The sequence below is a fragment of the Sminthopsis crassicaudata genome, chromosome 1 (genome assembly GCF_048593235.1).
Source record: "Sminthopsis crassicaudata isolate SCR6 chromosome 1, ASM4859323v1, whole genome shotgun sequence".
In the NCBI taxonomy this organism is placed as follows: Eukaryota; Metazoa; Chordata; class Mammalia; order Dasyuromorphia; family Dasyuridae; genus Sminthopsis; species Sminthopsis crassicaudata.
In genome coordinates, this window is record NC_133617.1 from 163,982,767 (window position 1) to 164,271,124 (window position 288,358).

General features: G+C 35.6%; 1 long non-coding RNA gene across 1 annotated transcript; it reads left to right on the plus strand.

The window, feature by feature from the left end:
* Positions 1–41,783: 41,783 nt before the first annotated feature.
* LOC141544523 (uncharacterized) lies at positions 41,784–206,995 on the plus strand. Its single transcript, XR_012482637.1, has 6 exons — positions 41,784–42,094; positions 53,067–53,255; positions 61,492–61,573; positions 63,061–63,265; positions 205,633–205,701; positions 206,868–206,995. It is a non-coding gene; the product is annotated as an uncharacterized LOC141544523 (long non-coding RNA).
* Positions 206,996–288,358: the final 81,363 nt, after the last annotated feature.

Below are 288,358 nucleotides of genomic sequence, written 5' to 3' on the forward strand. Positions count from 1 at the left end.
TCATACAGTATTGTTGTTGAAGTATACAATGATCTCCTGGTCTTTCTCATTTCACTCAGCATCAGTTGATGTAAGTCTCTCCAAGCCTCTCTGTATTCATTGTGCTGGTCATTTCTTACAGAACAATAATATTCTATAACATTCATATACCACAATTTATTCAGCCATTCTCCAATTGATGGGCATCCACTTAGTTTCCAGTTTCTGGCCACTACAAAGAGGGCTGCCACAAACATTCTTGCACATATAGGTCCCTTTCCCTTCTTTAAAATCTCTTTGGGATATAAGCCCAGTAGTGACACTGCTGGATCAAAGGGTATGCACTTTTTGAACATAGTTCCAAATTGCTCTCCAGAATGGCTGGATGTATTCACAATTCCACTAACAATGTATCAGTGTTCCAGTTTTCCCACATCTCAGAAGGATACAGTCTTATAAAAGAAATTACCTATTATGGCATATAGAAGAGGTCCATGAAATCCATCTAGATTCCTTCTTTAGCTCCTCTCTTGCTTTCCATGATTCCCTCTTTTCCTTTTCCTTTGTAGTGCTGCAGTTGAGAATTGGAGGGAGAAAGGATTCATATTTTTCCACTATCTCTCAGAGCATCTAATGACAGAAACACATGACAAAACTGCTTACATGTGGCTTGAGAGGTTAGTTTATGGATGGTGCTGCTAAATCCCAGTCTGTCCTATGGAGTGAGGCAAGGTCATCCCAGAAACTAGTCCTCTACTTAGAGAAAAGAGGTATTCTAGGCAACAACACCAGTTTTTGGAATTGATTCAGGTGCAGTTCCGAGTTTCAAAGTATCCAAGTTTGAGAATTGAGACCTTTTAAAGGGAGAAGAGTTCCTGACTCGGTGTACTCCTTAGAGAGAGAGAAAAAAAGATAGTTTAAATAGTTGCTGTGTATAATCCTACTTGAAGAGCAAAATCAATGAATTATTCAAACAGTATGGGTCCAATGGGAAGGGGATTGCTTGTTCAGCTGCCCCAAAACATATGTACCTTCTTGAGGGAAATCCATACTAAAGCAAGGGTAAGGATGGTCAGAATATACAATAAATCTGGGAGATACTATATACAATCTTATGGGAAAGAAGGATTTCATTAAAATGTCAAGGTGCTACTCTTGAGTCAGTTCCCTCCTATGGAGAGTTAACTATTTGAGTACTTTCACTCTGTATCACTTATGGTGTTTCATGAGTCTTTTGACTTTTCTCTGGGATCAAGTAAAAGCCTCCCCGAAGCTCAATATGCATTTAGTCCTTGAAGACCTATATGGGAACTAAGTCTCTCTCCCCAACATATGGGGGAACCAAGACACAGCAAATATGAATATTTTAGTTGATATTCCTGGAGCAACTCCAGGTAGGAATAAAGAGCAAAGGAGAAAAAAAAAATATTCTTTTGAAGGCCATCTCTTAAAACTGAACATGGTCCAGGGATCTACAAAATTTTTGGGTTGGGCCTGGAGCGAAGCCCAACTGATAACAAGACTTTATACTATGGAGCTCATTGTGCTAGTGTGAGAAGACTTCTTCATTAATCAGTCAATGAACATTTGTTAACCATCTCCTTAAACACTATAGGGAAGGAGGAAGAGAATAAGCATTTTTAAAGCATCTTAGCCAGATACTATGCTAAAGAACTTTGCAAATATTATCTCACAATTTTTTATCCTTGTTTTAGAGTTGAGGGAACTGAGACAATTTGGAGTTAAATGATTAGTTCAGAACCACGTTGCTAGGGTCAGAGACCAGAGATGACCTCCAGTCTTCCTAATTCAAGACCCAGTACTCTCTCCACTGTGCCATTTAACTGCCTCTATAGAAATAAAAGTTGTTTTCATTATCATTTATGTGTCTGGGAATATCTACAGAATCACCACTGTATTGTACATATCTCTTCAACTAGAGCTCTGTTCATTGTCCTCTTCACTGCCTGGACCCACTTCTACTTTAATAGGCCTAATCTGATTGTGACACTAATTATTGAATTTGTCAGTGGGAACCTGAAAACACATGCTTTTTTATTAAGAATGACTATTAGATTTCCTTTTGGCTTTGACTTACAAATAATAAATGAAATACTACTGAGCTTAATTTTCAAGTTGATGAAACTTCCTTTCCTGTTGCTAATTTAAGTCACTTTAAATGAATTTTGATTAATCTGTGGCTATAACTAGAGTTTGCCTTTTTAAAATTGAAAGCATTTTAAAAAACAAATACATTGCTCTCCTAAATTATCCAGGAAATGGCTATGCTGAATCTAATGAAGTCTATTCTTTCCTCACCTCTTCTCTCCTTTCCTTTCCTTCCTCTTCTTTCCTTTTCTTTCCCTTTCCTTTTTCTTTCTCTTCCTTCCTATTTTGAAAGGCTAATAACAAGTCTTTTGATACATTCTTTCATTGTATCCTTTTAAGCAAGATAGATAAGTTTGATGATGATAACAGTAGTAATAATAACTGATTTTTACGTTTTCAAAGCAGACTTGTAACCAATTGAATGATCATATCCAAAGAATATTTAACTTACCAAAGCCAACCTAGAAGTGTGATGATCAACAATGAAAGACTTGGTTCTTCTAGGGATTCAATGATCCAAAGCAATCCCAATAGACTTTGGACAGGAAATGCCATCTAAATCCATAAAAAGAACTATGGAGATTGAATGTAAATCAACACTGCTATGTTCACTTCTTTTTCTGTTTTTTTTTTTTTTTTCTCTCTCATGATTTTTCCCTTTTGATCTAATTTTTCTCTCCCAACATGATTCATATAGCAATGTGAATTAAAAATAAATAAATTAGATTGGATCATTAAATATAAAAATGAGAAGCTAGAAGGGACCATTAATATAGTGGGTGACAGAATTAATATCAAACCCAATTTTAACAAACTTGAATATTAGACTGACTATAGCTTGAAGCAATTTTTTAAGGGATAAATATAAAGTTTCATGCATAGACTTAAAAAGTCAGTAGAATGGGAAAAGTCATACTCAAATAACAATTTCTTTGAAAAAATACATGAAGGATATATATTTTTAGTGTTGGGGCAATTATTTTTAATAACTGTTCTTGCTATGCCATTTGAGTAAATATCACTGGTAAAGATCTAAATGAGCCTTCTGGTTGATTGTTAGGGAGAAGCATAGCAGTGGCATTTGTGGGGTATGTATCACCAGGATAAGCTCATCAGTTCAAATCTAACCACCATTACTAACTCAAGACTTGATTGACGCCATCTCTCTCAGCTTTTCTTTCTCTCTAATTGATTGGAAAACTTGAGGTGGAGCACTGAAATCCTTTCAAACTCCTGTGGAGGCCTTCCTTTATGAAGTGCAGAAACTGGATTCTCAGCTCCACTTTGCATCTGCTGCTCTCCCTGGTTTCAACTCTATAAAACAAGGCACCTCCACACCCAGTGCCCCCTGATGTCCTCCCCCTTTCCTGCCTTCTTTTGTCTGAGATCTTTCTTCTGATCATTTGTATCCCTAGCACTTAGTACAGTGTCTGGTACATAATAGATGCTTAATAAATGGGTTGCTTATTTATTAGTGCTCTTTGATAATTTCCTAAGATTTTTGAGTTATGTAACAATTGTTGACTTGCTTCCCTATGCAAATGAAATCCCAACCCCATAAACAAACAAATAAGTGAACAGATGAAAAAACATCCAAAACTCTATATGTCAATAATTCGGGAAGCTATTGGATTGTTTTTGGATATACTACATATGAAGCTTAATTGTGCTTATCACATTTTAGGAGTTGCAACGGAGGTTATTTTCTTGACAAAGATACTTTTTTTTTTGCTATTTCCTTCTCCAAGTCATTTTACAAGCAAAGAGAGTTAAGTGATTTGCTCAGGGTCACGTAGCTAATAATTATCTGAAACTAGATTTGAACTCATGAAGATGATTCTTTGTGATTTCAAGCCTAGTGCTCTATCCACTATTCCACTTAGCTGACCCACATTCTAAGAGGTACAAAGCCAAAAGATGGGGACTATAGAAAACTGATTAAGATGGTGAGAAGACTCAACATACTGATCTTATAGAGAATAACAATTATAACAATAACCCCCAAAACTGACCTTTAAATAGAAGTTTGCAAAAATGCTAAGGACTGCAGGAATGGATTTGGTGATGGTGGGGTTGTATTTGCTATTGGCTAGAAGAAAAACAAAAAAATAATAGGCGTTGAATTGTACTGACGTGGATAATATTAGCAGAAGACAAAAAAGAGCTATTTATTATTGTACTGGTTTTTTATATTAAGAATAATTATCTTTTTTTTATAATTATAAAATTTTTTGACAGTATATATACATGAGTAATTTTTTTATAACATTATCCCTTGTATTCATTTTCCCAAATTATCCCCTCCTTCCCTCTACTCCCTCCCCTAGATGACAGGCAATCCCATACATTTTACATGTGTTACAGTATAACCTAGATACAATATATGTGTGTAAATCCCATTTTCTTGTTGCACATTAAGTATTAGATTCCGAAGGTATAAGTAGATAGACAGTAGTGCTCACAGTTTACATTCACTTCCCAGTGTTCCTTCTCTGGGTGTAGTTATCTCTGTCCATCATTGATCAACTGGAAGTGAGTTGGATCTTCTTTATGTTGAAGATTTCCACTTCCATCAGAATACATCTTCATACAGCATTGAAGTGTACAGCGATCTTCTGGTTCTAAAGAATAATTATTTTGATCTGAAAAGGCTAATATGAAGGTTTTAAGATTTTCAAAGTGCTTTATAAATATTTTACCATTTGATCTATAACAATCCTAGTAGGTAGGTACTGTTATTATCCCAATTTATAGATGAGGAATCTGAGGCAGACTGAAGTTAAATGACTTCCCTGAGATCACACAGATTTGATATCAGTTCCTCCTGATTCCATGTTTATAAATTTCTAGTTAAGAGAGGAAGTAGAATTGTTTAATCTAGAGAACAGATTTAAGGGGTCATGAGCTCTGTGCTTCAGACAGACTAATAAGGTTGACACAATTCAAAAGTGGAAATAATATTTCTGCAGAGCAACTAAGCAATTGTTTTGTGAATGTTAAAATGAGCTTTGGCATATGACCATCATCTCTGTTCTTTGCAGGGCTGAGTATTTATGGCAGGATACTTGATATTTCTACATGAGAATGGAAAATTAAGCTTTCTTCTTCTTTCTCCCTATCCTAATCAAATGACCTGCTTTACCTGCTTCTTTACCTAAATGACAAGCAACCTGGCTCACTATTTCTTAGCTATCTCCAAAACCCCATTGTCTCAAGGTCAGTCACATACTTTACTTCTGACCTTTCTAGTGTGAGTTTAAAATCTTCAGCTAATACAGTAGGGACCCTAGTAATTTCTATTGGTATCATATTCAACAAACATTTGTAGTGCATCTACTATATGAAACAATAAGATTTGTTTTAGACAGCTATACTTTGTGGATAATTGTCTGTAAAGGTGTTTTATTGGTGTACTATAAAGTGTTATATTAAATATAACAACTATTATTTTGACTATAAAAATGGAGACAGAAAAAACCTGAGAGATTCTAGGACTATAGATTTAGAGCTGGATCATCTAATCCAACTATATGATTGTTCAGATAAAGAAATTGAGTCACAGAAATGTTCTATAACTATTAAAAATATAGAAGTGCTCTTAAAGATAAGAATAATGAGGTTTTCAGTTCAATTAAATATTTTTCAATTCAATTCAACAAGCACTTTGCTCATACTATGCACTTATCACTGTGACATAGGGGAGATAAAAAGTATAAAGATTTTCTTTCCTTTAATGGAACTTAGTGTCATGATAACCTAAACTTTTTTAGGAATTTCATTTAATTCTTACAATACTGTGAATTAGTTATTATTATTTTACCAATGAGGAAACTGCGATTCAGATGAATTAAGTGATTTGCTAAGGGTTGCACAGATAAGCTTTTGATGATGGATTCAAACTGAAGCCTATTTGATGCTGTCCAGCATTCCATCTTTTAGACCGTGTTACTTCTCAGTCTCAAAGGCTGCTCTGACTTATAACATACAAGACCACTACAGAAAAATACACCATACAAAAAGACTTCCGAAAAATTTATACTGGAATATTGTTGTTGTTTAATTTTTTCCTTTGAGGGAGGGGCAGTGGAGGGAGAAACATTCCTTTTTGTATGCAACTAAAAGCAATTTCACTCTTCAAAAATAAAATTGGTACTCTAGTTGAGTAGTCCAACAAGGAAGAGAGCATGCAGACTTCTTAGATCTTCAACTGAGACATAGGAAAAACCTTAATTTAGGAAAGCCACAAACAACATCTAGGGCTGGCCATATAAGGTTCTCTCTAACCTTTGTCTTGCCACTGGACTTTGATGACTCTTGAGAAAAGAATGAAGCTGATGACTTTGTGCAGCTCTGTCCCACTCATATCCAATTCATGTACAAGTCAAGATATCACCCTTGGGATGGCATTAGTCCTTTTCAAGAATGAAGGGGGAAAAAAAATCATCAACATTGTGGTCCAGCAAAAAATTTTTGATCTTTGTATTCCTATTAGCAATAAATTTTTGAGCAATGCCTTTAATATATATATATATATATATATATATATATATATATATATATATATATATATATATATATATATATATATATATGAGTTACATAATAATAATTAGTATTTATATAGCACTTTTAAGTTTTGCAAAATTCTTTACTAATATCAGCCCTAAGAGGAGAGTGCTATTATTAGCCCCAATTTGGAGAGATGAAACTAAGGTAAGAGCACATTAATATATTTATAAATTCAATATATACATATATGTTATAAAATATGTTCAAAATACATTTAAGATGACAAGATAAAGTTGGAATAAACAGTATTTTAAAAAATATTTTATTTTCTATAATAAACCTTTGTATTCTTACTAAAATGTTACAATATTTTTAATGACAACAATGTATTTAAGTGACTTATTATTTTTTTTAATCTTGGTTTAACATTGTAATATAGTGATTTGAATGTCTGGTTGAATGACAATCTGGTTCACCCTTTCTTATCTTTCTCCAAAATCCTGTCCTCTTGACATCACTCATATACCCATTACCTCTGAGTTCTCTAGTGTGAAAATCAAATTTTCAACCAATATAGCAGGGACTTGAATCATGTCTGTTGATACCATATCCAACAGTTATGGCACACCTTGTGAAACTTGGTTTTAATGGCTTTCATTGCTAAAAAAGATAAGACAAATGAAGATGCAAATGGCACAAGAGTCTTGCTGGTATTTATTATTAATTAATTTATTAATTAAATTTATTATTAATATTATAAATAAATGAAAATTAAGTTAAATTTATTATTAAATTGCAACATTCTTTTTTTTTCCTCCCCATCCTCCAAATATGAGAAGATTTTGTTGACATTCAGCCCCCACTTTTTCTTCTTCTCTGATGAGGGTGATGAGAGTGATTTCTGGAAGTCAGGTCCAAGTTCCAGGGGTGGACAGTTTCAAAATGGGGGAAAAGGAGATTGGCAGAGGGAATACACGATAAGATGTCCAAGTAGGGCAATTTTTCTAGAGGAAGATGTCTTATTTGCTTCTAAGCTGTCTAATGGGTCTCAGTGGGTCTGGGGAGCAGGAAGGCAGATCTGAGCGAGTTCTGTGTCTCCCCCAAGGAGAAAGCAACAACAGCTGTGGAGCGTCTTCCCCAGCTGCTGCATAAGCTCTCTGCCCTGCTTCCTTTCCCACCGCTGCTTTCTCTGTTCCTGTTGGGCTCCCCTTCCTGTAACTCCTCCCATGAGCCTTCCCTTCTCTGGGAGCAGGAGGAGAAATGTGGCAGCCTGCCAGGAGCCCAGCCGTCTGAAAGCACGACTCTTTCTGGACCAACCTTGCTGCTGGGACCCACCGAGACGCCCTTCTGAGGGTTCCGTCCTGTGTGTCCATGGGCTGTCTTGGGTTAGGGAACACATGTCCCATCTGTGTTTCTATGAAAGGGCGGCCCTGACAGGGTCCCCACTTCCCAGAAAGGAGGTTTAAAGCCTCAGCTCCCTAAAGTCTTAGCCGTATGTCCCTTAGAGATGGAAAGAGACATGAGAGACACACATCCCATCCCATTTCCCCTGATGCTACGGCTCTGTTCCTGGGGAAGCAGCGTCCCTGGAGAGAGAAGGGCATTTGAGTGGTGGTAAGCCTGGGCCAGGGAACACAGGAGGAAGGCTTGTTGTGATACATGTAGGGGTGAAACGACAGCTATGTGGAATCCGGAAGGATTATACCATCCTGCCTTCATGGGGAGGGGCACCCATAAATTACCTCCCAGGACAGCCTACACTGGGTTTGGAGGTAAAAACTACCACTGGCTGCCAAGTGGGCTGAATAACTCTGCTCTCCTCAGTTTGAATGTTTTCTTTGTATATTCCAGTGAATGAAATTCTCTCTCCCTGGGGTCCATAAATCATAGAATATTGCACTTGGGTTCAGGAGACTTGGGCTTGAATTCTGGTCTCCAGTATTTACTCCTACCTTACCAGTGACAGTTCACTAACTTCAATGAAATGAGAATAATTTGCATTATTTTTTCACAGCACTGGACTTTATAGGCCTTATAGCATTATATAAATTATGTATATATTATTATTGTTATTATTATTATTCAAGTCCCTTCTGGCTCCAATATGCTACAGTCCTAGGAACTTTGGGACTGTGTGATCAAGACTGACCGGAGTCTTAAACTTGTCTGTTCACTCAGCCCTGGCAAGAAGGGCCATGGCACAGAAGTCAAAGCAGTTTTTGGCTCCCTGTATTCTATTCCAATTATACTTCCTGCCACTTTGCCCAGGAGGGAACCAGGGGAAGATAAAAAACCCAGAGTGATAAGGGCTCGGCCTGGATGGATGTTAGACTCTTGGTACTCAGTACTTTGGAATTTGTCATAAACAAAGGAGGAGCAGGGTGGAGCCACAGGACAGAAGAGAAACGAAAAAGCGACTGTTAGGAAACATTCCACATTTGTCTGATTAATTGTCAGCCACAATATTAAATAATAAAACTTTGAAAAAAAGAAAAATATATAGATACATATGGGGGGTAGGAGAGAACACTACTGCATATCACATCCTGGCTTTTTAGAAGCTAGTTTTGGAAGGGAGGGGGGGGGCAAGGGATAGGGTCTATATTTGGTTCAATGAGGTAATTGATGACATTGCTGATCTGGCTCTCCTTTGGGGCTGTGTCCCCAGCCTCACCCTGTGCTGCAACACTGGGCCTGAGAAGGCATCTGGTAAATCGCTGATTCAACTAACACCTGACCTGAAAGAAGGAAACGGAATAGCAGGAAACATGAACTGCAAGGAGTGAGCACTCTGATTACATTAGCGCAGAATACTATCAGCTACTGGCCACAGAGAGCTTGGTGATCCTATCTTGTTTAGGCAGCTCATTCACACTGTGCTGAGTCACTCGGGGTACTGGAAGCCATGAGACTGCGGGGAGCTGTCCTCCCCAGGGCAGAGGGCCACAGAGGGATCCTGTGGAGAGCACGGAATGGCAGATAAAACAGAGAAAAAGAAGGGAGGGAGTTCAGAAAAAAGGGAGGCACTCTTTAATTATCTGGAGGTTCCTTATTTTGAGGATGAGGGTTGTGAGGTCAGCAAAGCTGAATTTGCCCATTTCTTCAAAATCCTAATTTCGTACAGATGAGCCAAAATCTCAACTTTATATTTCAGAAACTGCAGCAAAGTGATTTTTTCCTAAAGTGTTAGTCTGACTATGCCAGGCCCTTAGTCTATAATCTCCAGTCCATCTTTATTACATTTATAGCTAAGGATTACTTGCTAGGTTCACTTTCTAATGCCTTTCTTATATTATAATTTTGGGTCCCTAGAACGTGATTGACTATATTTCCTTAGTGTTCTTGAGTAGGGCTTCTTAACTTTTCCACGGCACAACCCCTTTTTTAGTGAAAAAAAAATTTTTTTAAGTGACCTTGAGTATATAGAGATATAAAATACATATACAAATCAAACATTTATTGATAATTATAATTTTGCTCCCTCCACATTCAGTTAGGAGACCCCTTAGGGGGTTGCAAACAAAAGGAGCTGAATTCTAAAGGAAATCTCAAAGATCTAGTGGGATTTCTCTAGATCTGTTATTCATAAGCTCTCATTCAATTTGTTTTCAATATCAAACACCAGTAATTATAACCTTGATATGATTTTGATCAGATGATCCCTCTTCAAGATCAACAATCAAATAGTTTTTACAGGTTATTTACTGAGGAAGTGTAACAATAACCAGAGCACAAATGTGCATCCCTAATCTAGGGCATATCTAGTTTCCTCTAGTTACCTCTCAAGCTCTGGGAGAATAGACTTACAGTGGCTGCCAGAAAGCATTCCCCACCCGCTTCAATAAATTGGCTTCTGGGTGAAGCGCAGGGCAGTTAGGTAGCTGGTTAGAGCACTAGGTAAAATGGGTAACGAAAGAAATGGCCAAACCATTCTAGTTTTCCAAGAAAACCCCAAAGGGGTCACAAAGAGTTAGACATGACCATAGAACAGTGAGGTACAAGAATGGATGTCGCTTCCTTACTTGTAGGACAGTTTCCAGATTGCAATGTTGATCTATTTCTGGGCTGGCTCAAATAGGTCACTCCCAGACTGGACTCCTCCACTGGGCTTGACTGGTGGGGCCATCAGTGGATCGTATTACAGATTCTAATCGCTGGTGATTCTTCTGGTCTTTGGAAGCTCACAAAATAAGTAGCACGGTTCATTCTATCTCTGAGAATTATTCACATCAGATCAGAAAAGAATAAATACAACACAAAGAAAAGAATAGCAATAGCAAGTATTCATGGCCATATGGCAGCCAGATGAGAGAGAAGGCTTGAAGTCCTTCCCCCATCTAAAGGCTCCCCAAAGCTCCTGCCTCAACCAATACCAAGGAACAAGGAGCTTCTTTTGTTTGTTCTAGTTTTTTATATGCACACTCAGTTCTGCCTCAGCAGCTAGTTAAAGGCCTTTTTTTCATCCCCAAACAGTAAGCTGACAGGAAACAATTAAAAAAAGATGTGCATGTATGTGGAGGGTATATGGAGGGGGCAGGGATTCTCTACAGAGATGGTTGGTTGTTCTTGGTTCTCAAAGAAGACCATGACTTTAGGGAGATGCTGCCATGACATGCAAGTGAATTGGGTTTAAATGAAGGAGTATGGGCAAGATCACCTGCCTGACTTTCCCTCCAGAGCCATCTGGGTCCAGTGGCCAGATAAAGAGCAGGATGACTGGAGATGGCTTTTTAAGCTAAGGTCTTTAAAAGGTCTCTAGATATAGATATCCAGAGACAGTCTCACAAAGCCTTCATTGGGCATATTGTACAAGATAAAGCACACTGCAAATACAAAAGGACTGGACCCTGATTGGCCAGCCCTCCCTACCCTCAGTATTACATACTCACATCATTCTTTTCAGTACAATGTGTTAATAAACTGCATCTTAAGACCAAGAGCAAAAATGGGAAATTGATAATGCAAGACTTGTCCCTTTCATCCCTTTCTCCTCCTAGAAGCACCTAGATGGTGCAGGGGATAGTGCTTTTGTAATACTATCTAAGTTGATTCTTACAACTGTGCTATTATTATCCCCATTTTATAGTTGGAGAACCTGGGATTTAAAGAAATTAAGAGATTTTGTTGAAGATTATATAACCATTAAGGGGGTATTTCAACTAAGGTTTTCCTAATTCTCTCTGGTTGTTCTGAGTCCCTCCATTCCCATACATACTCCCATATATACATCCTATACCTTGAAGACCTGAATTTAAATCCAGCCTTAGATATTCATTAACTGTGTGACCCTAGATGAAATACTTCTGTTTACCTCAGTTTCCTCAGCTATAAAATGATGATAATAACAACTACCTCTCAGGTTTGGTTTGGGGATTAAATGAGATAATGAATGTAAAGGTTTTAGCATAGTGCCTAGCACATAGTAGGACCTTAATAAAAGTTGTTTGTTTGTTTGTTTGTTTTTTTCCTTACACAGAGATAGCACCAAGAAGGTGACAGTTTTGGTTTGTGTGGGATGAGGAAGCTAAGAGTCTTTAATACCGGGCATTTAAAAATAACTGTAGGACTGCCAGGAATCTAATCACTAGTACATAGCCTTCCATTATGATTAAAACAAAGAAATCTTTATGCTAAACCATGGCTTCCTATATGTCTTTTGGTTAACAACTAGTTCCTGATCTTCTCCATAGCCTACTAGCTTCTCCCTAGAAATTCCATCTCTGTTGCAGAGCCTGCTTCTTGCTTGTAATGGTATAGGCCATTTCATGACCAATGTACCGTTTTTTGGAAGGGACCCTACTGCTCACATTTTTTTGGAAAAATCCTAGACATGAGCCACACCTAAGTTTTTAAGACAGACTTCCCTGGGGCTCTCTTCCTGATAGGGACAAAATGGATGAAAAAAAGTAAGAAAAAAAATTGACCACATTCCTTCCCCCTGAGAAATCCTCAGAATAAGTAAAAGTCCCAATGAATGCAGACCAAGGTTTTATGGGTCAAGGGGAATAAAGAATGATTGCTGATATGTATGTAGTATTTGAAGATTTTGATTTGATATAAGGAAATACTTTTAACAGAACTCTTTGGTAGAATGCATGGCTTTAAGAGGTGGTGATCGCTTCCTTAGAAGTCTTTGAAAACAGAAGCTAGATGACCACATATCATAACATGTTATAATGGTGATGCCTTTGGGGTAGTGGTTCGATTCCATGACTACTGAGGCCCTTCCCAATTCTCAACTTCTGTAATTTTGGTCTGCCAAATGCTTCATATACATTATCTAAATTGTTTCTTATAACAGTTATTATCATTCCCATTTTAGATTTAGAGAGCATTTAAAGAAGTTTTAGATTTGGTATTTAGAGAAGCTAAGAGCTCATGTTAAGGATCACACAAACAGCAGTGTTGTGGTAGAATTTGGACCCAAATCTTCTTGAATCTCTCTGATGTTCTGAGATTTCCCTTCCACATACATCCCTTTGGCAACTCCCATTTCTTCATAAACCGTGACAGTTCATCAATCAACACCTTCAAATTTTGTCTCTTCCAAAGCAAACTTCTCAGTGATTAGTTGGTTCAGTCAGACTGTCTTTTCCATCTTTGTCTCCTTCAATGCTATTTCCAATTCTTCAAGAAGAAAATCTAGGACTGTGGTTTTTAGAGTGGTTGGGTTGGCTGTTGTTCATTCTCAAAGAAGACCAAAATGCCATTAATTTGTTACAGTGCATCCAACTATGGCTGATCAGACCAATACAAGCTCAGAATGCTCTGCCACAGGTCAGACAGACATAGGCCCTATGAACATTTGGGGTAACTTCTCTAAATTTGTACATCTCACATTTCCTCTGAGCTAATTCAATTTTGCTTTGCACAAAGAGTGCAGCACCTTCTCTGAGGGGGGTATACCCTGCAGGGTGGTTCTATGCCAGTGTCTCTAATGTCATACAATCAATCAATTCTAAAGCTTTTAAGAGAGACCTTAAGAGTGTCCTTATCTCCCTTTTTCTGACCACCTTGTGAGTGTCTGTCCTGTGTGAGTTCTTCATAAAATAGTCTTTTTGGCAAGTGTACATTTGTCATTCGAACAATGTGGCCAGCCCAACAGAGTCGTACTCTCTGCAGTAGAGTTGAGATGCTTGGCAGTTTAGTTCAAGAAAGGACTTCAGGCTCCATGGTTCTTGATGGTACAAATACATATCTCTGCATAGGTTCCATCTTTAACTTAACAGGTGTTATTGTTTCTCCTTAAATTCCTTCAGCATGTGCTAGCTTAATTGGGTCTCTCAATAACTTCCCTTTAACTAGCTTTTTCCTCCACAGCTTCTCATTGTTTTATGAGGAAGTACTGGTAGATATTGAAGGCAGTTAGATGGCTAAGTGGCTAAAGGACTAGACTTTGAGTCAGGAAAACTCACCTTCCTTAGTTCAAATTCTACTTCAGACCACTTACTAGCTGTGTGACCTGAGCAAGTCACTTAATCCTGTTTGCCTCAATTTTCTCACCTTTAAAATGAGCTGGAGAAAGAAATGGCAACCGCCTCCAGTATCTTTGCCAAGAAAACCCCAAAATAGGCTGAACCACAACATTACTCATAATTCTCTCCATCTTCCTGTATAAGATTTCACAAATAAGTTGATATTCTAAACAAGTATTGTCTCAGGCTGTCCTAGCTCTTCACTTGGAAAATAAGTTAATTGTTTGCTGTCTGAAGAAATGATTATCGCTTTTTTTGTCTTTGTTATGACAATTAATTTACTTGTGTTAAATAGCTATGTGAAGTCATTGTAATCTGTGTCATTGTTCTTTCTTCTGTACAAGCCATTTTTCAGCATCAATAACTTTAAAAGTAGGTCAAGCTGGATTTTTTTTTAGTTGCATATCATATTTTTCTTCTGGCTTGGTAAAATTTAGCTTTGTTCTAACAAGTTAGTGGAGTAGATTTGACTACAGGATAGTTAATTCAAGAATGAATGAGTGAATGAATGAATAAATCAGTATTTATTGAATGCTATTATGTGTAAGGTATTATAATAAGTACTGAGAATATAAATAAGCAAGACAGTCCTTGCTTTCAAGGAGCAAATAGAGGGTAACCATAAATACATGAACAGCTACAAATCCAATGGAAAAGCCCAGTGGTCCGTAGGATATAGCAGCAAAGCTGGAGAAAGTATGGTAAAGTGGCAAGGTTGGAGTTAGGAGGACTTGGGTTCAAATGTGCCTTTAACACATTACCTCTGTGACCCTGGGCAAGTCACTTAGCCTAAGTTTCAGTTTCCCCATATATTAAACAAGAACATTAATAGTGCTTCCTTCACAGGATTATTGTGAGAATCCAATAAAATAATGCATGTAAAGTGCTTCAAAACTCTTAAATATTAACTATTATTATAGCTTACCCCATCCACCCATTTTGTCATCCTTTTCAAAAAGGAAATAAAGTTCGTTAGAAATTTGTCCATCTTTGTGGCCACCACTCCCTTTCCTTTCCACCCAGTTAATGATAGAATTTTTCTAAGAATGAAAGTCAAATTCTTTGTTCAATAGTTTAAAGATGCTCCTTTCTTCCCTTTTCTGGAAATTTAGACAATATTTGTCATTCTCCCATCCCTGTGGCTCTTTTCCCATTCCCCAAAATCTTTTAGTTATTATTGGTAACTCAGAAATCACATCCACCAGGTTTTTTGTTTTTGATAAGAAAAAATTCTTGGTAATTTCTTTACTCCCATAGTATGAACCTCAATGAAGATGACTCTTGAGTCTATCCCTAGTTCTGACTTTTTTCCCCCAGAGCTTCAAACCTTTATCTCCACATAGTAACAGGACATCTCTGCATGAAAATTACTTCAAAGTCAACATGTCCAAAATTAAGACTTTTCCCTTCCTGCCAAATCTCTTATACCTGCAACCCTTTATACTTTCGTCCCCCTAAAAAAAATCCTCCCAGATTTACCTATAGGGTTTGGTACATATCAAGTACTTAATAAATATTCATTCAGGCTGAATAAATTATGGCATATGAATGTAATGGAATATTATTGTTCTACAAGAAATGATGAGTAGGCTGACTTCAAAAAAAATTTACATGAACTGATGCTGAGTGAAGTGAGCATAACATAAGAATGTTGTACATAGTAACAATGAGATTATGTGATGAACAACTCTGATGGATTTGGCTCTTCTCAACAATGCAGTGTCAAGAAAATTCCAACATATTTGGTATGGAAAATGACATTTGGACTATGGAGACTGAATGAGGATTGAAGCATAGTATATTCACCATTTGTTTTTTTCTATTTTGTGGGTCTTGTGGTCTGATTTTTCTTGCACAATATGAAAAATATGGAAATATGTTTAAAAGGATTACATATGTATAACCCCTATCATATTGCTTGCTGTCTTGAGGAGGGGGGAAGCAAGGGAGAGAGGGAGAAAAAAATTTGGAACTCAAAGTCTTACAAAAATGAATGTTGAAAACTATCTTTACATGTATTTGGAAAAATAAAATACTATTGAGAAAAAGAAAAGGGCAAAAAACCTAGCCAGAGTTTAACACATAATTCTAAGAAGAAATGAATAAACATTTACTTGATTTTAAATAAATAAATGTTCATTCATTTTCTTCCTTCTGCCTTCCGTATTTGCCAGCAGTTTTGCTATTTGCTTATTCTCCCATCCCTTTCTTCTCCTTCTGTTCTCAAATCCAGTTAGCAGGTCCTGTTAAACACATCTTCTCAATGGCCCTTTTATCAGTCCACTCTGCCATCATCCATGTGTAGGATCTTGTGACTGACCTCTGTAATATCGCAATAATCTCATAAGAAATGCCCCCTTTTCTTACTCTCTCTATCCAATCTGTCTTTCAAGTTACTTTCAGGTTTATTGGTACTTCTACATAGATCTAGCTACATTGCTGTCTCCTCAGAAGTTTTTAGTGGCCTCTTGTCTACCAGCTAAAGTTCTAAATCTTTTATCTGGCATTCAAGGCCCTCTGTAATCTGCTACTATCCTATCTTTCCATGTCTATCTCTTATTAATTCTTTGCACATAATCTTTGCTAACATCAAACCAGACAATTTGCTTCTCTGGTGTATCCTCTGTACTCTCCCATCCCCTACACTTGAAATGGCTTCTCTCTCAATCTTTTAACCATTGAATTCTAACTTCTCATTTAAAGACTAACTCAGATACTGTCTGAGTTGAGAAGCCATAAAGGTTTCTCTGATCTTACTTGTCAGCAATAATCATTCTCTCTTCAAAATTCACATAGTACTTTATCTAAACTTTTTTTGCCCTATCGTGTATTTCTAGAGCTTGACATTGATGAATGAATGAATATTTGGAGATTTCAGATAAGGAATTTCAGATAAGGAAGCAAAGACTAGATCTTCAACATGCAAGGTTGGATTGATGAAAGGGGAAATTGGGGGAAAATAATACCTCAGCTGATTTTTCTCCTATCAGTTTTTAAAGCTAATGGATTCAGAGGGAGTCTTCTATTGTCTGTAGAGTGGAATGTTGCATACAAAGTCATGGACTTTGGAGTCAGAAGGCTAGTCATACATACACTCACAAAATTACAGAATTAGAAGGGATTTTAGAAGCAATCTATCCTACATATTTAAAAGGAAGCAATTTCTGTTTGAAGATCTCCATCCTTTCCAGTTTAACTATGTCCTTCTTAAACCATGGTGCCTAAAGTTGACCACAATACTACAGATGAAGTATGACCAGGGAAAAGTTTAGTGGGATGATCACTTCTCCATTCTTAAGAACTATTCCTCTCTTAATGCACCTCATAATTGCATTAGTTTTCTTTTTTTTTTAATGGCTTCTAATAACATTTCTGACTCAAATGGAGTTTGCAGTCCACTGAAATTCCTAGTTGTTTTTGCAGAACAAATGATGGGACCTCTTCCATTTTAGACTTGTGCAAGTCATTTTGAGATTTTTATTTTGGTACCCAAGTGCATGGTTTTGTTTAGCCTATTTGCTGCTTGTGTGAGCTCTGCCAAATCACTTAATATCTCTGAGCTTCAATTTTCTAACTTACATAGAACTTAACAGATTTCTTCAATTCGTTACTGGTTAAAAAATAGAGAGATCGGGCGGAGCCAAGATGGCGGAGAAGAAACACACTACTCAGTGAACGTCCTCACTCCCTCACAACCAATTAGATAAATTAAGTCTCAAAAATAGCTCAGGACTGATAGATACCACAAGGACTGGAAGCACGACTTACCAGCTGAAGAGAATCTGGAGTTTCAACAGGAAAGGTCAGTTCTCAGGGGAGGAATAAGAAAGACCAGCACAGACGGTGGGGTAGGGGCACACTGCGCCCATTGCGCTGGGAGGGGCTCTGGGATCAGAGAAGCCACTGAGGTAAAGGAATCTGGCACAGGCTGTTAGCTCTTCTCTGCTAATTATTTAGCAGTTCAGAAGAGAAAGCCAAAATATTTTAAAACTCAGATTAGATTTCCCCCCCCCCCACCTCCACCCTGGGGGTGACTCGGCAGACTCGGCACCAGGGGGTGTGGCCTCAGCTACCTCCTGAGAATAGTTAAGAGACTGACAAGTGGGTGGATACGGCCCAAGGCAACACACAGGGCCTAGCTTAGCTGGAGGGAGTGGAACTCAGCTCCAGGAAGTCCCAGAGAAGCGGAACCTTTGAACTAGGGACCGCGGTTTCTGGCAGACACTTCCAGTTTGAGCGCAGGGGCTTCTCACGTCACCTGCTGCAGACATCCACTCCCCACCCGGACACATAGGCTGGGCTTCGTGCTGTCTTTACTATTCTACGCCCTCAAAGCACAGCAGTGCTAATCACCTCTGAGGCACTTCCAGGGAGGGGGTGGGGAACTATCTCCCAGAGCTCTCTCTTAGCGCAGGCGCAGGGGCCGCTGCATCCATCCGCTCTGGGAGGAAGCTGGTAAAGAAGTAAATAATTTCCTACCCCAGGGACAGACCCCAAAACATTTTTTAAGTATGAGCAAAAAAGCTAGAAAAACTATAGATTCCTTCTATACAGAGAAAGAGCGGGTACCCAACCCCGAGGAAGTTAACAGCAAAGATTCAGAAGATAACAACCTAAAGGGGAACGATTCCTGCCCCCCATCACATAACTCTCTCCTAGAAGAAGCTCTTAAGAAATTGAGGGAGATCAAAGAAAAATGGGGCAAGGAAAGGGAAGTTATGATAGAGAATAACAACGTCCTGAAATTGGAGTTGGAAAAAATAAAGAATTCACAGGAGATGCAGGGAAACAAAATTAGTGAATTAGAAAAGGTTAAAAAAACACAGGAAAGTAGGATTTCTGAATTGGAAAAGATAAAAAAGTCTCAAGAAAATAGAATTTCTGAATTGGAAAAAGAAAATAATTCTCAAAAAAAAAAAATTAGGGAAATGGAAAAAAATTCAATAGAGCAAAATAATTCATTTAAAAACGAAATTGGGCATTTACAAAAAGAACTAAAAACTGTGAAAGAAGAAAATAACTCCTTAAAAGTCAGGATGGAACAAATAGAAATGAATGATTCACAGAGAACCCAAGAATCAGTCAAACAAAACAAAAAAAATGAGAAGCTGGAGAACAACGTCAAATACTTACTGGGAAAATCTATAGACCTGGAAAATAGATCTAGGAGAGATAATCTGCGGATTATTGGACTTCCAGAAAACTATGACCAAAAAAAGAGCCTAGATTCTATTTTACAGGAAATTATCAAAGAGAACTGTCCAGAGATAATAGAAACAGAAGGGAAAGTAGATGTGGAAAGAATTCATCGAACTCCTTCTGAAATAGACCCTAAAAAAAGAACACCACGGAATATTGTGGCTAAGCTGCAGAATTACCACACAAAGGAGAAAATCCTGCAAGCAGCTAGAAAAAAACAATTTAAATACCAAGGTGCCACAATAAGGGTCACCCAAGATCTGGCTGCCTCCACATTAAAAGATAGAAGGGCCTGGAACCTGATATTCCGTAAGGCAAAAGATCAAGGACTGCAACCAAGAATGAACTACCCAGCTAAGTTTAGCATCTTTTTCCACGGAAGAAGATGGTCATTCAATGAAACAGAGGAATTCTATATGTTTCTAAGAAAAAAACCAGACTTAGACAAAAAATTTGATCTACATCCACAAGACTGAAGAGAAACAGAAAAAGGTACACAGAACCCTTGAGAACTGTAACTCTGTTGTGGGTATATAAAAAATACTCAAGGATAATTTGATTTTACTGATATAAAAGAAAAAAAGGGGGGTGTAGTAAAGGGAAGGAGGTCGGTTCAGAAAAAGGGGAAGGAGTGATAAAAAGAGGGAAACTACATCCCAGGAAGAGACATAGAAAAAACACCATATCTGAGGGAACTTAGTGAGGGGGAGAATCATTGTGTGAATCTTACTCTCATCAGAAGAGGCTCAAAGAGTAAATAATTAACATATTTGTTTTTCAGAGAATTTTCTCTCACCTCATTAAAAGGGGGGAGAGGAAAAGGGAAAAGGAAAAGGGAAATAAGTGAAGGGACTTGGAGGGAGGGGGGAGGGATCCTAAAAAAAAAAAAAAAAAAAAAAAAAAAAAAAAAAGAGGGAGGGTTGCGCGTCACAAGGGGGGTCTGTAAATTAAATATCGGGGAGGGGGATCAGGGGGGTCAAGGGAAAAAAGCATAATCTGGGGATAATACGATGGCAGGAAATACAGAATTAGTAATTTTAACTGTAAATGTAAATGGGATGAACGATCCCATCAAACGGAGACGGATAGTAGATTGGATCAAAAAGCAGAACCCTACAATATGTTGCCTACAGGAAACACACTTAAAGCAGGGAGATACATACAGAGTAAAGGTAAAAGGTTGGAACAGAGCCTATTATGCTTCAGGTAAAGCCAAAAAAGCAGGGGTAGCTATCCTTATCTCAGATCAAGCAAAAGCAGAAGTAGATCTCGTTAAAAAAGATAAGGAAGGAAACTATATCCTGCTGAAAGGTAGCATAAATAATGAAGCCATATCAATACTAAACATATATGCACCAAGTGGTATAGCATCTAACTTTCTAAAGGAAAAGTTAAGAGAACTGCAAGAAGAAATAGACAGTAAAACTATAATAGTGGGAGATCTCAACCTTGCACTCTCAGATTTAGACAAATCAAACCACAAAACAAACAAGAAAGAAATTAAAAAAGTAAATAGAACATTAGAAAAACTAGGTATGATAGACCTTTGGAGAAAACTGAATGGCAATAGGAAGGAATATACTTTCTTCTCAGCAGTTCATGGATCCTATACAAAAATTGACCATATACTAGGACATAAAGATCTCAAAATTAAATGTAGGAAGGCAGAAATAATAAATGCCTTCTTCTCAGATCACAATGCAATAAAAGCTACATTCAGTAAAAAGTTAGGGGTAAATAGACCAAAAAGTAATTGGAAACTGAATAATCTCATCTTAAAGAATGACTGGGTGAAAGAGCAAATTATAGAAACAATTAACAATTTCACCCAAGATAATGATAATGATGAGACATCATATCAAAATCTTTGGGATGCAGCTAAAGCGGTAATAAGGGGAAATTTTATATCTTTAGAGGCTTATTTGAAGAAAATTGAGAAAGAGAAGATTAACGAATTGGGCTTACAACTTAAAAGGCTAGAAAAAGACCAAATTATAAACCCCCAACCAAAAATTAAACTCGAAATACAAAAATTAAAAGGAGAAATCAATAAAATTGAAAGTAAAAAAACTATTGAATTAATAAATAAAACCAAGAGTTGGTTTTATGAAAAAGCCAATAAAATAGATAAACCTTTGGTAAATTTGATCAAAAAAAAGAAAGAGGAAAATCAAATTGATAGTCTTACAAATGAAAAGGGGGATCTTTCCATCAATGAAGAGGAAATTAGAGAAATAATAAGGAGTTACTTTGCCCAACTTTATGCCAATAAATTTGATAACTTAAGTGAAATGGATGACTTCCTCCAAAAATATAGGCTCCCTAGATTAACAGAGGAGGAGATAAATTGCTTAAATAGTCCCATTTCAGAAAAAGAAATAGAACAAGCTATTAATCAACTCCCCAGGAAAAAATCCCCAGGGCCAGATGGATTCACATGTGAATTCTACCAAACATTTAAAGAACAATTAGCCCCAATGTTATATAAATTATTTGAAAAAATAGGGGATGAAGGAGTCCTACCAAATTCCTTTTATGACACAGACATGGTACTGATACCTAAACCTGGTAGATCGAAAACTGAGAAAGAAAATTATAGACCAATCTCCTTAATGAATATTGATGCTAAAATCTTAAATAAGATATTAGCAAAAAGACTTCAGAAAATCATCTCCAAGATAATACACTATGATCAAGTAGGATTTATTCCAGGAATGCAGGGCTGGTTTAATATTAGGAAAACTATTAATATAATTGACCATATTAATAATCAAATTAATAAGAACCATATGATCATCTCAATAGATGCAGAAAAAGCATTTGACAAAATCCAACATCCATTCCTACTAAAAACTCTTGAGAGTATAGGAATAAATGGATTATTCCTTAGAATAATCAGGAGTATATATTTAAGACCGTCAGTAAGCATAATATGCAATAGAAATAAACTGCAACCTTTCCCAGTAAGATCAGGAGTGAAACAAGGTTGCCCACTATCACCATTACTATTCAATATAGTACTAGAAACGCTAGCCTCGGCAATAAGAGCCGAGAAAGAGATTCAAGGAATTAGAGTAGGAAATGAGGAAATTAAACTATCACTTTTTGCAGATGACATGATGGTATACTTAGAGAACCCCAAAGACTCTGCTAAAAAGCTACTAGAAATAATTCAAAATTTCAGCAAAGTGGCAGGATACAAAATAAATCCACATAAATCCTCGGCATTTTTATATATCACTAACAAAATGCAACAGCAAGAGATACAAAGAGAAATTCCATTCCAAACAAATGTTGATAGTATAAAATATTTGGGAATCCATCTACCAAAGAAAAGTCAGGAATTATATGAGAAAAATTACAAAACACTTGCCACAAAAATAAAATCAGATTTAAATAATTGGAAAGACATTCAGTGCTCTTGGATAGGCCGAGCGAATATAATAAAGATGACAATACTCCCCAAACTAATCTATTTATTTAGTGCTATACCAATCAGACTCCCAAGAAACTATTTTAATGACCTAGAAAAAATAACAACAAAATTCATATGGAAGAATAAAAGGTCAAGAATTGCAAGGGAACTAATGAAAAAAAACTCAGAGGAAGGTGGTCTAAGTGTACCTGATCTAAAGCTATATTATATAGCAGCAGTCACCAAAACCATTTGGTATTGGCTAAGAAATAGACCGGTAGATCAGTGGAACAGATTAGATACAAAGGACAAAAAAGGGTACATCTATAGCAATCTAATCTTTGACAAACCCAAAGATTCCAACATTAGGGATAAAAATTCATTATTCGGAAAAAACTGTTGGGAAAACTGGAAATTAGTATGGCAGAAATTAGATATGGATCCACACTTAACACCATATACCAAGATAAGATCAAAATGGGTCCATGATTTAGGCATAAAGAGGGAGATAATAAATAGATTAGAAGAACAGAGGATAATCTACCTCTCAGACTTGTGGAGGAGGAAGGAATTTATGACCAGAGGAGAACTAGAGATCATTATTGATCACAAAATAGAAGATTTTGATTACATCAAACTAAAAAGTTTCTGTACAAATAATACTAATGCAAACAAGATTAGAAGGGAAGTAACAAATTGGGAAAATATTTTTAAAAACAAAGGTTCTGACAAAGGTCTCATTTCCAAAATATATAGAGAACTGACCATAATTTATAAGAAACCAAACCATTCTCCAATTGATAAATGGTCAAAGGATATGAACAGACAATTCTCAGAGGAAGAAATTGAAACTATATCCACTCACATGAAAGAGTGTTCCAAATCACTACTGATCAGAGAAATGCAAATTAAGACCACTCTGAGATACCACTACACACCTGTCAGATTGGCTAAGATGACAGGAACAAATAATGACAAATGTTGGAGGGGATGTGGGGAAATTGGGACACTAATACATTGCTGGTGGAGTTGTGAAAGAATCCAGCCATTCTGGAGAGCAATCTGGAATTATGCCCAAAAAGTTATCAAACTGTGCATACCCTTTGACCCAGCAGCGCTACTACTGGGATTATATCCCAAAGAAATACTAAAGAGCGGAAAGAGACATATATGTGCCAAAATGTTTGTGGCAGCTCTTTTTGTTGTAGCTAGAAACTGGAAGATGAATGGATGTCCATCAGTTGGAGAATGGTTGGGTAAATTATGGTATATGAAGGTTATGGAATATTATTGCTCTGTAAGAAATGACCAGCAGGAGGAATACAGAGAGGCCTGGAGAGACTTAAATCAACTGATACTGAGTGAAATGAGCAGAACCAGAAGATCACTATATACTTCAACAACGATACTGTATGAGGATGTATTCTGATGGAAGTGGAAATCTTCAACATAAAGAAGATCCAACTCACTTCCAGTTGATCAATGATGGACAGAGGTAGATACACCCAGAGAAGAAACACTGGGAGGGGAATGTAAATTGTTAGCACTAATATCTGTCTGCCCAGGTTGCATGTACCTTCGGATTCTAATGTTTATTGTGCAACAAGAAAATGATATTCACACACATGTATTATACTTAGACTATATTGTAACACATGTAAAATGTATGGTATTGCCTGTCGTCGGGGGGAGGGAATAAGGGAGGGGGGGTAATTTGGAAAAATGAATACAAGGGATAATATTATAAAATATATATATATATATATATATAATAAAAAAAATTAAAAAAAAAAATAGAGAGATTGCTCACTGGAACAGATTAACTACATAAACAATACACTGAAGCAAATGTATCTAGTGAACTACTGTTCAGAAACACAAAGACCTCAGCTCCCACAGGAGAATAAACATTTATTAAGTCTACTTAATACTACTGTTTTTCAAATACTGCATCTTTAAAAATATTATATCCTTTGATCTTAGAATAAAGATCCACTGTTTAAGAAAAATTCTGGGAAAATTGGACAGCATTTTAGAAAAAAAATGGAGTTAACACCAACACCTTTTTACCAAAGTAAGTTATAAATTATGTATAATCTAGATAAAAAAATCAACATCATAAATTAGAGAAACTTGGATACCTTTTTCTGTCAGATCTATAAGTAGAATAAAAGTTCATAATCAAACAAGGAATAGAGAAAACTCACTAAAGATAAACTGGATCATTTTTGATTACATAAATTTTAAGCCCCCCCCCCAAATCCAATAAAGTTAAGATTAAAAGAGAAACATGCAGGGGGATGTGAATCTTTGAAGGATATCTCTCTGATAAAACTCTCATTCTCAAGATTTGATTAAAATTTATGAAAATAAGAGTTATTTCCTAACTTACAAATGATTAAAGGATAAATTCTCAAAGGAAGAAGCCCAGGCTACCTATACCCATGTTAAAACCAAACAAAATTCAAATCATCACTAATTAGAGAAATTTAAATTAAAGCAATTATAAGATTCTATGTCATATTCATAAGATTGGCAAAGATGAGAAAAAAAGAAAAATTACAAATGTTGGAGATGCTATGGGAAAACAGGTATATTAATTAATGCACCGTTAGTGGATCTGTGGATGGATAAAACTATTCTAGAAAGCAACTTGAAATTATACACAAAAAGTTATTAAATAGTGGGTGGCCCTTTGATCCAGGTATGACACTACTAGCCTATACTCAAAAGAGATAAAAGAAATAGGGAAAGGTCCTATACATAAAAAATATTTATAGCAATCCTTTTTGGGGGCGCACACACACACACACACACACACACACACACACACGCAAAACACACACAAACTGGAAACTAAAGGCATGCCCATCAATTGAAGAATGGCTGAATTAAGTTGTGGTATTTGGATATGATAAGAAATGAGGAAATAATTTCAAAGAGACAATGAAATACTCATATGATTAAGATACAGAGTAAAGTAAGATCCCAAAAGAATAATTTATAATATGACATCAATATTTTAATATAAATTAACAATTTTGAAGACTTGTAAATTGATGAATAATCAGTGAGCAAATCTGGAGTGTTTTATATACATTAAAATGATATCATTGCATTGTTAGGCTTGCTTATTTTTTTTCACTTTGTTATGAAACCTTTCAAGAAGGTTGGGAGTGGTAGTGGTGGAAAAAACTATAATTTGGAAGTATTTATAATATAAATCTTTTACAACATTAATATATTTTAAAGGATATATATGTATTTATATAAGACATATATAAATATATATATATAATATATATATATATATAAGAATAAGAAATGAAATAACTATTGTAAATCACTATATAACCAAAACTAACTTATGGCTAATTTGGCTGATTCCTAAGGGTAATTAGTTATATAAACTCCTGTAGAGCATGTCCCGAGGGTCTTTCACAAAGTTGGTCCTTTAAGGACCTCAGGAAATTACCAAAAGGAAATGCTACTGAAAAAGGAATCAAATTTCCTGAGTCACCTTATCAAAAGTAGGCCTGTAGTCATGGTCAGAAGGGCCCTTTTCCCATGAGGAACGTTGGAGTATCAATTAATAAATTCTTCTCCCCCTCCAGCATGAATCAGCTTCAGTTCCCAAAATCTTAACGCACAGAATGTCTAGATTCTGCACTCCCCTAGTCCTTGTTTCTGCTTTATTCCAATAAGATCCCTACAAAACCTCATCACACTTTACTGGTTTCCCTGCCCAATTCTACTTGGGATCGCAACAGACTCTCACTTGTGCTTATCTTCCCTGACTTCTCAGGGATGATGATGATGATGATGATGATGATGATGATGATGATAGAAATATATAGTGCTTATATGTTTCCAGCATTGGGCTAAGTATCTTACCAATGTCATCTCAAATGTATTATAAATTTATTTCCCCTCAATAAAGATATGCTTTATTTTCTCTCTGTTAAATTCTATCTACTTGTGTTCCTTGTACTGCATTTTTGCACTCATCTACCTCACTTGAATATGCATTAAGATAGCCCTTGATAATCATTTGAATGCATGAATTAATAATGAATGTATAAACGAAGGAACGGAAAACCAGAGATAGTAGTTTAGCTCAAAACGTATATATGAAGTGTTCATTTCTGTGACTGCCTGGGCAGAGAGGATTAGATAGCATACTTCAATATTTTAAGAGAGATGGGATTTCATCACAATGGGCAGCCCTTCACCAACACACATCATAGTCCTTCCTTGCTTTAATAGAGAATTTTTTGAGTTGCTATGGCAGAAAAAAAAAAAAAAGAAAAAAAAAAGGTCCTAACTGTTAGCCATGCTGTTGCTGCTACTACTGTGGCTCTCCTCTCTTTTCAAGAGCTGATACTTAGATCATAGTTTATAGGGGGACCTTCACTTGACAGACCTGCCAGAGCAGACACTTCATTAGTATGTCTTTGATAACTTAGAGGCACCTCCATGACATGATCATGCATTGAGACGACTTTATTGTAGAGAGATAACACCTTCGATATAGATAGAGCTACCTGCCCCTTCCACTGTGTCTCTGGAATACCTACTCCACAGGTAACAAATGATCTTTCATCCTAATCCTTTCCATTCCTTACTCCCTCCATTTCCATGTACTCACTGAGACCTGGCTTCTTCCTGAAGACACAGCTTCCCTGGTCACCCTTTCCAGCACCAGTTGTATTTTCACTTATTCTACTGACTCACGGATCATGGTGGTAGGGACTGGAATCCTCCCTTCTCCCCCCTTTCCACTTCCAGGCTCTCTCTCCCATAATCTCTCAATAACCTCTCCTTCTTTGAGGTTCAAACAATCCATATTTCCCATTCATTCAAGATTCTGGCTGCAATTGTTTAGCACCTTCTTGAATATTCCTTTTTTTTTAAATTTTTTTTTGAATTTTGAATTTGGCTTTTTTTTAATTTTTAAAGAAATTCAAAGCCTGCTCAAAATCTTTCTCTCCTTCCCAATTCCTGGCCTCATACTAGAAAACTATTACATATTGATACTCCCACAACCAGCCTAATCTCTTACTTCTTCAACTTATTCATTGCCCCTGCTCTACTTTCTTCCCCCCACCTCAGCTAAATATACACATGCCAAATGGTCACTTGATCCCACTGTCACCTCTAAGTATTCCCTTTTCATGGTCATGAACTCTGAATTTCCTTTATCTAATTATGAACTGATGTCATATCAACTTCATTCTTGCCTTATAACCCTTAACCCTGTTTATCTCATGGAAATCTCCGATTCCTTGACCCTTCAGTTCTTCCTCAGGTCATTAGCCCTTTAATCAATGCTCCTTCTCCATCTTGGTGAAGGTTGGTGAACCAGTGGTGAATTGTTGGTAAACTAATTAAAATTCATATTGCCCTCTTCTCTCCCTCTTGCTCCCTTTTATAGTATTACTGATTTTACCCTGACAAGCCTTAGCTTTAAAATACTCTCACTGTCTGCTGCATTTGCTTCTAATCACAACCTCCTGAGTAAGGCTGAAAAAAATCATTAATATATACTTAGTAGATTTACTATAAAATTATGTTACATAATCTCAACTAGACCTTCACCATTGGAAGGCAATCCTCTTGTGCTTCCCTAATTGATTCTCTCTTCCACTCTTCAAATCAACTTTTCCAAATTTTTTCTTCCTCTTTAAATTTTCTCTGGTTCACCTTCTCCTTATCTTCTCAGCTCAGAATCATGCTTTTTATTACACTGAAAAAAATTGAGGTCATTTTCTGAGAATTCTTTTTCTCCCTGTCTTCTAATCTCATATCCTTCTGATGCCTAGGAAATTAAATAACATAGTGGATAATTACAGTGCTGGGTCTGGATTCAGGAAGATATGAATTCCAATTCAGCCTCAGATACTAGCTGGATAATCCTGGGAAAGTCACTTAATTTCTGTCTGCTTCAATTTCCAAATCTATAAAATAAGAATAATAATGGAAGCTGTCTTTCAGGATTATTGCAAAGATTAAATGAGATACTTGTAAAGTGCTGAACACAAGGTCTGACACATAGGAGGAGCTATCTAAATGCTTATTTCCTTCTCTTTTGGCCATTATATCCTATTTTCTCCTTATTCCACATGAAGACATGGTCATTCTCCTTGCTATAGCACATCTCTCTACATAACAAGCGATCTCATTGCATCCCATATTTTCTAGCTCTCTCACTAGTCTTCAACATCTTCCTGTCTACTGACTGCTTCCCTACTGCCTAAAAACACATCTATGTCTTGTCCATCCTCAAAAAGCCCTTAGTTGATTCATCTATCCCTACAAACTATTATACTATATCTCTCCTGTTTTTTATGGTCAAACTCTTTAAAAAGGTACTTCCATTTATTTTCTTCTAAACTCATTCAACAGCAACTGTTCTCTCCAATTATCAGTAATCTCTTACATTCAAATCTAATGGCTTTTATCTTTATCCTTCTTGACTTTTTGACACTTTTGATACTACTAATTCCCCTTTTCTTAATATATTACTCTGAAGTCCTCTGATTGATCTGACCCTCTTTGCGGGCCTCCTTTGCATGATCTCTGTGCAAGTCATACTCATTAGCCATATGTGTCCCTCAAGGTTCTGTTCTGAGCCCTTTCCTTTTTTTTTTTTTACCTTTTTATTCAGCTTGGTGATGTTTTTCACCAGTATCTTATCAACACTGATTCAATAGTTATGTCTGGGAAGATGATTCTAAGCTTTGTTCATCCCTAACTCCTGCCCCAACTATTGTGTTTCACATCTCCAACTGCTTTTTGGACATCTCCAGCAGTCCATCTCATAGACATCTTGAACTCAATATGCCCAAAATTGAATTCATTATCTTTTCCCCAAATCCTTCCCTTTCTCCTATTACTGTCAGTGGTAACACCATTTTCCAATCACCCATGATCAAGAACCTAGATATTCCCTCTCACTCTGTTTATCTAGTTAGTTTCTTCTTCTATCTTCATAATATCTCTTTAATATTTCCCTTTCTCTCCTCTGACACTTTCATGTTGTCCCGTAGGTTCTCATCACCTCACACTTGGACTATTTCAGCAGCTATTGGTTGGTCTACCTGCTTGCAATGTCTGCCTCTCCAGTCCATTTTCCATTAATCTTCTTAAAGTACAAGTCTGACTACATCACCTCCCTATTCAATCAACTTCATTGGCTCCTGATTATCTCCAGGATAAAATATAAAATCCTCTGTTTGACCTTTAAAGCCCTTCATATTCTGACTCCCCTTCTCTGTCTTCTCAGAATTATACTTTACATCCTACTACACACTCTGCGATTCATTGACACTGACTGGAACTCCTTGCTGGTCCTTGCACAACATATTCCACCTTCCAAGTTTATGTATTTATTTTCATGAGCAGTCCCCTGTGTCTGAAATGGTTTCTTTCTTTTCTCTATTTTTCTGGCTTTCTTCAAGTATCAGTAAAAGTCTCACCTTCAGCAAAAAGCCTTTCCCATTATACTTTCATCTTTGTGCCTATCTCTCTGAGATCTCCAATTCATCCTACTTAGTTGTTTATATGTCATCTCCCCAATAGACTGTGGGATTTTTTGCCTTTCTTTTTATCCCTAGTGCTTAGGTGCCTGGTGTTTAACTTGACTATTCATTCTTGATTATCAAAGTTCTGATTTTCTGGCCTTGGATTTACCTAGAGCCTTGGCTTCCTCTTTTTTGAATCAATTCCAGGGTTAAATGTGGGCAATTTTTAAAACCAGTGCTGCAGAGCCTGGGGAAGGGAAAGGATGAATGAATGAATGTAAAACATTTATTATTTACTATGTGTCAAGCACTATGAAACAAGTTCAAAACAGAATGGAAGAAATTAAATCAAACTATTTGGCTAGGTGACAACTGATGATTAAAAATGTATTTTATTTTCCCAGATCATTGCCCCCATTAACATACATAATCAAGAACTATCCATATATCTTAGACAACTAGCAAAGTCTCTATAAGAGGAATCCAACAACTATGCTAAAAAGTCTAAATTTTAATTTAGAAAATTAAAGATGTTCAAGTTTTGTGGCAAATCTTTAGAAACCAATTCCTTAGTTGGTGAAGGAAGGTGACTTCTGGGTCACTTAACCATAGGGAGCTCTTCAAGCAAGCATATCTATATAAATCTGGCAATTGTAGGGACATTGAACAATGTGGCCATGAGTTTATTTTAAACCACATGTTTAAAATAACCCTGGCATGTGAGAGCTGATGCAATTCTCAAAGGGAAAAAAACCATCAGGAGCTTGGTTTCCCCTGGGTACAGAAGGAAGAGACAGGCAGGTCTTATTTGTTTCAGCCAGTTTTCCAGCAGGTAGGACATTATGTAAAATGGGTCAAAGTCATCTATCCTGGGGAGGGAAAGTGCTTTGCTGGAATCTTTTTGGCAGTCACAGACTCTTCCTTCTGCTTGACATTTATTTTCCTTTGTTGAGATCATTGTTACAGCCAGGCTGCTTTAAAAAAAAAAAAAAAAAAGACTGGAAATGTTTGGGAACCTTGTTCTCTTAACTCTAGGATATCTGTAGTATAGCCTCATCCCTCCTGGAATTCCTAAGAGAAATTATGTTGGTTTTAGTACAGAGGCACATTTGCAAAGCCTGACTTGTTAGACATCAGAGAAATCGGAATCAGTGACACTTCAGTTTATTCTTGAAATGGTCTCAACGAAAGGCTGTCTCAACGTAAAAAGAGCACTAGCTATAGTCAGAGGTTCTGAATTTGAGACTATTATTTACTACTTATGAATTTGGGGGAGTCAAGCGTTTTGTCATCTATAAAATATGGGGGCTAATCAGGACCAAGAATTGATAATCTACAGCCAAAGGATAAAATCCCACCCTCAACCTGTTTTTGTTTGGCTTTGTGAAATAAGAATGATTTTTATATTTTAAAATACAATAAAACTATTTTAAAATGTAAAAGTGTTTCTTATGTCAAGGGCTTGAAGGGCAGTAGTTTGCCAACCTTTGTTTTAGAATGATCTCTATTCCTAGCTGTGTGATCCTGGGCAAATCACTTAACCCCAGCCTCAAAAAAAAAAAAAAAAAAAAAAAAAGAATGATCTCTAAGATCTACTTTACCTCTAAATCTATGATTATGTATACTATGATAAGAACAATTAAAAGTGAAGTTTTCTTTTTTTTTCCCAGTTGTCTTCTTGACCCCATTTGGGGTTTTCTTGGCAAAGATACTGAAGTGTTTGCCATTTCCTTTTCCAGCTCATTTTATAGGTGAGGAAACTGAGGCAAACAAGGTTAAGTTATCTACCCATGATCACACAGCTGTCAAGTGTCTGAGGCCATAACTGAACTCAAGAAGAATAGTTTTTCTCACTCCAGATCCAGCCCTCTATTCATTGTACCACGTTAGGAACTTTTAACCAGCATTGCTGGTTGGAAGTATTGCTAAATTTGTTTATTCTCACAAGGATTTATTATTGTTTCTCTGTCTCTGTTTCAAACATTTTGTGGGTGAAGTTGTAGACATTGCCTTCCCCCCCACCACTACCCCTTTTTAATGCTAATAATCAAATCTCTTAAGTAGAATTTTTCTGGAGTCTGTGTTGAGCTGAATGCCATGTATGTGAATCATGATAATTTGTCTTACTGTTTGCATAGCAATGAAGATTATCAAGATGAATGAAAGAAAGCCAAGGACTTTTTTTTTTTTTTTATTCATCATACAGCCATTCAGTTCTGTTATTCTTCATGCTGAGAGATTTATTGGTAATTATTTCTGTAGAGAAGTAGAGGGAGCAAAAACTTTCTGTGACTGAGGTTTTTCTGTACCAAAGAGAACCAAGGATATGTCATTAACTCTGATACCAAATTATATAGAGGAAATGTAAAAAGACTCAGAAGCATTTAGAAAAACAGCAATCTAAATGTGTTGATTAGCTTAAACAGGATTACATATTTTCCATCTAACAGAGATTGTCAGGGTAATTTAATGCTTCTCAAAAGTACACACATCTCTTAAACAAAGACTTTTTGGTCTTTTGTGGGGCCAAGATGTTGAAAATACAGCAAAGTAGAAATCTATGCAATAGAAACTCTTTATTTTTGCTGCTTTCCTGGTTTATATTGTTCTTCTCTCAGTTACTTAGAGGACTTGGACATTTCAATATTAAAACTCTGAATCTTACATATTGTACTGTGTATGTCTGGTAAGGGTCCTGATTTCTCATTTCTAGAAGGTCGTTTGTAAGGTTTGCTATGAGATAAACATGTAATAATGGGGATGGATTTGTTGATGAAGATGGAAAGTCTTGCTTAATAGTCATTCATCAGACACCTGGCACAGCATCAAGGGACAAACTGCCCTGTCCTGGAGAAGCCGGCTCCTTGACAGAACTGCAAAGACACATATGGTACTCACTCTTGGCCCAGCATGTAAAGGTTCAATTAATAGAAGTCTATTAATGGTCTATTATTTGACACTAATGGCTAAACTGGGAGTTCTGGGGATAATTTCTGCCAGGACACAATGAATGATTTGTGACAGGAGGTTGCTCAGTTGGAGGGGGAAAGGGCAGAATAATATGTGCTAGATTATAATTGGCAGAATAATTGATTTGACTTCCAGGATGAGGAGAAAAGATCATTTCTTAAGGTTTATTTTTTTCTTTAACCTAAAAGATGGTAGAGGTTAATAACCAGTAAGATCTAAAGCTAGATGATCCATTGAAAGGCATTGCCTAGAGCAGTTTAAGAATTGCCAAATTGGTGGAAATCCTCTGTGGTATAAATGCATATGATATTGAAAAAGGGAGAACAGGGACTAATTTAATGTTTGCTTATTCCAAAGTTGAATAAATTACCTCCTCGAGTGAAATTATTGGGCAACTAGATGGTATAGTTGATAAGAGAGCCAGGATGACTAATTTTTTGTGAGTTCAAATTTGACTTTAGATACTTACAAGCTGTGTAATGCTAGGCAAGTCAACAAACCCTGTTTGTCTCAATTTTCTCATCTCATGAATTAGAGAAAAAATGTCAACCCATTCCAGTATCTGCCAAGAAAACTCCAAATGGGGTTATGAAATCAGACACAATTAAATTTACATCTTTTTGGGGGTAGCAGAAAGGAAAATCCAAACTCTCTTAAGTGGGGGGTGGTAAATAAATTATTTACTCTGCCAACATTTGGAAGGGAGGGTGAAGTTGGGAGAGGATGCTGACTGTGTGGGCAAAATAAAGTATATAGTTGCTAAGTGGTGCTGGAGGATCCATCTCCAATTCTCTGATGCACTGGATTAATATTTCTTCAGGCAAGAACTACATTAATGTGAGTTGTCTATTCTCTAGGGGATAGGTGGAATAGGTAGTCAACTCTAAGTCAATGAGGAACAGAGTAGTTGAATGGGGTTTTGTTCCCATATTGTTGAGACCTTGGAGAACAGTGAAAAGAACAGTGGGAAGAATGGCTGAGGAGTCCCATAACCCTATGAGTGATGAAAAGCAATTAATACACCCAATACCTGCTGACAGCCCCCTACCCCAGTCATTTCTGTGAGTGACTGAGCTAATGTCCCCTTCCTACTGTGTCAACAGATTGGCAGAGTTATAAGAAGGCAATTTCCTCTTCTGCGGCACAGAGGAAGCATTAGTGAGTAGAAAGAGATTCAATTCCACCATAGGGAGGGGGAGCAGAGACACCAGACTTGATAGAAATGAGTTGAGATAAAAGTGATTGGATCTTCTACTTGTTGCTTGAGTCTTCTCAATATTACCATGCTCTTACTAACTTACTTATTTTGTCTTATTTAACTACAACCAGATCTAAAAGAAGAGAATTTCTGATGGATCAAAATAGAGAATAATCAAACAATAAATATTTATTAAGTGCCTATTTTGTACCAGGAGTAATGTCAAATGGTACAAAAAGATAGTCCCTTCCCTCAAGAAGCTTGCAATACAATGGAATATGCAAACAAATACATAGAAATCAAGCTATGTTTGGGGAAAAAAGGAAATAATTAAAAGTGGGAAGGATCCCTAAAGAAGGTAGAATTTTTCCAGGATGTAAAAGAAGCATTTATGTAGCATCTATTTTTTGCCAGACATTGTACAGTAGTTAGCCAATTTGATCTTCACAACAACCCTAGGAGTTAGCTGCTGTTTTGGTCATATACCTAGGAAGCATGTGAAGCCAGTTTTGAATTCTGGTCTTCTTGACTTCAGACCCAGTACTCTATCTATTGTACCACATATCTGTTTAATCCAAACCACCAGTATTTTGTATATATTTCTAATTTTATATTATATGTATACATATTTGTATTTGCTATATCTGTATTTGTACGGTTTATGTATTTATTTAGTATGTATTTATATATGTATATTTATTTAATATGTATTTTGTATGTATATTTAGTATATATTTGTATTTGTACTTTATATTTATACATACATACATATATATCTTCTCCATTAGAATGTAAGCTCCTCGGAATAGGGATTGTTTCTTCTTTATACTTGGATCTTTAGGACACATATAAGGGTGTTTTAGGAGTTATACCTCTACCCTACATTCAAAGTAAACTAGTTTTTCCTTAAAAGTTACCAACATCTTCCTGAAGACTTTGTTAGCTCAAGGGTCTAAAATTCAGGCTATTGACATCGCCTGCTGGTCACCTAAGTAAAAAGTAGTCACAAGCATCCATATGCTCTCTGATGTTAGTCTGGTGGATAATAATGGGTAAATCAGGCAAGTGAGCTTCACTCAGCTTTAATCAACTCCAGTGCCTTCCGTGTTTATTATTGGTGTTAAATAGCCAGCTCCTATTTTGGTTAAATAAATTTCTCTTTGGAGTTGGGGATGGGAGAGGAGAGAGCAATTTTGAATGACCTATTTATTAAGTGCTTCATTTTATTCCAATATCAAACATATTACCAGGGAACTATCTTGAGCAGGTCCAGACCAGGACAAAGGCATTTAATAAATGTTTATTGATGATTATTCTAGTATTATTTATATTCAGTGTTTTGCAGATTGTTGTGCAGATAAATAACTATTTTGTTATTAAATAAAAAGTATCAAGATGGCACAGTGGATTGAGTGCCAGGCCTGAAGTCAGCCTTAGATACTTACTAGCATTGAGATCCTGGGCAAGGCACTTAACCCTGTTTGCCTCAGTTTCCTCATCTGGAAAATGAGCTGGAGAAGGAAGTAGCAAATCCCTCCAGTATCCTTACCAAGAAAAGCCCAAATGGAAGCCATGAAGAACCAGACACAATTGAAAAATGACTAAACAATAACAAAATTAGAAGGACTACTCATCCTCTGTGGTCTCACTTTCAGCATCTTTTATACAATTCCTACAGTCAACAACAGGACCACTGGCACCATTTCCTGATCCTACATGATTTTGATGTCCTTAGTCAAGGCTCTGCATTTTATAGGTTTTTGTCCCATGAAGCTTGTTGTTTTCTTGCCCATCTTTTACATCTATAATTGAGGAGAGTAAGCTTCCTAGAGAAAACCACCTGAAACCATCAGTACCAGCAACTAATGGCCACTTGCCACCAACACAGCAGACAAACTAGCAGAGCTGAAGTAGCAAGACTTCCCGAGGAAAGGCAGCATGTACCAGGTGAGTCAAACCACTACCATCATGACCTTGAAAATTACCTTCCCTCAGGTCCTAGAGGAAATAGTCAGAAACATTTATTTTATTTTATTTTAAGTTGGTCAATAAGCATTTATTGAATGCCTACTATATGCCCAGGCATTGTGCTAAATGGATACAAAAAAATGATGAAAGATAATCGCTACTTTCAAAGACCTCATGGCCTAATGGAGTACAGTGACTAAGCAACTAATATTTTTTTTTGTAATTTGTAAAATATATAAAAAAGAGATAAGATTATAAGGTAAAAATGCAATATCTTAAAATAATTTTCATCTAATTTATTAATAGTACACAAAAGGTGTTTTTTCACCCCCCCTGAGGCTGGGGTTAAGTGACTTGCCCAGGGTCGCACAGCTAGGAAGTGTTAAGTGTCTGAAACCAGATTTGAACTCGGGTCCTCCTGAATTCAAGGCACAAAAGTTTTTTTTGCCCCCAATTTTTTTTATTCATGTTCTTATATGGGAACAATATGTTTAAATATATTTTGTTATTTTTGAAAAAAATATTCTGGAGGATAGGGATAATTGCTAAGTAATTGTTTCTTAGTGAAGTATTCACTTAATTATATTAATGTATCTAGCCATCAGATTAATCTCTCTTTTTAAAATTACTTTGAAGTTGACAGACACAAAATAGAATACAAGATAAAACTATAGGACATGGATCTATGTCTGAAGGATGTCTCCCATAAACTTGTGTCCTAATACTTCTGTGCCAGATACAGTGCTGAGTATTGGGGAAACAAAGAAGCAAGATAATGCATCCTCCCAAGGAGCTCATAGTCTAATAGGAGAAATAATGTGTAAATAACTAATGTTCAAAGAGTCCAGTATCCAGATTCCAAGAGTCCTGGGAACTCGGTGTTCTCCCAGCCATTGCTTCTCCCAACCACCAATGCCCCCAGTCGTCATCCAACAGAATATCCCTTGTAAATATGTAATCTGTTAAATTCCTCTGTAGCATCCTGAGCAGCATGAGCTCCTGAAGACCCAGGAAAAAAAAAAAAAAAGTTATTGCCACCAGAGTCCTTGGAGCCATTAAGTGACACCAAAAATAGGTAAAAACTTTGCAGTGGGAGTGATATTAATAAAAATATATTCCCTTCATATTATAAGGGCCATGGGGCCTTTTCATCTGATTTGAAGCTAAAACTTTCCATCTATGATATCTCCCCGATAGAATGTGAGCTCCTTGAGGGCAGGCTCAGTCTTCCTTTTTTTCCTACTTGGATCACTAGTAGTTAGCATAAGGCTTTGCATTTCATATATACTTAAATGCTTTTTCCCTTTCATTTCTGCTCGTTTTTAATCATATTTAGGCAGAAATGGTCCTAAAGCAAAGCTAACCTCCCATTATTTCTGTATATTCAGTGTTCTAAAAACTATTCCGTAGATGAGTAAAACAACTGGTTTTTTATTTGTTTGTTTTGTAGTTAAATAAAAAAAGCAGGATATAAGTCTACCCTGTCTTTCAGCAGTTCTTTACTAACTTTACAATCTGACGAAGCTAATGGATTTCTTCTCCGATTAATATATTTAAATGTGTAAAATAGAATACATAGGATTACAAAGGAAATGATCATGTTAGAATTGTTTTTTGGGTTTTTTGTTTTGTTTTTGCGGAGGCAATTGGGGTTTAGTGACTTGCCCAGGTCACACAGCTAGGAAGTGTTAGATGTCTGAGACACCACCTACTGGTCCTGGAAATTTTTTCTTAAGGAGTTTATTGATGGCTTGTTCAATTTCTTTTTCTAAAATGGGGTTATTCAATTTATTTCTTCTGCTATTAATCTGGGCAATTTATATTTTTGTAAATATTCATTCATTTCAATTAGATTGTCAGATTCCCTGGCATACAGTTGGGCAAAATAACTCCTAATTATTGCTTTAATTCTCTTTCATTGGTGGTAAGTTCATCCTTTTCATTTTTGAGGCAGGTAATTTGTTTTCATTTTTGTTTTTTTTTCCTTTTTCTAATGAAATTTGCCAAAGATTTATCTATTTTAATCACATTAATCACATTTTTTCATAAAACCAACTCTTAGTTTTATTAATTTGTACAATAGTTTTCTTGGTTTCAATTTTATTAATCTTTCCTTTGAGTTTCAGAATTTCTAATTTGATATTTAAATGGGGGTTTTTAATTTGTTTTTTTCTAGCCTTTTTAGTTGCATGCCTAATTGCATGTTCTTCTTTCTCTATTTTATCCATATAATTATTTAGAGATATAAAATTTCCCCTAAGAACTTCTTGGGCTGCATCCTGTAGGTTTTGATATATTGACTTATTATTGTCATTCTCTTGGATGAAATTATTGGTTGTTTCTAGATTTGTTGTTTGGTCCACTAATTCTTTAGAATTAGGTTATTTGATTTCCAATTGGTTTTTAGTCTATCTTTCCCTGGCCCTCACTGAATATAATTTTTACTGCATAGTGTTCTGAAAATGAATCATTTACTATTTCTGCCTTTCTGCATTTGATTATGAGCTTTTTATGCCCTAATACATAGTTAACTTTTGTATAGGTGCCATGTACTGCTGAGAAAAAGGTGCATTTCTTTCTATCCCTATTCAGTTTTCTTCAGAGATATATCATATCTAAGTTTTCTAAAATTATATTAAGCTCCCTAGTTTGTTTCTTGTTTATTTTGCAGTTAGGTTTATCTAATTCTGTGAGGGGAAAGGAGAAGTCCCCCACTAGTATAGTTTTGCTATTTCTTCCTGTAATTGGCTTAATTTCTCAAGAATTTGGATGCTGTGACACTTGGTACTATACATTTAGTATTAATACTACTTCATTGTTTATGATACCTTTTCAAAAGAAGTGGTTTAATTTCCTTATTTTTTAAAATGAGATCTATTTTTACTTTTGCTTTATCTGAACTCAGAATTGCTACCCCTCCTTTTTTTTCTTCAGCTGAAGCAAAATAAATTCTGCTCCAACCTTTTACTCTTACTCTATATCTTTCTCTGTTTCAAATATGTTTCTTATAAACAACATATTATATGATTCTGTTTTTTAATCCATTCAGCTATCTGCTTTTGTTTTATGAAAGTTCATCCCATTCATCTTCATAGTTACCATTACCAGCAGCATATTTCCCTCCATCCTATTTTTTCTCTTTTATATACTTTTGTTCTTTCTTTCCTCTCTGTCCCTCTTTAATAGTGTTTTGTTTATGACCTACACTGCCCTCAACCTGCCCTCCAATATATCATCCCTCCTCCTTTATCTTACCCCTTTCTCCTAGGTTTTCTGCCCTTCCTTCTATTCTGCCCCTCCCTTTTCTTTTTCCTTTCTTCTCCTTCCTTATAGGTAAGATAAATTTCTATATCCAATTGACTAAGTTATTCCCTCTTTGAGTCAAAATCAATGAGATAAAGCTTCAGACAAAGCTCATCTCCCTCCATTCTTTCCCTCTATTATAATAGATCTTGGTACCTCTTCCTGTGAGCTAATTTATCCCATTTTACCTCCTTCTTTTCTCTTCTCCCAGTACAATCCTTTTCCTACCACTCAATGTCTTTTTATTTAATATCATCACATCAGAGTCAATTTTTACCCACACTTTTTGTCTTTGTATGCCCCTTCTAATTGCCCTAATAAAAGATATAATTCTCAAGAGTTACAAATATCATTTTTATATCTAGAGATTTTAAACTATCTTTAAATCATATATTTTTTCTTTCCTATTTGCCTTTCTATGCTTCTCTTGAGTCCTGTGATGGAAGATCAGATTCTCTGTTTAGTTCTGTTTGTTTGTTTTTTTCCCAAAGAAATGATTGAAAGTCCTAGGGCTTCAACTATTTTATTGTAGAAGCTGTCAGATCCTGGGTACTGACTGTGGCTCCGATACTTGAATTACTTTTTTTCCTCCTGATAGCTTGTTGTATTTTTTTCTTTGAGATTATAACAATGGAGTTTTGCAATAATGTTTTTGGGGATTTTCTTTATGGGATCTCTTTCTGGAGTTGGTCAATGGATTCTTTTTTTTCTGAGGCAATTAGTGTTAAGTGATTTGCCCAGGATCACACAGCTAGGAAGTGTTAGGTGTCTGAGATCAAATTTGAACTCAGGTCCTTTTGACTTCAGGCCATTACCCCACCTAGCTGCCCCATGGATTCTTTCAAAGACTAATTCCTCCTCTAGTTCTAAAACAGGGCAGTTTTCCTTGATGATCTCTTGAAGAATGCTATCCAGGCTCTTTTTTTGGTCATGACCTTCAGGTAGACTGATAACTTTTAAATTGTCTCTCCCAGATTTACTTTTCAAGTCAGCCATTTTTCCAATGGAGGTATTTTACATTTTCTTCCATTTATTCATTCTTTTTAATTAATTCGACTAATTCTTAATGTCTCATAGAGTCATTAACTTCCATTTGCCTGGTTCTAATTTTTAATGTCTGATTTTTCTTCAATTAGCTTTTGTATTTTATTTATTTAATTAATTCTATTTTCAAGGTGTTTTCCTCAATGGATTTTTTTTTTTTAAATTTGGCAAATTGAGTTTTTCAGAATTTTTTTTTTTTTTTTGGCATTTGGCCAATAATATTTTTTAAAGAATTGTTTTCTTCAGTCAATTTTTGTTATTTCTTTTTGAAGCATTGACTCTCTCTTGCATACTTGTTTTTTTTTTTTTTTTTCCCCAATTTTTCTTGTCTTTCTCTTATTTTTCTTTTAAAATCCTTTATGAGTACTTCCTAGAAGGCTCTTTGGGCTGAAGACTAAATCATATCTCTCTTTGAGATTTCCCCTGTGGACATTTTATCCTCATCTGTGTTGGTGTTTTGGTCTTTCCTGTCACCATAGTAACTTTCTATAGTAAGGTTCTTTTCTGTTTCTTGCTCATTTTCTTTCTTTCATTTTTCCTATTTGTAACCTTTCAGATTGAACTGTGTTCTAAGGTACAAGGGGGTGCTGTCCCAAGCTTTTTGTGACACTCTGAGCCTTGACTTTGAGCACAAGGGCCCCTTGTCAGAGCAAGGGGGTAACCCTACCTGCTCTCTCCAGGCAACAGCCTAGTCTTCCTGGGATGACAATTTGCCTTCTGAGCTGGGGTTGGAAACTGCCCCACTGATCTGCTCTGCAACTGAGCCAGGACTGAGGGTTTCAGTTGCTGATCTGCTGTGATAAAGATCTCACTGTTTTTCCCAGACACTGAGCTGGACTAAATACCCAGTGTTTTACCCCAGTAAGACTGACCTTTCTTGAATCCTTCTAATCTATCTTGAGCTGGAGAGTAATTTCATTTCATAGGACTCTGTTCAAAGGCTTGATTTCATATGGTTTTCAAGGGAAACAGGGAAATCTCAAGTAGCTTTCCAGCTTCACTCTGCCATCTTGGCTCCGCCCCTGGAACTTCCATATTATTGTTTTATTGTTATCTCAGTAAAGTTCTTACAAAGATTCATCACTATTCAATGCAGTTACATGCTTATAATGAAAACAATGAGATCCAATAATGTCTAGAAGCAGTCCAGAGCCAGCTTATCATGAGCATCAGTGCATATTTTTTTGAGAGTCTATATTTTGCCACTGATCAAAACCACATATTTGATCAATTATATATAAGCATTTGGTTTGTTGAACTTCTGGAATCATCTCTCCAGCTAATGATCCTATAAATTTTGAAACCTAGGGTTCTCCTTGTAAATTGATCAAAGACCCAAGGGTGAATCATCTTAACCTCAAGGGATAGTTACCATTTTATACATAATGATGTGGAGGAAAAGGTAAAAGAATAAGCATATCTCTGGATAGTCAGTTAAGTATTCTAGATTCTATTCCCTGTTCTATCTTTAATATTGCTGGCTGCCACCATCTCATTCCTTCCTGAGATATAATGAATAACCAGGCAGGAAGAAAGTAAAGATAGCTAGGTCACTATAATGTAAATTGTGAATCCTCTCAAATTGTCTCATATGTTCAAATTTTTGTTATTCAGTATTATAAGGGTAATTGTTTCCAATTCAATGGTAATATGCAGTGTGAATTCAAATATTGTAACCATTTCAGAGGATTCATTATTTGCACTAATTGGGTCCTAACTATGCGTACAATTCTAAACACTGAATGCCAAATCCCTGCAGATTATATCTATTTAAGATCCTGATCTCTCATTATAGCAACTCCCTCTCCTCCCATGAGAGTGTTCTTTAATAGAAGCCCTTTTCACCACTGAATCAAGAATCCTTTTTTTATTTTTTCCTATTTCAATCCCTTTCTTTGGCACCTCATTCATTCTTCCCTAAGTTTTTATTTGCCTTTCATTGATTTGATTGGGGTACATCACATTCCTCTCTAAATTCTTCCTGAACTTTCCCTTGTCATTCTGCATTTTTGTCCCATAAAAATCATTGACTCACCTGTAGTCTTGATAATTTGATGTTGAGCCTAGGATGTTTCAGGATTGTTCTCCATCATCACCTTTATTAAAATTTTGCTTTAATTTGTATCTCCTTCTATACTTTTAGAAAGGAATCTTCTAATGGTTCCTTGCTGTAATTTTGCTGTTTTTCCTGTTTTGTTTTTTAATCCCATGAGTGTCTTTTTCTTTTTATTCCACCTCCTTTTCTCTGGAGTAATTTATTTCATTACTTGTTGTTTTCTTGGTAACTGTGTTTATTTATCCTTTCTGTATTTTCATTATCTGGGATATTTACAGAGCAGATAATCTGCTCATGCCTTCTTTTTTTCTTTTTTTCTTTTCTTTTTTTTCTTTTTTTTTCTTTTTTTAAATTTTTTATTATATATTTTTTATAATATTATCCCTTGTATTCATTTTTCCAAATTATGCCCCCCTCCCTCTACTCCCTCCCCCCGATGACAGGCAATCCCATACATTTTACATGTGTTACAATATAACCTAGATACAATATATGTGTGTAAATACCATTCTCTTGTTGCACAATAAGCATTAGATTCCGAAGGTACATGTAACCTGGGCAGACAGATATTAGTGCTAACAATTTACATTCACTTCCCATTGTTTCTTCTCTGGGTGTAGCTACATCTGTCCATCATTGATCAACTGGAAGTGAGTTATGCCTTCTTTTTTTCAAAAGAATACTTCAAATGCCTCTCTTTTATTAAATGTCCATCTCTTTTTGACTGATGATTTGGTTGTGTCATCTTGGGTTGTATCACGAACCTCCTTTGTTCTTTGTAACATAATTTCATTCCCTTCTGAGGTTTCTAATGGGGCAAGAATAATCTTGGGTTATTTAAATTTATTTAAATTTGTCTTTTAAAATTTATATAATAGTTTATAGACTTTGTTGTTTGTCATTAGAATTATTCATTTTAACTTCTATACATCTTGTAGTTTGCAGCATGGGTTTCTTTATTCTTTGTGTTTTGGTTTGTTTTGTTTTCCTTCTAGAGGCAAATTTGCAGATTCTTTTGATCGACACTGTTTTCTGTATCCAGAAGTTCTAAGAAGTTTTCTTGTATTATTTCTTGCATTATAGTGTTCAAATGTTTTTTAAACTTTTCATATTCTTTGGAAAATTCATGATCCCAAAATTGTCTTTTCAAACCCATCTCTTTGAAATGAATATGTTTTGCTTATCTAGAGATCATGTGTTCTCTTAGGATTATTGCTTTTTCTTCTTGTCTTCACATCTATATATTTGTATTTCAATCTATTGTTTCCTCTTCTGTTTCCATGGAAAGACTTACTACAACTATTGATGTTGTTCTATTCAGCAAATTATTTCTGTTGTACAAGTCTTAAATTCTACTTTCTTGATGTTTATTTTTCTTGAACCATTTGATAATATCCTAATGCAGTCTCTTAAGGATCTACAAGATTTACAAGGTTCTTGCCTCATCAGTTAATTGGTATAATTTCCTTTAACGATATTTATACAGTTACTTAGCTATCCTAATGACCTTTTATTTATTTTTCTGTTTTAATATCTTCTCTGTTGAGATATAGATAAATATCTACTTGTGATCAAAGTTTTTATACGAATTATCTTTGGTAATTTCAATGTTTCTTCCTTCTCTTTGTTGGCAAATATCCTAAGGTTAGACCTCAGATATTGTCTTTTTCTCATCCTGAGAAATTTGCATTCTATCTGCCTCAATCCCTTTCCCAAGTGACCTCTGGGGGATAGAACTGGCCATAGCTGGGGGCCAGTTTCCTTCTTTCAGACCTGGTACAACTTATATACATGCTGGCCCTCTGCCATGGCTCCTTCTGTTCACTGAGGACTGTCATAAAAGTGTTTTAAAGTCTCAGGCAGGACCCTTTTCTGTTTCTCCATACCTCCATCTTCTCTACATGAAACTGAGAGTGGGCAAAGTTGACACTGGTGCTCATTCTCACAGAATGTCGAGGTGAGGGCAGGGGCAAGTTATTCTGGCAGAGACTTCAGCAGCGGCAAGGAAATTGCTGAGTGGATGTCAGCTGTAATTACTTTATTTCTTATAAGTAATTCTTATTTGGGGGATTTTTGAGAATTCAGAAGAATTTAAAAAAAAAAAAGTATAATGCTTACATTTGAACCTAGGTCTAAGCCTGGAAAATCTACGAATGGGAATATTGCCCAAAATATCCCAACCCTTTCTAAAGTCACCCTGAATAAGATCACTGCCTATCTGCCCTGATTCCTTCCACCAGCATCTCCAATCCCATCCAGTTAAAATTTTTTAAGTGCCTACTATCATTTCAGGTTCTGTGCTAAGCAAGGGCGAGTACAATTAATAATAAACTCAAATAATTACAATTAAAGGGGGAGAAACATACAAAAAGGGGCACGAAAGTGTGGGAGGGTTTGGGGGAGGAGAAGACCCCAAGGGCTACCTGCATGGGGCAACTTGTTTTGTGCAATTGAAACCAGGGAGGATTACAGAAGTAAAGTAGGAGTGAGCTGAGTCCAGTCAATGGAAAACTTAAAGGAACATTGGGAGGAACATCTGACCTCCCACCATCTAAATAGAGTCTGAGGGAAGGTGGTGTTAATCAAGACTGATTTAATAATCAAGGTGTGGTGATGATGAGTTTAGAAGTGATTGGTTTATGCTGGGAGCAACATCTTGTTCCACGGATTTGAAAGCAGGCAGGGCAGCAGATTCAGGTAGAAGCATATCTGAACTTAACCTAGCTATTTCTATTATCACCCTTTAAAGACTGAGCTTCACTTTTTATCTGAAACACACTATTACTACTATCGCTTTTGCTCTTTCTCTCACTGTCCCTTTCCTAATTAATTCCTAGCCATAAAGAAAAAACCCATTTCTCGGCTCCCTTTTCCTGTCTTTTCATTCCTATTCTCATCAACCTACCTTACTCATGACTCAGTGCAACTCTGTCCACTCCTTCCAATAAACACTCTGGAATTTCCATTCAATAGTGAACAAATCATCTTCAGTTTGAACCTCTTTCTCTCACATTCCTTCCATCTATTTTCCTTTACTGAGATCTAGCTTTCTTCTGATGACACTGCATTTCCAGTTATTTTCTCTGGCATTAACTGTGCCTTTTTTAATATCTTCTGACATATGAGTCCTTAAAGGAAAAATCAGATTTTTTTTTTTTTTTTGTTCTCTTTGTCATTTGCAGACTCTCCTTTTCCCCCTTCCCTCAGCAACCTTTCTGTTTTTGAAATATGCTCAGTCAATGTTTACCCTGTGAGGTATGTACTCTTCAAGTAAATATATATGTTTACATGGGATATCTGTGTCTAGACAGGAGGTTAAAGGAGAGGTGCAGATAGATGTTTCTGAAATTTTATCCATCCCTTTCCAATTCTACTTTGAAAGTAGCAGGAGAAAGAGCCATGAATCTGATTGATCTGATCTCTTAAAAAGAGGAAGGTACTAGACTAGAAGTATATCTATTTACCTCCCTAAATATTATTGATCTAAAAGTATTAATTTTAGCTTCTAAAGTCACTGAACTGCCCTGGTCACTATCTCTTAAAGGAGAAAGGTGCCCCAAATTTATTTTTTACCATTTGTGCCCTAGTTACATGAAAGCCCATCCTTGAAATTAACAAGTATTGTACAGATTAGAATATATTAAAAAATACACACAAAGTAAAATGGAATTTCTCTCTCTAGTTTGTCTTGCTGGATTTTATTGGCAATATATAAAAATACTAATGATTTATGTGGTCTTATTTGTATCCTGCAACTTTGCTGAAATTATTACTTCAAGTAGATTTTAGTTGATTTTTCTATAATTCTCAAAGTATACCATCATATCATCTGCAAAGAGTGATAATTTTAAGAGAGGTGATAATGGGCATCTTTGTTTTACTTCTTATTGGGAGCCTTCTAGTTATTCCCATTACAGATAATGCTTGTTGATGGTTTTAGACAAATATTACTTATCATTTTAAGGAAAGCTCCTTTATTGCTATACAATCTGGTGTTTTTAATAGGAATTGGTGTTATATTTTGTCAAATGTTTTTTCTGTATTTATTGAAATAATCATATGATTTCTTTTGTTTTTCTTATTGATATTGTCAATTATGCTGGTAGTTTTCCTAATGTTTAACCAACTCTATATTCCTGGTATAAAAACTACTTGGTCATAGCATATGATTCTTGTGATATATTGTTACAATATCTTTGCTAGTGTTTTATTTAAAATTTTTGGATCAGTATTCTTCAGGGAAAGTGATCTATAATTTTCTTTCTCTGTTTTGGCTCTTCCTGATTTAGTAATCAACACCATATTTGTATCATAAAAGGAATTTTGTAGGACTCTTTCTTTGCCCATTTTTGAAACTGTTTATAAAGTATTGAGATTAATTGTTTTTTAAATGTTTGGTAAAATATGTTTGTGAGCTCTAGCAAAAATATCCAGCCCTAAAGATTTTTTCTTGGGAAGGTCAGGGATGGCTTGTTCAATTTCTTTTTCTAAGATAAGGTTACTTACATATTCTATATTTTCTTTTTTTTAATCTGGATAATTCATTTTTGTTAGGAATTTATTTCATTTAGATTGTCAAATTTATTGGCATATAATTAGCCAAATTTATTAGCATATAATTGGGCAAAATAGCTCCTAGAATGGTTTTCATTTCTTCTTCACTTTAATTTTTGATATTGGTAATTAGTAAATTCTGGTAAATTCTTCTTTCTTTTTTTTAAATAAAAAATGAATGAGTTATCTATTTTTTCCCATAAAAACAGCTTCTGGTTTTATTAGTCTAATTGTTTTCTTCCAATTTAATTAATCTCTCCTCTGATTTTCAGTATTTTCAATTTGATGTTTAATTGTGAATCTTTAATTTGTTCTTTTTCTAGTTTTTTTCTTTAGTTACATTAAGACGTTCAATTCCTTCATCCTTCAGTACTTTCTTAAATCTTTACTTTTGCTCTGACTTCATTCTTCCCCTTCTGGAATCTCAATCCAATAGTAAGTCACTTCAACTTCGCCCTTTCCTCTGCCCTTGAATTCAGTGGATCCTTGTTCTTTTGCTACGTCTCTTCCTAAAGCTCAGCTCTGGATTACTTCAATCATTTACCTCATCTGATCCTTCTTATAAGCTGCTGAATGCAGTTGGAAGATCGTGTTAATAAATACATTAGAAATACATGCTATCCAACCTCTCAACTAGACACAACAGTAAGCCAGGTTTTTTTTTTTTTTTTTCGTTTCTTTTCAATTGATTTTCTATCTCACTTCTCCAAAGAAGCTATTTCAAACCTTCTCTTCCCTCCTCAAGCCTCCCTTCCCCTTTTCATGCAGCTGAGGACCTTGCCACTTTACTGAGAAAAATTAGGGATATAAATTTTGTCTTCTTCTTATCTTCATCTCAAAACATCTTGATGTCATCTCCTACTCTATTTATCTGGGAAAAAATAGTTCTCACTTTATCTCATTCTCTCTTTTTTGGGAAACAATTTGGAGTTAAATGATTTGCCCAGGGTCATACAGCTAGTAAGTATTAAGTGTCTGAGGCTGAATTTGAATTCAGGTCAGATCTCCTGACTTCAGGACCAGTGCTCTATCCACTGCACTGGTAGCTGCTCCAATCTCTCATTCTCTCTTGAAGAAGACACATCTTTTTTAACAGATTGCATTCCCTAACCATAATCCACCCTTAAATTTTCCATTTCTCTCCTGTCAACTGGCTCCTTTTCTACTGCCTTTGACCATTCCCAAATCTCCTCCATCCTAAAAATAAATATTTTATTAGATATTACTGTCCCCTCAAGTTAATGTCCTATATCTTTCTTGTCTATCTTAGCCAAACTCTCTAAGAAAACTCTACATTGATTGCCATCACTTCTCTCTGTCACTCCTTAGTCCTTTGCTATTTCATTTTCATCCTCATCATTCAACTGAAATCTTGTCTTCAAAATTACTGAGTTATCTTTTAATCACCAAATCTGAAGATCTTCAATTCTCATGCTTTTGACTACCTTCTTTTCCTGGATACTAACTTCCCTCTGGGTTTTTATAATATTACTTTCTTCTTCTAATTTGTCTTAATTTTCAACTTCTCATCTTCTTTGCTGCCTCAGCATTTCTGTCTCCATAACATCATTCTTCCAGATCTCAGGATCATAAACTTGGCATTATCTTGGACTCTTTATTCTCCCCACCTCACATATTCTATCAGTTGCTAAATCTTGCCATTTCTGCCTTTAAAACACCTTTTCATACAATTCACTCATTCTCTCCACTCGTAGTTATCACCTTTGTTCGGGTTTTTATCATCTCTTACCTAGATGATTTCAATAGCTTCCTAACTGGTTTCTCTGACTCAATATCTATTTTAATCTGGCTTAAAGACTTCTACAAGAGTAATTTTTCTTAAGAGAAGACTGATCAAATTATTTCCCCTATTTAGTCAATTCCAGTATCTTCCTATTCTGTTTTAGATAACTTATAAACTCTTCTGTTTGGTTTCTGAGCATCCTCATTGAACATTACTACCTCTACTGCATTTCATGACCCAGAACATCTGACCTTCCCTCTGCTGCTCACAAATAACCCTTCATTTCTCTTCTTAGTGTGCCTTTGCATTAGCCATCCAACAGAGCTGGAATGTCTTCATCCTTACTTCTACCTCAGAGCTCTTCTCCTCCTTTAAGACTCAGCATAAAGAAAACGATATAAATAAGTCTACAAATATTGGAGTTAACATATATTTTTAACCTATGTAACATGTATTGACTACCTGCCATCTAGGGGAGGGGGTGTGGGGAAAGGAGGGGAAAATTTGGAACATAAGGTTTTGCAAGGGTCAGTGTTGAAAAATTACCTTTGCATATGTTTTGTAAATAAAAAAAACTTTAATAAAAATAATAATTGCTAAAACATAAAAAGACAGCATAAATGTCATCTTCTTCATGAAACCTTTCCTCATGCCCCCAAGTAGTCAACATGCCCCTTCCCAAACTACTCTGTATTTAATAACTTAGTATAGGTATGTATGTAGTATAGGTATATAAATATACACAAATATATCCATATGTATGTTCATTTATTTACTTGATATTGGTACTGAATATATTTATATACTCACTTTTTGTCCTCTCCATTTAAGATCCATGAAAGTAGGAATCATTTGATTCTTTGTACTTAAATTTCCATTGCTTAATATGATGATTGGTTCATAATTGGTACTTAATAAATGCTTGTCAATTGAGTAGCTAATTTAATATACTTTCCTGCCTACCTTTTCTCCCCTTTTCTACACTATCCTTATCCACACATGCTTCATAAAAACATAAATGTGTTTCATCTAGACCAAGCTTCTCAAACCTTTTCCACTCACAACCCGTTTTTTGCCATTTTTACACAACCCCCAGTATATAGGCATATAAAGCAGGTATACAAATCAAACATTTGTTGATAATGAATTATAATTTCATAAGCTCTCATTGTGAGTTATGAGATCCACAGTTTAAGAAGTTTTGATATACAGAGAAAGGCAAAGTAAGACAACTCTGATATACCACTACATACCTATCAGACGGCCTAAGATGATAGGAAAAGACAAGGACGAATGTTGGGGGGCAAATGGGAAAATTGGGATACTGACACATTTTTGGTGGAACTGTGAAAGGATCCAACCAATCTGGAGAACAATTTGGGACTATACTCAAAAAGTTATCAAACTGTGCATACCCTTTGACCTAGCAGTGTTTTTACTGGGCTTATATCCCAAAGAGATCTTAAAAGAGGAAAAGGTACCCACATATGCAAAATGTTTGTGGCAGCCCTTTTTATAGTGGCAAGAAAGTGGAAACTGAGTGAATTCTCAATTGGAGAATGGCTGAATACATTATCATATATGAATGTTATGGAATATTATTGTTCTGTAAGAAATGATCAGGAGGATGATTTTAGAGAGGTTTGGAGAGACTTATATGAACTGATGCTGAGTGAAATGAGCAGAACCAAGAAATCATTGTCCACAGCAACATCAATATTATACGACAATCTATTCTGATGAATGTGATTCTTTCCAACAATAAGATGATTGATGCCAGTTCCAATGATCTTGTGATGAAGAGAGCCATCTACACCAGAGAGAGGACTGTGGGAACTGAGTGTGGATCAAAATATAACATTCTCACTCTTTGTTGCTGTTCATTTGCATTTTGTTTTCTTATTCATATACTTTTTTTTAATCGGATTTTTTTATGCAGCAAGAGAATTGTATAAGTATATTTATACATATTGGATTTAACATATATTTTAATATATTTTTAACATATATTGGATTGCTTGATATTTAGGGGAGGAGGTGGGGGGAAGGAGGAGAAAATCTGAAACACAAGGCTTTGCAAGGGTCAAAGTTGTTAAATTATCCATGCATATGCTTTGAAAGTAAAAAGCTTTATTTAAAAAAAGAAGTTTTGATCTAGACTAGTGTGGTGGAAAGAGGACTGGATCTAAGTTAGAAGTTATTTCAAATTGGAGATCCTTTCTTTACTTCCCTTTTTATACTTTGGGCAAGACACGTTACCCTTAGCCCTGTTTTCTCATTTATAAAAGGAAGTGAATTCTAGGAATCCCTGCTCTCTGTTTTCTACAGTGACAGATAATTAAATTAAATAATCTGGGCCAATCATTTCTGCTATGAAAGCTTCTCCACTTTCCACTTTCAGATAAGATACATTTCAACAATAGTTTTCTGGACATTTCTCTTTCCTTCTAACCTCCCTTTCCCCAGCCTCTCTCTCTGCCTCTTTCTCTATCTCTCTTTTTCACCCTTTCCTCCTTCTTCCTTTCCTCTCTCCTCCTCAGCCCCCAAACCTAAAGGAGATCCCATAATTGTAGGAATTTCAAGCTAGATGGGATGGAAAAGTTATCTATCATTCCTCTCTGTCTCTCTGTCTCTCTGTCTCTCTGTCTCTCTCTGTCTCTGTCTCTCTCTCTCTGTCTCTGTCTCTGTCTCTCTCTCTCTCTGTCTCTGTCTCTGTCTCTCTGTCTCTCTGTCTGTCTCTCTGTCTCTGTCTCTCTCTGAGTCTCTCTTTCTCTGTCTCTCTCTCTGTCTCTCTATCTCTCTGTGTGTGTGTGTCTCTGTCTCTGTCTCTCTCTGAGTCTCTCTCTCTTTCTCTCTCTCTGTTTCTGTCTCTGTCTCTCTCTCTGTGTCTCTCTATCTCTGTGTGTGTGTCTCTGTCTCTCTGTCTGTCTCTCTCTGTGTCTCTGTGTCTCTGTCTCTGTCTCTGTCTCTCTCTCTCTCTGTGTGTGTGTGTGTGTCTCTGTTTCTCTGTCTCTGTCTCTCTCTCTCTCTTTCTCTGTATGTCTCTGTCTCTCTCTGTCTCTCTCTCTCTGTCTCTCTCTCTCCTCTCTCTCTCTCTCTCTCTCTCTCTCTCTCTCTCTCTCTCTCTCTCTCTCTCTCTCTCTCTCTCTCTCTCTCCTCTCTCTCTCTCTCTCTCTCCTCTCTCTCTCTCTCTGTCTCTCTCTCTCTCTCTCTCTCTCTCTCTCTCTCTCTCTCTCTCTCTGTCTCTCTCTCTCTGTCTCTCTCTCTCTGTCTCTCTCTCTCTCTCTCTCTGTCTCTCTCTCTCTCTCTCTGTCTCTCTCTCTCTGTCTCTCTCTCTCTCTCTCTCTCTCTCTCTCTCTCTCTCTCTCTCTCTCTCTCTCTCTCTCTCTCTCTCTGTCTCTCTCTGTCTATCTCCCTGGAACCCTCAAGTCTTGACTCTTAATTACACCATTTTCTTTATTTAACCATAGTCCTGACTTGTCCTTGATTTTAGAAAGAGGATCTTGGCTGCTTAAAGTTCTTCCTCACTCAGGAGGCATTTCTTGACATCTCCTTAAAAAACAGGTTCTGGTGTCTGACAGTTGTACAGCAACCTTGAGGTTTGATTGAAGAATACAATTAGAATCCTTTGGGGTTCAAGTCACTGGCAAGTAAGCATCAAGCTACAGACGACATTATTATCAACTGCACATCATCCTTCAACTATACACATTTTAGTTTAGGATTCTGCGGGGATTTTTTTTTTTTTTCCTTTTCCATTTGACATTGTAGATTAGCATATGCTGATCAATCATAAAAATGGCTCTCTGGAGGGAGAAAAGAATGAATCATTTTAAAGAAAGCTTTAGGTCAACCAGAAATAACTGGTTTTCTTTTCTCTCTCTACTTCTCTCTATCTCTGTCTCTCTGTCTCTGTCTCTAACTTTGTCTCTGTCTCTCTCTTTCCTTACTACCTCTCTTCTGCTTTCTTCTCTTCTTACAATTTTTTTTCTCTCTCCTCTCCTCCCCAATATCCTTCAGGTAATCCAAACACACTACAAACTAATCCTGGAGCTCAGCAGCTGGGTTGTTCTGGAGAGGAAAAATCGCAATGTCAGACAAATCTTAGCTCACACCTGAGTGTGGGTTCACTAGGCATGGATCACTGCTCCACCTAAACTGAATGACCTATTTGGATTCAAGTAGCACAGACGAGCAGACCTGATTCAGGTGAGAAGGGGGAGACGGAAAAGCAATCTGGAGCAATCAAAAGAACTACTGAAATAGGAGTCAGGAAGATTTAGCATTGTCACTAATTAGATATATCTCTCTTGAAAAAAAAAAAAAAGTCATTTAAAATCCCTAAGTCTCTGTTTCCTCATTTGTAATATGATGGAAACTAGACCATATAATCTATTAAATTCTTTTCAAAGAATATTCTGTCAAAAAGAAGATAGCCAACAAACTGTAGGCTGTAATTCAATCTCATTAGTTGAATGTCCTGAGTTCATGGCTATAAAGATGAAATTGCTTTAAAGCAGCTAGATGGCTGGATGGATAGGATCCTGAGTGTGGAGTCAGAAGGATTTGATTTTAATCCTGCCTTAGAGATCTACTAACTGGGCAAACGAGGTCATTTGGCCTCTCTCTACCTCAGTTTCCTTATGTATAGAAAAACAACTATATGACCTTTAAGGTCTCTTCTGGCTGTAAATCTAGAATCTACAAAAATGTGGATAAGATTAGTGGAAAAACAGAAAATATGCTAGATTTGGAGTCAGAGAACATTTGGAATAGAGAACAGTTGCTTGTCTGTTTGGCCTTAAACATGCTACTTAACTTTTCTGTACCTGTTGCCTTATCTGTAAAATAGGGATATTAAGCCTTAAATTACTCACCTCATCCTATACAAAACTCCTATTGATACCAATGTATCTGGTGTTCATTTTTTTCTCCTGAACGCTAATCCTTCAATGTCGACAATCTGCTGGACATCAATAAGGTAGCAGATCAGAACCTCAAGCTCAGAATTACAATCAGAATTCATTATCTTCCCCCCTCCAAATGTCCCTATTTTTATTAAGGACACTATCATCCTACATCACCTATAATTGTAACTCTTGACTCTACTCATTCTCTCATCTCTTATAAAGCAGCTAAGATAGAGTCCCAGGCCTGAAGTGAGGGAGACTCCCCTTTCTGAATTCCGACCTCAGCTTACCAGCTATGTGACCCTACTTAAATCATTTAACCCTGATTGTCTTACTTTCCGTCTCTATCAAAGGAAATGATAAACTTCTCCAGTATTATTACCAAGAAAACTCTAAATGGGTCGTAAAGGGTTGGTCATGACTGAACAACCTCCTCTATATTCAATCAGTTAAGTTTTGTTCATCCTCTCTCTCAAATGCATGCCCTAGTTTCCATTTATGCAATCACTATAGTAATCAGTCAATCAATAAACACTTATTTTAAAATCAGTCAAGCCCTCTAGATATGTTACTATGCTAAATGATGGGAATACAACTACAAAAAAACAAAAAACAGTCAAGAAGCTTACAATCTAATAAGGGAACACAATACCCATAAGAAAGCTAAAAAGGGGAAAGGTAAATACCTAGAAGAAGGGTATGATGGACAAGTCCAATAGAGTACCGATTTTAAGGTGGAAATGAAAATATAATTGGCCTGGATCCCCTTCCTAAATAGAGGCTTTGAGAGGCCCTCTTCCCTGAGCACTCCAATCTTAGGGGCAGAAGATCCTGAGGATACTGATGAGTGTGAGCAATCTTGAAGGAAGATGGAAATCTTGATGATGAGGTTCCTGGTCCCATCACCCAAGTTGATAAGTGGAAGGATTCTAGTCCTCTGTTTCCAAGTATAGCGCACTCATTATCTGGGCAATAATGTAGCAAAAGATGGTTTAGAAAACATACAGACTGACTTCAAGAAGACCAATTTTAAGACTATTATATTAGCGTAGGTTAGAAGAGGTATGACACTGAATAAGGTTTACCAAATCAGAAGTTCCCTTGAATTTTCATCCTGCACTCAATTATTTTACAGAAATTAAGTGAATCCTTAACATCATTATAGGATAAAATGAATTGTCTTTGTGCAATGGCAGCCTCAATGGGTTGCCATTTGACTGCTCTTGGATTAATAGCACTAAGTGTGAAAACCAGAGCAGGTTAGGCTGGTGAGGGAAACAACAAGCTCTTCATATTTAGCTGTGGGTTCCAAATGACAACCTTTATAATTTGTCACACAAGGACCTAATCACTATCTTAGGCTCTTTAAAGCTTTTAGAGGGACACACTTTGCATTCATTCTATAAATTAGTTTGCAAAGTGGTATAAATGGCAGTAAATGGATGAGAAAAAAAAAGTGACATCCACTTGACTATATTCTTTGTAAATAGCAAGACTGTTACATAAGCAAATAATAGGAAGATAAATTAAGCCAATGCTCTTGCTTCATAGAAATAAGATTTCCCTTCAGACCTAAACTTATTTTCCATAATACTTTGACAAGGTATTTTATATTACCATAAATATTTTGAATAAGGTATAACAGTTCATAGCCAATCATTGGTAATTTTTATTTAGGAAATTTTTTTTCAATTACCAGACTCACAATTCTGTGGGAATGGGACATTTTGGGTGAAAATGATACTATTTCTTTTTTTTTTTTAATTTTTCTCTTCTTTTCCTCCCTCCTTCCTCCTTTTTCCTTTTTCCTTTCTCCTTCCTTCCTTCCTTCTTCCATCCATCCTTCATTGCTTCTTTCCTTGCTTCCTTCCTTGCCTTTCTTCTTTCCCTCCTTCTTTTCCTCCCTTCCTTCTTTCCCCCTCCCTCACTTTTCTTTTTTAAAGTTTTATTTATTTTGATTTTAACTTGTGGGATAAAAATAAGCATTTTCATATCATTGTAATAAAAAACCTGCAAATATATTATATACAACTTGCTATTCATTTTTAACAAATAATAAAGTTATAATGTAAATTTCTTTTCTCCCCTTCTCCCCTACCTTCCCTCAAGATAGCTACCATTAAACATATGTATATATCATTCTATACATATTTCTATTTATCAATTCTTTATGCATTTAGCATCTTTTTTCATAGGTCCTTTGTAGTTAATTTGGATATTGGTAACAGTCAAGATGACTTATTTGCTCAAAGTTGATTTTGAAACAATTTTTTTTCTTAACTATACACAGATTTTTCTTGGTTTTGCTAATTTTACTCTTCATTATTTTCTGCAAATCTATCCATGTTTTGCTAGGATCATCAAGCTCACCATTTTTTTATAACATAGCAGTGTTCCATTACAATCATATACCACAACTTATCTAGCCATTCCCCAATTAACAGGCATTCCTGAAGTTTTCCAATCTTTCCCACTATAGAGAGAACTACTATAAATATTTTAGAACATGTAGGTTCTTTTTGTTTTTCCCTAATCATCTTTGGAAATAGACCTACTAATGCTATTTCTGGTTCAAAGGGTATAGGCAGTTCAGTAAGTCTTTGGACATAATTCCAGATTGCTTTCCAAAATGCTTGGATTAGTTCACAATTCTACAACAAAGAATTAGTGTCCCAATTTTTCTACATATCCTTTAACATTTTTGTTTTCCCCTTCAACCATGTTAGCCAATCTGACAGGTGCAAAATTATATTTGCAAAATTATTAATTTGTATTACTTAAAACATTTTTTCCAAATAACTATAAATTACTTTGATTTCTTCATCAGTAAGTAGCAGATATACTATTTAGTCTCAGGTCAGAAGGTTATAAGTTCAGATACAGTAGGAGTGGACTTTTGATGCTATGTAGTCATAGGATTCAACCTCTTCGTTTTACAGATGAAGAAACTGAGTCCCTCAGAGTTCTTTATGCTGGGATATAACCTAGGCCAATTCTCCTGAGATTGGCTTCAAACTAGCCATAGAATTGGGAAGTTAAGACCATCTTACCTACTATTTTTGGTCAGCTGAAGGCATGTGCCAAAATTGATTCATCCTGAGCAAATTCAGAGCATTAGGGAATGAGAGGATGAACCCCAGAAATCACATTAGGATTTCTGGAAAAGTCTTAAACTAGGAAACTGCTCAGCATTTCAATTGCCAGGAAATGAGTGGGTGTCGGATTGTGTCTTCCACAATAGTATATTAGTCATGAAGAACACTCAGTCATATGTGTCATAGGACTAAGGCACTCAAATACTCCCCTAAAAGTTGGAATGATTTTTCTAGAGAAAGGCATGCTGGGGGAGGAGATATCTTTGTGCTTGTTCCACAGTCTGTTTTGAACAATTGAATTCTCTGTACCACAAATCATGTTTCCTATTTAATATCCTAGTTTCCTCCTAAACTTAGCTAGTAATTCATCTGTTTGGAATCTCTGCTGATCTTTCTGTTGAGAAATTGTCTCTCCTTACGATAGTATAGGAGCCCCAAGGTGCTTTGCTAGCTTGCTCTCCTGTGATGCTCTTCTTGGAAGCAGAGGATCCTAGTCAGTGTTTCCTTTCCTGAGATGTGTCTCTCACACAGGGTCCCCTTGTACTTTTGACCATACCATATAGAGGATATCTTCCAGTTGTCTAAATTGTCACCATTTTACAGATGAGGAAGAGGTCATCTCCAGTTATCCTGCATGACCTATTTCTTGCCACTGGACTTAGATTTTAATTCTTTTGTCTCATATATTTTCATTTATGATTTCTTGAAAAAGACCTCTGGAAAATCAGACTTTGATAAAATTCATTGGGATTCAAAAGGAGAGATACCTGACCTTGTCATAAACTCAAATCACTCTGGCTCACACTGATTGGCTAATAATAGGTCCCAACCCAAGCCCCATTTAGTCATTGTTTGGGATTTGATGGCTCACAGAGAGTGTAAACACAATTGTTTCTGTTTTGGCTAGAAACCTTGAAGGTCTTTTCCTTCCAAACTTTTTTTTTTTTTTTTTTTTTTTTTTTTTTGTAGGCAGACTATGCCATCTTTTGCCTCAGTTCTTGTCTCGTCTTAATCATTTAATGGGCATTGCCTCAAAACTGAGACCTGGGAAAGATTTTAGCTTAAAAAGACCAGACATCCTCACTTATGTATTACCACTGGACTCAGATAACCCTGAAAGAGAGAATGAGGTGGATGACTTTGTACGATTCTGCCCCATTTAAATTCAATTCACCTGCAAGTCAAGATGATGTCCCTTTTTTGATGTCATTCAAAAATGAAGGACATGAAGACCATCTTCAATAATGAAGCAACAGAGTTCAAATCTGGTCTCAGATACTTAATGCTTTCTAGCTGTGTGACCCTGGACAAGTCACTTAACCCCAATTGCCTCAGCAAATAATAATAATAATAATAATAATAATAATAAAGCAACAGATAAGGAAACTGAGGCAAAAAGAGTTAGGTGATCATACAGCCAAATAGGTGTCTGAGGCCAGATTTGAACTCAGAAATATAAGTCTAACTCCAAGTCCAGCACTCCATCTATTGTACTACCTTGCTTGCCTATATGTGTATACTATCTTTAATTTGTTAAATATTTATTAAATATCTATTATATATGGAGCACAAATAAAAAAGAAATAATCTCTGCCCTTGAAGACATTACATTGTTTCTGAAAGATGCAACATGGACAATCTTAAGTAGATATAGATCATATTCAAAGAAACACAAGTTTGATGGAGATGGATACTGATCAAAGAGAACTCAGCCCTTACAGCATACATGGTATGTTTTGCCTAGTATCAATCTATGTGGAGCCTGCTTCAAGATTTTCATGATGGAGGAATAATACTTTATCCCTGCTTCAGAACAGAGAAATAGTCTCGGACCACTTCTTGTCAGCTTACTTCATGGTGATTAAGAGTATTTTAATTAGTAACTGACTTAGAATTAACTACGTATGCAAAAAATCACAAATGAAATATCTCTCGCTGGATTCTTTTGAATGAGAAAGAAGTGCTGTGGACTCCTAGGTAGGGAAAGAGATAGATAAATACAACAGCAGCATGCACTAGTTTGGCTAATTTCTCTCAATACTGAAACCTCAGTCACAAAAACTTTGGATGGAAAATGTCATCTACATCCAAAGAGAGAACCATGTAGACTGAATGAGGATTGAAGCATACTTTTTTTACCTTTTGGGAGGGTTCGGTTTTTTTTTCTTTCTCATCCTTTTTTTTTCTTTTTTCTTTTTTTTGTTCTGATTTTTCTTTCCCAATATGAATCATATGCTCATATGGAAATATTAAAAATGAATATATATATATATATGTATATATATATATATATATATTCTTTCCTCATCTTGGATGAATGAAAATCAAAGACAGAAAACACCAGACTAAACCTTGTGATATGTGAAGACCCACCAAAGGACCAACAATTTGAGTCCACCATGGACTTCTACAGCAGTGGCCATCAAGCCTATTAAGGAGCCAACTCTGAAGAGTCACCTGCTAAACACATCCAGCAATGGAAAGACCCATCCATTGAGGCAACATATCCTACAAGTGAGGGCACAACTCATCCATTTGTTACACTATACCCAGAGTTAAACATGGAGGGCAATGCTTTGTAACTACTATGTTAAGTGTAATCCACTCTCTTAGTGACTAAGAATATAGAAAAAACAATGCATCTGCTTTGGGGAGATTTTGGGGGCACTTCTATCCTTGCTTTAATTCTTGGTTATTAGCCCTCCATACCATCTAATTCATATTAATTGATTTATATGAAGTAGATATCAACTGCCTAAATTGACATTAAGGAAATATTAATTGGCTATTGATGTTGAGAACAGGTTAGCTGGGTATCTGAGATATGGGTAACATGCCGGATAGGGACTCATGAGTGTTAGTGCTAGGAAATCACCTGGCACCATGTAATTATCACAAGAATGCTGAAGGGAAAAGTAGTAGCCATGTTCTGGAGTGTGGGTTGGGAGAGTTTAAAGTCTATATATACTAAATAAAGTAATTTCAAATGAGAGAAAGTAAACAACTGTGAAGGTCAAGAAAGGTCTTATGTAGGAGTTTTTATAATATACATGCCCTCTGTATAGAATTGGGTTTCTTAAGCTAGCGAGATTGATTAGCACAGCTATATACACATATGTATGTATATTAATTAAAATAGAAATGTATTTTTAAAATAAATATATCAAAATTCATACACATACACATCTGGGATTGCATCTGTATAGGAAACTCTCAGTTAGGAACTTTTGCTATTATTGCTGATCAGTTCCTTTCCGTAACATATCTTCTTAGAGAGTTACACGAATCTCCAAGAGGTTAATTGACTTGTTTTAAGTTCACACAGACAGTATGTGGTGTTTTGATTCCAAGGCTACCTTTCTCCACTACACCATGCTGAACTGTTTTAATGCAGAAACTATGCCTTATATTTCTTTGTCTCTCCTACATTACCTAAAGCAATGACAATCACATCATAGGGATTCAGGAAACGTTTATCTGATTTTGTTCTTTTGCACAAAGATGGTAAATAAATACATTTATGGTGGGGGGGGGTTCTTTTAAATTTCTAGTATTAATCTCACTTTTATGTAGGTGTTCCTATCCAACTTATAAAGCAGATGACTTTTGGCAAAAGCATAGAATAAATTATTAGACATGGAATTTATTAGTAGTTTAAAAAAAAAGAGGGTGCTCATTAAGAGATACCAAAAAAAAAAGTTTTGGAAAACTAATCTTATTTCTTTTTTTATGGTGTTATAGGATTTAAATAATGTTTTCATTTTATTTGGGCTTAGAATATTTATGTAACCTTAGATCTAGACCAATGATGGGTAACCTTTTTTTGCCAAGGGCCATTTGAATATTTACATTATTATTTACAAGCCAATACAAAATTATCAGTTTACAGAACTCAAAGCTGGAGGCTGTTGTACCTCAACTCATCATCTCCTGAGTTGTCTTAGCAAAAGCTTTCACAGGCCTTATATTACTAGGCCCAGACATTCCCCACCCCTGATGTAGGCAAATGATTATTTTACTTCTTTGTTTATTCATTTATTTATTCATTTATCTCTGGCTAATTCTAAGATGTAGTAGAACTCTTGTCATAATTCTTCTTCCATAAAGTAGCTGCTGATGGCACTTTCAGAGTAAATTAGGGGGGAAATTAGGTCTGGCTGGAAGGCAGAAGAGACCCTAAACAAGATGATTGCTATCATCTTGTCAGTTGTTAGAGTTTAGGGAAGGATAGAATAGGGTAAGGTTTGCCTGTGCTTGGGAGTTGACAGCTTTTTGGGTGAGGGAGCCAGAATTTGAGAACTAGAAGAAAACTTCCAATTGGATGATGGAGCATTAATTTGATTAAAGGAGAAGGGAACAAGCATTTATTTAATGCCTACTACATGCCAGGCACTATGCTAAGTGCTTTACAGATATTATCTCATTTAATTGATGTTACAGAAATAGAGAATGCAAAGATGGAAAGAATCTCAGGGCCATCCAAATCTGAACCATCCTTGAAGTCTCCTCTGCAGTTTAGTTGGTAAGTAGTCATTCATCCTTTGTTTAGAAATATTTACTAAGAACCTCCCTCAGTGTCTTTAAGACAGTCTGCTCTACTTCTGTGTAATTCTAATTGCCATTAAGTTTTTCCTTAAATCAAGCCTTACTGTTCCTGGTTTTTCCCACTGAGCTGAGGCATAACAATATTTTATATCAGTTATTATGCCATTCTAAGACTCCTCCAGGTCAAAACATACCCAGTTTCTTCAATAGAACTTTTCTTGGTATGCCCTCCAAGCTCTTCATCTTCCTGGCATTCATCCTATATGCTCTCCAGCTTAGGAATGCTTTTCTTTCCTCTCTTCCTCCCTCCCTTCCTCCTTCACTCACTCTCTCCCTCCCCTTTTTCTTTTCCTTTTTTCCTTCCTTTCTTCCTTCCTTTTTTCCTTCCTTTCTTCCTTCCTTTTTTTCTTCCCTTTTTTCCTTCCCTCCTTCCTTCCCGTTTTCCCTTCCCTCCCGTTTTCCCTTCCTTCCTTCCTTCCTTCCTTCCTCCCTCCCTCCCTCCCTCCCTCCCTTCCTTCCTTCCTTCCTTCTTTCCTTCCTCCCTCCCTTCCTTCCTTCCTTCTTTCCTTCCTCCCTCCCTCCCTCCCTTCCTTCCTTCCTTCCTTCCTTCCTTCCTTCCTTCCTTCCTTCCTTCCTTCCTTCCTTCCTTCCTTCCTTCCTTCCTCCCTTCCTCCCTTCCTCCCTTCCTCCCTTCCTCCCTTCCTCCCTTCCTCCCTTTCTCCTTTCCCTCCTTTCCCTCCTTTCCCTCCTTTCCCTCTATTCATTTGGGGGTAAATGCCTTGCCCAGAGTCACACAGCTAGTATATTTCTGAAGCTGGATTTAAACTCACTGAAGCAGGTGTCACCTAGCTGCCCCATGAATGTTTTTCTTTAATGACGTCAACCACAATGTTCCAGATATGATATGATCTAGCCAGAACACTGTAACACTATCATTTCCCTAATCCTCGATTCCTGGAAACTATGCTTCTCTCAAAGCAATATAAGATCACTTTAGCCTTTTTTTTTTTTTTTTTTAAACCAGCCATGTTACAATGTTGACTCATATTGAGCTTGTAGTCCACAAAAACCTTCAGATATTTTTCAGATGAATATCTTTCCCAATGTTAATACGTATAAGATTTAACATTTATCAAGAGCCTACTATGTGCTAAACACTTTAAAAATCTTGCCTTACACCATGAGTAATAGGTGCTATTATTACCCCCAATTTAAAGATAAGGAAACTGAGGCAAAGAGCACTTGACTGACTTGCCCAGAGTTTCACAGCTAAGTGTCTGAGGCTATTTGAATTCAGGTCTTCCTGATTACAAGCCTGGCACTAGTAGCCCCAAATGCAAGTGATTATACCCATTTTATAGATGAGAAAACTGAGCATTGTGGAAATTAAGTCATTTGTCCCGGGTCGTATACCTAGTTTGATACCTGAGAAAAGATGTAAACTCATATTTTCTTGCCTCCAAGGCCATTACTCTCCACCACAACATGCTGTCTCCACATCTTACATCCCAAGCTACTGAAAGAACTGGCGCATGTAATTGCTATACCATGGTCTATGATCTTTAAGAAATCCTGGTGAACAGGAGAAGTTCTGTGAGATTGGAGGCAAGCAAACATTGTGCTGATTTTCAAAAACAGGAAGAATGTGACTACTTCAAATTATAGGCTGGTGAGTTTGACCTTGGTCCCTGATAAAATTCTCTAAAATCATATTTTAAAATGATGGCGTGAAGAAGGTATGCTTGTGAACACTTAGAGAGGAAAAAGATTATCACTACAAACCAAAATAAGCTTATAAAAAGCAAGTCACTTCAGAAAAAAAACATCTTTTCTTTCTTGACCAAGTCCCCAGACTAATACAGCAAAAGGCATTCCGTGAATGCTGTGATCTGAATTTCAACAAGATAATTTTTAAAAACCATATCCTTGTAAGAAAGACAGATGAGAACTGGATGATAGTATAAGAAGACTCTGAACTTATTCTCCTTCTATCCCTCCACATACTAGTAGTTTTGGCCCCTAAAAGATGGCTAGGTATTTTTCTCTCTGTGTCTCTCTCTTGCCCTCACCTCCACACTCCTAGCCTCCTAAGGCCACCAAACAAACAATCATTGAACAAATATTTATGAAATACCCACACCATATTATGTATCAAGTACTAAGCTAAAAGGCTGGTAATTTAAAAAAAAAATCTTTTCAAAGAACTTATGTTTTATAGGGAAAAACCATTTTATATAAATAAGTATATACAAAATGTATCATTGTTGTTCAGTCATATCGGACTCTTTGTCACCCTATTTGCGGTTTTCTTAACAAAGATCATGGAATGGTTTGCAATGTCCTTCTCCAGCTCTTTTTACAAATAAGGAAATTGAGGCAAACAGAGTTGAGTGACTTATCCACAAAGTGTCTGAGGTCATATTCAAACTTGTCAACCCATACACAAAATACAAAATAGATCATCACAGGGTAGCACTAACAGCTACAGGCAGCATCGGATTAAGAACAGCACGTGAGAAGATTTTTGACAGAAGTAAAATGGTGCTGCCACATGAAAATTTCAAATGAGCCAAACTTTCAACATCTTCCTGATGTGCTCTCCCTCACTCATTTCTGATTTCCTTGACTTTAGATCTTTGCTCCTAATACCTTTTCCTACCTCCTGCTGAGCTCCTTGGATTTAATTGCTCTGGCATCCTGTTTACTTTCTCCAATCATGAATTTTACTCTGCCTTCTTTTCCCGAGAGGGTTCCCTGCCTTGAGCCCTGTTAATTGGCCCCCAGTTATGAGCATCCTTCAGCTCTATCCCTTCCATAGAGAGCACAGATTTGACAGTGTGCACATTTGTCAACTGCATTGATGACATAAAATTAAAAGGGGTAACTAATATATTAGATGACAGAATCAAGATTGAAGTGTTGTAATAATAAATAGAAGCTAACTAAATTTTTATAACAATAGACCTTAAATCTTACATTTGGATTGAAAAAAAAAAGGGTAATTACAGTATGGTTAAAATGCAATTAAGCTACAGTTCTGTGAAAAATACTTTGAGCTTTGGGGCTATCTGTGTCATATAGATTCAATATGGATTAGCAGTGTAATATGTCAACCAAAGAAACTTCAGTATTTAGCACAGTTCCTAGCACATAGTAGTAGGTGCTTAATTAACTTTTGCTGGTTTTGAAACTTGAACTGCATTATTAGTAGTATAATGTTCAAAGGTAGAAAGATAATGGCCTTGCTGTACTCTGTTCTGGTCAGTCCACATCTGGAATACAGTGTCTCTATCTCGGCACCACATGTTAGAAAGTGCTCTAATAACATGGAGCAATTGTAGAAGAGTACAAGAGGATGTGAATTAATCTGTCTTCATAAGTACCCAGAATGTTCTAAACGCCCAGTACTAGGTTTTCAGGGTATAGAAATAAAAATGAAACAAAATTTACACATAGCATACAAAATAAACCCAAAGAAAAAGAAGACACTTTTAGGGAGGAGAGGTCCTAGAAGTTAGAGGGATTCCAATAAAGTTATAGTATAATGTATATAATACAGAAAAAAGATTCAAGTGTATAAAAATTAAATTACATAGCTTTATTGTACCAAACCAATTATAAAAATACATAGTAAAGTGACAAGGTAGACAGAGCACCCAGCCTGCAGTCAGAAAAACCTGAGTTCAAATCCACTTTGGACACATATTAGCTATGTGACCCCAGACAAGATGTTTAACCTGATTTATCTCAATTTTCATATTAGTAAAAAGAGATGGAGAAAAAAATGGCAAGCCACTCTAGTATCTCTGTCAAGAAAACCCATATGGATTCACAAATAATTGGACATAACTGAAATGAGTGAACAGTAAAAATTACTAGGGTTATAGGCTCTTGAATTAATGCTAAAAAATAATAAATCTCCCTTGGAATGTCCAATGACTAAAGCGATGTCCTATGACTAAAGCAGAGAGTATGAGCTCAGATTTGGAGAACTCAGGTACAAATCCTACCTTTGACTCTTCTTGTAAAAATTATAAACTCAGTGTCCTCCTCTTAAAATAAAATCCAGTGAGATGGTTTCTGAGGTTCATTCCAGTTTTAGAGCTATGGTCCTATATTATCTATGAAATTGCTGAAAGAATGCCTCCTATGATTGTTTCCATGTTTGTTTTAGCTTGTCTGCCAAAGCTTGCTTGCTTTTTTATGTTTTTCTTCATATCTTTCCTTTCATTTATCATTTTCTTGTGATGGATGGGATCGATCAATCAGTAGACTCCATTTTGCTTTTTTTTTTTTTTTTTTTTTATCAAATAGCAGAATATTTGGCCAGAATTCAATGGCCAACAATCATGGCTCTATTCCAGTATGTCTTGTAATTGCTATTTTCTAAAACAATTTTGGGTACACATTTAATAGTACAACATTTAATAATGTACTTGGTGTGGTAATGTTGGTGTGTAGTCTTCACATTATTATTCTTGTTCCTTTAATCCATAGCATTGGTAAGAATGCTTCTAGCCATTATGGATTCTGTTATTTTACTGATTGCCATCTGTATCTATTCTCAAGCCGCTTTTTCTTTATTACCATCTAGTCATGATTTTTAGTGGCAATCATTGGACCTTGAATTGCCACAACAAACCTTTCACACTGACTAAACAGCAGGCCTTACGTTAGACATCAATCACATAGTTTTATTTATATAATCTCCACCAAACTTCTGAGGGTTTAATGATAGACCTCTTTGTGTTTCTGCATCTGAATTTTCTTGCCTAAGTTCTGAATATCAGGACTATTATTTTCTCTTGTTGAGATTGACTTTTATTTTGTTTTGTTTTTGTTTGGAGCTATAATTTCATCAGACTGGGGAACACCTGGTATAAAAATTTCCTCCATTAATGTGCATCCCTCAATTTTTCTTTAACTTAGTCTTAGAAAGCTGCCTGTGGCCCTAAAAATGACCTAAAAATGATCCTAGGGCCACATAGTAAGGGTTAAGAGTAGAATTTGAATCCCAAGTCTTCCTAATTTGGAAACTAGCTTTCTAACCACTGTACCATGCTGCCTCTCATAATGATAATTACCATTTTATACCTTGTAATCTGACTTGCTCGAAATAATGCAAAATTTCAAAGTTAACTACTCCTTTTCAATCTTCTGATGTTGTCATGACCTTTGGAATTACAGTCAATATAATTCATAAAATTTACTCTCAGGAATATTCAGATGTTATGAACTGTATGGGATCTCTAAAGCTATTCTTGATCATTTCAGTGTACTGAAAGGAAAGACTGAATTTTATTATAGGATGCTGTATGTTCCACAGTGTGGAACTTTGTATGATCTCTTCCACCTGAAAATTTTTCAAATTAAAATAGTTCAATTATTATAATCATTTATTTAATTAATTTTATTCTATCATCTATAATTATTTTTATCAATCAAGTATTAATGATAATTCAAATATTCAAATAGTATCTGGCATCTGACCCAGGCATCTGACATATTTGACTCTTTAGGAATTGAAGATAACATAGCTCAAGCATGTAGATCCACAGACAAAAAGTATTTTGTCCCAACACATAAGCAATATAGATACTCTGAGTCTTGCCAAAATCCTGCACTTCCTGCTTTCAAACCATTTCTGACACCAAATTTTGTGCTTTCATCTTGATCTATATCTCAGTTTTCCCTTTTTGACAGATTCAAAGCTCAACCCACTTCATTTCAATTCTTCCTACTTTTTGATCCTATCCCAACCCAGGTAATTAGTTCATCCACTCATTGCACAATGAGTGGAATTTTTTAGGCATCAGTAATCTACCATTTTTATGTGTGATACTTGCATAGATGACTCCAATTTATTGGATATGCTAAGCAAAGACTAAAGTACCATGAAAGCAGAATCCCCTTCTATAAATGAAGCTGAGGCAAATGGTAGGAAAAATGTCTACTGCAGGAATAGATCACATCCTTAAAGAAGAAAAACCACTAGCTCCAAGAACAATCCATCCTCCCTGTTCCCTACAGTGTCACCTCCTCTCCTCCTTCTCTATCCAGTCTGACTGTACCAGCATCTTCATTGAAATTATTTTAGTCTTTCTGTCTTAGAACCATACTGGCACATTGAAGAGTTTAATGGTCAGGTGCCCAGATAAGCTAGGGCTACCTAGAAGTTGTGGGCAGAAATCTAGTGCATGCTACTTACCAGTAGGAGGCCAAGTGAAATAAGTATAGAATTCTGAGGGAGCAGGTAGGAACAGATACCAGACATAAATTGGGCTAAAAAAAAAAAAAAAAAAAAAAAAAAAAAAAGGCAACATACTGAGAAAAATAGACAAAGCTAGACAAGTCAATTGAGGACGCTGGGACAGAGGAGCCATGATTCAAAAACTGTTAAGAAGACTGAAATAGATGATACAGTCCCTGAGAAGATGAATTGTTGCCTGATGAGTTATAACTGATGATCTTTTTTTGGAGTGATAAGGTGTATTTGCATCAAGCCCCAGAAAATTGCCGAATCTCCTTAAATGCCATCCATGATTACTGAAAAGAGTTTGATCTAACTATGCTCATGAAATACCAAGTAGATGAAGAATGTCAAGAGTCTAAACTGTGATATGTTATTAAAAGAAGAAGATGACAAAGGATTCACTGAAAGGACAGCCAGGTGTAAGAAGTTCAAGTCTGAGGCTGACCTTTTGGACTAAAGAGCAGACAAACTTGTGCCTTCTCAGAAAGTAGATAACTGGGTATTACTGTAGGTATACCAAATTGTCTGCTAGTAAATTAATCCTAACTGATCTAATTGAAGATCTAATGGATACAAGATATTTAGTCTGAAAAATGACTAGTGGGATGATCAGTAAATTCAGGTTTTTGCAGAAGAGCATTTGTCTACAAGTTTTGGTGTCTGGCAGCATAAATGATAATGGAGCTGAGCCAACTAATAACAATGCCCACTAGACTTAGCATTATTTGAATTATCAGGTAGTTTAGTATATTATGGACAATTTAGTATGAACAATGATGGGGGAATCTTACAGTCTTAAGATGGCAATTCTTTACCTCAAGAATGGTTTTAGGAGCAATGATATTAACATAGTGGAGAAAATCCAGAAAATTTCCTGAACTTTTCCCAGTTTTCTTCAAAACAACTTTAAACCAAGCCTCTAAATGAATTCTGGAGAACCCATAGAAAGTAAGAAATGATTTTCTAACCCAAGATAACTTAGAAAAACTGTAGGAAAGATCTGCCTCACTTGGGTAATAGAAGAGCATAGTCCAGCACAAGTGGTCATGAAATATACTAGAAAATGAGCAAAAAAATGTACAAAAAATCCCTAACTATAGCAAGCTACTATAGCAACAGGGAATATCAAAACACAAGCTCAGAAGAGGACAATATCAAAATGCCTACATGTGAAGCCTCAAATAGAAATACAAATTGGTCTCAAGACCAAAAATTCCTCTTGGAAGAACTCAAAAAGGACTTAAGAAATTGAATAAAAGGTAGAAGAAAAGTTAGGGGGAAAAAGAGAGTGATACTAGAGAATCATGAAAAAAGAATCAACAGCTTGGTAAAGGAAACAAAAAAAAGGGAACAAAAATGTACAAAAATCGTCTGAAGAAAACAACTTCTTAGAAAGTAAAATTGGCTAAATTGAAAAGGAAGTACAAAAGCTTGCTTAAGTAAATAATTCCTTAAAAATTAAAAATGAGCAAGAGAAAGCTATATAGTCTATGAGACCTCAAGAATCAATCAAAAAAAATCATAAGAATGAAAAAAATAGAAGAAAATATAGAATACCTCACTGGAAAAACAACTAAATTGAAAAACAGATCCATGAAAGATAATTAATGAATTATTGGACTATCTGAAAGCCATGACCAAAAAAAGAACATGAACAGCATCTTTGCCCTGATATTTTAGAACCAGAGGTTAAAATAATAATTGAAAGAATCCACTAATCACCTCCTGATAGATATCCCCAAAATTAAAATTCCAAAGAATATTATAATCAAATTTAGAACTTTTATGTCAAGGAGAAAATATTGCAAATAGTAAATTATATCATGTTCTTGAAAGACCTATAGCAATAGATGGAAAGAAGAGAGGAGTATGAGCATTACTTTATCCTTACTCTCATTGCATTTGGTTCAAAGAGGAAATAACATACAAACTTAGTTGGGCATAGAAATTTATCTTGCCGTATAAGGAAGTAGAAAGGGAAGAGGAGATAGAGTAAGGGTGGAGGCCAGTAAAAGGGAGGACTGATTGAGGGAGGTGTCAAAGCAAAACACTGATAAGGAGAAACAGAGTGAAAGGTTAGAGAGAGAAAAGTAAAAATGGGAGAATAGGATGAAGGGAAATGCACAATAATCATAACTATGAATGTGAATGGAACGAACTCTCCCATAAAACAAATGGATAGCAGAATGGATTAAAAACCATAAACCTACAATATATTGTTTACAAGTAACAATTTGAAGCAGATTTACTCACAGAGTAAAGGTAAAAGGCTAGAGCAGAATCTATTATGTTTCTGCTGAAGTAAAAAATAAAATAAAATAAAATAAAATAAAATAAAATAAAGGAGACAAAGCAAAAGAAAAAATAGAGCTAATTAAAAGAGGCCAGGAAGGAAGTGTGACTTTGGCTGATAGCAGGTCCTTTTCCTAGACTGTATAGCAATATTTTTTTGCACTGCTCAGCTCATGAGAGAAATCTTTGGGAGTTTAATGTGAAAGAAGTCATCCTTCTAAGAGAATGGTTTTTTTTTTTTTTTTTTGTGATATGGGATATGTGGATTTCCATGATGATTTATTTCTGCAAATCCAAAAATTATGAGGATGTGTTGAAGTGAATAGGGGTCTTTAGCCATCAGAGAGAAAAGTCAGGGAACTTGATAGATAATTTTAAATTATTTCTTGAAGATCTGTCATGTGGAAGACAAGGGGGTAAATGGGTGGCTGGGTGATATAGTGGATAAAGTGCTGGGTTTGGAATCAGGAAAATGAGTTCAAATATCATCTCAAACACTTGCTAACTGCATGACTGTGGGCTAGTCACACAATCCTCTTTACTTGAGTTTCTTCATCTGTAAAAGGAAATGGAGAAGGAAATGTAAATCACTATAGCCTTTTGGCCAAAACCCCCCCCACAAATGAGGTTTGAAAGACCTGGCCTTGACTGAAATGACTGAACAATTTATGGAAGAAGAATTAAACTTATTTTGCTTCAGAAGGCATAAGTAAGTGTGATGAAGCAATTTTAGACTTGATGTCAAAAAAAAGCTCCCCCACAATCAGAACTGTCTAGAAGTGGAATGAGTTAGTTGATTGGGGACATAATAGTTTCCCCCTCCATTGAGAGAAAGGAAAGGTGAAGGCAAACATTTATTAAGCTCCAGATATTGTGCTAAGGCTTTATAAATATTATTTTATTTCATCCTCACAACAACTCTGTGAGATAGGTGCTATTATTATCCCCTTTCTACAAAGAGAAGTTATGACTTGCGTGGGGTCACATAGCCAATAAATACCTGTTATTTGGAATTCAGGAATTGCTTCTTTCAGTCCCAATCCTCTATCCACTCTTTAAGGACATTCTGGATGACCATATTGAATATGCTAGTCAGAAATCCTTTTAAGTAAACATTAAAATTAGAATTACCTTAGAACTAAAATTCTGTGACTATAATCTGGGATTATCAAAATAGGAAGTGAGGTGAAACAATTCTTTTGATAATTTTACAAGCCTTCTTCCTCTTCTGTCCAATGGAAAGCCTTGATATCCTTCAGAAGATTAGGGAAAGCATCATTAGAACAAAAAACCCAGGAAGAAAGTGAGAGTATTCCCCTCAGCCAAGAGATTGCTTTACTGCTTTTAAGGAGGTAGAGACTGTTTCTCCATCTTCCCCTACTCCAGCCTCTCTTCCTCTCTTGTGGCTTCATAGGAACTCTCCTTGACTTATTATGTACTCCAGGAATTCCATTAGCTCCTTCTAAATTTGGCATTTCTCCAGTTTGGCAAATAGCTAGTGCTAGTAGATATCTTAGATGTCTCAGATCAATTTGAAACATTAGGTGGATTTCTGGAAATAAGGGAAATCATTAAGATTCAGCACTGTGAATGCTTGGCTGGTTTTTCTTGTGGTAACATTTCTGACACCTTCTGCTTAAAACTTGAAGGATCAGATGGATTGTGAGAGTGAAAATGGAGGTCAGGAAAGTTTCAGCCATTCTGCTCCATGGATGGGCTCTGTCTTTCTTGAGATGCCCTCATTCTTAGGGAGTCATTATTCCCCTTCTTCAGTGACAGCAGAAGAGTAATGAAAAAGGAATCAGAAGTTGTTAAAAAAACACACACACAGTTTTTTAAACTATCAAACTTTGATTTGACTATTGGTACTATAAATGTGAAATACTTGTCCAATGATCAATGAAGGGTTGTAGTGCTAGGAGTGATAATGAGGGATTGAGTCATCTCAATATTGATATTCTTAATATACATAAAACTAGAAGAATGAAGTTGCTACTACATGGAAGGATAGTTCTTAGGTACTTGAAAATAATAATCAATAAGCAAGACAAATATTTAAGTGTTTCTTGTGTGTCAGGCAGTGTACCAAACACTAAAGATACATATAAACAGAAAACTCCTGTCCTGAAGGATTGTTGTTCGGTCTTTTTAAATTGTACCCTATTTTTTGAGACCACATTTGGGGGTTTCTTGACAAAGATACTGGAGAAAATACTGGAGAAATGATTGTGCCATTTTTTTCCTTCTGGCTCATGTTATGATGACGAAACTGAGGCAAACAAAAGCCAGGATTTGAACCCAGGTCTCTGATCCTAAATTATGAAATTATGCTGCAGTTTAACTAGACAGAATGTGGTAAGAGAAAAGGAGTTTGAGAAATAAACAAGAAGCCTGGCATAGAGGTACCTTATAACAAGGATGAAACATTTACTTATTTAGAAAAATGTCTGAGTGTTCCTTCTCTAGAAATTAAGAAAAAAAATCAAAACTAAAACCTATCTTTGCCAGAAGTATCTAATAGATTCTTAGCTTGAAGACTTAATCATAATTTCATCCTTCAAAAGAGGAAAATCCTATTTTGTGTCTGATTCTTAGCAAGCAGGAATGTTTGGTTGTTTGGATGTAAATTATTGAAATCCAGGGAGGAAACAACCTCTCCATCTTAGATTTTATGATAGAAAAGGAGAGTCAGCTATTATCTGACATGAGGAGCAGATTTCAAAGTTTTCAGAGAAGGTTCCCATGTACTGAAATTTTATGGGTAAGTTTGCCTAGAAGGAGTGAAAATCTCTTAAGAATAGAATTCTGAAGACACAAAGATAGCAATTATCATGAGAAGGAAAAGAGGATGTTGTTTAAATAGACTATTGTGGATGCACAGGGAACTCACCAAATAACTTTTTTTTTTTAACATGGCAAAGAAAAGAAACTTGATTATGACTTAATAGGTAGAAAATGATGTTGTTGTGAGAGGCATAGTGTTGAAATGAAAAAAATGGATTTGAGTCAGAGAATATGTATCTGCAAACTGTATTTATTCCTTAATATCTTTCTGTGAGACTTTGGGCAAACCACTCTGGGTCTCATTTTCCTCATCTATAAACTGAAGAGTTTAGACTGGATGACCTCTGACATCCATTTCAGCTCTAAATTTATGATTCTCTCATATGGGAATCATACCTGCATAAGCTATGTTTCTACAGTCAAACTACTAGCTCAATAAAACAATGTTCAAAATTAGTACAAAGCTCGAATAAATTTTTTAAAAATGAGAAAAATACATTGCATAATTTTAAAATTATTGCCTGAGTTAGAGAAGCTGCTGACAAAATCCACAACAAAATGGGACATGGACGGGGGAAAAAAGACATAGATACTGATCAAAATAATTTTAAATGGAAATTTAACTGTTATAAATCAATTGCCATAACAAGGGGGAAAAAAAACCCCAGAAGTACCATAATCAGAAAATACAGTCAGTCGACTGACCAAGCAGAGAAATATGGTACATGAAGGCATACGGTTTAGAATATCAACTTATTTGTAACATCTTACAGAGAATGATGGCAGAAGTGCATAAGTAGCACTGACTCAGAAGTCTGAAGTAGGGGAGAGGAAAATTGTGTTGAAGAAAAAGCAACAAGAGAAAGAAAACTAAGCAACATCATCTAGTACTAAGATTAAAAGCAGGAAGTAAGACCACAAACAGGATTACTATATATATGTATATATATGTACATATATATATGTATGTATATTAAGAATATCAAGATTGAGATGACTCAGTCCCTCATCATCACTCCTAGCATTATGTCCCCTCATTGATCATTGGACATATTTATGTATATTACATAATATGTATATGTATATACATTACATAATATATATGTATATATTGATACAATACTTTTGAAAACACACAAATATGCATACATACTCATATACCTATCCATATGAATATGCACATACACAGCTATATACAATATATATGTGAAATCCACCTATGAATATATACAGCATACAAATACACCTATATGCACATGCATAATGCTTGCATATATACACATATAGCATGCACATATATGTGCATACAATACACCTATAATATATACTACAAAGCACATTGTGCTGAACATACACACAATATACATGTGCAACACATTCACTGCACATACATACATAATATATGTGCAAACACATATTCCACACCTGATATATTTATAATGCAATACCTTGTATACATATATGTCACATACACATGTGCAATATGATATGCAGACTGCATTATGATGCACAATGTGTATTGCACAATACATGTATACATAAATTGCATGCATATACAGATGCACACATACTTAAGTATACATATAGACACAAAACATACACATAAATATAGGGGCATAAAAATGTATCCATGTATATGATGTGTACTTATATTATAGATATACATGTATGTAATCTTGTTTGTTTTTTTCCTAAATGTTCTAGATGACATTGTTTAGTTGTTTTGCCTTGTTGATTTTTCACATGTGCACATACACACACACACACACACACACCCTTTTCACACAGATAATGTCTAAGGCCATATTTGTTGGCATGAGTCCAGGCCCAGCATTCTATTCATAGAGCCATCTAGCTACCCCAAACTTTATAGTGATGTATACGTAACAGCTTTTACTATAGGTAACTAGATAGTATAATGGATAGCCCATCAGACCCAGATTCAAGTAGAATTAAATTCAAATGTGGTCTCAGGTATTTACTAGTTTCACTTTATTTCTCCCTGCTTTAGTTTTCCTCATCTGCAAAATGTGGAAAATAATAGCACCTACTTCTGAGGGCTGCAGTGAGAATCAAAGGATATAATATTTATAGAGTGCACTGCCAACTTGAAAATACTATAGAAATTCTATTATTATTATTCCAAACTAGCACGTACAAAGATAACAAGTCAAGATGATGACCTGGGTTCATAGCCCATCTCTGATATATCCTGTACAAGCCATTAGTTTCCTGGCAGCTCTTTTTTTTTTTTTTAATTTATTTATTTTTAATTTATGGAATAAAACAATCATTTCCATAATATAGTATAATGAGAAAAAGATAATTACACATGAAACTGCAAATCTATTATGTACAATTTGCTATTCCTTTTAAATATATAATAAAATCCATCATGTAAATTTCTTTTTTCTTCTTTCTTCCTCCTTCTCCTACCCTAGAGATGGCTAATATTAGACACAAATATATATGTAAAATAATTATACATATTTTTGTTTATTGGTTCTTTCTCTTAAAGGCTATTGCTTATTGACATTGGTAGAGAAAATTCCCTAACCAGAAGTTCCTTAAACATAAACATACATACTGTGCCAAAAAGTTGCTTGACTCTGCATGGATGTTCATAATATGTACACAACTATGTCCCCTCACCAATGAAATAATAGTATTCTTCCCAAATAAAATTTTTTTCATCAGAGACCTCTTCTATACCATCACATAATTAACTGGGAGACATATAGACCACAAGCTCCCACTGTGCTTTGTGTTTGTTGACTACAGAAAATGTTTTTGATCTGGTAGAGCAAAACAGTAGCTGAAAGACTTTCTTTTTACAGTGTCTCCCATGAATATATCAAAATCATATAAGATTCTTTGAAAGCTATAATGGCAGAGTTAACCTTACCAATCCTTTGATCATTAATACCAGGGGAGACATAAACCAAAAAGATGTATTCTTGCCAAAGGGCTTGCCATTGTAGAGTCCAGAGAGTCCCTGAAGGAGGTAAAATTCTTCAGATGTTCTGGTTACAGATAACATTGTCTTAATTGCACAAAAGCCCCAGAGCAGTGCAGAATCTCCACAACAGAGTCTACTGCTGTTTGACCTATCAGCCACCCAGTATTAAAACAAGTACATGAAGAATGCTGTTCAGATGGTTACATGCAGATAAGATAGATGGACACATAGACCATTCAGTTTTGCATCTATATATTATATAGAACACCAAGAAAGAAATGTAGAACAAATGCAAAAGTTAGCAAGGTCCTTTAGAAACAGTGTTAGGAGTGCTAGACATAAGAATGAACTAACACTAGAGAGAAAAAAGGGAGGGTCTTTGTTTTTTATTTTTTAAGCTACATGGAGGAATGAAAACCAAAAAAGTCAATACTTTTGCTTAGAGTGGATTGGATAATGATATCTGACAAGAGAGAGAAAGCTTTGAGGCTCATCTCTTAGTTCATTTTGGTTTTCTCTGCCAAGGAAGATAAATGACCTACCTTGGCAACCCATTCTAGTATCTTTGCCAAGAAAAAAAAAAAACAAAAAACAAATGGAATCATGAAGAATTGGACGTAGTTGAAATGACTGAACGATAACAAATCTCATTTGATTCTCACAACAATCTTGGGAAGTAGATACTATTATTAACTCTATTTTACAGTGGGAGATCATACTGGGAAGGTCTGAGGTTGGATTTGAACTCAGATCTTGTTTCCTCTGAGGAAGGCAAATCGATTTTTGATTACTTGCACAGGATCACATGGCTAGCAAATATCTAAACCTGGATTTGAATTCAATTCTTCCTGACTCCTGGTTCAGCACTCTACCCACTTGTGCTACCAACTGTTTCTGTCAAGAAAGTAAATAGATTCCCTTGATGATATAAGGTTGCAATCAATTGAATTAATTTAAATTAATTTTCCACTTAAAATGATGGAATGTCCGAACTTGGAAAGAATTTTTGCAGTCAGTTTTTCTAATAAAGGCATAATTTCTTAGGTATAAAAGAAACCTTGAAATTTATAAGAATAAAAGCCATTTCTCAACTGATATTCAAAAAAATAGATGCTTTTGAAGGAAAGAAATCCCAGCTATCAATAGTAATATAAAATCTTTTTTTAAAAAATCACTATTAACTAGAGAAATGCAAATAAAAACAACTTTGAGGTTTAACTTCATGCCCATCTGATTGACAAAAGTAAGCCAAAAGGAAAATTATAATTATTACATTATAATACATTAGTGCACTATTGTTGGACCTATTAATTGGTTGAGCCATCTTGAGTTAGATCCCCAAAGTTATTAAATTATACCTATCTTTTGATCCATCAACAGCTCTATGAGTGCATACATACACACACAATTTTCACCTTAAGTTTATTATCTTTCTGGAGAAGCTCAAATATTCCCTTAAGCTTATTTCTGGCAAAATTTAGAATGTTTTATTAAAATGATTTTTAGGGAACATTTCGAAATCTAGAGAGCCAACATGGCTTCCTTAAGAACAAGACATGTCAGATTAAGCTCATTATCTTTTTTCAAGTCAACAAACATTAATTAAGCCCTTATTTTGTGCCAGACACTATTTTAAGAACTGGGCAGAGTTGAGAGTTTGTTGAGAGTTACTAGACCAGCAGACCAGGAAGTATTGTAAATATAGGTTGCCTACATTTTTTCTAAGTATATAGTAGGCCGCATTCTACCAAGAAAAAAAGTGTGCTTTATCATACTTTCTCCAGAGCTGACTGTTCAATTACAATTAAGCTGAGTTTAAAGTATTTTTAGTATTGTACTCATTCAAACTATTGTCATCATAGTGTACATTGTCCTCCTGGTTCTGCTTATGGTGATTTGTATCCATTTCCCCATGCTTTTCTGAATTTCTCATACTTATAATATTATTATATTATTTCATTAATTCACATACCACAATTTGTCCTGCTGAAATTTGACCTCAGACAAATACTAGTTGTGTGACCCTGGGCAAATAACTTACTGCTGTCTGTAATTGTGCATGTGTATTAATTCAGAGACATATGTAGACATAAATATTTATTTATTTGCATAATTTGGTGCATATACCAGGTCTGATACTCTATCCACTGTATCATTTAGGCATCCTGTGTCACCTAGCCTCCCTGAATGGGAAAACTTTCAACTGAGTTTTGTCATTATAGGTAATATTCACTCTTAGTTTTAGAAACAAACATTTGATCACATTAAAGGAGACTTCCGTACCCATGCTTTTTATGGATCTTAGCATTCATTCGTATTGCATTTTGTGGAGACTTTTTCTCAGTTGATATAAATTTGTTTTTGATGTTTTTATGATTAATTGTGTTAATCATTTACTAATGTTGAATGAGTCTTGCATCTCTGGTATAAATTCATCCTGATCATATTGCATAATGTTATGTTACTTTAGATTATTTGCTATGGGATTTTTTTTTTTTTTTTTTTGCTTCAATATTTATGTTAGTAACATTGTTTTCTAACAGTTCTCTTTGTCAGCTTCATAAGTTTCTGGTTTGGGATCAGGATTTTATTTGTCTCAAAAATAGCTCATTACTATGTCTATTTTCACAATTGTTGAGGACAATTTTTGTGACATATATTTCATTTTTTGTCTTTAGATTCCCAGTGCCTGGTATATTACAGAAGCTTAATAAATGCATATTGTAGGGATCAGGAATAATGATGGGAACTACAGACTTTCTTTTTGTGTCCTATAAGACAAAATTTAATATGGTGAAAAGTAAAATCTTACTTTTAAGATTAAAAAAATGAATTTTTCAAGTTCAAGATGGGATAAGCTTGACTAAAGAGCAGGCTATTGAAAAAGACCTGCAAGTTTTAGTAGGTTAAAAGTGCAATTTGAGGTGGCAGTGGGGAAAAGTACCTGAGTGAGCTCTGTTAAAAAAGGCAGAATATCCAAGAATAAGGATGCAGTAGATCTATTGTACTCAGCCTGGATCAAACAATATAGCTGAGATTACTTAGCCAGACACTAAACTAAGGCACTAGGGATACAAAGAAAACCAAAAAATAGATATATTAAAAAGACCCAGTCCCTGAGCTTAAGGAGCTCATGTCTAGCATAATGCCTTGACATAGTAGCAATTTAATGTTGATAGATTGATTGATTTGTTGGTTAAGGGGAAGAAAAGATAAGAACAACTAGGTACAAAAAAAGATACATAGAGGATACATTTGGGATTCATAAAATTACATACATTTATAGGTTAAATAATCACAGAGGAAAGCTACTAAGTTTAAAGAGAATGGGGAAAGGTTTCTTATAGGAAGAGGTATTTTAGCTAAGACTTGAAGGAAGACTGGAGGTGGATTTGAAGAGGAAAAGCATTAATGGCATGAGGAATGACAAATAAAAATGCACAGTCAGAAAATGTAGTGTCCTATGAGAAGAATAGCTCGATGGCCAATATTACTGATCATATGATATGGAGTAGCAATAAAGTATAAAAAGACTGGAAAGTCAGAAAGATTGAGAAAGAATTTAAAAGACTAAAAAAAATTTAATATTTTTATCCTAAAAAATTAGGGAGCCATTCAAGTATATATGCACATATATAAACACATATAAATATATTTCTACATATAATATATAAATTATATGTAATAATATATTTAATAATATCAAATTAATAAAATTTTACATATAAATATTTGTACATATAATTTATGTACATTATATGTACAAATATATTTATATGTAAATTTATTTATTATTAGATATTTATTAATATTAATAATATTTATTTTATTTATTTAACATTATATATATTTTGGGGGATGGAGAGGTGGGGAAAGATATGTCAACATGGTCAACCTGTGCCTTAGGAATATCATTTTGATAGGTGACTGAAAGATGGAATGAAATAGAAGAGACTTGAGTCAAAAAAACCAATTAGGAGGCTACTAGAATAGTTCAGCTGTGAGATAATGAAGTCCAAACAGTTGGAGATGTAAGATGGAATTTCAGAAGAGAGAGATCAGGGCTAGATAAATAAAACTGACAATGTTTAACCTGGAGAAGGAAAGAATTAGTGAGAATATGATAGTTATTTTCAAAAATCTGAATTGATAATCATATGGGGAAGGAATTTGGTTTCTTCTGCTTACCCCCAAAAGGCAAAATGAGGAACAATTGGAAGAAGTGGCAAGGAGGCAAATTTAGGCTTGATATAAGGAAAAAATTTCTATTACATATATTCAAAAGTTTCTTACAAGATAATGGGGTTCCTTTTACTTGAGGTTACTAAACAAAGACTGAATGGTAATTTTCAGTTACATTGTATAGAAAATCCTTATTCAGACATGAATTGGAGATCACAGGGACCCTGATATCAGTTCTAACTGAAATCCTGTGATTCTGGTTCCAAATGCCAGTTATACAAAGAACATATGTAGTAATTAGCAAACAAATGTATTTATCCAAACCAATGGTAAATAGAAATCAGAGCAGATATTCAAGTATGAATATGTCAGACAACATAGAGAGTTAATGAGCTCTCCCATTGGGAGCAAGATAACCTTACTCAGAAAAAGTCCCATATCTCTCATATAAGTGTAAATTGTCTGAATTTTGTAGGATAGCAAGCTGTGGACAGCACCGAGGAGCTGGCTCCTCCATAACTTGACTTCTTCCCAGTCTTTCTCTTCCTTCAAGAACCTGAAAATCATCTGAAGCCCCTTGTCTTCTTTCTCAATGCTAAAAACTAGAAGACCAGGATCTCTTTTCTTCTAAGATCTTGCCAGTTTCAGTACCTTTTGCACGCATGAGTATTGGGTAATAAATTTCCATCATTGAAGATTGTTGTTGTTTGTTCTTGGTTCTCAAAGAGCACCATGACTTCAGGTAGGTGATGCCATGATATGCAAATGAATTGGATTTAAGTTTGGGGGCGCTGTGCAAAGTCACCAACCTCACTTTCAGGGCCATCCAAGTCCAGTGGCTAGATATAGATCAGAACAACCAGAGATGGCCTTGGATGCATTTTTAACAAGTCTTTAACAGGTTTTAGTTTGACTGATGCAATCATCATTCAGTGATTAAGGTTAGGTAAGAAATTAGGCAAAGAATGTCCACTTTTACCTACTCAAAAAAAAAAAAATTTAATCAGGGAGGGGAAGACCCTCAGGGTTTCTGGCCAAAATGGAAATAATTGTTCTTTACATTCACTGAGGACGTCAGAGCCCAAATAACAACCAAGTGAGGTTTTTGTTTTTTTTTTTTGTTTTTGATCAGTGAAGAAAGTCCTGGGTAAATAGGCTTTGAGTCATGGGTCATATATATAATATTTAAAGACAAAACCAGGTACTTTTCTCATTAATTGTAAACTATTATACTTTTTGCGAAGTATATTTTTCAATATTAATCTTACCTGTAGATTTTAGACTATTGTTTTACAACTCACTCTACTTCTCTTTGCACAAAGTTCAAATCCAAACTTGGACATATACACATGACTAATCCTTAAGGCTGCATAAAGTGGTATCTACTATTTTCTGGAAATCATTTCTTAGATAACAATGTTGCTGGCACTAGACAGAACATACTCACTTGTGCTAATTTAGAAGAAGGTAGAAAGCAAGGGCAATTAGATGGCACAATGGATAGTGCATTGGATTTGGAAACAAGAAGATTCATCAGACATTTTCTAACTGTGACCAGGGCTAGCTTCTTAACCCTGTTTGCCTTAGTTTCTCATCTGTAAAATCATCTGGAGAAGGAAATGACTAATCATTTCAGTATCTTTGCAAAGAAAACTGCAAATGTGGTCATGAAGAGTTGAACATGACGGAAAGAAAAAGTAACAAATAGCTTTATGAAACCAAATTTAAAAGGAAGTATATACTCTTAAAAGGAAGCAATTTGTGTCCATTGTAATCTTGACATCACACCTGTCAGTCTGACCTTTTTCCCTACTTGGAGATCACCTCTCTATTCTCTCTGATTCTTTTCCAAACTACTGCTTCTATCTTCTAAGCCAGACATACCATCTGTCTCTTGGTGCCTCAGGCTAGCATTTTCTGTGTCCCAAACCTCACTAGCCCCTATTGGTACCCTACTTTGTATGTCTTTATGTGACACTTCTAACTTCTATTTGGGTAGGAACCTTCAAGTAACATTTTTGCTAGTTTTTTCTTTGTGTTTGCAGCTCAACAGTCTTTAGCTGGTATTATGTGAGACTGAGTCCTAGATCCCTAGACAGGACTGAAGGAAATATTAGTATCAAAGTTTCTACTGATTTTTTCCTCTTGTAGTCAGTAGATATTTAACTTCCTTAGTTAGATTTCTGAATGCCATGATATTTTTTACTCAGCTATGAGCCAGTGAACTCACTACTCAAATGTGGGTTTCAACAATTCTGTCTCAGTCTGCATGAGAAAGATATTACAAATGGAAACAAGAAAAGGCTTCTCTCTAGTTTTCTCCTCCTATTTTTCTTATTTTTCCTTAATAAAAGCAGAAAATATGATACTTCTGTTTGTGTTTTTCTGTCAATAAGGCTGAATATTATTTCTAGTTTCAAAAATTTTCTGTGCCTAAACACCTCTTCATCTTTATATTTAAATAAAATGTTTCTGGGGAAAAGTTCGATCCACACTTTTCTTTTCTTCCAATCATTAGTTTAGTTAAACCTTCTATGAATTAGAATTGAGATTCAATTGTTTCAGAAGTAACTATCACATTTAGAGTCTGCTTTAAGAAAGGCTACTTTCTTAAAAGAAATTATTCACACAAAAAAACTTGGCTTATGTCAAAAATAATTTTATAAATGATACAAAAGAGAGCCTAATGAGAATTTTAAATAAATATAAAATAGTTTTGTCATATTAATTCATAAATATTTTAATTCTATGTAACCCACATGTCTGGCTAAGCCTGAAGCATTGTGAACGAGTTTCTCCTGAGAGAGAGAATGCTTATCTGACAGTGTATGTTTGCATGAAGGTAAAGTTGGTATGATAGCTTTAGGGGAGAAGAGATTTTTTTTAGACACTTGTGGTTTCAAATTCTATTCAAGATCAATAAATCCAGGGAGATAACCAGCATGACTATCTTGCAGACAAGTAGGGAAAACAGTCTCTTCAATGTGTCCCTAATGTCTAGCTTCCTTCCCTATAGATTTTGTTGACTTTTCCCTTGGTTGAGATCAGAATCTCTCTCTTGCTTGAACTGAGATACCTTGATTCCATAAGGAGAGCTTAATCTCCCTAATAGGAATCCCCTGATATATTAGCAAGTTGTAAGTTCTGAAAGTTTTTCCACATGCATTACATTCATGAAGTTTCTCTATTGTATGAATTCTCTGATGTTTAATAAGGTATGACTTCTGGCAGAGGGCCATCCTATAATCATTACATGCATAGAGCTTTTCTCAGTGTGAAACCTCAAATGTTCAAAGTAATTGAGCACAGCCTGAAGGTCCTTTCACTTAATGATTGGTGATTGTGGTCCTTCACTTGTTCAGGAATCACTATCATTATTGTATTCCTTTCATATTTCAGTAAATCTGTTAGTAACTAATGGAGGTCCTTCCAATGATGGAACTCTTTCCATTGTAACAGACTGCAATCCATCCAAACCTCCTTCACCTTTAGTAACTTTTATCCATGTCTTCCCATAATTCTTCCAAAGAAAGTTTGACAAATATTCTGGAGGCCTTGCTCTAGATCTTTTAATATTTTTATTAAAGCTTTTTATTTTCAAAACATATATATGGATAATTTTTCAATATTAACCCGTGCAAATCCTTGTGTTCCAATCTCCCCCCCTTCTCCCTTAGATAGCAAATAATCCAATATATCTTAAGCATGGTAAAATATATGTTAAATCCAATATATGCATATATATTTATACAATTATCTTGCTGTACAAGAAAAATCAAATAAAAAAGAAAAAAAAATGAGAAAGAAAATAAAATGCAAACAAACAACAACAAAAAGAGTGAAAATGCTGTGTTGTGGTCCACACTTAGTTCCCACAGTCCTTTAGGTGCAGATGTCTCTCTTCATCACAAAATAATTGGAACTGGCCTGAATCATTTCATTGTCAAAAAGAGTCACATTCATCAGAATTGATCATCGTATAATCTTCTTGGCGTGTATAATCATCTCTTGGTTCTACTCACTTCCTTCAGCATCCATTCATGCAAATCTCTCAAGGCTTCTCTGAAATCATCCTGCTGATCCTATTTCTTACAACACAATTACAACAATAATATTCCATGACACTCAGCCATTCTCCAATTGATGGGCATCTACTCAGTTTCCAGTTTCTAGCCACTACAAAGAGGGCTGTCACAAACATTCTTGCACATGTGCATCCCTTTCCCTTCTTGAAGATCTCTTTGGGATATAAGCCAGTAGAAACACTGCTGGATCAAAGGATCTTTTAATATTTTATTAGTACCAGTGAAACCTGTGAGCTATTCATTTTCCCCTTGCTCTCACTATATAACCAACTTACCACCTCTTTTTTTGCTCCTATATCTACTGAGTAATATTTTCTATGTAAAACATAATTGGCAAAACATAGTAGTTTACTTATGTCATGCATCTTTCCATTAAAAGAATATAGGCATGGACAATAAAACAAACTATTTATGCACCAAACACTCTATTAAGCAATGAAAGTACAAATAGAGAAAATAAAATAGTTCCTACTCTCAAGAAACTCATACTTTAATTGGGGGAGGCATTATACATAAAAAAAGTAAGTTCAACTGAGAGAGGACAGAAAAGTCCAGAAACCCTAAGCATTCAGTAGAGAAACAGATAGAAAAACTCATAAATTCATAACCTACATTAGTGGGTCAGAGTAGCAGAGTTCTACATAGTGCAGAAGAAGTTGCAATTTTGATTCCTTAGAGATTCTAATGTTAGATGACTCAATCTAACTACAAAGCATTACTGTAAAGATATTTTTTAATTGGACCTATGCTTTTGCTTGTGTAAGGAGATACTGTTGAGAAAATTCCCTTTACCAGCTGAGATTGGTATCTGCTTTGTAACCATAGTTTTAGGAAATTGTATAACCTGATCTCAAAAAGTTGTTCGGGAACCCTACAATATGTTGTTTACAGGAAACACATTTAAAGCAGGGAGATACATACAGAATAAAGGTAAAAGGCTAGAGCAGAATTTATTATGCTTCAGGTGAAGTTAAAAAAGCAGGGGTTGCCATCCTTATCTCAGATCAAGCAAAAGCAGAAATTGATCTAATTAAAAGAGATAAGGAAGGAAACTTTATCCTGCTAAAAGGTAGCATAGATAATGAAGCCATATCAATACTAAACATATATGCACCAAGTGGTATAGTATCTAACTTCTTAAAGGAAAAGTTAAGAGAGTTGCAAGAAGAAATAGACAGCAAAACTATAATAGTGGGAGATCTCAACCTTGCACTCTCAGAATTAGATAAATCAAACCACAAAACAAATAAGAAAGAAATTAAAGAGGTAAATAGAACATTAGAAAAATTAGGTATGATAGATCTTTGGAGAAAACTGAATGGTGATAGAAAGGAGTATACTTTCTTCTCAGCAGTTCATGGAATCTATACAAAAATTGACCATCTATTAGGACATAAAGATCTCAAAATTAAATGCAGGAAGGCAGAAATAGTAAATGCTTTCTTCTCAGATCATAATGTAATAAAAACTACATTCAACAAGAAGTTAGGGGTAAATAGACCAAAAAGTAATTGGAAACCAAATAATCTCATCTTAAAGAATGATTGGGTGAAACAGCAAATTATAGAAACAATTGATAATTTCACCCAAGATAATGATGATGAGACATCATACCAAAATTTGTGGGATGCAGCTAAAGCGGTAATAAGGGAAAATTTTGTATCTTTAGAGGCTTACTTGAATAAAATAGAGAAAGAGAAGATCAGTGAATTAGTCCTGCAACTCAAAAAGCTAGAAAAAGACCAAATTAAACACCCCCAACCAAAAACTAGATTTGAAATTCTAAAATTAAAAGGAGAAATCAGTAATATTGAAAGTAAAAAAGGTATTGAATTAATAAGTAAAACTAAGAGTTGGCTTTATGAAAAAGCCAATAAAATAGATAAACCTTTGGTAAATCAGATCAGAAAAAGGAAAGAGGAAAATCAAATTGTTAGTCTTAAAAATGAAAAGGGGATCTTTCCACCAATGAAGAGGAAATTAGAGCAATAATAAGGAATCACTTTGCCCAACTTTATGCCAATAAATTTAATAACTTAAGTGAAATGGATGACTACCTCCAAAAATATAGGCTTCCTATATTAACAGAGGAGGAAGTAAACTACTTAAATAGTCCCATTTCAGAAAAAGAAATAGAACAAGCTATTAATCAATTCCCCAAGAAAAAATACCCAGGACCATATGGATTTACATGTGAATTATACCAAACATTTAAAGGACAATTAGTCCCAATGTTATATAAGCTATTTGAAAAAATAGGGGATGAAGGAGTCCTACCAAACTCCTTTTATGACACAGATATGGTACTGATACCTAAACCAGGTAGATTGAAAACTGAGAAAGAAAACTATAGACCAATCTCCTTAATGAGCATTGATGCTAAAATCTTAAATAAGATATTAGCAAAAAGACTTCAGAAAATCATCCCCAGGATAATACACTATGATCAAGTAGGATTTATACCAGGAATTCAGGGCTGGTTTAATATTAGGAAAAATATTAGTATAATTGACCATATTAATAATCAAATTAATAAAAACCATGTAATCATCTCAATAGATGCAGAAAAAGCATTTGATAAAATACTACATCCATTCCTACTAAAAACACTTGAGAGTATAGGAATAAATGGACTATTCCTTAAAATAGTCAGGAGAATATATTTAAGACTGTCAGTAAGCATAATGTGTAATGAAGATAAACTGGAACCTTTCCCAGTAAGATCAAGAGTGAAACAAGGTTGACCACTATCACCATTACTATTCAATATTGTATTAGAAATGCTAGCCTTGACAATAAGAGTCGAGAAAGAGATTAAAGGAATAAGAGTAGGAAATGAGGAAATCAAACTATCACTCTTTGCAGATGAAATGATGGTATACTTAGAGAACCCAGAGATTCTAATAAAAAGTTATTAGAAATAATTCACAATTTTAGCAAAGTTGCTGGATACAAAATAAATCCACATAAATCCTCAGCATTTTTATACATTGCCAACAAAATGCAACAGCAAGAGATACAAAGAGAAATTACATTCAAAACAACTGTTGAGAGTATAAAATATTTGGGAATCCATCTACCAAAGAAAAGTCAGGAATCATATGAGCAAAATTACACTTGCCACAAAAATAAAGTCAGATTTAAATAATTGGAAAGACATTAAGTGCTCTTGGTTAGGCTGAGCCAATATTATAAAGATGATAATGCTTCCCAAACTAATCTATTTATTTAGTGCTATACCAATCAAACTCCCAAGAAACTATTTTAATGACTTAGAAAAAATAACAAAATTCATATGGAAGAACAAAAGGTTGAGAATTTCAAGGGAATTAATGCAAAAAAAGTCAGATGAAGGTGGTCTAGCTGTACCTGATTTAAAGCTATATTATAAAGCAGCAGTTATCAAAACCATTTGGTATTATCTAAGAAATAGATTAGTTGATCAGTGGAACAGATTAGGTTCACAGGACAAAATAGGGTACAACTATAGCAATCTAGTGTTTGACAAACCCAAAGATCCCAACTTTTGGGATAAGAATTCATTATTTTACAAAAATTGCCGGGAAAACTGGAAATTAGTATGGCAGAAATTAGATATGGACCCACACTTAACACCATATGCCAAGATAAGATCAAAATGGGTCCATGATTTAGGCATAAAGAATGAGATCATAAATAGATTAGAGGAACAGAGGATAGTCTACCTCTCAGACTTGTGGAGAAGGAAGGAATTTATGTCCAAAGGAGAACTAGAGATTATTATTAATCACAAAATAGAAGATTTTGATTACATCAAATTAAAAAGCTTTTGTACAAACAAAACTAATGCAAACAAGATTAGAAGTAACAAATCAGGAAAATATTTTTACAGTTAAAGGTTCTGTTAAAGGTCTCATCTCCAAAATATACAGAGAATTGACTCTAATTTATAAGAAATCAAACCATTCTCCAATTCATAAATGGTCAAAGGATATGGACAGACAATTTTCAGATGATGAAATTGAAACTACATCCACTCATATGAAAGAGTGTTCCAAATCACTACTGATCAGAGAGATGCAAATTAAGACAACTCTGAGATACCACTACACACCTGTCAGATTGGCTAAGATGACAGGAACAAATAATGATGAATGTTGGAGGGGATGTGGGAAAACTGGGACACTAATGCATTGTTGGTGGAGTTGTGAAAGAATCCAGCCATTCTGGAGAACGATTTGGAACTATGCCCAAAAAGTTATCGAACTGTGCATACCCTTTGATCCAGCATTGCTGCTATTGGGCTTATATCCCAAAGAAATACTAAAGAAGAGAAAGGGACTTATATGTGCCAAAATGTTTGTGGCAGCTCTTTTCATAGTGGCTAGAAACTGGAAAATGAATGGATGCCCATCAATTGGAGAATGGTTGGGTAAATTATGGTATATGAATGTTATGGAGTATTATTGCTCTGTAAGAAATGACCAGCAGAATGAATACACAGAGGTTTGGAGAGACTTACATGAACTGATGCTGAGTGAAATGAGCAGAACCAGGAGATCACTATACACTTCAACGATGCTGTATGAAGATATATTCTGATTGAAATGGATATCTTCAACATAGAGAAGATCCAATTCGGTTCCAGTTGATCAACGATGGACAGAAACAGCAACACCCAGAGAAGGAACACTGGGAAAGGAGTGTAAAATGTTTGCACTATTTTCTTTCTACCCAGGTTTCTTATACCTTCGGAATCCAATTCTTACCGTGCAACAAAAAATTTGGTTTTACACACATATATTGTATCTAGGATATACTGTAACACATTTAACATGTATGGGATTGCCTGTCATCTAGGAGAGGGAATGGGGAGGGAATTTGGAGAAGTGAATACAAGAGATAATGTAAAAAAAATTACCCATGCATATGTACTGTCAAAAGAAAAATTATAATTATAAAATTAATAAATTTAAAAAAAAAAGTTGTTTGGGTCACTAAGAGATTCTGTGATTTGCCTAGATCACCTTGTCAGTATGTATTAGAGGTAGAATCTGAACATAAATTCATCCAACTGTATATTATGGTTGGGACAGGAGGCTTTTTTCATCCATTTTGTTTTTCCCATGTGAATAGATACTCTGAATACTTTGAAGTTATTGTAGGTCTTACTTACAAGATACAGTATTCTGGAACTTCATACAAATACCAAAGTGTCACTTTTAAATATGAACAGCTATAGGGTTTCCCTCTTGCATTTGAACTGTGCATTGGGCATCCTCCATGGCAGTGGCAAATACTTTTGGTGGGCATATTTCTTCCTTGTTTATGCCTCATTTGGTATTTATCAGCGTATCATTGTTAATTAGTTCTAAGCAGAGGCCCTGGCACATAGTAAGTTTCTATGTAAGTGTTAACTATTATTATTATTATTTTAATGTGAACAGGAGGCATCTTGTTGAAAAATAAGAATTGAGATTGCATTTTGTTCTATAAATCAAATGTTCTTTTATAATAAGGAAACAATAAGCATAGGGAGATATAGTATTCTTTGCATTTTCAAGTGATTTTGTATATATTTGTGGTCTAATGTTGAATTTCAATTCTGAAAGCATTCTTGTTGCCTTTTCATCTTTTCATCCAATATTTACATAGATCATTCTCCTAAAGACCTTATGCTGATCAATAGTTATTAATGCTCTTTTCATAACTTTTTCCCTGTAGTATTATCAAATGTGATTTTGCCAGTTGTTTATTATCATTCCCTTTTTTAGATAACATGAGACTCAATCCCCCAATGCTTCAAAAAAATTTTGTCACCTTCAGCATAGATTTCTTCCATATATATTTCATTTGGTTCATCTGTTCTTTCTGTCTTTGTCTTGCTTCATATCATTTCTGTTTTCTCCTTTAGCACATTAAGAATTAAAGTGTTAAGGTTCAAGAATGGTGGTTCCCCTGACACTCAACTTTTCAATAAACATGTTGGCAAATCTAACCAAATTTGTATCTCTTTATCATGCCTTCTATCTATAGATGAGACTCTTGAGATGATTTTTCCTTTCACTGCTTCTTGTGGGTAAAGTGACACTGATAATAACAGACTCCTATCATCTTCTATAAGAATATCACCATAATGATATAAGAATTGATAGCCTAAAGATCTACACATTCAGAATTAAAAAAAAAAAACCAAATGAATCGACACAAAGGATTTAATAGGTAAATATATGGAGTATGAATTTGTGTACTGATTCCTGATTATAAATATGTAATATTTTCATCTATTTCTCATTTGTGCTAAGGTATATTTTCATTAAAATAGAATGCCTGAGCATTAATATGTTGTTGCAATGTTTTTTTTTTTCTATCCACTGAAACTCTGAAGTACTTTCTTGTCAGTTAATGAGACTGCATCACCCATATCACTGCTGGAGCTCCATCTGTAAATTCCACTTGAGTCTCATCATCATCCATCATGGTGTAGTTTAAAAAGCTACCAATCAGAGAGATTTCAGATTCCAATATGCAAGACAGTGGAGGCCAAGACTTGCTAACCTGTGAGCAAAATATTCAGAGCTATTAGCAGTTCATTTTCCTGAGCACTAAATTCATTCAGATGATAGATATCCAATGAAGCCAAATTTGTCCAAGGAAAATGCACATTTGACATATATATATGACAAAATGAATAGAGACCCAGTCAGTCGTTTTATAATGGAAAGAGGGTTTGAGAGCCAATTCACACACACTGCAGAAGGAATTTTTCTGTGGAAAGACTGAATCTTCTAACCTTTGAGTCTGTGATCACTAATAAAATCCACACTTCTAGTCACACAGTGAAAAGAGATTTGGGAGGAAAGGGCACTGAAATTGTGATAAAGCTCTCAAAAACTGAGTCACAGGGATTATTTCTTAATGTTTTCAAATCAGTTTTTCTGAAATAAAAGCTAGTATTTTCTCCTTTCCTGATGGTCACAACTTGCCAGATCACAGAAATTTGAGTCTCTTGGTCAAGCTCCTGGTGACCCAACAGCGGATCCTCCCTGCTGTTGAGGGGGAGGGCAGCTTCCCATTGCTCTGCATTTTCTGTGAGTGTATGTAGAATCACACTCCTGGCAGACTCACCCTGCACTGCCCCCCGACATACAGTAGAGACAGCCTCGCTCCAGGGCCCTGGACCAAAAGATCAGAATCACTATAGCAACAGCCACCCTGGCTGCTATTTCCATGTCCCATGGCTCCTACCCAGGCCACATAGTGAGGGACACGTGTGGGGGAAGCAGACTGCACATTCGGGAGAGAAACAGCCCTGGCCCCTCTCCCTGACAGAAATCCATGGGGAACAGACCTTCACAGGTCATTCAAAGCAGTTATCTCCTCCTTCCTTTCTTTCTTTCCCTGGGAGTGGAAAGATTTAGGAATGATAGGGAGTTAAGAAAATATACCTTAGGTATTTATTTTTCTTTCCACTAATTGTTTATAAAATGCTATTCCTCTAACACTTGGAAAGGCCTCTAAATTAGCAATATATAATCCAAGAAGAATCTGTGATTTGTTCAGTGCAAAGAATTCAGTATGGGAACTTCTTCCTCTGAAGATCAAAATTTAGTATATGGCCTTACAAGTTAAGTGCTAGGGAATTTGTTACATTACAGAGAATATGAAAGGCTTTTCAGGACCCATAACTAGTAAGTGTAAGAAAGGGAATTTGAATTGCAGTGTCAGAAGATCAAAAAGTGACCTTTCTGAGGAGAACTAGAAGCATTTTCTATCCACTAACACTGAGCATTTTTTATCTACTATAATAACGTTACCTTAATTAATAAAAGGGGCAGCTAGATGGACATTGGATAGAGTCATATTGTCATATTCCTGAGTTGAAATCTAGGCTTCAGATATTTACTAGTTGTGTGACCCTGGGCAAATATTTAAACCTTATTTTCCTCAATTTCCTCATTTGTAAAATGACTTACAGAAAAAAAAAAGTCAATTCAATCCAGTACCTTTGCCAAGAAAACACCAAATTAGGTCATTAAGAATTGAGCACTACTGAAAATGACTGAACAACAAGAAGTAGCAATAATAATAGCAACAGCAACAACTAACAATTATATCGTAGTGTATTATTTGCAAAGTAGTTTGCATTTATGTGATGTCATTTGATCCTCACAACCACTGTGAAGAGAAAATGCTAAATACTTACTTAGTTGACACACTGAAAGTTTCACAGCATTTTTCTCAAACCAATTATATAGTTGAAATATTATCACTCATATTTTATAGGACTGACTCAGGTTCAGAGTGAGCCATACACTTAAGCAAGTGTCAGAACTTACATTGAAATTTGGATCTTTTGATTCTAAACTTAGTTATATTTTCATCACAATAGTATTTTCAATTTAGTTCTCTTTTTATCACAAGGGTAGCTTTTTCAGTTGAGGAAATAACATTAAAGATTTTTCATTTATATAAATAAGAACAATTAAAAAAACAAATTTAAAAAACAAAAAAAACCCCATAAGACTTAGAGCTAGAAGGGAACTTTGGGTTCATTGAATCCAAACCTCTCATTTTGCAGATGGGTATAGACTAAGGCACAGAAAGAGTGTTTTGCTCAGGGTTAGATTACTAATGTCTGAGATAAGATTGGAACAAAGGTCTTCCTCAGTATAAATCTAGTGCTGTACATACCATGACAGGTTGCCCCTTATTTTGAAAAAAAAAAAAAAAAAAAAAAAAAAGTTCTATTTCTTCATGAAGGGAAGAACAGCATGGTATAATGCAAAGAACACTTTACTGGAAATCAAGAGATTTGAGTTCAAATCCCATACCTGCTTGTGAGCTCTGCCATCTTGGATGAGCCACTTCAACTTTCTAAGCCTCCATTTCTGTATCTATTAAATTAAGGGATTGGCCTAGATCAGTTGTTCTCAAAGTATGGCCTGCAGATCCCTGAGGCACCCAAAATCCTTTCAGTGGATCCACAAGGTCAAAACTATTTTTATAATAATGACAGTATGGTCTATGGCAAAGGGCCTGGAGTCAACAAGACCTGAGTTTAGACATTTACTAACTTACTAACTATAGGGCTCTGGGCAAGTCAACCTCTGTTTATCTTAATTTCTTCATCTGTAAAATGGAGATAATAAAAGCACCCACTACACAAGTTTGTTGTAAGGATTAAATGAGGTAACATTTGTAAAATGTTTTCTGCAATGGGTAAATGGGTGTCCAGGGAAGACTAGGACCTTGTGTGAAGGTTGCCAAGCCCTCTTTCAAGCTAATTTCTACCTTTGAGGTCCACTTGCCCACCAACTCTCATCTGTAGTTCCAAGCCATAGTCTAGGAAGCTCTTTTAGCAGATGAGCTAAACTAGGTTGAGAGTTACTGAGGGCTCTCAAAGCCACTGGGGCATATGTATCCCAAATATGTGAAGTGGAATGGGCAGGCAAAAATAATTTGTTCCATTGGGTCATTAAGGCAGGGGAAATAGGACTTGTCAAGTACTTAGAGACACGGATTATCCACTGCATCTCAACTGTTTCCAATAGTTTTGACTTTTGTTTTGCCATTGGTCTTTGGTAATTCTGGAAGAGAGAATGACCCCACTCTGCCCTACTTGTGCATGAGTCAAAAGATATCACCCAAACCATTTTACAATTTTTACCTACCTAAGAGTCCTGTGATGATAGGCAAAGGACAAAGCAACAGGTATAGATAACACTGGGAGCTATAGTCACAACCCTGTACATAGATGGCCCGGGGAATAGGTCCTTTTCTCACTAACCTCAAACAGTAGTGGGATTCAGCAAACCCCCTCGATGTCTGAGCAGCTTTCTTTAAGGATTGCATTACTCATCTCCTGGTGTGAGGAAAGACCTAGAAGAGATACCCTAAAATTGTCCGATTCACCAAATATACTTCTGGTCTGATTACCAAAACATAAAGGGATCCTACTCTGCAGTCAAAACACACACACACACACACACACACACACACACACACACACACACACACAGACACAATATACAAAAACTTTTGCAAAGATAATTTTTCCCACCATGGATACATGGCATGTGAAACATGGTAAGGACAACAAGAAATCTAGTAGACCTGAAAAGATAAATAGCTCTTGTTGCAAGAGAACTCAGCAGGTATTGCATCCAAATAGCAGCCTTGTGTGAAACAAGGCTAGCTTACTGAAATCAGAGCTAAATAAATTTTTCTGGAATAGTCTCTATGCTGAGGAGAGTCATGAAGCTGATAAAAGTTTTACAATCAAAACTTGTATGTTATCCAAAAGGAGTGAATGATAGGCTCATAATAATGCGATTACCAAATGCAGCAAAATTCCATAACATCATTATCAGTGTCTGTACTCCAACAAATTCTGATAAGGTCAAAGGAAAATTTTATGGAAACCTGGATACCCTAATCATCAATGTGCTAAAAGAGGACAAGTTTATAATTCTGGTTTGACTTTAATGCTAGAGTGGATTCAAACTATCAGACATGGCAGGAAGTTCTTGGGAGGAATGGAGTTGGGAACAGCAACAAAAATGGTCAAACTTCTGAAGAACATGAGCATTTCACGACTTTCTCATCTTTAGATGGTCTTCCATTTACCTAAACTCAATAAAACTTTATGGGTATATCTTTGCAGCAAAAATTAGTTATTTAAGAGGCTATATATGTCATTGTAAGGAGAAGAGACAGAAAGGATGTGAAAGTGGTATAGAATGCTGGACCAATCACAGACTTATCCTGTCCAAAGTAAATATTCACATTCAACAAAATCAGTATCCCCAAAGCAAGACAACTAACGGAAGACTTAATGCCAACAGATTATAGTACTTCTTCATGATTTAACATTTTGTTACTGACTTGGAGGGAAAGCTAGGCCAACATATAGTTGGCAACTGAGGAGCATAAAAAATAATGAGATTTTGATATACAGATTTGGGGTATATATTTGCTTTATAGCACCACATTTATACTACAGAACATTCATAAACATCAAGACTGATATGATGAAAATGATGGGGAGATTCAGAAGCTGTTAAACAAAAAATAAAAACTCAACAGGGTTTGCCAACAGCATATTCTATCCATATTTAAGAAGATACTATTTAACTCCATCAAAAGTAAAATTCATGTGAATGGATCCAACCATTTTGAAGAGCAATTTGGTACTATGCTCAAAGAGTTATCAAACTATGCATACCCTTTGACCCAGCAGTGTTTCTCCTTCGTTTATGTCCCAAAGAGATCTTAAAGGAAAGAGAGGGACCCACGTGTGCAAAAATATTTGTGGCAGCCCTCTCTGTAGTGGCCAGAAACTGGAAACTGAATGGATGCTGATCAATTGAGAATGGATGAATAAGTTGTAGTATATAAATGTTATGGAATATTATTGTTCTCTAAGAAACAGCCAGTAGGATGATTTCAGATAGGCCTGGAGAGACTTACATGAATTGATGCTAAGTGAAATGAGCAGAACCAGGAGACCATTACACATGGCAACAAGATTATATGATGATCAATTCTGATGGGTGTGGCTGTCTTCCACGATGAGATGATTCAGACCAGTTCCAATTGTTTAGTGATGAAGAGAGCCATCTTCACCCAGAGAGAGGACTGTGGGGAACTGAGTTTGGTTCAAAACACAGCATTTTCTCTCTTTATGTTGTTGTTTGCTTGCATTTTATTTTGCTTCTCATTTTGTTTCTGGTTTGAGTTGATTTTTCTTGTGCAGCAAGGTAATTGTATAAATATGTATGCATATACTGAATTTAACATATATTCTACCATGTTTAACCTATGACTATTTGCCATCTAGGGAGGAGGTGAAGGAAGGGGGGCGAATTGGAACACAAGTTTTGCAAAGGCTAATGTTGAATAAATGTCCATACATGTTTTGAAAAGTAAAAAGCTTTCATAAAGGGGGGAAAAAAGTAAAGTGCACATACAACTTAGAGAGATACAAGATATTTCACTCAATACGAAGATAGATGAAATTCATTTTTATGTTGATAGTAACAATCCAAAGCACTTTTATGATGCCCTAAAGGCTATGGAACATTTCATATACTAAGTACTGATGGAGCCACATTGATTAGAGATAAAAATATGATCCTGGAGAGATGGGCTGAACAGTTTCATATGGTTCTCAACAAACCATCATCAACCAATGCTGAAGCTTTTGAGTGACTATATATCTCAGTCAATCTCTCTCTAGCTGAACTTCTAATTAAAGAGGTTTTGAATACCATTAGGCATGTGTGGCAAAGTGCCTTGTGCTGATTCGATTCCAGCTGAGATTTACAAAGTATAGGGTTTCCTGCTCATATAAAAGCTGACTGAAATTTTCTAGGTTATATGGCAAGGAGGTTTTCCCCTCATGAATTCAAACATGTCTTCATTGTCTATCTTTATAAAGGAAAAGTAATTAGGTTGTCCTATGACTATCACAGGAAGGTCTTTCAGTTTTACCAGCAAGATTCTTGCCAGAATTCTCCTTAATAGGCTAATCAGCAATAGTTGGACACACTGTAACTTGCCTCTGACATAGTAATGTCATTTTAGTCCTCTTCAAGCACAGATAATCAGAAACCAGGGATATAATAGCACTGAATAAATAGTTACTCCCTTCCCTTGCTCTTGCCTATTAAGTACTTTTTCCTTTAATGAATACATAACTATATGATGTCAGAGTCTCTAAAATATATGTAAACTAACATATTACAAAACATTGAGTACAGAAGCAGATATGAAAATGTAATTGTCTTCCATTAAGCCAAGTATGAGATTTGTAAAAAATATTGAACTTCTCAATAATTTTTTTTTTATTTTGGAAAAATACTTATTTTCATCAAAATGTTACTTGTATTGATATAATAGGTTTATTATTATTTTTATTTTTAAATTAAATAAAAAATTATCAGTTTCCAATCATAATATGGTAAATAGCAAATACATTTATAGATATACTTGTAAATAAAAGCTCTTTGAGGTCCTCAATCATTTTTACAGCATACAGGTCCTGAAATTCAAGAAGTTTGAAAACTTCTAAGCTAGACTATTTCTACCTCTGATAACTTACAATTCTATAACCTAGAGCATTTCTATTTCTGTGATAAAATTTTGTCGTCCTTAGTAGTATGCATATAGTTAGACTTTGTTTACCAACCTATGTTCAAGAAAAGGAAATAAAAACAAAATCTTACCCAAATGAAACATAGCCAAGTTCATGTGGGAAGCAAAGAGGGGTGCCAACAACAATAGGTGCACACCTCTCAATGTCAGATTGGAACACACTAGAATTGGCACAGGGAGATTGCCATAAGAGCAGTTAAAAATGAGAGAAGGCCACAACAATTTGTTGGTTCTGATAATCTTGAATGTATCAATTATGGCCAAACCTATTAGTGATAAGGCTAGAGCAGGAGAAGAATTGGCTGATCATGTTATCTATCCAAAGAGAGGTAAAAACAGTATGTTTAGAACTAATCAATCTGTGACATAGTCTGATTTTTCTAGGTCATCCCACTCTCCAGCCAAAGACAGTGAGGAAATTACCAAAGTGAAGACAAAATAAGAGCCAAGAATCAAAAAGTGATAATGTTGAAGAAGCACTATATAGAGGAAAACAAGGGATGGATTCCATTCATACTCATCTCCCCAAACCATCTTCTGAACTGCACTTAGAACAAATGACTACTTCCTATAATCTTGCTATCCTCCCCAGAATATACACATGCATACTCTTCTATAGCTACATCTAACCAAGCCTCAGGTATATCAGGTGAATGACTAAGGAGTCGGGAGCAAAAGTAAATGACCACAATAACAGGAGAGACTTTTTTTTAGGTATAAGTTCTGAGAAGTGGTAAGCTATGTTTTTTACTGTCTGATTGGAAGAGTAGAAATAGATTCACTATCTATTAGTGATTACTAGCATGTCAGAGAAAAGGTATAGGCAGAGTAGAGCATGCTGGAGCCATCTGTAACCAGCTTGGAGAACTGATTGTTCAATTTTCAGTGTGAGCATTTATACCTCAGAAATGAGCAAATGCTACAAATCAGGGCTTGGTTTATTTTAGAAAGTGTCAATAACACAGATTAAACTTAACAGGATGTGTGCTTAAATTGTTTTCCCCAGAGTTAAACATTTACCAATATTATCTCTGTATTAATCTATAAATATTGCTTGAGCTCAGCAAGAGTTCAGTAAAAGATCCAGGGAATAAAGTCATCTACATCAAATGACTTCAGAATAAGGATAATAATAATGATGATGATGATAATTTGGATTTATATAGCTTTTAAGATTTGCAAAGTACTTTATTTCCATTGCCTTATTTGAGATTGCTTAATAAACATAGAAACCCAGTAATGTGAGATTGTTCAGAAGGGTCACTATCATCTCATGAAGCCCTCATATCAAGACCTGTGGGAGTGAGCTTCCCAGTTTGCCCAGTTCCACTGGAAAGAAACCTTCACTATTCAAATCAGCTTCTGAAAGAGAAGATAATGTCAAAACCTGATGGTGGATCATAGATCTGAAATGTAGAGTTAGGGTTCTTTTTTTTTTTAACTTTTTGGAGGAGATCTGGGGGCAGGGGAAGTCAGGTGGGAAAATGAGGATATTATGGGGAGAGCAAAATTAATGGTAATGAAGAGACCTTGGGTTTAGGGACAAGTTATTGGTCCAAGTATACTTTTTCCCTATACCTCTTGGGCCAACAGGTTGGTAGCACAGCAGATAGAGAATCAGCCTTAGAATCATGTCCATCTCTAACACATTTTTGAGTGATCGTGGAATCTATTCCTTAATCTTTGGGCTCTAGGTAAATCTAAGATTCCAGATAAGAGAGCTGTGTTGATTTACATTGATAAAGAAAGTATCATCATAGGGAGTTCCCCACACTGAAGTCACAAGTCCAGTGCAAAACCAAACGCATCCTGCAGACAATGGGATAGATTTGTAGAATTATTTTTACACATAAAAGGCAGCATGGCATTATGGATAGAGATTGATCTCAGCCATAAAGACATGGATTTAAAAGAGACATTGCCTGAGTGATCTTGGGCAATTCACTAAACCACTCTTTGCACCCAGGCAATTCTTTTAAAAGTATAAATGTCAAAATAATAGCTGCTCTACATTGGTAGACAGGATTTCCAAAATGGGAGTTCCTTATCTCCTGAAATAATAAACATGTTTATTTAACAGTGATTGGTTCCCAATAACAAGGGGGTCTCTCATCTCTGCTATTGGCAGTGTATTCCCCAATCCAAATGATCAAGTTCCATTTAACCTTTTAATATTTCAATTACCTTTTACAAAAGACTATTTATCCCAAAAGTATAACAAGAATAAACATAAAAAATTCCTTCCCTAATACTTGTGAATGGGCATAAATCTTCCATGTTATCTCAGCCTCTGAAGAGAAGAAGGGGAATTGGATTCACAGCTTAATTTAGTTCCCATACAGGATTAGTCCCGCCAAGTTCTAAGTCCAACCTTCTCCCCCACTGTCACCAGCAGCTTGTATCCCAGGATCTTGGTTTCTTAGGACAATGCCTGCTGGAATAGCAGCATCACCTAGAATCCTGACTCCAAGGTCCCTGCGGCTCAAGCTCCTGCATATAGGAACTCTACCCCCTGTATCTATAATTGAAAAGGACACTCAAAACAGACTAAACATCCTAGCCTTCTTCTTAGTGCACGATGCCTGAATTTTGGGAAAACAAGATCTTTACCCCTGGATGCCAGTGAAAAGAACATGATTATTCCTCCCAAATTAAAATATGTTGATAGTTTTAGCTATGTAACCAATAGAAAGAAGCTTCTTTTACTCATATAGTAGGAAACATAGAATGTCTTTTCTCTAAAATAGGTCCATGGTGTCTCCCATGTCCATGTGTGCCTCCATCTTAGGTGATCTGGGCATTATATGTATATATACACATATACATGTGATATATACATGTGCATAGAAATATGTCATATATATACACATATATACATTGTAGCCCCATTACAAATGCACATACATATACAAGCATTTGTAACATATATATATATATATATATATATATATATATATATGGCATACATTATGCACACAAGCACAACTTATAATCATAAAGTCTTGCCTGGACACCAAGAAGTCAAAAGATTTACTGCCCAGCCTCATTCAATAGTATATGAACCCCAATCTCCCTTCATTATAATGTAATTATGATTTTTGAGACTGGTACAAACTGATCTATGATCTCAATTCACTCGTGTCCCTCTTATCATCCTCAGCATTTCTGTTTCATCTCCCAGCATGGGTAGCACAGGAGAACATATGGGAAGGATATGAGATGAATAGAAAGTGGATAAAGGAGGAAACCCCCAAGGTTCTTCTCTGAGTATGGCACAAGCTCTTTCTGCATGGCATAGATGCCTGGATTGCCATAGCTGAAAGAGATCATAAAATCAACCTTCTTTCCAAGATCAGGTAATATAAAAAGATGCAAAGGTCCAAACCCCACAGGTTTAGTGGCAGAGTCAGGATTCAAGTAAAGATCTCCTGGTACAATTTGTCCTTTGCTACATTTTTTGGCAATGTCTCTAGAAATAGCACTTCCCTCCCTTCTCCATAATTCTTCTTTTCTGTGTTTCCCCAGGCTATATGCTCAGTTATTGCTGTCTTTGCTCACCTCAAAGTAATTATGCTACCAATTAAGTAAATCTGATTTAAGTTAAAAGAGAGAAAGAAGTATGAAAAAATTCCAGTTGAAACACTTAAATCTCCTGTCTCTCACTCAAGTATCAGTGAAATATTTTAGAGGTCAGCACAGCAAGTCATCCAGAGTGACTGCTGAAGGGTAGACATGCACAAAACACAATACACAAAATACATTACTCTCTTTTATTCTAAGACCCCCCTGTCCACAGAGAAAAATGGCTTCTCTCAACTAAAAAGGAAACAGTTCAGTATAACTAACCATCACTTCCCTCCATCCCCAAACTCTACTATGGAGCCAAAGACCATTTGAACAAAGTATATGGTGAATAAACTCTACCAGTCTGACTTTAATCACTCTGTCTTGTTCCACCTATCTCTATTGAGTGGGGAACCCCACTGCTCTTCATCCTGTCATTGGGAGAGGGAAAGGAACTAGACTCCTCCTCCAGGTGTGGGATGAGGAGGTGAGAGGTTATAAATTATACCAAAGGAGAGGAGTTAGATACAGGGAGTCAGAGGATGAAAGAGACCTGGGGGGGAAACACTGAACTGGGAGTTCACCACCTACTATTTGTATAAAGGCTGGCAAGGCACTTAATTAACATTTCTAAGTTTTAGTTTCCTCCCCTTGGTAATGATATTGGCTCTCCCTACATTACAGGATTGCTAAGAGGAAGGACTTAGAAAATATTAAAGTAACATACTCTATCACCTCTTGGGAAAATTGACTCTAAAACGATCAGTTTACAGGTAGAATGCAAGCATTTACTGAGCATTTCTTGTGTGGCAAGCACTACACTAAGTTCTGTGGTTAGAAAAGAATTTTAAAAATATCTGCCTTCAAGAAACATACATTCTAATAAAAGATACATAAATAATTAGAAACATATGGGATACATTACAGAGGATATAGAAGGTAGTAGGGGTGGAAATGGGGAAAGGTAACAGAGAAAGTCATTCTATAGAAAGTGGAATTTAAGCTGCCTTTGGAAAAAAATCTTACTATTATATTTTTTCTCACTTACATATAAAGGCAGTTTAAACATTTTTTTTTTAATTTTGAGTTCCAAATTCTCTTCTTCCTTTCCTTTCCTCTCCCCTCACTGAGAAGGCAAGCAACTTGATATAGGTTATACATGTGAAGTTATACAAAACCTATTTCCAGATTAGTCATGTTGCAAAAGAAAATACAGAACCCCCCCCCAAAAAAAGAGAAAGAAACAAGAAAAATAAAGTTTTTAAAATAAGTATATTTTGATCTTCATTCAGATTCCATCAGTTTTTTTTTTTTTTCTGAAAATGGATAGCATTTTTTTTTTTAATCACGAGTGCTTTGGAACTGTTTTGATCATTGTGTCACTAAGAATAGCTAAGTCATTTAAAGTTTATCTTACAATATTGCTTTTACCATGTACTGTCTTCTCTTGATTCTTCTCCTTTCACTTTGAATCAGTTCACATAAGACTTTCTAAGTTTTTCTGAGAGTAATACTCATCATTTCTTATACTCCAATAGTATTCTATTATAATTATATACCATAACTTGTTAAGCTATTTCCCAATTGATAGTTGTCCCCTCAATTTCCAATTTTTTGCCACCATAAAAAGAGTTGCTATGAATACTTTTATATATATAAGTAATTTTTTCTTTAAAAAAAATCTCTTTGGAATCTAGATTATGTGCCTGTGTAATTATATGATCAAAGTTGTTCAATCAATTATATTTGCCCCTGATAACTAATAAGCCATGGCCCAAGTGAATTCCCTATTATAAATGAACCTCATACACACTAGGAAATACCATGTAAGGGTCTTTAATTCTCTTTATCTTTTTGACTGAATCTCCAGTAAGAGACATTGCTTCTAGTAAAAACTTTCAATGTTAGATCCTTTTTATATCTTCTCTAGAAATATTTCCCACTTAGTTGCTTCCTAATTACTATATTTCCAGTAAATACAACTCTAAAAATGTTGATATTTATGTGCACGCCTTATAAATAACATGCAAGGAAGGCTAGCAGATTTTTACTGTGCTGTGGCCAAAAGAAAAGGAGAAAAGAATAGGTCTACTTCGAGACCTGGTTGTATAATAGTGGTTGGCTATTTTACCAGACTGAAGCAGTGACTTTCAGATGTTAGCCATTTGAAACTGTTTCAAACTGACCTGTCCCTTAAAAGAGAACAGTATCCCTCCAATTCTGTTAAGTAGAAATGAGAATACAGCAGAAATGATTTTGCCCATAATCCTTAGCAGAATCTCTCTCTCCTAGTAGCTAAGTTAGAACCTCCTCTCTCTTCTTTGATGATCATGTTAAAGAAAGCTGTTATCCTCAGCTGCATGACCACATGTCAAAGTTTGTTCAACTGGGTCTGTGAGAATTCTGATATCTTCTCATCCTACTTCTAGAAACGCTTATAAGTCTGTTGCTTTAGTGTTGTTGAGAATTAGCATCTCAATTTGTAGAAATTGTTTCTTAAGTTTTTGCATGTTTGTGTTAAGCCAGACATTTCCCCAGAAAGTACATATGTTTCCAGATCCTTACTATATACCTCTTTTCCTCTTTCAAGCAAAGTTATCCTTGTTCATTGTGAAAAGTTCAGCCATCCCAGAAAGCAATTCACCTCTGAAATCCCTTCCTGGAGTATTGGTATTAACAACAAACCAATTTCAACCACCACTTAAAACCTTTACAAAGTTGAAATTATTAAGTAGCATTAGTAGAATTCATTCATTCTACAAACATTTATTTAATCCACCTAGTCAAAGGTTTAGTAATGAAAGTCTATCACTTACTGTTCTTAGGAATTGTATATAGATATCACTGTATATATAATGTACTTTTGTAAAGCTGTAAGGAGCTTTGAGTAAACACAGTTCTGGTGAGAAGAGATGAAGAGGTAAATAAACATGAGTCTGAATCTGGGGAAAAGGAGGTAGCCAGCAGTGAGGCTAGGAGAGACAAGGGATGTTTCACTAACCCCAAATGGTGACACAAAATGTAAATGTGAATTGGATTAGATAGGACTGGGGAGATTGGGCTCATGCTGGTATTTTCCCAGAGGTAGCACAGATGCTAGTCATGTGGCTAGGCCAAACCCAGAGCTAGTTATGGGAAAACTATGATAGTTAGTTCCAAATAAATTAAGTAATACCTAAGGATAAAATGTTTCTGATCTATAACTGGATGATACTTTATATACTCTATAAGTTAGATTTCATCTTCTTTCCCTTAGTTGCAAGATAGGTCTTTTTATTAAAAAATCCAACTTCTCTCAGATATACTAATAATATACTAATAAATATCCATATTTCAAGGGTTAGGGACATGGTATTCCAGTGGTCTGGAAATTTCTCATAAAAGTTTTGGTTCTCCTTTCACATTAAAGAAGTCTAAATTTTTTTTCTTTGGTGGGGTATTTATAGTATTAAAAGATTAAATGTGTTTATATTACATATCATTCATATATTTTATGCATTTCCAAATTTCTAAACTTTTTTTTTTATCTGCTGGTATTTACCTATCATCTGCAGCTTCCACAAAACTCCAAAAAAAAATCCTATTTAATTTCTTTTGCCAACCTATGCTATATCAAAACCATGATAAGGAAAGTTGTGATGTAAAGGGGGTAATTGTAATAATATATTTCTGAAGCATTTTAAAGTTTCCAAAGCATCATCCTTAGATCTGTGAGTAACAATCTCAGAGAAGTGGTCACACTAAGAGTGTACATAGCAAAGACAATCAAAGTCTTCTGACTTCAATTCCAGAATTATTTACACTGCAATTCACACTAAAACTAGGTCTTAGTAAGTGATAGTTAGTGGTAGGTAGTCTTCGCATTCTGATATCTTGCCTTCATTAGCACTATATTTATTAATTCCTTAAACTAAACAGTTGGGTCTCCTATTACAATAGCCTTTGGTCTCTCTCCTCTCCAATTCAATCTCCACACAGCATGTCAAAAATCATCTTTCTGAAACACGGATATGACCCTCTCACTCTATGCTCAGAAACCTCAGTGGCTTTCTGTTTCCTCTAAGTCTTAAACCCGAATTTCCTCAGTTTAGCCATTTAAAGCCCTTTCCAATCTGATGCCAATCTACTTTTCTAAATTCATTTAATATCATACTGCTTCGTACACTCTATGTTCTAATCAATATAGACTACTTAGTATTCCACAAGTTTTAGTATTCATTCTCCCATTTCCATTCCTTGGACTTGGGATTCCTTGTTTTCCCCAATTTCTGAGATACTCTCCTTATTTCTTCTTCTACTATAGTCTTTGCTTCATTCAAGGAATAACAAACAAGCATTTATTAAGCTCTTACTATGTGTGAGTCATGGTCTTAAGTTCATAAGCCCACTTGTAAAGAAACCTCCTTTACCTCTGACACTTAAGGTTCTCCCATTCCTCAAATCATGTTGTACTACTGAATATATTACCTTGTATATCTAGTCTTTGTCTTTGCATTCCTACTGCCTAGCACTGTTCCTTGAACACAGAAGATACTTAATAAATATTTGTTAAAACCGAGATGATATTCCCATAATCCCTTTCCAACCTGATCCTTCCTTGACATACAACTAAGGCAACTGAACCTGGGTGAAAGTCCTCATTTATGTCTTAGTTTGAATCACTTTCCTATTTTTCCCATTTAATATAATGATTCATAGAATCATAAATTTGTTAGTTGTCCTTTGTGTTTGAGGAGGACCAATGACATCACAGATGATGTCTTAACACTCCCATGAATTAGACTTAAATGAGGGAAAGACACACAAAGTCATCAGTCTCACTGTCTTCCAGAATCATCAAAGTCCAGTATCAGGACAAAAGTCAGGAAGACTTAAGTGATGGCTCAGGACACAGTGGATGATCTCGGCATCTTCACTGTCTGACCCAGCTTTAAGCATTTCACAGCTGCCTTCAAGGACCTTGGAACAAATCACTCTCATTTGGTCATTCTGTCAGAAGAGTCTTCACATGCTTGAAATATTCATTTCCTTAACTCAACTGCCAAACTGGTTTTACTATGGTATGGCCCCTGTCCATGCTGTAGCTTCTTGGATACACTGAAAGGGATAACAGAGGCTTTTTAGTCCAACTCCTTCATTTTATGGGTTGGGAAGCTAGGGACCAGGAAGTGGTTAAGTGGTTTGTCCAATGTCAATCAGGCAGTAAGCAGCAGAAGTGGGATTTGGAATTTGGCCATCTGATTAAAGAGCCAAAAGTGCTCCTCCCATCCTCAATCAACAGGCATGGTCTTTTGAGATGAAGTTTTCTTATATATTAGAGAGGAAGCAATGCACCCCAACAGAGCTCAGAAACACACCATGATTCAGATGCTTAAAATTCTCATTCTAACTCCTGCTAATGTGTTGCAATGCTTTCGAAAAGATTTCACCTTATAATAATGGGGATGTCAATACCAAATACCATCAAGGGGTTCAATAATGTAAATTTCCATATAAAGTGATTTGTTTATGTAAGTGCTAACTACAAAAGTCAATCGGAATGCAGTGTTCTGTAGACTATATCTCAGTATGATTCTCCTTTTCCCTGAAGCTACATAGGAATCAGGGGGAGGTAAATGGAATCACAACTTCCTAATAAGTCTGTTGGTTAGGATCCCAATAAAATATAAGCTCTCTGTGAGCAGGGGCTATGTTTTTATTTTATCTTATACTACCTTATGATAATATTACTATTATTTTGCCATTGGTGCCTAGAATATTGCCTGATGCATGGTATTTTGATACTGACATACCCATTATTCTGAAGAAGAACCAGAACATTAAAAAACCCATTAGCATTTAAGTCAGAATTAGAACTCCAGACATATGAATAATGATCTGCTTCTGAGCCATGCTACTTTGCATTATTGTTATTTGATATATAAGACCTTTCTCCATCTCTGAAGAAAGCATCTTTCAAGGTTTACCAAGTAGAGCTGCACCCCTGGCTCATGACAAAGCCAACAGAGGTGCCACCTGAGATAAAGCATTGCTCCAAACAAGAAATGACTTCTTTAAGAAATAGTAAGTCAGTGGGGAAATTCTGTCACAGAGGTAGTGCTTTGCCTTAAAAGACCTACAGTAAGGTTGGAATTACCAAAATTATTAAGAATATAAAGTGGCTGTTTTAATGACATTTTCCTTTTTAATTTTCCACTGACATGTGATCCTATAACAGTGGGAGTTGCATTGAATTTTCACTCCAAATCTACCATGAATTTCAATTCTGTAAAGAAGTAAGACAGAAATTTAAGTATTACCCTACTACCAACATACACAAATATATACACACACACATATATATATATATACCTCATGTTTCTGTGGTTTTTGCAACTATTTAATTTAATATATAATTTAATTTAATTTATTTAATTTAAATTATTTAATTTAATAATTTAATTTATATTTATTTATTAATGTTTTTATTTAGTTATTTATTTTAAAACTATAATAGTTTAAAGATTTAAAAACAGGATGTTGGACTGGCTGAGTTCTAAAGTTCATTCCAACATTTAGATTCCATGTTACTTTTAAGCAGATAGCAATTCTTTTTTTAATTTTTAATTTTTAATTTTATAATTATAAAATTTTTTGACAGTATATATGCATGAGTAATTTTTTTTTATAACATTATCCCTTGTATTCATTTTTCCAAATTTTCCCCTCCCTCCCGCTACTCCCTCCCCTAGATGACAGGCAATCCCATACATTTTACATGTGTTACAGTATAACCTAGATACAATATATGTGTGTAAATCCAATTTTCTTGTTGCATGTTAAGTATTAGATTCCGAAGGTATAAGTAACCTGGGTAGAAAGACAGTAGTGCTAACAGTTTACATTCACTTCCCAGTGTTCCTTCTCTGGGTGTAGTTATTTCTGTCCATCATTGATCAACTGGAAGTGAGTTGGATCTTCTTAATGTTGAAGATATCCACTTCCATCAGAATACATCCTCATACAGCATTGAAGTGTACAGCGAGCAGATGGCAATTCTTATCAGGATTATTAGTTGTGTGACCTTAGACAAGTCACTTCTTTGGTTTCTTCATCTGCAAAATTGGAAATGGGAAGAGGGGTTAAACTAATTAATGTGTAAAGCTACCTTTCAGCTTTAATACTCTATGGCTGATGAATTCTATTTTCCCCCCTAAATGTATGCAGATAATCCTTACAACTACAGAAAGAGAGATGCCCAAAAATGAATGAGGTGACCTAATAGATGAATTCTAGTGAAGTGTAGGGAAAAAAACCAAGATTTAGATGGAATTTAGCCAATTGTGGTTTCCCCTCCCCCAAGAAAATATATCTCCTTAAAAAAAAGTAGTGCCATAAATAATTAAACACTCATTTCTAATCCTGTATCCATAGTTCATGAAGGTTCAGCTCATATGCTGTCTCCTATAAGAAATCTTTCTTGATTTTCTTAGTTGCGGGTATGCTCTCCTTTACCAAAACATGTCACATCTAAGTGTATCTGCATGTTGGCTCCCCTTCCCCCAGGGAGAATGCAGATAATTTTTTTAAAAGACATTTTTTTCATTTTATCTTTATAAAAGCAATATCCTGCACAGTTTTGTATACAACATAAATGGTAAATGCTATTTTAAACATTTTAAGAAAGAACTAGGGATTAAAATCACAGGATGCTAGAGTTGGAATGCTAGTTCAGCTTAGAGAGCATTAGTTCAACCCTTTCATTTTATAGATTCATCACTGCTTTATTTAACACTGGATTTCATTACTGCTAAGCAAAAAAGAGTCGTCAGTCACCTTGAAGTTTTCCTTATGGCCAAAAGCCTCCTGAAGAGGCTGTGCGTTCTTAGTGACGCTGAAATTGTCTGCATTCCCTGAGTGGCCCAGCTCAGGGTCAATGTCTCACTACCTGGAGTGGTTCTGGTCCAGAAGCCCCATTCCTGCCACAGAGGGGTGGGAGGCATTGTCAAAAAGCCTTTTCCTATCTGTTTACTTAGGGAAAAGAATTCCTCTCCAGATAGCAACTCTAATTACCTAGCTAGCACTCCCAAGGGGAGTGTGACCTCCCCAGCACATGGCTGTCTCTGCACCAAAGCTGAGCACCCCTCCCCCAATGCTTCACCAAACAAAAACATAAAGAAAGCTAGGAAATTATAAACCACTAATAAGTAAGCTAGGAAAGAAAATACTGTTAAACCTTTACAAGAAAAAGCCACTAAAACCATTCCAAAGAAAAAAAGAATATTTCATTTTAGGTGAGATGCATAATTAAGTTCTTATTTAAAAAAAAAAAATTAGGACAAGTATGGATGGTACTGTCAGTTTTGAAGGGACAACCACTTGTTTTGTGACAACATATATTAATAGAAAGAATACTGGCTCTGGAATCAGAGAACCTGGGTTCAAATCCTGTTTCTGATACTACTCCACATTGTGACATTAGGGAAGACGCTTAATTTTCCAGGCCTCAGTTTCCTGGTTAGTCATCCTGATGGCTCTGGAGGGGAAAATGAGATAGGTGACCGTGCACAGCCCTCCCTCACATAAATCCAATTCACTGGCACTTAGAAAATGATATATAAATGCTTTATTTCTCCTAGTATCCAGCATGTTTTAAGTCTGAGATTAGTAATGGAGATACAAGGTTGAAAAACAATAAAAGGATTTGACCTCAGATAGTTTTCATTTTATGGAAAGGTTAGTGGTGTCATGTCCAGAGATAAATATTATTTAAGACAGGGAGATAAAGGTACAGAGAAGAGATGCAGATGAAGTGCTGTAAACAATTTTGAGAAGGGAGAGAATATTTTCAGTTGGAATGGAAGAGGTTGCATTTGATCTGAGTCTTTTAAAAAGTGAAAGATTTTAAAAGACAGAGATGAAGTATATTTTAAGTAGGGGAAAGCAATAAATATAAGGTTTATAACAATTTAAATGAGAACTCTAAAATAAATGAATGTTGTGTAATTATTCAAATCAATATAAACATTTATTAAGCACCTACCATTTGTCAGTCACTGTGCTAAGTTCTTGGGAAATAATGCCAAACAGAGCTACAAGAGGAATGAGTAAATGCAATCCCCTTCCTTCTGTGGAGAGATGGAAGACTATGAGTGTAGAATGTTTTATTCACCGTCAGACATAATGGATATATCCATTTTGCTTAATTAGTGGTAGTTTTGTTACAAGAGTAGGCTCAATTAGGAAGAAGAGAAATAAACACATATGTATATGCATATATATACATACCCATACATACTTATATATATGTGATTATAAATATGTGTATCTGTATCTAAATCTGTAAATTTACAAACACACACACACACACACACACACACACACATTTTTGTAATCTCCAGTGGTGTGCTAGTAAATGTTTAACAATTGAGTTTAAAAAATAAAAATGTATGCATCACACACTTTTATGTTTAATATGTATTATTTACACCTTCACCACCATTTCCTTAAGCCAAGGCAATCAACAAAATGATAAATTCCAAAGGGTAAATGGTTACACTGAAATTTTATCTGTTTTCTCTGCTGGTAAGAGTAGGCTCCAGTATGTCCCTGTGAATATCTAGAAATCATTGTGTTGTGACAGCAAAAAACACTGATAAAACTTTTTAAAAGCAACTTAATGGAACCAAGTTGTTAAACAAAGATTTATACAAACTCTCTCTCACTTTTCTTTTCTCTCTCTTTCCTGATATTCATACCCAGAAGAGGACAGGGAAGAGCATCTTCCTTTGAGTTGTTTTTTTGGTTTTTTTTTTTCAGAAGCAATCCCACAGATTGTTACAATCAAAATTACTAAACCATTAATTATGCTTCCTTACCGTTGGCTCAGTGATTGTCTTTCATGCATGCATTACAATAGGTTTTAACAAAACCACTTTCTAATGACTAGCATGTCTGAGTAAATTGTGATGTTTATGATATGGCAATAAATAAAAGGACAAATATTATATATATGAAGAGATCTATCTTTATGTATGTATATATATTCACTATGTAAAATGATGCAAGGCTATATCAATATATTAAAAAGAATAGTGCAAACATTTACAATAACTGAATCAGGGAAGTCAAAGCAATAAAACAAGCAGATTTGGAGATAAAAAAGCAAGTACATTGTTTTTGTTCTTATTTTCCTGAATATATTATAATATATTTTTTAAATCAAAATGGATTTTTAGATTCTTATTTAGAAATTTACTTAATAATTGGTTTAATGATCATTTATTAATATTTGTCTAGAATGTTATATTTAAAATATTTTTATATTTAAGCTAATAACAAATGTACCAGAACCAATTTTAGCCATTCCAATGCAGGAGAAGGGGGGGAGATTTTAATAGGTTCATATATTTAGAGTTTAAGGGAATTCAGAAACCAACCAATGCAGTTTCTTCATTTCACAGACAAGAAAGCAAAGAGCCTATAACATGGTGTCTTGTCTGTATCGGAAACAGCATTTGAACATAGGTTGATCTGACTCCAGAGCCAATGCTATTTACAACATAACACGTGATAGAGGAATTTAGCTACATAGATCAAAGTTTCTTTTGAAAGAAGACTGAAGGAGAATAGCACTACTTTTTATGAAAAGTATGATTTCAGAATGTTCAGAGGGAAGGGAGAAAGGATACTATCAGGAATGATAGTTTATAAGTAAACTCTGCAAAAGGTGGGAACTAGAAAAGGTAACATTGCCCAAGGGTTAGATTGGGAAAGACTAACTAAAATAAACTGCCATATGTTACAATGACTTTCCCTATCGGGAAAACACCATTCTGAAGAAAAATAAAATTCATCTGACTATTTTTGTTTTAGATTTTCAGGGTTAGTTCTTGGGGCTAACTTTCCTTGACCATTGACTAAAAGAAGCCTTTTCTCAACCAGATACAATTTTAGTTTGTCTTCTAAGATGTTGAGAACTGAGGCAACTGGTGATATGTCCCAGGTTTAGAATTCATTCACAGAGTCTTTAAATGTATCTTTGGGAATAGAAGCAAAAGAGATTAGGGGATTTTTTTATTTTTTTTTTTTTTTGGTTTGGAGTTTCAATTCAATTCAATTTCATAAGCACCTATTGAATGCCCAGTTTTATTTGAATCTTCACTCTATTGCGTGTCCCAGTCCTGTTCCTGACAGCATCCCCACCAAAACACAAGCACCTTCATTCTAACGTTCTTTGAGTGATACAACACTCAGCACTAATTGATATAGATAGTTTTCTCAATGCCTTGCTTGCTTTGATAATAGAAATATGGCTTTCACTAGCCCAAATTCTACCTGTTAATACCTGCTTATCATCCTATGGCTACATATTAAGTACCAGTACCATGTTAAGTGTAATAGCTCAGTAGTGTCTGGCACCTTATTCACTGAGTATTCTTTCAACTGACATGAAGACTTTACTTTGGCTTCATACTCTACCTTACCTTTGGCTCAGTGATTGTCTTTCATGCATGCATTACAATAGGTTTTAACAAAACCACTTTCTAGAGTTGTGACCCACCTATTCTTTCATATCTTCTTGATTCTGTTCAATTTCCCTGGGGAGAATTTGTACTTCTTTTATGTCCCTAGCCATCAAATAAACTAGGATTTGCTTAGTTATTTCTATACCTGCCCATTCTCCCTTTAATGATACCGTTTTTTCCTCCTTGATCAGGGAGCTCTTTTGCCCAGATTCCTCTGTCTCTCTCCTATCTGTCTACACTAAACTAAAACAAGTTCCTTGGTCTAAGGAGCTTTTTTGAAATCATAGGATATCATGGTTGGATGGTATTTTAAAAGTCATTCATTTTAATCTTCCATCCAATACATCTCCACAGGAGTCTTGCTTGACAGGTCTATTCAGCCTCTGATTGAATACCTTTTCAAAAGACAAGATTCTATCTACTTATAAAGAAGCTATTTTCTTTGTTGGGTAGCTATTCATGTTTTTTTTTTTTTTTTTTTTTACTGCTTTTCATATTGGTCCCAATTTGTAATTAATTGGTCCCAAAGTGTAATACCTTTTAATTTTACTGCTTGATTCTAGTTCTACCCTCCAGAACAATAGAGAAAAGATCTATTTCCCTTTCTACATAATAATCTTTCAAAAATCTGAAAATAGTCTCTCTTTCCATATCTTTTTCTGGTCTTATTCCTACTGAAGCTTTCAATGTCTCTTCTAACATGTGGCACCCACAACTGGAAACCATATTCTACATGTTATTTGGCTAGCTAGACCATACTGCAGTAGACTATTGCTTCTCTAACTATCTCCACCCCCAACTTTCTGAAAGAAAAATGGTTTTTGTGGTTTTTTTAGGCCAATGTGAAGCATTGATGTGGTAGCTGTTTTGCCTATTCCCCTCCTCCCAGGACTTTGCACCCAGGTGGAACTGTATGTACTGTGTCACAATATAATTGCAACCGTACATCAGACATTCTCTTTGATTGTCAACACAACCAAAATAATGAGGCCCCTTGGCTGAAAGTAAAAGCAATTCTTTCTTGGAGATAAGAACCATTTCCATGAGAAATAACTAGAATAATTAGTATTTGTTTTAATAAATGTATTCAGAAAACATTTTCATTTGTTCCACTGTAGAAAATTTCAATAGTAGCTTATAAGAAAATTCATGGAAGCATTTCCATGCCAGAGTAGTAAAAATGTGGAAAATTATTGCTATAATGAACATCTAAATGTGACTTCACAAAAATCCCAGGAGGGAAAACCCATTCTAAAGGCTACTCAACCTAATTAAATATCTTTCTGACAATCTGTCTGATCCACTGGCAAGTTTTACAGATGAAAAGGATCCATATGATTTTATGATTCTAAAATGCCATCTATTGAGAAATCAAGAATACCTGTGTCAAAATACTGAGTTAACTAAGAAATTAAATAGAAACCTCTAGCTGTAGTGAAATGAGGGGGTATTGCTAGAGGAATTTTACTAGGAAAAAAGGAAAGAGAGGATTAAAGGAAGTATGAGAACATTTTTTTTTTTCTTCTAGGGATGATGATCCTAGAAAGCAATGAATGACCCTCCAAACAACTGAGATGAAGAAATTTGGAAGATCCCACCTACTTTCTTCACTCAGAAATTCAGTAACTACACCTTTTGTTTCCCCCTGAGTCTTTCTTTCAGAAGCTAATTGGTTGCCAGGCTGACAGGATAACCACCTCTTCGTTTTGTAGACTGACTGATCTTCACTGTCTCACTGATCACTGAAACTCCAGAAAGTACATTCATTTAACTTTGGCTGTTAAAAGAGTCTCCTGAGATGAATTGTGTCATCTTGAGTTCCACAATTCCTGAGGGAAGAAGGCTTGAGTTGTGGCTAGGTGATTGAGGATTGATCCAGCCAGGATACTCCATGAGTTTCTACCCACTGGATTTTCAGAATAGACAATGGAGGTTTTGGCTATGGGTAGAAGGAGAGGAAGTAACGATAGCTAAATAATTGTAATATTCTGTTGAGAGATAAGGAAGGAAGAACCATCTCAATCAGACAATATTAGAACTAGAAGAGACTTTAAAGAACATAAATTCATTGGATTTAGAAATAAAAGAAAACATGCCTGAATTTAGAGTTAAGGGCTCAGATTGGGTTTCCATGCTAGCTCAGCTACTCGGTACCTGTATGACTTTGGGCAAATAACTTAATTTTTCTATACCTCCATTCCTCAATTATAAAACAAAGTCCTAGCAAAAGCTGACCTATGAAATCTCTTCTAGCTTTAAATCTATGATGCTATGTTTTAATCCAAATCCCTCCCACCAAGTGAAGATCCTCTCAGTGTAGGTAGGAAGGAGATTATCACTACAAAGGACCCTTGGAGTGATCTAGCAAATTTCAGTTGAATAAACTGAGAAAGTGATTTTTCCAACGTCACAAAGGTGACAAGGAGCACAACTGGACTTTGAATACATCTCTTTTTGAAGACAAATCCAGCACTCTTTCCATTTTAGCATACTTAAGCTCTTTGAGAGTGCAGAATATTTTATTTTTGTCTTTACTTTAATGGAATCAAAACATTTGTCCATGAACAAATAACTACCTACTGATAGACTAAAATCCAGATTTACTGTTAAAGTAGGAAGTCAGCAACTACTACGTGCTAAGTACTGGGGATACAATAAAAGGCAAAAATTAGTCCCTCCCCTCAAGGAATTTACTCCTATTGTTGATCTTGTTTGATTAGGACTGTGAGCTCTTTAGGAGCTCTTTAAGACTTTCTCTCTAGTTAGTTTTCCAGTTCCACAGTGTTCAGAATAATGCTTTATGTAACTAAAAGTGCTCAAAGGAAAATTAGATTAGTTGATAATGATGGAGGAATAAGAAGTTCCTAGAGGATAGATTTTATTTCATTTTTGTCTTTGCATTGCCAGTGCCTAAATAAAGTTTTATTAAGTTTCTGCTATATGCCCAGCACTATACTGAGTTCTGGAAATACAAAAAGAGTCAAAAGACAGCCCCTGCCCTCAAGGAACTTACAATTTAATGGGTAGACTACATGCAAATAAATATATTCAAAGCAAGCTATCTACAGGATAAATAGAAAATAATGAAAACTGGGAAAGCACTGAGATTAAGAGTGGTTAGGGAGTTTCCTGTAGAAGCTGGGATCTTAGTTGGAACTTAATAGAAGCCAGAGTGATCAATTGTTGTAGTAGATATTTGTTAATTTGCTAACAATTTGGTCCTGTGATATATAACTCCAAATGGAATCATGCATATTACATTCTTCTAGTCACTATTGCTCATTGACAGACTAACCATAGGTCTATGCAGTTAGAAACAAGGCAGCCCCATGGAGCTATTGTCAGCTATATAGGCTTAATTCCTAGAAGGACAAAAGAAGCCATTATCACAGTCACAGAATCTCCTAATCAAAAATCAAGACAATTTAGAAGTCTTCTAATCCAATCCATACCTGAATGAGAACAAGAGATCATGCAACAAAACATTAACCAACCTCTACTTTGAAACTACTATAATGAAGGGAACTCTCTAGTCAGTCCATTATTTCTTTGGATATCTTCAATTGTTAGGAACTTTTATTGTTGGATTATTCATAGTGCTTACACATAGTAGGTACTTGATAAATGTTTATTTATTGATTGATGTCATGAAGGTTTTTTTTTATTGTTCAAGGGAGGAGTGGGAATGGGAGGTAATAAATGTTTATAAAAATAATACTAAGCAAAAAGAAATAATATGCATACTGGTAAATATAAATGTATCTATAAAGTAAATTCAGAGTAATATGAGAGCCCACTTTTTAAAATTTACTTAATAGATATATAAAGGCAAGAAGATCTTTGGAAAATAGGAAAGGGTTCTAGTAGCAGGTATTATTTGAGCTGAATTTTGAATGGGTGTAAATATTCCAAGTAAATTTAGAATTATATGAGGGCCCACTTTCTTTTATTTACTTAATAGATATATGAGTAGTAAGATCCTTAGGAAATAGGAAAGAGTTCCAGTGATAAGTGTCATTTGAGCTGATTCTGAATAGTTTTAAGCATTCTATAAGAGGAAGGGAAAGAGGAAGAGAAATGCATTCATGAAGAATAGTCTATCCAAAGACATGGAGGTAAGAGAGAGAATAATAGCACATTCAGAGGGTAAGGAGGCCCATTTGGCTGTACAGAAAATGTCTAAAGATGAGTAAAATTAAATTAGTGTGGGAAGATCTATTGGAGACAAATTGGGTAGGTCTTTTAATGTGTAATGGAAGTTATATTTTGTCTCTTTTTTCAAAGTTATCTTTCCTCTGATTCTGTATATATTTTACTTCCATACCTATCTATTTACATGTTGTCTCCTTTAGTAGAAAGGAAGTTCCTAGTGGTAGGATCTGTGTTTTCACTTTTGCCTTTATGTCATTAGTAATTAAAGGCCTGTTACAGTGTGCAGGGATAGAGACTGTGCCTACAATTTTATTGGTGTAAGCAATCTATATGATGCAGATCAGCATCTTCTCTGCAATTCAGAGGCTTAGAGAGTTTCTTGGAGTAATGAGAAAGCACATTATATGTTACACAGCCAGAATGTGTATAGGCCTTCCTGGTTTCAAGGACACATCTCTATCTACTTTAGCTTTCTCTCTGACAAAGTAAGCTTTTATTAAATTATTGTGACTTTATTTATTTATTTTTTTCTTTATTGATTGAGGCAAAGGGGAACCATTCAAGTCTTTTGTGAATAGAAGTGATGAAAGGAAGAGAAAATTAATGCTTGTTAACTGAAAAAAAAAAGTCAAAAGTAAATTAAAATTTATTTTTAAAAAGACTAACATGATCAGACTTTTTACATTTAGAAAATACATTTGGCACTTGTGTGTGAAGAATGAATTGGAAGAGAGGCATGGATTTTAGGTAAGGAGACCACTTAGGGATATTGCAATGATATAGGCAGTGAAGAACTGAATTAAGATGGTGGCTATGTCAATGAAGTGGAAAAGATGCATGTTAAAGCTGATGTAGAAGTAAAGTTAATAGATTTTAGTGATTGATTAACTAAAAGGGGAAAAAAGAGTAATGGAAAGTAATTTTAAGCATAGGAAGCATAGTTTGTGGCCTCTGGAATAGTTTCTTAATACTTTTCAACTCCTCTTCATAGAAAGTTTGACAGAGTCCAGCAGAGAAATGAATGTATATACCAGATTCAGAGAGGAAAAAAACAAATGTTTGGGAAAATCTCAAGAATCTCTGGAGTAGGCAGAAATTTGGCAGATGGTCTTTAACTAGAGAAAGTACAGTCATTTAGGTATCATCTATCCAAGAAAGAAACTTGGGGACCATTGTAGACTCTTACCTGATGACATCAGTCCAATGTGTCCAAGTTGGATCCAAATGTAGCCAGAACTGAAAACACTATTATCTTGTCTTTAGAAGATGCCTTATATATGTGAAAAATAGGATACAGTTGTAGAATCTCATAAATAAATAATTCCTCAGGATAATACATTCCTGAATGGAAATATCTTCCACAATAACGCAGTGAAAGATTATCACCTTAAGTGATGAGGGCTTCACTGCCACGGAAGCTACTCAATATATTTTAGGACAATCCTAACTTCTAGAAAATCTTACCTTATATTTAGCAGAAATATGTCTTGTGGCAACTTTCATCAGTTTCTACTCAGCAGAACACATTTAAGTGCTTGCCCACATGGCAACTCTTCAAAACACTTATGTGATACACAAGTCACCCAATAAATCTCAGAGGTCTCTCAAGGTGTAAAGAGAAAATTTATTGATTATCATGAGAAAGGGGCAGTCACTCTCACCATATGAAGTGGGAAAGTGAGGGGTCCGAGCCCAGACAGAAGGGGCACTTTATAATTTCCCTGATGCAATACTGACCCTCCCCACTGGCTCATTCTAATTGACAGAATGTGACTTTACATTGTAAATGTGAAAACAACAGAGAATGGGGAAGCAACCTAGAGATGTTTAAAGACATTCCTTTTTCTGACTCTGAGATACGCTTTCAACGTATGAGAGATAAGAGTTAAGTCAGTCTGCTTCACATCTTCCCAGACCTGCTCCCCCTCCTCATATCCTGGGAACTATTTGCCAATGATGAAAGGCAGGGGGAAATAGGAGCCTGACTCCATAGCTTAGTTAATTTATAATTTGTCTTTTGAAGAAATATCAAATTTTCCATTCACACTTAAAGCCAGCTTCCATGTCACCCCTCAGTTTTCATTTCATCTAGCACCAGCACTCACAGAACTTTCAACAGATTCTCTGACATGGTCTCCAGCCCACTCACCATCCTGCTTACCTCCTTTGGGGATATGCTCTTGTTTACCATTTGGATACCCAGACTTGAACACAATATTCCATATGTAATATGACCAGGGTAGATTATAATGTGACTATAGCCTTCTTCCCGACCTCTAGAAGAGCGTTATGCTTTATGTAGCCTGGTCTTTTAGAGGACAGCAAGACTATTTTGTTTCTTTACTCCCTGGGGTATGAAAGCTCCAGGGGAGTTAGTGTTAGAAATTATGCTTAGCAGTGTTGATCCTTCAGGTGAAATTATTGTTTTAATTTATCTTTATATCCCTTTTAATTGATTATTTCAATTTGTTACTTAATAAAGTGGTTTCAGTTGTAATTTTAATCTCCCATGAGGATTTATTACATTTTTTTTAAACATTGAATCTTCTTTAGTCCTGGTGTACCTCTGAATACAGAATAAGGTCACTTTGCATTTTGTTCGCTCATAATTACATTATAGGCCACCAAAACCTCCAGATTACTCTCCTCTCATTTTAAAAAACATTTTAGATAAAATACTTGATTATACAATGTAAACGGCAACATCAACTGTCTAGGTTTATACTTGCTTGAAAAAACTGAAAATTTCTTTAGCAGATGATAATTTTATTAGTCTCCACATGTAGAGAAGACTAAAGCTTTACTCCTTATTAACACCTATAGGAAGCACCAACCCAAATAAATGAAGAAGGATGAAGAAAGGAAAACAGAAAAATAACTATGATTTTGGAAAATATAGTACATTATGAATAGTCTTTCAAGAAAAGTTTAAAAAGAGAGCCTTTGGTTTCTGTAACAGCTTTAAACTTATTTAAAGTTCAATGACTATATTTCACTGAAAATATCTTAAACAGAAGGCCTCATTTCCATCAATCCTTTGCAAATATTAATAAAATATATTAAATAAGACAATTATTAATTATTTAATGTCTCTAGGGGAAACACAACAAACATTTAATAATAGTTATTTTGTTTGAAAAAGTTTTGCCTTTGACTCACATCTTACACCTTATACCAAAATAAGGTCAAAATGAATTCACGAACTTGACATAAAGAATGATATTATAAACAAATTAGAAAAACATAAGATAGTTTATCTCTCAGATTTGTGGAGGAGGAAGGAATTTGAGACCAAAGAAGAACTAGAAATCATTATTGATCACAAAATAGATAACTTGGATTATATCAACCTTTTTAAGCTTTTGTACAAACAAAACTAATTTAGGCAAGATTTGCAGGGAAGTAATAAACAGAAAAATATTTTTACAATTAAAGATTCTGATAAAGACCTCATTTCTAAAACATATAAAGAATTTATTCAAATTTATAATTATTCAAGCCATTCTCCAATTGATAAATGGTCAAAGGAAACGAACAGACGCTTTTCAGAAGAAGAAATTAAAACCATTTCTAGTCATATGAGTGTTCCAAATCACTATTGATCAGAGACATACACATTAAGACAACTCTGAGATAACCACTACACACCTGTCAGATTAACTAAGATGACAGGAAACGATAATGACTAATGTTGGAGGAGATGTGAGAAATACTGGGGCACTGATACATTGTTGGTGGAATTCTGAACGTATCCAAACATTCTGGAGAGCAATTTGAAATTATGCTCAGAAAGTTATCAAACTGTGCATACCCTTTGACCCAGCAGTGTTTCTACTCAGATTATATCCCAAAGAGATTTTAAAAGAGGGAAAGGGACCCACATGTGCAAAAATGTTTGTGGCAGCCCTTTTTGTAGTAGCGAGAAACTAGAAACTGAGTGGATGCCCATCAATTAGAGAATTACTGAATAAATTATGATATATGAATGCTATGGAATACTATTTTCTGTAAGAAATAACAACAGGATGATTTCAGAGAGGCTTGGAGAAACCTACATGAACTGATGCTAAGTGAAATGAGCAGAACCAGGAGATCATCATACACAGCAACGACAAGACTATACAATGATCAATTCTGATGGATGTGGTGGCTCTCTTCAACAATGAGATGATTCAAACTAGTACCACTTGTTCAGGGATGAAGAGAGTCATCTACACCCAGAGAGAAGACTATGGGAACTGAGTGTGGACCACAACACAGCATTCTCACTCTCTCTGTTGTCATTTGCTTGCATATTGTTTTCTTTCTCAGTTTTTTTTTCTTCCTTCTTGATCTGAATTTTCTTGTGCAGCAAGATAATTATATAAATATGTATACATATATTGGATTTAATATATTTAACATATATTGGACTACCTCCCCAACTAGAGGAGGAGGTGGGGGAAAGGAGGGGAAATTTTGGGACAAAAGGTTTTGCAAGGATCAATGTTGAAAAATTAGCCATGCATATATTTTATAAATAAAAAGTTTTAATGAAAGAAACAAACAAAGAAAGAAAGAAAGAGAAAGAAAAAGAAAGAGAGAAAGAAAAAGAAAGAAAGAAAGAAAGAAAGAAAGAAAGAAAGAAAGAAAGAAAGAAAGAAAGAAAGAAAGAAAGAAAGAAAGAAAGAAAGAAAGAAAGAAAGAAAGAAAGAAAGAAAAGGAAAGGAAAGGAGAGAAGGAGGGAAGGAGGGAAGGAAGGAAGGAAGGAAGGAAGGAAGGAAGGAAGGAAGGAAGGAAGGAAGGAAGGAAGGAAGGAAGGAAGGAAGGAAGGAAGGAAGGGAAGGAAGGAAGGAAGGAAGGGAGGGAGGGAGGGAGGGAGGGAGGGAGGGAGGGAGGGAGGAAGGAAGGAAGGAAGGAAGGAAGGAAGGAAGGAAGGAAGGAAGGAAGGAAGGAAGGAAGGAAGGAAGGAAGGAAGGAAGAAAGGAAGGAAGGAAGGAAGGAAGGAAGGAAAAAGGAAGGAAGGAAAGGAAGGAAGGAAGGAAAAAGGAAGGAAGGAAGGAAGGAAGAAAGAAGGAAGGAAGGAAGGAAGGAGGAAGGAAGGAAGGAAGGAAGGAAGGAAGGAAGGAAGAAGGAAGGAAGAATGAAGGAAGGAAGGAGGAAGGAAAGAAGGAAGGAAGGAAGGAAGGAAGGAAGGAAGGAAGGAAGGAAGGAAGGAAGGAAGGAAGGAAGGAAGGAAGGAGGGAAGGAGGGAGGGAGGGAGGGAGGGAGGGAGGGAGGGAGGGAGGGAAGGAAGGAAGGAAGGAAGGAAGGAAGGAAGGAAGGAAGGAAGGAAGGAAGGAAGGAAGGAAGGAAGGAAGGAAGGAAGGAAGGAAGGAAGGAAAAGAGAGAGAAAAAAAGTTTTGCCTGAAGTCATATTCTGCTGTCTTTTTGCAAACAGCATCTACTCAAAGGTAAATCCCTTAAATTCTAACCTAAGGTAGTAGGTAAAGTATTGGAAAACCCTTTTAGATATTTTAACTTGGCCAAAATTTATATATTTCTTCTGGGTACTGAGAGCAACTTCTGTGAAGTGATTTGCTAATATTGACTCTCTATCTATGCAGTGTTGACTATCTAGGAAAGATGGGTGAAAGCCTTTTTCTTTAAAATATTCATGGTAGTATGGCAAATTGGTGACAGCTAATTCAAAATGAACCCTGAATATGATGGCTTAGAAAGGAGAAGTTTCCAAAAATCTGATTATAAGGGAATGCTGCTAGGTTTTGATGCCTAAACTAGGCATCATACATTCACAAACTAGGACATATACCTTCAGATGAATTTGGCTTAATTACTTCTTCATTGTATCAGTTGGTTTTATGGTGCTTCTCCTCTGCTTACTCCAGGTACCAAAACAACCGGTCCTAGCTTGGTTAATCTGAATCCTTGCCATCCTTGCTTAGCACATCTAAGAGGAAGTTATGAGAGCCCCAGAGCAAACAGTTGCAGGCCTTTAGATAGAAGTGTTTACTGAGACTAGAAATTTTTTTTTTTGCTCTAAAGAATGTTTTATATCACTGTTTATACTGTCAACCTACGGGATTCTGCATAGATTTGGGAAGCAGATTTCCTCAACCTCTCTGCTAATCTGAGCTAGCTGAAGAGGAAAGGTTTCATGCTATTGTCATCTTTATTCTTACTATCTAATCCTGCAATATCACCTCCTATAGTTTTCCTTTCTGATTTCTTCTGTCAGGCAGAAATAAATCTATTAATGAACGGAAAGGGAAATGAAAGGGAGAACAGAAGGCAATTTCTAGCTATTTTAATCCAAGACTCTTCATAATTGAATATAATTTAAATGATACTTGCACATCTCCCTTTCCAATATTATTCTCCTACCCACTTTTATCCTTTTTTTTTCTTATGTTCAATACGCCATGTCTCCCTAATGAGCCCACCTGTTAGAAAGAGAAAGAAAAGAATAAGGTCTTTTTTACATGAATTATACAATTGATTTTTTAAACCTTAGTGTGATAATCTACATTTAATTCTATTAAATTTGATCTTATTATATTTAGCTCATCATTAAGCTAATGTAATGGATTTGAAGATGCTACAGATATTACAGAGAATGGTACATAAATGACAGTAATCAAAGGATTGAGCTGCTTCTATATAAAAGATAAAAATAAAATAGCCTACCTGATCAGGAAAGATATTGTATAAGAGGAAGCATGGTAGTTTGTTAATATGAAGTTTTTTCCTCTGACTTAGATAATTTCAAAGATACCTTCCAGCTCTGATATTCTAGGGCAATATCAATTTGTAGTCCTGCCTCTATGCGGTGTTCTAAGGAAAGAGATTGCAATAAGACCAGAGAACAGAAACATTATTGAAAACAGAAAACAGAAAAAAAAAAAAAAAGAATTTGTGAAATTCCTTAGATGATACAGACTAAAATATCACTATAGTGGGCTCAAAAGGAGTCAAATTGATCCTTAAATGTTCTATAATGGAATAGCCATGGAGATCAATGGTGTATTAAACTTTTTAAAAATATTTTTAAATAAGTTTTATTTATGACTTTTGTCTTTACAAAATAATCCCTGCCAATGTTCTTTATAAATTATATAAATGAAATATAATGAAATGAAGGAGAGTTTAGAAATATAAATTTATAAATATCTTGGTTTTTATAGAGCCTTTTGCTTTGTTAATGGAACATCTAAGTCACTGACTTTTACTCACTCTATTTGCAAAATTCCAATTTCTATAATGGTTGGACAAATATACAGCTGTAGTGCTTATGAAAGTAAAGTGATATTATTTTTATTATTTTACAAATGAGGAAACTGAGGTTCCCAGAGGTTAACTTACCTACATGTTCATGTAAAGTCTAAGGGTCTTAGGGTCTAAGGGTCTAAAGCAGAGTTTGAATTCAAATCTTTCAATGAATTACTGTGTCTAAATTTTAACAACCTCTCCAGCACTGATTTTTTTTCACCGTTGGTCATTGCAAATTTTCTGGTTATGAGATAAAATCTCAAGGTCATTTACATTTATATATCTATATTTATTAATGATTTGAAGCAATTTTTCAGATGGTTGTGTTAATAGTTTATCTTTTGAGTACTGTTTTCTGCAACTCTTGACCATTTATTGAGAAATAGTTTTGGTCTTACATAATTTAATTAGTTCACTAAGTAAATGTATCAAATCCATGTAAGAAACATATGATACAAAGGTTGCGTGTGTTTTTTCTGTTTACTACTTCCATTCTTATTCAAAATAAATCAATTTCATTTGTGCATCTTTTCAGTATTACATAATCAATTTTTAAAATATTTTGTAAAGTTTTATAAAAATGTTTTAATATGCAATATATCCTACTTCCATTTTAATTACTTATTTACATGTTTTGGAATTGACTTCACTTTTCTTACATTGGATACTAAGCTTGCTTTTTATAAACAATTTATTTTTTCTAAGTATATCATTGATTGTAGCTCACACATTTTTAATGGAGTTTAAATCAGATGATTTAAATCAATGGGGGTTGAATCCCAGGTCATTTATTTCTATCTCTTTTGTATAAATATTTTAATCTTTCCTGATACAGCATGGTACAAGTTCATGTCCAAAATTCCTTTGGGGAATTTATGTAATTTCAAAACAATTCTTTTCTTTCAGGATATCAATATATTTATCAGTTCATTGTTCCCTCAAAGGGGATGTCCATGGTCCTTTGCTGTCCTGTAAGCAACTTTGCTCCCATGGTTGACCTTAAGCCATTCCATACAGAGTCTCATTACTATGGTAATTCTATACTATATTCTCCCCAAATCCCTTCAGGGATATTGACTTGTACTATCTTTGGCGCATCAGCTGTCCCTCTCTAAGCTTGATCATATATACCTCTTTGCTTACACCACACTATCAACTTCCTAAGTAAAATCATTTTCTACCTATAGTGATACATTTTTAAATGTGATATCTATCATATTAATTTTCAGAGTTCATCGTTGCCAAAATTCTTCATTTTTTCTTTAAAAAGTACTTTAAACAATTTATAGCAAATATAAAATGTATAAATGATTTTACATTGTATTTTTAATAATGAGATAAAGGTTTAACAACATTTAATATATTCTAATTTTATTTTTTATTATAGCTTTTTATTTACAAAATATATGCATGTGTAATTTTTCAGCATTGACAATTGCAAAACCTTTTGTTCCAATTTTTCCCCTCCTTCCCTTCATCTTCTCCCCCACATGGCAGGTAGACCAATACATGTTAAATATGTTAAAGTATATGCTAAATACAATATATGTATACATATCCATACAGTTATTTTGCTGCACAAGAAGAATCGGACTTTGAAATAATGTACAATTAACCTGCGAAGGAAATAAAAAATGCAGACAGACAAAAATAGAGGCATTGGAAATGCTATATAATGGTTCACACTCATTTCCCAGAGTTCTTTCGCTGAGTGTAGCTGGTTCTATTCATTATTGAACAGATGGAACTGATTTGGTTCATCTCATTGTTGAAGAGAATCACATCCATCAGAATTGATCATCATATAGTATTGTTGCTGAAGTGTATAATGATCTCCTGGTCCTGCTCATTTCACTCAGCTTCAGTTCATGTAAGTCTCTCCAGGCCTCTCTGAAAACATCTTGCTTGTCATTTCTTACAGAACAATAATATTCCAAAACATTCATGTACCACAATTTATTCAGCCATTCTCCAATTGATGGGCATCCACTCAGTTTCCAGTTTCTGGACACTACAAAAAGGGCTGCCACAAACATTCTTGCACATACAGGTCCCTTTCCCTTATTTAAGATCTCTTTGGGATATAAGCCCAGTAGTAATACTGCTGGGTTAAAGGGTATGCACAGTTTGATAACTTTTTGAGCATAGTTCCAAATTGCTCTCCAGAATGGCTGGATGTATTCACAATTCCACCAACAATGTATTAGTGTCCCAGTTTTCCCACATCTTCTCCAATATTCACCATTATCTTTTTCTGTCATCCTAGCCAATCTGAGAGGTGTGTAGTGATATCTCAGAATTGTCTTAATTTGCACTTCTCTGAGCAATAGTGATTTAGAACACCTTTTCATATGACTAGAAATAGTTAATCAATTTCTTCATCTGAAAATTGTCTGTTCATATCCTTTGACCATTTATCATTTGGAGAGTGGCTTGATTTCTTATAAATTACAGTCAATTCTCTCTATATATAAATTCTATTAAAAAAAAAAGAATTGATAAATTCAATTCCACAATAATGTCAACAAACTATCCAAATTTTTTTCTTGTAGGGGTATTTTATTCTTATTTTGAATATTGCTTAAAATACATGAGTACATGAGCCATTAATTAAGATTCTTACCTTTTAGCATTTTTATTAAATTATTTGTCTTCATGGGATTTAATATATTGTCATTAATATTAATTATTACATATAATAACAAAAATCATTATGACCAATATTTATATAGCACTTTGAAGTTTGCAAAGAACTTTACAAATATTATCTCATTTTAGCCCTGGATAGTAAGTAGCCCTGGAAGGTAGCTACTGTTATTATTTCTACTTTACATATGAATAAACTGAGGCAGGCAGTGGGTAAGTGACTTTCTCAGTACAATAACACAGCAAATAAGTGTGTAAGCTGTTTTATGCAGGTATAAATATGTAGCCAGGTGACAAAGTGGGTGCTAGGTGCAAAATTATTGTTCCCTGAAAAAACAACAACAACAACAACAACCAGTATCCACTTCTTAGTTCTGGTCATTTGTTTTCTTATCAACGTTCTAGGCAGCCTACCAGGTATGGATTAAGTCAGAGATTGTTAACCTTGCAAAAATTCTTTCCTTAGATAGCTCACAACCCCCCCCCCCCCCCCACTTCATCTTGAGCTGAGAAAAATCTCTTTTCTGTCTTGGGCTAACTTTCTCACTCTCAACCTCACACTGCATAAACACTTAAACAGAAATCACAGTAAGTGGGCACACATATTAGTAGAAATTTCAAATAACAATAATACAAAGAACCATTTAAAAGAAGAGGCTTCTACTTTTAGGTCACTAACAAGGAGTACTGAATCTCTAACCTACAGCATCTGTCCCTACTTCCATCATTTGGAGGAGAAATAATAAGTGAAGTCAGATTGGGGAAGGGAAGTTGGAGATTTGCTACGCAAATACAGTCTTAATTCTGGTAGGCTCATCAACTCAGGTCTTTTTGGCCAGTCCAATAAAGTTTCTCCTCACCTCACCTTTTTTGCATGCTATGTATTCCACAACGTTTTAGCTCCATTTGCTTTCCCTAATTTCAGTCCCAGTAGACATCTGTTCCCCCAGGTCTCCACTGGCTTGTCAGGAAAAGCTTCTCCTAGTCTTCTGTCTCTTCACATGGCTTGTCTACCTTAGTTAATAGTAAATAGACATTAAACTTTTACTCTGTGCCAGACACTATGCTAATTACTGGAGATACAAAAAGAAACAAAATGTAATACCTGTCCTCTAGAAGATCACAATCTAATATGGTTTCTTTGTATTTCCCTAAAAGAAATTCCTTCTAAGATTAAAAAAAATAACCATAAAAATAAATAAAACCTCCTGGAAATTTAGGGAATCAAGTATCCATGGCAACATTGCTGGGTGAGTGGTCATATATAGTTGTGAGAAGTAATAGGGAAGACTATCCTTAGGAGAATGAGAGCCCTATTAAACAGCTAGATCTGCATCTTGTCAAAACTTAGGAAGAATTAACGAAAAAATAGAGAGAAATGATGATAGTCCTGAGAAGGCTGGCAATGGGAAAGATTAAAATTTAGGTATGGAGGATTAGGATCAAGCAAGGAAGCAGGAATGGTTATGCTATGTGCTTCAAACTGACAGAGGACTATGTAGCACCAAGAGAAAAAAGCAGAGGTCTACTATGAAGGGAAAATATGCAAATACTGAAACCTTAATCAAGGTCACATTACTCTCTAGTGATGAATTCATCATTACCTCTTAAAACTTAATACTATTCCTAATTTTCCTGATTTGGGACAGTTTACCCCTCCCTAGGTAGCCTGGTGTCCTATACTGGATTCTAGGGTATCACCGATTCTAGATTTAGTACAGCCATGTGACTAGCTTTAGTCCTTTTGAAGTTCAGAACTCCAGAACTCGAATGATCACCAGTCTCATTCTTCCCAACAGCAGGGACTACCACACTTAAAATATTTATCTTTTTTTGTTATTTTTATCTAATCTCAGTTATGTTTGTTAGTTGATTTTTTAAAGTAATATTTTATTCCCCACCCCACCCCATTACACGTAGTAACAAATTTAACATTCATTAAAGTTTTGTGAGGAGCTTTTTAGTTTTAAGTTTTAATTTCCATACTTCCTCATCCCCCTCTCTGAGGTGGTAAAAAATCTGATTTAGGTTTTACATGAATGATCATATAAAACATTTTGTGGAAGAAAACTTAGAAAAGGAAGGAAGGAAGAAAGACAGAGAGGGAGAGAGGGAGGAAGAAAGAAAAAGAGAATAACAGTATGCTTCAGTTTGTATTCTTTAAAAACAATGTCACTTAGAACTTTGGGAGAAGGGGTAGATAATAAATTGGGAGTGGGATGGGACTCCTATAAAGGAGGTTCATAGTGTCAGTGAATAAGCCCTGAATTTAGAGATATAGATAGTCAGATTCTAACTTTAACATCATTTGACATTACTTGTGATAAGGAATAAATCACCTAACTTTTCTGGGCTTCAGTTTTCTCATCTCTAAAATGAAGGTATTGGCTCAAATAATCTCTAAGGTTCTTTTTGATTCCCAATCTATGATCCCATGAACCTAAACCAAAACTCGATTTAAAGAAAGTAGATTATGACTAAGCTGCCTGGCCAAAACCAAGTATAACTATTTCTAGAATGCCAGCAAAGTAGAAAGAGTTCAATTTGAAGGCCAAAAAAGGGGGCCAGGGGAATCAATGAAACTACACACCAAAGGAGATAAAACTTTCAACAATGGCTATAATGACACAATCTATCAGGTTTACATAGATCTCCAGGGAAATGAAGAAGAGGCAGTAGGAGAGCTGTTAAACTCTGCTGGCACTGGAAAGGAAAAAGATTGAAAATTTTTTCATCCACCTTTAAATCACATAGGACTCTCATGAATGACTTCAACTACTGGGATATATGTTGGGTTAAAACACAGAGCATCAAAGTGGTTCCTATATTATGCAGATGACAGCTTTATGACCCAGAAAATAAATAATCTAACCAGGAGAAGAAATCTCACCAATTGAAAGAAATGCAGCTGGACAGTTATCCAGATAGTCGATCTATCTCTCCTGAACAGACAAAGGGCAGCTGCACCATATGGACAACAGATAAGTAGTGATAGATCAACTCTTTAAATATGGAAAAGTAAAAGGAAGCCCCTTAGATCCAAACACTTTATGAATTCTATGAGAGATAAGATATGTTCAGTACTACTTTGAAAACAGTGAATATAAATATATGGCCAATAAAACAAGTTTTTAATAACTGAAGGTTTTTGATGAGTTTTAAATAATTACAGTAAAAAAGCACAGTGTACTCAGCTAATACAATCTCTCACTCAGAAGAGTTTGGGGAACCTATTTCTGGAAAGACATGAACACATGAAAAGAATGTGCCTTAGAGAGATTTGGAGCATACATAGACATTCTATATGTAACTCATCATAGTCTACCAGCCTCATGATTAAGAACTCTTATTATTATTAATAATAGCATATGTATATTTATACATAATATATGTACATACACACATGTATATGTGTGTGTATATATATATATATATATAAATATATACACACACACACACAGACACACACACTGTTCTAAGTACTTTACCAATATTATCCTATTTGATCCTCACAACAATTCTCCGAGGCAAGTGTTATGATTATCCCCATTTTATATGAGAAAATTGAAGCAGAGGCTGTGACCCATGCAGGGTCCTTCTTTCTAAGGATATTGCCCTCTTGACTATTCATTAAACATTATATTCCATGTCTTGGCTCTGGCATTTTCTCTGGATATCTCCATTCCTGAAGCATTCTGGCTTCTCTTCTCCAAATGCTGATCTATTTGGCTTCTCTTAAGTTCCAATAAAATTCTGCCTTCAACAGGAAGCCTTTCCCAATTCCTCTTAAATCTAGTTCCTTCCTTCTGTTAATCATTTCCTATTTATCTTGTATATAGCTTGCTTTTTATATAAGTGTTTGCATGTTGTCTTCACCCCCATCAAGGCAGGTGCTGTTTTATCTCTTTTTGTATCTCCTGCACATAGTACAGTGCCTGGCACATAGTAGGAGCTTAAGAAATGTTGACTGGTTGATTGACTCCAGGCCAGGCACTTCTACTTAGCTGCTTTGTAATTGGATATGGGATACAATCAAAAGACTCTAGTCAGCCAGAGAAAGTCTTTCTTGGTCTGACTCCTTCCAACTCAGCTTCATTTTTGTGAGAAAAGACAAAAAAGGTGGGAGATCTCAGACCCTCCTCATCTGAGGTGGATATGTGGCAGGGTAATGTGGAGCTCTGTTCTTTGCATCTTTGAAATCTCTCTTGCTTGAATTGAAGGGGATTAGAAATGTCCATAACCTTGTGAGCTTCAAACCAACATAAAAGCTTTGCACCCAAAGATCAGGAGCAGAGTCCATGCCTAGTTTAATAATCATAACAGCCCCAAGAAATGGAATCAAGGACTCAAAAATTATTTCTACACACACACACACACACATACACACACACACACACACACACACACCATTTTTTTAAAAATGGGGGATTGAGCCCATAGCATTAGAGAATAAACATCTTAACCATTTAGAGGGACTCCAAAAACGTAGTCAACTTCACTCTGGGGAAATTAGACCAGAATAAGTACTATACAAAAATATATAAAAGAGATCTAGGTTAAGGGTAAGATTTTTTTAAAACCTGGGAAGACAAACATTTCCTTTCCATTTGCATAAATATACATTCATGTGTCCTTCAGACATTTGTTGCAAACTTCTGAAGCTCAGCTTCTTTTTTCTTCTTTGTTACCAACGGGCTTCCTGAAACTGTTCCTTCCCAGTGGGGATACTGGGAATGGAAGGAATTTCTAAGGACAGAGACAAAAATGGGGGTTCCTCCTGGGAAATAAGTCCATGTTTGACCAGGCTGATCTGAACCATATGGAAAATGTTTGCTTGAAAAGTTGCATCAAAAGTCCATCAGGAAAAACAAAAGATTTTGCTACTGGTCTCCCTGACTTACAGGGACAATAAGGATGTAGCCTCTGCTCTGAAACCCAGGGACCTCTGGGACCGAGCCAACCAGGGTGTGGAACCAAGCACAAAAACAGACTCCCAAAGCCAAGTCTGGAGAAAGGCTTCACGTCTTTGTCCAGCTGCACCTGAAGACAAGACTGGATTGGACCGCATGGAAAAAATGGGGGGAAGGGAGGGGAGCTTAGTGATTCTATTGACACATAATTCCTGCCAGATGTTGTTTTCCTTACTCCTGTGGAGCATAGCTGAACGGGTGCCAGGGCTGAGCTCAGCCCCTGCCACCCCGCCCCAGATGACGTCCCTGTGGAACTCCTCCAGAGTGTGCTGTGTGGCCAGACAAGATAAAAACTCCAAAGAGAGGGATCGGCTGCTAACTCCATTACCAGCATTCCTCTGCGCACACATCACGGCTTGGACAAAGTCTGAAGTCAAAGAACATAAATGTATACTCATTCATTCATTCATTCAACCAGCCAGACTTTGCTGAGTGTCTACTACATGAGAGAATCAGTGCCAGGAACTATAAAACATAATCTGGGCCCAGGTGAAAGTACTCCGTTTCCATGAGCTATTCAGACTTCACCATTCAAGAATTACATGGCATGTGGAATACCCCCATTAGGACAATGGTGAGACCAGGAAAAACCATGAACCAAAAGGCCATATTTGGTATAATTAATATAATATAATGTAATGTATTATAATAAAATGTAACATATAATATAATATAATACAATATAATACAATATAACATGATATAATATAGTATAATACAATGTAACATAATATTACATGTTACTATTCTATATTATGTTATATTAAATGTAAATAAATTAATTTTTATCAATTTATCAAAATTGATCAATTTTATCAACTTATCAAATTTATCAATTTATCAAAAAAATTATTTTAAAGTTTAGTGGATATTTGGAGATGAGATATAATCTTCTTATCCCAGGAGTTTGGGTTAAATCACCTTTGTAAAAGACTCCTGAGAAGCCGAAGGCCTCTTTCCTTCACCAGCTGGTCTTTGATTCTCCTTTTAATAATTTCCCCTTCATCTTTTCCTCCCTTGACCTAACACACACTATGACACACTAACTATCCATGGCATTCGGCAGAGACCTAAAAACATTCTCTTCCTCCCACATATTCTGTGTTTATTGAGAATGCTCACTCCAAACCTCTGTGTGTAAATATTATGTTCTTCACTATAGTTATATTTTTTCATGATTCTGCATGCATTACAATATCATCTGAAAAATTATTAGACTCTTTCTTAAACATCATAGACAGATCTGAGAAATAGGAAGCAGGAGAAATTTAATACCTATATAATGTTGAATGGTAGACCTTATGAACTTGTGCCTGTTATTGGATGAATAAAGCATCCTAGACAATAGACATATTCAAGCCACTGTATCGACCCAGATTTCTTGTGAAGAATAATAATGGTTCACATTTATATAGAGTTTTAAGACTTGAGAAGCACTTGTCACAACATCCTATGAAGTAGGTGCTATTAATCTCTCTCTTTCATAAGTATTTGAGATTGACAGAAGGATAAATGATTTGATAAGTATGTGGCTAGTAAGTGTCTGAGGCTAGATTTGAACTCAAATCTTTTTTATTTCAAATTTAGTACTCTATCCATTGTACCACTAGCTACCTCTAAAAAAATAAACCCAGAATCAAATGCAAGTTTGAAAAACCATTTATAAGACCACATATACTAAAGACAGACCAAGGCAGAAGCCAGTTTAATCTATATCTGGAAAAGCAATGGGGAAAGAAGAAAAATAAATGAATGAAGAAATGAATGTTTGACTTTGTAAAAGGGGACTGACCAATAGGAATCCCATTTGGGAGTGCCTGCAAGGAATCCTCCCAGTAGATGTTTAGTGAGCCTCTTCTAAGCATGTGTAACTTGGAAGGAAAGAAAAATCTTTTTAACAGCCACTTTGGTTTTGAGCCCACTCTCTCCAGGGATCATGGTGATATAGGAGAGTGTAGTTTAAGAAGATATATTTGTGCTTTTGCTATATTTTCTCAGCAAATAATCCTTGGAAATGCTAATTGATATTGATGGCTAAATGACATTGAATCGCTAAATACATACTAAGTATAACTGGCAATTAATATTGAGGAGAACAACATTGGAATGGAGCCTAGAACCAATAGTATTAGAAAGATACTCCTCTACCCTTCAGGAGTACCTCTTATACCCTGAGAGAGAAATTTAATAAGCTAGCCCTCTGGAGACATCACTCATTACATCACTCATTAATGCATGTGAGAATTGAGATAAGAACTTTGAAAGTATATATAGACCACAAATGAAAAAGCACTATTAAGTATAAATACTATGCTAAGTTTCAGGGTTACAAATATTAAAAAATCAGAGAGTGTAAAGGGCAGAACTCTGGAGAAGTTTACTTGAAAGAAGGTGTTAACTCAGTGGAATTGATAACACAATGGTTATCTAGTTTAGCATAGTGATTAATAGTTCTCCAGTTCAGTACATGTACTTAGTACTTAATATTGTTCCTCAAGATTGACAGCTATTCTACAAGATTGACACCTATGATGATGTTCTTGTCATAGAGTATATAAGAGCCAAAGAGGACTGAGAGAGAGACATTCCATCTCCCATCATCTTGGTGGCTAGCCTGTCCTCCTTCATTTACCAAGTCCCATCTGAAGGACCTCCAGAAAGCTAGCCAGGTCCCAGGTGAAGGAGATAATAAAGAATTTGGACTTTATTCCTGGCTATTCTCATGGTAATTACTCTGTTGAAATGAAAGCTGGTCCCAAGAACTCCAGAAAGCTAACCAGAACATTACAAGAAAATACTTGTATTTGGAGGATTTACATTCTTATAGAGAGAAAAGTGGCCAGAGAGGTAAATTTTGAGCAGGAAATCACTGGGCTGGTTAGAGGAACATGGAAGAGTTGGTCAACATGCTCTTTCCACAAACAAACCATTGATTTGATTTCAATTCTATAGGTGTAAAGAAGTAAGGCTGTTGCTAGAGGATAAAAGGGTAGTCAGCTAAGTGCTACAGTAAATAATATGATAGTCATGGAATCAAGAAGTGATTTCAAATCTGGTCTTAGATGCTTACTAGATGTATTACCTGGGAAAGTCAACTTCTGCTTGCCTCAGCTTCTTCAGATGTAAAATAGGGATTATCTACTTTTTGTGGTTGTAAGAATTAAATAAGATATTTGTCAAGTGCCTGCCACATACTAGGTATTACATAAATGCTTATTCCCTTTCCCCTTTCCCCCTACCTCCCAATGTGGGCAGGAGAAGAATAGAGAACAAATTTGGGGGTTTTGGAAAGTGCAACCTCAAACAGAGTGGATAGGAAGAAAATGGCCCTAAATAGAATGTGATATATAACTAGAGAAGGCAAGAAAAATTGGCCATGTGACACAGTCACTAATTAGTATAGTACCCTGAATTTTAAGGCAGAAGTCCCAGTTAAAACAGAGTCTTCTCCATTTAATGTCTTACTTAATTTTGGGTGAAACTTCACTACTCTGGATCATCAGTAAAATGAGCAGTATGGCTTTAAATGATCTCTTAAATTTCTATATCTCGAGCCACTAATATGAGCTTTTCAGCCATTGTCTCAGGTGTTTTTGTGTTATCAATAAAGGCTGACAGGAGACAAATTGGACACATTTAGATTTGCCATTTTTGTGAGAATGAGCATACACGTCCAACATGCTCCAGAACTGTTTAGTCACCCTAACAATTGATCATCAAGCAGTCATTAATTGTCAATGTTAATCATTTCCAGCTTTGTCCAAATCAGTCATCATGGGCTTTAACCACTGGTTTATTGGTCTATACTTTATCCATCATCACAACTTTGTGATCTGATTACTGCCTTTTTACAGAATAAACTGTAGCCAGGACATTCCCTGAACTTCTGCAGAGTTTTAATTTTTTTTGGCTATGCTACACCATGGAGAGGCTTTACACATCAGTCATTCAACAAGAATTATTGTACATTTACTAGGTGCTAGGCACTGGTCTAAACATTGATTCTTTCCTAGCTTTGCAGCTGAGTGGTACAGTGAAGAGAGTTCTGGACCTGGAGTCAGTAAGACTAGTTCAAATTCAGCCCCAGACACTTACTAGCTGAGTGATCCTGAGCAAGACACTTAAATTTTTGTTTTCTTCAGTTTTCTCAGCTGCTAAAATGGGAATAATAACATGACACCTGCCTCCTTTTCAGACTTTTCTGAGAGAAAAAAAAACAGATAATATTTTAAAAGTGCTTAGCACAGAGTTTGACCTATAGTAGGTACTTAATAAATGCTTACTTGCTTCCTTACTTTCTTCCACTCTATATTGCTCAAAGGAAACACTGGAAAAGACTATTCCAGAAAATCAAATTTGACTTGTACAAATTCTATAGAAGCTTTCATTTGAGGAATAAAAAAAAGCCAACTCTAAAAAGTAGAAAGAGATCTTCAACTATAGTAATGACCATTAGTAATGATAAAATATGAAACTGGCAAGTATACTTGCTGACATGGTGAAGGGAAAAGATTCCCTAGATTTCTAGGGAAAAGATTCCAGGCAAGACACCAATAATCCACATGGTGACTATGAATATCGCATATTATATGTAATGAAATGGCAGTAAAAGGAGTGTTAAATAAACATAAAGGGGATGGTGGAACTGTTTGAAACATCTTAAAAGTCATGCTGCATAATTATTAAAGTTCATACATTGCCTTGTAAGCAGCCATGTCCCTTAGGTTTAGGAAACATTAAGAACTCTATTGCTTCTTTAAAAAAATGACCCAGAAAATCTTGGCAATTTTTACACCATTACTGTCCATTTGCAAAGTCTGTAAGTTTTTTTAATAAGAATTACCACCTTCATATCAAGATGAGCTTAGATAATTCCATCAGTCAGGAGGAGGTAGATTTTTATGGTTGATATTTTCTGCCTTTGATCACATATATATGTTATGACAGCTTCATGAAAAATGTAGAATTGATAGCCAGACTCTGCATTCTGTGTCTGTTGACTACAAGAAAGTGTATTTTACAATAGTAAAGTAAGTCCAGTAGTTTGACTTCATTGAAGAGATAAATACTTGTAGCATAACTGAAATCAAACTGTATGCAGAGCCCTGGGGAATTGATTTCCACAAAGGGGAGACAATTTCCTCCAGACTATTCTAGAATTCCTCATAAAAGTGGTTTCCATACTTGGACTAAAGAGATGGGATCCTTACTAGTGATAAACTTCACTTGTTTTTTGAAGATGACAATGCTTTATTTGCAAATGTCACCCCAAGATTCCAAGAAAATTTGAAGCTATAGTGAAGATCTCATACTGCTGAATGTCACCCAATCAACAATCAGTAGAAATACATTGCCTTCTTACTATGTACAAGCTCCTTGGCTGAGTGCTGGGTGTAAAAAGATACATTATGGATGCTACTGTCAAGGAGTTTACCAGATAATGGAAGAAAAGATGAAATCTAAAACTTGTTATACAGAGAAAAAATATAAATTCTAAATAGAGAGAGCAGGTATTGGATTTAACACATCCTGTCAATGAATGATGTTCTCAGAAGCCACTTTCCTAGTTCTCATTTAATATTTCCACAAGTTGTCATTCATTTCCACATTGAGAAGGTACCTACAAGGAATTATGTTAACTAGCAGAGATATTGAAATAAAATGACAGTTCCCCCTTCCAAGGATTTTCTATTCTATTGGAGGCAAAGGGTGAAAGGATCACAGCATATACACAAATAAGTATAACACAATTTAGAGAGTGGTAGGGACAGAGAAAAGAGGCAGACAAAAGGCTCTAAGAAAACCCTAGGAGGAAGAGAACTTTTCTGGGGGTGGGCTGTGGGGAAGGGAGAGATCATATCATATAGAAGACTTCATAAAGGAGGTGAGGAGGTGCTTCCTAAAAAAGGAGAGAAAGATTCGGGACATAGAGTAGAGAAAGACATTTGAGATGAGTTATTCAAATATATGGAGGCAGGAAATAATGAGTTGGTAAATTTAGAAAAATATGGAAAAACTTGGACTTAAGGAAAATGAAACAGAGAATAAACAAACATGATACTATATTACATAGATGTATATAAGTGTACATGCATATAAATGTATATAATTATAGATATATATGTGTATATGTATAGTAAATATGTCTTGCTTAATTATAACTTTCTTGGGAGGGAGGGGAAGAGAAATAAAAGAATAAAGTAAAAGGTGCACAGTAGAGAACAAAAGAAAACCTACTAGGAATCAAAGAAAAGATGGATAACTCTGAACTTAAAGTATGGAATTAATTATATAAATTTTCTTAAAATGGAAATTTATTGCTTTATATTTTGAATCCTCTCATGTTCTACTGTGCACATAGCAATGCTTTTTTTCTTTTTCTATTTTGTATTTATTTTAATTTTTTTGAAGAAAAGAGATAAAAACATTAGTGAAATATTAAAAATACAAAAAGAAAAACACAAAAGAAAGTTCAGGAGGGAATAAAAATAAGCAGGTCACTTGTTAACTATTGTGCTAAATTTATATAAACTTAAATTTATGCATGATAGGAGTCTAAGTCTTATGCACAATCTCTTTTCTACTCATGTTTTTACATGGAAACAGTCATATTAAGTTTATAATACAAATGAAAAAGTGAAACAAGAAAAAAATGGAAAAAATATGGAGGCAGGAGGTAAGGGATAAATTTAGTAGTTCAATTCCATTGGAAAGTGTTATGTGTGAAATAAGAATGGAAAGATGGGTTAGAACCAGATTGTGAAGAATCTTAAAGGCCAAAATAAGGATTAAAAAAAATTATCCTATGACCAATTAATGAGGAGAGAACTGAGGCTTTTAGTGGCTTGGGCAATGTGACCTGAAATGGAGGAGAGTTTTATAGAGGTTATGAATAATGTCCTCTTATTTGCTTAGAGCAAGTTAAGGGAGGACCAGGGCTCTATGATGGCTCCTTGTAAAATCCTATGTCTTGAAGGGCCCTTGAGAAATCATATGTACCAGTTAATTAATGAATGTCTGAGTCAAATGGGATAAATATCAATGTTCACCAAACTTGTTAAGACAAGCTCAAATACAGCATTCATGGGTATAAATCAAAGGGTTCTTCTTTCTGACCATGATTTCTACCAAGGTATATGTACTAGCATCCACAAAGGAAGTCAAGCACTCCTGAGCATCCTTTATGCTTTGTGCAAATAATCAAGTTTTGGGTCTATTCCTAGAAAAACTAGCCAGTTTTCTGCTCCTTGAACTATAGAGTTAACTCATTGCAGGTAAGCTATAGAAGAGGGACCCCATGGTCTTCTTAACTGAAGCCAGACACCAGAGATCTGGGGTTGAGCAGGTTCAGTTCATTTAGTCATGTCTGATTCTGCGTGACCCCATGGATTGTAATATTGCCAGGCCCTGCTATCCTCCACTATTTTTGAAAGTCTGTCTGAGCTTATGTTTGTTGCTTCTATGACATTGCCTGGCCATCTCATCCTCTGCTAACCCCATTTTCTTTTTGCCTTCAGTGTTTTCCAATAAGTCCAATAAGTCTTCTCATTATGTGGTCAAATTATTTAAGATTCAGCTTCAATATTTGACCTTCCAGTAAATTGTTTGAGTTAATTTCTTTAAGTATTGATTGATCTGATCTTCCTGTTGTACTCTTAAGTCTTGTCTAGCAACACAATTCAAAAGCTGTGGCATTCAACTTTTCTTCTAGTCCAACTCTAACAACTATATACTACTAATGAAAAAATCATGGTTTTGACTATATGGATCTTTGTTGGCAAGAGGATATCTCTGCTTTGTAGTATATTGTCCAGATTGCCATAGCTTTCTTTCCAAAGAGCAAATGTCTTAATTTCATGGCTGCAGTCACTGTCTGCAATGATCTTTGAGCCCAAGAATATAAAATCTGACACTGCTTCCATTTCCCCTCTCTCTGTTTGCCAAGACATGATGAGACCAGTTGCCAAGATCTTAATTTATTTTTATGTTAAGTTCAAGCCAGCTTTTATACTCTCCTCTTTCACCCTCATCAAAAGGCTTCTTAATTCTTCTTCATTACCTCCATCAGAGTGGTAACATCTACATATCTGAGATCGTTGATATTTTTCTCTGTAACCCAAATTCTGGCTTTTGAGTCACCCAGCCTGGCATTTTGTATAATGTACTCTAACATATAAATTAAATAATTAAGGTGACAATATATAGCTTTGTCATACTCCTTTTCCAATCTTAAACCAATCAATTGTTCCAAGTTCAGTTCCAGTTGTTCCCTCTTCATCCAGGACTCTCAAAGCAGGCCTCCGTAAAGTTTCCTCTCTACCCAATTTCCATCTCCTTTATCCCAGTTTCTCCTAGAGAAATGATACAAAAATAAAACTTCTTACCATCTTTAATGAACCACTTATCATTTGTGCTTAATTAATAAAAAGTTAAATAAATTTAAATATGTGTCTGATTCACTTTATTATGTCTGGTTTACTCCAAACACTGAATTCTCCATTAGTGTTCAACTTTTATAATCACCCTCTTAGAATGTTGTTCAATTCTTTAGAAATTAGAGGAAAAAAAATTTCAACTAAAGCCTGTGTTGCTTTAAGTCCATTTGGGACTTAAGTTGCTTTAAGTCCATTTGGATATTTAGTGGATAGTAAATATTGTTGTCTTTAATGTAATCAGAAAATTCTTTCATATATTTAAAGAAACCATTTCTTCTCTACATAGCACATGCCCAGGTTTGTTTTGTTTTATTTTTTACCTTTCTTCTACAAAAATATTTCCTATCTCTGATTAACAATGAAACCTCTAGACCGTTTACAATTTCTTCACCTCCTTTTTAAAGTGTTCATATAATGGATTTAATATTTTTTAAAAACTGGGGCAGGCAAAAGGCTATCAAACTGTGCATACCCTTTGATCCAGCAGTGTTTCTACTGGGCTTGTATCCTAAAGAGATCAAAAAGGAAGGAATGTTTGTGGCAGCCCTTTTTGTAATGGCAAGAAACTGGAAACTGAGTGGATGTCCATCAATTGGAGAATGGCTAAATAAGTTATGGTATATGAATATTATGAAATGTTATTGTCCTATGAGAAATGATCAGGAGGATGATTTCAGAGAAAAAGACTTACATGATAATATTAAGTGAAATGAGCAGAACCAAGAGATCATTGTATATGGCATTGGCAAGATTATACAATGATCAATTCTGATGGACATGGTTCTCATCAACAATGAGGTGATTCAGAGCAGTTCCAATGGTCTTGTGAGGAAGAAAGCCATTTGCACCAAGAGAGTGCAAACAGTGGGAACTGAATGTAGAGCACAACATAGTATTTTCACTCTTTTTGTTGTTGTTATTGTTGTTTTCCTTTTGGATCTGATTTTTCTTGTGCAGCATGATATTTGTGAAAATATGTATAGAGGAATTGCATATGTTTAACATATATTGGATCATTTGCCATCTGCAGGAGGGAGAAAAGGATGGAAAAAATTAGAATACAGAGTTTTGTAGGGGTGAATGTCAAAACTTATCCATGTATATATTTTGAAAATAAAAAGCTATAAATTTAAAAAAACTGGGGCAGGTAGGAGATACAGTGGATAAGTTGCCAGGATAATAAAAAAAAAAAAAAAGTCTTCTTCAATTCAAATCTGGCCTAAGATACTTCCTGGGTGTGTGACTAGGCAAATCATTTAATCTTGTTTGCTTTAGTTTCCTCAGTTGTATAATAAGCTGGGGTAGGAAATAATAAGCCACTCCAATATCTTTATCAAGAAAAGCCAAAATGGCATCATTAAGAGTCAGACAAGAATGAAAATGATTGTCAACAACAACATATTCGAGACACTGTGCTAGGAGTTGAGAATACAATAAGAGGTCTTAGATGCTCAATAATTATGTTAACCTTGGCAAGTCATTTAACTCTGTTTGCCTCAGTTTCCTCATCTGTAAAATGAGTTGGAGAAGGAAACAGCAAACGCTGCAGTGTTAGTGTCTGCCAAGAAAACCCCAAATGAGATCATGAAGAATTAGAGAAAATTTAAACAAAAAACAACAAAAACAACTTCCTTCCCCCTGGTTCAATGCTCTATCCATGGCATCACCTACCTAACACAGGAAACCCTGAATTCAAATCTTTCATTGAATTTTATGCAACTTATTAATTACATAACACAGGTTAAATCACTTAACTTGTCTCAGCCTCATTTTCCTCATCTGCAAAATGGTAATAATACTAGCATCTACTTCTCAATGTTGTTGTGAAGATCAAAAGAGATAAACTATATAAAGTATTTTGCAAATCTTCAATCACTATATATATGCTAACTATGACTTTTAAATCATTGCTTATTAGATTTCTTTTAATACAGCCCAATAGTACATTTACTTTTTCTTTTTTTAAGCAGCATCTTATTGCTGACTCATGTTTAGATTATAGTCATCTTTGGGCACAGTCTTTTCTGATATATGTGCATAGTTAGTTCTCCCCTCATCCCCTTCTTTATGTATTATCTAAGTTTCTTTTAGTCAATATTGAATATCTTTTCCTTTGGGTTTGAATGAATTTTTTGAGGGCTATTTCCCCAGTTTGTCAAGGTCATAATCCAATTTATCAGTCCTAAGGCTGAAATACTTTGAATAGTCAACATTCCCTAGAGATTTAAAGAATGCTGTGGGAGAAGTGGGTTGGGCTTCAAGGTCTCCCTTGTGGCACTCAGTTATAAAGAGCTCTGCTGTTTAATAATACTAATAACAATGGCAATGGTAGCAGTAGCAGTAATAGCAATAGCTCATATATACATATACAGACACATACACACATATATATACATACATACACACATATATACATACAACACACATGTGTATATGTTTGGTGTGTATATATGTATGTGTATATGCACACATGTACATACACACATATATCTTTAAAGTTTACAAAGTACTTTCCTCACAATAGACCTATGGCATATAGTACAAATTTTATAATGCCCATTTTCCAAATGAAGAAACTAAATGGCAGAGATATAAATACATGCTTGCCTCAGGAAAGGTTACCATTGTCAGGTGGGCTTCAAACCCAGATCTCTTAATTCTTACTTCCATTATATTTCCCACTACATTCCTCTACCTCCTTAATATTTTTGACAATTTATTTCATCTATCATGGTACCAGTTTTTTTCATTGTAAAAAGAAAGATCTAATTCTTTTTCTTTTCTTTTCTTTCTTTCTTTTTATTTTTACAAAAATTTTATGCATAGGTAATTTTCCAGCATTGACAATTGCAAAACCTTTTGTTTCAATTTTTCCCCTCCTTCCCCCCATCCCTTCCCCTAGATGGCAGGTTAGCCAATACATGTTAAATATGTGAAAGTATAAGTTAAATACAATATATGTATATATGTCCAAATAGTTATTTTGCTATACAAAAAGAATCAGTCTTTGAAACAGTATACAATTAACCTGTGAAGGAAGTCAAAAATGTAGGTGGACAAAAATAGGGGTAATGGGAATTCTATGTAGTGGGTCATAGTCAACTCCCAGAGTTCTTTCGCTGGGTGTAGCTGGTTCAGTTCATTACTGCTCTATTGGAACTGATTTGGTTCATCTCATAGTTGAAGGTGGCTACGTCCATCAGAATTGATCATCACATAGTATTATTGTTGAAGTGTACAACGATCTTCTGGTCCTGCTCATTTCACTCAGCATCATTTTAGTAAGTCTCTCCAGGCCTTTCTGAAATCATCCTGCTGGTCATTTCTTACAGAACAATAATATTCCATGATACTCATATACCACAATTTATTCAGCCATTCTCCAATTGATGGGCATCCAATCAGTTTCCAGTTTCTGGCCACTACAAAGAGGGCTGCCACAAACATTCTTGCACATATGAGTCCCTTTCCCTTCTTTAAAATCTCTTTGGGATATAAGCCCAGTAGAAACATTGCTGGATCAAAGGGTATGCACAGTTTGATAACTCTTTGAGCATAGTTCCAGAATGCTCTCCAGAATGGCTGGATGTATTCACAATTCCACCAACAAGTATCAGTGTGAAGGATCTAATTCTTACAAATGAAACCTAACAAAGATATAGAAGAAAAATTATACACAAAATAACAACAGAAATAGTGATTTCTGTAATTCCCAGATGAAATATTTAGGATTCTTTCTGCCAAGATATATACACAAAAATCATGATGATGACCTGTTTCTTCTGTTTTTAGCACAATACCTAACACATAGTACAAATGTTTGTTGGCTTGAATCTCTTTGCAGAAATAAAAAGGTGAAAAATTGAAAAGATTAATTGCTCCTGTTTGGGGCATGATAATATCTTTTTAAAAAAGGTAATATTACAATATTAATTAATTTGTGTACAAATTTAACTCCCAAAGAATCACTTTTAAAGCTAAAAAGAAATAATAACAACATTCAAGAATTTCAGAAGAATCTCCCAATTAAAAAATGGTCAAATGAAAGGAATAAGTTTTCAAAGGAAGAAATCAAAGCTATCAATAGCCATTTTAAAAAAAAGTTCTAACTCAGAGAAATGCAAGTTATGACAAATTATAACACCTTACACATGTCAGACAAAGATGATAAAAAAGGGAAAATGATAAATGTTGATAGAACTATTGGTAAACAGGAATATCATTGCCCTCATTGCCCTGAGAGCTATTCCAATTTGTTCTGGAAAATAATTTAGAACTACAGCCAAAAAGCTATTAAATTGTGTGTTCCACTGGTCTCAGTGATACTGTATAATGTCTATACCCCAAAGAGAACAAAAAAAGGAGAAAAACAATCCTGTATAGAAAGATATTTATAGAAGCTTTTTACAGAGGGAGAAAGAATTAAAAGCTGAGGAAATGTCCATCATTATGATGCATATGAATGGAATGAAATTTTATTGCACTATAAGAAATGATGGAGGGAGTGGTTTCAGAAAACTTGGGAAGACTTGTGTGAACCAATGCAAAGAAGTGAGAAGAATCAGGGTAATAATTTATACAGTAATTTTTGCAGTAAACTCAGATCAGCCCAGATGGCACAAATAACAGTTCCAGAAGACACATAACGAAACATGTTTCCTCCTCTAGAAAGAAAGGTGAGGGATTCAGAGTTCAGATTGAAGCATTTTTTTTTTATACATGGCTAATGTTGGAATTTGTTTTGCTTGACTACACATACTTTTAACAGATTTGTTTTTCTTGCATTCCCAATAAATGTGATGAGGGAAAGGCGGTAGGGATGGAATTTTAAATTGAAAACAAAATAAAATTGAATTAAAAAAAAGAAAAATAATACTTTTGAAAGAAATTTTTAAAAGAAAATATTCATAGGAAATAATTGGAAAAGGATTGGAAGGATCCTAATAATAGCATACCTCTAATTATACTACAAATCAGTAATCATTGAAGAATTTGATATTCATTTGAAAATAGAAAAATTGCTCAATAAACCCAGAAATGATTACCTAGTAGGATAATATTCAATAAATCAAAAGTTACCAGCTACTAAAATGAAGAAAACTAGAAAGCAATCCAACAGAAACTAAGCTTCTAATATCATATAACACAATAATACATGGATTAAAAAATAAGTCTGGATAATGAAGTTAGAGCTAAGAGGAAGGACATGAATCTGAATAGATGTATGAACTATGTATAAAATTATATCATAAACAAATTAGAGAAGATAAAATGCTTGTGAATAAGAAAAGGGATTTTGACCAAACAAGATCAAAATGACCACAAAAGACAAAATGGATAAAACTGAAAAACTTCTTTATAAATGCAATATATACAATTAGAATTAAAAGAGAAAATAGTTAATGGGAAAATCTTTGAAGCAAATTTCTTGGATAAAGATCTGATATCTATGGTTCATTTCCCAGTAGGAAGTACATAGGCAGTTTTCAAAAGAAGAATTACAGGTTATCAATCAATATGTGAAAAAATATACTAAATCACTAAAAAAAAAAATACAAATTAAAATAATTCTGAGGTTCCAATAAGATCATCAAAAAAGGTGATGACAGTTATTGAAGAGTTATGGGGAAAAAATAGATGCATTAAAATAGCATTGGTGGAATTGTAAATTGGTTCAACTATTCTGAAAAGCAACTTAGAACTTCGCCCAAGATATTATGATTTTTTCATGTCATTTGACAGGGCAATAACATGAAGCATATATTAAACATATGCCCCCAAATTGGTCTAAGATAGAGGGAAAACATTCATATATACAAAAATATTTGTAGCACTTTTTTTAATTGTAGGAAAGAATTGAAAGCAATGTGGGATCAAAACATTGTTTAAAGAATGGATGAACAAATTATACTATAGGAATATTACTTCTCACTAAGAAATGATAAAAGGAACTATTTGAGAGAAACATAGAATGATTTCTATTAATTGAACTGAGTGAAACAAGCAAAATCAGGAGAAAACTTTATGCAGTGACTATAGTGATGTGAAAGAAAACAACTTTGAAATATTCATGAACTTTGACCAATGGAAAGGACAATCATAACCTAGAAGATTTATGATGAAACATGCTTCCTACATTTTATCTGAAAAGTAATAGAAGTATTGAATTAAAACATACATTTTCTTTATGAATAGAGTGATTTCAGATAAATCTGGAAAAACTTATATTAATTGATGTTCAGTGAAGTGAGCAGAACCAGCATAGTAACAGCAAGATTGTGTCATCGATGATAGACTTAACTCTTCTCAACAAAACATGATCCAAGACAATTCCAATAGACTTGGAATGGAAAAAGCTGTCTGCATCCAGAAAAAGAACTATGGAGATTGAATGTAGATCACAGCATAATATTTTAAACTTTTTTTTTTCCTTTTTCTTTTTTGTGGTATTTTTCCTCTTTTATTCTGATTTTTTCTTTCACAACATGTCAAATATGGAAATATGTTTAAAATGATTGTACGTATAACCTATGTCAGATTGCTAGCTGTCTTTGGAAAGGGAAAGAAGAGAGGGAAAGAGAAAAAATTGGAACTCAAAATCTTACAAAAATGAATGTTGGGGGTGTAGCCAAGATGGTGGAGAGGACACAGGCATCTTCCTAAACTCTCCTTTTTCCTCAATCTATTTTAACAAAATTCAGCCTCAGAATTAGTGCTTGACTGTGAAAACCCATGAATATTGGGAGTACAACACATTACTAACCAAAGATAATCTCAAAATTCTCCAGGAAAGGTTTTTGCTGGACAGAACAGGTTAAGCCAGGCATAGGCCCCAGGCAGGCAGTGAGAGCACGGGAAACAGCTTACACTGAGCAGAGCCGAGGGAGGTAGGATGTGGTCTCTGCTGGCAGAAAATCTGCGGGAAGAATTTTATCACAGTGTGAGCCAGCAAGCCAGTAGATCAGCAGGGAAGATATAAACACAGGGGGTAAAACTATAACCCCAAAAGCTAGAGTCTCTCAGGACCTGGCCCACACCCAGAGTGATTCAACTTGATCCAAGTGCAGATGCAGTTGTTGGTCCCACCACAGCTCTAGTAGCTGTCTTTCTGCTGCTGCTGATTTCATCACAACTGCTAATCCCAGTGCAGCCAGTGGGTACTGTCCCACTGCCCCTTCCTGTTGTCTGTAGAGGCAGCTTGGAAATATCTTACTGCCCCCCCCCCATAAGTAGACCATAGTTTTTGGTTTTGTTTTGTTTTGTTTTTTTCAAAAATTAGCAAAAAAGCAAAGCAGGCTCTAACTATTGATAGCTTCTCTATGGAAAGAGAGCAAACTTCAAACCCTGAGGAGATTAACAACAGTTTGTCTCTAGATCCAAAGGTGGATATGATCTGGTCCCCATCACACAAGGCTCTCACAGAAGAAACTAAAAAGGATCTTTAAAGAGAGCTAGAAGAAAAATAGGGAAAGAAAGAGAAGCTTTGCAAGAAGGTCTCAGGATAAGTCAAGTTACTCATTAAAAGATGGAGTGGATAAAGAAATCAACTCCCTGAAAAACAGAATTTTGTGAATTGGAAAAGAAAAACAACTCCCAGGAAAATAGAATCTGTGAATTGGAAAAAGAAAATAATTCTTTTTTTAAAAATTGGCAAAATGGAATAAAATCCCCAAGAACAAAACAACTTATTTAAAAACTCAATTGGACAATACAAAAAGAATTTTAAAAAGTAAATGAAGAAATCAGAAAAAAATCAGACTTGAACAAATGGAAATGAATGACTAGAGGTGACACCAAGAATCAGTCAAGCAAAACCAAAAAATAATTAGGATTACTTTGCCCAACTTTATGACAATAAATTTGATAACTTAAATGAAATGGATGAATACCTTTAAAAATATAGGTTGCTGGTAATGAACTGAACCAGCTACACCCAGCGAAAGAACTCTGGGAGATGACTATGAACCACTACATAGAATTCCCAATCCTTCTATTTTTGTCCACCTGCATTTCTGATTTCCTTCACAGGCTAATTGTACACTATTTCTAAGTCCTATTCTTTTTGTATAGCAAAACAACTGTTTGGACAGGCATACATATATTGTATTTAATTTATATTTTAACATATTTAACATGTATTGGTCAACCTGCTATCTGGGGGTGGGGGGAAGGAGGGGAAAATTAGAACAAAAGGTTTGGCAATTGTCAAGGTTGTAAAATTACCCATGCATATATCTGGTAAATAAAAACATCAATTGGAGAAAGGCTGAATAAGTTGTGGTATATGAATGTTATGGAATATTATTATTCTATAAGAAATGACCAGCAGGATGAATACAGAGAGGATTGGAGAGACTTACATGAACTGATGCTAAGTGACATGAGCAGAACTAGGAGATTATACACTTCAACAATACTACATGATGATCAATTCTGATGGAAGTAGCTATCTTCAACAATAAGAAGATCCAAATCAGTTCCAATTGATCTGTAATGAGCAAAACCAGCTACACCCAGGGAAAGAACTTTGGGAAATGAGTATGGACCACAATATAACATTTCCTCTCTTTCTGTTATTTTTTGCTTCCATTTTTGTTTTTTCTTCTCAGGTTACTTTTACCTTCTTTCTAAATCCAATCTTTCTTATACAACAAAATAACTGTATAAATATGTATACATATATTGTGTTTAACATATACTTTAACATATTTAATATATATATATATATATATATATATATGGGACTACCTGACATCTAGGGGAAGGGGTGCAGGGAAGGAGGGGAAAAGTTGAAACAGAAGTTTTTGCAAGGATCAATGTTGAAAAATTGCCCATGCATATGTTTTGTATATAAAAAGCTATAATTTAAAAAAAAAAAAAGAAAAAGGAAAAAAAATGAATGTTGAAAACTATCTTTGAAGGTAATTGGTAAAATAAAATACTATTGAGAAAATAAGAAATTTAAAAGAGTACATACATTTTCAGCTATAGCCACCATAAGAATATGTTTTTCTTATTTATAATTATTTGTTACAAGGGATGATTTTTATTTTGAGAACAGAGAGTTGGAAAGTGATGAAAGAAAAAATAGTATCAATTAATGATTAAAAAATACATAGAAGAGAACTGGAGAAATTTCAGAAAGAGACACAGAAAAACAGTATACTTTTGAAGATGTCATGTTAGACTTACCTTATCTTTAAAGCAAAAATAAAGGAACAAACTCTACATAATAGAAATTCACATTTTTATATATAAACCTTCTTTCTGTTCCTCAAATCTTGAAATATTCATGTTTGTGGATTTTTACATTCGAATTTTTTAGAAAGAAAATATATCAGCCATAGTACTTAGGCTCTGATGATATAAAGACAAAGAAGGACAAAATCCTTGACCTCAATGAGTTATTATGCTCTACCAGGAGAATACATTAATACAAAAGTTTAAAAAAATGTCAATTTTTTTAAAACTATAGAATAAAATCTGTCCTGGACATGATAAAGTCTGAAGACCATCCCAGATTTCTGTAATATGTGTCTGCTCCATATGGGTCCCTACATATTTTTGGAACTTCTCACTACTTTCCAACTTCATGAGATTTGGGGCATCATCATTTAATCAGGCATTTATCAATTTAGAGTTGTGCTTTAATTTTCAGCATGAGGATATTCTAATCAGATGTGCTACTTCCCTCTAGCTCCAAAGCTATTTATCCATACAACTGTTGCTGGGCTGTTTTTCCAATGAGTTGGAAATGAGCCCTGCTACATGACTTCTTCTGCACTTCTAAAATCCTGACCATCTTTCTACTCTAGAATATCTCCCCCAAGGGGAGTGATAACACTTGTTTTATGAGATAATTCATACCTATTGCTATTTCATTTTTTTTTATTACTCATGCCTATAACCAAATCCAAGAATTCCCAATAACCTCTTTTTCTTTAGCAGAAATTTCCTCTCGATCAGTTTGATTTTTTGGGTTGAGTGAGTGTCATAGTGGATAAAGTGATGGACTTGAATTTAATTCCTGTCTTGTACATTTACTAGCTGTGTGAATCTAATCAAGTCACAACTATTTAAATTCAGTTTTCTTATGTTTTCTTCCTGTAAGATGGAAATAATAGAACTTTACACGATTCTTGTGGACATCAAATGAGTTAAAACATGTAATGTGTTTGGCAAACTTTAAAATACTATTTTTGTTGTTGTTAACAAAATCCTCTGTTTGACATTCAAAGCCCTTCATATCCTATTCCCCTCCTATCTTTTCAGTATTCTTATATCTTATTCCCTGGCATGTACTCTTCAAAACAGTGCTCCAAAACTCTGCTCTGAACATTTTCTCTTGTTATGCCCCATATCTAGAATACTCTCCCTCTTCAACTTCACCTATTGACTTTCCTGGCTTTAAGTTCCATCTAAAATATCATTTTAGAGGAAGCCTTTCTAATTGTAATGCCTTCTTCTTAATTATTATTTCCTATTTATCCTATATATAGTTTATGCTTATTCTCTTTCTCCTTCCCTCTCTTTCTTCCTCTCTCTCCCTTCCTCCCTTCCTTCTTCCCTCCTCTCGTTCCTTCCCTCCTTTTCTCTCTGTCTCTGTCTCTCTGTCTCTCCCTCTCTGAGTGTATGTCTCTGCCTCTACATACCCATACACACACACACACACACACACACACACACACACACACACACACACTCACACTTAATTGTTAGCTTGTTGTTTTCCCTGTTAGATTGTGAGTTCCTTGGGGGCAGGAATTGTCTTTTGCTTGATTTGTTTTACTTATGCATAGTACTGTTTAAGAAATGTTTAATTATCCTCATCATTATTATCATTATCATTTTTTTCTATCATGCCCCTGAAATATAGAGCCAAGACAATACAAACTACCTTGGAGTTTCAACAGACTTTGAGTATCCAAGCACTTAGCAATAGTAGAGGTGAGAACTCAATCTGAAATCTTAAAACTACATCCAGAATATGCCCCAAAGGCTATAAAACTGTGCATTCCCTTTGATACAGCAGTACCACTACAGGGTCTGTATCCCAAAGAAATTATAAAAGAATTGGAAAATGAATGGATGCCCATCAATTGGAATAAGTTAAGGTATATGAAAGTAAGGGAATATTATTCTATGAGAAATAGTCTGATTTTAGAAAAGCCTGGAATGATTTACATGAACTGATGCTGAATGAAGCAAGCAGAACCTGGAAAACTTTGTACACAATAACAACAAAATTATGTGATGATCAAATGTGATAGACTTGACTCTTCTGAACAATTCAATGATCCAAGATAATTCCAATAAATTTTGGATGGAAAACATCATCTGCATCCAGAGAGATAATTATGGAGATTGAATGTAGATCAAAGCACATTATTTTCACCTATTTTTCTCTGTTTTTTTTTTCCTCATGATTTTCCTCTTTTATTCTGATTTTTCTCTCTCAACATGACTCATATGGAAATATGTAAAAAATCTATGTACATGTATAACATAAAAACAAAAAAATAATAATTAAAAATTTGTTTAAAAAAATTACATCCAGAATAGGCTTCCTTATATTTAAAATCCAAGTACCAGTGAAACTACGTCTAACCATATGGACTATTATCTCAGCTCAAATTCAAGTCTGCTCATTCTGACATATCCTGAATATTGAATATTTCTTAAAAGATTCTCTCTCACATTCATGTAAGAGCCTGTTTTCTGCTGATAGAGTTTTACAAAATACTAAGTCTATGCCACAATGCAGCATTATAGTACAACTTGAGTGGTAATAACCTTAAAGCACTATATCAATTCAACTCAATCCAACTAGCATTTATTAAGTACCTACTATGTTCCAAGCATATTATTATTAATATCAGGGAAACTATAAACTTAAGTTTCTTTAGTTATTTGTTTTGACATTACATTTGATAGTACCTTCCATTAGTAAAACAAAATTTTAATGTTTCTTATTTCATACAATATTAGCAATTTTTATACATACATTGTACTTCAGTCTTTTCAAAGTGCACTATTTTTATGATTTCATCTGAATACTACAGTAACTAAGAAAAGAAGGAAGGAACAAAGAAAGGAAGGAAGGAAGGAACAAAGAAAGGAAGGAAGGAAGGTAGGAAGGAACAAAGAAAGGAAGGAAGGAAGGTAGGAAGGAACAAAGAAAGGAAGGAAGGAAGGTGGGAAGGAAGGAAGGAAGGAAGGAAGGAAGGAAGGAAGGAAGGAAGGAAGGAAGGAAGGAAAGTATTTTAGTTACTACTGCTCCATTCATTAAATACTATCTGATAATCATATAATACTTTAAATTTGCCAAGTATTTTATACAAATTATATCATTTCATTCTTATAATCACCTTGGTAAGTGCCTACTTTATGCCCATATAAATAGATGGGGCTCCAAAAAGATGTCTCCAAAAGGTTTATTGATTTACCAATTGTGACATGTTAGATAAGTGACAAGAACACCATATGTTCCTAACTCCAACTCCTCTTTTGTCTTCTATACCAAGCTTGTTTTCATTGGTCAACAGAGCAATGACTGGAACTAAGCAAAGCCACAATGCTGTCTTTGTTGCTGTCCCAACCTCATTCCCCTCTCTGAATCCTTTTCCTAGTACCAGGTACTTTCAGACTCCCATTTATCCTTCCAAAATTCACCTCCCATATGCCCCCAACAAGACACACACAAATACATATCCTTTATTCCTACACAAGTCTGACCTTAGTGGGCAGTAGCCCAGTTCTGAAATTACCTTCTTTTGTCCTTCCAAACACTAATATCTTTTTACCTCCAACCCTTTCTGATCCAAATTCTTATAAAAGCTAAGCAATATGTTTAGCTTGATTAAAGGAGATCAGATGAAATTGTGAGTACTGTATTTGATAGATAACCTTGGAGGAGATATTTTTGTTTCAAGATAAATGAATTGATAAGATTTTTTTGTGACATATTTTTGCATTGAGGGGTCTTCTCAGTATCCCTTGCTTATCTGCAGATATTCCAGATCCCTCCTCCCTCCCCAAACACATGCTCCAAAGGAAAAGCACATAGCTATCTTTTAAATGCCTCTGTACTATGGTGACTGGTACTATCTGAGCATGTAACTAAGTAGAGAGAGAAATTGTCCTTTGTCCCTGAAGAAGATGACCTAAATGTTCTCTTTAATTTGTATAATAGCACAACTGGGTATGCCATGAAGTCTTTTTAGTCTCTTAATCAAATGGTTTTCTCAGCTAAGTATATTCCATAACAGAAGGCTCTCTCTTCATATGGGATCCCTCTAATTTTGGCAGGACACAAACTGAAATATCTGTCCCCAGATGGAAATTTGTTATTTTCATCCAGGGCTCGCTGAAGAAACCCCAGGAGCTAGGTTTCTATCAGAAGAGAAGAGTATGTTCCTTTCTTTTTTGGCCTCTGGACCACGGTCTTCTTCCTGGAGGGCTGTCTCTGTCCCTGGAAGCAAGGCTGTTGCTAGAAGGTCATTGCTTATCTTTAGCTACTCTGACTGCAGTGAGGGAAGTCTGCCAATGCTGCTCTCACTGTTTCAACAACCCCCTTTCTGTCTGTCATCTGAGGCCGAGAAGACAAGCACTCTGAGTCACTCTGGTTAGGATTTCCCCATCAGTGAGATATGGAAGACTTTGCCCAACCAGATGGGAGGTGGGGAGGAGGTTCTGTGACAATCTTCAAATTCCACCTCCAGTTTCCCATGAAGGCAGCAACGTGTCCTTTGTTGGCACTCTCCTGTTAACCCTTTTCAAGAGAGACCTGACCCCCTGAATGAATTTCCTGTAATTTCTCCACAGAAATGAAGCATTTTCTTCTTCATCTGCTCATTCACTCGTCACATTTCTTGAGTGCTTACTTTTTCTGGGACTACCCTTTTGTTGTCTAATACAAGCTTTTGGTTCAATCTATTCATACAACACTCCTTATTAAAAAGAAGAGGAAGCAGAAGGAGCAGAAGCTGTCATGGGGAAGCAATTTGCTTCTCTAAATTCTGGTTCTGACTTTTTACTCTGTGAAATTTAGCCCAACTCCAAATGGGAGGAGGGAAAAGTCACTTGGAATTAGGTGGCCAAAAGAAGGCTAAGAAGAGGAAGAAGGCTTGGCTGTAGAAGATCTAGATCAGGGGACGGGGATGGAGAAAACTTGCTCCCTAAATGAGTCTTTGTCTTCCCACAGCTGCTCTGCCCACCAGCAGTGCTAAGTGCAGGTTCTCTCTCATATTGTAACTACAAGGAGGAAGAAGTGATGACAGGTTACTGTGACTTCTGGTCGAAAACAAGAGTTACTGAAGCATCAAGCTTCTTTCTGCCTGGTAGCTGGCATCTCTCCCCAACCCTGCTCCTCACTCTGAAGGCTGTGCCGGCCTTGGATGTCTGCAAGGAAAAGGAGAAGCTGCAGATTTCTGTGCTGCGGTTCTTCTCCATAGCAAACGTTTCTTTCTTGGTTCTGTTCTAGAAACAGAAATGAGTAATGATTGAGGATAAAATACAAAAGCTAAAAGAAAAACCACCTGGAGCTAAATTATAGAACTCATTAGAATATACATATATACTTTCTCCCACCCCCACCCCTTCCTTTTTAATGGGCAGCCTTCCGTGCTCACCTCTGAGAATTTCACTTTTCTGGCCCTATTTTGCCTCATCTGTAAATCCAGCAGTAGAAGTAAAAGGTTTCTGGTTAACAAAGCAAACAAACATTCACATCTTACTTGCAGTTCATGTCATTCACCTTGAAATACAGTAATAGAAGTTTATGAGAAATACAAAAGGTAAAGGCTGGGGCTCTTGAAACCTGATACACCTATTGTTGCCATGTGTCCTTTTAGAAATGTTCTCCCATTAACCCGCAACTAAAATGAGCAGAATTCTACTGCCTTTGTTTGGATTTATGTAATTGCCCACGACTTTACTCCTTGTCCTCATGTATATTCAGGGAGGAGACAGCTTTCCTGATGGTCACGCAGTATATGATCAGGCAAGAATATTGGTAGGAGATAGGGGTTGGGAGCTCTTGTACTAGGAAGGAGGGGAAGATTTACAGAGAAAAGAATTGAATCAGAAAACCTATGTTCAAGCTTCATATTTTATACTTTTCTGGTAATTTTCTGGAAATGTCACTTTCACTTTCTGAGCTTTACTTTCTTCATCTATAAAATGAGTATGCTACTAACTTCATTAACTCATAGAGTTTGGGGGAGGAAAGTGCTTTAAAAACAGTTAAAGGCTGTCAAAATGTGAATTGCTATTAATGGGGATGGTGAGGCAAGGAGAATTCTAAGAAATGGCTTACTAAGCAGGGGAAAGGGAAAGAAGGAAGGAAGAAAAGAAGGAAGGCAGACATTTTACAAATATTATCTCACAATAACCCCAGGAGGTTATATTACAATTGAAAAAAAAATTAGATAGAAATTAATTGAGTCGCCCAGGATTGCACAGTTAGTAAGTGCCTGAGATCACATTCCAACTCAGGTCTTCCTAAATTCAGACCCAGTACTTTATCCGCTGCACCATCTAGCTGCCTTCTCCAAAGAGGAAAGAAAAATCTAATAGGGTAATAGAATTATAGATTTATCACTGGAAAGGACCTTAAAGTCACATCTCTTCCTTTTAGAACTGTAGAAACTAAGTCCAACATAGATTAAGTGGTTTGTGCAAGTTCATAGAGCAGGCAATAAAAGGAACATAATTTGAACCCAAGTCCTCTAACTTTAAATCCCTTACTCTTTCATTGCCAAAGTGGAACTAAGGCCTATTCTGAAACGCAGGAAAATCATGAATATTTTTTTCTAAAGAAGACATATTAAACACAATCTATAAAGAATGGATAGGAGTGAAGAAATGCCTGTGTCAGGAAGATAAATTGAGAGGTTATTTCAATAGTCCAAGTTAGACTTGGTGGTGTGGGTGCTGATAACTGTATGACTGGAGAGAAAGGGACTGTATAGTATTTTGGAGATATAAAGAACAAAATTTAGAAAATGAAGGGTTGTGTTAGTTGAGAGTGAGGCTGGGAACTGAAGAGTAGTGCTCTTAATAGAAATAGGGACATTTGTAAGAATGATTGGTTGAAGAAGGAAATGAAATAAGCTCTAATTTTGTACTTTAGTTGAACTGAATGATCCAGTTCAAAATATCCAGTAGAAAATTCATGATTCAGGACTGGAACTCAGGAGAGAGACCATAGTCAAGTTGAATATATAAATGTAGTAGTAATCTATAATAGAGATGATAATTGAACACATAATAGAAATGATAATTGAATACATGAACGCTAATGATACCCCCAAATGAAAATGTTTAAAGAAAAAATCCCAAAACAGAACTATGGATTATTTCCACAGTTGATAGGTATAACATAGATGAAGATCTAACAAAAGAGACTGAGAAGATGCTATCAGATGTAAAGAAGTAAGAAATGGAGTACTGCAAATAGCTGCAATGTAAAAAGTATTCAGGAGAAGAGAGTTGCCAGCAGTAACTGCTGGCAGCTCGGGCAGTTCTCATTTCCTGGATACTTTTAGAGAGATTAAGAAGGATATTGAGAAAATATTATTAGATTTGGCAACTAAGCTATCATTAGTGACTTTGAAGAGAGCAATTTCAGTTGAAAGATGAGGTAGGAAGCCAAAGGACTAAACTAAAGGGATAAGAAGTATATGATAACATATGATGTAGACGGAAAGATCTAGGGAAGGTCTTTTGTAGGTGAAGTGTGTGTATGGAGGGGGTGGATAGGTGAGTAGGTGGGTGGGTGAGTGGGTAATGCCAAATGATAGCAAAATAAAAAATACGATTATTTCTGTGTGCAACTAGGATAGAGTAGAAGAGTAAGTCATGAGACCTGAATGACCTGGAGAGCTGGGAAGTTGGGATACTTGAAATTTTTGTTGTTGTCCTTTGTTTTCAAAGAGAATCAAAATGACATCATTTTGTTAGAATTGAGTACTAATATTAATATGAATGTTATTTCCTCTCAGCATGAGGGTGGGCCAGGCACTAAACTTGCATCTGGTATTTCCCAATCTTCCTCATCACTACTATATAGGCTTGCAAGGTAAATTATGACTCTCCCAGAGTGTTCCTCCTCAAGTTGCAAGTTTTAAGACTGCTATTGGCAATTCTCATTCCAAAAATATACATTAAATAGCTATGGATATAGGCTGAAATGAGGGAACCAGTAAATGGAGAGAATGAATATTACAAAGGGGATCATTAGAGGGGGCATTATTCTGGATAAATAGGGCAGAAATGGAGGTTGAGGAGTTTGGCCTGTCCTTGGTAAAGAAAAGGACCAACTCTTTATTAGAAATTAGGAGGAAATAGCGTGGGTACTGTTTGGAACAGGGAAAGATATTTGTGAGATATGAGTCAAAGTACAGGGAAAGGAGTGTCTTTTGTGTGTATATGAAATAGGAGGGGAGAGAGCTATTGTGGGAAGTTTGAGGAGAAAAAGGAAAATCTTGGAATAGATTGTGTGGTGAGAGGGATAAAGAATTGGAGAAGAAAAGAAAGTTTACCTTGTTAAAATCCAGACCAAACTGGATTAGGTAACAGAAATTTATATTGAAGTCATTGAGCATGTTTGTGTGATTTCATCTAATTCTGTTCAGAAGCCAAAGAGTAGAATCAGAGGATGGTGGTTTGGTAAGAACTGGGTGGCAATAGAATGAGGGAGTAATGAATTTAAGTACAGAGGACAGAATTGAATTGAGCTGTCAAATAGTCAAGAATGGAAAAGAAAAGAAGTATAGCTAGTGCAATGATAGCTTGAGGAAATACTGATGGAGGGATTGAAAGTCAAAATGAAGATGAAGAATTGGTTTAGGAGGAGTAAGCCATAGAGAGAAATAGAATAATAAAAATTATCACATAATCGAGTTTAGGAGTTTCTTCTTAGGAGTGATGGTAACAGCAAGATCAAAGATATGGCCATTTCTGAGTGCAGCTAAGAAGAGAAGAGTAGTTGGTCATGAGACCTGAGAGGTCTGGAGAGTTGGGATGCTTGAAGGAATATCAACACCCCAGTATGAGGGTGAGCCTGCATTGAACTTGCAGCTGGCCCTTCCTGCCCTTCATCATTGCTACCATGTTCACAGGATAATGATGACTCTACTTGGATCTCCTCCTCAAGTTCCAAATTTTGAGTCAGTGCTAAACATGGACTAAACAGTATTGTTTTAAATCACAAAATTTACAAATATCAAAATCCAAATATCTATCCAGTATTTCATTCAATAGACATTCAACCATCTCCACAAATAAAGGAAGAAATCGTGTTTTGGACATTATATCAGTGGTATGGCTTCTTCCAGGACAAAAGTCACCACATGCTTGATTGTCTTGTACAACTTCCCCTATTGATTTGTTTTTAAAGATGTCAAAGAGAGAGGGTTGCTCTAACAGGCTCAGGTGGGGAATGGCCATGGCTGTGGATCTATCATAGTTTGTGGTGCTATAGTGGCCACATAACTAGATCCTTTTTTTGGTGGCCCCATTTCAATGCTTGAGCTTACAAAGTCTGTTGTTCTCTATACCTGTGAACAACTGGACCAATCCTTTCAGAGTAACAGGAAAGGAGAATTACTAGTAGCACTCTAATATCTGGGGTCTCAAATTTATTCCAGAGAAAGGTAAAGTCTCAAATCATTCTAAAAGGTGTACAACAGTGGCCATGTCTGAATTGCCACCTGAAATGCCCCTCTCCAAAGACTTGTCCTTCTAATGAGATTATTTCCAACTGATACTAAAAGCAAGGGAGAAAATAAGCCTATGTTGAGCATCTTGTGCTGTGTGCCAAGCACATTACAATTATCTTCTCATTTAACCCTCACAACAACCCTGAGAGGTAGATGATTATTATTGCTATTTTATAGTTGAGGAAACTGAGGCATATAGAAGAGAGTGATTGCCCAGTATCACAGACAGTAAGTATCCAAAGCAAGATTTGATAGGATGTTTTCCTAACTTCAGACCCAGTATTCCATCCTAGTGTATCTCCTACAGCCAAGTATAGCCACAATATATAAGATGTCTAAGGGAGACATAGTGACACCATGATTGATTAAGTACCTATTAAAATCTTAACACTGAGTATACAGAGACAGAAATGATTGTCTTCATTTGCTTTCATAGAGGTCGAGAATGGAGGATATAGAATAGGTATGATAGGGAACACTTTCACTCTTTTTCATGCATTAAAAATTCACTTGAGTGAGTTTTTCTCTTCTATATTGAACTATTTCTTCTAAAAGTGTGTCACTAATACCCATCTTTCCTTCTCCTTAAAATACCCCAGCTAAACCAACTCTAAATGTTAGATTTGTAGCATGATTACTTAACACATTCACTGGGTCTTTCTTCATTGTCTTTGTTTAGTTCTCAGAGTTACCTTACTAATATCATGGAGCTAAAGAATTTCCCCTTTTGATCTCTAGGGTCCCAGATGAGAAAAATTCATTCTTCACTGCTCCTATAAATTGTTACCTACTCATTTCCAGGAGTTATCTGGACATTTCAGTATTTAAAAAAACCTCAGAACTTCTCTCTTTCCAAACCATCTCCAACACAATTTCCCTAGCTAGGTCTTAAGTGATTTCATTGCTTTTTCTACCCCAGACTTGCATTATATTTCATGGTTCCAGAATTGAATTCTAAGCCTCTACTAATCTCCTTCTAAGACTAGCTTTCACCATGTTGCTCTCAAGAGGTTACCTACCAGATTGTAGATTCATTCTATTTCTGATCCTGGCCCTTACAAACTGCTAGTAGTGATTAACTCTTTTAAGTGAGACAGATCTGGTGGGACAAAGGATCACATCTGGCTCTTTGTACCAAAGCTCAGTGTCAGGAAACTCCATCTATGCTTAAATTCAGAGGAAGCAGATATTTAAATCAATCTTGCACTTCACTGCTGGTGTATCCCAGTAAGAGTACCCCATCTTAAGAAAGAGCCAATGTATATATATAGCATCTCAAAAACTAGGAAATCAATATTAAGACTCCAGGAAGTTTGTAGGATCCTAGTTTGTGACAATTTAGCTTTTCCCATCCTTTTTCTTCTGTTAGAGAAAATGGCCTTAATCTCTAGAAAACACAACTAAAATTCCTTTATCCAGTCTGTATTGCCCCTATTTCAAGAGTGTCACATGATACAGATATAGATTAAATATATGAATGAATAAATAAAAAATTATTTATTAAGCATGTTCTATATGTATAACAATGGGCTAAGCACTGGAAATACAAATAGATAAGCTAGACAGGGCCCATTCTCAGAGAGCTCACATTATAACAGATATCACACATATAAAAAGAAGTTTGATTTGAAAGGACCTCATTGGTAATTAAGTTTGTTAAAGTGTAGAGAAAAGACAAGACTAACATACAGAAGTTCTTTAGTATCACTTTGATTCAGAAAATCTCTATTTTAAACTTGAAGAAATTATGCATTTCTGATGTTAAACTACTTGACAGTATCAAAGACCTTCATGCACGAGAACTTTTTATTTTTGGTCTTAAGTAATTGTGGATACCAAAAAAGTGATTATTGCCTGCTTTGTGGTAACAGATCTTGGACAGGCATCAGATTGGTGGCCTGTGGAAAGGAGAGTGGCCATTGCTACTCCAAGGATTCTTGGGCTTGGGGTCCTAAGACATCCCCAATGGGATCTGAAGGAAAGTGGTGGTCATAGCGATGATGATTTGGCCCCCATCCCATCTCTTCTATCTCTCTCTGGAACGTTGCTGCTTTTGTTCCAGTGGCTGCATGTAATTCCCCCATCCACCCACCTCCCTCTCAGTTAGAAGAGATCTAAATGGTGATGTTGTAGCCTATACATTTGACCTAAAGATCAGTTTTATCTCTGACCTTCTATGACTAAATCCTTAGTTAATGGGGAAGACTGTCCAGCAATGGACATCTTTGTGGCACTTGAGTCCAACGAACATCTTTTTTAATTCTATTGTTTCCAACCTGTTTACTTCTTTCAGTTTGCAACACATTTTCCCTCCTTTTCAAAGAGTGTAATTTATAAGAAATTAAGTTTATAGGATCAGCTAGGTGGTGCAATAACAGTCCTGAAGTCAAGAGGGCCCAAGTTAAAATCTAGCCTCAGACACTTGTCTGTGTGACTCTGGGAAAGTCACTTAACCCCAATTGCCTCAGGAAAAAAAAAGTTTATAAATGGAGGGAAAACAATTTAAATACAAAATATCAAAAGAATACTTCCCATTTCACCATCAAAAGAGGTAGAACCTAGCACTATACTCTCAAACAGAGATTGGTAGAGTTTTTAAACATTGCAAAGTTTTGGTGGAATAGGACATGCCATACAAACATGGTAAAGGCCACCTTTATGTTATGATTTACCACCAATAATATATAGGAGGAGGTAGTATAGATTTCTGTTACTGCTGCCATTCACATTATAGTAAATTTCTTTTAAGAGGTGAACTGAGTTCTAAATACCTGGTCTTAAAATAGAACAAGAGATTAAATCTGTAATCTCATGTGAACCAAGAAATGGTAAAACCTAGTCAGTAAAACTGAGATCTATTAGGTTAACAGAAATTGGAGGGCATTGTAATTCTTTTGGCTCCACCAGCATTAAAGATTTCCAGAATATGCAGATTATTTAACGGCAACACAGCCAGTGTTCTCAGAATAACTCATTGCTGGTTCTATTTCCATTGCTGCCCAGAAGACTTAACTGTGGTAGAAAAAATAAGTTTATGTGAGTTAGTGCCACTTTCTTTTTCCTTCCAAGCAAAGACCACTATTAGTACTAAATAATAATAAAAAATCTGATCTAGTTTTTTTTAATGGATCTTTGCATTCACAGAGCCAAAGTTGACATAGTTTTCTGTTTTTCAAGAAATTGATAGGAAAGATACAGTTCTATTGTTAAACTAAATGTCTGCTTTTTTTAAGGAAGGGCAAAATTCTCCTAGTATGTTCCAGAAATTTTCTGCAAGAAATTTCATTATTTTAGGCTGAACCCTATCAACATTTCAAACTTTACACTTCCATTTCTACTAGACTCATTTTGTTATTAATTATATATATATATATGCATATATATATGTATGTATATACACACACATATATATCTTCAAGTTGTTTCTCTCTTTAGTCAGCATAGTGAGGTGAACAAATTGCAAAGAGTACCTCCAAATTAAACATCTCTTTCCTGAGAGACATTCTTTGAGAAATAGCACCTAGTATGACTCTTTTTTTCAATCTTACAAATTTAAATACCACTGGTAACAGACAGGATGCAGATAAAGCTAGGAAGTAAGGCAAAAAGAAGTGGAAATGGGAGAAGTTGCCTCTGAATATTACTTCATAGTGTACAAATGATAAACATGATTTGGAATGAGTTCTTAAGATAATAGAACTTAGTCTTAGAAATATAATCCAATCCTTTTATTTTAACAGGTGAGGAAAGTGATTCCTAAGAAATGATTTGTCCAAGATCACATAAGTAGCAAGCAAAAGTGCTGGGATTTGAACCAAGTTCTTTATTTGTATATTAGCATGCATACCCAAACAATATCACATGAATATTTATGATCTGAAAAAATCCAAACTCCTTGGTCTGGCATTCACAATCTTCTACAGTCTGATTCCAACCTACTTTTGCAACTTCATTTCATACTATTTAAACCCAGGTAGTCTATAATACAGGAAAATCATATTACTTGTCATCTCTCAAACATATTCTGTCCATTCTCTGTTTTTCCAATTTTGCAATATTATTCATTATATACTACATGCCAAAAATCAGTTCTTTTCTCTTCCCCCATCATTGCCTTTATATTCTTTCTACTTTTAAGACTGATCTCTCAAGTCACCTCTTCCATGAAGCCTTCCATACTCACATCCCTTCTTCCCATTCCCTGGGCTGAAAAAAAAATCTTTCCCTTATCTGATCTAATAACATATATGTCTCTCATACATTTATCATCTTTTAATTTGCATTTTACATATCTATATACTTACATTATCATACCTACTACATTTTAATCCTTCAAAACAGATACTCTAGTTTTTGTTTTTGTTTTTCTGCTTTATATCCCCTTTGTTTCATTAAGAAATTTGGGATTTATAAAGGAGCTCCACAGTTTCCCATAGTCAATCCCCCCTAATCTTGTTAATTCTAGGACCAATTCATCCATTTGCAGTGCTTGAGCAAGGGCATATCTACTGATGGAGGAGCTTTAGAGATTGTCCATTTAGCAAAATGGAGCAGCTAGATGACATCGTATGGATATCTGGCTCTAGAGTCAGAAGGACCTGAGTTCAAATCTTTTCTCAAACATTTAACTCTTCCTAGCTGTATAACCCTGGGTAAGTCACAACCCCAATTGCCTTGTCAAAAAATGAGATATCCTGGAAAATATTCATTTTTTTCATCTTTTTTTTTCTTCTGTAAAGTTTTTTTTTGAGTGTTTATGGTTACCATCTAGTAAACTCTACAATAGTCAGAATCTTGAAGCACTAAGTACAATGTATCTACAAATGGGAGTGGAGGATCTTACCATATGAATCCCTTCTCTTCCCCGTACATATGTTGACAAAATCTGTTTTATGTCTTCTCTGATTTTAATGATCAAAGAGTTACCTGTTTTTTTGATCTATCAAGAAATCTTACCTATTTGTGATGCATGAATGGGAGAAAACCTTGCTATAAGGAAGTCTTTCAAATGATGCTGATAAGCAATATATTCTCTATGTATTTCAAGCAGTTGGGTGATGGTAAATCTGTGGACTGTCACTGAGGGAAGCTTGCTTGTATCCTACGGCTTCTATCTTCCTCAAGAACATTCCTTATACAAATGTGGATCATTCTAATAAAAGATCATATTTTCAATATTCTACTGGTGTGACATGAAACATGTCTGTGAGTTATGGATAAATACAATCTATAATGAATCAAAATTTAGTATCACTCAAAGGACAAGAGAGGGCTTTGTAGTGGGTGTGAGCAGGAGACCACACATAACAAAAAAAAAAAAAAACTATTAAGAAGAACAGGAGTAAAGGATATTAATGGAGAAAGTAACGATCAAGAAAAAATGGGTCATATGGTGAGAAAAAGGAATAATCAATGGATAGATAGCCTATGTGTTTCATTGGCACTTTAATGATATAAAATTGAAATCAAGAAAAGCCCGTGGCTCACTGGGAAGAGCTTGTTGGGGAGAACTTGATGGGGTTGAACATAAAGGAGAGCAAACATAAAAGTAGCTTGGAGGGATTTCTGGACTTGTAATCAGGAAACATTGGATTAAAATCCCACATTCCCAGCTGTGTGATTATTGGTAAGTCATTTAGCATCAATTTGCTTATCAGTGGACTGAGAAAATTGGGTCCCTTCCAGCTCCAATTCTTGGATTTTTCTAGGCTTTATTATTTTTCTCCATTATAAATCTATGTAATATATCACCTAGTCCTTTGACCTTACCTTGGCAACTTGTAAAGAATTCTGATCTAATACCTTTGGCACATTGCCCTTTCACTGTTGGAGATACTGAATCAAACTCAGATTCTGCCTTCATACTCAGTTTGGTCCAATTCAAATGTTTCTTGTATCTACTTTGTACAAAGAACTATGATAGATGCTGACAACATAGAGAAAAAGGGGACAAAATTCTTGCTCCCAAATAGAATTATCCCTTCCATATCAATGGGGTTAGAGGTACAGTGCTGTCACAATCTGGAAAATATTCATTAAAAATTTTGGCTCTCCTTTCATACCAGAGAAGTTTGAATTATTATGATAGTAAAAGATAAAATATGTTGATATTATACAACACTATGCATATGAATTTCTGAATTATTAAACTTTTCTGTGTGGTCTGTTGGCCTTCATGTGTTGTCTGACTTCCACAAAACTCCCAGAAAATTCCCATTTAATTTCTTATGCTGATTTGGAATATATTGAAGATAGGGGAAGTAATGATATGGAAGGGATAACTAAGTTAGACTTTTCATGAAGATGCAAACTATAAATAAATAAATACAGTAAATCATCAGTATTTACTGATTCCCATCCATATTTGCAAATTTTCTACTTGCTAAAATTTATTTATAACCCCCAAATCAATGCTTGTGGTGTTTTCTCAGTCATTCACAATAATGCACAGAGGAGCAAAAAAATTTAGCCACCCAAAATACATATTTCTAGCTGAGGTCAAACTGGACAAGACCCTGCCTTCTTGTTTTAGCTTTCAGACTGTGAACAGTATCCTTTTCACTGTCTATTTATTTTCTCTCTCTCTCTCTTTTTTTTTTTTTTTTTGCTTTTTGTTGGTGATTCTGCTATTTAAAATGGCCCCCAAGTATAGGACTAAAATGCTGTTTAGCATTCCTAAGCACAAGAAGCCTGTGATGCGCTTTATGGAGAAAATGCACGTGTTAAATAAGCTTCATTTAGACATGAGTTATAGTGCTATTGGCCATGAGTTCAATGTTAATGAATCAGCAATACAGTACTTACAGAAAAGGGTCAAGAGGCAATTCACCAATCTGTACATGAGACTTCTCTGGATGTGATCAGAAGCTCAGAGAATCTATCCCTGTATTTCACCTAGGACTAATGGTTCAGTTTTAACTAATGTGGAGTTCATGTTGACTTTATAGAACATTACCTTAAATGATGAGATCAACTGTCAATATAAGATAGTTTGAGGAAGTAGAGAACTCTATTAATAAATAAAATCATAGAAGTGTTGGTGCTTTGAGATGGCACCTGAGTTAAATCTTGAAAGGAGATAAGGATCCTAAAGGAAGAAGTGAGAAAGGAGGGCATTCCAGTCAGAGGGGTGGAATTGTGAATTAAAATAAATTCAGGGAACAGAAAATGGCCAGTTTGATTGGAATGTAGAATATGTGAAGAAGTATAAATGAAGTAAATATGGAAAGGTAGGTTAGACCAACTTTACACAGGGCTTTAAATACCAAACTGAAGAATTTATATATTTCCTTAGAGTCAGCAAGAAACAGAGGAGTAGTATGGTAAGATCTCTGCTTTAGAAAGATTCATTTTGGTAGTTCCATGGGAGAGATGAGAGAATGGAACCAGGGAAACCACTTAAAAGACTATTTAAATAAGCTAGGTGAAAGATGATGAAAGCCTGAACTATTCTGGTTAAGGTGAGTAGTTAAAAAAGAAAAATTTATGAGATAATTGTAAAACTAAAATTGACAAAACTTGACAAATAATTCTACATTGACATTAGACAGGATAGGGGAAGTGAAGAGTCATGGATAATTCTGATACTACAAAACTGGGTTATTGGAAGAATTATGATAACTTTAACAAAAATAAGGCAGTTTGGATGAAGGGCAAGCTTAGAGGAGAATATTATGAGTTCTGCTGTGAATATATTGAGTCAGAAATGTTTATTTGGCATCTACATGAATTTCTCCAATAGGCAGTTGTGACACAGACTAAAGTTCAGAAGAGAAAACAGAAATAGATACATGAATTTGGGAGTCATTTGCATAGAAATGATCATTGGAACCATGAAATTTGATGAGAATATCAGGAAAGAAGGATATAAAGGAAGAAGAGATGAAGGTTCAGTGAAAAAGTTTACAGTTAGGAGGCAGTATCACGGATGATGATCCATTGGAAGAGAGTGAGGTGCTGTAGAAAAAATATAAAATTTGGAGTTGGAAGGGTTAGGTTCAAATCTCAATTCTGTTCTTTATTATCTCTGCTACTGCTAAGACAAATCATCTTTCTTTTCTGGTTCTCGGTTTTGTCATTTGAAAAGTATTGGGTTTGGACTGAATCATCTCTAAAATTCCTTCCAGCTCTAAATCTATAGCTTTCTGATGGGGTCTAACTGGGGGAAAGCCAGAGGATTGGCAATAACATGAAAGTTAAGAGAGAATATCCAGAGGCAAGGAATTATTGGAATTGTCAAAAGTTGAGGAGAAGACAAGAAAAATAAGGATTGAGAGGAGACCACCAAATTAAGTAATTAAGATATCATTGGTAACCATGGAAATGGACATTTCAGTCAAGTGGTAGGGATAGGAGCCAGATTGCAATGGGGTTGAGAAATGAGTGGGAGATGAGGAAGTGAATTTTTTTCCCTCCCCCTCCTTCTTTGTAAAGCAATCACTTGGATTGGACTATGAGTCAGAATCAAAACACCCACTGCACTCTCAGTCCCAGGACCACAAAGCAACTTTGGACAGGATAACGGTGGGAGGTAAAGCAAAGATTTCACAAGAAGGATCCTGCGGCTCGGAGCACTGACTGGCAGGGGTCAGTCAGCACTAGCAAAGTTTGTCCTGAACTACCTGTTGCACATTTCCTAATAACAGAAACAGGACTATATTATCATTGACTATATCTTTGTTTCTAGGACCCATCACAGTGCCTTATACATAATAGGTGTGCAATAACTACTTGCTGATAGTTCCCATGATGGATTAAGATCTGTGTAAGCCCAGAGTTCTTTGCTGGAACCCCCCCCCTTCTCCATGAAGTAAATTCAATTCATTATTTTGAATATACTAATATATGTTCATAGTATGTTCTATGGTAGAATATATATTCCCTGAGGGTGAGAATTATTTCTTTTTTGCTTTGGTATCCCAGAACCTCACAGTATCTGATATAGAGTAAACATTTAATAAATGTTTATTGAAAACTTGTAGGGCCTAGTCCAAAAGAATGGACCTAAATCTATGTAAGCTCAGAAGTGATTAGTGGGATGGACCTTAGTTTTGTATTTTATGTATATTTATATGTGTATATGGTATAGACTCCTTAAAGGCAAAAACTATTCCCATTTTTGCATCCTCAGCATTATTTAACACAGTACCTTCCATATAGTAGTCGTTTAATAAATTTGATTTTGTTTGTTGATTCATTTTAAACAGAAATTGATCATAAGTAACCATAATCAGAATTCATAATTAATACTTTCAGAAATGTTTATTGACCTTGATCCCTCAAATCACAATCCTATTCATCACTCTATGTCACTTATTTTCATAAAAAGCTGGAGAGATGTAGGTCATAAGGAGAATTTGCAATTCAGATGAAAGGTCTGCCTTCTAGCATAACATAGGAGGCTACAGTTGACATCAATCATTGCACAGGACACTCTTGAAGGAAGATCTCTTAAGTCAATGGTTCCCAAGCTAATTTGATCACAACTATTTCAGGTGTTAGCTATACTGACTTGGGAGTAAATGGGGTCTGAAAACATGGAAAACACTGGTATAATAAAAAAAGGCAGGGAAGTTGTGGATTGTTTGTTTATAACACAATAGAGAAGATTAAGCTTATTACCCTAAAAACAGCTGAATGTAATATTTCTCATACATCCTCAATTCAATGTTTACAATCTGACATTTAAAGGAGAAAATAACACCAGCACTGAAATTTTCTCATGGCCCCAAGAGAGTCAGTGGGGTGGAAAGTACTAGACAGAGAAGAGCATTGGATTTGGAGTTACTGAATAATAGGATTTTAGAGCTGGAAAGTAACTTAGCAGACATCTAGTGAAACTCAGACCTGTAAAAGAATCCCTCCGTGACAACATTCCCAAAACAAGTTAGAGTCTGCTATTTAACTAGCTGTCTAACTGGACAAGTCGCGTAATTTCTGGGGCTTCATTCTGCTCATCTGTAAGTATGAGGGAAATAGACAGGTCTAGGCAATATTTGTGTTCCCTAGTAGTTCTTGATCTGCATAATACCGTAAAGAACATGAGCGTTTGGAAGAATGTGGCTTGGGAACTGCTGTTATAGTAGCTACCAGTTCCTAATCTGCCTATTCACAAAGAAAGCAAGAGAGATACAGCAGAACCTTTTTTGGTACAGTAGAAAATATACTGACTTTGAAGTCAAATCTTATTTCTGATGAGGGTTACACTTGTGGTCAAAAGTAAGTTACAATCCTCCTGGGTCATTTTCTTTATCTGTAAAAAAGTAGAATAGATGAACTCTGAGGTCCTTCTACCTCTTTATCTATAATCCCATGATTTTCTTTTAAAAATGTTATTTTTTCTCAATTAAATGCAAAAATAAATTTAATATTCATTTAAAAGTTTTTGAGTTTCAAATTATCTCACTCCTTTCTTCCCCACCATCCTCACTGAGATGTCAAGCAATTTGATATATTTGATATATGTGTAGTCATGCAAAACATATTTCTATGTTAGTCATGTTATTAAATAAAAAAGACAAATAATCCCAAGAAAAATAAAGTTTAAAAAGTATGTTTTGATCTGTATTTAGACACTGTCATTTTTGAGTAGGAGCTGAAATAGAGTGGAGACAAGGTAATTATTTTTTCAAATGGCTATAAATAACTTTGATTACTTCACCTGAAAACTGACTGTTCACATCTTTTGATCATTTATCAATTGGGAACTGGCTCTTATTTTTGTAAATTTGATTCAGTTCTCTGTATACTTGAGAAATGAGGCCTTTTTCAGAAAAATTTGCTTTAAATATTTTTTACACTTGTGAATACTAATTGTATTTCTTTCCATTCTATTCCCCCCTAGCACGACCATTTATTCTGTTCTCTCTCTCCTTTCATCCTGCTCCTTTTCAAAAGTGTTTTGCTTTTGACTACCACCTCTCCCAGTCTGCCCTCCTTTCTATCACATTCCTATCCTATGGTATTCCCATCCCTTTCTACTTCCCTGTAGGGTAAGATAGATTTCTATACACAATTGAACATTTTCCAGATCAGTTGTTTTTCTAATGAGATATTTCACATTGCCTTTTATTTTTTCATCCTTTTGGTTTTGTTTTTATTGCTTCTTGATTTCAAGTGACTCCCTGCCTTCTCTCCATCACTCTTGGCTCTACCTCCTATGATCCCATGATTCTAAATCTCTTAACCTCCTGAGTCTCAGGTATCTCATCTATATAATGTGGAGTGGGGGGAAGGGGGAAAGTATGGGTGAGTTAACTTGAAAGCCTTGGAGGTCTCTTCTAGCTCCATATCTATTATTTTACAAATTACAAAGAAATGTTTTTGATAATATATGACTGTTTAGTTTAAAGATAGCACAGCAAATCCAAATGTTGCATCTTTAAGTCACAGAGTCTTCAAATGACCCAAATACTTATTGATCCAGATAAGAAAAGCTGGAAGAAAAGATATTGTTTCACTCTCACTCTCCTTCCTGCTAATAATCAGTCATTCACTGATTTCAGACTTAGATGTAAACAGATTTCCACTATATAATGAGAAATAAAGACTGGCCATTGCTTTGAAAACTCTATCAGATGGGGACTTCAAAGAAGGTAGTATTTTTTATGAGCCAACATCTACCTAATAAAGTGTATTTGAGGCTGAATTTAGGTAGTACCATTATTCCAGAGTTCAAAGCACTTTCACAATCACATCTTATGTATTCCCTAGAACAAAGTATTATCAAACTCTCAAAGCAGGAGCTGATTAAAAAATAAGGTGATTTTGACCAAACTTCATAAAAGTAGCAAAACTTAGAAAACATTTTTCTAGCCATTTCTACATACATTACTATCTGAGGTGGATGAAGACTAAGAAGGTGAGAAATCAGAGATGGGGAGGAGGGACAGAACATTAAAGAACATAAGAGGACTCAGTTCTGCACAAACTAAAAAAGATTTTATTGGAATTGATTAGAGTAAGGGATGGACAATCAGGATTAGAGAAGATAGAGTAAGTTAATTTTATTCCGTGATTCCTGAAAAGAGAAAACTCTGACTCTGGAAGTCCATGTTACTTTTCTTTTACTTTCCCTTCTTTACTTTTCGGTCCCACTTGCCCACCCCTGTTCCCTTCCCTCTTCTTCCCTTGCCTCAGCTGTTCATTTGATGTCAAGACAAATCCAAAATTTTTTCAGTCTATAATAGTATTTTATTTTTCCAAATACACGTAAAGATAGTTTTCTACATTCATTCTTATAAAACTTTGTGTTCTGAGTTTTTTCTCCTTACTTCCTTACCTCTTTCCTCCCTGAGACAGAAAGCAATCTAATATAGGTTAAATATATGCAATTCTTTTAGACATGTTTCCATATTTGTCATGTTGTGCAAGAAAAATCAGATCAAAAGAGGAAAAAAATACAAGAAGGAAAAAATAAACAAATAAACCACAATAATAACAACAAAAGAGGTAAAAATATTATGCTTCCATCCACATTCAAGTCTTCATAGTTCTCTCTCTGGATACAAATGGCATTTTCCATCCCAAATTTATTAGAATTGCCTTCAACAAATATTTACTGAGCTTGCTACAAGCCAGGTATTATGCTAAATACTGGGGATACAAGCAGTAGGAAAAAAGGAAGATAAACCCTATCGTTTAGGAATATTCATTCTATTAGGGAAAGAACATATAAAAGGAAGCTAAAAATAAAAATCAAATAAACAATGGGGGTAGTGGGAGAGAAGAGAGTCATGATGAAAAAAGAAGTTCAAAGTATTAGGAGCTACTGTGAGAGGAACGAAGGAGTAAACATAACTGACCTGGGAGTTCTTCCTTTAAAATGGAGATTTTGGAAGGAGCTAGAGAGGTTTAGTCAATAAGACTAAAGCACATGTCCTGAATCCTCTGATTCATCTTTCCTGACTTCCTTTTTCTTCTCTTCAGCAATAATAACACCAGTTGCCTGGGGCAGCTTCATAAACTCCCACATTGTAAATAAAACTTCCAATGTCAGTGTTGGCCAGAGCCTTTGAAAATAGGCCAAACCAGGAAGATTCAGTGTTTATATCTGCTGCTAGAAAGACAGCATTGATTATATCCTTAATGACTATGACCTTGTCATCATGTAGAAAAAGAGCCAAGCAGATGCAGGTGAACTTGGAGACCAAGGCAATTGCCAAGGCTGCCTGTCATGATCCCAGTTGTTGGCTGAAGTGAACACCGCACTCCAACATAGATGTAGCTTCCCAAGGAGAAACTGAGCACCTTATGGGCAATTTCCTATGCTATTTTCTCATAAACTGTTCTGTAAAATCAACTGAGTGCATCACAGCCCAAGACTTCACCAGTACAACTCTTTGTATTCACATAAGTACCATCAATAATCCAGTAGCAAGAGCATTTAACTAGTGAAATGTAATAAAAAGAAGGGAACAAATACTAGAATAATTTTAGATGTCCTTTATACATATGTGGAAGTATATTTTAAAACTTCCTTTCCATTTTCTCTAGAAATCTTGAGAAATACGATTTCTGCAGCCTAAAACTCTTCCTAAACCTTTTTTTTTGGGGGGGGGGGGGAAGAACAAAAGTTAAGGTCTTCCAATAAAATGGATTAAGGATGATATTCATACTTAACTCTTGTCTAGCTGGATTGATTGCCTCTGTACTCCCTGAAGTAATTGTTGCCATGCCCTACTGGAGACAGTGTCTTCTCTCTTAAAATTCAAGTAGGTTAATCTATTGATCCCAAGAAGGGATTTTTAAAGGAAAAATGGTTCAGCAGGGAACTGAGTGGTGTTTTAGAACATTTAGAACTGTTAATTTTCTTTTAACATATTATGATCATCGCCTTATTCAAGATTCCTATTCATGTTACCTCAAATTATCTTGCAGCAGTCACATCAGAGGGTATGGGGGGACTGTGCCAATTTAGACATATCTATCTCTGTCTCTCTTTCTATTAGAAATGGCTTAGATATAGATAAATATTTAATTAAAACATATTTCTGGCAGATTTGTCTTGAGCTTAAAATTCAGTGTAATTATTAATGTTTATATGTGGGCCTAAAATTCAGCATAATTATTAATGTTTATATTTTTTCTTTGACACATAAAAGTATGTATGATCTGTGCTTCCTGAGACAGTAGATGGAGAAGAACGTTCTTGGGAAAACTTACAAAAGGATAAGAAAACTATTCCTCTGCATAGGAACAGGTGAGAAAATTGTCGATCTTTTTTTGTATCTTCTTACTCTCTTTTCAATATACAATATGATAATCTTTTACAAACAATAAAAGAAATTATACTCAAATTATAAATGCAAATGGCTATTAAAAAGGAGACTTTTATATATGAGTTCATGGTGTCTCAAAAAACACATAATTTATTATAAAGTTTTTGAGAAAGTGACTTATTTTTCCCAATTTAATAGGTATAGCAATTAGCCCTGTGGTTTCTTCAAAGAGGTTTGTGATAATGTTTGTTCATTAAATGACTGATTTCAAATTTATTCAGTATCAGCTTCCTATCTAATATTATGTGAGCTTACAATCACATAGAGTTTCATTCACCTCAGTTCTTATTTCAAGACTTTCAGTTTCCCCTCCAATCCTGAGTGCAGCTAAAGCTTTAAATCTCTTTCTAAGTAGACTATTCCCAACATAAAAAAATACTCCAGTTCAACTCTGCTCAAGCTGTGCAGGGCTCTCTTGAGAACATTCATTTCCTAATTAGTTATCCCTCTTTTTAGTTCCTTGTCAAAGTTCTCACCACCTAATGAAATTCATATGTCCAGACATAAAATTCCACAGTATTGTGATGTCTGGAGTTTCCTTTGAATGAGTATGGCTGGTCATTATGGATGTGCAGAACCTCACTAGGGACGTTACTTTAACAAACACTATCACATGAACTGTTACATCAATATGGCTAACTCAGAAAAAAAATATACAGGCAAATTGAATTTAGCCTCATAGCCTTCTCTGAGATACAAAAATGGTTCTTTCTTTTCTTTCTTTCTTTCTTTCTTTCTTTCTTTCTTTCTTTCTTTCTTTCTTTCTTTCTTTCTTTCTTTCTTTCTTTTTTTTTTTTTTTTACTATCGTTGGACTGTTTCTCAAGTTGTTAGGGTAAAAACATTCTGATAGTTAAGACTTCAACCCATTTTTTCACTCTTAAATCTCAATACTCCCTTCCCATGCCCCATTTTAACTAGATCACCTTTCTTACTCCTTTGCCTTTGCACCATGCTTCAAGCAGCCCTTTCCCCAGATTTAATGAAATTCTCCCCATTTTCAAAATCTAGTTCCTATCCCAACTTCCCCCATCCACTTCTCTGACCCACCATGAAGTCCATAATATTTTCCACCACCTACTAATTATAAAATGCACAGAATTCATAAAATAGCACAGTTATAAAGAACCTAAGACACCTTAGAAAACTGAAAAAGGGGAAGAAGAAGGAGGAGGGAAGAGAACATGATGATGATGATGAAGAGGAGGAGGAGAAGGACAAAAAGGAGGAAGAAGAATTATGAATTATATCTGAAATTCTGTCTTTAGCTTAATCCAGTTAGTTTAAGGCTTTAACCCAAAGATAATTCTTTTGAGTTATCTGTTAATCAGATTTCAGTGTAAAAGATATTAATAATTTTGGGCAATAAAGACAAAAAACTTATGTTAAAGGTTTTAGGGCTATCAGGGCACAAATAACTGTGCCAAGAATAGTGACTGCACCCTATAACAGGAGCATGTACTTAACACTCTTATCCTTAGCTCAGGTCAAACAAAATCTTTTTCCTTTTATGTAGAGGAACCAATTTTATTCCCCTATCTGTTATAGAACTGCAGAATTAAAATGAATTTCTCAGGGAAAGAATCTCACGGGCAGCTGTAAGTTTGAGGATTCTTAGGCTAGCTGCTTTGTCCTTGTGCAGCCCTAGGATTCCTCCCATAGCCACATGGGCTTGCTGGTTTATGTAGTCATATGATGTATTTGCAGGCTTGAACCCATCTCCAAGTCAAGGGACAAAGTTTATTGTACTATAATGCCAATTGAAGCAGGCTAAGTTCCAAAAGGATTTAGCAAAGAACCAGGAGCGAGAAGACAAATTTATAGGAAAAGACAGAAATCTGCTTCTTCATGTCGCTGACATGCTAATTTTATGGCCCAGAGGTAGAGCTGAGGAGTGGTCTGTATGTACCTCATCATTTGTCTCAGAAACCCTGTGATCACAGACCTACCGATTGTTATTTCTGCTCTCCCCAAAAGAGGGAGTATAAAAATACTTGATGTCCAATATGGATCATGGACAGGGTGGGTATTTGTTTCCTAGACACAATGTGTAATGGCAAAGGACTCAAAGTACTCACCTCATGCTTTGACAACATTACTTAAAAGAAGATACAGTAATTACTGCTACAATCCCATGGGAATCTAATATATTAGAATATAACATATAGCTTGTGGATTTCCTGAATTAGGCATGGCCAAAACAATTTGCTTTTTATCTCACCGTCATCTCACTGCTGGTAGTCATTTTTTTTAATGAAGAAAATCCTTTGGTCAGCAGTTAGCTCCATCATGGAGCTGAAGGACCTCTAGACCTCTAAAAATCAAAAGCTTGCTTCCAGTTCTGGGCATATCTGTCTTGAGAGACAGATCTTCTGTTCAATTAAAAAAAAAATACAAAGTAAAAAAAAGCAGTAGCTAGGATCCATGCACAAGGCTGCCTTAATTGAGTTCCTGGTTTGGCCTGCCACCCAAGTATGGCCTGCCACCATGATTCCAGAATAGAAAACTCTTCTTTACTTCCTCATTAGAAATCTCAGTTACATGATGCCATCGGGTAGGCCAAAGGAAGTGAATCTTTCCATGCTGGTCCCACTGAATCAGGGACTCCTCTGGCTAAACATCCAATGACTAGATTTCCTCATCATTTTTCTTTCAACATTGAGCCATCACATGGCTAGAAGCAGAAAGATCAACTTTCTGCATACTCCTGATCCCCTTTAAACAAAGAAATAACAAAATGAATAGCCAGCTAGATAAATAAATAAATGATTATATAACAAATGATAATAAATAATAGCTAACTTTTTATAGCACTTACTGTGTACCTGAAGGTGTGCTAAGTGCTTTGCAATTATTATTTCATGTGATCTTCACAACAACCCTGCAAGGTAGACGCTATTATTGTCCTCCATTCCAGATGAGGAAACCAAGGCTGAATTTGAACTCAGGTCTTCCTGACTCCAATCTACTGCATCACCTAGCTGCCTATATGAACATGTACTTATTACCACCTCCATTAGAATACAGTCTCCTTAAGTTTCACTTTTATCTTCTATTATCAGCACTGAATATTATCTAATTTGCTCGGACAATGGTCATGTTAGCTGACCAGAGTTAGTTATACAAAACAAGATGCTGAATTGCTGAACTGATAAACTGATAAAAATCACCCCCAAAACAAGAAGTGGGTGAAAGGTAACTACTGAGTGAGCTTATTTAATGAGTTCATTAGGAGGAGCTTTCTACTATTTTTGAACATGGATGGTATGATGAAGGAGAGATAACATGCAATGGGGGATCAGCGTGTCTGTTAATTTCCTTATCCCCAGCCCGTGGGGTGACTTCAGAATAGAAATACAACGGCTCACTCTGGTATCTATAGGCATAGATCTGCCCAGAGACTGCTCCTGGGTGGATTGTCCCTTTCTTTCAGGAACCACAAATAAATCAACTTACTTCTGAAGTCCTTTTTATCTTTGTAGCCAATTTCTAAGAAATGCTCAATACATAGATGACACTTAATAAATAGTTGATTCACTGGATGATTTGTTTCCTCCTTGAAGGTAGTAGTGAAGCTCTTGTCCTCTCATTATGCAGGTTTAGAAATGGGAAAGTCGCTTTCTAAGGGGATTGCATTAACCTGCTTTAAACAAGCTCAGAAAGACCAGCATTTGTTACATTACTAATTTATCCATTTAGATAAGAAATTTAATTGTGAAGAGTATGGGAAGAACCTACTTGGTCAGACCATGTTTTGGCTTCCCAGAGGATTTCTTAGTAAACTACATTAAAATCAGACAGGTTTTTTTTGTTTGTTTGTTTTGGTTTTGGTGAGTATAGAGTCATATAAAGGGAGCTATACATTCTTAAGGGAAATGGTCTTTCAAGATTCTTGCTCTCTAATTTGGCTTAATTTAGGTTTAAATCCTGAAAAGGACTCTCCATTCTGTTTACATACTTGTCTTTAAAGTTTAGATCCTCATTCTCCACAGCTTAAATCCCCAAATTTGTAAATGACTTGTCCTTGACTGTTTTTGAAGTTGATGGGCTCCTATCCAATTTAAGGAGATAATCCTTTTCATCACCAAGACCAGCCAGGTCACAAAAATGAATTGGTTTAACTTCCAGCAAAGTTTGCTATAAACAGCTAATCCAATCCAAGATCTGTGAATCATTTAGCTTTAATCCCAGTCGGTACTGTAAGAGGAAAAAAACAAAAACATTTTACCAAGAACCACACTGACTCACTGATGAATGCAGGAGATTTATTTTACATCCTTCCAAGAATGGGTGCCTACTCCAAAGCACAAGTCCCTCCCCTGATTCCCCATTATTTGGATGTTACAGAATCCCCACCCCACCCCTCATTACCCAGCCAGTCCTTGCCCCCAAGGAGCCTACATTCTTTTGGGAGAAGGTAACCTTAACCCTTGATTATTCTTTGATGTCCTTGTGGGTTTCAGTTTTCTTTTTCTCTTTTTTTTCTTTTTTAATTTTATTTATAATTTTTTGACAGTATATATGCATGAGTAATTTTTTTATAACATTATCCCTTGTATTCATTTTTTCACATTTTCCCCTCCTTCCCTCTACTCCCTCCCCTTGATGACAGGCAATCCCATACATTTTACATGTGTTACAATATAACCTAGATACAATATATGTTTTCTAATTTAAGTTTCATTTCTCCAATTTAATTTTTCTAACTGTGGAAACCAAATGCCCATCCATTCTGCACCTGCTGCAGCTGCACCATTCCTGATTCCCCCCTAAGTTTTGCTGTCCTTTTTTTTTGGAGGGGGCATTCCATGTTTGTTTATCTCCTTTGTAACCCAAGCCAAATCAGTTCCTCTTTTCCTTTACAGAGGTGTAGGAAGAAGGAAGAAAGAGCATCCACCATCTCTGGGTCTGTTCTGACTTTGTTTAGGGAAGAAGAGGTGACCCTGGATGTCATTACCCTTTTTTAAATTTTATTTTAACGTTTTTCTCCTGCGGCTCCAAGTAGGCTCTCTCCACTGGCCATACATAATCCTGGGAGTTTCAATGGTACTTAGTGTCTTGAGTTAATTAACCTCTCCTAGTAGATCCTTTTCTTCAAATGAAGATTTCACATACCTGGGTTTGCCAGAGCATCAGACCCAGGAGAGAAAAAGCACTACAAAGAGCCTCTATTTATCCACCCACAGAACTGCTTTTCCCTCCTAAATAATAGCCTGACAGAGATATCTCCTGCTGTCATTCTGACGCTTTCAGCTCCAAGGTCATGAATAGTAAAACATGCAAATTTCCTCCCCTCACACCATTGGTCAATAACCTATTACTAAATATAAACTTACCTGGAGCCATCCTATCAACCCCCTATGATCAAAGCTGGATTCTAAACCTTAATTAAATTCGCATTGTTCTGTGTGGTATCTCTCCAGGCAAGACTGTCCTTTGAAATTCAGATGACTTGTACAGCTTTCTGGCCAGCCACCCAGCCCCCTCTGAATTTGTGAGTCCAGATAGCTGAATCTGAATTTTGCCCTTTTCCCAGGTGCAGAATGCTGGTAGAAAGTCATTTTCCATTTAGAACTGGCATCATTCAACCCTTCCTGAACTGCAAATTGACTTCCATCCATTATTTGCATTTATAGGGGGCCAAAACAAAGTATTCTTTTCTCTATAGCCCTTTAGCTATTATGACAAATAGTATAATACTGCAGGCACAGCTCCTCCCAGCAGGATTTAAAGTTGGCTCTCAGCTTTCATCTCAGTTTGCCTTGACTGAGGCAATTACTGCAGAATCAGGAGCCTTGTTTTTCTTGAAAGAGTAAATTGCCCATATTGGGGTAGCCCCAGTCCTTTTCTTACTGTGGATTTGTTATATTATGCATACAAATACACCTCTGCAAGGGGAGGCCTAGGGCTAACACAGTTTAGAATTCTGCATTGGGATTTTTCCAGGAGCTATCTGGAGCCCAATTTGCTCCAGCTTTAAGGTCCTTCAGGGCAAAGGCAACTTGCTCATTGCTCTCTCTTTTACAGATTTTTAGCAATTGCTGAATAAGTGAATTTGTGCCCAAGGTAAAAGTTTATTTCAATTTAACAACTTACCTTTATATAGCACTTTAAATTCTGCAAAATCTTTTCCCCCACAGCAACTTTGTGAGGTATATAATGCAAATATCATTCTCTTTTTCAGATGAGGAAACTTAGATTCAGAGTGGGTGAATGATCATATACCAAGAGCCAAAACTTTTCTGGTTATCCTCCAACTGCCCTATCAGGACCTTTTTCATCTTTAGCCCCAACTTAGCAATTATAATAAAAGTTATAGTATAGTAATGATATCATTTATAAAGCACTTTAATATTTGCAAAGTACTTTTTCTATTTTTTCTTCTGTCCTGTATTTTTCCCTTTTGTTCCAATTTTTCTCTCCCAACATAATTCATAAAGCAATGTGTATTAAAATAAAATTTTAAAATTGCAACATTCTTACAATAGTCCTTTGATATTATTAATATCATTATTCCTGTTTTATAGATGAAGAAATTAAAATTCAGGGATGTTTAGGGACTTGTTCAGAATCACATAGCCTATAGAGGCAGGATTCACATAGAGGTCTTTTTTACTGCAAATTCTGAAATTTTTCTACAATTCCATCTTGCTAGGAGAGTCTTTCTCCTAAAAGGTCTCTAATTCGGCTGCCAAACAATGCATTCAGACTGTCTAACACTGTCACAACTTCTTAATAGGAGAAAGGGTATTGTTCAGATAGTAATGATTCCTTTCTCTCTCAAACAGGGTGAAAAAAAAATGAAGCCTTGGCAAGCCAACTTTGAAAAATAGCTATCCCTATTTCATACTTCAAAAGCAGTCATGGGGGCAGTTGAGGGAGGAAACTATCTTGCTGTTTGTCAATGTGCTCATTAGCAGTTTACATCAAACACTTAGAAATTAGCCTTGCTGTCAGGAGAGGCTTGCAAGATGGAAGTTGCTAAGGGATGGCCATTTGAAAATGGGGGTTGGTACCATAGTCAGTCAAGGAAGTTGCTTGCTGCCAAACAGCATTAAGCAATGGTGAGTAAGTATCCTTTATCTGCATGGCTGCTTTAAAGAGTAATTATAATATATCACTGGAAAGCTACCATTGAGAGGCTCCTTATCTCACCCAGAAGGTGAAAGAAGAGTAATTATCTTTTACAATCTGTACTACTCCAGGGCTGTCAAACCAAGCCACCATCCTTTATAATAATGAAAACAAAGTGTAGTTATAAGGTATTTTTTACAGTTTACAATTTAGACCTGACAATAGAATGCTTCTTAGAGGCTTAGACTATTTTAAGTACAAAACGGTTCATCACAAGAATTATTCATCCGTTTGCCATAGAACAAAATAAACTTCAGTCCCATCCTTCCAAGTTCATAAGAACAATAACAGAGTATTAGAAAAAAAAAAGAAGCAGAGAATGGCTAAGAGTTATGGTTTTTAATAATCAGGTAACAAAAGGGTATTAAGTATTGCCTCTGTGCTAAGTGTTTGGGATACAGAGAAAAAAATAAGACTGTCCCTGCACTCAAGGAGCTCATAGTCTATCTAACCAGGAAAATAGCACATTTACAGAGAAGTAAATGTTATTAAATTACAAAATGAACAAAACATTATTAAATGAGAGCAGTAACAATTCAGGGTGAAGAGATCAGGAAATGACTCTTAATGGAATTGGTATTTGAACTGAATCTTAAAGTCAACAAGAGATTCCAAGTAATACAGTTGATGACATAAACAGCATTTATTAAATATCTACTATTTGTCAGAAAATATGCTAAGCCCTAAACATACCAAAACAAAACCAAAAACAAAATCCAACACCAAATCATAATTCCTGTTTTCAAGGGGTTCTTTTAGCTAAAGGAACCAGCAAATAAGCCTGTTTGGCCAGAGTGTAGAGTACATGAGAGAAAGCTTAGAAAGTTTAGTGCAGTCAGACTGTGAAGGGTTTTATATAGCAAATCTTAGAAGGACAAGACATTTTCTCCAATTCCTTACAACTTTCAAAACTTTCCAAAAGAATTATATGCAAGAAGTGAAACAATTGTAACTATTTCTACAAGCTAAAACAGAAAGAACCCTAGCCAGATAAAAATCTGAGGAATAAACAGGAAAAATTATCCCTAATCTTTAATGTATTCACAAAGCCTCTTTCCTCACCAACTCCCATTCTCTAACAGGACTCTATAAGGGGATCTTTGGTGTCTGATCAGGCAATCCTTTGTTGTTGATGGAGTGTCTGAAAGCACAGACATCCACTTTCATTCCCTACCCTCTCCCAACAATTTTGTGGAAACAAGCAACAGAACTCAAGTGTTCCTTACACTCCCACCCAGTATGGAGGAAAGGGAAGTGTAGGAAAACCGAAAGATGCTCTACTCTGCCTGCTTTGATGGTAGCACTATGAATACTATGCTACCAAACTCCTCATCATAGAATTATACTGTCTGGGAAGATATCACTTGAGGAAGGGACTTGAGCCGTAGCCCACTAAGTCTGTATCCCAAAGAAGTCATAAAAAAGGAAAAAGGACCCACGTGCACACAAATATTTATAGTAGCTCTTTTTGTAGCAGCCAAGAAATGGAAATTGAGAGGATGCTCATCAACTGGGGAATGGCTGAACAAGTTGTGGTACGTGATTGTAATGGAATACTATTGTCCTATAAGGAATGAGGAGCAGGTGAATTTCAGAAAAACCTGGGAAGATTTACATGAACTGATGCTGAGTGAAGTGAGCAGCACTAAGAGACATTATGTACAGTAACTGAAACACAGTGCAATGATCAACTATGATAGATTTAGCTCTTCCCAGAAATGCAGAGATCCAAGACAGTTCCAAAGGATTTGTGATAGAAAATGCTGACCACATCCAGAGAAAGAATACATAATCAAAGCATACTATTTTCACTTTTTTTTTTTGGTTTTTGTTTGTTTTTCATAGTTTTCCTCTTTTGTTAAGAGTCTTCTTTCACAATGTGACTAATGTGAAAACACAGTTAACAACTCAGGGTGAAGGAATCAGGAAATTACTCTTGGTGGAATTGGTATTTGAACTGAACCTTGAAGTAAACTAGATTCCAAGTAACACCGATAATGACAAAAACAGCATATATTAAATACCTACTATATGTCAGAGAATATGCTAAACCCTAAACATACTAAAAAAAAAAAATCCAACACCAAATCATAATTCCTATTTTCAAGGAGCTCAGTTAGATAAAGAAACTAACAAATAAGCCTGTTTGGTTTATTGTACATTATAAACTATATCAGTTTGCTTGCTTTCTTAGGGAGAGGGATAAAAAGGAGGGAAGGAGAGAATAAGCTCAAAAAGATGAATGTTGAAAAATGATGAAAAAATGTTGGGGAAATACTATTAAGTAAAAAACAAAGAAAGAAAGAAAAAAGAAAGCCTGAGCCTATTTCTCAGTGGGGGGGGGGGCATTTAAGAGAGGCATTTAAAGAATTACTACCACCACCACCACCATCACCCTTCTCCCCCCCCCAAAAAAAAAAAAAAAACTGTGAGCAGATTATTTGCTTTGCAATACCCCAGAAAATAGAAGGTAGTGGGAGTGGGGAAATGAACAAATATAGCAAACAAAGCAGGCACAAATAAAAAAATAAACTATCTATAAAAAAGTAACTAGAAAGAGAAATTCATTTATGGAAACAACAAAATAACAGGTGAAAGTGGAATTTAAATTTTAAAAGTGATAGTGGAGAGAGGAGGAGAGGAGAGAGGAGTAAAGAGGAGGCAGGGGAAGGGAGGGAAAGAGTGGAGAAGAGGAAAAAAATAACTTTTCCATAATGGTAAGGTAGAATTTCTAGAGTTTATGGGATTTTTCCAGGAGAGATTAGGGACAGGAAATTGCCTGAAAGCCATGCCCCTCCCCTTCAGAAGAAAAACCAGTTGTCCTATATGAAAGATCCTCTTTACATTTCTATGGAAATAAGGCAACCATGAATTTCTCCATTGGAGGCCTGCCAATGCATAATCATAGGACCTGAGCTTGAATCTTATCTCTGCCCAATTACTGCCTCTGTGACTTTAGGCAAATCATAATTGCTCTAGGCCTCAGTTTGTTCATCTGTAAGATGGGGGCAGGGGGATTTGACAATTTCTAAATTACCTATTTACATTATTCTAAATTATACTTGATAATTTATTTTTTATTTTATTTGTTTAATTAAAGCTTTTTATTTTCAAATATATACATGGATAATTTTCAAAATTCATCCTTACAAAACCTTGTGTTCTAATTTTTCCCTCCCTTCCACCACCCCTTCCCCTCGATGGCAAGTGATCCAATATATGTTAAACATGTACAATTCTTCTATACATATGTCCACAAATATCATGGTGCACAAAAAAAATCAGATCAAAAAGGGAAAAAAAATGAAAAAGAAAACAAAATGCAAGCAAATAACAACAAAAAGAATGAAAATACTATGTTGTGATCCACATTTAGTTCCCACTGCCTTTTCTCTGGGTGCAGATGGTTTTCTTCATCACTAGACCACTGGAACTGGACTGAATCATTTCATTGTTGATGAGAGCCACATCCATCAGAATTGATTATCATTTAATCTTGCTGTTGCTGTGTACAATGTTCTCCTGGTTCTCTCATTTCACTCAGCATTAGTTCACATAAATCTCTCCAGGCCTCTCTGAAATCACCCTGCTGCTCATTTCTTACAGAACAATGATATTCCATAACATTCATATACCATAACTTATTTAGACATTCTCCAGCTGATGGGCATCCGATTTCTTGACACTACAAAAAGGGCAGCCAAAAACATTTTTGCAGATGTGGTCCCTTTCCCTTCTTTATGATCTCTTTAGGATATAAGCCCAATAGAAATATTGCTGGATCAAAAGGTGTGAATAGTTTGATAGCTCTTTGAGCACTTGATAATTTCTAAAGACCATTCTAATTCTAAATCTAAGAATTTGGGAACCTATGAGCTGTAAATTTAGACAAAATCTTTCCAGTTCCTATAATACATAAGGAACCCCATATTTATTAGATCATAGATTTCCAATGAACTTTTGTAAAAACATGGAGCATTCTAAATGGAGGTTGAATTTACCAATGATATAATAATCAAACTAGCTCAAAAAGAAACAGAACAATTTAAAGTCAACCCCAAATGCACATAAAGCTCCCCAAAAGGGATGAAGTTTGATGGGAATTAGCCTTTCAAATTCCCACTGATACCTTCCATCTAGTCTTAGGAGAAGCTGTGCCTCTTTACCAAGACACAAACATGCACAACCCATTCCCATCTTTATCCCAAACCAGGTTATCAGGGTAGGCAATCTCTACTCCATAGTTAGCAGCCTTAAGGTACCCTCAGGTAAGAGGAGTCATTCTCCCCACAGCACTGGCTTTTATGACTATCCAACATTATGAGTCTCTATCTATGTCTACAGTATGAATGGGACACATAGACATTCTCAGAGGTTATGAAAATAATAAACATTCTCATTGTTTCATTAGTCCCTATGCAATTTGGCTGAGAGAAAATAAACAAATAAATCTTTTTCTCTTCTCTCATCTACTTCTTCCCTCTCACTCTCACATCCATCCACTCAGTTAATGACCATCTACTTTTTATAATTTCAAATACCATAGAGAATAAAAGTGAGGCAATAAATCAACTAAATATCAGCTGCATGGGAGATACAGTGGAGAAGAGACAAAATTGACTTTCCTTTCACTCGTCTTTCAATTCTCCCTTCTCTCATTGTGGGAAGCAAAGAGAATTTAATTCAGGCAACTTTCCTCTACCAAGTATGAAAGGAAGTAAAAGAAGGGAGTTAGGAACCAAGGATGTGTGACTTTTTGTTATTGTTGTACCTTTTATTTTCTCATTTTTAAATAATATTTTATTTTTCCTCAAAAGGGAAGAAAACCACAAAAAATGGTAGTCTTTAATCTGCAGACTCCATAAGTTATTTCTCCGGAGATGGATAACATTTTTCATCATGAGTCCTTTAAAATTGCTTCAAATCACTGTATTGCTGATAACTAAGTGGTTCACAGATGATCATCATACAAAATTGCTGTTATTGTGTACCATGTTCTTCTGGTTCCACTCAAGTCTTCCCCAGTTTTTCTGAAATCATCCTGTTTATCATTTCCTATAGCACAATAGTATTCTATTACAATTGTATATTTACAACTTGTTCAGCCATTTCCCAATTGATGGGCAGTCCTTTAATTTCCAGTTTTTTGCCACTACAAAAGGAGCTGTTATAAATAATTTTACACAAATAGGCCCCTTTTCTTTCTTCTTCTTCTCTTATTTTTTCTTCTCTTCTTCCTCCTCTTCTTCCTTCTCATCTTCCTCCTCATCCTCATACTCATCCTCTTCTTCCTCTTTTTCCTCCATCTCTTTTGGATAGACATTTTATAATAGCATTTCTTGATGAAAGAGTTTGCACAGTTTCATAGGCCTTCAGGCATAGTTCCAAATTGCTCTCCAGAATGGTTGATTACTTCACAACTCTGCCAACACTGAATTAGTGTCCCAATTTTACCACATTCCCCATAAAATTTATCATTTTTTTGGTCATTTTTGCCAATCTAAGAGATGTGAGGTGGTATCTCAGAGTTGTTTTAATTTGCATTTCTCTAATCAATAGTGATTTAGAGCATTTTTAAAAATATGACTATAGATAACTTTGATTTCTTCATCTGGAAACTGCCTATTCATAATCTTTGACCATTTGTCAATTGGGGGAATGATTTATATTCTTGTAAGTTTGACTTCATTCTCTATTTTATTTAAGAAATAAGGCTTTTTATTAGATACACAAGCTATGAAAATTGTTTCCCAGCTTTCTGCTTTCCTTCTAATCTTGATGCATTGGTTTTGTTTGTGCAAAACCTTTTTTAATTTAATATCACAATTATCCATTTTACATCTTGTAATATTCTCTATCTCTTGTTTGGTCTTAAATTCTTCCCTTCTTCCTAAATCTGACAAGACAACTATTCCTTGCTCTCCTAATTTGTTTATGATAGCACTCTTTATGTTTTATGTATATAAAATATACATAGGAAAATACACCAGACAATATACAAAATGAATGAGTTTTTCCTTTGGGAGTAAGAAATCTCAAGTTAACAAGAGAAAGTCCCAAATCTCACCCAAGGGAAAAATCCAAAATAACTAAAATCGTAAGTGGTACCCAGTCAAAATGGTGGTGCTGGCTCCTCTTCATGTTGGCATCTTTCCAGAATTCTCTCTTATTGTAGGTACTTCTCCATAAATTGAATCTGTGACTACAAGTATTTTCTCTCAGAAATGGAAACCGAAAGACTGGGATATCTCTTCAGTCAAGCTCTTGCTAATATCATCCCACATGAATGGAGGTTTAGAGTAAGGAGCAGAATCATGCAAATAGCTTTGAGACACTAGTTACTCTAATAACTGTGAAGGTCTACATGACTCTGATGTCTTGAGGAGGTATGTTTTTGGTTTTTTTTTTTCAATTTAGATGTCCCAAAAATCTAACAAAATAATGTGAGGGGGAAGAGAAACCGTAACTGAAATTATTTCTCCTCAACTAAGCAGAAATCATCAATTACCAACTCTCTTATATTTCCTTTCTATAAAGTCTTTATGGGAATGGTATATGCATATATCAAGTTTATTCTTGTTAGAAATATAGCAAGGAAATAGGCAGGCTATTGAAGGTAATTTTCTAAACTAGTCTTTCAGGATCCCAACTGACCAAAAAGTATGTAGAATGTGACATACATTGTATTTGTCATTTGTTAATGAAGAAAACATAGATAAAATTCCCCTTCCCCCAAAAAGAAGTCTTTCATGCATATGCTGAGTATGCATAATTCTATTGTAAGACATGGCTGCAAAGATCATTTTATTCAATGATAATTTCAATAACAATATCGATTGAGAAATAAAAGTGGGTGTGCTTGGCCAAAGTGTTTGTCAAAGTCGTACGTGATATACTGTGAAGAATACAAAAGGAAAAGAGATTCTCTGTTGAAGTCTTCCAAATATGAAGCACAAAAGAGCTTACCTGAGGAATCTATATAGTAGCAACTAAGTGGATGAGGAATTCATATTATTCAAACCATGGCAAGAATTTAGATGGGCAGTCCAATAAATTGGTCTATTAATATTTTACAGACACAGACATACAAACACAGAGATGCAAACACACAGACACACTCATTTATATATATATATATATATATATATATACATATATATATATATATATATATATATATATATATATATATATATAGTACATAGTATTGTACGTGGACAATCATCTGGGCTCACAAATTGAACAATAAGAGTAATTAACTATGCATATTTGTTGCAAGAGATTTGGGGTTTTTTTGTTGTTGTTTTTCAGTTGCAGAGGCAGGATATGGGAGAAAAAAAGTAGATTTTTGTTAATTAAAAAATGAAATTAAGCTTTTTTTTTTTTTTTTTAAAGCATGCAAGATGAATGTAGATACAATTAAAAGGGAAAGTGTGAACTGGGAGAAAAATATCTTTGCAATAAGTTTCTCTGATAAAGGTCTTATTTCCAAGACATATAAGAAACTAATTCAAATTTAAAAGACTAAGATCTACTTTCCAATTGATAATTGGTCAAGAGGTCTTTTTCTTTTTTCACATATACAATATACACACATATAAACACATATATTTCATTAAATATTTCCCAATTACATGAAAAAATTTTAACATTCCTTTTTTTTCAATTTTGAGTATTAAATTCTCTTCCTTTCTCACATACCTTATTCCCTTGAGAAGGCAAGCAATAGTATATTGATTATATATGTGAAGTCAGTCAAAACATATTTCCATATCAACTATGCTACAAAAGAAAAAACACCCTCCAAAACTATAAAATGAAAGAAGTATGCTTCAATCTATACTCAAAATTCATCAGTTCTCTAGAAGTGAGCAGCATTTTTTTTTTAACACTCGTCCTTTGGAATTGTCTTAGATCATTGTCTCGATTAGAATAACTGTCTTTCACAGTTGATTGTTATTCCAATATTGCTGTTAATGTATACAATGTTCTCCTCCTTCTACTCACTTTACTTTGCATCAGTTCATATAAGATTTTCCAAGTTTTTCTGAAACCATTCTCATCATTTCTTATTGCAGAAAAGTATGCCCAATTAATGGGCATCCTCTTAAATTTCCAATTCTTTGCCACCGCAAAAAAAGAGTTGCTATAAACATTTTTGCATAAGTAGGTCTTTTTTCCTTTACTTTGATCTCTTTGGGATAAAGATCTAGTAGTAGTATTGCTGGGTCAAGAGAAATGCACAGTTTTATAGAAGGATCATTTTGAAAAGAAAAAATCCAAGCTATCAATATCCATATTTGGAGGTAATTGGCAAATAGCTTAGATAAATGAAAATTAAAGCAACTCTGAGGTTCTACCTCATACTTCCTAGATCTACAAAACTGACAAAAAATAAATAAATAAAAATGAAATGTTGCATGAAAAAATCATATTAATGTACTTTTGGTAGAATTATAAATTGGGTTAACTATTCTGAAAAGCAATTAGAAGTATGCTCCCAAATTGCTAAATCATACATATAAATAATATTTATATTTAGAGAAAGTTATAGTAAGAAAAGGAAGTAGGGTAGTTATAAAAAAAAGAATAGGGATGGCAAAAGGACAAACTGAGTGTAGCCTAGAGAAAGGTTCCCAGAATATTGATTAGATACTATATGGGAACTTTATTAGAAGTCATAAGTAAAAGTTATATAGATTTGAAGTTATGAATATAGATATGAAGTTATGATTGGTCTAAACCATTAATAAGGTTGTGGGCTTAACTAATAAGTTAAATTTTTATAAAGTATTTTTCTCAAAATAAGCTATTGTTAGATAATAAGAAACCCATGTGCGTTGGTCAGAAAACCGATTACAACTCTATCACTAAATCTTGGGAATAAAATGCATCATGCTTGAGAGAACTGACAAGTGACTCAATGGTAAATTCAGATTTGGAAGCCAACAGTTATCTTTCAGATTAGCAGGAGTTATGATTTGTAACATGCTAATCACAGCTGCGCTGCATATCCTTGAATGCTAGGAAGTTGAAAGGATTATTTTGGATCATTTAAAAGCATTATAGAAAGATAACTATTCCTAGTGCAAGTGCCAAGTTAAGTTTGAATTAGTAAATTCAATAGAACAAAGAACCCACTGTAAAATATTCAGGCACTAAGATCTTAGCTTTGGTGATTTTGAAATAAAAACAGTAGAACTAGTTCCCACTTGGGTAAATGTTTGTTTAATTAGCAAGTTACAGTCAAAGCTAAAAGGCATAATTTTGATATTTTAAAGCATTCTTAAAATGTAGGTAAAAGTCCACCTAATCATCTAATAGTCAGATCTCTACATATTGATAAAGAAATCAACCAAACAATGGCTAATATAGCTAACACAAAAAATCCAAGCAGAAAAAGAGAGAAAATTGTGGAAAAGAAAATTTTCTTTCATCCAAATAACACAAGAGCTATATACTCCCTAAGAGATGGAATCCCTAAGCCTTCTAGCCATACAGAAGGTGTCATGGTTAGGAAATATAAATGAAGAAAAAAATAGAAGTGAATTTATGATAAAAATAAGTTATAATTCATCCATTAAAGAGGATGAAATATTTTGGATAAATATTTGGATAAAGTAACCCTGGCGTAGAAACATAATATACTTTAGATATGGGACTTCTACAATGCATCTTTTTCTGCCACAATCAGAGACAAAGTGCCTCTGATAAACTGTTGATTTGACTTGAAGCTGATAAACTAGTGATTTCACTTAAAGATAATTTCATTCTCAAAAAGGAGGAGAAAGCAACAAAGATAATAGTTATTCTGGAAGTGCTTCTGACAGTAAAGGAAGAAATGTTAAAACAAATAATAGAAACTTTGAAAACAAATTATCATTCTACTTTCTAGTCTATAATAAGGAAGGGAAAGAAAACTTGGCTTAGTTCCATATAAACACTAGATTTTGAGAGAGCAGATTTTAAAGTGTTTAGAAAAATGGAATTAAGAATAAGTGACTAAGGAAGAACACAAGCCAGGTAATCAACAAGTATTAATTAGGTGCCTACTATAAAACAGGCATTATGCCCTGAAGATACAATTGCAAAGAATGAAAAAAAAACTCTACTCATACAGAGTTTATATTTTAATGAGAGGACTCAGCAAGTACTTATATATATAAGTACAAAATAAATACAAATTATTACAAAATATTAAATAAAAAGTATTTTGAGAAGGAAGAACTAATAGCTGGGATCAGAAAAGGCTTCATGCAGAAAGCAATATTAAAATTGCTTGTACAATTGAATTGTACATTGAGGTATAAGAATTTTATGAAGCAGTCCTGAGAAAAGAGTGCATTGAAGATATTAGGGGACAGCCAGTGCAAAGGTAAAGAAATGAAAAATGAAGTATTGATGTGAGAAACAGAAAAGATCAGTTTGTTTAAATTGCAGAAAGTAGGAGGTGAATAATGTCCAATGAGGCTGGCCAGATAGGTTGTGCAAAGTTATGAAATACTTTAAAAGCTAAATAGATAAGTTTATATTTTATCCTATAATCACTAGAGAGTCATTGGAGTTGACTGAGAAGGGAAAGTACACAGTCAAATATACATTTAAAGAAAATAACTTTGGCAGTAATAGATACAATGGACTTGAAGGTGGAAAGACTTGAGGCAGAAGACCAGTAGAAGTCTATTGCAATAATCTAGGTGACAGATGATGAAGGTTTGGACTAAGGTGGTAGACTGTAGCAGAAAGAATTATGAGAGCTATAGAAGCAGAAACAATAAGATTTGGCAAATTGATTGAATATATGGGGTAACGGAGAGTGAGAAGTCAGGAATGTTACAAACCTGAAAATCCTTTCAGTGGTGTCTTTCATAGAAATGGGAACATTTAGAAGAAGAGTCATTTGTTAGGGGAAGGAAAAAGATAATGAGTTTTCTTTGAAGTATATTGAATTTAAGATGTACCTAAGATAGTTTGAAATGTTTAGTAGGCAATCAATTGGTGGTAAAGCTCAGAAAAGAGTCAGGTGGAATATATATGATCTGGGAATTATCTGCAGAGATGATAAACTCTAAACAATGTTAACTAATAATATCACTGAAGGAGAATATTGAGAGATAATAGGAGATTTAGGATGGTGTAGCGAGCTGTCGTCTCCAGAAGCTGCTGGATCGCTCTCTGGGAAGAGATCTGCTGTGTCTACTCAAATCTCTCAGACTGATTCTTCTTCCTGTAACGAACCGTTGTCTCCAGGCAGTTGCTGTTAACTCTTGTCCAAAGAAGTGACTTCCCTTCCTGCAGAGAGCCCCGTCAAGCCTGATGCAATTCAGAGTCTTCTCTTGAATCCTGGCTCTGAATCTCCTCCAGCTCTTATCCTTCTCCAGGCCGATCTGCTCTCTGCGCCCAGTGCTGTCTCTTTTATCCTCCCAGAGAATGGGCGTGGGATAATGCAAGGGCTTCTGGGAAGAACCACCCCAGCCAATGAGCTTGCCCCCTCTATCAAGTCAACCTGAGTTCTCACCTTGTAATTGTCCAGAAAACCTGAATTCTCACCTTGTCACTGTCCAGACAACCTCAGTTCTCACTTAGTAATCCTAACATCTCCCCCTTTCTTTTGATTTAGAACATAGGACAGTCATGACCTTGAAACATAAATCCATCAATATGGGAGGTATTACAGATAATTACATAAATGACCTTGAAACATAAATCCATCAATATGGGAAGTATTACAGATAATTACATAAATTACATAAGCATATAGTAACATAGTAACATAACGCATGCTAGAAGTATATAACATAATCAAATAATCATAAATTGAAAATTTATAAATGTCCATAAGTCCATTGTCCATTAGTCTCATCTTGTGTGAGGAAGTCCAATGATTCCTGCTGGTTTTAAGGTTCTTTAACAGTCTTTTTATTAGCCATGCTCTTTCAGTGTAAAATGTTTCTTAGATCTTCTCCTTTATTTTGAGGTCTTTCTCTTTTTCTGTCTCTCTCTGATGGACAAGGCGAATATGACTCGTTGGCACCCATTTGATTCCTTCTCCTGCTGAAGAAATACAAGCAAACCCTCTCTCCCAAGCAGTTAACCTATCTAATTACCTTCTATTTACCACTTTCTAAATCTCTTCTCATCATCTGGCAATTACATTGGAATTGTTTGCACTGGACACAGCCCTGTTGGTTTAAAAGGCCTGTATTCTCCCCAAGTGTAATCCATTTTTGCAATCTGATTGCCTTTTGGCTCACTTATCAGGTAATCCCTTTCTGCCATGTGATTGCTTTTCTGCTGGTTGATCAAATCAGAGTCCTGACCTTCTAAAGGCTCTTTGGGTGTAACATCAGCTGCCATCATGCCCCAAGTCTTTTTTGCCTGGGGCCCTGGATCTGGGCCCCTCATCCCATTTCCCTGAATTATTCTACACTCTGATGCCCAATGGAGCCCTCTGTTGCATTTTGGACATGGGGTTTTAGGTCTTCTTTCACCCTGTCTTCTCACTCTATCTCCATATTTACACTGAGCTCTTAGATGTCCAATTTTTCCACATTGAAAACATCGCCGAGTTTCTCTAGAAGGCCCTTGCCAGGAGGGACCCTGTCTTTCCACGTTCATCATTGTCCGGGTGTAAAAAGCATTTGTTCCCACTGTAGCACAGCGTCTTATGATCTCCTCTAAAGGAGTATCTTTGTCTAATCCCCATATAATTCTTTTGCAAATCTCATTGGCATTTTCCTTAGCCAGATGTCTGGTCATTATTTCTGTAGCTGAATTTTCTCCAATAGTTCTTTTGACAGCAGTTTGCAAACGTCCCACAAAATCTGCAAAAGGTTCTTTGGGACCTTGCTGTATTTTAGTGAAAGCCTCTCCACGATCTTTCTGTCCAGGAAGGACACCCCAAGCTTTTATTGCAGCCTTAGCAATTTGCTCATATATTGTCATGGTATAATTAATCTGTTCCGAATTCTCTCCATACTGACCTTCACCAGCTAAGTGCTCAAAAGTGAATTGTGTGTTAACTCCTATTTCCAAATTGCATCTGACTTGAATTTTACATAATTCATGAAATTCCGCAAGCCATAATAAATTTTCTCCAGGTTCCAGACATGTCCTTGCTATGGATTTCCAATCATTCGGGGTTAGGACTTCATAAGACAAACCATCTAGTAACATTTTGACATAAGCTGATGTAGCCCCATAAAGGGTACAACCTTTTTTCAAATCCTTAATTTTATTCAAATCTAAAGGTGCATATCTTCTCCTTTTTTTACCTACAGAGTCAGTATTTTCAATCACAGGATATGCATGTATAAAATCACTTATATCCTGTCCTTCTCTCTTAGCTTTAACCAATGCTTTTTCTAATCTTGTCATAGGCTTAGGCTTCTTCACAGGCAATTCTGTTTGTGTTTCTGCCTCTTCCCCTCTTTCTTCCTCCATCTCTGAAGGTGGGGTTGATGTGGGCCTGTCAATAATCTGTTCTCTAGGCAGGGTTGAAGCTTCTTCAAGAGAATCATACCATAATTCCTCATTTAAATCCTCTTGCTCTAGGGAAAGATCTTGATCTTTCCTTTTTTCCTCACACTTCCTCCTCTGTTCATTTTTAGAACTTTTCCTTCTCCTACAACTTGCTTGATAGTTTAAGGCTAATTGAACTATGTTGTAGATATAAAATACTTCTGCAGAAATTGAACGAGGCCCATTTTTTGCTTGAAATTCTTTCATTTCATATCCCACTAGCTTCCATTTATCTACATCTATCTTTTCTTCCTCTAAGAACCAAGGGGATGTGCATCTTAATGCAGCCAAGAGTTTAGCAATCTGTACCCAGGTTACAAGTAAACTCTGCTCCTCAATTATCTTGATTATACTCTCTATAGTACCACTCCTGAATGGGGGTGGAGCTGAGGTTGCTTCTGGGGCTGGGGTTGAGTCGGCTGAGGTCCAGGGATTGAATATAGCTAACATCTGCCCCATTTCAGCTATAAGAGATTCCTGGTTTAGCCCTTAACAAGTTAAGTTCCTTATTTATCTATTAGCACGCTCACTTAATCTTTAACAAAGTTTCCTCGTTACTCACGGTTCTGTGTCAGAGAGACTGAAATCTGGATGGGAGGCTTTTCCACTGGAATCAGGACTGTGTCTGTCCCTGTTCGGGCGCCAAATTGCAAAGGTCTGGTCTAGCTCCTCTTGTCAGGATAAGCAAAAGTCCTTGCCCCACATTGGGCGCCAAATGTAGCGAGCTGTCGTCTCCAGAAGCTGCTGGATCGCTCTCTGGGAAGAGATCTGCTGTGTCTACTCAAATCTCTCAGACTGATTCTTCTTCCTGTAACGAACCGTTGTCTCCAGGCAGTTGCTGTTAACTCTTGTCCAAAGAAGTGACTTCCCTTCCTGCAGAGAGCCCCGTCAAGCCTGATGCAATTCAGAGTCTTCTCTTGAATCCTGGCTCTGAATCTCCTCCAGCTCTTATCCTTCTCCAGGCCGATCTGCTCTCTGCGCCCAGTGCTGTCTCTTTTATCCTCCCAGAGAATGGGCGTGGGATAATGCAAGGGCTTCTGGGAAGAACCACCCCAGCCAATGAGCTTGCCCCCTCTATCAAGTCAACCTGAGTTCTCACCTTGTAATTGTCCAGAAAACCTGAATTCTCACCTTGTCACTGTCCAGACAACCTCAGTTCTCACTTAGTAATCCTAACAGGATGGAATCCTGCATAACACACAGTTAGGAAGAGTGACATGATGAACCAGCAATGGAGATTGAGAAGTGTTTAGATAGGAGGAGAACCAAGAGAACCAAGGGAAGAGAGAGGGTTCAGGATCAGGGGATGTTCAATAATAGTGTCAGGTATAGCAGATAGGTTGAAAAGGAAGAAGATTAACAAAAAACCATCAGATTTATCATTTGAGATCATTGGTATCTTTTGGAGAGTAGTGCCAATTGAATTATGAGGTTAGAAGTCAGATTGAAAATAGAGAAATCGTTTTAAAATGAAAAAATAAAGGGATATTACACACAGTGGGGTAGATCTGGAATCAGGCAAGGTAAAATTCACATCGAGCTGAGTCTGACAAAGAATTCTAAAGACAATAAAAATGAAATTAAAAAGAAAGAACCTATGTTGAGGAAAAGAAAAAGATGAAAGAGAAGGGATAGATTTGCTACCCTGAGTTGACAGGATAAGAATAACAATAGGTAAGAAGGCAGGATTACTGAAGTATTTTAATTTTCTTTTTCCTACCAATAAAAAAATTATAAGAAAACAAAAATGCTTGGCAAAGAGTAAATTAACATTGAAGAACAATAAAGAGGTGTTAAGAGAATAACTAATTGCTCTTAATGAATTCTAATCAATAGACCAAAATGAATTCTCTTACAGAATATTGAAAGAATTGGCAAAAGTGAAAGCTACTTAACTCAATGGTTTTTGAAATATTATGGAGAAAGGGATAAATGTCACAATTTTCCTAAAAGGGAAAAGTTTATGAATCTTCAAGCAAATGCAATAAGCTTGACTTCTGTTAGCAAAATTCTATTAATATATTGACATGGCATAATAAAGGGAAGTGGTGATCCCTAAGATCACCTAGGGCTTCATTAAAACAAGTCATGCCAGATATATTAACTTCATTTTCTTTTTTAACAGGGGTATTAAAGGAATGTTGGAAACATAATAAACTTGACTCTCAACAAAACATTTGAAAAAGTCTATTCTTATGGGAAAAATTGAAATATATATTCAGATTATCTTAAAAATAAGATGATTTTAGGAAGTGTTAAACATGAATCAGTAGCAATCTGGAGAGAGAGATCAGGAATCCAAAGGTAGATCAGTGATATTTAACATTAAATTGGATGAAACCAAAGGTAACATGCTTATTAATGTTAAAAGGAATAGCTAATATGTTGGATGAGTCAAAATCCAAAAAGACATCATACAATATAGAATCCAAAAACTTAAACTCATTGTTCCTATTTTGATACAGTGGGGCCAAAGATTTAACAAATTTAAGCCCTCTTCTATGAGAAAAGCCTTCATATTCTTGAAGTTACTTTGAAGTCTTTTATTCTTCAGGCTACACCCTTCCTCCTCCCCAAAATTTGTTCCTTCAACCAGTTCTTACATGGCATAATCTCCATTATCTTTGTCACCTCTGGATAAGTGCAGAATTCAATATTTTTAGTTTCAAAAAATCAACTGCTCAAATTGCAGCTGTTTAAAAATAAGGAATAGTAGCTATATAATCCTGGGCAAGTAATTTAATCTGTTTATATTAGTTTCCTCCTTTGTAAAATGAGCTGGGAAAGGAAATAGCAAACTGCTCCAGTATCTTTGTCAAGGAAACCCCAAGTAGCATCATGGAAAGTTGGACACAACTAAATGACAAATAATGAGTTGCACTGCAGGGCACTACCACTGGAATTCTTTGAGCAAAAATTGGAAAACCCCTTCTTAGGGATGTTGTAGAAACAATTCCAGTTCAATTATTTGTTAGATTTGATGATTTCTTAGATCACTTCCAGTTCTATGATTCTACTTCACATAAGACAGAAAGTAAAGATTTGCCATTGTAATTCTCAATTGGGTGATTGGCATTAATGATCATGATTCTATCATGAGAGCAGAATTTGATTAATGGTAAATATTTCCATGCCAGTAGAGCATGTAGCCAGAAGTAAGACTTTCGTTGCTATGGATTATGCCAAGAGGCATGATAATATTAGAAAAATTATTGTTCAACAGTTAGCCTTCAAAATTAGTTCATAATTCCATGGGACGTCAATCACCACAATATGTGTTGGGAAAGAACATCAACTTATTCTGGTCAGTGGATCAGCTATTCTGCCATTTGATAAATTTATTAAAACAGTGGGTTTTATTGATGCTCTTGCTCCTCTAAGCAGAAATATTCTAGGAACAGATGCTGAGAAGACCAATAAACATGTGGGTCTAGAGGAAGAGTTGAAACAAACATGGAGATTGAATGATATCAAGGCAAAGCAAATTACTGTCTACAGGACTGGAATGGTTCCATGTACTCCAGTTAAGCACTGCAAGGTGATGGAAATTCATTATACCCTGCTGGCCAATCCAAAGGCAGGGCTTCTGGAGCTCTGCCATCTAGCCAGAATGTTTTCATTTCAACAAGATATGATTATATTTAGCTATTAGTTAAATTGCTAAAAATGCACTAAAATCAGTCATCTGAGAAAATTGTGTCCCTAGGTAGAGTGCATCTTTGAATTCTCTTGAGGTCCAACTCTCTTTGCAAATATGACTACTTTCACCTATAAAGTAAGTAGGAAGGAGCTACTGGCAAGTAAAAATAACAGTATCTGTTTACTAGACAAAGAAATAAAGCCATAGGGAAGGAGAAATTAAGTGACTCCAAAACAGAGCTGAGTTCTTTTATGAGCCTCTCCCTCTTCCACTCCCATGACTGCCCCAAAAGTTTGAATTTTATGTCTGTGTGAGAACAACAGTTGTTACTACTCACAGTCTAAGCATGTAATCTTTGCCCTACTGACCGCTGCTGGAAAACCAGGTGAAATGCTGATAGTGCAACTGGAATGGGTATGAAAAAGAGCCAGCTTGGTTCGGTCAAGGCCTGAATCAGCCCCAGATAGACTCACTTTTACCCTCCTTTTTCAGTTTTGTTAACCCTGAAATGATTAGAGCGAATATGATAAAATCCTTAAAAACTCTTTATTTTCCAATAAACCCATCCCTTCTCCAAATTCCCCTATTTCATTCATAGTCATTCAGATTCACTACTTTTAAAGTTATCTTTGACTCTCTTTTTCTCTACACCTGCTCCTATTTAATCAAGTTGCCAAGTCAGGGCCAAAACTGGAACCAGGGCTTTAACAACTATTATGATCAATAGTGTCTATGATGGTGAAAACAGGAACAAAAGGTTTGGCAGCTTATTTCACAGGATGGCAATATTGAGTGGGGAATGGTCTTCTATTGATCTGAGGTAACTATTTTATAAAAAGGCTTTTAGCATATGGAAACAACTGTGTCTAGTTGTATATAGTGGCCAATTAATTTTTCTTATTTTTGCTTTGTCCTTTGCCATTTGTGTTAAGATAAATGTGGATTTATGTTTATACAAATTTTATTTGTATCATTTCATATTAAATTATTCGCAAAAATAAATTACTTGTAATTGTTTTCTGTAGCAGGTACTAAATGCTCTGTAAAAAATGTAATGTTAAATAAGCAATAAATGAGACACAGTTTATTTTCCAGGATTCAAGGACAGTGGAAAGAAACATTGGTCCTTCATAAATAGCAAGCAGCAGAAAACTTTGCCTTAGTTTCCTAATTCTCTTAACAAAAGTCTATGTTAAGTATTCTTGTGCATGTTTAAATTAACCATGAGATTGAATAATGTTTGTTCTCCACATGCATTCTTGGGATCTTTGTGATGAGAAGTGTTAATTCAGCAGGTTGTGAATCGCTGAAATTGTTTCTATCAGATCAAAGATTCCTTGACTTTTGTTTTTAAGGACACCTTTTTATTAAACACCATAAAACAAGGCATAGTTAGTAACTGCTTTTATGAACTGATAAGATTCTTTAAGTCTATTTGTAAAAAAAAAAAAAATCCACTCATCTATTATGATTACTTGATACTTGCATTTAGTGTGAGTGTGATTCAAATTGCATATCTCTAAATCCATTGAAACTGGATCAAAGATTAATATGGGCAAGATTTTCACTAAAGTTGTAAATAACTGAATAGTACTCTGAAATCATGCATTGTGTTGCTGTCACTGCCAAACCATAAATAGCTATTTCCTGTTGGAACCCATACTTGGAAAGCTTTAGAATTATGGCTTTTGTCATGGAAATTTTTAGGAAAAGTCATGATAGCAAATCGCATACACTCATCTATTGTTTTGTGTTCTAAATAAAGGCTATTTTTCTCTTTAAAAAATGTTCCACTGACCTCTTTTATTAAAATACTAGTATTGTTAATAAAATGATTTATTAGCCAGAAATTATATCTCTTAAATTTCTAAAATATTACACATAGTACATAATAAAGGCTTTCAAAAGACTCATTAACTAACTAACTCATACCTGGATTATTGCAACAGTCTTCCAAATGGTCTCCATGTTTATAATCTTTCACCTCTATTAACTGTCCTCCACTCAGCAGTCAAATTGATATTACTTAAGTATAAATGGGAATATGTCACCCCACCTCTTCAAAAATCTTCAATGGCTCCCTATTGTTTTTATAATAAAAAAGAAACTCTTTGACCTGACATTTAAAGCCTTCTGTTATGTAATTCCTTCTATCTTTCACTTCACTTCATATTGTTCCCCTTAATGCACCCTCTATTCCTTAGCTGGTTAGCTATTCCTCATATACAATAATACATCTTTTACTTATGTCCCTTTATATGGGGGTCCCCTATTCCTGGAACACATTCCTCTTTTCCATCCTGGTAGAATCCCTATTTTTATTCAAAATTCAATTGAATTTCCATATTTGGATTTTCTGGATCCTATAGGTCATTAGCACATATTCTTCCTTGAAATTACTTTGTATTTATTTCATCTGCTTTGTATTTGCTTATTTACATAATACATTTGTATTCCTTCAATAAAATGAAAACTCCTCAAAGACAACTCATTTTTGTTCCTAAATCACCCAAATCTAGTATAGTCACTTGGGTGTAGTTGACATCATTTAGGTCCTTTTTGAGAATGTAGGACAATAACCAATAGAATCAATATGTATGAAGCATCAACTACAAATTGCAGCTGATTAGATGAATATGCACTCAGAATACTCTACTGTAGATCAGGCACAAATAGTCCATATGAACATTGGGAACAGATTCTCTAACTTTGCTCATCTCTTTCTTAAATCAAACGAAATAGAAAGAAATGAAATAGAAATTTCCCCATGGCTGGATCAAATTCAGTAAATGTCCCTAAGTACCACTCACTCTGAGCATCTATGAATGGCAGGTGCTAGGGACTTCAAACAGTCATCTGAAATAGGTGAAAAATTTTTCTGAGTAGGATCTGAAGAATTTCATTGTTTATCTTCTTCCCCTGAGACATAAAGACCAGCTCTATGGCAGAATATATTCAGGGGCAGGCATGGAATGAATGGTCTCAGAAGACTGCTACCTCAATCATGAACATTTAAAACATATGCCAGCCAGTCTTCTCAGTGGGCACAACCATGCCTTCTCATGAGATTGCTTGCCAACCTATCCAGGCTGCCCTACATTGGAGCTGTCAATAATAAGTTGGAATTCTTATCAAAATATTTACTTCACATTAGAGTTGTTTGGAAGCAATCCTGTCAGTGAATTCTCATTAGGAATGGATAAATAAACAAGTCAGTTATGAGGATGAAAAAAGTCCTGTCACGGATCTTCTTCAAAAGAATCTAAGACAACATGCCATTGGACCTTTTTCATCCTATTTTATGTAAATGATAGTAGATATATATGCTTCTGTGTATTATAGTATAGAAGTTTCATATGATTTTATATGTTAAATGGCTTACTGTACATGTGGGAGAGGTGGGTGATATACTAGATAAAGTTCTGGGTTTAGAGTCAGGAAAACTTATCTTCCTGAGTCCAAATCTGGCCTCAGACACTTTTTAGTTGTGTGACCCTGGGCAAGTCACTTAACCCTAATAATCTGTAAAATGAGGGAAAACCACTCCAGTATCTTTGCTAAGAAAATACCATATGAGGTATGGTTGAAGATGTTGACTAAAGTTGAATAAAGAGTTGAATACAACTGAAAAACTAGTGAACAAAACAATATATATGTCTCCATCAGGGACTGAATTGTATCTAATACAAGAGTTTTAAAATTTTTTTGAATTACATTTCTGTTCTTTCATTTAAACTACTCTAACCAAAAGCCTTCAAAAGCCTTCAAAAGCTTTTTCCTGCTTACAGATATGGTCCATACTCCTCATTCTGGCATTCAATACAATATTTTAATTAATTGCTTAATTAATATTTTCATGATTCTTCTCCATACATGTACCAAAGAGTCCAACCAAATCAGACTGCAAGCTGGCCATGAACATACAATATGCTTTTCTATCTCCATACTTTTGCTTGTGTACCTCTTCCACAGACTAACAGAAACTTAGGAACTCAGATCTGAAAGGGGTCACCTAGTCCAACACCAATCTAATAAGAACCTCTTTATAGCATATTGGGGGAGATGTCATCCAACTTTGTTGGAAATCTGCCTCTAATGAGGAGATTCACTCTCTCCTCCCCTCCATCCTCTCAAGAGGGACCATTCCAGTTTTGGACAGTTCTAATTGAAAAGTTTTTTCTTCACAAGGGGCCAAAATCTGCCTCTCTAAAATTTCCACTTATCCAGTTCTGCCCTCTGGAATTGAGCAAAATAAAACTAATCCCTCCTCTGTGAATAACCCTTCAAATGCTTGAAGAAACCAATTTCATTCCAGATGGAAAGTTGTTCAGTCATTTCAGTTGTGTCCAACTCTTCATGACCCCATTTGGGATTCTCTTGGCAAAAATGTTAGAGTCGTTTGCCATTTCTTTCTCCAGCTCATTTTACAGATGAAGGAACTGAAGCAAATAAGATTAAGTGACTTAGAGTCACACAAATAGAAAATGTTTGAGGCTGAATCTGAACTCAGGTTTTTCTGATTCCAGGCCCAGAATCCACTGCATCACCTAACTTCTACTCATATCTCTGTTCATTGAAATTTTAACCTTTCTTGAAGAACCAGCTTTCCTTGATTCGTCCAATGCAATGTAACCTATCTTTCTCTTAATAATAGCTGTAGCATGTATCTAGCATTTAAAGGATTGCAAAGTGGTTCACATATACTATCTCATCTGATCTTTGACTAGCCCTCTGAAATAGATGCTATAGTTAGACTCATGATTCAAGAAACTGGAAGCTAAAAGAGATTCATGATTTTCATAAGTTCACACAACTAGGAAGCATCTGAGTCAGGCTTCAAATATAGATCTTCCTTACTCCAAGAACAATAGTTTATCCATAATTCCGAAGAGCTGCCTCATTTGAACCCCCGTCAGATAACATCATAAGTTTAGAGCTTAGAGCTTATCCAGTCCAAGCCTCCAAGGCTGTAGTACACAGCAATTTTCTTATCATTATTCCAGTCTTGTTGGACACTTCATGATTCCATTTGAGGTTTTCTTGGTAAAGATACTGGAGTAGTTTTCCATTTCCTTCTCCAGTGGATTAAGGTAAACAGAGGTTACATGACTCATCAGGATCACTTGCTAGTGAATATTTAAGATGAGATTTGAAATCTGATCTTCCTGTAGGTCCAGCATTGTGGCTACTGAACATCCTGACAATGCACAATAAGAGGAAAAAGGAGAAAGCCTCAGCTCTGAGTTTAAAGTGTTTGTCATCTGATTGAGGAAGAGAAGATTCACGTAAAGGAAATTGCCAGTATTCAATGGCAAGGCAACTTACTTGTAAATGTAGAATCCTGTAACAGAATAAATGGTGGGTAAGGAAGTAGTTAGGGGACACAAGAATTATTTAGGGTGAGCTTCTTAGAGGAAATGCATCTCCAGTTAGATCTTACTAATAATAAGGAGCCCAACTTGGCAAAAAAGAGATTGGAAACAAGGAGAATATTTCTGATGGAAACAAAAACAAACAAACAAAAAAAACATTGGAAGAAAAGAATAGGAAGGAAAAATGAAAAATGAAACAGGAGCAAAGAACAAGCAAGTCATGTGTGGAAATCAGTAAGGAAGTTAAAATATCTAGGGTGGAGAGACTCTAGTAGAGGGAAAGGAGAAACAAAATTTAATAAGAATAGAAGGAAGAAGGAATTTAATGAGAACCTTGAAGAGCAGGCTAGGACTTCCATCAGGCTGTGGCAACCACTGTGGACTCTTGAGCGATGAAGTGACATGATGAAAAACAAAGATAGAAAAGGATATCTAAGGTAGTGGTTAATAGTGTTGTAGGCAACTGTACTCTTCCAGTCTGAAATTTAAATCACTGATTAAATTTCTCACCTTGCCACTCACTGATTGAAGTCCTAGCCTGCTCTTCAAGGTTCTCCATTAAATTCCTTCTTCCTTCTATTCTTATTAAATTTAAATGAGTTTGTGGGCTCTAACTGCATGTTTGCTGGCCAAAGGTAAAGATGAAGATTAAAGCCTTTATTGTTTTTAGATTGAAGCTTCTAAAACTGTGGATCATCCATAGGAGGTAATGTAACTGAACATGGAGGTCACAAAATTATGATTTATTATCAGCAAACGTTTGATTTGTGTACTTATTTTACATACTGATATACTCCGGGTCACATAAAAATTTCTCTGGTGAAAAAAGGGGTTGCAGGTGGAAAAAGTTGTAGAAAGCCTGTTTTAGATAACTGACATTAAGCATAGAATGCTAAGCATAACAAAAAGCAATTATTATTATTCAGTCAACAAGCAATTTTTAAGGCCTACTATATACCAGGCATTTTACTAAGCTTCACAAATACAAATACAAGAAAAAAGAAAATTAGTGTCTACTCTCAAGGAACTTACATTCCAATGGAGAAAGACAACAAATAAAAAGTTTTGGAAGGCCAGAGGAAGATGAGGGTAAGTCACCTTATATATAGGGTCCATGGTAGATAAGTGAAGAATATATCCTGGTAAGAAATAGAACTGGAGACCTGAACCCTCTCCTTGCATGGAGATTCTTAAAAGAGCCATTAATTATGGGGAGAGGCTCTAAGATCAGAGGATACTTCTGAGATATGAATTCCTGAACTGGAGTGATCTTACAATTCTAAGAGGTTTCTAAGAGAAAATAGAGAAATCTGCAATGCAGCTAAATTTAAAGGATTTAAAGATCAGGAGGTATTTAGTAGCTTCTGGACAAAGGTCAGATCCAAAAACATGACTATTGATATGAAGTTGGCAGACTTTCAAGCTCTGGGACTCATCCAATAGTTTCTGCAAAGCTGTGGTTGACACATAGGTTAAATGGTCTTTCATCATGATTGCAGGCTGCTGTGAATTACACATTTGGTAATTTTGTCCATAGAACGCTAGCTGGTCACTTATTATAGAATGTCAAGAACAGTGAAAACTCAAATGGTCATCATCACAAGCACAGATGGATTGAAGGACTCTTATCAGGTGGATGGAGAAATCTATGACGGCGGCAATTTCTTTTGAGCACAGCAAGAAGGTACACTAGGAGAGTAGCACAGATGCTAAGTTTCTGCCAAGGGTTAGGGATTGTTGGCTCCTCCCATACCCATCTGGCTGAAACATGGTGGGGAGCTATCATAGGACAGCAGAAACGGTTCTGTACTTGGGGGTCTGGAGACCCAACAGAGCTGTGTGTTCCAGTACTCAAAAATTTAACCATGTGGGGGGGGGGCAGCTAGATAGCTGCAGTGGATACCATACTGGTCCTAAAGTCAAGAGAACCTGAGCTCACAAATCTGGCTTCAGACACTGGCTGTGTGATCCTGGGAAAGTTAACTTTGCCTCAAAAAATTATGTAGTATTAGTCAAGTCACTTAATAATATCTGAGATTCCTTAATTCATACCTTTGGCACATGCCCGACTTCAAATAGCCCCAAATCTATCCTGCAATGGCTTCATAATGATGAAATCTCTGGCTAAGATGACAGGAACAAATAATGATGAATGTTGGAGGGGATGTGGGAAAACTGGGACACTGATACATTGTTGGTGGACTTGTGAAAGAATCCAACCATTCTGGAGAGCAATTTGAAACTATGCTCAAAAAGTTATCAAACTGTGCATACCCTTTGGATCCAGCAGTGTTACTACTGGGCTTATACCCCAAAGAAATACTAAAGAGCAGAAAGGGACCTGTATGTGCCAAAATGTTTGTGGCAGCTCTTTTTGTAGTAGCTAGAAACTGGAAGATGAATGGATGTCCATCAATTGGAGAATGGTTGGGTAAATTGTGGTATATGAAGGTTATGGAATACTATTGCTCTGTAAGAAATGACCAGCAGGAGGAATACAGAGAGGCTTGGAGAGACTTACATCAACTGATGCTGAGTGAAATGAGCAGGACCAGGAGATCGCTGTACACTTCAATGCTGTATGAAGATGTATTCTGATGGAAGTGGAAATCTTCAACATAAAGAAGATCCAACTCACTTCCAGTTGATCAATGATGGACAGAGGTAGCTACACCCAGAGAAGGAACACTGGGAAGTGAATGTAAATTGTTAGCACTACTGTCTCTCTACCCAGGTTACTTACACCTTCAGAATCTAATACTGAACATGCAACAAGAAAATGGTATTTACACACATATATTATATCTGGGTTATATTGTAACACATGTAAAATGTATGGGATTGCCTGTCATCAAGGGGAGGGAGTGGAGGGAGGGAGGGGATAATTTGGAAAAATGAATACAAGGGATAATATTATAAAAAAATTACTCATGCATATATACTGTCAAAAAATTATAAAAAAAAGAAAGAAAGAAATGATAAAACAAAAAATAATAATAATAATGATGAAATCTGGCACTTCTCTTCCATGTATTCTTGGTCCAAGTGGTGCAATGCTTAGCCATAGATCTGGAGTTCAAATCTGATCTCACTTTCCTAGTTGTATGACTGCACAAATTGCTTAATTTATGCCTACTTCTCTTTCCTCAACTGCAGAGAGCACCTACATCCCAAGGTGGTGCAGAGGATCAAATGAGATGGCATTTGTAAAGGGTCTGACACATAGTAGGTATTTAATAAATGCTTGTTTCCTTTCATCTTAATGGATTTCCTGACTTTGTTCTCTTTAATGCTCTTGCTATCCTGGGTTCAAATCCTATCTTTGATATTTATTACCCTAGGCAAATTAGTTAACCTCCCTATGGCTCAGTTTCCTCAACTGTGTAATGAGGAATTTGAATCAGATGCCTCTGAGGTCCTTTTCCATCTCTAGGTCTAGGATCCTATTAAATTTCCTCATTAAATTTTTTCCTAGAATCCTTGATATTTGAGAGATTTTGTGTATATAGATATGAAGGTCTGAGACCATCAGTATATATTATATGAAAAGAAAGTCAGAGTAGTGGAGAAATGGAGGTGGAAGACTTGAACTCTGCTGTATTTTACCCAATAAAACATAAGCTCCATGAGGGCGGGAGCTCTCATTTTTGTCTTTGTATCTTCAGTTCTTTGTATAGAGCAAGTGTTTAATAAATGCCTGTTAAATTGGGAAAAAAAATGCTCTTGCTATCTCCTCTACAGGTATTTCCAGAACTGTGATTTTGAAGTCCAAATGAATTGGTTCTACTTCTTTTGTTGATGAAAAAGATTTGCTGTATATAAAAAAAAAAAAAAAAAACCCAAAACCACTGCAAATATTTTTTGCCTATTTTCTGTTCTCCCTCTAGGTTCCATCTTTAATGCTTTTGGAATGACTGCTTAGTCACGTTTTTTTAAACTGATTTTGTTCTTTACTACTTCCCTCTATTTTATTGAAGTAACCCTGCCCATAAACCTGCACACACCTTCTCCATAAGAATACACAAACAAGTTTATATTCTAAACCTGCATTGCCCTTGGCTACCATCTCTCTCTGCCTGGCAAGTAAGTCAATTGGCATTTTTCAGGTTTCTTTGATCTCATTCTGGCATTTGATTTACTGTGGTTAAATTTCTATATGAAATTATCATAATTGACATTGTGTCAGTTCTTTCACTCAGATCTCATTTTTTTTTTTTTTGCATAAATAACGCATTTAAGTATGTTAGCCTGGAAGTTTCTCTTTTTTTAATTGCACACTATATCTTTTTTATAATTAATACCTTTCTAAATTTGAATACTTCTGATCTGTGCTCTAACAAGTAGATAGTTTGGGCACAAATGAGAACTTTTTTTTTTTTTTTTTTCCTCAGGTCCTCCTGACTTCAGGGCTGATGCTCTATCCACTTCGCCACCTAAGTGCCCCCAAATGATAACTTCTGGAAGCATTTCCACATCAATAAAATGTCATTTCCTTTCTAATAAAATGTAATTAATTTTATTTTTGTGATGTTCTTAATTTATTGCTATTTACTTCCAATTGTTTTCTAAAAGAAAGCTTGTTTTAAAACCCTTATTGGTTATTGACCTGTACCTGTTGGAGATCTTAGCTTAAAAAGGTCAAGTTCTCTCATTTCATTCAGGGCCATTTCCAGTCATCTCAATCTATATCTTTCCACTAGACCAGATGGCTCTGAAGAAGAATGTGAAGCAAGTGACCTTGCACAGCTCTCTGTCACTTAAATTCCATCCATTGCATGTCATTACATCACTTCCCTCAGATCATGGTCCTCTTCAAGAACAAAGGACAAAGAACAATAGTTACATGAAAGCTATTTTTAAATTCTTGTTGATTATATATGTACATTAATGTTTTATATATTTCCATGAGTCCTGTGGGCAGAGAAAAATCAGAACCAAAAGGAAATAACCATGAGAAAGAAAAAAAATGAAAATAAAATGGTTCAATTTGCATTCAGCTTCCATAGTTCTCTCTGTGGATGTGGATGACATTTTTCAAAATGTATTGGAAGTGCTTTGGAACACTGAATTGCTAAGAATACCTAAGTCTATCATAAGTGATCATCACACAATCTTGCTATTGTTCTATACAATGTTTTCCTGTTTCTCCTGGACTTTTCTGAAATCAGTTTATCACTTCTTATAAAACATTAATATTCTATTATTTTTATATACTACAAGTTACTCAGCCATTCACTAATAGCTCTTATTTAAAAAAAATGAGTAGACATAAAAGAAAGACCCCCACCATAGAAATATAGTACGGGAAAAGGAAGACTCGGGTTCATTTTCAGAGGAGGACACTGAAATAAAAAAAGTTTCTATCCCAAAGAATAATGTGAAGTGGCTCTCTACCCAGAGAGAATTTATAGAACTCAAAAAAGAACTTAAAAATCAAATAAAAAACCATTGAGGAAAAACTAAAAAAATCAAAAATCAAAACCATTTAAGAAAGAAACAAGAGGATTATGAAAAAAAATTTAAAAATAGAGAGTCTCAAAGACAAAAATAAGTATATAAAAATTAGAATTAGACAAGGGTGTAAAGAGCTGGAACTGAGCAGATGCAAGGTAACCTAGCACGTAGGGCTAATTACCAATTGGACAATTCTCTATTAACATATGCTTGAGGAATGACCCTTCTCAACTCTGTGCTGGATCGGTGGTTGTGGACAAAGAAGGAAAAGAGAGAAGTGAGAGGATGGAGTAGGACAGGCAGGATCATTCTTTTGGTAGTGGGGAGAGAGGAAGGAGGTGTGGAGATCTAATCCCCTAACAGCGACCCCAAAAGACCAAGAATAAAGACTTTTGCTTATCCTGACTCCTGCTGATTCTGAGATATTCAGGGTCACAAGGGGAAACAGACTAAGAAATAACAAAAGAGATCATAAAGAATGAAAACACAGAACCGAATGTGAAAGATAAGAAAAATGACAGATTTGGAGAACAGATCAAGAAGAGAAAATATAAGAAAAATCGGACTGCCAAAAGTTGTGAACAACAACAACAACAACAACAAAAAAAAAAAAAAAAAAAAAACCTTGACACAATAATGCAAGAAATAATCCAAGAAAAAATTATCCTGGAGGGATAGAACATGAGAGGAAAGGAGAAATAAGAAAAAAATCCATCAATCACTATCTCAACAAATTTTTTTGTGGAAAACACATAGGAATATTATTGGCAAATTTTGAAACCCTCAGATCAAAAACAATTTTTTGCAAGAAACAAGAAAAAAAAACAATTCAAATATGCTGAAGCTACAATTTGCATTATACAAGACTTATCAGCAGTCACATTAAAAGACCAAATGTCCTGGAATCATACCTACTGACAATCAAAAGAACTAGGCCTGCAGCCAAAAATATCATAATCAGCAAAATTATCTATATTATTGAACAAGAAAAAATGTACATTCAGTGAACTTGCAGATTTTCAGGATTTTCTAGTAACCAAACCCAAACTTAATAGAAAATTTAACATAGAGGAGCCATTATTAAAGCTCAATTTCAAGTAACTCAATATAGATAAAATGTTTATTTATTTTTTTTAACATAGGAAATTTATAGCACATGTTTAAGATTGACATCAATGATATGACAGCTCAAAAGAAAAATTGAGGCAGAGTTAAAGTAAAAATAGTAATTTTGTCAAACACATGAGGTACAAAGGAAGAATAGATACAGAGGCATTAGAGGGGGGAGGAAGGCTCATATTTCTGCAAACCTACTTCAATCAAGAATGGGTTAAATAGGCAACAATACATATATACTATGAAGGGCAAAGGGTAAGGGAAGAAGACAAGGGAGGGAAGCAGGTGGGGAGATTAAATAATAGCAAGGCAAGTTAGGAGCTGAATTGCAGCAAAGAGTTAGCAGAAGTAGAAAACATGTGTATGTGTAAATGTAGGAGTATGTGTGTATGTGAATATATATATATATGTATATATATATGTAAATATCTACATATGTATATGTAAATATATTCTTTCTTAATTATATCCTGCTTAGGAGTGTGAGGTCATGAAAGGGAGAAAAAAAATAAAGTAAAAAAGGTGCAGAGCAGAGAACAAAATAATAATTTACAAGGAAATAAAGATGGACACTCATGAATATAATTTCTTCTAGTAATATATTTTCTTAAACTGATATTTGTTGTCACATATTTTGAATGGTCCCTGATGTTCTGCTGGGCATGTTGCCTTTTGTTTTGTTTTATTTTGTATTGCTTTTCTGTTTTTCTTATTCTATTTCTTTAAATAAAATAAATTTGGGAAAAAATAAAATAAAATTCTATTTACCTCCTTAAATCCTTTCTTATTTATTTTGTCATTCAATTTATCTAGTTCTTATAGACCAAGTTTGAGATCCCCACTAGTATAGTTTTGATCTCTTATTTCTTCTGGCAGCTTTCTTAAATTTCTTCTCTAGGAATTTGGGTGCTATACCACTTGGTGCACATAGGTTTAGTATTGATATTACTTCATTATCTAAGGTATCCTTTAGCAAAATGTTTCATTCCTTATCTTTTAAAATTATATTTATTGCTTAATCTGATCACTCTGTTTTAAATGTGTTTCTTCTAAACAACATATTGTCAGATTCTGGCTTTTAATCCAGTCTGCTAGCCACTTCTGTTTTATGGGAGAATTCATCTCATTCACATTCACAGATAAAATGACTAACTCTGTATTTCCCACCATCTTATTTTCCTAAAGTTATACTTTTCTCTTTCCTTTCTGCCTTCCCTCCTCCCCACTTTGCTCAATCAGCCCTCCCCATTTGCAGCTCCTCCCCCATTCTTATCCTATTCCCTTTCCCTTCTATTAGCTCCACCTTTTCTTTCTCCTTTCCTCTCTTAACTTCCCTATAGGGTGAGACAAGTTATTTTATCAAACTAAATATGTCTGATATTTTATCCATTGATAAACGATCAAGTTCCGTGTTATACTGGCATTCAGGGGCTCACTATTTGCCTTTTGTAGTTGTATTGGAGGTCTTACAGCTGGTTTGCTGCTCCACGGGCTTCTGAACCAGGACAGAGTAGCCAAGGGTGCTATATTTTGGCTAAGAACCTCCCAATAGATTTCCCTGGCTCATGGAGGCCTCTTTGCCCTTAGTGCCTGTGCTGTGCCTATGCTAGCTGCCTTTCACCCTGTCTCTTTGAGCAGATCTTTAATGAAGTTCTTCCGAAATATTGTCTGCTGAAAATTTGTTACATTCCAAGTATTTGTGAGTTCTGTCACTCCAAAATCCTTTCAGAGGCTTGATCTGGTGTTGATCTGAGGGAATCCAAGAAAAGTTCAGGCAAGGACATGTTCGCTGCCATCTTGACTCCACCTGTGCCAATTATAATTTTCAAAGTTATTATCTTTTTTTCTAATTGTTTAATTTCCCCCCCCCATAATCTTGGTTTTTTTAGATTTTTAAAAAAGTTTTTCCTCAATGTCTTTCATTTGATTTTTTATTTTTAAATCCCTCTTTTCAGTTCTTTTATAAATTCTCTCTGGGAAGGGAGCCATTTATCATTTCTTTTTGGAGTAGAAAAAGCTTTTTTTTTTGTTTGTTTGTTTTTTGTTTGTTTGTTTTTGTTTTACTTCAGTGTCCTCTTCTGAAGATGAACTCATGTCTCCCCTATTTCCATGGTAAGTTTCTATGTTGTTTATCTTCTTTGTTGTTTAAAAAAAGAGAGAGAGAGAGAGATTAGTGTAAGCACCTCTAATATGGGGTAGGGAGATGATGCCTCTGACTTCACCTCAGCAATCCCCTTCGATCTGGAACCCCAAACCTAGAGCTCCCCACTCCTTCAAGTACCCACAGCCAGCAGCATTCCTGGTCCATTGCCTCTGCATTCATTGGGTGTGCTGGTTTCTTCTCACCCAAGATGGAATCTCTGCAGCACAGCCAGGGCTGGCATTTTTCATCAGCTGAGGCTCGCTCAGTCTTGTTGAACTCAGACCCCCTCACTCATTCTGGGAAGTAGAAGTTCACTCATGCTGAAGCTCCAGCCAAACCCAGTTCACCCCCATGGGTTCCCACTGGAAGTGTTTGCACTTCACACTAGCTAATTCCTGGCCTGGAATCTTCCTTCAGATCTTCTTAGTTTGTACTTGTAGTATTGTCCTGCCCCAGATCTTCTAGATTTTTCACCAATCTATGTTTGCTCTGAGATGCAAATTTGTTCTGATCGGGAAGGAAATCAGGAGAGCTAAGAGAATTACTGAACTGTTCTGCCAACTTCCCAGACTCTTCCCTAAATTTCTTTTTCAATCTCTAGCTGCTGGATTCTATTGGTAATATATAGAATATATATTATAGAATATGTAAAATAATATATAGAAATGCTGATAATTTGTGTGGATTTATTTTATAGTCTGCAACTTGGCTAAAGTTGTTTATTATTTCAAGTGAATTTTTAGTTGATTCTCTAGGATTCTCTAAGGATAATATCACCCACCAAGAGTGATACTTTTATTTCCTCATTGCTTACTCTAATTCCTTCCATTTCTTTTTCTTTTATTGCTAAAGCTAACATTTCTAGTACAATATTCAGTAATATGGCATCCTTGTTTCATGTCTTATCTTATTGGGAATGCTTTTAGCTTCTCCCTTTTACATATAATACTTGCTGATGGTTTTAGATAGATGCTGGTTATCATTTTAAGGAAAACTCCCTTCATTCCTATGCTCTTTAGTGCTTTTAATAGGAATGGGTATTTTGTCATAAGTTTTTCTGCATCTACTGAGATAATCATATAAATTCTGTTAGTTTTGTTATTTGTTATCAATTATGCCTTTCTAATATTGAATCAGTCCTGTATTCCTGGAATAAATGAAATTTGGTCACAGTATATTATCCTGGTGATAAGTTGTTGAGATCTCTTTATTAAGATTTTATTTTAAAATTTTACATCAATATTCATTATGGAGATGGAGCTATATTTTTTTTTCCTATTTTGACTTTTTCTGGTTTATGTCACAAAAGGTGGCAGGACACTTTCTTTGCCTATTTTTCCAAATAGTTGTATTGGAATTAATTGTTTTTTAAAATATTTTATAAAATTAATTTGTAAATCCAGCTGATCCTACAGATTTTTCAATGATGGTTTGTTTGATTTCTTTTTCTAAAATGGAGCTATTTAAATATTTTTTTCTTCTTCTGTTAATCTGGGCACCAGGACCAGTGCTCTATCCATTTCACTTATCTAGCTACCCCCATATAGTTAAATTTTATTCTATTTCAATTAAATTGTCAGATTTGTTGGCATAAAGTTGGAAAAAATAGCTCCTAATTAATGCTTTAATTTCTTCTTTATTGGTAGTAAGCTCACCCTTTTCATTTTGGAATCTGGTAATTTGATTTTCTTCTTTTCTTTTTCTAATCAAAATAACTAAACCTTATTTATTTTGTGTTCTTTTTTCCATAAAACCAACTCTTAGTTTTATTTACTAGTTCAATATTTTTCCTACTTTTGGTATTATAACTCTCTCCTTTGATTTTCAGAATTTCTAATTTTCTTTTCCCTTTATTTTCCTACTTCCTATCAGATAAGATAAATTTCTATGTCCAACAGAGTTTATATGTTATTCCTTCTATTAAGCCAAATTTGATGTGAAGCTTCAGGCAATGCTCATCCCCCTCCTTTCTTTCTCTCTATTGTGATAAATCTTTTGTGCATTATCATGTGATCTAATTTATATAATCTTTCCTCTCCTCCCATTACAATCCTTTTCCACCCCTTCAAGTGCTTGTTTTTGTTGTTGTTGTTGTTGTTTTTTTTTTGTTTTTTTTTGTTTTTTTAATTAACTTATATCCACACTCTCTGTCTGGTATATCTGCTCTAATAGAAAATACAGTTCTCAAAAGTTACAAGTATCATCTTCTCCTGTAGAAATGTAAACAGTTTAACCTTTAAATAGTATGCTTCTTTTTTTTCTTTCTAACTTACCTTTTTATGATTCTCACAGTAGATAGAGCTCCAGCTCTGAAGTCAGGAGGATCTGAGTTCATATTTGGCCTCAGACACTTAACATTTCCTAGCTGTGTGACTATGGCAAGTCACTTAACCCCAATTGCCACAGCAAGAAAGAAAAGAAAAGAAAGAAAGAAAAGAAAAGAAAAGAAAAGAAAAGAAAAGAAAAGAAAAGAAAAGAAAAGAAAAGAAAAGAAAAGAAAAGAAAAGAAAAGAAAAGAAAAGAAAAGAAAAGAAAGAAAGAAAGAAAAGAAAAGAAAAGAAAAGAAAGAAAGAAAGAAAGAAAAGGAAAGGAAAAGGAAAGGAAAAGGAAAGGAAAAGGAAAGGAAAAGGAAAGGAAAAGGAAAGGAAAAGAAAGGAAAAGGAAAGGAAAAGGAAAGGAAAAGGAAAGGAAAAGGAAAGGAAAAGGAAAGAAAAGGAAAGGAAAAGGAAAGGAAAGGAAAGAAGGAAAGGAAAGGAAAGGAAAGGAAAGGAAAGGAAAGGAAAGGAAAGAAAGGAAGAAAGAAAGGAAAGGAAAGGAAAGGAAAGGAAAGGAAAGGAAAGGAAAGGAAAGGAAAGGAAAGGAAAAGGAAAGGAAAAGGAAAAGGAAAGGAAAAGGAAAGGAAGGAAAGGAAAGGAAAGGAAAGGAAAGGAAAGGAAAGGAAAGGAAAGGAAAGGAAAGAAAGGAAGGGAAGGGAAGGAAGGGAAGGGAAGGGAAGGGAAAGGAAGAAAGAAAGAAGAGAAAAGAAAGAAGAAAGAAAGAAAGAAAGAAAGAAAGAAAGAAAGAAAGAAAGAAGAAGGAAAGAAAGAAAGAAAGAAAGAAAGAAAGAAAGAAAGAAAGAAAGAAAGAAAGAAAGAAAGAAAGAAAGAAAGAAAATCCCCTAATTCATCAAAGATCCATCTCTAATACTGAAAGATTATGGTCAGCTTTGCTGGATAGTTGATTCTTGGTTGTAATACAAGTTCCTTTGCCTCCAGAATTGGGTATTCCAGGACCTCTGATTCTTTATTGTGGAAGGTATCAAATCTTGAGTAATCCTGAATACTTGAATTATAGGAGGGAAAGGTGTTTGGAAACTTGTTAGTATTTTCTCCTTTACCTTATAGTTTTGGAATTTTGCTACAATATTTCTTGGAGTTTTCCTAGTAAGATCTCTTTCAAGATATGATCTATTGATTCTTTCAATGATTACTCTGCCTTCTGGTTTTAGTGTATCTGGGCAGTTTTCTATGGGAATTTTTTTTTCTTTTTTTTTTTTTTTAAAAGGATACTATGCAGGCACTTTTTTTGGTCATGGCTTTAAGGTATTTAAATACTTTTTAAATTGTCTTTCCTGGATGTATTTTCCATATCAGCTGTGTTTTTGTTTTGTTTTGTTTTATTTTTGTTTTATTTATTTTTTTTTTCATTGAGGTCTTTTACATTTTCTTCTTTTTTTTTTTTTCATTCTTTTTTGTTTGGCTGATTCTTGATGTCTCATAGAATCATTAGCTTCCATTTCCCCAGTTCTGCTTTTTAATGTATGATTTTCTTTAGTTACCTTTTGTATCTTTTTTTCATTAATTTCACTTATAAAAATATTATTTTTCCCTAAGTTGTTGATTTTCTCTTGCATATCTCTCATTTATTCCCCAAATTTTTCTTCTGGCTCACTTATTTGGCTTTTAAAATCCTTTATGAACTCTTCCAAGAAACCAGTTTGAGCTTGAGAACAATTCATATCCCTTTTGAGGTTTTGCATTTAGGTATTTTGTCCTCTCTAAGTTGGTATTTTGTTCTTCCCTGCCACTATAGTAGCTTTCTATGGTCAAGGTTCTTTTTTATATCTTATTAATTTCCTTCCTCCCTCCCTCCCTTTCTTCCTCCTTCCCTCCCTTCCTTCCTCCTTCCCTTCCTCTTTCTTTCTTTCTTTCTTTCTTTCTTTCTTTCTTTCTTTCTTTCTTTCTTTCTTTCTTTCTTTCTTTCTTTCTTTCTTTCTTTCTTTCTTTCTTTCTTTCTTTCTTTCTTTCTTTCTTTTTCTCTCTCTCTCTTTCTTTCTTTCTTCTTCTCTCTCTTTCTTTCTTTCTTCTTATTGCGGGAGCTCTGCTCCTGGTGCACAGGGGTTGCTGTCCTAAGTTTTTTGGGTATCTCTGAGCTTTGGCTGTGAGCTTTGGTGTCTTGCTCATACCAGTGAAAGTAGTCCAACCTAGTCCTACCTATTGTTATCTTATTCCCTGGGCTGGCAATTTGCCTTCTGTGCTGGGACTGGAGACTGCTCCACTGGACTACTATGCTATTGTTTTATTGAGTGAGAACAAAGAGTTTCAGTTGTTGAACCATGCTGTGATTAAGACTCTCCCATTAGCTTTCCTGGAAACCATTTGGATGAGTTTCTCACCCCTTTCACCACAGTGAGATTGATCTTTCTTGAAGTCCTTCCAACATATTGTTTCATTGCATCTCTTTGTAGGCTCTGTCCTTCCAGAATCCGTTTCATGTTGTTTTCAAGGGCAACTGGGAGAGCTCAAGTAGATTCCTGGCTTCACTCTGCTATCTTGACTCATAATCTTTATGATAATAATCCACACAAGTATGGAGGTCATCTTTAATGAGGTCATCAGGAGACAACAGGTAGATTTTCATAAATAATATTCCACAATAGAATATATCTTTATTACCACATAATTGGCTAAAAAAATAAAGAATACACAATCTCACTCTAATTATTTTTTGGTTATAAAATACAAAACATTATATTAAAATTTCTCTTCCAACATGCATCCAAAGCATTCAAGGCCTTGAGACATACCAAATCAGAAAATACCATGTTCTGTGAGTAACAGGCAAGGCATAAAACTGGGAAATATATGTCTATAAAAACTGTTTTTTGTAGTGGTGGAAAAGTTCTGACACAATCAAAATGAAGAGGGAATCCTTGTGAATTCTTGAAGTCTTGAAGATACTTCTGTTTATAGATGGCATCATGTAGACTGCCTAGAATATTAGCAGAGATTTCTGGCTGCTCAAGTGAATACTCAAGAGTTTGGTCTAACTGTTCATAAAAGTAAAATAAAGTAGAGGAAAAATGTCAATTGTCCTGATTATGGTATGCATTTGGATGGATAACCTACACAGAGATCAGTATGCATATTTGGTGCAGAAAATAGAAATGGACAGAAGGTTGGGTTCTGAATTAAACATAAGTAAGAATGCAAAGCTGCCTTAATGATCCCCAACTTCATCCAGAAACAAAGGCCCATATTTTAATGTCAATATTCCACTGGTGATGTTTTATACCTTTGAATTATATAACTCTAAAACCTTTGAAGAATTAAAGTTTTGAGTGTCTTGGAGAATTTTGAGTGTCTCAGAGGCCTCTGCAGCATTAAAATTGTGTGAATTTTAGAGGCTTTTAGTGGATATAAGCAGATAATAACATATAATAAATAAGGGACTACAAAGAAGAATCAGAATAAAGTATATAATCAAAGAAACATATGATCAAAAAAAAAAAAAAAAAAAAAAAGAAGATGGGATAGTCATGTCACAAGAACAGATAAGACTGCTGATAGAACACTCAAGTGAAGTCTTTGCAAAGTCCAGAGAAATTAGAGCAGGACTTGTAGAAAAATGGGATAGGTAATCTGTGATGAACCTATGGAGAAGAAGACACATGGAGACATGAATAAGAATCAAACAGGATGGACAAGCATGAGTGTACTTAGGTCTATATCACTAATGGGAAAATCCATGTTGATGAAATAATAGATCATTTTATTATTGAATATCTACCTTCCTCAATCAATGAATTCAATGCCTGAATCAAACATAGTCTTTCTTTCACAACTACTGCACTGATGTAGTGGGACTTCTACATATAAATTGATACTCCTTCAAAAACCCTAATTTTCCATTTCCTCAATCTACTCAGTTCCAGTTACCTACTCCTCTTCTCTACCTCAGATATACACGAAGATTGTCATACCTTTGATTTTGCTATTACCTAGAAACATGTGCAAGAGTAGCAAACCACCTAAGCAGACCTAAACCAGATTGAAAGCAACTGACAGGACTCAAATCTGTTGGTTTGTTAGGGGGCAGTCTCCTCTAAGCATATGAAGACTTTCCCTCATAGAATGGGTGAATGAGAACAATTTATTCAATGTTCATTAAGGTAGCTGAGAGCAGCTGCTATGGAGCATTGAAAGTTTGGTCATATACTGAAGATGCCAAGGTTATCCACTACATCCCAAGCCATAGCCTGTTCTCTTTAACTTTTGTCCTGCCACAGGACCCCTATGACTTAGGAAAAGAGAGTGAGCTTGATGACTTTATGCAATTCTGTCTCATTTAAATCTAATTAATGCACAAGACATTAAAATCATGATGCCATCAGTCCTCTTCAAAACAAAGAATTTACAACTCAGAAATATTCCAATTATATGTCTATGACCTCTAAAATTGCTTTATCTAATTATAATCTTCTATCATTTCATCTTTTCCTCTGCCTTATATCTCTGACTTACCAACTTCCCTATTAGTCAAGGGCACTGCCATCCTCCCATTCATCCAGATTCACAAGTTTAGCATTATCCTTGACTCCTCACTCACTCATAATCCCCAGAGCCATTTTTTTGCCAAATGATATCAATACTTAGAACAACTCTTGTAAATGTTTCCTTTTCTTTTCAGACACTGTCATTATCTTGGAACAGACTTTTATCATTTTATCCCTAGACTATTGCAATAATCTTCTCATTGTCTCTTCCCACTTCAATCCATCACCTCCTTAATTATTCAAATGATGTTCCTAATGCACTCCTCTTCTCAATAAACTCCACTGGTTTCCCTATTATCTCCTGGACAAAATGAAAAATTCTCTGTTTGGTTTGTAAAGCCCTTCTTAACCTGATACTTCACTATCTTTCCAATCTTCTTATATTGACCAACATACAACACTAATGTTGAAATAAATGATTTTTTATGTATGAGTAAAGTAATTTGGGATAGAATTCAATTAAATTTAGGTTACCATACTTGGGATTCCTAGGACTAGGAGAATAGTGAATAGTAGAAAGATAATTTCTTTCTCTTTCTTCCCTTTTCTCTCCTTTCCTGACTGCAGGGATACATGGATGAAGGGATGAGAGAAAAAGAAAGAAAATATACTCAGTCCAATCTTCTTATACAGCTTTATCTCCTCCACATATTCTACTACCTAGTAACTTTGGTCCCAGTCCCCACCATTTTTATTGGCCTTCCATCATGTTTGGAATGCTCTCTCTCTCCTCTTTTACCCCCATCTTTTCCTGGTTTCCTTCAAGTTTCAGCTAAAATTTTACTTCCTGAATTCACCAATCATCTCCTGAAAGACACCCCAAAATGAAAACTCCAAGGAATATCATAGCTAAATTTCAGGACAATCGGACCAAGGAAAAAATATTTCAAGCAGCCAGAAAGAAACAATTCAAATACTGAGAAGCCACAAGCAGGATTACCCAGGACCTAGCAGCTTCCACCTTAAAGGATCAAAGAGCCTGAAAGTCAAAGGAACTTTGAATACAACCAAAAATAAACTTTCCAGCTAAATTGAGCATTTTCTTTCAGGAAATAAGATGGGCATTCAATGATACAGGTGAATTTCATTTATTTCTGATAAAAAGACCAGAACTGAACAAAAAATTTGACCTCCAAATATAGAACTCAAGAGAAGCATAAAAATGTAAAAAGGAAAGCACTCTTGAGAACTATATCTCTATTAAAGGGATACAGAGAGCACAGGTATAATTTAATTTTACTGTGATAATATTAAAAAGAAACTAGAGATAGAAAAATGATTATACTGGGAAAAGAGGAAAATGGAGGTAAAATGAGGGAAATTACATCTCATGAGAGGCAAAGAAGACTTATTATAATTGAGGAAAAGAAGGGAGGGGGATGAACATTGTGTGAATTGTACTCTCATCAAATTTGGCTCAAAGAGAAAATATTAGATATATTTGGTTTCACAGAGAAACTTATCTCTGGAAATGGAAGAGATAAGGGGGAAAAAAAGGGAAGGCTAATAGAAGTAAAACGGAAATAGTAGAGGAAAGGTATAAGAAAGGGGGAGGCACTATAAAGGGGAAGGGCTGCTTGAGGGAGATGATGATGAAAAGCAAAATACTGGTGAGGAGTAAAAAAAGGGAAAAGAAAGAGAAAAGCATAATTTGGGATAAATAGGATGGTGGGAAATACAAAATTAGTCATTTTAACTATGAATACGAATGGGGTGAACTTTCCTATAAAACAGAAGCAGTTAGCAGCCTGGATTAAAAGCCAGAATCTTACAATATGTTGTTTACAAGAAACATATTTAAAGCAGAGTGATACATGCAGAGTAAAGGTAAAAGACTAAAGCAGAATCTATTATGCTTCAGGTTAAGTAAAAAAAGGCAGGGGTAGAGATCCTGATCTCAAATCAAGCAAAATAAAAAATAGATCTAATTAAAAGAGATAACGAAGAAAACTCTATGTTGCTGAAGGGTACCAGAGATAATGAAGCAATATTAATACTAAACATATATGCACCAAGTGATATAGTATCTAAATTCCTAAAGGAGAAGGTAAGAGAACTGCAAGAAGAAATACACAGCAAAACTATAATAGTGAGGGAACTCAACCTTGCTCTTTCAGAACTAGATGAGTCAAACCACAAAATAAATAAGGAAGAAGTTAAGACTAGATAAGTTGCACCACAAAATAAATAAGGAAGAAGGTAAATAGAGTTTTAGAAAAGTTAGGTATGATAGATCTTTGGAGAAAATTGAATGGAGACAGAAAGGAGTATATTTTTTTCTCAGCAATTCATGGAACTTATACAAAACTTGCCATATAATAGGGGATAAAGACCTCAAAATCAAATGCAGAAAGGTAGAAATAGTAAGTGCATTTTTTTCAGATCATGCTGCAATAAAAATTACAATCAATAAAAGGCAAAAGGATAATAGACCAAAAATAATTGGAAACTAAATAATCTAATCCTAAAGAATGAATGGGTGAAAGAGCAAATCATAGACACAATCAATAATTTCATCCAAAAGAATGACAATAATGAGAGAACATGCCAACCTTCATGGGATGCAGCCAAAGTGGTAATTAGGGGAATTTTTATATCTCTAGATATTTACTTGCATAAAATAGAGAAAGAAAAAAATCGATGAATTTGGCTTGTAACTAAAAAAGCTAGAAAAAAGAACAAATTAAAAACTCCCAATTAAATTCCGAATTTGAAATTCTAAAAATAAAAGAGATTAATAAAATTAAAAGTAAGAAACTATTGAATTAATAAATAAAGCTAAGAATTGGTTTTATGAAAACACCAACAAAATAGATAAACTTTTAGTTAATTTGATTAGGAAAAAGGAGAGAGGAAAATCAAATTGTTAGTCTCAAAAATGAAAAGGGAAAACTTTCCACCACTGAGAGGTAATTAGTACAATAATTAGGAGTTTTGTTTTTGTTTTTGTTTTTCTTTGCTGAGGCAATTGAGGTTAAGTGACATACACAGGGTCACACAGTGAGGAAGTGTTAAGTGTCTGAGACCAGATTTGAGCTCAGGTCCTCTTGATTTCAGGGCTGGTGCTCTATCCACTGCACCACCTAGCTGCCCCAATTAGGAGTTATTTTGTCCAATTTTATGTCAATAAATTTGATAATCTAAGTGAAATGAAGAAAGACCTACAGAAATATAGATTTCCAAGATTATCAGAAGAGAAAATAAATTATTTAAATAGTCCCATTTTAGAAAAAGAAATAGAACAATTATTAATCAAACTCCCTAAGGAAAAAAAATCTCCAGGGTTAGATGGATTTACATATAAAATTTACGAGACATTTGAAGTATAATTAACTTCAATACTGTGCAAACTATTTGAAAAAATAGATACTTAAACTAGGTAGGATGAAAACAAAGAAAATTATAGTCCAATTTTTCTAATGAATATTGATGCAAAAATCTTAAATAAAATATTAGCAAAGCTAATTTAAGATTACAGAAAGTCATCCTCAGGATAATACAACATGACCAAGAAGGATTTAAATCAGGAATGCAGAGGTAGTTCAATATTAGGAAAACTATGAGCATAATTGAATATATCAACAACCAAACTAACAAAAAACATATGATTATCTCAAAAGATGCAGAAAAAAGCATTTGATAAAATCCAACACCCATTCCTATTAACAACACTAGAGGGTATAGTAATAAATGCATTTTTCCTTAAAATAGTAGCATCCATTTAAAACCATCAGTAAGCATCATATGTAATGGGGACAAACTAGGAACATTCCCAGTAAAATCAGGTGTGAAGCAAGGCTGTCCTCTATCACCATTACTATTCAATATTGTATTAGAAGTATTAGTTGTAGCAATAAGAGAAGGAAAAGAGATTAAAGGAATTAGAGCAGGTAATAAGGAAACCAAATTAGCACTCTTTGCAGATGATATAATAGGATACTTAGAGAACCCTAGAGCATCAATTAAAAAAGGTTAGGGTTACTAGAAACAATCCACAACTTTAGCAAAGTTGCCAGATACAAAATAAATCCACAGAAATCATTAGCATTTTTATATATTACCAACAAAATCCAGCAGCAAGAGATAAAAAGAAAAATTCCATTTAAAATAACTGTCGATAATATAAAATATTTGGGAGTCTACCTGCCAAGGCAAAGTTAGGGACTATATGAACACAACTACATAACACTTTATACACAAATACAGTCAAATCTAAACAAATGGAAAATATCAAGTGTTCTTGAGTAGGCTGAGTGAATATAATAAAAATGATAATACTACCTAAATTAATTTACTTATTTAGTACCATACCAATTAAACTCCCAAGAAATTATTTTACAGATCTAGAAAAAATAATAAAGTTCCCCTAGAAGAACAAAAGGTCAAGAATTTCAAGGGAATTAATGAAAAAAATGCAAATGAAGGTGGCCTAGCTATGCCAGATCTAAAACTAAGCAGTGGTAATTAAAACCATTTGGTACTGGCTAAGAAATAGTCATCAATCAGTGAATAGGTTAGGTTCACAGGACAAAATAGTCAATGATGACAGTAATCTAGTGTTTGACAAATCCAAAGACACCAGCTTTTGGGATAAAAACTCACTATGTGATAAAAACTGCTGAGAAAATTGGAAACTAGCATGGCAGAAGCTAGGCACTGATCCACACCTAACACTGTATACCAAGATAAGGTCAAAATGGATTCAGGATCTAGACATAAAGAGTAATATTATAAGCTAATTAGAAGAACATAGGATAGCTTACTTCTCAGATCTGTGGAGGAATAGGAATTTGTGACCAAAGAAGTACTGGAGATAATTATTGATCAGAAAATAGATAATTTTGATTATATTAAATTTAAAAGGTTTGTACAAACAAAATTAATGGAAACAAGATTAAAAGGGAAGCAATAAACTGAGAAAGCATTTTTACATTCAAGAGTTTTGATAAAGTTCTCATTTCTAAAATATACAGAGAATTGACTCAAATTTATAAGAATTCAGGCTATCCTCTAATTGATAAATGATCAAAGGATATGAACAGACAATTTTCAAATGAAGAATTTAAAACCATTTCTAGTCATATGAAAAGGTGCTCTAAATCACTATTGATCAGAGATATACAAATTAAGATATCTCTGAGATACCACTACACATCTGTAAGATTAGCTAGAATGACAGGAAAAGACAATGGTAAATGTTGGAGGGATCTGGGAAAACTGGGACACTGATACATTGTTGGTAGAATTGTGAACAGATCCAACCATTCTGGAGAGCAATTTGGAATTGTGCTCAAAAGGTTATTAGACTGTGCATATCCTTTGTTCCAGCAGTGTTTCTACTGGGCTTATATCCTGAAGAGATCATAAAGCAAGGAAAGGGACCCATATGTACAAAAATGTTTGAGGCAGCCCTTTTTGTAGTAGCAAGAAACTGGAAACTGAATGGATGTCCATCAGATGGAGAATGGCTGAATAAGCTATGGTATATGAATGTTATGGAATATTATTGTTCTGTAAGAAATGACCAGCAGGATGAATTCAGGGAGTCCTGGAGAGACTTACATGAACTGATGCTGAGTGAAATGAGCAAAATTAGGAGATCATTGTATACAGCAACAAGATTATACTATGATCAAATCTGATGCATAGGACTCTTCTCAACAAGATGATTCAGATCAGTTCCAATGATCTTGTGATAAAGAGAGACATCTACACCCAGAGAGAGGATTAGGGGAATAACATAGCATTTTCACTCTTTTTGTTGTTGTTTGTTTGCATTTTATTTTCCTTCTCATTTTTTTTCCTATTTGATTTGAGTTTTCTTGTACAGCAAGATAATTGTATAGACATGTCTGCATATATTCAATTTAACATATATTTCTTTCTTGTTTAACATTTATTGGATCATTTGCCTTCTAGGGGAGGGGATGGAGGAGGAAGGGGGGAATTAGAACACAAGATTTTGCAAGAGTTACTACTGAAGAATTATCCATGCACATATTTTGGAAATAAAAACCTTTAATTAAAAAATAAATAAATAAAATCTTACTTTCTTCACGAAGTCTTCCTAGGCCTTCCTTAATAAGGCCTTTCTTCTAATATTTCCAATTTATATTTTGTATATCATTTTTTCCATGTTGTCTCTCCCCTTTGGATTCTAAGTTACTTGTGTATAAAGGCTATTTTTGTCTTTCTTTGTATTCCAAGTTCCTAGTACAGAATAGTTAATTAAAGTAGCACCTAGTAGATAATTAATAAATGCTTATTGACTTGACCCTCCTTAATCACATTGCTTTTTACCTTAGTTTCCAATCCCTCTACACCACCACCCATTTTTTTCTAGGTCATTATCTTTGTCTTACACTTTCTTCCTTTTCCTCTCTAGATACCTTAGTGAATGTACTCAAATTTCTGACAATTCTAGATTACCAAATCACACTCTTAGATGACTACCACTATTTTTCACACTCATCATTATTTATATGTTGCTAAATAGAGCTAAAAAAAAGTTATAAAAACGTGCTGACACAGTCCCACTACAAATTTGTGTTATATAATCATAAATGGGTCTGCAAGGCAGTCCTTTTACCCTTGCTTAATAGATCCACTCTCCAACTTGAAATAATGACTATTCCAAATCTTCTCATCCCTCCTTAAGTCTCCCACAATAACCCTTTTCAATCTCTTAGCTGAATACCTTGCCTCATAATTTCATTGGAAAAAAATCATGTCAGTCAGTGAGAGCTCTTTCTTTATTCCTCCTCTTCTCAAATCACTCAGACATGTTCCTTCACCTCTATCTATCACAAAGAGGTGGCCCTTCTTTTTGCTAAGGCAAACTTATCTGTGTGCCTCCTCCTCTACATCCCTTCCTGCCTTTTTCAGAAGATTACTCACACACACACACATATTATCTCTATCATTTTCACTCTTTCCATTTCTACTGGCTATTTTCATACTACTTACAAATGCATTGTGTTACTCCACCCTTAAATAACCTCACTTAATCCTGCCATCCCAGTTAATTAACATCCTATATATTTATCTTCTCATTTTAAGCTAATTTACTTGAGAAAGCCATCTACAATAAAGAACTATATAAATGCTAGCTATTATTACATCAATACATATTTGTCAATTTTGCTACTTTTTTTTCTTCTTTTTAAAAAAATATTATTTGGGATGAATCTCTGGGAGGGGGTCAGGAAGAGATAGGAAGATGGTATCTAGGTGACATAAAAGCAAAAGATAACAAAAAGCTTTATTTCTCATAATGCTTTATGATTTATTGATATTATGTTTACTTTGCAGAATTTGAAAATCAAACAAAATTATGCAATTGAAAATATTTAGAAAGTTATTACATGTCTTCAATAAGATGATAAGTATTATTAAAAATGGAAAGAATTATGTGAATTAAAGGCAGCATGAGAGGTTATCATCAATTAACTCATTGAAACTTTTTATTTATATTTTTATGTCTATCACTTCTAAGGATTACAAGTCCTATAAGTTGCTTCATTGCTACTTTGTGCTATAATGCAATATGGGATGATTTTTATTTGTCCTAAAACTGTCTCTTTCAAGTAGTAGAATGGGCGAGCGCTCTCATTATACTTCACTACAAAAGTTTCTTTCACCCTTCAATGCTATTTACTTTTTTCTTTTTTTTGAGGCTGGGGTTAAGTGACTTGCCCAGGATCACAAAGCTAGGAAGTGTTAAGTGTCTGAGACCAAATTTGAACTAGGGTCCTCCTGAATTCGGGCTGGTGCTCTATCCACTGCGCCACCTAGCTGCCCCTATTTATTATTTTATAAATTTTACTATATTAATCTCAGCTGCCCTTTTTTCCCTACAATAAGTGCTCCCATTAAAAAAAAAAAAAAAAAAAAAAAAAGAAGAAGAAGAAGAAGTCCTCAAAGGTTTTTCTATTACCATGGATCTGTTTAATTATTCTTCTTTGGACATTTTTTATGTGCTATGTCTTAAGAAATTAATTCATTCATTTCATAAATGTTTATCTAATAGTGAAGCAGGAAGAGCAGATTCTTTATTTGAGGACCAAACCTAGAATTCTATCTCTGCTACTGACTACCTTTGTGACCCTAGTCTAGGTGCTAATTTTGTATTTCAGATGTAGAGTCATACAATGAGAAAAAATGTGGCATAATGAATGTGATGTTTTACTTTTGATTTAGATGACTTAAACTCAACTTCCACTGTTGTCAAATATCATCTAACTAGGTAATCATGTAAAATCATTTAACATCTCACAATCTCAGGTTTCTCCATCCACTCCCTTGTAAAATGCAGTTTACATGACCTTACCTTTGGGGGCTGTTTTGGGGTTGTTGCAAACCTTCAAATTCTATATAAATTGAATTACCATTACTGCATTAAACATAGAAGGATGTGAGCATTTGGGTAGAGCCAAGATGGCAGAGTAAAACCAGGAAACTGTGAATTAAGTTAAAAATGACTTAATCATTCAGTTGGGGGTAGAAATTTATCTAATACTATGAAGAAGTAGGAGGAAAAAGAGGAAAAGAAAAGGGAGGGACAGAATAGAACCAAGGGCAGAAACACCAGGAAAAAAAGATGAGAAGCAAGAAGGGTTGATGAAAGATAAGGTACTGGGTGAGGTGAGTAAAAAATTACATTACTTACAACAGGGTAGAAAGGGAGAACAAAAGTATATACAGAGGAGAAAATAGGATTGAGGGAAATACAGAGCTAATAATCATAACTGTTAATGTGAATGGGATGAACTCTTCCATAAAATTGAAGCAAATAGCAGAGTATATTAAAAAACAGAATCCCACAATATGTTGTTTACAAGAAACACATTTGACACAGAGAGACACATACAGAGTAAAGGTGGCACAGAATTTGTTATGCTTCAGCTGAAATAAAAAAATTTTTAAAAAGTAAAGTTAAAAAAAAAAAGGAAAGGTTACAATTCTGACCTCAAATAAAGCAAAAGTAAAAATAGCTCTTATTAAAAGAGATTAGGAAGGGGAAGTACATCTTAATAAAGGATATAGTAAATAATAAAGTAGTATGACTATTAAATGTGTATTAAAGAAGATTTTAAGGCAGTTACAGGAAGGAAAAGACAGCAAAACTATTAGTATTGGGGGACCTCAACCTTTCTCTCTCAGAATCAGACAAATCTAACCACAAAATAAACAAGAAAGAAAAGAGGGAGATTAATAGGATCCTAGAAAACCTAGATAACTAGATCTCTGGAGAACATTGCATAGGGACAGAAAAGGAATACATCTTTTTGTCAGCAGTACATGGCACCTACACAAAAATTGACCAAGTATTAGGGCATAAAAACCTCACAATCAAATGAAAAAAGAGAGAAATAGTAAATGTTTCCTTTTTGACCACAATGCAATAAACATTATAATCAATAAAGGGCTAGGGAAAGATAGACTAAGGAAATTAAATAATTAATTAAAGAATGAATGTGTCAAATAACAAATCATAGAAGCAATCCATACTTTCATCCAAGAAAATGACAATAATGAGACAACATACCAAAATTTATGGGATGCAGCCAAAGCTGTTCTTAGAGGAAATTTTATATCTTTAAATAGCTACATAAATAAAATAGAGAAAGAAGAGATCAATGAATTAGGCATGTAACTAAAAAAGCTAGAAAAAGGTCATATTAAACACCAATTAGAAATTTTGAAACTCAAAGGAAAACTTAATAAAATAGAGACTAAGAAAATTACTGAATTAATAAACAAAACTAAGAGTTGGTTTTAGGAAAAAACTAACAAAATAGGTAAATCTTTAATTTGATCAGAAAAAATGAAAGAAAAAAATCAAATTACCAGCATCAAAAATGGAAAGGGTAACTCACCACCAAGCAAAAAGAAATTAAAGCAACAATGAGTAGTTATTTTGCTCAATTCTATAGCAGCAAGTCTGACAATCCAACCAAAAATGGATAAATATTTAAAATAAACCTGGTTAGAAGTTAACCTGAACAACAGCAGAGGTGATAAAATACTTAAATAGTCTTGGGAAAACAAATTCCCTAAGAAAAAATCTCCAGGGCCCCATGGATTCACAAGTGAATCTACCAAATATTTAAAAAACAATTAATTTCAATAATATGAAAACTATTTGCAAGGAGTACTGCCAAATTCCTTCTATGCCACAAATATGGCACTGATACCTAAACCAGGAATAGCCAAAATAGAGAACAAAAATTACAGACCAATCTCCCTAATGTATATTGATGCAAAAATCTTAAATAAAATATTAGTAAAGAGATTATAGCAATTTAGCAACAGGATGATCCACTCTGACCAAGTAGAATTTATACCAAGAATGCAGGGCTGGTTCGATATCAGGAAAATTATTACCATAATCGACCATATCAATAACAAAATCAACATAAATCATATAATAATTTCAATAAATGCAGAAAAAGTTTTTGACAAAATACAGCATCTATTCCTACTAAAAACACTAGAGAGCATAGGGAGCTTTTCTTACAATAATAAACAATATCTATTTAAAACCTACAGCAAGCATTATTTTTAATGGAGAAAAGCTGGGGGCAGCTAGGTGACACAGTGGATAGATCACCAGCCCTGAAATCAGGAGGACCCGAATTCAAATCTGATCTCAGACACTTAACACTTCCTGGATGTGTGACCCTGGGCAAGTCACTTAACCCCAATTACCTCAGCGAAAACAAAGAAAAACTGAACACATTCCCAATAAGATCAAGGATGAAACAAGGATGCCCATTATCACCACTATTATTCAATATTATACTAGAAATGTTGGCTTTAGTAACAAGAAAAGAAAAAGAAATTAAAAGAATCAGAATAGGCAATAAGGAAATAAAACTATCACTCCTTGCAGATGATATGATGATATACTTGGAGAATCCTAGAAAATCATCCAAAAACCTACTGTGAATTGTTTCCAGTAATTTAGCAAAGTTGCAGGATATAAAATAAGCCAAATCTTCAGCATTTCTATATATTACTGACAAAGCCATTAGCAAGAGATAGAAAGAGAAATTCCATTTAAAATTACTGTTTACAAAATAAAATATTTGGAGTCTATCTGCCAAGACAAATCCAAGAACTATATGAATACAATTACAAAATGCTTTTCACACTAATAAAATCAGATCGAAACAAATGGAAAAAATATCAATTGTTCATGGCTAGACTGAACAAATATAATAAAAATGACAATTCTGCCTAAATTGGTCTACTTGTTCAGTGTCATACATCAAATTGCCAAAACATTATTTTATAGAACTAGAAAAAATAACAAAATTCATCTGGAAGAACAAAAAGTCAAGAATATCAAGAGAATTAACGAAAAAAAATATATAAACAATGGTGGTTTAGAAGTACCAAACTTAAAACTATATTATAAAGCAGCAATCATCAAGACCATTTGGTCCTGGATAAGAAACAGAGTGGTAGATCAATAGAATAGATTAGATTAACACAACACAATAATCAAGGCCTATAGCAATCTAGTATTTGATAAATCCCCAAACTCCAGCTTCTGAAATAAAAACTCACTATTTGACAAAAATTGCTGGAAAAAACAGGAAAATAACATGTCAGAAAATCAGCATAGACCAATATCTCACACCCAATACCAAAATTAGGTCAAAATGGATACATGACTTGGGCATAAAAGATGATGTCATAAACAAATTAAGAGAACAAGGGATAATTTACCTATCAGATCATTGGAGAAGAGAGGACTTTAAGACCAAAGAAGAACTAGGGAACATTATGAAAGGTAAAATGTACAACTTTAATTACATTAAATTAAACAAGTTTTTCACAAACAAAATGAACAGAAACAAAATTAAAAGGAAAGTACAAAGCTGGGCTAAAAATCTTTACAGATAGGATTTCTAATAAAGGGCTCATTTCTAAAATACATTAAAAAACGGTGTCAAATTTATAAGAATACAAGTCATTCCCCAATTGATAAATGGTCAAAGGATATGAACAGACAATTTTCAGATAATGAAATTAAAGCCAAAATGCTGTAAATCATTATTGATTAAGGAAATGCAAATTAAAAGAACTCTAAGGCACCATGCACACCTCTCACAATGGCTAAGATGACAGGAAAATATAATGATAAATGTTGAAGAGGATGTGGGAAAACTTGTGCACTGATGCATTGTGGTAGAGTTGTGAACTGATCCAACCATTCTGAAGAGCAATTTGGAACTATGCCCAAAGGGTTTTAAAACTGTACATATCCATTGACCCAGCAAAGCCATTACTGGGTCTGTATCCCAAGGGCATCACAAAGGAGGGAAAAGGACCCACATCTGCAAAATGTTTGTAGCAGATCTTTTTATGTTAGCAAAGAATTAGAAAAAGAGTGGAAACCCATTAATTGGGGATTGGCTGAACAAGTTGAGGTATATGAAGATAATGGACTGTTATTGTCCTATAAAACACGATGAACAAGTTGATTTTAAAAAGACCTGGAAAGATTTACAGGAACTGCTGCTGAGCGAAACAAGGAGAACCAGGAATACATTGTACACAATAACATCAAAAATGTGCAATGATCAACTATGAAAGGCCTGTTTCTTCTCCGTGGTTCAGTGATCCAAAGCAATCTTTGTAGACTTTGGACAGAAATTGCCAACTGCATCCAAAAAAATATCTAAGGAGAATGAATGTAAATCAACACAGGCTATGTTCCCTTCTTTTTTCTTTCTTTCTTTTTTTTAATCTCTCCCATGGTTTTTTCCTTTTTTCTCTGATTTCTATCTCTCAACATGATTCATAAAGCAATGTGTATTAAAAAATAAATTTACTACAAGAAAATAAAGGAAAAAATAGAAAGATGTTTTCACATTCATTTCTGATCTCATTTGGGAGGTGGGGTGAAGGCAGTTTTGGGGAGGCTACAATTATTCATATGTTCATAGAATAACAATGACATTTACATCTTTTCCCCGGGTCTTAGAGTCTCTTGTCTTTTTAGTATAATTTGAATTATTTTCTCTAAATGAATGCTCTTCCAACAGTTTTTGCCCACCAGTTGACATTTCACTACTGAGAAGAGCTCAAAATTATCTGCAAACTTGGAGACTTAAATATGAATAATTAAAACTCAAAGGTAACTATCTACCAGGAAAGAATTCTCTGGAGTTCCATGTTCCCAGCTGTGGAAATCCTCTGGGCCCTATTAGTGAGCACTGGAAGAAAATGGATTCCCAGACAGAATGGGTTCAGTGAAAAGGTTCAGGACCCATCTGTTTGATGTCATAAAGGCCTGGTGAGCCAGGCTACTTGCTTTTCAGGTAAATTAAAAAGGTTATTTATTTGAATGAGGTTCAAGGCCCTGCAGCATTAGTGATGATCACAAGATGTTGAAGTGTGTGTGTCTGGCACCTCTGAGGGATCATGTGCAAAGCAGGAAACCTATTCTCAGCATCCCACTGGGTGCTACAAAAGTGACCCTGTTAAAGAAACAAAAAAGAAATTGTCTAGACTCTTCATGAGCTACTCATCTCCTGGAGTCCTTTCTTCGACTCAGTAAAATGTTTATTTTTCGGAAATGTCCAGATTCTAGTAGAATTTGCACACTAGAAATTTTAACTAAAAACTCCATGTTTGTTGGATGTTTGGTTTAGGGGACTCATAACTCACTGTGGGGATGCTATAGAGGTCCCTAGATTGCTCCTGGATATAGCTTGGACTTTGAATCCATGTCTCTAGTAAGCTGACTTTGTATCCTGGTTTCCTGACCTTGTGTTGTCCACCCCTCAACAACAACCTCTAAAGGATCCTAAAATCTCCCCTCTTTTTTTTTTTTTAAGAGAATTACAGCCTACAGTTGCTATTAGACACAAATTATTCTTAGGTTTCATTCTGTGTGGCCTTGGGAAAAAATTAATTCAATACTCCATTGCTCAGTTTTCCCATTTATAAAATGGAAATGATACCACATGGATGATTTGAGGAGACAGGGAATAATATTTGTAAAAGATTTTGAACTCCATAGAGACAAGTGCTTTGTCAAGGGAGATGGATGATGATAATAGTGATTCAATATATTCTGCATATCATTGCCAGGCTAATCTTCTTTATACAAAGACCTTCCTTATTTAAAAGTAACAAGGTTGAATGAGGGGTTAAGACTGCACCTTGGCCATTTTCAAGGAATTATTTAGTTCACTACTCAAGAATTTGTAATTTGGGGATTATCCAGTAAATCTCCAGTGGTCCTTTGGTCCATTCCCCCCCCCCCAAAAAAAACAACCCTACTTTACCTGATGATGTTAGTAGTAGGAGGTTGTAATACTGTTTAATTTTAAAATAGATATATTTTTTCTCTGTCTCTGTCTTTTTCTGTCTCTGTACCTCTCTGTTTCTGTCTCTTTCTCTCTGTTTCCCCATCCTCCAATCAACACAGTAAGGAGTTATCTTTCCCTGACCTTACAAGGTGTGTGTGTGGGTAAGGAGAGAAGTGCCAGCTTCATTCTGGAAAAAAATAGTATATTGAGCCATGCTAAAATAAATGTGCAGACAAGCCTGAGCCTGAGCCATGGGCCTCTGGCTGCCTTTTTTTTTTCCTTTACTAAGTAAGTATAGGTGATAAGGGCCAATCTTGAGATGAACATTTCTAATATTAGAGGCAACCTAATGAGCCTGAGAGGTCGAAACTCCTGAGTTCTCAGTTGATTTCAGTTGCGCCTTGGACGGAACAGCTCATAACTACTCCTGTGCTTTTTGTTGAAGCTGACTATAAGCAGACGAATGTTGCTAACATCTGACCAAATTTGTCAAAATACATGGATCTGGAGGAAATAGGACAGCGTGAAACCAAAGTGAAATGTGAAATATCAATCCCACAAATTTTATGTCCCGATGCTCTAAATATCAAATGAATAATAGCTTTATATATAATATATGTGTGTACATGTATGATTCAATGTATATATGTACATGTATGTAAATATAATCATTATATCATTTTTATCTTGCTTTAAATATTTATTAATATGTAATTCTGCCTCGTGTTAAACGATTTTTTCATTTGTGGAGGACATAAATAACTGCCCCATACCAGATAAACATTGTACATTTAGAATCTTTCTACTCTTCTTTTTAGAAGAGATTATAAATATGAGACAAAACTAAGTTTTAAGTGATTACATCAATGGTTTCCCGGTGTGAATTGAGTAATAAGGAGCCAGAGAATTCAAGAATCTAACCATTTTCTTTGTTCTCTAGTACTGGATTTAGTCCATATGTGCTTTGGGCTCAGAGAATGAGAGGGATCTTGATGGAGAGAGGGAGAGAGGGAAAGTGCCAATTCCTTAGACCCAGCAGTTGTTACTTGGACATCACACATACATTTAATTGTCTTTCATCTATTTAGTAGTTTTCAGTGACTCCCTAATTTCTTGCTGTTAGGTAATTCCTTCCTCCAGCTTTCAAAACTCTATAACCTAGTACCATGCTAACTTTATAAAATTATTGCAAGTCCATGAACCCTACACACCAACAGAAACTATGACTGAATGTTTCCTATATTTTCCCATCTTCATGTTTTGACTCTTACTATTCCCTATGCCTAGAATGTTTTTACTTCCTTTCATCTATTGAATTCTATCCATCTGTTATAGCCCAATTCAAGTGGTACCTTCTCTAAGAGGTCTTTCCTGGTGTCTCTCCTTGTTAACAATAGTCTTTCAGATTACATTTAGTACTTTATTTTGTATTTCTCTGAGCACTTACCACATAATATTATAAATTATAGTTACTGTGAAAGTCTACAAGTAGTCACTAAATTCCATGAAGGCAGTCACTATATTTTATTGGTTTTATATATTACTTAAATCCTAATAGAGTTCCCTGAATACATTAAACGCCTAATAACATTTAATGAATTTAATTTGTTTTTGAATCCAATAGTCCCCCTCAGTTCTCCTTAGTCTCAGTCAAATATGCCTAATATCAAAAAGAAGCTCAGTTCTTTACCTAGTAATGAGGTAATTAATAAAATGAATACTAATCACTTGACCCAAATATACAATCTTTAGGTAGCAAAAGAATTAGATGTGGATAAACTGGCAAAATAGCACAAGATTGGAGATGGATAAATATTCCAATTTTTTGAGTCAGCAAACTACCAGCAGACTTTGATTTCAGTTCTGGGGAGTATACTAGAATGATTCATTAAAGAGATTTTTGGTACTAGAAAGGAAAGCAATGATTACAAAGAGAGCCAACTAGAACAGGTTAGTTCAGATTAACTTTATTTCATTTTGACAAGGTTACTCAACTGATAAATTAAGGAAATCAAGGTAGATATCACTTGCCTCAATTGTAATGCTCTAAACAAAATATCTGAGCTAAATTATATATGTTCTAAGAGGTTGACTCCCACATAGAACAAGGGGATATCATCATATAGACTGAAGTGAGAGAGAATAGACTTTTCTAGCCTCTTCTTTCTCTACCCTTCTATAAAGGAGATTTTAATTCCTCCCAAAAGTGGAAGCAGAAAGTTGGGGTCACTCTGATCTCCTCAGAGAGAAGTACTAGGCAAAAATAATGTCTATCTACTCCCTTAAATATTGAAAGTTTAAGGGATGAGGTTTTCAACAATTTAAGTTCTGATAACTGTTCATTATTAGCAAAGAAAAGGACTCCAAGACTTGTATCCAAGACTTTCTCACCAAATCCCAAATCCCACACATAGCAAATATCAAAAACTCTACAAATAGCAAAAATGGAAATCAGGGAAAGTATACATAGAATAATATATATCAAACAATACAGAGTTTAAAAAAGTCTTCCACTTAGGAACGAGATAGCTGAAATAGTCTTAGATCTCAACCAAGGAGAAGTTCTCTGAAATCTCTAATGTAACAAGCAGGGGACATAGATATAATAAAGACTTCCAGCTTCTCCCATGACAATCTCTTCCATGAGTCTTTTCCTTCAGCAACCTGAAATAGTTAACTTTATCTTCTCACCAAAAGCTGGAAGCCAGAAACGCCCCAAAACAACTCAAAGATTAAATAGAACTTGAAGAAGACTTGAGACAAACCCTAAGCTAGAAGAGAAGAACTGATCTTTATCTATAAAGAAAGAATCCTTACCAATGGACTTTGGGACTGATGTTACAAATCTCATGTTATTCTTGTAGAGAAGATGAAGAAATGTGAATTAAATAATAATATGATTAAATGGATTCAAAACTAAGCATTATGAGAATGACAAAGGCAATTGGTTCCATGTCATATGAGGATCAATAGAAAAAAATTGCTTGCTACTGACATATATTCTTATATAACATATAATTTATCAGTAAAAAGTCTTCTTAATACTATATCATAATATCTTCAACACTTTTTCTTCTTATTCATTCTAGCCCATTTTAAAATTAATTGCTCACTAGAAAATCTGCTATATTTCAAGGTCTTTCTTCTGTTCCTTATAATTTTTCATGGATGTATGAAAACATAAGAGCTATTATGGCAAGAATGTAAGAATATATTGTTAATTATGGAAAGATATTTGATTCAGTCAGACAAAATAACCTTTTATTGGTTCTTTTATAGCAAGGTAATTTCCATCCATACATTGGAATCACTCAAGATTTTTTGAAACATATGAGAATAGAAATAATCCTGTTCAAAGACTCCTAGATCACAAATATAAGAGAAGACATAATTCAAGAAGATTAATGTTTATTAGAAGGGGTCCCTGCAATGAAGGAAATTCAATACAGAATGAAAGTTAAAGAGGACCTTTCTATGGATGTTGAGGTCCCTGAGATTTTCCTCTTTGTGGCTAATTGCATCAAGGCCCACAATATTTCATGGATTCATGGAAAAGACCAAATGAATAAAGAATATCTATTGTCTAGACTATAACATGAATCAGGATCTATCAGATCTATATTTGGGTCAAAGAGAACAGGAGGACAATGAGTTGGGCTTAAAGTTTTAAACAAGACTGGATTGCTTTCAGAAAATCATAAATACTGTTTCTTGAAACTTTCCATGAAAGCAAAGGACCATCTTTTTAATCCCAAGAGTCTTAGTGTTAGCATATCAATGAAGTATGAAATATAATAGCCTCTAAAGAACTAAATATAAGTATTATATGGAGGGCAATGAAGAAGCATATGATGGATATGAGCAGACTGTAACATACAGCCAATGAAAAAATTTTGGAAAAAAATTAAAGTAAAAGATATTTTATGATAAGAAGAGATAAGCCAGCCACATGGGCAGGGGATGGACAGATGGACAGCCAAAATAGTTTTTATTATCATTTTAATGTCAGAAGAATAAAAGAAAGATCTTCAACAATCTGGATGTACCACCACTTGTTCACCATGGGAGTTGAAGGACAAAAATTGCACAGGGACAGGCAATATTAAAAGCAACTTCAAAATTGATGAGATCACAATTCCATTTGGATATTGGTGAAATGGTCAGAGCATTTGTTAGCTTTCAACTTTGCTAGATGACTTGCTTACCTCCTTTTCTAGTCATACATAAGTTCATCAAAAGCCATGAAAAGTCAATAAAGGCTATATTTTGAAAAAATACTTTAATATTTCCCGGATATACCATCATTAGTAATATGTTACAGCCTATATTTATCTACCACATGACTTTATACTGATAATTTCAACTGTGATTTTGATTCTTTGAAATAATGATGTTCAATGATGTGCAGGAAGGCAGCAATTAAACATTTATTAAATAGCTACTATGTGCTGGGCAATGCATTAAGTACTAGGAATACAAAAAGAGGCAAAAGATAGATCCTGTTCCCAAAGACTTTCCAATCTATTAAGGGATACAACAAGCAAATGAATGTGTACAATTATAAGTAGGATAAATAGGAAATAAATTAGAGAGAAAAAGTACTAAAATTTAAGGAGGTTGGGGAACACTTCCTATAGAAAGTAGAATTTTATTTGGAACTTAAAGGAAGCCAAGGAGATAAGTAGTCAGAGCAGAGGAGAAAAAGCATTCACAATATGGGATAATCAGAGGAAATGCTCAGAGATGAGAGATGGATTATCTTGTTCATGGAAGAGCCAGTGTTATTAGATTGAAGAGTATGTGTCAGGGAATAAAGTGGAAAGCCAGCAGGCAGTTAGTTTATAGAGGACTTTGAATTCCAAACAGAACATTTTCTATTTGATCCTGGAAGCAATAGGGAGCCACTGGAGTTTATTGAGTAGAGGAATGATAATGACACCATCAGGAGACTATCTGTTAGAGAGAAGGGTTATAGGAGAGAGTGATGTGGAATCTTTTAAAAATATTTCAATCAGGTACCAGAAGCAGCACCTACATATACTGATGTACTAATTCAGTGAGTTGCCTACCATACAACAGGTCAACTGCCTATCCCTTCTTTGATAGTAAATCCCAAAAAACTGCTTTCATACTAGGAAGGGGAAAATAAGGAAAGGAGCAGATTCTGAACTGAGCATTTAGTTCTAGCAGCAGAGGCAGAAGGAGACAAAGTAAAATAGGTAGCCGTTATAAGAGGGAGCAAAGAGCTCTCAGAGATGGGTAAGGAAGCTCAGTATCTCAAGTTAGAATTCACAGATTAGAAAGTGGTAAAAGGGAAATGCCTTAGGGACCAAAGGCAAACATCCTCTGGGTTAGAAGGATCTGTGAAACTAACAGAGGTCAGTGAGGATGATGATACAGAACTAAATCTTTCACAGAGTTTCTAGGGAATTTGGAGGTAATAAAGATGGCATAGGGATTCTTTTCATGCATCATTTTAGATGTTTTGCCTTGTTTCTAGTCTTGTTACCTGGGTAGCCGAGCTATGGAATTTTCCCAGCTGGATCTGAAATAATGAATAAATGAGAGATGGCTAAAGAGTGGAAAGACTATACTCTGAGAAGAGAAAGAGGGAAGGAAGAAAGAAAAAAATGGAAGGAGGCAGGAAGGAAGACAGAGAGGAAAGGAAGATAGAAGATTTGTTCTTATATTCACTCTGACAGTCCTCCCAATGATTTGTCTATTAAGGGTTCTCTGAACTGAGCTGTATTTCATTCTTAGCCTAACCAAAGACAAAATCTGACCATCTGGATCTGTAATAATCTGCCATCTTGCACTTCCTGTAGGTGGACAGAAAATCATTTGAATGCTAAATATCAAGACTCCATATTGAAAACACATTTTAAAATTCTGGGGGAAAATAAAATAAAAAATACAGTCATATAGGTCTCTATGTATTAATGAAATCTGAATTCTTTAGTTAGAGGAATAGGAATTCTGTTGCTATATACAAATTCCTGGGACTGAGAGTAAGCATGTTATTTTATGTCCACAATGTGCACTTTCTTTCCTCAAGATCATTTGTATACTTGCATTTATATATGAAATATTGGACATGATGATATCCAGCTCTGTCATTTCTCTGGTTAATAAGAAAAGCAATCTATCCCTCTGTTTTTTAATTTGTCACATCATACCTATACTAATTATCTTCTACAAAGCATGGAATCAACCCTAGGATCTTCAAGTTTCAATTTTAAAGCTGATAGGGACCTTCAGGATCATATGGTTTAATCATTTCGTTTTATAGATGGGGAAACTCAGACCTGTAGTAGTGAAATAGTTTCCTAAGGTCACAGTTCATACGGAGCAGGGGCAGGATTCAAACTCAGGTAAAGAATCCCAGGTTGAGAACTGGAAGGTTCTTGGAGGCTACCTAGTCAACTCCCTGAGAAAACTCTTGCCAGGAGGTATTAAGTGCCCTGTCAAAGGATATCTTGATAGTATCTGGGATAGGATATGAACTCAGTTGTCCCACTTCAAAGTGCTTTTCCATTGTTCCACACTGACTACACCACCAGTTTCCTGAGATCTTGGTACTCTACCCTATTTTGATAGAAAATGAGCAGTGATGGGTCTGTAATTTTCTTAAACAATACAATCTCTTGGTCTGACTTGGAAACAGCAAGATTAGTGAGGTCAATGATCAGAGTTAGGGGCATAGGTAATCACCATGAAAATGAGGTTTCCACCGAATCTGTAAAAAAGCTAATTGGTCCATTTAGTGATCAGACTGGAGACATTAGACTTTTTGGCACCATGCTCTAACCAGCTCAGCTAACTAGGACAAACTGTTTCCAAGTAATACAGGGAACATACACTTTAGGTCCCAAGGTCTCAGCCTCCCAGCTTTTCTACTGGACATGCTGTGCATGGGTTGGAATGTATATGCAGAACTCAGCCAACTGGCATGGTACTGCTTTTCTGTCGCTGTACACAGTGTCTTATTTATTCTGTAATTTTCTTTTTCTTTTTTTTTTTTTTTTGCTAGAGATAACTTATTCATACATTCTCTGGATGCCCCTTGTAACCCAGAGTCCTGGAAATACTTACCTAAGAATAAGCATGCCCTGGGATTGCCTGACCGGAGAAATGAGACCAGGATTGATTATCTCTTCCACTTAATGACTTGACAGTTTATGACATGTTTCTGTTTTCTCCTATTCACCATAAAATGGGGCCTCTACTTAAAATAATCCTAGTAATGAGGTATGGTTGTAGTTAACATCCCTAGTAAACAATTTGAATAAAATCATCTTGCTGGGGGGAAAATAAGGAATCCATAATGTAGCAACTTGAAACAAATATGCAGGGATTTTAATTGTCATCTCAAATGATAACATCATCTTGCATTCATTTCGCTCTCTATCTTATATATTTTCCCCTCAGGGCTAAAAACTCTTCCTTGGAAAAATGTCAACAGTAGTAACTTGTCTAGTCTGTGCAACCACAGCTTGAATTTTTTCTTTATAAATCAGCAATGTGAATACATTCTTTTTCCCCCTCATTGGTCTAGAACTGAATAATGAAAGCCCTCATAACCTCACACCTGGACCATTCCAACTACTTCCTAACAGATCTCCTCACCTCCTGTTTTCCCTTTTCCAATTCACCCCATACATCACTACCAGTTTAATTTTCTTAAACACTGTTTTTATTGCGTCATTTCCTTGCTCAAAAACTTTCCATGGTCCTCACTGCTCCACAGGATAAAGTCCAGACTCCCTTACTTCACATTAAATATCTTCCACAAAGAAAAGACCTAGCCTTACATTTCAAATCCCGTCTCCCATGGCCCCCATGCAATCCTTCTACTACAATCCAGTCAGTCTCTCCTGAATGCTCCATGTTCATTCCCAATTCCAAGACTTTCCTTACGTTGTTCTCCCAGCCTGAGGGAACTGTCCTCATCCCTTCCCAAACCTTGCTCATCCTTCAAAGGCAGCCCACTTCTTCCCTATCACTAACAGCCCGTTGTGGTCTCCCTCTCTCTGAATTCCTATTACAGGCTTAACAAATCCACTCTGAACTTGAGTTGAGCCCTCAAACTGAAAAATTGAATGAATTTATTAAACAAACCAAATTTTATGAAGTGTTTCAACTATCACATGTCATACACATACCCAAGAGAGTGAGAGGAAGATGCTTTGAGGGTCTATCACAACCCAATTCAAAATCCAACCTCACAAAAAGACTTGGATTGTCCCCTCAGTGGGGAAGATTTCTCCTTTCTACAGTTTGGTTGTCCTGCACTTGCCATCCCACTTGGAATCCAATGCTAGAAGAGAGAAAAATTGTGCTTCCCTCTCCATGCATCAAACAGTGGCAAGGGTAGGAGATTAAGGCAAACCAAATGATCATGGATACAATTATCTGGAAGACAAATACTTCCTTTCACCCTTGAAAGAAACTCTGTTACAGCATATTCTTGACCTATGTTGAACATAAAGTGCTTAAATATTTGCTCAAATTACTTTTTATCCATGCTTCACCCATCCTGCATTTGAGAGACAAATTTTTCTGATCCCAAGTATAGCACTTGATAGTGATCCTTATTACATTTCAGCTTTGGCCCAAAGTTTCATCCTATCAAGGCCATTCTGGACTTTTCCCTGACCTCCACATATTTCACAGTCCAGCTATTGTGGCCCTGTCTCTGTTTCCTAAACAAGGCACTTCCTTTCCCCATTTTATGTCTGGAAATCACTCCCTCCTTATCTTTGTCTCCTGGCTTCCTTTAAGACTCAACTCAAATCCTATTTTTTGCAGAAGGCCTTTCCCCTTCCTAGTCTCTCCCCATTCCCTACTGTCTTTCCTCTAAGATTACATCTGGTTTAGACTACATACGTACACACACACATAGTTATTTACATATTACTCCACTCTTCCCTTAGACTATGAACATTTTGACAGTAGTGACTATGTTTTTTGCCTTTCTTTTTACTGCAAAAAACATTTATTAATTATGTTCCAAACACTGTGATAAGCACAAAACATATAAAGGAAGGCAAGGACCTTCATAGGAGCTTCATATTAATGGGGGAAGATAAGACTTTAAAAAAGATGTGGTAGAAGGAGAGTTTGTACCCATCCAGGAGGCTTGATGAAGTCCTGTGTCTGGGATGGAACTGCCCTGAGCATCCTCATTAAATGGTAGAGGATATGAAACAAGTTCTTCGATGTCCACCCTCCACTCCATGTAGTCAGAGAGAGGAATGGGTTCCAGAGAGAGGGGTATTGAGGAGGTGTACATTTTAGAATTAGTATCATCTTGTAGGATATGGATTTCTGGAGATCATTAAATCCACGAGAGGAGATTTATGAGAAAGCATAAGACACGGTCTAGTAGATACATTGAATGTGATATGATGAACCCTCAGTTCATGTAAATAGGAATTAGGGCTTCTAAGGCATGGAGGGCTTCAATGTGATAGAGAAATTGTCTACATAGATGAAGACATGGATTAAATGTAATTAAACTTAAAATATACTAATTAGGCACCTAATATGTACATGACTTTTTAAGATTACTATAAATATGAAAGTGTGATTTCAAACCCAAGATATTTTTGCCTTCCCTCATTTCATAGAAGGTCTCAGACAAATCTAAAGATAGGAGCTTCATTTCCTGGAATAAATATATCTGAAGGCATCCATCTGAGATATAAGTGGTAGGGCAGGCAAAACAGAATAATAGTCTGAAGAGTAGATGAAATCACTAAGAAGATACTGATCATGAACAATTAGAGAAATCTTAGACAAGTGGGCTGATCAGAAGATTATGGAAGACATTACTATCTAGTTGAGTAACTGATTGTCAGCTGATATTGGACATGTACAGAAGTACAACAACAACAACAAGGGTCAGTACTAAAATAATGACTTAAGTGCTCTGATCTAGATTTTGGCTCCCAATCAAGACAAAGCAATACAAATTTAAAATCCAATCCTGGGTGAAGCTCTTGATGGTCTTTTGACTAATACATTTCATTTATTGCTTCTTTGCAAAGAACAAAACAAACTTTAGCATGTTCTATCTAATCCTGTGTGCAATTGCTTCCTTTATGCCAAACTTAGTTGACCAGATCTTGGTGAAACATCAAAAATTGAAGGAGGGCAGAGGTAAGGTCTTGATGGTTTTAAGCAAGGCCTTTCTATCACACGTCCTTTCACTATCAGGGAGCAAGGACTGCTTCTCATTATAGCTAACTTGTTGCTTATGGAAGTGGGTGAGAGAGCTCAATAACAAGCTCCAACCAGGAAAACTTTTTATCACTTTACCCTAGCATTTTTGACCTAGAAACACTCAGTTTTCATTTCTAAAAGTCAAGAGTAATTCAATCCTTCCCTCACCCATCCTTGACTTTGTCTATAGCACCAGATCTGGCCACCACATCTGGTCACTTCCATTTGGATCTTCCTCTTTCATTTCCCCTATGTAATTGAAACTCAGCCGTTCTGAGTACTATGGAGACAAAGAGTGTGAGGGGATTCTATGTCAATGGACTGTCTAATGTTTTGTTCTAGTCACTGATAAAAGAAATGTTAAATAACACAGAGCCAGCAAGGTAGAGGAAATCCATTAGAGACCTCCTTCCAAGTTGACGTCGAGCCATTAATGAGTACTCTTGGGTCTAGTCACTCAATCTATTCCAAACACATTTAATTGAACTATTATTTAGCCCACAAAAATAGCCTAAGACTTTATGAAATGCTTTGTCAGATTCTGGTTAAACTATAGCTCTAACTTCCGTTTTTCAATGAATCTAATGACCTTTACTTTGAAAAATAGATTAGAAAACAAACAAATATGACTGAAATAAGTCAACAACAAAAACAATAGACTTCTTTTAAAAAAAGGGATACAGAGATTAGTCAGATACAACCTTTCTTTTCTAATTGAATTTTATTCTTTTCAATTTTCATGTATTATTTTTCTTCTCACCTCCCCTTTCTCCCAATGGGAAGGGGAAAAAAAAACTTTTAACAAATAAATATAGTAGTACAAAATCTGTTCTTAATGTCACTATGATGATTCTTTGTAATCTATCACTTCCTTTTCAAGTTATTCACTATCTCCTTAAGAATACATTCTAAAATTTGACTAGCAATTTAAATCCTTTCCTAGCCAACAATAGGCAGTCTGTATTCTTCCTTTCTTTTTCTTCCTTGCTTCCTTCCTTCCTTCCTTGCTTCCTTATTTCTTTCTTTCCTTTTTCTTGAATAAAACCAAAATCTGCTCTCCATTATCTTTCAGGGACCATTTGAAGTGGTTCAATCATCACATTTGTTAGTTTTGTTGTTGTTTTTTTTTTTTTTTCAGTACCCTGGCAAGTTGCTCCTCCAGAACCAGTGACTTGAATTTACCAACTGATGAATTTCCTACTAGTTCTATATTTTTGTGGGACACCAAATCTCCATTAGCTATTTTTATTTCATCCTTTCCCAAACAAATTTCCCAATCTTTTTTTTTTTGGCCGAGAAAATAAACAAAAAAATTTTAAAAAACAGTTGAATAGTTATGTCTTTTCTCTATTGTGGATTATCATCATCCCATCCATCCCTAACCTTGATTCTCTTTCTTCTTGGATCTTCTTTCTTTCTCAGTTTCTCCCCCCACCCCAAACCTGTTATTTGGAACTCCTGTGTGGAAACCTCTACACTACAAATCAGCATTTCAAGAGTACTTTACAGACTTAGAGAATTGCTAGGTGTTTTAGAGGTTAAGTGACTTGCATTGGCTAGTAGAACGAGTATCTCTCAGAGGCAGAACTTTATCTTTCCAATTCCAAGACAAACTAAAATTTGTTTAAAATCTATTTTGTTGTTGGTTTAGGTAGTTATATGGCACAATAGAGAGCATGCTATAAAATGGGGATAATAATAGCACCAACCTCCTAGGATTATTGTTAGGATAAATGAAAGAACATTTTAGAAATAACTAGTGGTAAAGTAGATAGAAATCTTAAAGTGGAAGAAGGAAAGACCTGATTTCAAATCTTGCCTTATATACTAACTAGCTATGTAACTCTGGATACAGCATCTGCTTGCCTCAATTTCCTCATCTGTAAAATGGCATATTAACAGTATCTACCTCTCAATATTGCTGAATAATAAGACAATATTTATAAAACACTTAACACAATGCCTGTTTCCTTGCTTCCTTTTTAGGCCTCAAATCACTCTGAGCTTTAACATTCTTGATACAATTATTTCAGGAATTAGCTTAGATTTTAACTTCTTCCATTTATCAATTGATAAATGGTCAAAGGATATGAACACTTTTCAGATGAAAAAATTGAAACTATTTTTAGTCATATGAAAAGGTGCTCTAAATAACTATAGATCAGAGAAGCGCAAATTAAGACAACTCTGAGATACCACTACACACCTCTCAGATTGGCTGAGATGACAGGAACAAATAATCATGAATATTGGAGGAGATGTGGGAAAACTGGAACACTGATACATTGTTGGTGGAGTTGTGAAAGAATCCAGCCATTCTGGAGAGCAATTTGGAACTATGCCCAAAAAGTTATCAAACTGTAATACCCTTTGATCCACCAGAGTTTTTCCTGGCTTGTAAAGGGCTAGAACTGAGCAAATGCACTTGGATAATGGAGCATGTGAGACTAATTGCCAAATGGACGGTTCTCTATTAACATGATTGAAGGTTGACCCTCCCCAGCTGTTTCTGGGAAGACAGAGTTCCAGCATTTGGCATCCAAACGTGGGCCAGGCACCCTACCTTCACTGAAGTCCTCCAGTGACCAGGAGATAAGGTTTTAGAGTTGTATGCAGCTGGGACAACTGAGATACCCCCTGGAGAGGTGAAATCTGTTCCTCTCCAGCCTATGGATCCCTTGCCTCCAGGGACAGTAGGCTTGACCATTTCACCTCCTGAGAGTACTTACAAGACAGTGTTCATTCATACACTGATGTGGGAAACTGGGGAATGTGTAGATAATATCCCAGTCACTAACACAGGGAGACAACGTGTGATTTATCAACCAGGAGAAGTTATTGATGCAGACTCCTAATAAGCAATCTGGTGACAGTCACCCACATTCTGACTCCAAGCAGAAAAACCCAGGAATATACTGGACAGCACCTGTGACAGCTGACCGACCTATGCTCACCATGTATATAAATGGCATACCATTAGAAGGACTGGTGGACATAGGTACAGATCTCACAGTCATTAGAGGTTCCAACTGGCCCAGTCACTGGCCAAGGCAGATACCTACATGTCTGGTGTAGGAGGATCAATAGCAGCTGAAGTTAGTGCTACCCCTTTAAGATGGATATTTGAAGGTGAAGCAGGAGATTTTACTCCTTTTATAGTTGAAAAAAATCCCCATCAATCTGTGGGGAAGAGACATTTTACACTAATTAGGGTTAAAAATGAGTACTTCGGTTTTTTAGGCAGGGCTGCTGTTGAAGGCCTGCCTGCACTCTCACCTGTTCTTATCCAATGGAAAACTGATACGCCAGTGTGGATAGAACAGTGGCCCTTAGGTAGCGATAAAATTCAGGCCTTATTAGAAATAGTAGAGGAGCAACTTGACCAAGGACACTTACAACCTTCTCTAAGTCCTTGGAATTCCCCAGTATTTGTTGTAAAAAAGAAATCTGGAAAATGGAGAATGTTGACTGATTTAAGAAAGGTAAATGAACAGATGGAAACTATGGGAACTCTTCAACCTGGACTTCCATCTCCTACTCAGTTGCCAAGAGAATGGCCTCTTTGGGTTATAGACATTAAGGATTGTTTCTATTCTATTCCTCTAGATAAGGAGGATATGAAAAGATTTGCCTTTTCAGTGCCCAGCGTTAACTTAGCTGAGCCTTATAAAAGATATGAATGGACAGTTTTGCCACAGGGAATGAAAAACAGCCCTACTATGTGTCAAATGTATGTTGCTGCTGCTCTTAGTCCAGTAAGAAAAGCATTTCCAAAAGTAATGTTATTACATTACATGGATGATATATTGGGATGTGCACCTGAGGAACAAATGTAAGAAGCATGTCTACCAAAAAACATAGAAACACTAAGGAATTATAAATTGCACATAGCTTCAGAAAAGATTCAAAGACATGCTCCTTTTCAATATTTAGGATATGAAGTATATCCTGAGGTGCTTACAGTACAAAAACTCTCCTTAAGAACAGAGAAGCCAAACACCTTAAATGATTTTCAGAAATTGATAGGAGATATCCAATGGATGCGTCCCGTGCTAGGCTTGACTACCTGTCAATTGCAACCATTATATGACACTTTAAGGGGAGACAGTGCTTTAAATTCACCACGCCAGCTTACAAAAGAAGCTCAAGAGGCTTTGAGACAAGTTGAACTGGCTTTATCCAATGTGGTTGAAAGAGTCACTCAAAAACCCTTGGAAATATCAGTTTTTGCTACACAAGAGGCCCCCACAGCAGTCCTTCATCAAGGAGACAGTGTGATAGAGTGGGTGAACCTCCCAGCACAACCAGAACAAAGCCTTATTCCTTACCCAGTGCTTGTGGCTAGAATTTTATTAAAGGCTTTAAACGAGCAGTACAATTATCTGGGACAAGACCTGACAAGATATACACCTTTTATACTAATGCACAAGTTAAGGTGTGCTGTGAAACCATCCCAGAGTGGCAAATTTTATTAACCATGGCTCCAAATTTTGCACACGGGTCTCCATTAAAGATAACCAGACTGCTACATAATTGGCAATGGATTCTTGAAGAAAAGGTTTCTAAAGTTCCTCTTAAAGGACCAACTATCTTTACAGATGCATCCAAACATAATATTTACACTGTGTACTCTCATGACTTATCTATAAAGAGAGTAATCAGAACTCCTTTTCAGTCCACTCAGCAGAATGAATTGTATGCAATCATTCTAGCTCTTGCTTATTATCCGGGAGACATAAATATAATATCTGATTTGGCCTATTCAGTAGGTGTGGTACAAAGAATTGCCACAGCCCAAATAAAATTTGTAGCCTCCAATATATATCAGCTCTTTAAAGAGCTTCAAGAGCAAGTGAGAAAGCATCCAGGTAAGATTTATATTTTGCATGTCCACTCCCATAGTGGACTTCCAGGTCCTATTTTTGTTGGTAATTCAAAGGCAGATAGCCTTCTAACCATGCTGGTCAATACTTCTTTATTTCAAGAAGCCCAACAATCTCATTCTAAATATCATCAGGCTGCCCAGGTATATGTTTATAATTTGGAATAACAAGAGAAGAAGCTAGGAACATGGTAAAAGCCTGTACAGCTTACCTTACTTTCCATGCTCCTACACTCCCTCCAGAGAAGAACCCTCATGGTTTGAGACCTAATGAAATTTGGCAAATGATGTGACCCATTATAAATCTTTTGGTTGTCTGTCTTTTATCCATGTTGTGGTAGACACCTTTTCAGGATTCACATTTGCAATGCCAGCAGCAAAAGTGACAGCCAGAGTGGTAACTGAATTCCTTATACAAGCATTTGCAATTAGGGGTGTGCTACAAGCAATAAAAACAGACAATGGACCTGCATATATGTCTAAGCATTTTGCACACTTTTGTGCACAGTATAACATTTTACATACCACGGGCATACCTTTTAATCCTCAAGGGCAGGCAATAGTAGAGAGAAGAAACAGAGATATTAAGACACTCCTCCAAAAACAAAAGAAAGGGGGAGCCACAGGTAACCCTAGAGAACTTCTAAATTTAGTTCTCTATACCATTAATTTTTAAATTTTTGACAAAGATGCACTGGCTCCGGCAGACAGGTTTTATAACCCACTGCAAGGACAGTGTCCAGTGCAAGCAGCTCCACTGTCTTTAGATAATCACCAGGTCATGTGGAGAGACCCAGAAAGTGGTGAATGGAAGGGAATTGCAAGGAAGCAAGGGTTTGCTTGTATCTCTACAGATGGAGAAGGAATCAGATGGGTGCCAACAAGCTGTATTCACCTTATCCATCGGAGAGAGACAGAGCAGACCCTTGAAATGAAAAAGACCCAAGAAACATCAGGTGGTTCCATTGCTGACTGTGCCCACCACTGAAAGAGCCTGGCAGTTATGGAGTTTGACTAATGGACATCAAAAATTGTTGGACTTGAAAATCCTCAGGAATCACTGGATTCTCTGAGATGTGATAAGACTATTGTAGGACTTCTAAATCCTCAGGAATCATTGGATTCTCTGAGGCATCATAAGACTGTTGCAGGACTTCAAAACCTGTAGGTGTCATTGGATTCCCTAACATATAAAAAGACTGATGAAGGACTTCAAAAACTTGTGGGGATCATTGGATTCCCTAACATGTGAAGCAATGGACAATAGATTGTTTTTGGACTATCTCTTGGTTGCTGAAGAAGGCGTATGTATAATGTTTACATACCCTCCTTCTAGGACTTCTGGAAATCTTTTACAAAACCGTGTTGATTTATATTGTTTGTCACATCACTACTTGCATGTACAATTCCTGTTTGTTACACCACATCGAGTCTGCACTGACTGTGGGGAGAATCATCATTAATAGCCTCTGCATTATTGCTGTGTGCTTGTGTAATAACTCCCATGCTGATGGGTTTGTGCATACTTGTCTCTAATAAGACCCTTCAACCCAGAAACCCGCTAGCAATCCCTACTTCCCTTTGGTCCTTTTCATCTCCCTTCCTGAGAAGTCTTGGGGGGCATCATCACCTCCTTTTTGGGGTTCTCACCTCCCTGAAAAGTCAGGGATGGCGCGACCACCTGTGGTCTAAAACAAAAGAAAGCGGGAGATGTAAAGGGCTAGAACTGAGCAATGCACTTGGATAATGAAGCACGTGAAATTAATTGCCATTTGGACGGTTTTCTATTAACATGTTTGAAGGTTGACCCTCCCCAGCTGTTCTGTGCTGACTTGATTGGTGGGACAAAGAAGGGGAAGTGACGTGTGTGGGGAGAGTAGGAGGAGGAAATTGAGGCACTCTCTCTTGTGGCTGTTGAGAGAGGAAGATTACTAGACCTAATCCCCTGACTGCGACCTCAAGAGACCAAGAATAAAGACTTTTGATTAGCCTGACTCCGGCTGATTTCTGGGAAGACAGAGTTTCAGCACTGGCTTGTATCCCAAAGAAATCTTAAAAGAAGAAAAGGGACCCACATGTGCCAAAATGTTTGTGGCAGGCCTTTTTGTAGTGTCAAGGAACTGGAAACTGAGTGGATGCCCATCAATTGGAGATTGGCTGAATAAGTTGTGGTATATGAATGTTATGGAATATTATTGTTCTGTAAGAAATGACCAGCAGGATGATTTCAGAAAAACTTGGAGAGACTTACATGTATTGACGCTGAGTGAAATGAGGAGGACCAGGAGATCATGGTACATGGCAACAATAAGACTATATCATGAACTCTGATGGATATGGCTCTTTTCAACAATGAGATGATTCAGACCAGTTCCAATGGTCTTGTGATGGAGAGAGCCATCTGTACCCAGAGAGAAGAGTGTGGGAAATGTGTGTGGATCACAATATCATATTTTCACTCTTTTTGTTGTTATTTGCTTGCATTTTGTTTTCTTTCTCACTTTTTTTCCTTATTCACTGCTTTTTCTTGTGCAGTATGATAATTGTGGAAATAAGTATAGAAGAATTGTACATGTTTGACATATTTTGGATTATTTGACATCTAGGGAAGGGGGTGAGGAAAAGGCAGCAGAAAAATTGGGACATGAGGTTTTCCAAGGATGAATTTTGAAAATAATCTATGCATATGTCTTAAAAATAAAAAGTTTAATGATAAAAAAAGATTTCAACTTCTTGTTGAGCATTTTTGCTTTGTCTTCTCTAACTCAAAGATTTTTCTTATTGTCAGAAAAAACAGGAGGATAAATCCCTTTTGCCTTCTCTTTTGTTGTTGTTTTATTTTTAATTTGTGGAATAAATCAAGAATTCCTATAACACAGTATGATTAAAAAAAAGATTATTGTACATGAAACTGAAAATTTACTATGTACAACTTGCTATTACATTCAAATATATAACAAGGTTATTATGTAAATTTCTATTTTTTCTTCCTTCTTTCCCCCCCTACTTCCCCTCCAAGAGATATACCAATATACATGTGTAAAATTATTCTATATATACTTCTATTTATGACCATTTGCATCATGCATCCAACATCTTCAGTGTTCTCTTCCTTCCTCCGATCCACCTCTTTTGCCCAATATGCTTAAAAGATTTTTTTAAGTTTTTTTTTTTTTTTTTGCTGTGCTTATTTTCCTTGCCAGTCACTATACATTCTGAATACCAAATTATATGACAATATTCTCATAAGATTTTGACATACTTTTGTGTTTCTCCTTTATAACCTGCCCTACATCTGTCTTTTGTACATTCCTTTTTTTGGTTAATATATTCTTTGTATATCCACATCTATTTCATTAGATGACTGATTTTTTTCTCCAAGAGGGGGACAATGAGAATTGTTTTCTTTTTTAAAAATATATCCTCAGAATGTCATTGTTAAAAAGATCTCATCTTTCTACGACTAACTCCTCTGTAGAATTTTAGTCCATGGAATCCTATCTTCTTTTTGGGCCTTGGGAGCTTTTTTTGCAGGGGAATGCAGCTACAAATATACCCACATGAAACTGTGAGGAAGGAAGGCAACATGTGTCTCACCATCCAGAACAGCTGAAACAACTCTGGTGATCAATGAGGTGACATATGTTACGATCAGACCCTCCTCACATCACCTATATTCTTTTTGAACCCTGTAGAATTTGATCTCCCCAATCCTAGCGTATCTATAACATTCTATTTCCATTTTTCCTTGCCTCTTTCACAAATTCTGACTTGGAATGGTCACATCCTTGGAATGGTCACATACCCTAAGGTTTTTATCATTTCTTTTTTTGTAAATGAGAATCAAGCCTCAAATTACAATTGCTCTCATTAGTTACTCCACCTTTTGCAGGATAAAGTTATCCTTAAAATAAGCCCAGAAATTATCTGCTTTACTATTTTTAAAATAATTATATGCAAACTTTGTTATGTGTTTTCCAAACTCCTTTATTCCCTACTGGTCAGATGGTCTGTAGTTTAATCTGATGATAATTTTATTTTTGTTTCTATCTTTATTCATTCATTCAAATCATATTTCCTCCTTTTAGTTCCTGGATTATCTCAAGTTAGTATATCCTATACAGGGTTATTTCCTCCAGTTACTTTTATCTATCCTTTTTCTTTTCCATGGATCCCATTTCTAGCCCCCCACTCCTACTCTAAGTTTCAATGTGACCCATTAGGCCAAACTTGCCTCCTTTCATTAGTATCTCAAAATCACTTTGACTTAATATTACTCAAGTTTTTTTTTTGCTCATGGATAGGGATGTGAGACCATGGGCTTTATTGCTGGCTCTTCTTTTCTATAGGTTTTTAAAAGTTATTAATATTTATATTTGTCTTGTCATTTCACAGCCATTTCTATACCTAAATTATTGAATATATATGGGCAGGATTTTACTTTCCCACTTCATTTTAATTTTAAATCCCCTTTTAATTGATTTCCATTACTTTAGTCAATCTTAAGCTTGGTCATCTCATAATGACACCAGATCACATTGGACTCCCCTTCTATAAATCTTTTAAACTTTGTTTTCCTGCACTTTGTAATTAACACCATTTTCTGAATTTTATTTTCTAATTATTTTAAACAAATAACTCAATACTTTATTAGAATCAGCATAAATGCAATGTATAAATGATGCCTTTTTCACTAATTGTTTCAAATGTTTTTTTCTCTCCCTCTAGAATTTATTTGTCTTCTAACTGGGGACTGTGCCATAAAATCTTGATTATACAAAGACCACAAAGATCATCTAATCCAACTATTTTATTTTTCATGTGAGGAAAGTAAGACCCAAACAATTGACTTGACTTCTCAGGTCACCAAAGAAGATTAATCAGAGCAGGGATAAAAATCCGAGTGTCCTGACTGTCAGTCTAATTCATGGGGGATATTATGGAAATAGGAGAGAACAAGATGAAATTGCAGGACATGGAATAATCCACTTTGAGCTAATACATAAAAAGGAATAAAATCTGAAGTATGATAGTGATAGGGGCGATAGCCCCTTTGAGATTCCTTGTCTGATCTCCAACTTCCTTTGGGACTGATCTTTGATTTTCAAAATCTGGTCAAGCCAGTTTTGGGCTGTACCCAGCCCCCACCGGATCTAAGATGGCTTGGGTTTTCAGCCCCCATTCTAATGATCTGTTCAGGCAGCCCGACCCTCACCTGGTGGGTTCTGGCCTTCCAGGAATCAACCTGGGCTCCATCCATATGCCCCTTCAAGGAGATAAAAACAGCCTAGGAGGAATCATCCCTTGGCAGAGAGTTGAAACATGCAAGCACCATGCTTTGCATCACAGACTCTCTGTCCTGCCACTTTCGGTGTGTATCTTTCTCTATCTAATGCCTTTTATTAACCAGACTTTAACCCTGCTTCCAAACCTTGCACTCGGTTCATACCAGCCTTGTGTCCACCAACTGGCATCCCCTTGCAGGCAGTTTGGTCTTCCTGGAGGCCAAATGCCTGTCTATCCCTTTACTTTGTTTCCATACAGCATTGAGTAGCGAATCTATTCGAACCCGAACCGAACCCGCCCAGTGGTTACTTTGGGAAGGAGAGAAATAATCAGACCCAGGAGGAAAGGAACTGACCTATCTCAGTTTAGAATCTCAGTTTACTCCTCATCAATAGTGTGTGGGACAATATTAAACAAAAAACAATCAGAGATGCTCAGAGTAAGGAAAAGCAAAAAGAGGTGTATTACAATCTCATGAAAAAGGTCATCTCCTCTGACAAGGACAAGGTGTTTGTCAGCAAAAATAGTGCAAAGTAAAAGCTGCAAAACACAAGATTAAGTAGCCTGAACACAGAAACTCTAGCAGCCTGGCTTCTTCTCCCATTATTTGGAGGAGTCCAGGTTTATATTCTAATGGCAGAAATCTAATCCAGAAACAAAAAAATAAATTGCCTTTAAAAGAAGCACTTAAATGCTAATTAAGAGGTTGGTGGGAAACAGGAGGGAACAAACACCTGCAACTTTTTTTTAGCTATAGATCTAGGTGTTATTATAAAGTCTCAAGTCACAATTAAGGTTGAGTTTAGGGCCATTTTCCCATAAAAGTGTCTTCACTCACTATTGTGTTACACTATTGCACACACTATTGTGTTAATCCACAATAGTTTATGAAAAAGGATAGTAAATAATAAGACTAGAAAGGTAGATTAAAGCCAGATTGTGGAATAACAGAATCAGAAGTTTGTACTTTGAACTCTACAGGCAATGTGCAGTTACTCTACAATGAGAGAACAAGAAGGCAAAGAGCATTGTTAGGTGATGACTATGTATCACGCATCTTCCTAAGAAGAATGAACTCATTATAGCAACATTTAGGGAGATTAGTTTAGAAAGTAGGGGTTGGAGAGGGAGTAATCACTTAAAGAGGAGAAAGATAGATAGAAAGACCAGTTAGTTGGCTTTGAAAATTATCTATTTGAGAAGAAATAAAAACCTCAACTAGGCAATGATAATATGATTATAAAGTAAGTGCAATTATTTTGGAAACCAGTTAAATTATATGCCAAGTACAAGAACCTCATTCATTATTCAGTTTTTAAAACCATTTGTATTTTGACAAATTGACACTTTTTTAAAATAAGTAATTCAAAGAGTTTTTCTTAAATCTCTTTGATTTAATTTTTAAAAAATCATTTCAGGATACTCTAACAGCTACAATACAGTTTTGAGCTTTTTCAAACACCTTCCAATTACACTTAGTCTTCCCAAGCTTAAATTAATGCTGCATTTCCTTCCTCCACCCTGCCCCACACTTATGGCCACAGCCTTGATGTATTATTTTTTTTAATTTGAAATTCAAGAATTTCTCAGATTTGTGGTTAGAAGATCAGAAGAAAAAAAAAGATAACCACCATATCTGTTGAAAATTCCAAAAGTTTAGAATTACTTGCAAAGTATATAGGCATAACAATGCTTTATGACTGGCAAGGAAAAGAAAACTAAGGTCAGTCAGCTTTATCCTGCCTTTTTCAGGTTTCAGAATATTCATGGACTGGAGAGAGATTGCATTGAATGAAGCAGGCAAGATAGAAGTCTATTGGAATTGAAAGACATTTTCTAACACCAGATGAGAGAGTAGACTGGAGGCAAGGATCTACAAATGAAACAGAAGCAGAATCAGTTGGAAAGATAGACTTAAATGCCTAAGGACTTCTCTAGCTAACTGGTACAGCCTATAATCAGGAGCCTATAGCCCAATGGCCAGTCTGCACCATCTGTTTTTTGTAAGGCCAGTAAGTTAAAGATGTTTTGTTTTTGTCTTTTTACATTTAAAATAAAACTTTATTTACAAATGTGGAAACCATTCTTAGCTTACTTACTGGCTGTACAAAAACAACAGCAGACAGGATTTGGCTCTGGTCTATATGATTAAAAAAAAATTCCAAAATAGGTCCTGAAATTATGAATATGGAAGAAGTTTTACAGCTGAAGAGGAGATGATGCCCCAAGAGTAGCATGGAAGAAAGAGCAGTTTAATCCTAAACCTCACTTAACAGAAAAAGCAGGCCATCTGAGGATATAAGTAGCTCTGAATGTTTATTGTCCTGTCTCAGTTTCCCTGAATTGTTTTGCCTCAGTTTCCCCAATTGTTCTGCCTCCATTTCCTTGAAGCCCCTGATTTACAACCCCCTCCTGATCATTAGGACTGCTATAACTTAGGGCTAATTACTCTAAGTTTATAAATTGTAAATGTGTAAATTCAAGATAAGAAGGAGTTCAGACTTCTTGGCTCCTAACTCCTCCTAACTCATCAAGAATTATACTAATAATTAAGTGTCTTTTACTTTTAAATACTATGTTCTATCATTGGCAAAAGAAACACATTGGGGGAGGGGGCTTGTGAGCTATAGTTTTGAATAGATCTTGACCTGCAATATGTTTTAGAACTAAGGTAGCTTTCAGGATAGTTCTGGTGGGGATGGGGAGAGATATATAGAAAACAGAAATAGGAGCAGATGATTCATCTATTTGCCATCCCCTGTACAGGAAGGGACTAGATGATGTCTGTAAATGAGAAATAAAGGTCATTTTCATTTCATAATTCCATGACTCAAAACACCTCAACCTCCATTCTATCCCTGACCTTTTGTGGTACATTTGGAACTTAGAAACTGTGGAACCCAAAAGCTTCCACCAAGCAGCCCCAACCTAGAGGAGATTATCTTGTTCAATTAGTACTTTCTCAGAATATTTATCAGCAAAAACATCCTTTGGTTTCTGAGGTCTTTTTAGAGCATCATGATAAGAAGCATCCAAAAGATAGTAGCCCCCTATATTCTTGTTTCCAAATTCACTGTCACAAATACCAGCTTTTGGAAACACACCACACACATATTAGATCATCAGGGAACTGAGTGTTGAATTAAACTCACATTTAATTGATGTTGTTATAGGCTTCTTAAGGATGGGAGGAGTTTGACTAGCATAAGGCAGGTGCAAGCAGCCATTCTATAGATTAGGAGATGGTGGGGAAAGATATATCTCAAGGTCACTAAGTTTCGCTATATCCAAAGTTTCTCTACTTAATTTAGAAGGACTTGTTCAAATAGTTCAGGCTTCATCCCCTTATAGTTTAAAAAACTTGGGAGGGTTTTACTGCATTCTCCACAAGCTGGAGGATCTATTCAAAGAGGGAGAAGGGGAAATGTAGCTGATAGCAAAAGACACACACTAAGATCTTAGCAAATACTGAGTCCAGAATTTTTTGGTAAGAACTGTAATAAATTAAGCTTTTCCCCAGTGCCTATCTTATAAGTATTTTCATGTTGGTGTAGATAGGTTGGGGAGAGTGGGGTGGGTTGACTTAGCTAGGAAGAAAAGGACTTGAAAACTTGAATGTACAGAAGAAAGGCAAAGCCATCACATTCAAGTTTGTGGTCGACACATTAAACATCGTCCCTTTTCCCAAAAAGCACCCTGCAAGGTATCAATAACTGGCAAAGGACAAGCCCACCTCAAATGACAATCCTTCAATGCTGAAAAAAATGACCCATCCTAGAATTCACTATAGTCTATAATTATGGGAATTCAAAAAGAAAAGAACCCCACAGAAGGAAATTTTTAGGGAATAAGCTACATTACACAACAGCACTTTCTCTAAACTCCTATTTGTAGCAAGGCATGGAGGCCCTCATTGGAACTAACAATGGAAAAGAACAAGCAAGATTCTCTTTGGGGTATGATTTTATAGTGTGTGTAAATAGGTACAAAGGCAGAGACTTCTAGGTATGGACATTAACATGCTGATTGACTTGAACAGTTTTTGAACAACTAATTGTTAGTTAAACAACTAATTAACCTTTAATTGTGGTGTTTCCCAAACTTCTAGTCTAGGCTCGGCTTCCTACTCACTTCTCACTTTTCATTTCCCAAAGATTTAATTATCATCTCTATGCAAATGACTCTCTGATCTATATATCTACAATCAGTCCTTATCTACCCTGAATTTCAGTCTCACCACTAATTGCCCACTGGATTTACAAAATGTATCCCCAAACATCTTAAACTTAGCATGTCTAAAACTTAACTCATTATCCTTTCCCTTGCACATTAACCTATTTATACTGAAGAAAAAACTTTTATTTCAATCTCCCAGGTTTGTAACCTTTACAGTCTCCTGGAACTATTATTCTTCCTCCCTCCACATACCCAATCAATTGCCAAAACAAGACCTTAACAATGCATTTCAGAACACCCAAGAATTTCGGGGCTCATCCTTGATCTTCCTGGTTATATATAGATGCACATCCACGTGTGCATGAAGAGTTGATAGTAAATATTTACATTTAAATTGCATCAAGGCTACAAAGGCAATGATAGATAAGAGTTCAGGCACCTTCCTACCCTGTTTCACCCCCAATTATGAATTAAGCTCTGAAAAACAACAAACGAGGATTCAACTGGCCATGGCTGAATCTAAATATTCCTTGACTTAGCTTCTTAGTGACTTCTGACTTTGTTGACATACCTTCCTGGTCACTCAGGAGCATAAATGTTCCCACTCACCTGAGTTCAAGGTTCTTCACATTTAGTAGAAGCACTACTAGTTACCATATCCTGCCATGCTGAATGAGCCCATTTCCATATAGAGACAAAGGGAGCTGCGTCTGAAGAACTGCTATAGCTATACGTTTATGCTCCTAAGTATAGCTTACTGTGTCAGGGCTAATTAAATCTCCTGTTCAACAACCTATAAGTGTCTTATTTTGTCCCAACATGAACTCTCAACTAACAGAGGGCTAGCATCAGATGTACTTTTAGCAGAAGTAATAGATTATAGAACAAATATAGCATATTTGAATTAAGCAATTAGTTGGAAAATCCTGGGAAGGTACAAAGTTTAGATTAGACACAGTCTCTTCCCTCAAAGAGTTTGCAATCTATTAAGAGGAAAAGAGTTACACAGCTAGTGTTATACATTATTTTAAGTGAAATAGAGGGTTGGTCAAGAGAATCCCAATAATTCTAAGTTCCTTAATCAATTTGATGATATTACAGAATATGGACCTTTATTAAAGGGAGGGTCTTCCATATGAAACTACTCTATTGCTCCCTAGCATCTTGGGCTGCCTCTTGACAGAATAATAGACTCTTGTGGAAGGAACTGCTCATTCTATTTCTCTTTTTCCCAGATGAGCTAATAACCAAAGCTCTATGACTTCCATCCCCTGGCAACCTTTTTTGCTTTTTTTTTTCCTTCCTGAGAATAGGGGAGAGAGTGGCAATGGGCATTTCCAGTATCTGGACTTAACTGGCAGATTATCTTGATAAATTTCTGAGTTTGAGAGTTGGGCACCTGACCTCCTACTGGGAGATATTGTTTTTCTCAAGAGAAGGTGACTGCCAAGAGGGGAAATCCAGCTGCTGAAGAACTAAGAAGGATCAGGAAGTCTGGATCTTGATAAATAGTTATGATATTGCTCTCTTGGATTTCAAAGTTCCATGATGAATGCAGAGTCCTGGGGGAGAAAGAATCTAATGAATGTGATGAGCTATTTAAGTGTCCTGTTTCCTAGTACTTTTTCATTAATACAGTGAGTCTTTTAAATTTTATGCATTTTCTGTGGTAGAAGAAATCAAAGATTGCCCCAATATCCTGTGAGATGACTACAAAAGGTTATATGACACAGTGAATGGACAGCTCATCTCAAAGCCAAGAAAACCTTGGCTTTTAAGTGTTGCCTCTGATAAATATTTACTGTGTGATGCTGGGCAAATTATTCAACCACTCAGTACTCTAGATAACTCTCTTAAGATTACAAACTGAAAGGAAAGTGTTATACAAAGAAAGAGCAAGCATTTATTAAATGATTACTACATGCAATATACTATGCTAAGCTACAGATATACATATATGAAAAAAAGTGTTCTTTCCTTCAAGAATCTTACATTCTTTTTGTTATTAAATTTCATTTTTAATTTATGGAATATAGCAAGCATTTCCATAACTTTGTACAATTTTTCCCCTGAGGCATTTGGGATTAAGTGACTTGCCCAGGGTTTGAGACCAGATTTGAACTCAGGTCCTCCTGACTTCCAGACTGGCACTCTATCCAGTATACCAACCAGCTGCCCCACTTTGCACAATTTTTTAAAAAAGATGATTGTACATAAAACTAAATCCACTATGTACAATTTGGTATTCCTTTCAAATATATAACAAAATTATCATGTAAATTTTTTTGTTCCTTCCCCTTCACCCTAGAGATAGCCACCATTAGAAACAAAAAATAAATATATTATATGTATGTATATCCACACAAACATATACCTACATATACATTTTATGTAAACATGTAAAATTATCATACTTCTATTTATCATTTTTTTCTCTGCATGCAGATAGCATTTTTCTTCATATGTCTTTTATCACTAATTAATAGGAGCTTACATTTTAATTGGAAAAGAGAATATATAAAAGGTGTTTGCAAAGGGTTGGGAAGAAATAAATAGCCCAAGAATTTCCTGAAATGATGGTCCTAGAAGGGAACCAATCAGATGATGTGGCATGGGAGTTCCTTTATCAGTAGAATCATAGATCCAACATATCCCATGGCCATATTGTACACTGGTGATAGGAGTACAGATTTTGTTCAGGGAAGACACTGAAGACTCTGGGATGAAGGCTGCAGAGCCTTTTTCAGGGCAGCTTTCCACCTTTGGCATCCCCTTGATCCACCTATCTCTCACCTGTGGCTCTAAGAGTCTCTAAGATGCACAAGAGCCCACCCTCGTAAACCATTTCAGCAGACAGGCTAAGTCAGTTTGAAGATAACTGGGGTTCTCAAACCCATCAGTGTCTACTCCAAGCATGCGAAGACTTCCCCTGGTGGAGTGGGCAGATGAAAACAAGCTGTTCCAAAGGCCATGAAAGCAGTGCAAGCAGGTGCTGTGGAGAGCTGAGGGCTTATCTGGACATTGAAGAAATCTGCTGCATTTTAATCCATCCCCAGCCAATCTGGCTGTCTCAAATGCTGTGGATAAGTTCCCTTACCTTGGCAGTGTACTTCTCAGGGATGTACACATTGGAGGTAAGATTGATACGTGCCCTACCAAAGCTAACTCAGTGTTTGGGAGGCTCTGAGGGAAGGTGGGGGAGAGGAGAGGTAGTAGAAGGTCTAAAGAGCCACTGAGCTGACTTCATTGTTATAATTCTGTGAAAGCTGGACAGCATACCCACGTCATGCCAGGAAACTGAATCATTTCCATGTGAATTGTCTCAGGAAGATTCTGAAGGTCATATAAGATAGCAGACACTGAGGGCCTTTCTCAGACTCTATTGCAGAGAACCCAACTCCAATGGACTGACTTTGTTGTTTGAATGTCAAGCATGCACTTGCCAAAAAGACTATTTTATGGAGAACTCACACAGGGCGAGCACTCACATGGTGGTCAGAAGTGATACCAGGACGCTTTCAAGGTCTCGAGACTTTTGGAACTGACTGTGTGACACGGGAGACACTGGCATGGCATTGCCCATCATGGCGTGCCTTTGTTGATGAGTTGTGGTATTGTCTCTGAAAGAATATAAGCTCAAATAGGCATTTTTGATGAGATTTATACACTCAACGGGAGGGCCAAGGAGCCAGCAGCCCAGCAAAGCAAGACAAGAATTTTGATGGAGTTAATGGTGCTGATTACATCACAAGCTATATAAAGTCTAAGGTTATAGGTGGAATTTACTAACATTGGGAGGTCCTCAAGCCTGGGTGGAAATGCACTGCATTTACCCAGAATGCATGCAGCGGGAAGGAGGGGGAGTTATTCATGTATGGTCATGAGATTATAACTATTATAGGCTCACCCAAGGATAACAAAGAACCGTGCAGGTGCCTTGCTGGGGGGAAGGAATGATTTATTGAGGTTTGTGGTCCAGTGTCCTGTTAGTGTTACTTTCTTATTGCCTGGTTTCTATGATATATCTAAACCAGATGGTGTGGTCACTAGGGCATGCTGACCTGCTTGTTGCTGTGGTGATTTCTGTGGGGTTTGGGGCTAGGGGCAACAATAAGAATCCCATCACTCTCATCAAAGAAAGTGCTGTGCTCTAGGATCAAAGCATGTTCGATGCACAAATTTAGAGAATCCATCCCAAGTGTTCACATGGACCATTTGTGCAGGACCTGTGGTGGAGCCTTCTGAGCTTACATTGATTTGTCTGATCAGTCAAAGTAGGATACACTGAAACTTGATTTTAATATAGTGAAGCCATTTTGATCTTCAAGAACAAAGGACAACAAGCAAACAATCAACACTGGTGGTGGTATTTTTGTGGGAGGCAGCCACATGACCTGCATTTGAGGAGTCCTAGACAGCCATGTTCGAAAGATTTTCCTGGAGTTTTACTCTAGTTTTTATAGATATAGGTAGAGCCAAAGAGAAAAATTGATCCTTGCTGGGTGAAAATCCAAAGACTTAAATCCTAGCCATGTGGACCCAGTTTGGGCAGGTTCAGTGAGGTCACTTAATAGGAAGAGTATTAAAGACTTTGTAATGGTTTTTTGAGATAACAAAGGGGATTATCATTATCAACTTGTGAGTGGGAAATAAGGACAGACCAAAGAAGGCTTCATTGAGGAGCCCACTTTTTACTTAGAGTTTAAAAATCTTAGAGAAATTCTGTAGTCAAAGAAGGGAAGGGAATTTTAGGCACAGAGACATAAGCAGAATAATTCTAAGGGTCTGAGAGTTATCCAGGCGGTCCCAGCATAGATTAGAGGGGAGGAATAACAGATAAAGTTGGCAAGATGAGTTTTGGAGAGCCTTGAATTTCAGGCAAAGGTGTATAAACTCTATTTGTAGCTAACAAGGGATGAAAGTCTGAGCATAGACATGACATGACCAGAGCTACACATAACAAAGATTTTACTACCTGTGATGTAAAAGATGAATCAGAGGAGATAGTAAAAACAGGGAAAACTTATTAGGAGGCAAATGTGAAAAAAGGGGGTCTAGAAGAGTGATGCTGAATCCCTGCTCTGCCATTTGTTAAATGTATGCCTTTAGATAGACAACTTCCTCTTTCTAAGACTCCGTTTCCTCATCTGAACAATGGAGGATACTACCTTTAATTGTTGTTGTGCATCCTTCATTTTTTGAAGAAGACCAGTGACATCACAGATGATGTCTTAACTTGCCTAGGAATTGTATTTAAGAGATGCAGAATGGTGCAAAATTGTGCATCCACTCTCTCTTCCAGAATCGTCAAAGTCCAGTGGCAAAACAAAAGTTAAAACGTCTCTAAATAGTCCCGGATGCAGTGGATGATTTTGGTGTCTTTGACTCTAAAAACTCCACAGCACATGTTTCAGCTGCCTTCATGGCATTGGAACAAATTGTTTTCACCCACTCATTTTGCCAGGGAATTTCTTCACATACTTGAGATAGATATCCCCCTCCCTCCGGCCCTTACTCACCAATAGGTCTGAAGCCTGTTGGTTACAAGGTGGAGACCTTGTTTAACCAGTCTGTGGAGATGGTTTCCCAAAGTGTGGCCACTGAGCGTGCTTCAGATTCTTGGAGCCACAGGTGAGAGTTGAAAAGTGGTCACCACGGCTTTCAAAAGGGTTGGCAAGCTCTCATACCAGTCATCCTTGAACATCCCATATATCCCAATACTTCCTTGAGATAATGAGAAAAAGAAAATTATATCCATAAAGCACACTATAAACTCCTGAGTTTTATACCAAACTGTCAACTAACTTTCTGATGTCTGTACTGCAGAAAAATGTAACTAAACTCCACTAGGCAAAATCCAAAACCAAACCATGTTATACGAAATTATGTAGTCATAAAAGAATCCTATAATGATGAGGCCTCTGGTGGGTGTCTGAATTGTCAGTGTGCCCATGAATATAAGCATTAACCATGAGGAGGAGTTGTGGTAAGGCAGCCACCAAGATGAAACACAAACTTGCACAGACACAAAGATCAATATTTGTAAAATCACTTTATTGAGCTCATTACTACAGGCAGCTTGCACGCCTGCTGAATGTGTTAGCCCAAGGCAATCTGCTCAGTTCCAGCATCTCTTAGACAAAAAGAACTAGTGATCTTTTCTCATTTTTATTCCTGCACCACCTCCTTTTCTCTTTCTCTTTCTCCCCAGCCTTTTCCATTCCAAATTCTGACTCCACAAACCATGGTGAGGCTACATGACCTTAGGCTAGTAAAAATTCAAGGAGCATGGAATTATGAGGTGGTCAAATACAAATACATTTCTCCATCTACTAGGAAAACCATCAAGAGTCATCCAATTGTGGGCATACTTCCTTCGATGAAATTGGAGCGTTCTGTAAGGTCAAAAGAAATCCATTTTTCCCTTTTGCCTTACTCAGGTTCAAGATGTTTTATCTTCATCTCTGATTGATTTTTAATTGGAGTCTAGTTCCTACCACTTTAAGCTTCTCTGCCCCTAAGCTTCAAGTAGTTAATGATCTGTAAACAAACACTAAAATTCACTAGGGGAACTCATAATAAGAAGAACCCCAAGGTGAAACCTTCTGTAAAGTTAAGAACCTTTTGTAATACAAATACTCCCACTCCAAATTTATCATTTTGGCAAATTATGATTTTCCATAAAATCAGACTCTGAAAGCTAAAAAGCTTATCAGTGACTCTATAGTTCCACTTCTATTTGAAGTGAAACTCCCTCCATAATATCCACAACAAATGGTCATCTGGTCTCTGCTTAAAAACCCACAGTGACAGGAAACTCTCGACCTCCCAAGGCAAACCATTTCATTTTCAGACAGCTCTAACTGTTAGAAATATTATCCAATATTGAGCTAAAATCTGCTTTCCTCTAACTCCCACCCATTGGCCCTAATTCTGCCCTCCAGACAAACACAGAGTGATTATAATCTCTCTTCCATAGGACAGCCCTTCAAAAATTTGAAGGCATCTGTCCCATATACAAACATAGTCTACACACTCATACACTCCCTCCATTTGTGCATCACGTTGGGTTTTCTAAAGTTGGGCAAATCTACTCTAGTACACTGTGGCACATGATGTCCACAATACAAAGCAATTTATTATATAAGTCAAAGCAATATGATCAACTATTGTTCTATTATTTTTTAGTTGTGTCAGAATCTTTGTGATCCCATTGGAAATTTTCTTGGCAAAGACACTAGAGGGATTTACCATTTTCTTCTCCAGTCCATTTTGTAAGTGAGGAATCTGATGCAAATGGGCATAAGTGACTTGTTCAGGGTCACATCCTTAAATGCCTGAGACCAGCATTGAACTCAAGAAGACAAGTCTTTCTGACTTCAGGCCTGGCATTCTGTCTACGTTGGCATCTAGCTGCCCCGTACTACAAATATGATGCAGCAATGTTGCGTCTCCTCGCTTTCCTTTCGATAAAAAATCTCACTACATGCAACATTGCATTATCATATATTGAGTTAAGTTGAAAGCTCCCTTGTTTCTATCCCGGTATTAAATTGTATTAGGTTAGGTTATATCATGTGGTAGTGTATTATATTGATTTCTGTTGTATTATATTATCTTGGATTAGGTTTTTTATTTTTAATTGACATGATATACTTAATGCTATATGTATACAATATTCATTTTTTCCATGAATATATTACCACATTTATTTATTTTGTGTTCATTTCCATGGCTAAGTCAGTGTCATTGGAGATAAAGATATCCAAAACCTAGAGGCCAGACCAAACCATGTTCTAGACATCTGAGCAAAAGACTTCCAAGAGACAGTCAATTTGGGGAATTCCATACAAGTGGCAACCCACACAGGTATGTTGTTCCTGTACATGAGTGGAATTCAGACCCAGATTAGTAGTAATCAGCAAAAACCTGGGCAGGCAGCCATCTGTCAGGTCCAGCAACATGAGTAAGAGACAAAGAGATAAAGGTCCAAAGTCCCTAGAAGGACCAAGGCAAGTGGTGTATCCCACAGGAATCAGAATAGGGAACCAAGGTGAGGATTCAGGCATGACAAGCATAAAGAGGACTTATTGAACTAGAGTATCTGGAAGCAGTTTCATTACAATGTAATGAGCCAAGGGCTCACTAAGATCTCAGGAACTTGAAACCTAGGAACAGACTCCTTGTAAGATCAGCTGTAAAGATAATTGAAGACTCAGTAGCCTTACTGTTCCCATCACTGTGTTCACTGCCAAACTATCGCCAAAGACCTTGTTTGAGAAGAGATAGACCACTAGCTTGGTACTCCCTAGGACCATGTATCTTCATCTTCACCTTGGCCATAACACATACCTTCCCCCTACCTCCTTTTCTACCTCTTAATCAAATCACTACTACCATTGCCTCTGGAAAGGGTATTTCCATGTTCTTTCTGATTGTTCTACTTGGTGATTTCTATCTTTGTAACTTCATAGATTATAATTCCCTTCCATTATATTATGTCCCAAAATTGTTGTCTCCTGATAAGCTCCTTGAGGGCAGGGACTATTTTGATTTTGTGATATATTCTCTGATGCTTTTAACACAATGCATTCTGCGTAGTAAATGCTAATAAACTAATTTTTTTTTGTATTCACAATTGGTCTTCTTACTGGAGACAATAAGACCTATTATTAGATATTATTGGTCTAGGTCTCTTTATTATTTTTCTTCCTGATGACATATTTTCTGGGACCAGGCTAGACATACCCATGACAGTTGGATGACTCCAGCTGCAAAAATTAGGGAAATGTAGGAAGGGAAAAGCAAATCCATCATTATGCCCATGTCCACTTAAATCAGACTCTGTGTCAAGGCAGCTTAAGCATCACCTTCCCCATAAGGCATTTCCTAATCCACTCCCCACCCAACAACTCATTTCTTCTAAAATAAATGAACAAAAAACCCTATGGTATATAATGGGGATATGTCTCCTATTCGGAGTACCTAAGACTGTGTAGAATCTGGGAAACCTGTTTCTAGAGTGATATTCTCAATGCTTCATAAAATGGAAATTTCACAAAGCAGCTATGATTTAAATGCTTGCCTGCCCTCATTCCATACATGCTCACTCATATGCACCCACAAACATACTCTTGCACACAATTAAAATTTAGGAAGAGCAGGAAAGAAAACTAATCCTATTTGCTTTGAAAGCTTGGATTTTTTAAAACTGGATAACCTTTCTTTGCTTGGGTAAATTTTTTTCCTAGTAGAGCAGAGATAATCGAGTTATTCCAGAGCTTTTCTTCCCTCTTGTCTGGTGAGTAAAGGTTGTGCTCAGCTTAAGCCTATTTGTTCCTATAAATGCCTCACTCATTCTTATTAAAAGTCATGTTTCTGCATAGAGTGAGGTACTATTCTCTGCCTTCTAGATGCCTTTCTTTACAACAATAAACAGAAATGACTCGTTATTAAAGGAATTGCCGTTATTACCACATTCACAGAAGCAAACCTTTTGTTTTCAGTATAAATGAGCAGAGATGCACATTCCCTGTTAGGGAATCCAGAGATGGATGCCCCTCCTCCCCAACTTAGTCACCCGTGGGTGGTAGTTGAAATACCGCCTTACTGAAAAGTATGCTAGGGAATGTTTGACATGTAACATCTGTTCCTTTCAACCTTCAGCAGAGTATGTCTTCAGAATGACAAGTGGGCTGCAGCCAGGTCTGCCCAAATGAACAATTTCCCCTGGCTATGCAGCGCAGCCTTGGAAAAGCAGGTTGAGTCCTGAAAATAGCATGAGAAGTGACTGAAGAGACTGATTGAGCTTTTGAAATTAGGGCATGGGGCCAAGTAGGGTAGTCAGAGAAAAATGCCCAAGTCACATAGCCACCCATTAAAGCTGACTCTTGTAGCCAAGCAAACATTCTTGACTTGGGTTTGAAGAAATTCACTCCCCTCGAGTCCACTAAGCATTATAGCCTAAAGGAGCAGTTCTAAATAGATGCTCATCTGGTTTTGATTGTCATAACTATACAAGCACCAGAAAGTTCTGGTGTGGTACCTTGAAATCAGCCTCAGAGCTCAGAAAATGACTCAAGGAATCAACAGCTCAAGCTAAAAAGTTGAGAGAGTCAAGAATAAATTGAGCATATGGAAAGCAGGACTTTTTCCAAAGGCATTCTCAAGCCTAAGGCTATTTTTGCCCATGACTCACCTCTCACCTCAGTCATCCTAGCCAGTTAAACCCTTGACTACTATTACACTCCTACACTTCTTATTAAAATGAATGGGCTTTGCCTATGGTAAATGCACTAACAATCTCAACTCATTGGCTCACAAGGTGGCACCTGGGTCGCTGAATGAATTGCCAAGTTGGCCAGATAGCTCAGTACCTCAAAAGCAAGGCCAGAAGAAAGTGTACCTTCAGCCTCTCTCAATCACCTGTGTCTCTGGGGGCATGACAGCCATCAGAACTTCTCCACCAGAAACTCAAGCACTAAAGTAATTGAAACCAAATTTTCCCTCCATGGCTGACCCAGTTGAATAAGGTTTGAGCATGTACTGCTGTGTGACCAGATATTGTATTCCTCATGTGTGTATTGTAGAGACAATGCTTCAGAGAGAGAAATAGAGAGAGAAAAAAAAAAAGGAGGGAAAGAGAGGGAGGGAGGGAAAAGAGAGACAGGAAGAGGGAAGAAGGGAAGGAGGAAGAGGGACAGAGAGAGAAAAAAAGAGGGAAGAAGGGAAGGAGATAAGGAAGAAAAGGGGGGAGAAGGAGGGAAGAAGGGAGGGAAACTTGGAGCCCTGTTTCTTGGCCTATTTTATTCTGCCCTGTGGGTAACAGAGCTTTATATTTGAATTTTCATAACTAAAGTATTATGAGGTTAGTAACTTTTTGATGTCTGCTTTTAAATAGTTATAGCTTGGACTTTAAATTTCATGCTGTTTGGAGAAGCATAGAATTCAAAAGCTGGAAAAGACCTTAAAATTTATATAATCCAACTGCCTTATTTTCCAGAGGAGACCGGGAAAAAGTTAAATGATTTATTCAAATTTACCCAGTTAGGAAGCAACAAAGCTGAGAGCAGAACACACAGCTCCAATCCTGTAGGGATTCAATTGTAGGGTTCAGCTCAGTGCAGTTGATGAATACTCACTTCTCTTGGGCAGAGAAAAGCCTCAGGTAACTATAGAAAAAATGATGGAAAATTCATTTTTATTCTAGAAGAGTGGGAACCTGGAGAGAAAATAAAATCCTTATCAAATTGAGGAGACACAGAGAAGGGTAAAGGGGAGCATTGTATGGTAGAAAACATAGAGGACCTAGGAGGGAAAGTTCTTTGTTCGAAGGTGAAAAGAGGAGTTGGGTTCAAATCTTACTTTTGTTATTTATCATCTATGGGACTTTAGACAAATCCCTGCATTGTGACTCTCTTACTTGAAAAAAAGATGGAGTTAAGCTAAATGGATCCCAAGGTCTTTTCCAGCTTTAGAACTACCATTGTTAAACCTAAGCTCTGGTTCTAGTCATGCAATTAATTTATTATATGATCTTGGGTGGACTACCTTACTTTAATTCTTTTTTCTATAAAATACAGGGAGGAATTTGGACAAACTGATTCTTTCATTTAGATTAGATGACTGTTCCCAACTCTAACCCATTTTTGTTATGTATGTCTATATCCCTCACTCAACCCTGAATTTTCTCAATTTAGGGAGATCACCTCTGTTTGGATTGTAGCTATTATGGTCAATGACTCTTGTTCATATGATATTTTAAAATTTATTTTCTTCCTGCCCCCTTTTCCTCCATCTCTGGCTTTGCCTCTCCTGGGCCTGCCTTACCACATAAATCACTTCAGAGCATGGTTCACAAGGGCATTACTCTGACTACTGACTAATTGTGTAGGTGTACTGGACACCTGCTAATGTTACGTAGTCTGTTTTATGGCTCCACCCTCATTAATACAGTTTTAAAATTACAAACTTTAAGCACATTGACTCATAAGCATCATCTATTTGAGAAAATGCATCCATGTTCAGCAGTCAATTACACAGATGAATTAGTTCATTCATTAGGAGGAGATCATTTCTATATTTCTAGAAGAATAATGGGGTTATTTTTCAGGGGAAGTCATAGTCATGGCAGCTGGGGATGTAATATGACTCAGCGATTAATGAGATCCACACAAGCTACAATTTCAGGTCAGATGTATACCATGCCCTACTTTTTAGGAGGACCTTTGCAAGCTAAAAAACAAGTGACCTACTCTGAACCACAGGAGTGAATCACAGAATCATAGGAACCACAGAATCAGAGTAAGAAAGAACCTCAGTACAATTCCTTTTGGAAAGAATTCCTCTACAATATCCCAAATAAGTAGTCATCCAAATTCTGCTTGAAGACCTCTAAAGAGAGTGGGATTCCACTAGATAATGTAGAATGTATAGAATTAGCATAGAATGCATGGTCTTTGAGAGCTGTAACCCAACTTCTATCTTTGGGTCTATGGATATTAGACCCATTCCTGGAACAAAATGAGAGTTTTACAACTATTTCTTGATTTATTGAAAAAAATGCAAGGAATATGGGAGAGATGAACATTTGTTCTACTCACCCAGTTTTATAAAGCTCCTATCCTCTCAAAATAATAATAGCTAGCATTTTCTAGAGTTTTATAAATATTATCTCATTTTATCCCGACAATAACCCTGATAGGAAGGATATTATTGCCCCCATTTTTACAAATGAGGAAATTGAGGCAGACAGATATTAAGTAATCTGAAAGCAAATATCTGAGACCAAAGTTGAATTTAAGTTTTCCTGATTCTGGGAACAACTAGCAGATAGTGTGTTGAGCCTGGAATCAGGAGGAGCTGAGCACAAATTCAGCCTCAAACACTTAATATTGGGCAAATTATTTAGTCTTCTTTGCCTCAGTTTTCTCATCTGCAAAATAAGCGGGAGAAAGAAATGGCAAACAAAGCACTTCGGTGTCAAGGGCAGAGAAAACCCCTAAAGACACAATTGAAATGACTGAATAATTTCCTAAATCCAGGTCCAGCACTCTACCTGCCTCTATCTTTTATGGCAGCTAATGATCTTCAGCCCCTCTACTAGACAACAGATGTACCAGTATGGATATAGGCAGAGTTCAAGTTTTCTCTCCTTATTATTTCCTACCTGCTCATCAGATAGGACAAAGGGCTTCACAGTTCCCATCTCTAAGTTTAAATTATGAAAATTTTAACATAAGATTTCACTGCTCTCCATTTTGTAATAATAAAGAAAATAAAGTAGATTTCCACCAACTGGAAAATGGCTAAATAAAGTGCTGCATGAGATTCATGCCGTATTACTATGCTTTAGGAAACAGTGATGGCAGGTAAGTGGTGCAGTGGATTTAGCATCAGGTCTAGATTCAGGAAGAATCATCTTCATGAATTCAAGCCCAGCCTCAGACACTTATTTCTTATGTGACCCTGGGCAAGTCACTTAACCCTGTTTGCTTCAGTTTATTGTTCTGTAAAATCAGCTGAAGAAGGGTCACACAGAACTATTACAAAAGTGTCTGAGGCCATATTTGGACTCCAGTTCTCCCTGACTCCAGACCCAGCTGCTTTTGTGTAGAAAGAGCAGCCACAACCCCACAGTGGAGACCAAACCTTATGAAATTATCATTATCATAACCCAACTTGGCCCCAAACACATACAAGGTCAGACAATAAGAACCTAAATATTTGTTAAGTACCTACTAAGTGCTAAGCACTGGGTTTACATAGACAAAAAAGAAGACCAATTTTTCACAGAGACACAGAGAATTTACAATCTAATGGAGGAATACAATAAATACCATCACACAAAAGGAAGGAGGAAGAGGAGGAAAAGTCCAGAGGACAACAGCTAGTATGGTGGGAAATTAAGAGATGATTGGCCTGGGCCCCCACCTTAAGTGAAAAATCTAGGTTTATCTCTCCACCTTCTCTCCAATCAGAGCAACAGAGAGTATTGATGGGTAGTGAGTTCCAAGCCTGATTTGATCTCATAGGATATAATGAGGTTCTCATGATGGGGCATGATAAAGATGTCAAAATGAGGGCAGCCAAGTGGGAAGTGAAAAAAAAAAGTAGCTTCCTTCCTCCCTCCTAATTCCCTACCCATCAAGTTCTTTGCAGAGCCAGGATGGTGCTATGATTTTGGAACACTTTACAAAATTCAGAGTTCTTCTGTACGTTGGTTATTTTGGCTGAAGTACATTCTCCCTTTTTTTTATCCTTTGCTATAGGGGATGACTCTCTGGGAGGAAAAGGGAGATGTAGACATTTGGGAAAAAGAGGAGATATAAAAACCCCAGAGGAATAAAAATTTATTTTTATTTATTTTTTTTCCTGAGGCTGGGGTTAAGTGACTTTCCCAGGGTCGCACAGCTAGGAAGTGCTAAGTGTCTGAGACCAGATTTGAACCCTGGTCCTCCTGAATTCAGGGCTGGTGCTCTGTCCACTGCTAAAATTTTGTTTTTAAAAAAGAAATAGGGTATTCTCTTGACTTTTGGATTGCTCTAATTACTAGAAAATTTTTGTTCACTCAAGTCTAAATCCCATCCATTACTCCCAGTTTTATTCTCCAGGATCTTGTTCCTTGTCCTTTGTACCTCTTGTCCTACACAGTAGCCCTTCAAATCCTTAAAGATGATTCTCCTAGGATGACCCCATAAGGTCCTAAAATATCAGAGTAAGGTTGAAGAAAGGATAAGGAGATTCCCCTCCACTAAATTTCATAATAATGGTTTAGGCTGTAATCAGAATTATTAAGTAGAATTAAGTGACATAGACATGAATCTGAGCTTTGTGGAAATCTAATCCAGTGCAATCTGCATGGATTTACAATTTAAGAGCTGTATGCTGGGAATACAACAGTTGCTGAACAATGTCATTCAGGGAATCACCAGTTTCCTGAAGCCTTCTCCTTCAAAAGCTCTTAACACTTCTCCTTTAAAGAAAGTTCTCCTTAAGAAGCCCAAGGTCATGACTAATTGTCTTCTAGGAAATGCTGATGTGACCCTGTTTTTATTCTTGGTATCACTTGGGGGGAAGTCAATAGGTAGATAATGGTTAATAATAATAATAATAATAGCTTTGAAGCTCACTCCACAAGTTTAGATAAAACACAGTCCCTGCCCATGAATCTCACAGTCTAATAGAGGGATATAGCTCCTTCAAATAAAAATGTAATATGCCTTAATACAGGGTAAGTACATAAGAGAGGTGCCAGATAATAAGAGCTAACACTGATGTAGTACTTAAAAGTTTGAAAAGTGCTTTTCACACATGCTCTCATATGAGCATCAGAAGTGTTATTCCCCTTTTACTGCTAAGGAAATGGGCAAAGAGAGGTGAAGAGACTGGTTTCATAGCTAATAAGTAATGGATTTAAGATTTGATTTCTTAATTCTGACTCTAGCACTCTATTCACTATATATCATGGAGCCTTTCTAAACAAAAGAGTATGCAATTTCTGAGGGGAAAGATCATTATGGAGTTTTTAAATGGTGACATTAATGGGAGAAGAATGTTAATCAGGGAAGGTTTCAATCCGCCATCCCCCAAGGGATCCATGGATAGATGTGAAGGAGACTATGAATTTGGATTGGGGTGGGGGAAGAAAGGCATTTTTATTTTTCACATATAGAAACAGCATTTCTTTCAATTATGAATTTTAAAAAACCTAATTTTGAGAAGGGATTTATAGGTTTTTTTACATTGTCAAAGGGGTTCATGACAGGAAGAAAAGATTAAAGAACTCTCACTTTAAAGGGATAAGTACTGGATCTGTGATTTCATCTATACAAATAACTGAAAGAGGAAACTCTACTCATGGGGGTTGGCATCCCAAATTTTAATTAGTAACATAATATTATATATACATATATATGATAAATTTTAATTAAGCAAATTTTAATCTTATGTACCTAGAAAAACATTCCTGGACTCCCTCCTCATTTCTGTCTCCTAGCTTTTCTGATATCCTCCAAGTCTCTGCTAAAGCTTGAACTTCTACAAGATTTTCCCCAGTCTTCCTTAGTCTTAGTACCTTCCCTCTGATATTATCCTTAATACATATATACATATATATGTATATCTTTGTATACACATATATATATATAATTGTTTGCATATTTTCTTCTCAATTACACTATTATTTTCTTGAGTAGGAATTATTTTTTGGCTTTTTTTAAAATTTCCTGTATTTAATACAGTATCTGACATTATAGTAGGTGCTTCATAAAGTCTACTTAACTTACTGGCTAACAAATACACATGATCAAGTGAAGCAAATTGCCTCATTGGTCATGTCTAGTAATCTCTGTCTTATTTAATATTTAGAGTCCATTCCTTCTTCAACAGGATATCAGTAGTATGGTTCATTATCCATTCTTCGTAATCATGGCTAGTCATTGCCTTAATAACTTCTAAAGCCTTTCTTATATATTTGTTTTCCTTTTAATTGTCATTATACAAGTTGTTCTCCTGATTCTGCTCACTTCATTCTACATGAGATCATAAAGATCTTCTCAGTTTCCTCTGAAATTATCCATTTCATTATTCCTTTTGGTACAGTAATATTCCATTACTTTCAAATACTATAATTATTTTAGGCATTCCTAAATAGATAGAAATCCCTTTTTTTCCCAGTTTTTTTTGCTAGCATGAGAAAAGCTGCTAATTTTTAAAAAATAAATTGGTTTTTTTCTTTTTTTTAATTTCTTTGTGGGTATGTGCCTTATATTGACATCAGCAGGTCAAAGAATATGCCGAATTTAGTGACTTTTTAGGCATCATTCCATATTATTTTCCAGAATAACTGGATCATTTCACTCTATTACCAACAGAGATTTATTGTACCTATTTCTCCATAGCCATTTCAACTTTGTCATTTTCCTCTTTTGATACTTTTGCTAATATGAGGGATGGGAAATGGACCCTCTGAGTAGCTTTCATATGCATTTCTCTTATTTGGAACATAGAGTTTCACAGAGTTGTTAATCACCTTTTTAAAAACTTTCATAGAGTTGTTAATCACTTTTTAAAAAACTTTCTTTTTAAAACTTTAATATCCTTTTTTTTCATCTTTTTAAAAAATTTATTAAAGCTTTTTATTTACAAAACATAATGCATGAGTATTTTTCAACATTGACTCTTATAAAACCTTCTGTTCCAGATTTTCCCCTTCTTCCCCCCACCCCTTCCCCTAGATTGCAGGTAAATATATGTATACATAGTTACACAGTTATCTTGCTGAACAAGAAAAATCTGATCAAGAAGAAAAAAAAAAACTGAGAAGGAAAACAAAATGCAAGCAAACAACAACAGAAAAAGTGAAAAAGTTGTGGTCTACACTCAATTCCCATGGTCCTGTCTCTGAGTGTAGATGATTCTCTTCATCACTGAACAATTGGAGCTTGTTTGTATCATCTCATTGTTGAAGAGAGCCATGTCCATCAGAATTGATCATCATATAATTTTGTTGTTGTCGTGTATGATGATCACCTGGTTCTCCTCATTTCACTTACATCAGTTCATGTCTCTTCAGGACTTTCTGAAATCATCTTGCTGATCATTTCTTATAGAATAATAATATTCCATAATATTCATATACCACAATTTATTCAGCCAATCTCCAATTGATGGCCATCCACTCAGTTTCCAGTTTCTTTCCACTACAAAAGGGCTGCCACAAGCATTTTAGCATACACAGGTCCCTTTCCCTCCTTTAAGATCTTTTTGCTTTTCCCATATTTTTATGGGAATGACTTTTATTCTTATATATTTGAGTCAATGAATTCCCTAGAGCATCAGTTCTCCCAGCTTTAATATATTCTATATGTCCCAACTCCTAAACCTTTACAATTTATCATTGGCCCCCATTAGTTCAAAGCAAAAAACATTTACTGGAATCTTATGGTAAGAGCTCTAAAAGAAGGTCCTCCTCCTCCCCTCATTAACTTGGAGCACACTCACAAACATATTCAACTTCAGTGGGGAAAGTGAGCAAATGCAGAGTTTACACACGAGGAACTCACAGTTAGGGAACATGGGTAGATACACAACCCACATCTTGTATACTTTATTTCAGGCCTCCCATGGTATTCTTGTGCTGCCCTGGTACTGCATGTTCATGGGTGAGACATGACATATTATACCAGATGTGTTTCACTGTCAAGCTCATGGGGCCTTCTTTCTGTGGGTCATATCCATTGATTATCCATCAATGAAGTCTAAGTCCTTAGAATATTAGTAGGTATTTTAAAAAAGAACCTAGTCTAAAATAGGAGGAAGTTTCCTTAGAATCCACTCTCAAAGTCTACTCTCTCAAGCTTGATATCTCCTGACCAGCAGGATCTCATGCTGTCTCACAGGTACCCTGTTTCCCCTCCTCAAACCTCTTTTTTCAGGGTCCTCTTCACTCCCTTCCCCACGTATATATGTGGCCACCTCCATTTTTAAAACGCTTACCAAGGTTATTCATGTGACTAGTGCCAGGGAATTTTCTCTGCATATTTTCAGCTGGGTTTCTTCACCATTTTATATGCAAATAGGCAACTCAAAAATCTCACCTTTTATATTTCTATGGGGAATAATATGAAAGGAGGGTGGATGGTACATGAAGCTTGTATAATAAGATCACAAGTCGGACAATTGGGCTGCCATGTCCGGTGGTAATTATGTGAAATGAGTCTGGGATGGTGAGTTAGAACCAAATTGTGAAGAGTTTTAAATAACAAACAGAGGAGTTTGCATTTTATCCTAGAGTCAACAGAGAAGCTTTTAGAGTAAGGGAAATACATAATCAGACTTGTACTTTAGGAATACCAATTTGGCAGCTATATAAAGGAGTAATTATTATCTTATTACATGGCAATGCCTCACTAATTAGGATTAATGGATCATAAGACCATTTTGAACTAGTAGAAAGTAGGAATCATCGAATATAGACTATCCAAATGTATCTGGGATCTCATACATGTGGATAATTCTCTCCAGCACTGCAGCAAACCCATCCCTGCTTGCCTAACCTGTGTAGAATTAGAATATTAATTCCACATAAAGCAGTCCAAACTCAGATAATGAAGAATTGGCTTGTAAAGCTCCTACTATTTCTCCACTTTATTAATTTGTTTGACAACTATTTCTTAAATATCTAATATAAATGCAAGGTATTATACTGGGCACTAGGAGTACAGAGAAGAATAAGATGTAATCTCTAGCCTCAGTGAAGCAATGGAATTAAAAACTTGGGTTCAAATTCCAACTTTAAATGTCACAATATGTATAATTTTGAACAAATGCCTTAACTCCCTTGGGCCTCAATTTCTTCAACTGTGAAAGGAAAGTTTTAAATTCAATGGCTCTTCTCTTCTACCTCAGAATCTATATCTCATCAACTCATAGGACAGAGATATGCTAGTATGTTTAACAACCAGTTCTTGAGATATAAAAATGTACCAAGACACATTTTAAAACAAGCTGTCTTATTGACTCTTTCTGTATCATTTTCCTAAGTCTAACCAACAAAACTATAATTCAAGCTCTGATGTGTAGGTATTTTGCCTATTTTTGAAGTATAAATATTCATCCTAAAATTTTAACAATGGCTCTGGGAAGCAAATGGTTCTAGTATAATACTGTATTAGGGGAAGTAAGACATATAGGAGAGAGTCAACATTGGATCGTGGATGGAAAGCCGATCTTGGATTCAGAAAGATTTAGCTGACATACACTGGCTGTGTAAATCTGGATAAATCCTAAACTCTCAGAACCTCAGGCAACTCACGTAAGGTCTTAAACTGTTCACAAGGTACTAGTTTCTATTAGTAAAGGAAGTTTCTAACCTGCAGTTCCCTCCACCAATGAAGATGTCGGTCTGTTAAAAAAAAAAAAAAAAAAAGTATGCAAAAAAAGTCTGACAATTTAGAATATGATACCTTGTCCTAAAAGAGAGTCAAAGAAAATGCTATGAGCTCAGAGATCATACGAATGAATAGATTGTTTGTATTCCAACTATCAGTTCCAAAGGGGATTAAAACAGTTGCTTCTCTTTGGACATCCACTACAAATTCATGATAGACAATCTCAGCTGAGAACTGCTTGCTGCTACTATTACTTAATAATCCTTCTGCTCTACCTCTATCTCATTCCCCAAAGAAATTGTGTTAAATCTTTTCTTTTCTTCTCTCACCACCAACCATAATATCATGCTCACCCTTAGAGCAGGTGATCTCTCTGCTCTTACTTAACTAGAAGATTAAGCCCATCCCTGTGGTGAATTTACTAAATCCTCTTCTTTCTTCTTTTTATGTATCTTCACTCTCTCACTGGTGACTCATTCTTACCTTCTTTAAGGAATTCTCCTGCACTCCTGAAGTTTTTAAAGTGCAATCCAGTCCATCTAGCTATTTTGCTATTCTCTCGCCTCCTTCTCTATTCCCTGCTTAACTTCTAAAAAAAAAACCAAAAAAACCTGTCTACCCTCACTCAGTGTTTCCAATTTTTTCACTATCTTTTCTCTTTAACCACTCCAAACATAGTATTTTATCTCATGACTTTACAGAAATGATTCTTTTAAAGACTACCCTGATTCCTTCATTACTAATGAAAGTGGACCTTTTCAGACTTCATTCTTCTTAATAACAGGCAGTTGTTGGTACAGTTACTACTCTGATCAACTAAATATACTTTCTTCCCTTGGCTTCAGAGATATTTTGCTTCTCCTTCACTGACTTCTCTTGCATTTAGGTGGATATTCCCCAAAAGCATTCACTTGGTTCTGTCCTCTGTTTACACTCTGGTCCTTGGCAATCTCATTCACTCACATGACTTCAACTATTATCTCTCCACAGAAGACTCCCAAATTTTTATCTCCAGTCATGACCTCTTTTCTGAGCTCCAGACATGTGTCTCTGACTGCCTATGGGACATTGCCATCTGGCTATCCCTTTAGTCCTTCAAATAAAACATTTTTCAAACTTAAATCTAATAAAATAAAACCTAATATTGTAAAATATTATATTTGCTGTCAAAAAATAAACTTCATCAGCACAAGATAAGTTAAATATGTCTAGAAAGTTTGCCTGAAATAGATAAAGGGTTTTTAACAGATCATAAATTCAATATGAGTTGGCCACCAAAACAACAACAAACCCTACTATGTGATCTTCATTAAAAGAGACAAGATGCCCCAAACTAGAAAAATAATAGTCCCTTTTCACTTACAGAATTTGGGAGTTAGGAGTTAGGAGCAACCTCAGCAATCATCTAACAAGCTATATATATAAACAGAATTCCTACTACAAACACCTGACAAGTGATAGTACAGCCCCTGTTTGAAATCCTCCAGGTGAAGAGAACCCACCATCTCTCTGGAGATGGGTCACTTCACTTTCTACCCTTTGCTCCTAGTTTGGTCTTCTGGGCCAAGTCTAATCTCTCTTGCAAATGACAGTCCATCAAAAACTTGAAGGCAGCTGTCATATCTAATCTATCCATGGCCTTTTCCTTCAACCTATCTTCATATTACCTGATCTCAAGGCTTTCTGACATTTCGTTTAACTTCCTTTAGACATCTCCAGCTTATCAAAATCCTTTTTAAACTGAAGAACCCAGAACTCAGTACTGATATTCAAGATGAGGTCTGATGAGGGCAGAATATAGTGAGAAAATCACCTCCTCCTCTCGGATCCACTTTCTCTTCATTAGATCACATTTATAGCACTGTATTCAGTTTGGTGCACTATATTTTAGGAATGACATTGAAAAATTGGAAAGCATCTGAGTTAAGGGCCTTGACATCACTCTATATGCAGTAAAGTTTAAGAACCTTCGTAGTTAGCTTAGAGGAGGAAGAATAGCAATGAGTAGAAGTTATAAAGAGATAAATTTAGACAAGATTTCAAAAAATAGACTATTCCTTGGGAGGTAATGAGTTCCCCATCACTGGTGATCTGAAATAAAAGCTGCATGACCGTTACTCAGGTAACTTCAGGATTCTTTTTGATTTTTCTCTTTCTCTTATCTCTCATATTCAATCAATTATGAGGTCTTCCTAATTTCATCTTTGTAACATCTCTGGAATCTGCTTCATCTTCACTGTTTCTATTACTACAATCTTAATGATAACAAATGACAGTTACATAGCATTTTAAAGCAATTTTCTTCATAAAAATTCTGTAAGTTCGGTATCTGCTTTACAGATAATAAAATTGAGCCTCAGAGAAGACTTTTTATTATTCATATAGAATAATTTAAACCAATAAGTAACAAAATAAGACCTCACTTTCCCTGATTCTAGATCCATTACTTTTTCCAATATACTCTGCTACTTCTCATTAATATCCAATTTATAAGTCGTTCTCCCTTCTCTTTCACCTTACTACCATTCAACTTATCTTTCATAAGAGTAACCCATCAATGTTCCTTCCACTTAGATCTTGCCAAGTCATTCTTCTCTTAAAAACAATCTCTGTTGACTAAAGAGTAAAGTTATATCTCATTGGGTTGATATTCAAGAGCTTCAACCAATCAATCAACCAATATTTAAGTGCATATTTTATTCTAAACACCACTCTAGGTGTTGAGGATTCAAGTCCAAAGAACAAAACAATCGCTGCTGGAGAAATAGATTCTAATGGGAAGGAAAGTACAAATAAAAATACATATGTAACTCTAAAGTTTATGAGTACAAATATATACCAAGTAGTTAAATAGAGGTAGCTTAAGAGGGAGGATACCTGTATCTAAGGAGATCAGAAAAAGCTTCATGTAGAAGATGGTATTCAAATGTCTTCTTTCTTAAAGGAAAAAGAGTAAATGCAAGTAAGACATGTGGAATGCCCTGTGTCTACCACAAGGATGATAAACAGTGTGTCACGTGAAAGGAATAGAGAAAAGACCAAACTGGCTAGATAACAGTGTTTGAGCAATATGCAACAAGATTGAAAAAAATAGATTGGGGCCAGGTTAAAAAGCTTTAAAAACTAAAAAGAGATATTTAAATTTTATCCTAAAGGCAAGAGGGAATCACAAGAGCTAGTTGAATAGGAAATGATTCCTTCAGATCTTCATTCATGGGAAATTACTCTGGAAACAAGGAAACAAGGTGTTGGTTGGACAGTGGAATGAGATTTGAAGCAGGAAGACACTTGCAATAATTAGAAAGCTCTTGAAATAATTTAAATGACAGATGATAAGAGCCTAAAGTAAAGTAGTAACTGTGTGGGTAGAGAGAAGTCAGATGTGAGAGATGTGTTTTGGAGGTAGAAATGGCAAAGTTTGATAATGGACTGAATATGTGGGGGAAGAGAAAGTGAGGGAGCTTAGGCTCCTGGAAGATTAGGATGATTTTTGACAGAAATAAGAAAGTTTGAAAAAGGGGAGGGGCATTAGGGAGAAAGATAATTAGTATAGTTTTGTACTTGTTGAGTTTAGGATGTGACCGGGACATCCAGTCTGAAATGTCCAATAGATAATTGGTAATACGGGACTAAAGTTCAGGGAAGCATCCACATTGAGATAACTGTAAAATCCATAGGAGTTAATGAATCCAGCAAAAGAATCTGGACAGTGGTGGTCAGAGAGGCAGAAAGGTAGATCAGGAAAAAGTAGTGTCATGAAAACCCATAATGGAGAAAGTATCCAGCAAGACCAAGGGGTTACAAAAATCAAATATACCAAATGGGTACAAAAGGGTTAGGACGATGAAAAGACCATCAGATTTGGCAAGAGTTCATTAGTAACTTTGAAGAGAGTAGTTCCAGTTGAGTGATAAGGTCAGAAGCCAGATTTCAAAGAGAGAAGTGAGGGAGAGATAGGAAGTAGAATCAGTCAATAAAGATAACTTTTTCTATGAGGCTGCCTGAAAAAGGGGAAGAGTTATAGCGTTGAGAGAATAGTAGGGTTTAGTATAAGGTTTTTTAAGAATGAGGGCAATGTGGCCATGATTAAAGGCAGTAAGGAAACCAGTTGATAAAGAAAGATTAAAGATTCCAGAGAAAGGATGGTTGAGAATTGTATGTCTGCCGGAGAAGGGAGGAGATGGAATCAAGCACAATGTAAATGGTTTGGCCTTGATAAGAAAGGATGCCTCTTTGTCAGAGACTGAAAGAAAGGAGGAGAAGGAGGAAGATAATGTTATGGAATTCTGAGATGAAGAAAATGAGATAAGAGGAGCGCAAATAAAATGGCCCTCAGTAATCCAGTGCTACCCTACCTTTTTAGCCTTATTTTGTATTTCTCTCCATCATGAATTCTATACTCCATCCAAACTGGACAATTCTCAAGCCCTTGTGGCTTTGCACAAACTGTTCCGTATGCCTGGAATTCCCCCCTTTTTTCTTGCTTTGTGTGTTGGCTTCCTACACAAGCCTTAAAATCTAACTTAAATGCCAGAGCTTTCTCTAAAAGCAATAAATTTCCCTCTAAAATCTCATATGGCATTTTAATTTTTAACTCCTTAATGTACTTAAAATAACCTGTGTTGGTATCTTATCTTTACTGGATTGTAAACTACTTGAAGAAAGAAAATCTGTCTTTTCTAAACTTTGCTTCTTTCTCATCATCTACCACAATGCTCTGTATACAGTAGATATTTAATAAATGTTTCATTTTATATTGATACATCAAACATTCCTACAATGTCACTTATTTCATTAATTTGTTTGGCAGACAGTGTGCAGACTTTCTGGAAAAGTCATTGAAGATTTTACCCCATCTAACTTTTTACAAAATCCAAATGGGCTCCAAAAAGGAATGGAGTTTGGCTGAATTTGACTTCCTGTTGCTCTAGGTCCTTATCTTCACAGATTCAAATCTATATTTTAGAATTCACTCATTTGTAAGGACTTTGAAGATGGAAGAAATAACTATGGAGGGAAGCTGAGCTGTTTGGGTTTGTTATAGAGCATAGATTGAGACTTAGAGAGTTGGTGATCTCAAGAAATCTAATGACCTGGGAAGGTTGGAAACAATACTTACTAAAAAAAAAAAAAAATGCCATTTCAATGGCCAAATAATAACTCACATAGCTTCTTGAGGACTTAAAAATCCTAGTTATCTCTATTTCCCCACAGAGAGGCTAACTGGAGCCAGGCAGTGATATGAACTATTGAGCTCAGACAATTGCAGTAGCAAAGCCAGGACCAGCTGCAAAACTACTCAACAAGGTATTTTCTCTTCTCAACTACTATATTATATAGATCAGGTTTAGCTCAGAACAAATAATAACATGGATTAGTGAATGATAAATTAAAATCCTAATTATAGACAGATAGGAAAGAGATTTTTTAAAAATTCAATTGCAGGATGTTGTCTGGTTATTTCACATAAGCATGATGTTGGAACTGGAAGGAACCTTAGTAAAAATCATCTACTTCAATTACTTCTTCTCTCCTAACCCCATTTTACTGGAAACTGAAGCTCAGTCAGATTAAGTGACCTAAAATAAATTTTCAAGAAACAATTAAGACACTAGTAGAATGTTTTGATTGCAATCCAACTCTTCCTTCAAGAAATTTAGTCCAATGGGGTTTATTGCTCTTCAGTCATTGTAGTTATATCCATCTCTCCATGACCTCAATTTTTTCTCAGAAAAGATTCTAGAATGGTTCACTATTTCCTTCCCAAACTCATTTTACTGATGAGAAATTGAAGCAAACAGGATTAAACACAGAGTCACACAGCTGAAGTGTTTGAGAATTCACAAAGATGAGTCTTCCTGACTCCATCTACCTAGCACTCACTCCATCCACAGGGCCATATCCAAATTTCCTGGACCTATAGCAATAGGACATAATCTTACTTCACTTTTTAGGTACTTTTTTATTGCAAAAGTTCTCTTGAGTCTTAAGCAAATCTTAAAAAATCATATTATTTTTTCCAATCTTTTCTATTTTTTCCAATCTCTCTATTACTAGTATATAAACATTTTCTTTTCCATAGACCTTGGGAGCTTTTTTATATCTTTCCCCAAATCCTAGTATTTCAGTCTTACCTAACAATAATCTTCCTTCTTGGCTTTTATATAGCCCCTTTGCTTTGGGTCTCTCTATATAAAATATATTTATCAAGTAAGTTGTTCATTTGTAGTTTACCTACACTTGTGTCTTATCCAACTACAGGATTGTAAATTCAGTAAGGATAGAAATTATGATGTGTGTAATCTTTGTTATGTTTTGCTAGGACCCAGCACTGGTATTATATTCTTGGAGGTGATTAAATGAATGAATGAATGAATGCGAACACAGATTCCAAATGTCCACGCTCCTCCCCCTCTTTCTCCTTTTTCACTTTTCTTCTTTTAACCTTTGATAAGGATTTTTTTCCATTTTTTCTCGAAAGGCCTCATTTCCTAATTAATGACAGAATCCCAGAATGATATCAAATCCTGTTTTTGTATGTATAGAAGTCACTTGCTTTTTCCTATGCCCATGAAAAAATAAGCCTGTTTCTTCTTCTATAAAATGAGAATAATTTGTAGTAAAGATGGTGGTGGTGATAATAGTAATAATAATCATTATAGATAATCTTTACATAGCACTTATTATGGGTAAGGCATTACGCTAAATGCTTTACAAATATTATCTCATTTGATCCTCACAACTCTGGGAGGTAGATGCTATCATTATTCCCCATTTTACATTAAGAAAATTGAGGCAAATGATGGGTTAAGTGATTTGGGAGTTTTGTGGATTTTTTTTTATATTGAAGGGAATTCATTTTTTATAATAATAACTTTTTTTCAAAACACATGCAAAGATAGTCTTTAATATTTATCCTTGTGAAACCTGTGATCCATATTTTTCTCCCTCCTTCCCTACCTCTCCTCTCCCCTGAACAGCAAGAAATCCAATATAGATTAAAACATGTGCAATTTTCCTAAATGTATTTTCACATTTATCATGCTGAGCAAGAAAAATCAGATCAAACAGGAAAAAAGTGAGAAAGAAAAAAAGACCAAAAAAATGAAAATACTGTGCTGTGATCCACATAGTCTTCTCTCTGGATGCAGATGGCTCTTTCCATCAAGTAAAGTGATTTGTTCAGGGCCATACCACTAGAAAGTATCAGAGGCCACAACTGAACTCAAAAAAAAAAAAAAATAGTTACATTAATCACCTCATGGGGACAGAGAGGTGATTCAACAGATAGATATTTGTGTCTGCAGGTAGGAAGACCTGAGTTCAAATCCAACCTGAGATAGTGTGATTCTGAACAAGTCATTTCCCCTCTCTTAATCCACTGAAGAAGGAACCACTCCAATGTCTTTGCTAAGAAAACCCCATGGACAGCATGGTCTACAGGGTCATATATATTAATATCATGACTGAGCCAACTGAACAACAAAATCACCTCAGGAGAAGCAGCATATTATAGTGCAAAGCTTCTTAGACTGTGGGTCACTGAATGTGGGAGCCCTGAAATTGTGATTTCTTATCAGTAAATGTTTAAATCATATACCTGTATGTCTTGGGTCCAGTAAAGTTTCTCCAAAGAAAAGAGATCGGAAGTGGAAAAAACTAAGTTCTGAATAGTGAGTGGATCAAGGTATGATGCAAAAAGACTTCTCTAAAGCTAAACTGACTTTGGATTTCAAATCAGAGGACTTGGGTTCAAATTCTTACTGTCGTCATCTATTATGAATTTTCATTTCTTCATCTTTAAAATGAAAAAGTCAGATAAAATGGTCACTGAGTGCGTTCCCTTCGGCCTCCAAATCTATGATATTAGTATTGTAAGGCTTCACCTTTCAGCAATCCCGGCAGCTCTGAACCGTCCACTGGCATCAGAACAGTGAGGCTGTGTGCCACAGAAATTACAGGTTTGAACCAAAAGAAAACAAAGCAGATCATCTCACTTCATTACTGGGAAGATCAAACAAGATTGTGTCTGTCAAAAGACTGCATGGAAACCTCCAGTGCTGGAAGCTCTTCTACACTTAAGAGATATGCCCCAGGTGTAATGGAAAGTAAAGGTTAAAGCGACTTGCGTTCAAGTACCCCCCAAAGCCCACCCCCCTGAAAAAGAGAATCCCGCAGAGAATCCCAACTCCCATTCATCTCACATTCTTTAAATACCACTAACTTCCAGCAGCAACATTTTTATAGGCTTATAAAAAGTCAATCTTTTGGAAACTTCAGTGTGACAGAGCAAAGCCTTTCTTCTCTTTTCCTGGTGAACTGGGAACAAGAGCACACAAAGCAAAACCTGCTGGGCTGTAATTTTCAGTGGAGCCATTGGGGGCAAGGGCGGGCTTACTCTCGCCTGGTTTTTGACTCACTCTTTGGCTCTGGAGCCGGGAGGTCTTGGTGGCTGTTATTACCACAGCCCTAGTGAAAAGCGCCAGAGCTTTTTGGTGGAGGAGAATAGAAAGCAAAAGATACATGCTCCATTGCTCAGAGAATTGCGGGCAGATTCTTCCCAAAGGACGGGCAGTGAAGAGTTTATTAACTAAAACAGATTGGCAAATGCCATTTTCTAAGGGGAAGAGGCGTGTCTGCCTATGTGAAAGCACCTTCACAGCTTTGTTCATCCTTAGAAGCAAGAAATCCAAGCACTCTCTACCATTCTCTTCTTCACTACTGCTCTCCCCTGATTATCCCACTTACTCCCCACCTTTTCTCTGATTTTTTACTCTTTTCTCTATTTTGTGTAGGTTTCATTCAAGATATTCATGGAAATCTACATTTATAAAATTAACATTCCACCAGAATGCCTGGTTCCTTACTACACATCCAAGAATGGGAAACTCCTCCCAGCTCAGACCCAGGATCAGAGTGGGGAAATAGAAATAAACATGGGTCTGGGTGTTGGGAGACAAAGAAACACAAAGGATGATGCATTTGGATGGAGGCCATACATCAGTTCCCATGCTTGTCCCTCTCACTTTGCTACTCACCTCAAAATTCCCAGGGATCAGTGACTTATGTAGGGCAGAGTAGTAGGGGCTTTCCTAAAGTCTAAGGATCGCCACTCCCTCTCCCTATATCTGGATATTCTCTCAAGGAAGCATTCAGCAACAGTTTTGTCTTTAGTAGATTTTTATTGCTATCTTATGTTTTCACATTGTCTAGATTCTCCCTATATTTTCCTCCATCCCTTCCTAGGCAACCATACTTTGTAAAAAAAAAAAAAAAAAAAAAAAAAAAAAAATATATATATATATATATATATATATATATATATATATATATATATAATAGGAATAAAGAAAAAGATGACAAAGCGGACAGATTCAATGAATCAATCAATAAATATTCATTAAATGCCTACTATGTAACAAGCACTGTGCTAAGCATTAATCAATGCATTAAAAAATCTGCTATTATATACAATGTTCCACAACTGTGAAACCTTCCTCCCACCTCATCTCTGCCAAGGAGTGGGAGTGAGGTGTCTTCTTTCATTTTTTCTTGTGCACTAGGCTTGTCCTTTGTAATTTTGTAGCATTCATTTTAAATTGTAGTTATAGTTCCTCTCATTTACATTGTCATAGTCATAGGTTCTCTGGGCTCTGTTTATTTCACTTTGCTTCAATTCTTGTAAGTCGATGCTTCTGGATATTCATCAAATTCAACATTTCTCACAGAATGGCTCTATCCCATTGCAGTCACACACTACTCTTGGTTTAGCCATTCTTTGTTCAATGGGCAGCTATTTTGCTTCAAGTTCTTTGCCATAATTAAAATATTGCTATTAATAGTTTGGTATATACAGAGCCTTCCTTTTTGTCAAATTATCTCCGTAGGGTATATGCCCATCTGTGAAGTCTCTGGATCAAAGAATATGGATATTTTAGACACTTTTTTGGCCAAATACCAAAAATTTTTTCCAAGAAAGTTTTAATTTTTAATTCACAACTTCAACAACGATGCATTAATATCCTTGTCTTTTCCACCATCTTTCCAACACTTACTATTCCCATCTTTGGGTATCTTTTCCAATTTGTTGGGTGTGTGATAAAAACTCAGCATTATTTTGGTTGTCATTTTTGTTATTATTAGTGATTAGAGCATTCTTTCACATGCTTATTAAGTTTCCAATTCTTTTTTTTTTTGAGAAGAGAATATCTATTTATTAATATCCTTTGACCACTTATCCATTAGGGAGTGGCTTTCATCTTACATGTTTTTGTTAGTTGGCAGTATATCTTGGACACAAAACTCTCATCCAAGAAATTAGATTCAAAAGTATTTTTCCTAGTCAACTGTTTCCCTTCTTATATAAAATACAATAAAGATATTTGTGTAAAAGTCATCAAAATACTTATTTTACCATTTATGATTACTTTCACCATTTTTGGTTATGAATTCACATATTACTCATAACTGTATAGGTAAGTGGCATAATTTTATGGCACGATAAATGAGAAATACTGAAGAATATTAATGATGTATCCATTTTTAATTTATTTGGAAATTGGTCTAACTATAAATGTATAGTCAATGTCAAATTGTTTGCCTTCTCAATGAAGGAGCTAGGGAGGGAAAAAATTTGGAAGTCAAAATTTGAAAAAAGAATGTTAAAATTGTTTTTACATGTAATTGGGGGAAATAAAATATTAAAATTTTTAAAATATAATGGTCTAAACCTAATTTTTCTCAGACTGGTTTACAATTTTTCTAGTAGGTCTTATCAAATATAGCTAATACATATTTTGGGGTTTGTTGATTTATTGAGTCCTATTTTTTTTAATTTTTCATTTGTTGCTTTGATCTTCATGTCCTCTTGTCATTTTTGGCAACATTTTCTCTATGTCCTACTGATCTCTCCACCTCTTTTCCTCTCCCTCCACTTTTACTTGTTTCTTTTTCTACCTTTCTTCTTATTCCCTCCCATTTTATTTCAGATGATTACCAGATCTACATTTATTTAGTTTCAGTTTCTCCCTGAACTTCAGTCCTACATTGCCAATAGTCTTTGGAATATTCAAACTGGATGTTGCATTGGCATCTTAATCTCAACATGTCTAAAACTGAAGTCATTATCTTTTCCCCCAAACTCTCCCTCCAAAGGTACCTTCCTAGGTTCATAATTTGGCAATATCTTAGACTCCTGAGTATCCTTTACCCTAAGTATGTAACCAGTTGACAAATCCTGCTTTTACTATTTTCACATCTCTTGTATCTAATCCCTTTTCTCCATTCACATAGTTCTCATATTAGTTCAGACCTTATTACCCGTCACCACCCTAAATTATTGTAATAACCTCTTAACAAATGCAGAAGATTCAAGTCTTAAATCACCTCTTCCTATCCTATACATTGCTATCAAAGTAATTTTCCTTTAGCATATATCTGACCAAGTCCCCATACAAAAATTGAAGTAAATTTCTATTGTCTTAGAATATAATGCAAACTGCTGCACTTAGTTTTTTTTTTTTTTAATTACTTTTCTGGATTCATGGAACATCTCCACTTCCCTCC